This window comes from Portunus trituberculatus, chromosome 26, assembly GCF_017591435.1.
Source record: "Portunus trituberculatus isolate SZX2019 chromosome 26, ASM1759143v1, whole genome shotgun sequence".
In the NCBI taxonomy this organism is placed as follows: domain Eukaryota; kingdom Metazoa; phylum Arthropoda; class Malacostraca; order Decapoda; family Portunidae; genus Portunus; species Portunus trituberculatus.
In genome coordinates this window covers 3,983,708-4,208,707 of record NC_059280.1, presented here as the reverse complement: position 1 = coordinate 4,208,707, position 225,000 = coordinate 3,983,708, and the positions used below count along the sequence as shown (strand labels likewise).

At 41.3% G+C, this 225,000-nt stretch overlaps 8 protein-coding genes across 18 annotated transcripts; 4 read left to right on the top strand and 4 right to left on the bottom strand.

The window, feature by feature from the left end:
• The first annotated feature begins 2,461 nt into the window (after window positions 1-2,461).
• On the top strand, window positions 2,462-5,242 carry LOC123509306 (mitochondrial import receptor subunit TOM22 homolog). The gene is made up of 4 exons (XM_045263530.1): window positions 2,462-2,899; window positions 3,304-3,415; window positions 4,248-4,375; window positions 4,774-5,242. The coding sequence occupies exons 1-4, from the start codon at window positions 2,747-2,749 to the stop codon at window positions 4,852-4,854; spliced, it is 474 nt and encodes a 157-aa protein (XP_045119465.1). The 5' UTR covers window positions 2,462-2,746; the 3' UTR covers window positions 4,855-5,242.
• A 1,673-nt stretch (window positions 5,243-6,915) lies between these two features.
• LOC123509305 (UPF0184 protein AAEL002161-like) lies at window positions 6,916-10,086 on the bottom strand. Of its 2 annotated transcripts, none has more exons than XM_045263528.1 (2): window positions 9,649-9,909; window positions 6,916-7,862 (listed from the first exon to the last, which is right to left on the bottom strand). In XM_045263528.1, exons 1-2 carry the CDS (start codon window positions 9,749-9,751, stop codon window positions 7,678-7,680), a joined length of 288 nt encoding a protein of 95 aa, XP_045119463.1. In that variant the 5' UTR covers window positions 9,752-9,909; the 3' UTR covers window positions 6,916-7,677. The 2 variants fall into 2 exon arrangements, with proteins under 2 accessions (XP_045119463.1, XP_045119464.1); XM_045263529.1 differs by lacking the exon at window positions 6,916-7,862 and adding an exon at window positions 8,491-9,233 and having other exon boundaries at window positions 9,649-10,086.
• A 10,421-nt stretch (window positions 10,087-20,507) lies between these two features.
• LOC123509304 (oocyte zinc finger protein XlCOF26-like) lies at window positions 20,508-30,846 on the bottom strand. Of its 2 annotated transcripts, none has more exons than XM_045263525.1 (3): window positions 30,252-30,846; window positions 24,031-24,103; window positions 20,508-21,986 (listed from the first exon to the last, which is right to left on the bottom strand). In XM_045263525.1, exon 3 carries the CDS (start codon window positions 21,897-21,899, stop codon window positions 21,024-21,026), a length of 876 nt encoding a protein of 291 aa, XP_045119460.1. In that variant the 5' UTR covers window positions 21,900-21,986; window positions 24,031-24,103; window positions 30,252-30,846; the 3' UTR covers window positions 20,508-21,023. The 2 variants fall into 2 exon arrangements, with proteins under 2 accessions (XP_045119460.1, XP_045119461.1); XM_045263526.1 differs by having other exon boundaries at window positions 24,031-24,100.
• A 6,863-nt stretch (window positions 30,847-37,709) lies between these two features.
• On the bottom strand, window positions 37,710-108,449 carry LOC123509273 (serine-protein kinase ATM-like). Its single transcript, XM_045263472.1, is given in 43 exon segments — window positions 37,710-38,065; window positions 38,788-38,989; window positions 47,193-47,465; window positions 49,259-49,409; window positions 50,317-50,428; window positions 50,431-50,518; window positions 51,219-51,371; window positions 52,466-52,587; window positions 53,210-53,339; window positions 53,602-53,803; window positions 55,232-55,442; window positions 56,486-56,630; window positions 58,307-58,513; window positions 59,002-59,295; window positions 62,629-64,821; window positions 67,272-67,502; window positions 68,091-68,409; window positions 68,932-69,113; window positions 70,145-70,311; window positions 70,314-70,392; window positions 72,066-72,217; window positions 73,135-73,276; window positions 74,658-74,866; window positions 77,983-78,105; window positions 79,147-79,321; window positions 79,622-79,751; window positions 79,997-80,097; window positions 84,057-84,341; window positions 84,559-84,671; window positions 85,844-85,928; window positions 87,213-87,293; window positions 87,758-87,866; window positions 88,091-88,213; window positions 89,376-89,510; window positions 90,052-90,203; window positions 90,652-90,821; window positions 93,643-93,793; window positions 94,116-94,372; window positions 99,265-99,435; window positions 101,234-101,280; window positions 102,740-102,885; window positions 104,911-105,007; window positions 108,287-108,449. Coding segments are annotated over 42 exon segments (8,763 nt in total). The 5' UTR covers window positions 104,977-105,007; window positions 108,287-108,449; the 3' UTR covers window positions 37,710-37,886.
• A 1,834-nt stretch (window positions 108,450-110,283) lies between these two features.
• LOC123509302 (gastrula zinc finger protein XlCGF46.1-like) lies at window positions 110,284-152,228 on the bottom strand. 6 transcript variants are annotated; one of them, XM_045263521.1, is made up of 3 exons: window positions 125,365-126,996; window positions 124,877-125,029; window positions 110,284-113,573 (listed from the first exon to the last, which is right to left on the bottom strand). In XM_045263521.1, exon 3 carries the CDS (start codon window positions 113,494-113,496, stop codon window positions 112,147-112,149), a length of 1,350 nt encoding a protein of 449 aa, XP_045119456.1. In that variant the 5' UTR covers window positions 113,497-113,573; window positions 124,877-125,029; window positions 125,365-126,996; the 3' UTR covers window positions 110,284-112,146. The 6 variants fall into 6 exon arrangements, with proteins under 6 accessions (XP_045119456.1, XP_045119454.1, XP_045119457.1 ...); XM_045263519.1 differs by having other exon boundaries at window positions 124,866-125,029; window positions 125,365-126,995; XM_045263522.1 differs by lacking the exons at window positions 124,877-125,029; window positions 125,365-126,996 and adding an exon at window positions 152,057-152,228.
• Window positions 152,229-158,516: 6,288 nt separating this feature from the next.
• LOC123509301 (adhesive plaque matrix protein-like) lies at window positions 158,517-173,525 on the top strand. Of its 3 annotated transcripts, none has more exons than XM_045263518.1 (7): window positions 158,517-158,579; window positions 158,868-158,933; window positions 160,507-160,560; window positions 161,249-161,367; window positions 167,618-167,747; window positions 172,135-172,793; window positions 172,920-173,525. In XM_045263518.1, exons 1-7 carry the CDS (start codon window positions 158,544-158,546, stop codon window positions 173,173-173,175), a joined length of 1,320 nt encoding a protein of 439 aa, XP_045119453.1. In that variant the 5' UTR covers window positions 158,517-158,543; the 3' UTR covers window positions 173,176-173,525. The 3 variants fall into 3 exon arrangements, with proteins under 3 accessions (XP_045119453.1, XP_045119450.1, XP_045119449.1); XM_045263515.1 differs by having other exon boundaries at window positions 158,518-158,579; window positions 172,135-172,481; window positions 172,545-173,525; XM_045263514.1 differs by having other exon boundaries at window positions 158,518-158,579; window positions 172,135-173,525.
• Window positions 173,526-192,391: 18,866 nt separating this feature from the next.
• On the top strand, window positions 192,392-201,017 carry LOC123509300. Of its 2 annotated transcripts, none has more exons than XM_045263512.1 (6): window positions 192,392-192,503; window positions 192,879-192,968; window positions 194,035-194,082; window positions 195,200-195,318; window positions 199,237-199,366; window positions 200,719-201,017. In XM_045263512.1, exons 1-6 carry the CDS (start codon window positions 192,471-192,473, stop codon window positions 200,959-200,961), a joined length of 663 nt encoding a protein of 220 aa, XP_045119447.1. In that variant the 5' UTR covers window positions 192,392-192,470; the 3' UTR covers window positions 200,962-201,017. The 2 variants fall into 2 exon arrangements, with proteins under 2 accessions (XP_045119447.1, XP_045119448.1); XM_045263513.1 differs by having other exon boundaries at window positions 192,430-192,507; window positions 192,883-192,968.
• A 17,768-nt stretch (window positions 201,018-218,785) lies between these two features.
• LOC123509299 lies at window positions 218,786-222,303 on the top strand. The gene is made up of 6 exons (XM_045263510.1): window positions 218,786-218,909; window positions 219,349-219,423; window positions 219,535-219,582; window positions 220,161-220,279; window positions 221,000-221,129; window positions 221,914-222,303. The coding sequence occupies exons 1-6, from the start codon at window positions 218,877-218,879 to the stop codon at window positions 222,220-222,222; spliced, it is 714 nt and encodes a 237-aa protein (XP_045119445.1). The 5' UTR covers window positions 218,786-218,876; the 3' UTR covers window positions 222,223-222,303.
• Window positions 222,304-225,000: the final 2,697 nt, after the last annotated feature.

Below are 225,000 nucleotides of genomic sequence, written 5' to 3'. Positions count from 1 at the left end.
ATAATGATGATGATGATAATAATAATAATAATAATAATAATAATAATAATAATAATAATAATAATAATAACAATAATAATAATAATGATAAGAAGAAGAAAAAGAAGAAAGAAAAAGAAAGAAAAATTTTAATAATAATAATAATCATCATCATAATAATAACAATAATAATAATATGTTCTGTAATAAAGGTCAGGTGTTGTGTAGGTCTGGCCAGGGTGCCTCGTCGTTACTTGGCATTCGCAGTGGACATGAGAGGCACTGGTGAGCACAGTGGAGGCCCGTGGGGATGGAGTTAGTTCAACACAGTGCCTCCCTGCCTCTTCAGCCCAGTGTGCCAGTCATGCAGAGAGGAAACGGGGCAATAAGTCACTACCACCATCACCACCGGCTCCCGGCAAGGATGGCCTCACCCAATGTGTCCCCTGTGCCCTCGTGGTGGTGAAGGGAGAGAACACTAAGTCACACCTTTGTAACATATGTCAAGCTTCTTGCAAGGCAGCCAGTGTCGCCCTCGTGCCCCAAGGTGGTGCTACGTGTGTGTGTGTGTGTGTGTGTGAGGGATGGAATGGGTGGCTGCTGGTTCACTGGTCAACACACCATGATGGTCCGTGGGCCGGGGCAGTCCTTTCAGGTGATGTAGTACGCTGCGCACCTATATATGGGTGTCTAGAGGATCACTGTATGTATACGGTGTGAGTTGGCATGGTTTTGCTGAGTGTGTTACTGATAAGGACGCTGCCTCACGGGCCCTAAGGGTGCCTCTGACAGGGCCAGCAGAGGTGTCACTATGCAGCAAGTCATGGTGAAGGCTGCGTGGTACAAGTGTCAGGGTGGGTTAGGGAGTGTCTGCACAGCACCACAGCTCAGGGCTTGGTGTGAAGAGGCACTCCATAACGTGGCGCTTCTCTACATAATAAGGATGTATATTCTTTTTAGTTGGCAGTCAGCAAGGCAGCCCCATGTGGCCTTCAGTCTGCCTCCCACACACCGACTGTCTTGTGGTAAACAGATGTGTGATCTCATGCACACCTTGCCTTGCCTTGGCCTGGAGGATGGTGCCGTGGTGCCGTGGTGCCGTGGTGGTGCCACGGTGCACTCCACTGGACACAGTGTCACGTGTGTAGCTATGCACCTGACAGCTTGATGAGAAGGCAGACCGCTGCTCGCCGCCTTGCTTGTTGCGCCTCTGAGGCCCACACGGTGAGCCTGGCACTGACTAAGTATGCTGCACTGTGGCTCTGACCGCCCCACCTTAAAGGCGGCGTCACACTAGCACTTTTTCCGTCGTCTCAGGCGATTTCCGTCGTCTTTTTACTCTTCCGTCGTCTTGAGTCAGACGGAACGCATCGTTTTCGTCTAGCGCCAATTTTTAGTCAAAATAAAAACTATGGTTTCTAATCAACACTTTTATTAAAAAAAAATATATATATATATTTTATTGTTAAACGGAAGAATGTTATTATCATGACAAAAAATATAAATGAGTTGATGAAAATATATTTGTATACATATTTTTTTTCTTCTAGCCTAGCAATGAAAAGTTCCTCAGTTGTGTGTGTACATTTCCAGGGGAGTGCGAATGTGCGACGCTTTTGAATATTTCCAAGGCAACTTCCAAGTAGCTGGCCAAGATGAGCAGTGGACAAAACACACTGACGAATTTCTCATAGAGAGCATTAGAGGTCACCGTTGCCTTTGGGATCACAGAACAGCTGATTACATTATAAGGTGCAAAAAAGCCGCGGCTTGCTGGGGTGAATGAGGAGCCATGTTTGTTTACAATCGACAAGCGCGGCAAAGGCGGAAGCAAGCTTGTGTGTGACAGCCACCGTCTGCAAAAGTTGTCAATCGTCAGAAAATTGACGGAAAAGTGCTAGTTTGACGCCGCCTTAAGAGTAGCATTGCCCTTGGCCAGGTTTCCCTCTTATGAAAAGTGTATTATCTTGTTATCCTCTGTATTCATTGCACTGTCACAATGTCTCTCCTTTTGTGTCTGGAGGGAGGGGAGGGGGCAGGTTCCTTACCCCCTTCCATGTTGTAACCTTATCCAACAATAGATCCTTCCGTCTATGTATCAGTATCAGCGCATCTATCAGTGTGTTTCACTGTTTGATCTGCTGCAGTCTCTGACGAGACAGCCAGACGTTACCCTACGGAGCGAGCTCAGAGCTCATTATTTCTGATCTTGGGATAGGCCTGATACCAGGCACACACCACACACCGGGACAACAAGGTCACAACTCCTCGATTTACATCCCCTACCTGCTCACTGCTAGGTGAACAGGGGCTACACGTGAAAGGAGGCACACCCAAATATCTCCACCCGGCCGGGGAATCGAACCCCGGTCATCTGGCTTGTGAAGCCAGCGCTCTAACCACTGAGCTGGGATACAGAGCGTCGGGCGGACAATGCCAGAGAACAGGATCAAGACTCACTGAAGTCATAGTTACATAATCCTACTGAAACCCACACCGCCATTCATTACAGCCACTCACCACTAACTCAACACCAACAACCCGCTGACACTGAACACACAACACAACACACCACCACAGATAACACACCACCCACAAAACCACCAAATAAACCATAAAATACGGCAAAATAAACACTTCACAAGACCAAGACCAAGACACCTCCCAGACCCAGACCAAGACCCAGACCGGCCCAAACACACACACCACCACGCCGACCCACCTCTCATCCCAGCCTTGTGACCTCACCTGACCGCGCGTGACCTCAATGGCGACCCTGATCGAGCTTCCAGGTGGGGACAGCGGCGTGGCGAGCAGCGAGGTCACGCCGGAGAGCCAAGATGAGGCCAGGGTGTCGTCTGCTGACCTCACGCTGCCTCAGATCCCCTCCGCTGACTCCGCTGACCTGGATGAAGATGAGGTGAGCTGAGGGGGCTTTGGGAGGTCAAGGAGGGGGCGCTGGGGTGTTTTTTAGGAGGCAGTGGGGGGCGGTGGGTAGCTATAGGGGCCGTGGGGTGTTGTTGGGGGGCGCTGGGGTATTCTAGGGTGTATGTGGGAATTTCAGGGTGTATTTGGTAATTTTAGGGTATTTTGTATTCATTAAATTCATAAGATGGTCTGATCACACAAAAAACTCAAGGTAAAAATGTGTTCCAATACTGAAGGGGTTAAAATAGTGAAGACTGTGGCCATTAATCTTCTGCCCTCCATAGACCCTTCCTAATGTCAATAAAATAGTCCAATAGTACACAAATCTCAAGGTAAAAATGCATCCCAGTACTGAAGGGGTTAATACAGTGGTAGTGACAGCAGTATTCTTGGCAGGACCTGGATGAGAGTCTGCTGGAGAGAGTGTGGGGGCTCACCGAGATGTTCCCAGACCGCCTGCGATCCACCTGCTCTTCCACCATGTCCTCCTCACTCAGCCTCCTTAAAAGTGAGAGAGAAAGAGACTGCTTGTGTTATATAGAGAAAGTAAGAGTGGAGAGAGAGAGAGAGAGAGATAGTGTGTGTGTGTTGTATTTTTTCTCTTTTTTACAATACTTTAATACAATACAATAATCTAACCTAACTTTATCCAAACACAAACCAATCTGATTTTTTATTGAACGTAAGCTAATCTAACCTAACCATACTTGACTTCATCTAACCTAACCTAACCTCAACACACCTAACCTAACGTCACCTTCCCTCACCTCACCTCTGCCAGGCATGTAACCTAACCTAACCCAGAAAGAAATAAGGAAATCAATAAATAAGGCTAACCTCACCAAACCACACCTAACCTAGCTAATATATATGTGAAGTAATGAACCCTTTTTATGTAACCTAACCTAATCTAAGCTAACTCATTTTTATCTAACGTAACCTAACTCATTTGTTGTGTGTGTGTGTGTGTGTGTCTTATATATTAGATGAGTGAGAATGTTATACTCTTTTTCACCTACGCTAACTCATTTGTACCTAACCTAACCGAACCTATTTAATTTTAACCTAACCTAACTTACTTTTTACCTAACCTAACCTTTCCCAAACCTATCTTTTCCTCTCTCTCTCTCTCTCTCTCTCTCTCTCTCACTTAACCAAGCCTATTTTTTCACCTAACCTAACCAAACTTTCCTTTAAAAAAAACTAACCTATGCTAACTTTCCTATTTTTCCTAACCTAACAATTTTTACCTAATCTAATCCTAACCTATCCCTTTTCTTACCTATCCTAAATCAACCTAACCTAACCTAACCTGACCTGACCTGACCCTCCCTCCTCAGGCACCTATGAGCTGAGTCGCCAGGTGGTGTGGGTGGCAGTGAGTTCATCGGTCATCTTGTTTGCTCCAATCATGTTTGAGATGGAGAGACTTAACGTGGAGGAGATGATGAAGCAAGACAGGAACAGGGTGAGAGAGAGGGAGAGGGAGAGGGTGTGAGGGTGAGAGAGAGAGAGAGGGTGTGAGGGTGAGAGAGAGAGAGAGAGAGAGAGAGAGAGAGAGGGTGTGAGGGTGAGAGAGAGAGAGGGTGTGAGGGTGAGAGAGAGAGAGGGTGTGAGGGTGAGAGAGAGAGAGAGAGAGGGAGAGAGAGAGAGAGAGGGTGAGAGAGAGAGAGAGAGAGAGTGAGAGAGAGAGAGAGAGAGAGAGAGAGAGAGAGAGAGAGAGAGAGAGAGAGAGAGAGAGAGAGAGAGAGAGAGAGAGAGAGAGAGAGAGAGAGAGAGAGAGAGAGAGAGAGAGAGAGAGAGAGAGAGAGAGAGAGAGAGAGAGAGACCTAACCTAACCTAATATTTCTTCCACTCCCCCCACAGCTTGTATTCGGCCCTGGTTCTGCGGTGTCTGGTCCACCCTCCACCCCCGGCCTCATGCCCCCCCCTCCCCCTGCCCGCTAAAACACCACTGCCACCACCACCACCACTACTATTATCTATTGTACTGATGGTGTGATGAATGATAAAATGATGATGATGATGATGATAATAATGATGATGACAATGATAGTGAATATTAATAAGTGTGTATATATATTATTTGTTGTGTGTGTGTCTTTGTGTGGCATTATTATTGTTGTTATTACTATTATTATTATTATCATTGTTATTATCTGTCATTTTGATCTTATCTTTCATTAAAATGTTTCATGTATCTGCCATATACTACTACTACTACTACTATTACAATTTCCAGTTTGAATTAAGTAGGGAGGAGAGACAGACAGACAGACGGACAGATAGTGAATGTGCTTTGAAATTCTGTAAGATGAATAAAACATGTACTAGAGGCACTGTTTTGACTTTCCTAGTAGTAGTAGTAGTAGTAGTAGTAGTAGTAGTAGTAGTAGTCATGGAATTAATGTTTGAAGAGAGAGAATTAGCAGTAGAAATCAACAAAACACACAAACACACACACACACACGCATGCACACACACACACAGCCATGTTAGGAAATGCAAATATGGGAGAAATACAAACATCTTTCTAATTCCCCTTTTAATATATTCCCTACAGACACTCAGACAGACAGACACCCTATATATATATACACCATTGATAAACACTTGGCTTTTTCCTATCATGTAAGAGGGGAAGGCTGACTAAGGGCAACAGAGGAAGGCTGGCTAAGGGTAACAGGGGAAGGCTGGCTAAGGGTGACAGGGGAAGGCTAGCTAAGGGTGACATATAACATGAAAGAGGCCCATTTTTTATCACTTTCTGAAGACTACAATTCCAGGAGGCCTATTTTTTTTTTTTTTTCTATTATTCATTTCTTTGCCCTTGGTAGTTCTTCCTCTTATAAAAAAAAAAAAAAAAAAAGAGAATAGAAACAAAAGGAGAGAGAGAGAGGAAGAAAAACGTGATGAAAAAGAAAATAAGGAAGGAGAGAAATAAATAAATGAGAGAGAGAGAGAGAGAGAGGCAGGGACTAACATATTGAAAAACTAAACATTGTAAATCAGATAAATAAATAAATAAAAATTGAATACACCCAAAAAATTGATATTGAAGAAAAGAGAATTGTAAAAAGAAATACATTCATTAATAAAATAAATAAATAAGTAAATAGATAAAAATAAACAAGGTGAAATATAAATAAATGAATGAATAAAGAAATAAAGAAAAAATAAAGCTAACCCAAATAATGTGAATAATTAACAATATATGAAAAATTGAAAGAAAAAAAGAAAAGTTGAAAGAAACAAAGAAAAGAAAGAAGGAATAGAAAGAGAAAAAAATAGAAAGAAAACAATTAAAAGAAAAATAGAAAGCAAAAAAAAAAAAAAGAAAAGATGAAAGAAACAAAGAAAAGAAAGGAAGGAATAGAAAGAGAAAGAAAAAAATTGAAAGAAAAAAAGAAGATAAAAAAAAGGAAGGAATAGAAAGAGAGAAAAAATAGAAAGAAAAATAAAAAGAAAAAAAGAAAAGATGAAAAAACAAAGAAACAATAACAATAATAATAATAATAATAATAATAATGACAATAATAATAGCATCTAAGTTGCATTTCCCTCATTCTGGTGACTATTTGGTGATTTGATACAGCTTCAGAAACTCATGTCGGGGTTTAGAATAGTGAAGACTGTGGCCATTAATCTCTCCCCTCCATAGACCCTTCCTAATGTCAATAAAATGGTCTAATGGTACACAAAACTCATGGTAAAAATGTGTCCCAGTACTGAAGGGGTTAAAATAGTGAAGACTGTGGCCATTAATCTTCTGCCCTCCATACACCCTTCCTAATGTCAATAAAATGGTCTAATGGTATACAAATCTCAAGGTTAAAATGTGCCCCAGTGCTTCATGATGCAAAATATATAAATAAATGAATAAATTGATGCCTCCTAATTAAACCATAATAAAAGATAAGAAATTACAAAATGCAAAAAAAAAAATGAATTTGATGATACAAAACAAATCAATTAATCAACAAATATTTGAAAGTAATAACAATAACATTTCTTTGATTTATTTTATTCTTTTCCTTTTTCATTTTCTTGTTACAGTTTTGTGGCGCCATTTCCTCATTTTCTTCTGTTCCTTTGCAAAGTTTATTAATTCTTGTTTGTGACATCTCCCTTTTCTTTTTTCTATTTTATTCAACATTTATTCTTTCTTTTCCTTCTTGTTTTTCATTTTGTGGTGCCATTCTGTCATTTTCTTTCTTCTGTTCCTTTGCAAAGTATATTAATTCTTGTTTGTGTCTTCCCTCTCTTCTTTTTCTATTTTATTTCCTAACTTTTTCATCCTTTTCCTCTTTTCTTGTTTCAATTTTGTGGTGTCCTATTTTGTCACTTTCTTTCTTCTCTTCCTTTGTAGAGTAAATTAATTCTTGTTTGTGATGCCTCCCTCTCTTCTTTTCTTTCCTTTTTTCCTTCTCTTGGCACAAAATGTAGTAATTCATTCTTAAACTTAACTTTGTACACACACACACATACACACACACACACACTACTTTTCTATTCCTAGGCCACTAAAGGTCCCAAAAATAATATCAACATACATATATACACATAAAGAAATAACTATATATATTTAAACCTTTTGGAATGTAATTTTTCTTCTTAATGCTGCTACTACTACTACTACTGCTGCTATAAACAATTCAGTAGTAGTAGTAGTAGTAGTAGTGCAGAAGAGAAGAGAAGAGAAAGAGGAAGAGAGAGACAGAGTGACAGACAGAGAGAAAAAAAATAATAACACACACACAGACACACACACTACTGCATTTTCTTCCCCTTCATCTCCTCCGCCTCTGCCACTGCTGCTGCCGCCGCCGCCTCCCTGGTGCAGCGGTTCTCCTCCAGAATGAGGCGCAGTCTGGAGTTGATGGAGTCGTTGCGCTGCTCCAGAGTGTCCAGGGCAGAGCTGAGGGCATCCAGCTCAGCGTCCAGCTTCAGGAACTCTGTGGGGGGGTAGTCATGGTGGTGGTGGTAGTATGTATAGTAGTAGTAGTAGTAGTAGTAGTAGTAGTAGTAGTAGTAGTAGTAGTAGTAGTAGTAGTAGTAGTAGTAGTAGTAGTAGTAGTAGTAGTAGTAGTACAGGTTGGACATCCCAAATCCGAAATTTCATAATCTAGCAAATCTTATCCAGCATAATTTTAATTTGCAGGAATAAGTTAAATGTTCCAGAATCATGTAAATTAAAGTTACTTTCCTTTAGTATATGTGTTCTGTATTGTTTTGCATGCATATTTACTTGTACAGCTGACATACATTGTATTAAAACAATGTTAGTTATAATACAGACTGATTAACACTATACAGGCTGTTTTAGGATGCTTACTAAGGACCACCTGCAGTCTGCAATTTTCTGTAATCCAACAAGTCTCAGGTCTGGCAGTTGCCGGATTTTGTGAGGTTCAACCTGTAGTAGTGCTGTATAGTCCATCTGCCCCAGTGACACTGTGCCACAAGTCCACTGGCCGGCCAGAAGCTGTGGTGAATGAACTTCCTAGGTAGTTGATGCACCACAGCTGCTCATTACTGAGTTGTTGTGCCAAACTCACTTCTCAAAGTTTGAAAACCTTTAGGCATCATGACAAACAAACTCACAATTAAAAAAAGAATATTATACATTGCATGTAATAATAGTTTTAATATTTGTAAATGCATCTGCACTGCATACTAGTCATGAAAACCTCTTTACTGCAGAGTCAGCATACTGAGTTCCTGTGACCCAAATCCTTCTTAAAGGAACTCAGTTTGTGAGGTACAATTATCAGACACATAGGATGTACTAATAATAGTTTTACTAATATAATAAAAGTATTCATTGTATATTCATGTCATGAAAACCTATTTATTGCATCAAATACAGTATTTTCAACATAAAAGAAGACAAAACAGGATGAAAAGACTAGAACGCTACAATACAGGAACACTGGACACTGCACTGGCCACAATCTGTGTCAGTGTACGTAGGCATCCCACCAATGCTGCAAACAGGCCAGGAGTGTCCTATAGGATTTTCTCTGGATGTGCTTCATTTTCCTGTCTGACACTAACTGAAGTGTCCTGCCAATGTCAACATCAATATCTGAACTGTTAACCAACACTGTTTGTAGAGAATTGTTCAAATTGGCTGAAATTATTCGTTCACCCAATGATCTGAACTGAATAGGGTTGACTTATAGTGTGTAGTATTGGTGTGAGAGTTGTGGCGCAGTGACTTGGTTGTGGGGCACACTGGGACACTTCAACTTCCCAAAGAGTAGATGTGCCACAACTTACAGGGCGAGTGGACTTTGGGCACACCGTGGGGGGGGGCGATGGACCTGCCACCAGTAGCACAAGTAGTAATAATGGCAAAGAACTATAGAATAAACACTGGCAAAGAGCAAATGGCCAAATCCAACACTAAGAAATTATCTATAAACAAAAGACTAGAGACATAACGGAAATGTTGAGGTTTGAGCCCACACACTACACGTCACTACACACATTCTCAAGGTCCACATCACACTTGTACCACCATTTCTAACCCCACTTTGCCCTATCGGAAATCAATGATACAGTTAGGTTAGGTTTCCCAGGAGGTCCCCAAGCTCGTTAGACGTAGGGAAAAGAAATATAAGACAGGGTATATTGGTTCAAACTGCAAATTTACCGCCATAACTACCAACAACAACAACAACAATACTCAAACGGAAATAGAAACAAATTTACCTAAAAAAAACATCGACAAATTACCTTCTACATCTCCAATATCTTCCTCTTCCTCTTCCGCCTCTCCTCCCTCCTCCATGTTCTCCTCCTCCTCCCCCACTGGTCCATTGCCAACCTCGGCTTTCATGTCACCCACAAAGGAGGCCTGGAAGTGGCTGAGAATGGCTGGGAATGGCTGAAAATTCTGAGGTTTGTTTACTTGTGTTGGTGTTCTTCCTCCTCCTCTTGTGGCGCGTCATATGATTCCACAGCGTTCGAGTGTGACGCGTCTTCATATTCACTCTGCTTCCTATTTGCTGATTTCATGCACCTCCAGAACCTCAAGTGGTGATTAAAATAGTGAAGACTGTGGCCATTAATCTTCTCACCTCCATACGTCCTTCCTAATGTCAATAAAATCATCAAAATGGTCTAATTGTACACAAACCTCAAGGTAAAAAAAATGTGTCCAAGTTTGAATGGATGTTTGGATCAAGGAGGTTAGGTTACAAGGCGGCGGCGTGACGTCACAAAGGTGAAGGGGGCGCGTTATTGGTCCGCTGCTGCCCCTATAACGCCCCCCCTTAGTCCCCTTACACCAAAAACATTGCCAGCCGCCCATTGGAAATCCATGGGGACGCCCGAGTTACGCTCCTTATTGTTAGTGTTACGTCCATGTTTGGAGGCTGCCCACCAGACATGTCACCTTAACAGACTCGCAATAGTCGTGGCGTACTGTGCCACCAACACTGACACGGCAACTCTACACACAAATGAGATAATACAGTGTTTTCCAGCTCCGGTGGACTTGTGAGAAGCTGTCTCTGCGCCAAACCTATCACTGAACAAGGTCATGTACACATGTGAATGTATACATGTGCATGTGTAGATGTACACATGTGCATTTAAATGAAGGATAAGTAAACTGTATCAGCTGGCTGAAACGGCCTGAAGGTGGATTTTTATTGGTATAGGAGTTAAAAAACATCTCTCTCTCTCTCTCTCTCTCTCTCTCTCTCTCTCTCTCTCTCTAAGATATACCTATGCATTAATTAATATTCTCCTCGCTCTCTCTCTCTGATATATATATATATATATATATATATATATATATATATATATATATATATATATTAATTAATTAATATTCTCTCTCTTTGTAGTTTATATTTAGAGTGCTGTGTGATCATGTCACTGAGCGGTGGAAAAACATCATGCAGTCACTGAAATTTTGCTTCACTATTTAATTTTGTTCCTTGTCATGCATTAAACGAGAAAAAGTAATCTTTTTGCCGTAATTTCTCTCGGAAACGTCCTGCTGTATTTGTTGCAATATTGTAGCTATTTCGGACAAACACCGTTAATAACAGGTCTACCTGACATACTGCATCCCTTTCTATATTTTATCGCTATTTTCATGGTAACTGTTCTACTGATCTTGCTAACTGCATGCCTCCCCTCCTCCTGCGGCCACGCTGCCAAGGCTTTCTTCTTCCTCTCATCCCTATTCTGTCCAACTCCCTAATGCAAGAGTTAACCAGTACTCTCAATCATTCATCCCTTTCACTGGTAAACTCTGGAACTCCCTCCCTGCATCTGTATTTCCGAATTCCTAAAACTTGTCTTCTTTTAAGAGGGAGGTATCGAGGCATTTGCTTCCCTAATTCTGGCTGACGGTTTTGGCACTTTTTGTACTCTTTGGAGAGCCAGCGCTCAAGTGGGCCTTTTTCTAACTTTCTTCTTTTTGCCCTTGGCTGGCCCTCTTCCCTACGTAAAAAAAAAAAAAAAATAACAAACTATAATGTGGTTTACATAAGTCAAACCATCAGTTCTTTCTTAGTTTTCCTCTAGTAATGAAAAAGAAAGCTGCAGTTTGCCATTGCTTAACACGGGAGAGGCCAATGGGGAGCTTGTGAAGCCTCTCCCTCCCGGGCATAGTGTCCGTAGTGAAACACATTCACAAATTCTTCCACACATTATTTTTTCTCTCTACTCGAGAATTCCACGTGAATACAAATATGCTCAACTACTATGTGTTTAAGTGTACGCCTTGTATGTATGATAATATTAACAAATAGAATCATATGTATGTTATAAAAAAAAATAGCATGGAAAACTTCCACTTGACATCGCTTCTATGGATGGCTAATAAATTTTAGAACTGCATATTTCGTCATAATATATATCCTGTCACTAATGAAAACGCTAAAGGAACTTGACGAGATGAGGTACGCCTATAGGAAGAAAGCAAGACTTCAGAAATATAAAAATATAAATTCACAAATGGCATTTGTAAATAAACTTTATAAAGTGCATCACCATGCGGGAGCGGAAGTTGCCAGTTGTCGCCACATGGAATAATACAGAACCAAAACAATCTCAGGAGTACTGAGAGTTAGCGTTTTCATTAGTGACAGGATATATATTATGACGAAATATGCAGTTCTAAAATTTATTAGCCATCCATAGAAGCGATGTCAAGTGGAAGTTTTCCATGCTATTTTTTTTTATAACATACATATGATTCTATTTGTTAATATTATCATACATACAAGGCGTACACTTAAACACATAGTAGTTGAGCATATTTGTATTCACGTGGAATTCTCGAGTAGAGAGAAAAAATAATGTGTGGAAGAATTTGTGAAGGTGCTTCACCACGGACACTATGCCCGCGAAACCTGGTAGGTTCGAATCTTCAAAGTAGCCCATTGTTAATGTTTTGGGTGGAAGTTGTATGAATCGTCTCTATCTTCCTTTCCTTCTTCTATATCTATTTCTAATATTGCATGGTCACTCTTTCCCAATGGGCACTTATATCTTATATCATCATTCATTTGTATACCTCTTGTAAAAACTAGGTCCAATCTTGCCGGCTCGTCGTTTCCTCTGAATCTTGTGCATTCCTTTACTCTCTGGTTCATCATATTGTCTATCATTAAGTTCAGGAATCTTTCTCCCCAGGCTTCTTCCCCCATACCACTTTCATAATTTTCCCAGTCCACTTCTTTACAGTTGAAATCTCCTACTAATATCACTTTTCTCCTTTCTTTAACAATTCTCGTTAGACTCCTTATTGTGTCATCTATTCATGACCAATCAAGAATTTGATTGGTCCATGAATTTGTTTTTGGTGGCACATATGTTACAATGATTGTTAACTTTTTTATTAATATGCATCTTAATATATACTACAATACTTCTGCTTTTCCTTCCCCACATTCCACTTGGTTCATCATTATCTCCTTCCTTAACATAATCATGACTCCTCCTCCTCCTTTACCCACTCTGTGTGTGTGTGTTTCGTCTTGAAGGGCACATTGAGCAAGGCGGTCTGCCTTTTCATTTAGCAAGATACCCACATGAGAGGGTATCCAGGTGAAATGCACCGTGGCACCAGCACTTTCTAGGGCGTGGATGAAATGAAGACACTTATTAACTAGATCATAGTCTGGGGGGGAGGTACGTAGATTGAAGACTGACTATCATCAAAGAAATACATTCTTATGGAGAAGTGCCACAATATGGAGTGCCTCCAGAATCCTCTAATGCAGGGGTTCTCAACCTTTTTATCGTTAAGAACCCCCTGAGTTATAAGACCATCTACCAGTACCCCCAGTATTGTCACATGGATCATGGAACTCAATATGCAATGGCACTGCAAAGGATTTTATTAGATCAGCTATCTAAGTACCCCTGGAAATCTTATGAACCCCCTGTGGTTTCGCGCTGTCAGGATGGCCACTGTCCATGAGCTAACATCATTAGGTCTCTATGACGCTGAAGACGTCTATGCAGAACGGTTTGGTTGGCAATAGACAATCTCATTATCAGACTTTGATTTCTAAGTTATGAAAATAATCTCATTTACGGGGCTTCATAGGTTCATGGTGTCTTGTAGTCTACTTACTAACCTAGAAGGAAAGAAAATATCATACTAACTTCGAGCTATCAATTGAGGAAGAAGCAATTTTTGTCCCAGGAATAGAGCAAGATGGTATATAAAAAAAACACAATGCATAGTTATAACCTAACTCTACTATTATAGCTTTTTTTGTCGTAGATACATGTTTAGAAATACTTTACCTATCTTGATATCTCCTTACGTGACAAAAGAATATCCAAAAATATACGATATGCAGTTGACCATCTTTTCTGTGAAATATTACGATATCTGTTGAATCTGGCAACTTCAACGGGAGTTTGGGTCCTCTCCTAGTGTTTCCTTATGATTGTGATCAGGGAAATAAAGAAAACTAAGTTTGCTTTTTTCTAAGAGCATGAAATAGAAAAATTTATGTTTACAAGTGGCAGTTTATGTATAAGACACGCAAACCTGTGTGCACTCATCCACTCTATCCAGAAGCTTAACTAATTTTCAAAAGTTCCCCAGTAGCTACACAACTACCATTGGTCTACTGTTTCTATCCAGTTACCTACAAACACGTACACATTCACGGCAGCAACATGCAAAGTACACTAAATACTCCGGAGCAAAGCTGCCTCACCTTGTTTCATTAATCAGCTAACTCTTGCACACTTTCACACCAAAGCTATTTTTCATTTACCATCGACGATTTTATATTCGAATCAAAATTAAAACGACGATTGAGAACTTTCGGCCTAAAGATGTTTGAGGGCCGTGACGGCCTTGGGCGCCGCACGGGGGAAGGAGGTGGCCGTCGGGTCCGGCCTGGGGCCCAAGGCAGGAACTGGCTGCAGGTCCTGCTTTTCCTTGGTGGCCTCAAGCTTCACTACTAGTCGTCCACTTGCAGCGCATCACACTAGGCAAGGGTCGCCATAAGCAAGAGATCAATGTCTACCACTCACCGGATGGTGCCGTGAGGGGCCCTAAAGGGGTGATAAGGGCTCCTTGCATAGAATATGATGGTGAGTGGTGTGTACGGGACCTCTGCTTATAATGACACCGGGCTGAACAACTCGCCATGAACGAGGGCACGCTATGTGCCATGAGCCAGGCACTGACAGTACCAGGGGTCCTTTACGTTAGGTTAGGTTAGGTTAGGTTAGGTTAGGTAAAAAGGACTCACTTCATGACAGCGTTTGGGGAGTGGTGTGTGGCGGGTCATTGCTCATGGCGACCTGTGTGAGGCATTGCAAGGTTGCATCGTCACTGCTCTCATAACCACGGGACTGGGGTTGACCCTTTCTGGGTAAAAAGTTTCGTCCCAGTACCTGTGTAGGTAATAATACTTTGGATCGTTTCGCCATCGCCATCGCCGCACCGTTAGCCTCGATAAACGGATCGTTATCCTCAACAAACACATCTGTACCGTGGACACTGGAATCGCAACCTGTCGTGGAATCCCATTGTTAGCGTGGACTCATTTTCCTTCGCGGCTTCAAGCTCACTGATTGTTGTCAACTTGCAGCGCCTCATACTAGGCAAGGCGTCGCCTTAAGCAGGGTGCCGTGTCTACCGTCCATCAGATGATGCCGTGAGGGGCCTTTAAGGGGTGATAAGGGCTCCTTGCATAGAGTCTGGTGGTGAGTGGTGTGTACAGGACCTCTGCTTATAATGACATCGGGCTGAACAACTCGCCATGAACGAGGGCACGCTGTGCGCCATGAGCCAGGCACTGACCGTACCAGTGGTCCTTTACGGGGTGAAAAGGACTCACTGACAGTGTTTGGGGAGTGGAGTGTGGCGGGTTATGCTCATGGCTACCCGTGTGAGGCGCAGTAAGGTGGCAGCGTCACTCTCCTCGCACTCACGGGTCTGGGGTGAACTCTTACGGGGTGAAAGGGTTCGCCCCAGTACCTGTGTAGGCAAGTGAACTTCAATTGCGTCGCAGTGAGGTGGCAGCGCCACTCTCCTCGCACCTAAGGGTGTGGGGTGGACCCTTACGGGGTGAAAGGGTTCATCCCAGTACCTGTGTAGGCAAGTGGACTTCAATTGCAGCGCAGGAAGGTGGCAGCGTCACTTTACTCGCACTCAAGGGTGTTGGGTGGATCCTTACGGGGTGAAAGGGTTCGTCCCAGTACCTGTGTAGGCAAGTGGACTTCAATATTGTGTCTTGAAATCGCATCGTGAGGACTGGAACCGCATCGACATCGTGGAAACCCGCATCGTTCCCGTGGAAACTGGAATTGCATCTTGATCGTGGAAACTCGCATTATTATCTTGGAAACTGGAAGGGCATCTTTATCATGGAAAGGCATCGTCATTTTGGAAACTTGCATCGCTATCGAGGAAACTGGAATGCCATTGTTATCTTGGAAACTCGGAGCGCTATCGAGGAATCTGGAATCAAATCTTATCGTACACACTGTTATCGTGGAAGCTCTCGTGATCGTCGTTCGTTTCGTTATCTCTGAATTACTTAATTAGTCTTGGTATTATTATTAGCTTCCATAATAATAGAGATGTTGGTCATTTTATCTTATCTTTTTACTGTATTTTTTTCAGGGTACAGTTTAGTGTTCTTCAACCTTTTCTAAATTCGTGCACCTTTTCGAGAAGCAAGGAGGACTATAAAAGAAATGCATCAATATTCGTAATTTTCCCTACTTTAAGACTGAAAATCGATAGATAACATTATTGAATATCTACCTGAAGCTACAGTTTTTTAGTCCTAAACAGTCGCTATATAGAGCGAAATGTACTAAAACAAAATGCCACATCTCAAACACATTAGGCCCGTGTTCCGTCGGAGTGTAATATATTACTATTGTGAATAAATCGCAATACTTTGATTAATATCAATAGGAGAGGACCCAAACTGTCACAATTTCAGTGTTCGCAGGAGAGAGTCAGTATCGTCTCGCGGTACAGAGTAATCGTCTCTAAACACTGTATTATGATGTATCTATTGATTTGCCAGGGTTTTACTCCTACCAGTATTTTTCTGTTCTTATTCTACCATGGTATTTCTTTATAGTTACTTGAGTTTATACGACTGACATCATAATATAGAGCAAAACATAATTGTCTGGTGTACCAAGATCTTTCATTTCTAGAGACTTGAAGACAGCACGGAACCTTAACACACATTTCACCTCGCTTCTGCACAGGTTAATTCTTCTTCTTCTCAACCTTTTAATGTGATGTACCCTCGAAGTCTTTCAGTATTGATCACGTACCCTTACCCACAATGCAGCGTCAGGAAGGGTAACAATAAATGCATGGTTTATTGACTTAGTTTATTAAGTTTAAATTGTGTTATATATGTGGAGCAGACACAATTTTTAATTAATATTAGTATGTTTCTATGAGGTAGTGTCGATAGGAACTGGTACCTCACAGGGAGACACTATATGTGACTAACATGCAATGCATTTACCAAAAAGAAACTATATCAGACAATTTTCGATCATTATGGCAGTGAACTAGTGTTGCTTGCAGCTAGTTGCAACTTGTAACTAGTAACAGTGATAAATAAGTCACTGTGTGTGTGAATAACATATAAGATAAGAAATCGGAGCAAATATTATAGGTTTGCAAGGTTGTGTGGCAACTGTAATCCAAGAGAGCTTCCTCTCAAGTGATATAACTCCAAGAGTTTCCTTGTTAACGTGTCCTGGTTCTAGTGAAGGACACATTGTATACTACAAACGAATTTGCTGCTATTTAAAACTGAAGCATTTTGAGAAACCCGCCACGTACCCCAAAAATTCCTCTCACGTACCCCTGGGGGTACGCGTACCCCAGGTTGAGAACCCCTGCTCTAATGGAAGATGTGTGCAGGGAGCCACCTGGAAACCTCAGTATATTTACCTAGTTGTAGTTCTACAGGGCCTGGGCTTTATGCTGGTGTGGCCCCGTCTCCATACCTACACTTATCCAATTTTTCTTTAAAACTATGCACACTCGTTGCTGACACCACTAACTCAAACTGTTCCAAGTCTCAACACATCTTTGCGAGAAACTATATTTTTTAACATCTTCCCTTCCTCAGTTTCTTGCTATGCGATCTTGTGCTTCTAGTGTCATATTCTTCTCTCAGGATAAGTTTCTCATTATCCACTTGATCCATTCCGTTTAATCGATTTATAAACTTGTATCAGATCCCCTCTCTCTCTCTCTCTCTTCTCTGTTCCAGGGTTGGTAGATCCATTGCCTTTAGTCTCTCCTCATATGTCATCCCTTCAAATTGTGGTACCATTCTTGTAGCCATTTTTTGTAGTCTCTCCAATTTCCTTAGGTGTTTCTTGTTTTTTTTTTGTGTGTGTGTGTGTGTGTGTGTGTGTGTGTGTGTGTGTGTGTGTATATATATATATATATATATATATATATATATATATATATATATATATATATATATATATATATATATATACACACACACACACACACACAGGTAACTCGATGTACGCGATATATGCGTTTCAAGAGGCATCGCATATGTCAAAATTTGCGTAAAACAAACAAGTAATTCTCATAAGAAACAATAGATAATAGGGGGTATGCGGGATGTGCTCCAGAAAAATTTGTACAAAATACTCTATTTATTTGGCTAAATTAACATGTTTTTATTATTTACCATTCTAAATACCAGAAGTGTGTTTAAAGTAAAGGGAAAAGCAAGAAATAATAAGAGAAAGCAAAAAATAATAAGAGAAAACAACAAAAAGAATACGTCAACACAACACTCACTGTGTCACTGCCTTCACCACTCACACCAGTCAGTCACCATCTTCCTCTGACCTTTTCCACTTTATCATGTCCTTAGAGGTCACGCGGATTAAGGCGCCGCATTCTGCCACGATGGTGGTAGATTGCGGGGCATCGATTCGAACCCCACTAATGACATCTAGCAGCTATATGGCCTTTGTTGCCTAGCAGCAGGACAAATTACTTCACTGGAGGGGGCTCCCTTGTGATGACTTAATTTGAGGATTATTTAATCCTTTAATCCTTTCCACTTTATCAAAAATCCACTTATCAAGAATAACATCACAGTATAAAAGTAAACACTAGTAAAAAAATAAACGCAGGACGCCAATGTCTTCACCCCTCACAAGCACTTGCCGTTGCTGTCCACTCTCTGGCGCGCAGTTTGAAATTATGTCTGGTGCTCAGTTTGAAAATGCGGTTGGGCCAAATCGCGTATAAGCAAACCAATCGCGCAAATTTAATTAATTATATAATATTTTTTCGGTCGCGTATTAACAAAACTGTGTAAATTAAACACACGCAAATCAAGAGTTACCTGTGTGTGTGTGTATGTGTATATATATATATATATATATATATATATATATATATATATATATATATATATATATATATATATATATAACGACTGACGCATGTTTGATTTACGCGTTTTTGTTCTAACACGACCGAAAAAATATTATAATTAATCTAATTTGCGCGATTGGTTTGCTTATATGTGATTTGGCCCAACCACATTTTCAAACTGCCCGCCAGAGTTCCGCAGCTGGCCGATAGGTGGGAGCTCTGGGGCTGATCCATAATGGTGGCCACCACTGTTACTGTACCATACACAGCCCAGATGACCACTGTCTTTCGCTGTTGTGCAGGTTGTACCTGTCTGAACAACACTACTGTTCGTTGTTCAGCGGGCAAAAACAGGCAGTTTGTCATCGAGCAGACCACTCGCCTGTGTTCGGAAGCAATGCTCCATCATGAGGACGGGGCTTGAGAGTTAAGGCAGCATCACACCAGACAAATTTCTCCCAACCTTCAGTTACTTGCCACATTTCTTCTCTTTGATGGCTGATCCTCTGCTGCACTTTCTTTCCAAGATGGCTCAGAGCAATTCCTCCTGTTTCTGTTTTCTTCTCTCTTCCTACACTCAGGGTGAGCCTAATTAGTAAAAGCTGTTTCTTTCTTTCTTTTCTTGTCATTTTTTTTTTTTTTATGACCTGGCCTATAGCACCTGTAGGTATACTTGAAGATTATTGGAAGTGCTGTTAAGCTTCCACCAAGCTGTGCTTGGTGACACAGGCAATTTCATTTATAGTGGTGGGCATATTAGGGCCCATATCACCACCCAAGTGCATTTTTGGTGTAACCACCTAGAACATGGGTATCATGGTGACATGTAGCTAACTTTAAACCATTCCACAAATGGCAAGGTATCAAGGCGGTACGTGATGAGATTCAAACCTATGCGTGGACGTTTGCCCCATCCCACCACCATCTTATCCACTGTGCAAGATGCAATGGACCTCAAACCTGGGGTGTATAAGTGCACCGTAAGCACTGTTTCCAAGGGCTTTCTTCAGGATGGTGTAGTTCTTGCTTTCAGGGCAATTGTTTGTACTTGTGGTGCCCATGGCTTCCCTGGGTTCTCTGCAAGGAAATCTTTCACCACAGATAACAGGGTTCCAGTTTCTCTTCATGTCATACCTCAGGCCTTGATATTTTGTCACTCCTTCTCAGCTCTATTTAATCCACTCTCATGATGGACACTGCTTTCAATTGTCATTGCTACCTTCTATGCCTTGTTCCATATCACCAGGTCTGGTCTGACTGCACCATTGTCCAGGTAGGTGGCTGTTGGAATTACTTTGTTGTATCATATGGTGTACATTTCATTACTGGTGATTTTTTTTTCTGCCTGATGTTCCCACACGTTGCCCAATGTGGGTCAGGATGTGCCTGTCAAGATGACCTTTCTGGGTAAATCTTTTCCCACACTCCAGGCACTGGAACTTTCTCTCCCCAGTGTGGCTCAGGATGTGTGTGTCAAGGGTACCTTTCTGGGTAAATCTCTTCCCACACTCCAGCCACTGGAACTTTCTCTCCCCAGTGTGGGTCAGGATGTGTGTGTCAAGATTATCTTTCCTGGTAAATCTTTTCCCACACTCCAGGCACTGGAACTTTCTCTACCCGGTGTGGGTCAGGATGTGCCTGTCAAAGGTACCTTTCCTGGTAAATCTTTTCCCACACTCCAGGCACTGAAACTTTCTCTCCTCAGTGTGGCTCAGGATGTGTCTGTCAAGGGTACCTTTCCTGGTAAATCTTTTCCCACACTCCAGGCACTGGAACTTTCTCTCCCCAGTGTGGGTCAGGATGTGTCTGTCAAGGGTACCTTTCAGGGTAAATCTCTTCCCACACTTCAGGCACTGGAACTTTCTCTCCCCAGTGTGGGTCAGGATGTGTGTGTCAAGGGTACCTTTCCTGGTAAATCTTTTCCCACACTCCAGGCACTGGAACTTTCTCTCCCCAGTGTGGATCAAGATGTGTTTGTTAAGATTACTTTCGTGGGTAAATCTTTTCCCACACTCCAGGCACTGGAACTTTCTCTCCCCAGTGTGGGTCAGGATGTGTCTGTCAAGGGTACCTTTCAGGGTAAATCTCTTCCCACACTTCAGGCACTGGAACTTTCTCTCCCCAGTGTGGGTCAGGATGTGTGTGTCAAGGGTACCTTTCCTGGTAAATCTTTTCCCACACTCCAGGCACTGGAACTTTCTCTCCCCAGTGTGGGTCAGGATGTGTTTGTTAAGATTACTTTTGTGGGTAAATCTTTTCCCACACTCCAGGCACTGGAACTTTCTCTCCCAGTGTGGGTCAGGATGTGTGTGTCAAGGGTACCTTTCCTGGTAAATCTTTTCCCACACTCCAGGCACTGGAACTTTCTCTCCCCAGTGTGGCTCAGGATGTGTGTGTCAAGGGTACCTTTCTGGGTAAATCTCTTCCCACACTCCAGGCACTGGAACTTTCTCTCCCCGGTGTGGGTCAGGATGTGCCTGTCAAGGGTACCTTTCCTGGTAAATCTTTTCCCACACTCCAGGCACTGGAACTTTCTCTCCCCAGTGTGGGTCAGGATGTGTCTGTCAAGGGTACCTTTCAGGGTAAATCTCTTCCCACACTTCAGGCACTGGAACTTTCTCTCCCCAGTGTGGGTCAGGATGTGTGTGTCAAGTTTAACTTTCCTGGTAAATCTTTTCCCACACTCCAGGCACTGGAACTTTCTCTCCCCAGTGTGGGTCAGGATGTGTGTGTCAATATTATCTTTCCTGGTAAATCTTTTCCCACACTCCAGGCACTGGAACTTTCTCTTTCCAATGTGGGACATGATGTGTCTGGCAACACAACTCTTCTGGGCAAATGTCTTCCCGCAGTGGTCACACTTGTAGTTCCTGCCGCCAGCGTGGGTGGCAGTGTGTTCAGTGAGGCCACTCTTGCCTCTCAGCCTTGTCTTGCCGGCATGGGAGAGGATGTGTCTGGCAATGGCAGCCTTGGTGGAGCACACTTTGCCACAGTGGTCACAAGTGTAGGTCCTCACACCTGGGGTCATCTGCTGCTCCCAGCCGTTCCTCCTGCTACATCTGCTGCTGCTACTTGGCATTGCACCCTCCATTGCAACACTACTCCTGGCCACTGTTGGTCCTGCAGGAACCCTGGGGATGCATGGAGGGAGTCCTGTCGCTGGACGCCGATCTGGCCCCTGTAACAGAGGAGGCTGTTACAACACAGGCAGTGACGGGCTTCCTGCCTCAGCCTGACACACACACACACACACACACACACACATGCTCAGCCCCCACAGACTAGATACACTTGTCAGCTAATGGTGTGCTCCTAAACCAGCACAGTGGCCAGGCTGTCAGCTAATGGTGTGCTCCTAAACCATCACAGTGGCCAGGCTGTCAGCTAATGGTGTGCTCCTAAACCACCACAGTGGCCAGGCTGTCAGCTAATGGTGTGCTCCTAAACCATCACAGTGGCCAGGCTGTCAGCTAATGGTGTGCTCCTAAACCACCACAGTGGCCAGGCTGTCAGCTAATGGTGTGCTCCTAAACCATCACAGTGGCCAGGCTGTCAGCTAATGGTGTGCTCCTAAACCACCAGTGGCCAGGCTGTCAGCTAATGGTGTGCTCCTAAACCACCACAGTGGCCAGGCTGTCAGCTAATGGTGTGCTCCTAAACCACCACAGTGGCCAGGCTGTCAGCTAATGGTGTGCTCCTAAACCACCACAGTGGCCAGGCTGTCAGCTAATGGTGTGCTCCTAAACCACCACAGTGGCCAGGCTGTCAGCTAATGGTGTGCTCCTAAACCACCACAGTGGCCAGGCTGTCAGCTAATGGTGTGCTCCTAAACCACCACAGTGGCCAGGCTGTCAGCTAATGGTGTGCTCCTAAACCACCACAGTGGCCAGGCTGTCAGCTAATGGTGTGCTCCTAAACCACCACAGTGGCCAGGCTGTCAGCTAATGGTGTGCTCCTAAACCACCACAGTGGCCAGGCTGTCAGCTAATGGTGTGCTCTTAAACCACCACAGTGGCCAGGCTGTCAGCTAATGGTGTGCTCCTAAACCACCACAGTGGCCAGGCTGTCAGCTAATGGTGTGCTCCTAAACCACCACAGTGGCCAGGCTGTCAGCTAATGGTGTGCTCCTAAACCACCACAGTGGCCAGGCTGTCAGCTAATGGTGTGCTCCTAAACCATCACAGTGGCCAGGCTGTCAGCTAATGGTGTGCTCCTAAACCACCACAGTGGCCAGGCTGTCAGCTAATGGTGTGCTCTTAAACCACCACAGTGGCCAGGCTGTCAGCTAATGGTGTGCTCCTAAACCACCACAGTGGCCAGGCTGTCAGCTAATGGTGTGCTCCTAAACCACCACAGTGGCCAGGCTGTCAGCTAATGGTGTGCTCTTAAACCACCACAGTGGCCAGGCTGTCAGCTAATGGTGTGCTCCTAAACCACCACAGTGGCCAGGCTGTCAGCTAATGGTGTGCTCCTAAACCACCACAGTGGCCAGGCTGTCAGCTAATGGTGTGCTCCTAAACCACCACAGTGGCCAGGCTGTCAGCTAATGGTGTGCTCCTAAACCACCACAGTGGCCAGGCTGTCAGCTAATGGTGTGCTCTTAAACCACCACAGTGGCCAGGCTGTCAGCTAATGGTGTGCTCCTAAACCACCACAGTGGCCAGGCTGTCAGCTAATGGTGTGCTCCTAAACCAGCACAGTGGCCAGGCTGTCAGCTAATGGTGTGCTCCTAAACCATCACAGTGGCCAGGCTGTCAGCTAATGGTGTGCTCCTAAACCACCCTTACGGCACATTTTTTTGTGGATATTATGAGTAAGGAGTGAAATCCCTACTGTCCCTTAGCCTCGGGAGGGACATCATGTTGAGTGAAAGGTAAATAAAAACATTTTGTTTATTTCTTTTGCACAGCACTTTACATTTTTATATGACTATTTTCATGTATTTTCATGTCTGTAGGGGTGACTTTTGCTGTGCTGGAACACATCCCTATTATTACATGTTACAATGGGTTCGCCATACGGTAATTTTGATTTGCGTAAGGTTTTCAGGAACTCATAAGTACTATATAATGAGGACTTACTGTAAATAAATAAATAAATAAATAAATAAAAACTGCCTTGTTGCAAAGAGTAAGCCAATGAGTTTTTGTTGGTGGTAACTTGTGACAGAGCAGTAAGTGTTTACAATGGCAGCGCAGCATTCTGAGTGGGTGGCCACTGACCTGAGGGCCTCTGGGGCAGAATGGATGGCAGGACTTGCCAGTCAGGTCTTGCTCTCTCACCACTGCTGTCCTGCTGCAAAACAAAGAAACAAACAAGTACATAAAACAATAATAAAGGAAAAACAGCAATGACTGGTGGCATGAGTTTTGTCCTGCAACGCTGCCATGATTCTGACGGGAAACATTCTGTCCAGGAAACCTAACCTAACTTATCCTTAAGTGTTGAAACATAGAAGACAGTGTGGTAAGTTGGGCTTTATTGGAAGGATAAGGGAGTGGTTCCTGACAGAGCATATAACAAGTGACAAGAAGGAGAGGTAACTGTAGTGGAAATAGCCTAGATCTGGTGTTCAGTACTGAGGAATCAATGACTAACACTATAACTGTTGACAGCCACCAGGGAGGAGTGACCACGTGTGTACAGTAACACGGAGGAAGTCACCTGACACAACTGCTCAGAGAAGAGTGACAAAAAGGAGACACATTTATACCACAAAGCTATCCAACTGCTAACTTATCAAATGTTACACTGGAACCATCTTCTGCTGCGAGATCTTTCTGTGGAAGGGATGTGCAGGAAGCTGTCTGCTAAACCAAAACTATTGATCAATGCGTACCCAGAACAAGAATAGCCCAAGGAATATCTAGGAAAGGAACTGACAAAAACCTGCCCACGTCCAAAAGGTTAGGTCAAAAGTGAAAAGGAAGCAGAGCGTGTGGAGCATAATGAAGGATATGAAGAAACCAAGTCACATGGGAAACAACAATTGCTGTAAACAAGAAGGAGAGCCAAGGATGTGTGTGAAAGATAACCCAAAACTATTGTGGAAATATTCATCAATGTTGAACCTGAAAGTGAACTGCCACACAGCTAATGAAATAATGTTCCTCCACTACACACCAAACTGATGGAACGCACCACAAAACATAAATAGTGCACAACATCAAAAGGAACAAGTCCCCAGGTACAGGTGGATATCACCACACATAAAATGGTAAAGGAAATGCTAGAGGAGCTTTTAGAATCCTTGAAGTCACTGTTTGGCTCTCCCCACCCATAAAAATTCCTCTTTCCCACTAGGCCCCCCAAGCTTGTTGAGGAGAAGCTAACACAAAGACAAGATACTCTTTATTGTATTAAGCTGCAATTACACCGTGTTGCCATCAAAAGCTAGGTAAACAGTGCTCATTAATCTGGCACTATATAGTGTCCATGTGTGGTACCTGCCTGGAAAGGCCAGTTGTGCCTTGCCATTGCAGTGTCACCACAGGAAAGTGCTTACTCTCTCTCTCTCTCTAGCTATTATTTAGAATGATGTGATTCCATTGCCAACAATTAGCTACGAGTACATTTCTAGCAGTGTTGAAAAATGTTGAAATTACGTCAGGTTAGGCGAGATTAGGTTATTCTTCTTCAACATGAAGTAGAGTGAGTATACTGCCACAACATGCACAGTCAAGACTCAATATTTGAACATCTTATAAGTCAAACTTTTCAATACTTCAACACAAAACTTTGACCTGGTACTGGAACAGCCACACGTGTGGTTGTCCCGTTCTGATATCGGTAATACCGGTAATTCTGAAGTTAAAACACTGGCATTCTGGTTTACTGGATGCTGGTGTACATCCCTAGTCCCGCCGCCGTCATGTGAACAATAACATTCTTCTGCGTTGTCTCAAGTTTTTCGTTTATAAACTTACAATGGCACCAAAGAGGCTTATTGGTGATGAAAATAAGAAATTTAGTGAGAGTGCAAGTGTTAGTGAGCCACAGGTCTCTGCTAGTGTGTTCACAGGAATCACACCAGGAGACAAGTTACCAGTTGTTTCATATGAATGCTGAGCCATCCTCCAACAAATAACCTCCCTCCTCCTCCCCACCCTTCTCCTCTCCTCTTCTATGTTATCCATCACAAGCCTTCACTTACACTAAGTACAAATCAAGATTGTTAAAAAATTTACATTGACTTTTTTTGTAAACTTAAGGTTTTGCTAAGGTTAGAATGAATTACTTGATTTATAGGTATTTGTAGTCAAACTTCTTGATACTCAAACACCCACGTGGAACAAATTAAGTTAGAGTATTGAGTCTCCACTGTACAAATTAAGTTAGAGTATTGAGTCTCCACCGTACAGTAAGCTCCGCACTTGGTGAATTAATTAGTATGGCAAAACTACAGCCAAATGCAAATTTTGCCAAACATGAGTTCTTTATACCATATGAATTGCCTAAAAAATGGCTCAATCAGTCTTTGGTCATTGCCAAAGTCCCTCTTTTGACCCCTAAAATACCATCTTTCGAGCTGAAATAAAATCTTTTGCCTTCACATATTAGAACACATGTACAGAACAGACCAATAAACAATAAAGCTAATAAGACGTGATACAAAGGCTGTAATTCATTCTCACACTGGCAGAACAGAGGGTAGCACAAACAAAATAGCTGAAGGGAATTCTCACACTCCGTTCTGATAGATTTAGAGAGAGGTCTGACGTCACTGGGGAGTCGCCAAGTTCAAATTCAAATTGCCAAGCATGCACTCGGTGGTCCGCGGCCACCCTACTGCCAAAAGTGAATTTCGCCAAACTGAGATTCGCCAAGTGGGGCTTACTGTAATTCAATTCTAATCTTAAGCAAAATCCTCAACTTTATAAAAATGTCAATATAACTTATTTTCTTATAATTTTGAATTGTGCACACTGTAAGTGAAGGCTGGTGATAGATAACATAGCAGGAGGAGGAGGAGGAGGAGGAGGAGGAGGAGGAGGAGGAGGAGGAGGAGGAGGAGGAGGAGGAGGAGGGGGGGGGGAAGCTGTCAAAAGACCAGTCACCATCCATGAAAACGTCTTTGTAACTTTTCTCCTGGTGTGATTCCTGTGAGCCCACCAGTGCAGGGCTATGACTAACTAACACTTGCAATCTCACTACATTCCTTATTTTCCCCACTAACAAACCTCTTTTGTGCCATTACAAGTTTCTAAGTGAAAAACTACTGACAGAATGCAGAAGAATGTTATTTTTCTCGAGACTGGCAGGACAAGAGATGTGCACCGGTATCCTATATACCAGAGTATGTACTAGTATTACCGGTATCAGAACGGGGCAATGGCAGTGGCGGGGAGGGACAAGACAGAGCTTTGTTTACAACCATGTGTGCAGCCATTCCCATTAACAGATGTTTTCACTGCAAGTCAACCTTTGGTGTTGATGTAAGTTTATAAATGAAAAACCACAGACAGAATGCACGAGAATGTTATCCTGAAGACCACAGCAGCACAACTGGTGCAGGGGGGGAAGGGAGAGGCCAGGGAGCCTTTCTTTACAACAAGGTGTTGTTTGACTAGTAAGACGTTTGAGTATTGAGTCTCCAGTGTGTAGCATTGCATTTGTTTCTGGCGAGAGAGGGTGTCAGTGAGTCACGTCAGTTGCTGAGCTGCTTTCACCATGGACGCCCAGCGCTCTCACTGTGACTCCAGACTTTTTTATTCTATCACCACTACACTGGAAATACAAGGGACCTGTCTGACTAGTGTGTGCATCACAGGCTGAATTTGCTCCACAACACTGAGTAATGCCAGATGTTCAACATTCCTTAAGGGTTGCAGCTGTGGTGAGCATTGCTGTGTTGCTGGAGAGCAGCATTGCCAACAATTTGCTACATTTGTGTCTCTATCTGCTATATTTCACTAAAAATCACAATTTTTCCTTAATTCAATTTACAGTTAAGTTTTACCATCATTCTCTATTCGTTAAAATTAGGTTAGATTAATTTCCCGTGGGATGGGGTCCAGGGGGGTCGCAGTCCCCACGGCTAGTTTATAGTTATGGGCTTAAAAATTAGGTTAGGTTAAGTTAGGATAAGGTTTGGTAAGTAACCTAGGGACGGGGGAGTCCAGGGGTAGTTATAATGTTAGGTTTAGTACCTCTGGTTTCTGCTGAATGTAGCAGATACTGCCACAAATGCAGCAAATTGTTGACAGACAAAAAGTGACTTTTTTGTGAAATATTGAAATTTTTCCCCTTAGATTCTTTGAATTGCTAAAAATTGCCTATTTTACCTTTCCGGCCAAAAACCCTGTTTTCCCTCAAGGTCCCCAAGCTTGTTCTTGGGGAGGGGACTGGTGATGACAGAGGAAGGACTTGTTCAAGATATTTACCACAGCCTCCACACTTGCCTTCACTTCCTGGCTAATCTCCTCCACCCCTCTGCCACTCATGCTGTTCAGCACGCTTTTCTACCCCCTCGTGGTCATGTGCCACCATGCTGTCTGTCTCCTACCACCAGGATGGCCAGCCTGTATCCTGCGGACCCCCTCAGTCACAGAGGGGTGCCCCTCCTTGGGTGGCTGGCTAGTACCACCACTACTATCTACTCTGAGGGAGAAGTGTGTTGGCCCTCAGGGGCCACGGCAGCAGTCCCTCCCACAGCACCCTCACCCACAGATGCCTGGGGTGTCTCAGGAGGCAGAGAAGCAGGAGGTTGGTCCCTCTCCCCACCAGTCCCATCTGTCTGGGGCAGGGAGGGGAGGGACAGTATAATTCTAGTTTATGCCCATACTCTCCCCTACCCTCCCCAACAAGCTTGGGGACAGGTGGGAATGCAGGGTTTTGGGTGGGGAACATGAGGTGCGTTGGAAATGCGTATTTTCTGCATAATGGGGAAAAATTCCCTTAAAAAGTCTACAGAATTTTCACTACAAGTTTCATTAGGTTTATGTTATGTAAGGTTAGCTTTAGGTTACTGTAGGTTTACATTAGGTTAGGCTAGGGCCAGGGGTTCTCAACCTGGGGTATGCGTACCCCAGGGTACTTGAGAGGAATTTTGGGGGTATGTGGCAGGTTTCTCAAAATACTTCAGCTTTGAATAACTGCAAATTTGTTTAAAGTATACAAAGTGGCCTACATGTGCTAGGCTGGATGTGTCCTTCACTAGAACCAGGACACGATAACAACGTTAACAAGGAAACTCTTGGAGTTATATAACTTGAGAGGAAGCTCTCTTGGATTACAGTTGCCACACAACCTTGCAAACCTATAATATTTGTTCCGATTTATTATTTTATATGTTATTCACACACACAGTGACTTACTTATCACTATCTCTAGTTAAAACTTACAAGTTGCAACTAGCTGGAAGCAACACTAGTTCACTGCCATAGTGATCGAAAATTGTCTGATATAGTTCCTTTTTGGTAAATGTATGAATGTAAGTCACATATAGTGTCTCCCCTGTTAGGTACCAGTTCCTATTGACACTACCTCATAGAAACATACTAATATTAATTAAAAATTTTGTCTGCTCCACATATACAACACAAATTAAACTTAATAAACTAAGTCAATAAACCATGCATTTGTTCTTACCCTTCCTGATGCTGCATTGTGGGAAAGGGGTACATGATCAATACTGAAAGACTTCGAGGGGTACATAAGATTAAAAAGGTTGAGAACCCCTGGGCTAGGCTAGGCTAGGCTAGGTTAGGTTAGGTTACATTACATTAGGTTTACATTAGGCTAGGCTAGGCTGGGCTAGGCTAGGTTAGGTTAGGTTTACATTAGGCTAGGCTAGGTTAGGTTAGCGTTCTTGCCAAAATTTATGGAATTTATACAAATTAGTGAATTTACGAAAGTTGTAGTAAACCTTCCGTAGAGTTTATGATGGCTATACCTCCCCCACCCACAGTTATGCAAAAAAATACGCATTTCATGTTCCCCACCCGAAACCCCGCATTTCCACCTGTCCCCAAGCTTGTTGTGCGGTGGAAGGGGGAGTATGGGCACTCCCGAGTCCCGCCATTCCTGGAGACAACCACGGTGGCAGGGCCCTCAACGCCCTGCCCTCCTCTTCCTCCCCAGGGTGGCCGCTACCATCTCGGCGAGCTTCCTTCCTGCCCTGGTGACTTCTACCACCTCGCTTAGCCTGGCCCCGTCCCTACCTCAATTCTCACAGCCTCCCACCACAGCGGTGTGGTGTGGCGCCACAGACCTCCCCAGTCCCCACCATGGAGCTTTGCCCCGCACTGCCACAGTCACACCACAGTGCCCACACACGCTGTTTGCTGCCACCACCACCACCAGCACCACAACCATCCACACCACTACCCAGTCCCACCAGTTACACCTCTCTCTGTCCCCTGAGTCTCCTCGTCACACTGAGGGCACCAGGCACCACTCCATGTTTGCTGGCCTCAACAACCTATACTATACTAGTACTCACCGTCACCAGGCACCTTCTCCTCACGCTGCTGCACCGCCACCGTCGAAAGACCCGCGTGTTGGCCTGCTGGTGCTCGTCACTCGTGGCTTGTTGTTGTTGTTGTTGTTGTTTTCGGGCTTCGACGATCCCACAGATCCTATGAGCCCTCGTCACCTCGTGGCTTGTGGCGGGGCCAGGCGGGCTGCGGGGCTCCTCAACCTCCGCACATCCCGATCTTGTCACGCTCACTCACCAGTGCTGGTTTTTTTTTTTTTTTTTGTTAGGGAATGTCGGTTCTTGTACGGACTGTAAAGAGAGAAGGTAGTAATGAGGGAAAATCATCTTTTTAAGGAAATATCAATGTTTTCACAATAACACACCCAGAACATAGCTCCCACACACCCAACACATTCAGAACACTCAAAGCTAACCCAAAACACTCAACTAAAACACCATGCATCACTACAAAATACCAACAAACACACTTAAACTCACTACAAACATACAATATACTCCAATACCAACCCCACGTACACACACACACTCTAAAATAAGACCTAGATTGGAATATGCAGGAGTGGTGTGGACCCCCCATAAAAAGAAACACATAAGGAAATTGGAGAGACTACAAAAAATGGCTACAAGAATGGTTCCAGAATTTATAGGGATGACATATGAGGAGAGACTAAAATCCTGGAACAGAGAAGAGAGAGAGGGGATCTGATACAAGTTTATAAATTGATTAACGGAATAGATCAAGTGGATAATGAGAAACTAATCCTGAGAGAAGAATATGACAGTAAAAGCACAAAATCGCATAGTAAGAAACTGAGGAAGGGAAGATGTCTGAGAGATGTTAAAAAAATTAGTTTCCCGCAAAGATGTGTTGAGACTTGGAACAGTTTGAGTGAGGAAGTGGTGTTAGCAAAGAGTGTACATTGTTTTAAAGAAAAATTGGATAAGTGTACATATGGAGACGGGGCCACACGAGCATAAAGCCCAGGCCCTGTAAAACTACAACTAGGTAAATACACACACACACACACACACACACAGGGTAGGGTAACGTCTGGCTGTCTCGTCAGAGACTGCAGCAGATCAAACAGTGAAACACAGGAAAAAAGCCATAAATTTCCCTTCACATGTTAATACTACTGCATCAAGAAAGTCAAAATGTTGTGTCAATATGATATATTCATTCTTCTGTCGAAATGTTTCGAAAGAAGTGTGTTTTGTAGCCTTTTTTTTTTTTTTTTTTTAATGCGAAGAGCCTAGTGACTCGAGGATCCACTGTGCTCGGATGGACTGCGTCTCATAATTTCCATTATTGCATGTTTATTTGGAGTAAACCTATGTTTTCCTTCCAGCCAAAGTTGTAGGAGAGCTAATTCTACTGATGTGTTTCTTAATCATGAAATGATTAAGAAACACGACATTTAAATGAGGTTTTCGGAGTGAACATGAACATCGTCCCATGGCCATCAGAGGTGAAGGGCTGGCCGATTTTGACCATAAACTAGTAAACAGAGAACATTTTTCACTGAAAATTTGCCTGGAGCAGCAAGAATCATCCTCTTCTGTAACATACCAGAAGAAATGTGAAACTCGCTGTATTTATTCTAAAAAGTGAAAGTGCGTGATAGTATGTCAGTGTCGTGTGGAGCTGTGCCTATCGGAGCTATTTGGAGGCTTCAAACATTCGATAAATAATACATTATAAGATTACTGATGATGCGTTGTATACTCTCATAATGACAATTGATGATCGTACTTACTCTGGCTAGGATATCAGCCCCATAGATCCTTCTTTCTACGAGTTTGCGCAAAGATAACAGAGGGGTGTGGAACCCAGGAGATATTTTTGCATGGAGGGAAAATTTGGCAGGCGACAGCGGGACAGTGCCAGGCATTGGTCAGCGGTCACACCTTGGAGGAAAGATAAGCTCGATCATCTTTCCTCCAAGGGTCACACCAGGCTAGCTTACCTGCTGGTGTGACTTGCAGGGAGCGACCCATTTAAAAGCCTCAAACACTTTTAGATCATCTACAAATATCTCAATATTTGATATGAGGTCAGCAGATTTGTGGTTGATATAGATAAGGAAGAGAGGTACGTGGTTCCAACACAGACTCATATCATTGATCAGAGACCTAACGGACTCCAGAGTCCAGGTCACTCCACTTATAGTAGCAGGGAGTCAGGGACCGTCAGGAAGGGAAGAACTGCCCAACACAACCTCCATAGATATAATGGTGAGGAAAGCTTTGATCCAGGTTAAGACTGGACCTTCAATACCAATGCAGTGCACTTTGTTAACAATATTGGATTGTTCACTGTGTCAAAAACAATCAAAGGAAAAGAATTGAATAAATCACGTCACCATTATCCATCCAATAATTTAACTTTTTTCTTTAATTCCTTTCATTTCTTTGGTTGTTTTGTTGGCCTTGTGCAGTGGCTGTCTTGCACTGAAATATAATAATACAAGGTGCGCATGTAGTATATTATTGAGGATGAGCTGTTATTTAATATCTTTGTTTTAGCGTTTAGTGACAAATTAGCTTGGTGGCAACAAGAGTACTAGGTAGACATTTCAAGTTCCCCACTATTTCCATCCATGCGCTGCTGGTTCTCCTACACTTGGAGAAAACTACTGCCTAAATAATCAGTAAATAACCTTTTCTATTTCTACAACGAAAGCAAGGAAGGAAACACACAAAAAGTTATTCACTCAATAGCTCATTTTAGAGTGCCGTTAGGAAAGCAAGAGAAGATTTTGGCGGGCAGAGAGAGAGAGAGAGAGAGACGCGCGCCACATGATCTGTCTCTGGCTAGGCAAGCAGGGTCACCCACACTAATTTGACACGCAGCAGAGAAAGAGGGAGAGTGAAGACATACATATGTGGATTAGGCTAAGTTGTAGTTATTAAATTGTGTAATTTATGACTCTATTACATAATTATTTAATAAAGAGAAAGCCTATTACTATATTCCTTTCTATATTATATAGTATAATTGGTGGCCAGAATGACCAGGATGGTAGGCCGGGGTGACTAGGGTGGTAGGCCAGAGTTACTGGGGTATGACAGAGAGGAGTGGATTACAAGTGGTATGGGGGATGAGAATGGCTGGGAGGAACCAAAATGAGCGTGAATGGATCGTGACAAGAGGAGGCAGGGTAGGAACTGAATGGGATGCGAGGAAATGGAAGAGTGAGATAGACAGAGAGGTGAAGTGGGTGGGACTGAATATATGGAAGAATGAGGTGGAACGAAAGAGTAGTCTGGAATGGTACAAGGAAAAGGAAGCCCTGATGTATGAGAGGTGGTATGATGGAAGCCTGGGTGGTGATCTCTTCCGAGCAAGGGCACAGTGTATGGATGTGAATGCAAGGAACTACAGGTGGCCTGAGTCCCGCAGCAAGGTGTGCCAGATGTGTGACATGGGGGAGGACGAGATGGTGGAGTATGTCATGCTGGAGTGTGAGAAGTATGAGAGAGACAGGCATGAGATGATGCAAGTGATCTTGAGTGAATTAGGGCATAATAGGAATGAAAGAGTGGAGAAGAAAGGAAAGGTGCTGCTGCTGGGACTGTGTAGACAGACGAGTTAAAGGATGATGGAGGCTGTGAAGGAGTATCTGGAGAATGTGGCGAGCGAGGCGTAGGGATCATTAGTCAACAGAATATTGCTTTTTTTTTTTTTTTCCCTCTACAGGAGTTGCTAATCCAAAGGCCTGGGCAATCCCAAGCCACCTGTAGCATCAAGATCAAGCTCCCTAATGAAGAAATGTAGAGACAGACTGGGTGAAGAGTGAAAGAGGAGTTAGGCAGGGTTGCATATTATCATCAACCCTCTTTAGCTTATATACAGAGGAACTGGCTGCTAGATTGAGGAGAATGAATGCAGGTGTAAATGTGGGGAATGATAAGATATGTGTGCTCTTGTATGCAGATGTTGTTATGAGTGAGTCGGCAGAAGAGCTTCAGAGTTTGCTTGATGTTGTAGATGGGTATGGAAGAGACTTTGGAGTGAGGTTTAGCAGTGAAAAGAGCAAGGTAATGGTTGTGAATGGGTCAGAGGATGAGAGGAACTCAGTGTGGAGACTAGGTGAGAACGAGATGCAACAGACAGATGAATACAAGTACCTGGGGATGTGGATGAGTCCGGTTGGCTGCGTGAAGACAAAGAATGAGAAGATAAGCATGGTGAGTCAGTGGGTAGGTCGGCTAGGAAGTGCAGCAAGGATGAGAGCGAGTAAATATGACGTGCTGCGAGAAGTTTGGAAGAGTGTGGCTGTTGGAATGAAAGTGAACTTGAAAAGTTAGAAATAGGGCAGAATAGAGTTGCAAGAATGGCACTAAATGCACCTAGATATGCAGCAGTAGAGGCCCTTAGGGGAGACATGGGTTGGAGCACTTTTAGAGAAAGGTATGTAAAAGCGACCACCCAGGCTTCCATCATACCACTTTTCATACATTGGGGCCTCTTTCTCTCTATACCATTCCAAGGTACTCTTTTGCTCAATCCTATTCTTCCAGTCACTCAGTCCCACACCTTTCACTACTCTGTCTATCTCACTCCTCCACTTCCTTACACCCCATTCTCTACCCTCTCCATTTCTAACTATCATACTCCAGTCCTTCTCTAAGTGCCTTCCTTCTACCTGCTGAAAAGCCCCACTAGCTATTAGACCACTCTTCACCACCATCCTGACACACTTTTTCCCCCACTTGCTACTCCTGACATTCCACAGAAACACTTTTCTCACTATTCTAGCGTCATTCATTTGCTCTAACCTAGCCTAGGCTAAGTTTTAGACGAGTATACTCGTTGACGACTGAAAACGGAACATTTAGTGAAAACGAGTATACTCGATTCTGCCGAGGAAGGGGTTAATCAGGTCAGATTGGGATTTCATTGCCATGTGGGCAGATTTGGATAGAATGAAAGAATGGACAGAAAGATGGCAAATGCAGTTCAATATTAACAAGTGCAGGGTACTGAGCATAGGTAGAGATAATCCACACAACAGGTACAACATAAATAACAAGGCACTAGGAAGTTCCAAATATGAGAAAGATTTAGGAGTCAAGGTCAGCTCCGATCTCAGTCAAAGGAAGCAATGTATTGAGGGTTGAAATAAGGCGAATAGGCTACCTGTATTCAATTTTAGAAGTGTTAAATGCAGAAGTCCCAAAGTAATATTAAAATTGTACTTTTAGGGAGGCGGTGGCGTAGTGGATAAGGTGGTGAGTGTGGGATCGGGCAGACGTCCACATGTAGGTTCGAATCCCACTACATACAGCCTTAAACACTGTTATTTGTCGAGTGGTTTGAAGTTATTTACATGTCACCATGATACCCAGGTTCTAGGTGGTTACACTCAAGATGAGCTGCCCGATCCCACACTCACCACCTTATCCACCAATATGGGTACCACTATAAATAAAATTGCTTGCGCCATTAATGGGCGTAAGCTGAACAGCACTTCCCATACACTCTTCAAGTGTGCCTACAGGCGCTATAGGTCTTAACGTAAAAAAAACTTGGCGCTGGTGAGGCCACATCTTGGCTATGCAGTACAATTCTGGTCCCACATTATGTTGGAGTCAGTGCAAAGGAGGATGACAAAAAAGATACAGGGAATGAGGGATATTCCCCATGAAGGGAGACTGAAGAAATTCATTCTGCATTCTTTAGAGAGAGACGTAGGTTAAGAGGAGATCCAATAGAAGCATTTAAGTGGTATAAGGATTCTAACAAAGGAAGCATGAACAAAGTTCTTAGGATCAGTAGCAGGAACAGAATCAGAAATAATGGGTTTAAACCTGAAAAATTCAGGTTTAGGAGAGAAATGGGAAGAAACTGGTTTTCCAACAGAGTGGTTGATGAGTGGAATGGTCTCAGTGGTGATGTGGTCAGGGGTGAGTCAATAGGGAGCTTTGAAAGATTAGATAAGTTGATGGATGGGATGATGGATGGAATTAGGTAGCTTAAACACACAGAGACTGCCACGTGTAGGCCTGGCAGCACAGCCTCTTGCAGCTTCCCTCTTTTCTTATGTTCTTAACTATTACTATCATTATCATCACCTTTTTTCTGCCTTAATGTTTTCCTTATTATAGATTCATTCAAGAAAGCAAAACAATTCATTTCCTTCAGTACAAAAATTTATTTTTTTCTTTCCAAGTTGAACTGAATGATTACCACTCAAAGTAACGACAACAGTACAAAGAAGTAAACATGAAGCTGGTGCCACTTGTGCTGCCTTCTATGTCATCCCTAGTCTGCCAAGAGTGTGTGTGTAATTCACCTCGGTCGCCTCCTGGTCACCCAGCCAGTCTTCCCCATTACGGAGCGAGCTCAAAGCTCATAGACCAATCTTCGGGTAGGACTGAGACCACATCAACACACAACACACACCGGGAAAGCGAGGCCACAACCCCTCCAGTTACATCCCGTACCTATTTACTGCTAGGTGAACAGGGGCCACACATTAAGAAGCTTGCCCATTTGCCTCGCCGCTTACTGGGACTCGAACCCGGCCCTCTCGATTGTGAATCGAGTGTGCTAACCACTACACTATGTGTGTGTGTGTGTGTGTGTGTGTGTGTGTGTGTGTGTGTGTGTGTGTGTGTGTGTGTGTGTGTGTGTGTGTATTTACCTATTTGTAGTTTTACAGGGCCTGGGCTTTATGCTCTGTGGTCCCGTCTCCATATCTACACTTATCCAATTTTTCTTTAAAACTATGTACACTCTTTGCTGACACCACTTCCTCACTCAAACTGTTCCAAGTCTCAACACATCTTTGTGGGAAACTAAATTTTTTAACATCTCTCAGACATCGTCCCTTCCTTAGTTTCTTACTATGCGATCTTGTGCTTCTAAAGTCATATTCTTCTCTCAGGATCAGTTTCTCATTATCCACTTCAACCATTCCGTTAATCAATTTATAAACTTGTATCAGATCCCCTCTCTCTCTTCTCTGCTCCAAGGTTGGTAGATCCATAGCCTTTAGTCTCTCCTCATATGTCATCCCTTTAAATTCTGGAACCATTCTTGTAGCCATTTTTTGTAGTCTCTCTAATTTCCTTATGTGTTTCTTTTTATGGGGAGTCCACACAACTCCTGCATATTCCAATCTAGGTCTTATTTTAGTACTTATCAATTTCTTCATCATTTCCTTGTCCACATAGTGAAATGCTAATCCAATATTCCTTAGCAAATTATACGTCTCTCTGAAAATTCTATCAATATGGCTAACCGGTTGATTATTTTCTTCCATTGTCACTCCCAAGTCCTTTTCCTTTTTTACTTTTTCTAGTTATACTCCATCTCCCATCTTATAGATTCCCACTGGTCGTCTTTCACTTTTTCCCATTTCCATGACATGGCTTTTGTCCACATTGAATTCCATCTCCCACTTTTTGCTCCATTTCCAGACCTTGTTTAAGTCTTCCTGTAGTATTTCACAATCCTCTTTTTGTTTAATGACTCTGCACAGTTTCGCATTGTCCGCAAACAGATTTATGTAGCTGTTCACTCCCTCTGGCATGTCATTTATATATACATGTGTGTGTGTGTGTGTGTGGGAGAGAGAATTGCTTGGTTATTCCTTATGACATGCACACTAGTTATTCTTCTCTCTCTCTCTACACATACGCCTGCCAGCCAGCAAAGAGCCTGCACAGGTTGGATGGGCTGGTGGCATCCTGCAGGAGTCGTGTCACCTGGTCTGGCACGGAGGAGGGAAAGCCTTCTTCCATACCCACCAACTTCTGTCGCATCTTCAGCACCACTCTCTCCGCCATGGATACTGAGTTGTCACAGCCTGGCGGAAGAGAGAGAGAGAGAGGGAGAGGAAGGTGGTTAAATTAAAGCACCAATGAAATGAAGACACATGAAATGAATATGTTAGAATAAGAAGAGAGGAGGTGAGAAAGTTTGGAAGGGATGTAGTAAAGAGATGTGAAGAAGACCAAAGCTTTTTCACAAGTATATTAATGGAAAGATCATGAAGAGAGACCACTGTGAAGTTCATTAAGGAATATAGGAAATGTTGACAAGAGTATGGTGAAAGAGATTATAACCACCACTATAAGACCTACACTTGAATATGCAGCAGTGATGGGGTCTCCACACATGCAAAAAGAACATAAGGAAACTAGAAAGAATTCAAAGGACAGCCACAAAGATGGTGCCAGAAATAAAGGACCTTTCCTACGAGCAAAGACAAGGAAATGAAACTACCAACTTTGAAGGATAGATGGGAGAGAGGGGAGCTAATAACAATGTACAAGACAGTAAACAGTAAAAAACAGATAAATAGACAAGACCTGGTATCACTGAAGACAGATAGACAGATGAGAGGATACTTAAAGGAGATCATGAAAAGTCAAAATGTTTAAAAACTTTAAAAAGTTTAGTTTCCCCAAACAGAATGGTGGATATCTGGAATGGGTTGAGTGAAGAGATTGTGACGGCAGAAAATACAACTCAGTAACTACGCACACACACGCACACACAAACACAAACACACATACATACACTTACCTATCTCCTGGTCCTCTTCCTCCTCCTGCAGTTTGGCAGCCTGTTGGGGTGTGAGGGTCCACTGGTGCAGGGGGTCATGTCTGAGCACCTCCACCAGGGTCACCAGCACCTCCCCACTGTCCCTCAGCACTCTCAGGGTCGCCTCACACCATCCTCTCAGGGGACCCTCAATTCCCAGCACTCCAAGCCCTGCCACCATGTCCTGGAGAGAGAGAGAGAGAGAGAGAGAGAGAGAGAGAGAGAGAGAGAGAGAGAGAGAGAGAGAGAGAGAGAGAGAGAGAGAGAGAGAGAGAGAGAGAGGAGAGAGAGAGAGAGAGAGAGAGAGAGAGAGAGAGAGAGAGAGAGAGAGAGAGAAACATTTGACAAATAACACCATGAAAACACACACCCACACACACTGTATATTAAGATGCATATTAATAAAAAGGAATTAACAATCATTGCAACATATGTGCCACCAAAAACAAATTCATGGACCAATCAAGAATATAAAGACATGATCCTGGGTATTATAAATAGAAATGTTAGTTATAAAAGTAAGGAAGTGGTGCGTAGCTTATATAATTCCTATGTTAGGCCCCATTTAGAGTATTGCATACAGGCCTGGTCACCCCACTATAGGCAGGATATCAACATGTTAGAAGCAGTTCAGAGAAGAGCAACTAGGATGATACCAGCTTTGAAGCGCCTGGAGTATAGAGATAGATTAAAGGCATTAAACATGTTTTCATTTGAGAGGAGATGTATAAGAGGATATGATAGAGTTATTTAAAATGTTCTCAGATACAAACTACATAGATGTGAGATCTTTCTTTACCTTAGAGGAGGAAGTAGGACTAGAAATCATGGCAGGAAGATTAGAAAGCAAGGCTGCAGGTTAGATATAAGAAAATATTTCTTTAGTCATAGGGTGGTAGACTTCTGGAATGCATTGCCAGAGACGGTTGTAAATAGCACTAGTTTGACAATGTTTAAAAACAGATTAGATAAGCACTTAAATTTATTAGATTTATAATTATGTATAGCGCTGCATGATAGTTTTATAAGAAATTTACTATAGTTAAACAAGACATGATCCCCATGTATGGGGATTACAGATTGTAGAGGAATTCGATGCAGGACTTAGCCCTGTTAATGGGCCAAATATTTAGAATTAGTATATAATGTATTGTGTACTTGTAAGTGTATCTTTAAGTACTGATGACGAGGTCGCTGTGCGACTGATACAGGATAACCTAGATGGGCCCTGGTGGCCCTTTGTTATCCTATTATTTATGTTATGTTTATGTTATGATAGATGACACAATAAGGAGTCTAACGAGAATCGTTAAAGAAAGGAGAAAAGTGATATTAGTAGGATATTTCAACTGTAAAGAAGTGGACTGGGAAAATTATGAAAGTGGTATGGGGGAAGAAGCCTGGGGAGAAAGATTCCTGAACCTAATGATAGACAATATGATGGACCAGAGAGTAAAGGAATGCACAAGATTCAGAGGAAACGATGAGCAAAGAGATTGGACCTAGTTTTTACAAGGGATATACAAATGAATGATGATATAAGATATAAGTGCCCATTGGGAAAGAGTGACCATGCAATATTAGAAATAGATATAGAAGAGGGAAAGGAAGATAGAGACGATTCATACAAAGGAGACCGATTAAATTACAGAAAGGCTGATATTGAGAATCTCAAGAACTATTTTAAAACGTAAACTGGGAGGAGATGGAAAACTCAGAGACAATGCAAGAGAATATAACTTATTTTTGGAAATATACAAAACAGGAGTCAGGAATATGTCCCAAAATATAGACCTAAAGAAGAAGGAAAGAAAGATTGGTTTAATGCAAGTGTGCTAGGGCAAAGGAGAAAAGAGATGGAGCATGGAAAAGGTGGAGGAGAAATAGAAATCCAGCAAATAAGGAAAACTTCAAGGCAGCGAGAAATGAATATGTTAAGGTGAGGAAGGAAGAGGAAAAGAACTTTGAAAAGGACATTGTCGAAAAATGTAAGGAGCAACCAAAATTGTTCTATAGATTCATAAATGGAAAAATTAGGCAAAAGAAACAATAGAAAGGTTAAAAGGAGAGAACGGATGGTGGAAGACCCAAAAGTATGGCAGAACTATTAAATAATAAATTCCAGGAGGTCTTTACTAAGGAATCCAAATTTGAAAGGCCACAGGGTAATAGAGAGACTGTCTATATGAAAGAGATTAAAGTAACCAAGCTTGAAATAAAAGAGTTAATGAAGGAACTGGATGAAGAGAAGGCAATGGGACTGTTGAACGCTGTTGAATAATGCAGGGTGGTATCATCAGCATAGGAGTGGATAGGGCATTGAGTCAGATTTAGGAGATCATTGATGAATAATAGAAAGAGAGTGGGTGATAGGACAGAACCCTGTGGAACACCACTGTTGATAGTTTTAGGGAAGAACAGTGACCGTCTACTACAGCAGCAATAGAACGATCGGAAAGGAAACTGGAGATGAAGGTACAGAGAAGGATAGAATCCGTAGGAGGGTAGTTTAGAAATTAAAGATTTGTGCCAGACTCTATCGAAGGCTTTCGATATGTCAAGGCCGACAGCAAAGGTTTCACCAGAAGTCCCTAAAGAGGATGACCAAGATTCAGTTAGGAAAGTAAGAAGATCACCAGTAGATCTGCCTTTACGGAAACCATACTGGCAATCAGAGAGAAGGTTGTGAGCTGATAGATGCCTCATTATCTTCCTATTAAGGATAGACTCAAAGGCTTTAGAAAGGCAGGAAATCAAAGCTATAGGGCGGTAGTTAGAAGGATTGGAGTGGTCACCTTTTTAGGGACAGGTTGAATGTGAGCAAACTTCCAGCAAGAAGGATAAATAGAAGTAGAGACACAGATGAAAGAGTTTGACCAGGCAGTGAGCGAGTTCGGGCACAGTTTTGAGAACAACAGGAGGGACTCCATCCGGACCGTAAGCCTACCGAGAATCAAGGCCAGAGAGGGCCAGGAAAACGTCTTTATAAAGAATTTTAATTTTAGGGATGAAGTAGTCAGAGGGTGGAGGAGTAGGAGGAATATGCCCAGAATCATCCAAAGTTGAGTTGGTAGCAAAGGTTTGAGCGAAGAGTTCAGCTTTAGAAAAGAAGAGACAGCTGTAGAGCCATCTGGATGAAGTAAAGGAGGGAAAGAGAAGTAAAGTTGTTAGAGATATTATTGGCTAGATGCCAGAAATCTCGAGAGGAGTTAGAATTGGAAAGACTTTGACATTTTCTATTGATGAAAGAGTTTTTAGTAAGGAATAATAAAGAAACAATGGATCGAGTTCCTTGAAGACAACAAATTAATATCAAATAGCCAATTTGGTTTTAGAAAAGACGGTCTTGTGTAACTAATTTATTGAGTTTCTATTCTAGAATAGTTGATAGAGTACAGAGAGAGAGGATGGGTTGACTGTATTTATTTGGATTTAAAAAGGCGTTTGACAAAGTGCCACATGCAAGATTACTATGGAAGTTAGAGGAGAAGGGTGGCTTAAAGGAAGCACATTGAGATGGATAGAAAATTATTTGAGGGAGAGAAATAAGGACGGTAGTTAAAGATATGAAGTCAAGTGGAGAGCAGTAGAAAGCGGAGTGCCACAGGGGTCAGTATTGGCACCAATACTTTTCCTCATTTATATTAACGACATGCCAGAAGGGTGAACAGCTACATAAATCTGTTTGCAGATGATACGAAACTGTGCAGAGTTATAAAGCAAAAGAGGATTGTGAAATACTGCAAGAAGACCTAAATAAGATCTGGGAATGGAGTAAAAGTGGGAAATGGAATTCAATGTGAACAAAAGCCATGTCATGGAAATGGGAAAGAGTGAAAAGACGACCTGTGGGAATCTATAAGATGGGAGATGGAGTAGAACTGGAGAAAGTAAAAAGGAAAAGGACTTAGGAGTGACGATGGAAGAAAACAATCAACCAGTAAGCCATATTGATAGAATTTTTAGAGAAACATATAATTTGCTAAGGAATATTGGAGTAGCATTTCACTACATGGACAAAGAAATGATGAAGAAATTGATAAGTACTATAATAAGACCCAGATTGGAATATGCAGGAGTAGTGTGGACCCCTCATAAAAGAAACACATAAGGAAATTGGAGAGACTACAAAAATGGCTACAAGAATGGTTCCAGAATTTGAAGGGATGACATATGAGGAGAGACTAAAGGCTATGGATCTATTTGGATTGAAAATGAGGATAGAGCAAGTAGGAGGGAACAGAAAAGGGCTGCTGTCAGTAGTCACAGACAACTGTGTTTCAGTTAGGAAGAGAAGATGAGGTTTAGTAGAGGAGAGGTGGTGTTCCACAGATTGAAAATTAGAACGAAGGCCACGAATGTTGCAGAAATTGATAGTGAAAGTATTAGATGAAGTGTCAAGACACCCAAGGTCGACAGCAGAGGGCAGTCCGACCTGGGGACATTTATGGTCCCCTCCCAGAGGGGACTCGAGGCAGGGCGTGGTGAAGCCATTATTAAATTTTGATTTGAAGAGAGTGTAAAAGTGTAAGGTGTTGTAGTGTAGTGTAGGAAGTAGTAGAAGTTGTCTTTAGAGGGCAGGCTGCAGCTGCTCAATTGTATAAATGAGACCACAAAGGGAACCGGGAAGAGAGGACACGGGAATCACTCAGTCTGCAGCACTGCCTACATCCCCGTAAGTACCTCTCCTGGAGTATTCCACCGGGCGGCAGGTGACTACTGCCTACTCCAGTGATGGGGTCTCCACACATGCAAAAAGAACATAAGGAAACTAGAAAGAATTCAAAGGACAGCCACAAGATGGTGCCAGAAATAAAGGACCTTTCCCTGAGCAAAGACAAGGAAATGAAACTACCAACTTTGAAGGATAGATGGAGAGAGGAGCTAATAACAATGTACAAGACAGTAAACAGTAAAAAAGAGATAAATAGACAAGACCTGGTATCACTGAAGACAGATAGACGGATGAGAGGATACTTAAAGGAGATCATGAAAAGTCAAAATGTTTAAAAAACTTTAAAAGTTTAGTTTAAACAGAATGGTGGATATCTGGAATGGATTGAGTGAAGAGATTGTGGCAGAAAATACAACTGTAATACACACACGACACACAAACACAAACACACATACATACACTTATATCTCTGGTCCTCTTCCTCCTCCTGCAGTTTGGCAGCCTGTTTGTGATCCACTGGTGCATCATGTCTGAGTATCCAAGGGTCAAGATACTGTTCAGCACTCTCAGGGTGTAATGATCCTCTCAGGGGATAATTAGCATAAGTGAATGTCCTGTATATATATATATATATATATATATATATATATATATATAGAGAGAGAGATATAGAGAGAGAGAGAGAGAGAGAGAGAGAGAGAGAGAGAGAGAGAGAGAGAGAGAGAGGAACATTTGACAAATAACACCATGAAAACACACACACACACACACACACACACTGTATATTAAGATGCATATTAATAAAAAAGAGATAACAATCATTGGAACATATGTGCCACCAAAAACAAATTCATGGACCAATCAAGAATATAAAGACATGATAGATGACACAATAAGGAGTCTAACGAGAATCGTTAAAGAAAGGAGAAAAGTGATATTAGTAGGATATTTCAACTGTAAAGAAGTGGACTGGGAAAATTATGAAAGTGGTATGGGGGAAGAAGCCTGGGGAGAAAGATTCCTGAACCTAATGATAGACAATATGATGGACCAGAGGTAAAGGAATGCACAAGATTCAGAGGAAACGATGAGCCGGCGAGATTGGACCTAGTTTTTACAAGAGGTATACAAATGAATGATGATATAAGATATAAGTGCCCATTGGGAAAGAGTGACCATGCAATATTAGAAATGGATATAGAAGAGGGAAAGGAAGATAGAGACAATTCATACAAAGGAGACCGATTAAATTACAGAAAGGCTGATATTGAGAATCTCAAGAACTATTTTAAAACGTAAACTGGGAGGAGATGGAAAACTCAGAGACAATGCAAGAGAATATAACTTATTTTTGGAAATATACAAAACAGGAGTCAGGAATATGTCCCAAAATATAGACCTAAAGAAGAAGGAAAAAAAAGATTGGTTTAATGCAAGGTGTGCTAGGGCAAAGGAGAAAAGAGATGGAGCATGGAAAAGGTGGAGGAGAAATAGAAATCCAGCAAATAAGGAAAACTTCAAGGCAGCGAGAAATGAATATGTTAAGGTGAGGAAGGAAGAGGAAAAGAACTTTGAAAAGGACATTGTCGAAAAATGTAAGGAACAACCAAAATTGTTCTATAGATTCATAAATGGAAAAATTAGGCAAAAGAAACAATAGAAAGGTTAAAAGGAGAGAACAGGATGGTGGAAGACCCAAAAAGTATGGCAGAACTATTAAATAATAAATTCCAGGTCTTTACTAAGGAATCCAAATTTGAAAGGCCACAGGGTAATAGAGACAATCTATATGAAAGAGATTAAAGTAACCAAGCTTGAAATAAAAGAGTTAATGAAGGAACTGGATGAAGAGAAGGCAATGGGACCAGATGAAGTCTCAGGCAGAATACTGAAAGAATGTAGGGAAGAACTAGCAAGTCCTATATACAACATCATAAAATGCTCAATAGAAAATGGAACAGTACCAGTAGAATGGAAAAGAGCTGAGGTGGTTCCCATATATAAGAGCGGAAGGAAGGAAGAACCTTTAAATTACAGACCGGTATCACTAACTAGTGTAATATGCAAGATGTGTGAAAGAATAATAAAGAAACAATGGATCGAGTTCCTTGAAGACAACAAATTAATATCAAATAGCCAATTTGGTTTTAGAAAAGACGGTCTTGTGTAACTAATTTATTGAGTTTCTATTCTAGAATAGTTGATAGAGTACAAGAGAGAGGATGGGTTGACTGTATTTATTTGGATTTAAAAAAGGCGTTTGACAAAGTGCCACATGCAAGATTACTATGGAAGTTAGAGGAGAAGGGTGGCTTAAAAGGAAGCACATTGAGATGGATAGAAAATTATTTGAGGGAGAGAAATAAGGACGGTAGTTAAAGATATGAAGTCCAAGTGGAGAGCAGTAGAAAGCGGAGTGCCACAGGGGTCAGTATTGGCACCAATACTTTTCCTCATTTATATTAACGACATGCCAGAAGGAGTGAACAGCTACATAAATCTGTTTGCAGATGATACGAAACTGTGCAGAGTTATAAAGCAAAAGAGGATTGTGAAATACTGCAAGAAGACCTAAATAAGATCTGGGAATGGAGTAAAAGTGGGAAATGGAATTCAATGTGAACAAAAGCCATGTCATGGAAATGGGAAAGAGTGAAAGACGACCTGTGGGAATCTATAAGATGGGAGATGGAGTAGAACTGGAGAAAGTAAAAAGGAAAAGGACTTAGGAGTGACGATGGAAGAAAACAATCAACCAGTAAGCCATATTGATAGAATTTTTAGAGACATATAATTTGCTAAGGAATATTGGAGTAGCATTTCACTACATGGACAAAGAAATGATGAAGAAATTGATAAGTACTATAATAAGACCCAGATTGGAATATGCAGGAGTAGTGTGGACCCCTCATAAAAGAAACACATAAGGAATTGGAGAGACTACAAAAATGGCTACAAGAATGGTTCCAGAATTTGAAGGGATGACATATGAGGAGAGACTAAAGGCTATGGATCTACCAACCCTGGAACAAAGAAGAGAGAGAGGAGATCTGATACAAGTTTATAAATTGATCAACAGAATGGACCAAGTGGATAATGAGAAACTGATCCTGAGAGAAGAATATGACACTAGAAGCACAAGATCGCATAGTAAAAAGCTGAGAAAAGGAAGATGTCTGAGAGATATTAAAAAATATAGTTTCCCGCAAAGATGTATTGAGACGTGGAACAGTTTAAATGAAGAAGTAGTGTCTGCAACGAGTGTGCATACTTTTAAAGTAAGATTGGATAAGTGTAGATATGGAGACGGGGCCACACGAGCATAAAGCCCAGGCCCTGTAAAACTACAACTAGGTAAATACACACACACACACACACATGTACAGAGAAGGGAGAGAGGGGATCTGATACACGTTTATAAATTGATCAAAGAAATGGACCAAGTGGATAATGAGAAACTGATCCTAAGAGAGAATATGACATTTGAAGCACAAGATTGCATAGTAAAAAGCTGAGGAAGGGAAGATGTCTGAGAGATATAAAAAAAATATAGTTTCCTGCAAAGATGTGTTGAGACTTGGAACAGTTTGAGTGAAGAAGTGGTGTCAGCAACGAGTGTGCATAGTTTTAAAGAAAAATTGGTTAAGCATAGATACGAGCGTAAAGCCCAGGCCCTGGAAAACTACGACTAGGTAAATACACACACACATACCTGTGTCATTCTGAAGGGCACGGTCTCTGGGGTGGGCAGGATCTTCCCTAGCTCAAAGGCAATACCCAGATCAATGTGGATGAGTTCAGCTGTGGTCTTGTCCAGCAGAATGTTCTCAGGGTGTCTGTCTCCTAAGCCAACAATGTAGCCAATGATGGAGGTGGTGGCCACTGACTTAGTGTAGGCCAGGCGGCGCTGCAGCCAGGAGTGTGGCGACCGGTACTGCTCCAGGAAGAAATGCTGGAACACTGGATGGAAGTGCTCTAAGATATCCTGTGAGGGAGGTGGATGCTTGGGTTAATGGTGGTATGGTGTGGGCTGGTTGCTAGGGTTAGAGGATGTGTGGTGTGGTGTGGTGTGGTGTGGTGTGGTGTGGTGTGACTGGTTGAGTTAGAGCACAGGTTTCCAACGTTTTTCCACTCACTGTCCTTTATCCAAAAGCTTGGAATGCACGCGACCTTCTACTATCAGCAGCTTGATTTACACTTTATTTTTGTTAAGGAGAGAGAAAGAAAAGTTCCTTTAAAATAATCATTATATAATTATGTGATTATCTATTGGCAACTTAAATAGGAGAGTACCCAAACTTGCATTTGTGTGACATTTTCTTTCCTTCTAGGTGAGGAAGTAGACAACAAAAATCATGAACATATGAAGCCCGATAAATGAGTTACATAGGGACATGCACTAACAAAACACATACACTGTCATCAAATGCCTGGACGACTGTGTGTTTCTTTCTGCATTGAACAGCAATATATATGTACCACCATGAAAACTGTAATTGACAAGATGAAGTCAACATTATCCCAACCAACTTATAGCATGTTTGTGAACCCCCTTGCTAAGACTCTGCAACCCACCAGTTGGGAACCCCTAGGTTAGAGGAAGTGTGGAGTGGTGTGGTGTGGTTTGGGGGAGTGTGGTATGGTGTGGGATGGATGGCTTAGTGAATATGTGGTGTGGGGTGGCTGGTTCAATTAATAGATAAGTGGTTAGGTGTGGTGTGGTGTGGTGTGGTGTGGTATGGCAAATTTGGATGTCATTTGTTTTGAATGTGAAAGTCGTGACTGTTTGTTTATTTTGTTGTTTGGTGGGTGTTTGGTTTAGTGAGATTAGGTAAGCTTAGGCTAGGTTAGGTTATAGGTAAATGAAACACACACACACACACACACACACACACACAGAGGACCGGGGTTCGATTCCCCGGCCGGGTGGAGATATTTGGGTGTGTCTCCTTTCACGTGTAGCTCCTGTTCACCTAGCAGTGAGTAGATACGGGATGTAATTCGAGGAGTTGTGACCTTGTTGTCACGGTGTGTGGTGTGTGCCTGGTCTCAGGCCTACCCGAAGATCAGAAATAATGAGCTCTGAGCTCGCTCTGTAGGGTAACGTCTGGCTGTCTCGTCAGAGACTGCAGCAGATCAAACAGTGAAACACACACACACAAGTAGTGTCTGCAACAAGTGTGCATACTTTTAAAGTAAGATTGGATAAGTGTAGATATGGAGACGGGGCCACACGAGCATAAAGCCCAGGCCCTGTAAAACTACAACTAGGTAAATACACACTACACACACACACACACACACACACACACACACACACACACACACACACACACACACACACACACATTGGAAAGGACATAGAATATTGCTACAAAGATGATGCCAGAATTACAGAAGAATGACTGAAGGAAATGGGACTGCCAACCTTACAAGATAGAAGAGAATCGGGGGACCTAATAACAATGTACTGTATAAGATAGTCAATGATATTGAAAAGATAGACAAAGAAGACCTGGTGCTGTTGACGGAAGAAGATGGAAGGACAAGAGGACATGAAAAGAAGATCAGGATGAGGCAGTGTGTGAAGGATGTTGCAAAATTCAGTTTTCCACATAGACCGGTGGAAAAATGGAATGCATTGGATAATGGAATTGTCACAGCACAGAGTGTGCATAACTTAAAGAAAAACTAGATAAATGGAGATATGGAGACAGGACACTATGAGCCACACTCCAACCCTGTACAATACAACTAGGTAAATACATACAAACCTACCACAAACACCCTCAACTTGTCATCGGCACTGCTTCTCTTCACATTCTTCATCTTGTCCAGGCAGGTTTTTGCAGTGTAGTCTTTAGGAAAGTAAGTGGCGTGGGCGCCACTCTTCTTGTCAGCCCCTATGAGGTACCTGCCAAACGCCCACACACACACACACACACACACACACACACACACACACTTAATGGAATGGATCAAGTGGATAATGAGAAACTAATCCTGAGAGAAGAATATGACACTAGAAGCACAGGATTGCATAGTAAGAAATTGAGGAAGGGAAGATGTCTGAGAGATGTTAAAAAATATAGTTTCCCACAAAGATGTGTTGAGACTTGGAACAATTTGAGTGAAGAAGTGGTGTCACCAACAAGTGTGCATAGTTTTAAAGTAAAATTGGGTAAGTGTAGATATGGAGACGGGGCCACATGAGGTTAAAGCCCAGGCCCTGTAAAACTACAACTAGGTAAATAATTGGAGAAGTATTGAACTTATTGAGGAACATAAGAGTGGCGTTCGTATATCTAGATGAAGAAATGATGAAGAAAATAATTACTGCAATGATAAGACCGAGGCTTGAATATGCAACAATACAGTGGGCTCGAACTTAAAGAAACACATAAGGAAACTAGAGAAAGTACAGAGGGCTGCAACGAAAATGGTGCCTGACTTAAGAGATTTGACTTATGAAGACAGACTGAAAAGAATGCAACTTCCAACCCTGGAAAACAGAAGAAAGGGAGACCTGATAGCAATATACAGAGTGATGATTGGCATGGAAAAAATGGATAGGGAAGATCTGTGTATGTGGAATGGAAGAATGTCGAGAGGGCATGGGAAAAAACTAAAATGGCCACTTATAGGAGATGTGAAAAATATAGCTTCCCTCATAGAAGGGTGGAAGCATGGAATAGTTTAGGCGTGGAAGTGGTCAGCGCAAGGAATATTCATGATTTTAAGAAAAAGCTGGACATTAATAGATATGGAGACGGGACAACACGAGCATAGCTCTTTTCCCGTATGTTACAATTAGGTAAATACAATTAGGTAAATACACATTCTTGGCCCCATCACACGTTCGCACAGTCAGACGTATTGGGGCGTTTATCCCCCCCACACACATGCCAGCCCCCTCCCAGTCCTTCAGCAGTGGGGGGCTGTACTGGCGGAGGGCTGCACTGGGAGGGGCTGCGTCAGGGAGGCTGTGTGGTGGATGGGTGGAAGTTTTCGAAGTGGCTGGCTGTTGGGGATGTCAACCTGGTGGTGGTGGTAGTGGTGGTGGTGAAGATTTGCTTGCCTACTTACCTACTTACTTATTTCTTCCTACTCCTTCTCTTCCTCCTCTTCTTCCTCTTTCATATATCTTTTCTCTTCCTCCTCTTCCATATATCCTCCTTCTCTTTCTCTTCCCATAAACTTCCTCTTACTCCTCTTCCTCCTCCTCTCCTTCTATGTCTTTCTCTTCCATACCTCTTCCCCCTCCTACTTCTCTTGTCTTTTCTTCCTCCTCCTCTCCTTCAATGTGTCTTTCTCTCCCTCTTCTTCCTCTTTCATACCTCTTCCTCCTCCTCCTCCTCCTCCTCCTCTTCTGTCTTTTCTTCCTCCTCCTCTTCATCTTCTAAAATTCTTCATTCTTTCTAACTTCCTCTTCCTCCTCCTCCTCTTCCATGCATCTTTTCCTCCTCCTCCTCCTCCTCTTCTTCCTACAAACTTTCCTCTTCCCTCTCATGCCTATCTCTAAAATATTCCTCCTTCCTCCTCCTCCTCCTCTTTCATCTTTCCTTCTCTTCCTCTCATGTCCTTCTCCATTTCTTTCTATCCAAACATTTTAAATACAGCTTTTTTCCTTTAACCTCTCCTCCTCCTCCTCCTCCACATTTTATTTTTGACACTAACAAAACATTACTTCATTTCCTCAACCTCCTATCTTCTTCCTCCTCCTCCTCCTCCTCCTCACCTTGTCACCAGCCAGGAGTCGAGGCAGAGTACCACACCAGTTGGCCAGTGAGAGGTAAGCCAGTGAGATTCTTTCAAACTCCACTACATGTTCTCTCAGTGCTGGAGTCTTCTTCAGCCTCTCCACCAGCTGTTTGGCCGCCTGCACCCTGTCCTGTGGTGGAGCGAGGTGGTTAGGGATTGGTACAGAGTGGTAGGGCGCCTTTAAGGGTGTTTTAGGGTAATTTGGTGCATCTTAAAGTGTTTTGTTGAGATTTGAGAAGTGTTTTAGTGTGTTTAAAAGTGATGATGGTCTTGGGATGAAGAGGTTAGGAGTCGTTACAATGGTAGGTGCTTTAAAGGATGTTTTGTGGTAATTTGATGCGTCTCAAAGTGTTCTGCTGAGATTTGAGGACTGTTTGTGTGTGTTTAAAGGAGACAGTAGTGTTGGGATGAGGTGGTTAGGAGTTGTTATGGCACGATAGGGTGTTATAAAGGTGTTTTGGGATAATTTGGTGTGTCTTAGTGTTTTGGTTAGATTTGAGGAGTGTTTGGGTGTGTGTTTAAGGAGACGGTGGTGTTTTTATGTGCTTTGTTGTCTTTTAATGTGTTTTGGTTACATTTGAGGTATTTCATGGTGGTTAAGGATCTTTAGGGAGTGGCATAACTATACTCTCAGAAGTCATAGTGAGCTGGATGGAAAGCACGTCATTGTATTCAGAAGTACATTTTAATCATTCAAACTGTCCTCTGCCATTTTCTAGGTTCACTACTCTTCCCTGTCACTGGAGGTGGAAAATAATTTAGCCCCCAGGAAGGTAAGGCTCAAGACCAAAGTTGTGTTTTGTGGTGTTTTGGTGTGTTTTGTGGTGTTTTGGTGTGTTTTGTGGTGTTTTGGTGTGTTTTGTGGTGTTTGGTGTGTTTGTGGTGTTTTGGTGTGTTTTACAGTGTTTTGCTTAGATATGAAGTGTGCCGGGGTGTTTTAAAAAGGTAAGTTGTGTTTATATAAAGGGCATTTTGGCTGAGACAGGGAAGTGGCTGGTTGTTGTAAAGATGATTTTTATATTACAAAAACAAAGAAAGAATAAAACTAAAAGAAAAAGAAATTTAAAACATACATACACACACACACACACACACACACACACACACAAATTGGATAAGTGTAGATATGGAGACGGGACCACACGAGCATAAAGCCCAGGCCCTGTAAAACTACAACTAGGTAAATACAACTAGGTAAATACACACACACACACACACACACACCTCCTCTGTGACTTGGGGGTTCTTCCTGCGGCCTGTCTGTTGGAACTGGTCATCAGCGTGGGCATGGGCGAGTGCAAAGATCACTGGCAGGGTGTGGTGGGGGTGGTCGCCGCACACACGCACTGCAACAAACACACACACACACACACATACAGAATTCAGTTCAGGTCTATTTTGTAATTTCAATATGGCAAAATGCTACAAAAATAAATAAATAGAAAGGTTGTATCAAACACACACACACACACACAAATGGTGCCATAAATAAAGGATCTTCCCTATGAATAAAGAGTGAAGTAAATGAAACTACCAACTCTGAAGGATACACAGGAAAGAGTTAAACTGTATGGAAAAGATAGACAGACAAGATCTGGTAACACTGACAAAGGATGGAGATAGACAAACAAGAGGACACTCCAAGATCATGAAAAGTCAGTGTCTGAGGAACATTAAGAAGTTCAGTTTTCCACACAGGACGGTGGACATCTGGAACGGACTGAGTGAAGAGATTGTAGCAACAGAAAGTGCACAAATTGAAGGAAAAGTTGGATAAATGTAGACATGGAGACAGGTCACTAGGAGCCCCACTTGAACCCTGTAATACAACTAGGTAAAAACACACACACACACACACACACACACACGTTGCAATAATTTCCTGGACGTTTTCTTCAAAGCTGAGTTACTATTCTTTCCAGTTCATAAATAAGGCAAGTCAATGAATAACGAAGACCTTTGACTCACACAAGAGTTGGGAGAGGACGGAGGGGAAGGTGAGGGGCAGGTGGGCATTGTGAGTGGACAGGCGGGCCACCAGCTGGTACAGGAGCGGCACGAAGTGGTGACTCTTCACCCGAGATCCATGCTCCGACATCTGAGAGAGAGAGAGAGAGAGAGAGAGAGAGAGAGAGAGAGAGAGAGAGAGAGAGAGAGAGAGAGAGAGAGAGAGAGAGAGAGAGAGATATGGGTAAGGACTGAGTATGTGTGTGCATGTGTTATTATCTTATGTAGCAGCAGCAGCAGTGGCAATAATAGTAGTAGTAATTGTAGTTGTAATAAAAATAACAAAATAAAATAATAAAGATAAATAATAGATAATAACAAAATGAAGATAAAACAAGAAGTGAATCCCGCACCATAGCATTGACCTCCTCCTTGTGAGAGTTGTTGAGCCAGAGCGCCACAACCCGGTAGGCGAGGAGGTGGTGGGTGGAGGTCATGGCCAGGCAGGAGAGGTGAGCCTTCAGTGCCGTCACCAGGTATGTCTGCTCCTCCCGCTCCAACTCACTCAGGAACTCCACGTCAATGTTAATGTTCCTCCGTAGCAACACTGTCTTCCTGCCGCCAACACCACCCTTGCTTTACTACACTATTTTTTATGTATTTATTAATTTTTTTTAATGTGGGAAGCAGTGTTCAGCTTCTGCCCATCAGCAGGGCAGGCAATTTTATTTATAGTGGTGGGCATATTAGGGCCCATATCACCACCCAAGTGCATCTTTGGTGGAACCACCTAGCACCTGTGTACCATGGTGACATGTACCTCACTTTAAACCACTCCATAAATGGCATAGCTTCGAAGCGGTATGTGGTGGGACGTCTGCCCAATCCCACCACCACCACCTTATCCACTATATCTTCCTAAACACCGCATAAACACTTCAAAATACCCTGGATATTCCCAACACCCCTAAACACTACTACACCTTTCCAAACACACAAAAACACAGCCACACCCTGCCACACATCACAAAAACATTCCTGTATCCTCCTTAACACCTCAAAACACTCCTACACCCTCCCAACACCCCAGTAACACCCCTACACACCATCAAACACCTCAGCAAACACATATAACCGTATTTTTGAGGTCAACTTCATTTGAGGAGGATCGATGCCCTCGCCAAAGTAAGCCGTCTTGCTCCCTAGCAAAAGTGTGAGGCTGGCAGGACTCTTCTGATATTCCAAAATACTGTTTATACAGTTTAAGTGACACCAATATTCATATGGGAAATGAAAAAAATATAATTAGATTCATCTAGGTCTTCAATATTCATTAATTAAATACACTCCTTCATGGCAACTGAATAAACCTTACGCAGCAAAATATTTGAATGGCAGCCATTTTGGCAGACAGTGTCAGGTGCCACGCCATCTCACCACCACACTATTCAAAGAGTGGCATGGGCAAGTGGGATGTTGCCCACGACACCAGCAAGGATGTCTACTTTCATCAATGTGAAAATAATATGTTTTTATGTGGTGTGTGGGCACAGCAACACAGCTTCTGTGTATCTGCCGTCATCTCAACACAGGCTTGGATTACTTTGTGCTGTGGGCAAGATGATTTCAACATGAAGATGAGTTAGGTTGTACATGAAAGTAGTTACAGGCAAGATGGCGGCAAGTTGTGACATCTGTGACATCATCTCAAAACAAGTTGACACCAAAACAAAGCTATACACTCTCCTTCAAAAAAATAAATAATAAATAAAATAAAAAAAATAAAATGAGGTAAATAAAATAAAAATAAAACAAAATAAAATTCCTCTCTGCTCCAGTGCAGCTCCACACACAAAAACATTGCAATGATGAAAAATAGAACAAACAGATCAATAAATGAAATACAACAACAACAAAAAAAAAAAAAAAAAAAGAGCAAATGAAAATAAAACATTATCCTCTTGTCCACAAACAATAACAATAATAATAATGATAATAATAAAAATAACAGCACTACTAATAACAAAAGGTGGTGTTGCTGACTTGCTGAGTTCCTTCCAGTCAGCGGTGTTCTCCCTGCATCCCTTCAGCAGGTTCTCCAGGCGCTGCAGCTCCGCCCTGGACCGCTGGACCGTGGCACGCTTGGCCTGGCTGGCGTCCCCCTCCAGGTGACTGTGCACTTGTTGGTACAGCTGGTCCGCGTACTGGGCCAGGCGGTGCTGACTCATCTCCAAGATGTCCTGCGCCTCCTTGTCTGTGGATGGTGTGTGCTGGTTTGTCAGGGTGGTGGTGGTGGTGGTGGTGGTGGTGGTGGTGGTGGTGGTGGTGGTGGTGATGTAGAAGGATGTGGAGTGGTGGCGGTTGTACAGTGTAAAGTGTTGTGGAGTGGTGGTGGTGGTGGTGGTAGGGTGTGGAGTAGTAGTGGTGGTAGTGGTGATGGAAAAAGGTGTATCAGGGTGTGGAGTGGTGGTAGTAATTCAGTATGTAGTAGTAATAGTAGTAGTAGTAGTAGTAGTAGTAGTAGTAGTGATGGTGGTGGTGTATGAGAGGGGTAGTGGTGTGTGGAGGGATGGGAAGGAGTGGTACAGTATGGAGAGGAGGGGGGTGGTGCAGTGTGGTACAGGGGTGGAATGTGGTTTAAAATGTGTAGGTAGCAATTAACAGTCTTCCAAGGCCACAGAGATGACTAGCAGGGTTCCCAAGAGTAATTCTCCTGTTAGTAATGTAGAAATGTTGTTAATCTGTCACCACCACCATAAAAACACCCTTAAAAACCAGTGTGTCACTTCAACTTGAGCCTTTTAAAGAGTTTTTCTCCTATCAATAATATAAAATGTTGTTAACCTGTCACTAGCATCATAAAAACACCTTTAAAAACCTGTGTCACTTCATCTAGAGGTTTTTAAAGAGTGTTTCTCCTATTAACCTCTTTAGTACTGGGATGCATTTTTACCATGAGTTTGGGTATGATTAGATGGTTTGATTTTAATTGAGAAGGGTCTATGGAGGTCAGAAGATTAATGGCCACAGTCTTCACTTTCCTAATCCCCACATAAGTTTCTGAATCTGTATCAAATCATCAAATAGTAACCAGAATGAATATGAAAACATGTCATGGCACTGAAGGGGCTAATAATGTAGAAATGTTGTTAATCTGTCACCAGCACCATAAAAATGTTCTGAAAAACCCACACGTCACTTCAACTAGAGCCTTTGGAAAGTAGTGGAGGTTCTCAAGAGTTATATAGAATACAGACAAAGAAGACACACAGACAGACAGACAGACAGACGCCTAACCTGTGTCGTGGTGAAGCAGTGTGGCGGTGGCACGGTTGAAGTAGTCCTCTATGATGGTGTGCGGCGGCAGACTTCTAGCCTCCATCAGCAGCTCTCCCAGGAAGGTAAGGGCCTGACTCAGTACCTTCTCCTGCCCAGACCCCTCCTATCCCCTCACAGAGAGAGAGAGAGAGAGAGAGAGAGAGAGAGAGAGAGAGATTTTTTTAGTTTTTATATATGATACATACATGCACACACACACAAACATCAAAATGCAGACATGAGACTAGGGAAAGAATGAAAGCTGATGATGACTATGTTGGTGAGGGAGAGATTGCATTCGAAGGCTTCGATACAGTGAATGCTTCACTACTTAAGAGAGTGTTGAATATTGAATGTAAATTAGATAAACTGATAAAGGAGAAGATGGAAATGAAAGAGAATGAAGAACAGGAAAAAGAGTTTATAAAACTGAGAGAAAAGATAAAAAAAGTGGAAGAAAACGAAGCTAGGCTAAGAGCGGAAAACGAAGAACTGAAAAAGGAGGTAGCTAACTACAAGGAATTGATGGAAGAAGGACTCGGTAGAGTCGAGAAAGAAAAGGAGAAGCTGAAAGATCTAGTAAACAAGGAAGAGGAAAGAGTACAGAACGTGATTAAAAAAGAAGTACAAGCATGGAGAGTCCAAGATAAGAAAGATAAGGCCGATTTTCAGTAGGTGATTCAAGAACAACTTAAAGAAAAAGAAGAAAATATGACAAACAAAATGATAGGAGTCCTCAAGACAAAAGAAAATCTAGTTAGAGAAATTGCAGAAAAAAAAAAAGACTGGTCGTATTTGGAATAAAAGAAAAAAAAAAATAAAATATAGACCAAAAAGAGAAAAAGAAGAAATGAAATCAGTCAAAGACCTACTGAAGAATCTAAACGACGAAGATAGGCAGAACTTGGAAGAGGAAGTAGAAGAAATAAACAGAATGGGACCATATCAAGAAGGAAAAATGAGACCAATTAAAATATTACTAAAATCACAAGCAGCAACAGAAGAAATATTATATAGAACAACAAAACTTAGAGAAACAGAAGGCTGCAAGGATATATATATAAAGAAAAATAGAAATGAGGAAGAAAGGAAGAGATAAATGACACAATAAGGAGTCTAATGAGAATCGTTAAAGAAAGGAGAAAAGTGATATTAGTAGGAGATTTCAACTGTAAAGAAGTGGATTGGAAAAATTATGAAAGTGGTATGGGGGAAGAAGCCTGGGGAGAAAGATTCCTGAACCTAATGATAGACAATATGATGGACCAGAGAGTAAAGGAATGCACAAGATTCAGAGGAAACGACGAGCCAGCGAGATTGGACCTAGTTTTTACAAGGGGTATACAAATGAATGATGATATAAGATATAAGTGCCCATTGGGAAAGAGTGACCATGTAATATTATAAATGGATATAGACATCTGAAGCACAAGATCACACAGTAAAAAGCTGAGAAAAGGAAGATGTCTGAGAGATAATAAAAAATATAGTTTCCCGCAGAGATGTATTGAGACGTGGAACAGTTTAAATGAAGAAGTAGTGTCTGCAACGAATGTGCATACTTTTAAAGTAAGATTGGATAAGTGTAGATATGGAGACGGGGCCACACGAGCATAAAGCCCAGGCCCTGTAAAACTTCAACCAGGTAAATACAACTAGGTAAATACACACACACACACACATGATCAATCTCTCATACAAACATACACATACAATCTTTCTCTCTCTCTCTCTCTCTTTCTACACATATGCACAATCTCTCATACACACACAATCTCTCTCTCTCTCTCTCTCTCTCACCTGGACATCCTGCAGCAGAGTGGTGAGTGTGTGTTTGGCACGCTGCACATCCCCGGCAGCCCTGGCCACCTCAGCCTCCTCCAGTCTCGTTAGGTTGGCCAGCTCGGGGGGCATGGCCAGCTGGGAGGCCCACAGGATGGCTGCCTCGGACCCCACCACACCCCGGGCACTGTCCCCTGAACTCCTTGCCAGCTTACTTTTGGCCAGCTGAGGGAGATAGGAAGACACTGGAGTGGGGATATGGATAGATGGGAAATAGTGGATAGGATACTCTCTCTCTCTCTCTCTGTCACACACACACACACACACACACACACACACAGAAGAAAAAAAGGAAGAAGACAAGAAAACAACAAAAAGAGGAGGACAAGGAGGACATAAGGTGGAAGTGTCTCTCTCTCTCTCTCTCTCTCTCTCTCTCTCTCTCTCTCTCTCTCTCTCTCTCACACACACAGAATAAAAAGAGAAAGAAGGAAAAAACAGGAGGGGACGAGGAAAGTGTGAACGAATTCTCTCTCTCTTTCCCTTCCTCTTTCTCTCTTTCTCACTCTCTCTCACACACACACACACACACACACATATAGGAGACAAGAAAGAACAAAAAAAGAAGAGGAGGAAAAGAAAGAGAAACAGATGAAGGAAGGAAGTCTCTCTCTCTCTCTCTCTCTCTCTCTCTCTCTCTCTCTCTGACTCACCAAGGTTCTATGCAGCATCCTCTCCACCTCCTCCTGCCTGCCGTTGTCCCTCCACACACCAGACACAGCCTTCAGCATTGCCACCCTTGCTGCCATCACCTCCTCCTTGTGTCTGTAGCCCACCACCCCCATCAACTCCCTGCCCCGCCACGCTGCCTCCACCCCAGCCAGGCCCCGGACACCTGACACGGGGCAGCTCAGGTCAGCCACACACTGCCCCATCTCCTCCAGCTCATTCAAAATTTGTAGGTGAGTCAGCAGCGGGTACATCAGGCTGGTGCTCTCCGCCCGGTCCTGTGGTGTGGTGGTGGTGGTAGTAGTATTAGTAGTAGTAGTAGTAGTGGTGAATGTATGTAGGCAAACACAAATAAAGGCAAAGAAAAGTGTGGTTATCATGGGGTGTGTGTGTATTTACCTAGTTGTAGTTTTACAGGGCCTGGGCTTTATGCTCGTGTGGCCCCGTCTCCATATCTACACTTATCCAATCTTACTTTAAAAGTATGCACACTCGTTGCAGACACCACTTCTTCATTCAAACTATTCCACGTCTCAATACATCTTTGCGGAAACTATATTTTTTATATCTCTCAGACATCTTCCTTTTCTCAGCTCTTTACTATGCGATCTTGTGCTTCGGATGTCATATTTTTCTCTCAGGATCAGTTTCTCATTATCCGCTTGGTCCATTCCATTGATCAATTTATAAACTTGTATCAGGTCCCCTCTCTCCCTTCTCTGTTCCAGGGTGGGTAGATCCATAGCCTTTAGTCTCTCCTCATATGTAATCCCTTCAAATTCTGGAACAATTCTTGTAGCCATTTTTTGTAGTCTCTCCAATTTCCTTATGTGTTTCTTTTTATAAGGGGTCCACGCTACTCCTGCATATTCCAATCTGGGTCTTATTATAGTACTTATCAATTTCTTCATCATTTCTTTGTCCATGTAGTGAAATGCTACTCCAATATTCCTTAGCAAATTATATGTCTCTTTGAAAATTCTATCAATATGGCTTACTGGTTGATTGTTTTCTTCCATCGTCACTCCTAAGTCCTTTTCCTTTTTTACTTTCTCCAGTTCTACTCCATCTCCCATCTTATAGATTCCCACTGGTCGTCTTTCACTCTTTCCCATTTCCATGACATGGCTTTTGTCCACATTGAATTCCATTTCCACTTTTACTCCATTCCCAGATCTTATTTAGGTCTTCTTGCAGTATTTCACAATCCTCTTTTTGCTTTATAACTCTGCACAGTTTCGTATCATCTGCAAACAGATTTATGTAGCTGTTCACTCCTTCTGACATGTTAATATAAATGAGGAAAAGTATTGGTGCCAATACTGACCCCTGTGGCACTCCGCTTTCTACTGCTCTCCACTTGGACTTCATATCTTTAACTACCGTCCTTATTTCTCTCCCCCTCAAGTAATTTTTCATCCATCTCAATGTGCTTCCTTTTAAGCCACCCTTCTCCTCTAACTTCCATAGTAATCTTGCATGTGGCACTTTATCAAATGCCTTTTTCAAATCCAAATAAATGCAGTCAACCCATCCCTCTCTCTCTTGTACTCTACCAACTATTCTAGAATAGAAACTCAGTAAATTAGTTACACAAGACCGTCTTTTCCTAAAACCAAATTGGCTATTTGATATTAATTTGTTGTCTTCAAGGAACTCGATCCATTGTTTCTTTATTATTCTTTCACACATCTTGCATATTACACTAGTTAGTGATACTGGTCTGTGATTTAAAGGTTCTTCCTTCCTTCCGCTCTTATATATGGGAACCACCTCAGCTCTTTTCCATTCTACTGGTACTGTTCCATTTTCTATTGAGCATTTTATGATGTTGTATATAGGACTTGCTAGTTCTTCCCTACATTCTTTCATCCGGTCCCATTGCCTTGTCTTCATCCAGTTCCTTCATCAACTCTTTTATTTCAAGCTTGGTTACTTTAACCTCTTTCATATGGACAGTCTCTCTATTACCCTGTGGCCTTTCAAATTTGGATTCCTTAGTCAAGACTTCCTGGAATTTATTATTTAATAGTTCTGCCATACTTTTTGGGTCTTCCACCATCCCGTTCTCTCCTTTTAACCTTTGTATCGTTTCTTTTTGCCTAATTTTTCCATTTATGAATCTGTAGAACAATTTCAGTTGTTCCTTACATTTTTCGACAATGTCCTTTTCAAAGTTCCTTTCTTCCTCCTTTCTCACCTTAGCATATTCATTTCTTGCTGTTTTGAAGTTTTCCTTATTTTCTGGATTTCTATTTCTCCTCCACCTTTTCCATGCTCCATCTCTTTTCTCCTTTGCCTTGGCACACCTTGCATTAAACCAATCTTTCTTTCCTTCTTCTTTAGGTCTATATTTTGAGACATATTCCCTGACTCCTGTTTTGTATATTTCCAAAAATAAGTTATACTTCTCTTGCACTGTCTCTGAGTTTTCCATCTCCTCCCAGTTTACGTTTTTAAAAATAGTTCTTGAGATTCTCAATATCAGCCTTTCTATAATTTAATCGGTCTCCTTTGTATGAATTGTCTCTATCTTCCTTTCCTCTTCTATATCCATTTCTAATATTGCATGGTCACTCTTTCCCAATGGGCACTTATATCTTATATCATCATTCATTTGTATACCTCTTGTAAAAACTAGGTCCAATCTCGCCGGTTCGTCGTTACCTCTGAATCTTGTGCATTCCTTTACTCTCTGGTCCATCATATTGTCTATCATTAGGTTCAGGAATCTTTCTCCCCAGGCTTCTTCCCCCATACTACTTTCATAATTTTCCCAGTCCACTTCTTTACAGTTGAAATCTCCTACTAATATCACTTTTCTCCTTTCTTTAACAATTCTCGTTAGACTCCTTATTGTGTCATCTATCATGTCTTTATATTCTTGATTGGTCCATGAATTTGTTTTAGGTGGCACATATGTTGCAATGATTGTTAACTTCTTTTTGTTAATATGCATCTTAACATACAGTATTTCTGATTTTCCTTCCCCAAACTCCACTTGATTTACCACCATCTCTTTCCTTAACATCATCATGACTCCTCCTCCTCCTTTACCCACTCTGTCTCTCCTCCATATATTATACCTTTTATCTATGTCTATTTTTATTGCCTCATTTAACTTTGTTTCCACCAGGCATACAATATCTGGTTCTTCTTTCTTTATGTAATCTCTTAATTCTAATTTACTAGATAAAATCCCATCTATGTTTGTATACATCATTTTTAATCTCTTGTTCTTATCATTTTTAGTTAAACTTACTCCATTTTTTTCTCTTCCTTCTCTTTTATATACTATTTCCTTATCCTGTCTCCTAGAATTCTTCAAAAAATGCCTTCTTCTCCTCCTCTGACCTTTCATTATTTTTTTCTTTTGCTTCTGCCACCAGTTCGTTGTGTCTCTTCCTTTCCTTCTCGTTTCTATTTTTCTTTATATATATATCTTTGCAACCTTCTGTTTCTCTGAGTTTTGTTTTTCTATATTCTATGTGTGTGTGTGTGTGTGTGAGTGTGTCTATCTATTTATCTATCTATCTGTTTGCTTGTTTGTCTATTAATCTATCTATCCATCTATCTATCTTTCTATCTGTCAATCTGTGATGGTGTCTCACCAGGCTGAGTGTGGTGGTGATGGCGGTGCGTGCAGCGGTGGTGTGGTGGTGCAGGGCGGGGAGATCGTGGTGGTGCAGGCAGCGCAGGGCCTGGTAGATGTGTCGGTGTGGCCTGCCCTCCTCACCCACCCCAACCTGGCTCGCCGCTGCCGCCGCCACTGCATCCTCCTCCTCCCAGCGGCACAGCCTCCAGGACGTCTCCCAGCGCGCCTGCCCACCCTCACCAGGGTCCGCTGGGCCAGGCAGGGCATCCCCAGAGACCAGCAGGCCCCGCAGGGAGTGGTGCAGACCCAAGGCAGCCAGGGTGTGGTGCAGGCCGGCCCGGTGGTGTGCAGCGTCACACAGGGCCAGAGCAGCCAGCCAGTCCCCACGGTGGTGGCACAGGGCCAGTCTGGCAGCTGTGTCCTGCACCACACCCGCTGCAATGCAGCCCTGCACACCCGCTCCGTCCTCCAGTGCCCCACACACCTGCAGCAGCAGCTGCCCTGCCTCTGCTGCCTCAGGATGGCCCATGGCTCGGGCAAGTGGGGCACCCTGCAGGCGGCGGGTGATGGCCGCCTCGCCACGCTCTGGGGCTGTGTCGCGCAGCATCTGTTCGTGGTGCAGCTGCAGGTACAGCAGTGCTGAGAAGTGTGCACCACAGCGCTGCGCTGCACCGGCCACCTGCAGGTAGTTCAGGGCCAGCCAGTGGTTGGTGTCAAAGGGCGTGGTGGCGCGGCGGCCCAAGGCTGGCGGCCGCTGCATCCTCAGGTGCTCCACCACACACAGGCCGGCCTGCACTGCTGCCCGGCCGCCCCGGCCCCCAACGTCCTGGCTGTGGCGGGCGAAGAAGGCTGACATCTGGCGGGAGAGCACGTCCCTGCGGCCACCGGGGTCCGTGGCAAGGGCTGAGTGCATCAGCAGCGGCAGGGCCAGTGCGCTGAACTCTGGTCTGAGGGCACACAGCGGCAGCAGTGGCGGGGCCACCTCCAGGCCACAGCCGGCTGTGATGAGGCAGCGGGCCAGGCCACACACCCAGGCCTCATAGCCACGCGGCCCCGGCCCCACCTCCCACACACCCCCTGCCCCCACTATCTGCTGGTAGGCCACCGCATCCACCGTCCCACTGTTCCCCGCCCCTGCCCTGGGCCGACCCTCGGGACACAGCGGCCGCAGCTCCTCCCTAGGCGTGACCGGCAGGTCCTCCAGTGCTTCCTGGCCCTGCTGTGTGGCCAGCACACCCTGCAGGGCCTGGCCAGCGGCCCCCTCCACCTCCACTTCCCCACAGGCCAGGTAGCCGTGCATGGCCAGCAGCAGGCGGCCCACATACCCCAGGTTCACCTCACCCTCCACCTGGCCTGGGGTGGCCCCACCCTCACTGACCAAGAACACAGGGGTGTCCAGGCTCAGCGGCCCCAGCTCCCCCAGGCACCGGCACGCCTCCTGGGCAACCGCCCCACCCTTGCTGGCCACCTGGCTCACCAGGCGCTGGGCCAGGCGGTGGCCGCGGCTCTCCCGACCCGGCCTGGCCCCAAGAAACAGCTCTGCCACCTGGCCTCGGCTGTCCTGCAGCAGGCTGGCCAGGTGGGACAGGTGGTGGGTGGCCACATCCTGGGACGGTGTGGCCAAGAAGTTGTCCATCTCGTCACACAGGTCAGGCTGGCCCCGGCAGGTGGCCACCACTGCACAGTGTTTCTCCCTCAGGGTGGCCAGGGCTGGGCAGTGTGGCAGGTCGGGCAAGGCTGGCAGGGCAGCCAGGGCGGCCTGCACTGCAGCAATGTCACAGTCCAGCAGCAGCCCCAGCACACCAGCTGCCCCTGCCCCACCCACTGCCCCGGGTTGGGTCAGCAGCGGCAGCAGGCGGCCAAACAGTATGGGCACAGCTGGCACCAGGTCACTAGCCAGGCAGCGCAGCGCAGCAGCCACCACACGGTGCAGCAGGGCCAAGCAGCGGTGGGCCAGGTGTGGCCCAAGGTGGCCCAGAGGCTCCAGGCGGGCTGTCAGCAGGTGCAGCAGCATGCGCAGCAGGTAAGGGGCTCTCCCAACCAGGGCCGTGTCCAGCACAGGCAGCACGGCGTCCACCAGTGCGGCGGCGGCTGTGATGGCCTGCCGTGCCTCTTGGGGCGAGGCACTGCGGCCCACAGCCTGCACCACGCCCTGCACCACACCGTGCAGTGCCTGCCGCCCACACACTACCACCAGCAGCTGCCCGTCCTGCAGAGAGACACTCATTGTATTACACTGCTGCTGCTGATGATGATGATCACTACAATGTATAAAACACACACACACATACACACAGTGTTGGCACCAATACTTTTCCTCATTTATATTAACAACATGCCAGAAGGAGTGAACAGCTACATAAATCTGTTTGCAGATGATACGAAACTGTGCAGAGTTATTAAGCAAAAAGAGGATTGTGAAATACTGCAAGAAGACCTAAATAAGATCTGGGAATGGAGTAAGAAGTGGGAAATGGAATTCAATGTGAACAAAAGCCATGTCATGGAAATGGGAAAGAGTGAAAGACGACCCGTGGGAATCTATAAGATGGGAGATGGAGTAGAACTGGAGAAAGTAAAATCGGAAAAGGACTTAGGAGTGACGATGGAAGAAAACAATCAACCAGTAAGCCATATTGATAGAATTTTCAGAGACATATAATTTGCTAAGGAATATTGGAGTAGCATTTCACTACATGGACAAAGAAATAATGAAGAAATTGATAAGTACTATAATAAGACCCAGATTGGAATATGCAGGAGTAGTGTGGACCCCTCATAAAAAGAAACACATAAGGAAGTTGGAGAGACTACAAAAAATGGCTACAAGAATGGTTCCAGAATTTGAAAGGATGACATATGAGGAGAGACTAAAGGCTATGGATCTACCCACCCTGGAACAGAGAAGGGAGAGAGGAGACCTGATACAAGTTTATAAATTGATCAACGGAATACCAAGTGGATAATGAGAAACTGATCCTGAGAGAAGAATATGACATCTGAAGCACAAGATTGCATAGTAAAAAGCTGAGAAAAGGAAGATGTCTGAGAGATGTTAAAAAATATAGTTTCCCGCAGAGATGTATTGAGACGTGGAACAGTTTAAATGAAGAAGTAGTGTCTGCAACGAGTGTGCATACTTTTAAAGGAAGATTGGATAAGTGTAGATATGGAGACGGGGCCACACGAACATAAAGCCCAGGCCCTGTAAAACTACAACTAGGTAAATACACACACACACCTCTACCAGGGGCCACATTCTACACAGTTACCATCAGGTCTCACACCGTCATTCCACTGACCTTCTATTCATCAATTTCAAATATACAGAAAGAAATCACTTCTTGAAATAATTTTCTTTGATGTGAATTATTTTGACATGACATTACTACTTTTTGGAATAAACAGTCCATCCAAACAAAGGAAACATGATAAGCCTGAGAAGATTACGCACGCCAGGCAGACACACGCTGGCTGTGCTGGGCAAGGTTTGTTTGGGTGAGGGGAACACTGATGGTACCTCGCCCGGCAGTTATTACTGATAATACATCACTGCATTAAATAAAGACACTACTTAGTCAACATAACTGATATTTATTGTTAAATTAATAATAAAATCTGTTGGGTCTGATGTTATGGTGTACACAGCCATGTTCCCACAGTGTTGACAAGAGTTGCGACACTCACTGGCACTGCTGTAACAAGGTGGATCATTCCTGGCACTTATGGCCATGTCACTAGGATAGAGTCAGCCATAGATGGATAATTTTCTTTTTTACCAAAATTACAGAGGCTTAAAGGAACTCATTTTTATGATGCTATTTAAAAAGCCTAAACTTGAATATATCAGAGCACCAGTGTGGTAGACTTATGTTTAACCACTTCAGTACTGGGACACATTTTAAACCTTGAGATTTGTGTACAATTAGACCATTTTATTGATATTAGGAAGGGTCTATGGAGGGCAGAAGATTAATGGCCACAGTCTTCACTATTTTAATCCCCCCTCTAAGTTTCTGAAGCTGTAAAAAATCACCAAATAGTAACCAGAATGAATATGGAAAAGCGTCATGGTAATGAAGGGATTAAAATGCACCAATTTGTCTCATTACAATCACATCCTTAGCTATGACAGTTAGAAGAACACCCCTGGGCCTTCAAACACTCCAAACACACAAACAAACAACAAACCATTAGGCTAACATACTAATCTCCTTTAGTACCATGAGGTGTTTTCATATTTAATCTGGTGACTATTTGGTGATTTTATACAGCTTCAGATACTTATGAGGATTAAAATAGTGAAAACTGTGGTCATTAATCTCTAGACCTCCACAGACACTTCCTAATGTCAATAAAATCGTCTAATCGTACACAAAACTCACATTTTCATATTTATTTTGATTACTCTTTCATTTTTTACAGGTTCAGAAACTTATGAAGATTAAAATTGTGAAGACTGTGGCCATTAATCTCCAGACCTCCATAAACCCTTCCTGATGTCAATAAAATCATCTGGTCATACACAAAACTCATGGTAGAAATGCATCTCAGTACTGAAGGGGTTAAACCTCCATGCCATCCCGCCCCCACTGTATATTTTCAGTATGTATCCAAATAAACCATACATCATTATTATTATTATTATTACAAACGCACCTTTCTGAAAATACCCCCAACAAACTTCATGGTGGCTTGAATGATCTCTGGGGTGAAGGAAGGGGGTGGAGGGGGCACAATGACCTCCCCCTCCACCCAGGGCTGGGGGTCGTGGGTGAGGCGGAGCAGGTGCAGTGTCAGGTCACCAATGTGTGTCGTCAGCAGGGTGGAAAAAACTTCTGTTCCAAATATGCGCTCCACCTGCTTGTATTGACGTCGGCCGGCCTGGAGCTGTGTTTATTTGTTTGGTGTGTTTGATGTGTTTGGTGGTGTTTGGAATGTGTTTTGAGTATGTAAGGGTATGTTTGAGTGTTTGGAATGTGTTTTGAGTATGTAAGGGTATGTTTGAGAGTGTTTTAAGTATGTTTGGATGTGTTTTGGGGTGGTTTGGGGTGTTTGGAGTGTGTTTTGAGTATGTATGGGTATGTTTGGGGTGTTTTAATGTGTTTGGGTGTGTTTTGGGGTGGTTTGGAGTGTTTGTAGTGTGTTTTGAATGTTTGGGGGTGTTTTAAGTGTGTTTGAGTGTTTTTGGGTGGTTTGGGGTGTTTTGAGTGTGTTTTGAATATGTTTGGGAATGTTTAAGTGTATTCCGGTGTGTTTTGGAGTGTTTTGGGGGGTGTTTTAAATGTGTTTGAGTGTGTTATGGGGTGTTTTCAGTGTGTTTTATGTGTTTATGTTGTTTTTTTGTGTTTTGAGTGTGTTAAGAAAAAGAAAAGACAAAGATTAGTATTAAAAAGTGAACTCCCAATACACCCCTAAACACCCCAAACACATCAAAACACACCCAAACACTCACCTTTGCCTCAGAAAATCTCATTCCCTCATTTGCCGCACTCTCCCAGCGATAAAAGGGAAGACTCGCGCCATGAGGAGGGGAAACGCAGCCCTAAACAGCCCCTTCAGCCCCCCGTCACACCCCTGGGCCAGCTGCTCCACCCCCTCCTTGGCATCACACTCCAGCAGCACTGGCAGGAGGGCCACACGGTGCTCTGCAAGGAAGGCATCTGTTGTGTCGAAGCCAAATGCTCTGCAGGGGAATGCTGTGATGCTGTGACGATGCTGCAGCCACTGGGACGTCAGGTACTGGAGGTGTGTGGCCAGGAGGTGCTGTGGTGTGGTGCGCTTGGCTGTGCTGATACTGTGAGGAAAGACAGAGGTTTAATGTGTGTGTGTGTGTGTGTGTGTGTGTGTGTGTGTGTGTGTGTGTGTGTGTGTGTGTGTGTGTGTGTGTGGAGTGGAGATAAAAAGGATGTATTGTATGTTGAGGGAAGGAGGAAGGAGTGAGAATGAGAGAGAGAGAGAGAGAGAGAGAGAGAGAGAGAGAGAGAGAGAGAGAGAGAGAGAGAGAGAGAGAGAGAGAGAGAGAGAGAGAGAGAGAGAGAGAGAGAGAGAGAGAGAGAGAGAGAGAGAGAGAGAGTAAGAATGAAAGAAAAAATAAAGTGAAAGCAAACACACACACACACACACACACACACACACACACACACACACACACACTCCTTTCCTGTCCCAAACACCCTAACACCACCTCCTTCCACCTACACACACACCTGCAAATATTCTTTCCTCCCATCCACACATCCCCACCCCACAAACACCCACACACACCCCACAAACACACCCACACCCCCCTAACACCCCCCACACCACCCAGCCTCACCAAGTCAGTAGCTGCAGCAGAAGAGAGGCATCAATATTGTGGTGAGTGTTGGAGAGACAGAGAGCGAACAAGGCTTTGCTCTCCAGGTAAGGTGAGGCGGCCACCACACAGCCCAGGCTCACCAGGAAACTCACACACCGGGTCTCCCTCTCATCACCCACCAACTCTTCACTCACTGTGTCCTGTGGGGGGTGGCAGGGGGTGGCATGGTTAGGTTAGGTTAGGTGTGTGTGTGTGCTAAGTTTTTTTGTTAAGTTTGATAGAAAAAGAAATAATGAAGTTTGGTTAGATGTGTGTGTATGTGTATGTGTGTGTTTGACAAGCTGTATTTAACCAAATATACCTAAATGCATACCAAATCACACAAATAAACATGAACACGCACACCTAACATGTGAAGAGCAGCTGAAGGAAATGGGACTGCCAACCTTACAAGATAGAAGAGAACGAGGAGACCTAATAACAATGTACAAGATAGTCTAATGGCACTGAAAAGATAGACAAGGAAGACCTGGTGCTGGTGACAGAAGAAGATGGAAGGACAAGAGGACATGTAAAGAAGATCAGGATGAGGCAGTGTGTGAAGGATATTTGAAAAGACCCCATAATACACTCAAAACACATCCAAACACACTCAAAACATCTCCAAACACACTTAAACATCCCATAACACATCCAAACATACCAAACATCTCAAAACACACCCAAAAGCTCCAAACACCAAACATCCCAAAACACACCCAAAGCACCCAAAACACACCCAAAACCCACCCAAAATACACTCAAACATGCCCAAAATACACAACACCTAATAACACACTCAAAAACACCAATCACACACTCAAACACACATAACACACAACACACAGTCCCAAACACACCAAAACACACTCAAAACCCACCCAACAAACACACAAACATCCAAACACAAACATGCCCAAAATACACCCCAACACCTAATAACACACTCAAAACACATCCAAACACACTCAAATACCCCAAACACACCCAATCACACACTCAAACACACCATAACACACCACACAAAAAACACACCAAACACACCATACACACCAAAACACCCCAAACACACAAAAACTCACCTAAAACACACCCCAACTCCTAATAACACACTCAAAATACATCCAAACACACTCAAACACACTCAAACACACACACACTCAAACACACCAAAACACCACAAAACACATACCGACACATTTAAAGACTCCAACACAATCTGGTACACCTCCTCGAACACTGCGTCCTGGTGTGCTGCATCCACCACACCACCGCCATCACCACCATCACCACCACCACCACCACTGCCAACAAGGAGGTGCAGAGACAAGGCAGCATAGAGTCTCAGTTCGCTGGTGTTGTCGTTAGAAGATCGATAATTTTTCCACACCGATCGTGGTCTGGGATCTCGTAGTTGGACCATGTGCGTTTGGGGTCCACCTGTTGGGGTTTAGAGGAGGTGTAAAGGGTTAGAGGTATAAGGAGTGTTTGAATGTGTTTTGGGTGTGTTTTGAGTGTGTTTTGGGTGTGTTTTGAGTGTATTTTTAGTGTGTTTTGGGTATATTTGAGTGTGTTTGGGTGTGATTTTAGTGTGTTTTGAGTGTTTTGGGGATGTTTTGAGTGCTTTTTGTATGCTTTGGGTGTGTTTGATGTGTTTGAGTGTGTCTGGGTATGTTTTGAATGTGTTTGGGTGTGTTTTGGGTGTGTTTTCAGTGTTTGAGTGTATTTTTAGTGTGTTTTGGGTGTATTTGAGTGTGTTTGGAAGTGATTTTAGTGTTTTGAGTGTTTGAGTGTGTTTTTGGGATGTTTTGAGTGTTTGAGTGTGCTTTTAGTGTGCTTTGGGTGTGTTTGATGTGTTTGAGTGTGTCTGGGTATGTTTTGAGTGTGTTTGGGTGTGTTTTGGGTGTGTTTTGGGCATATTTGAGAGTATTTGGTTGTGATTTTAGTGTGTTTTGAGTGTTTGAGTGTGTTTTTGGGATGTTTTGAGTATTTGAGTGTGCTTTTAGTGTGTTTGATGTGTTTGAGTATGTCTGGGTGTGTTTTGAGTGTGTTTTGGGTGTGTTTGGGAATGTTTTGAGTGTTTGAGTGTATTTTTAGTGTGTTTTGGGTGTATTTGAGTGTGTTTGGTGTGATTTTAGTGTGTTTTGAGTGTTTGAGTGTATTTTTAGTATGTTCTGGGTGTGTTTGAGTGTCTGGGTGTGTTTTGAGTGTGTCTGGATGTGTTTTGAGGGTGTTTTGGGTGTGTTTGAGGATGTTTTGAGTGTTTGCGTGTGTTTTTAATGTTTTGGGTGTGCTTGAGTGTGTTTTGAGAGTGTTCTGAATGTGTTTTAAGTGTTTAGGATGTTTTGACTAATTTTGATATTTTTATGTATTTTGGAGGTGTTTCGAGATGTTTTGCTGTGTTTTGAGTGTGTTTTGGTGGTGTTTTGAATGTTTTGAGTGTGTTTTGGGTGTGTTTGGGGATATTTTGAGTGTATTTTTAGCATGTTTTGGGTGTATTTGAGTGTTTGGTTTGATTTTAGTGTGTTTTGAGTGTTTGAGTGTGTTTTTAGTGTGTTTTGGGTGTGTTTGAATCTGTTTGAGTGTGTCTGGGTGTGTTTTGAGTGTGTTTTCGATATGTTTTGGGGGAGTTTTGGGGATTTGAATGTGTTTTTAGTGTGTTTTGAATGTTTGGGTGTGTTTTAGGTGTTTTGGATGTTTTGAGTGTAATTTTGACATGTTTTGGTGTGTTTAGGGTGTGTTTGAGTGTGTTTTGAGTGTGGGTGCATTTTGGGTGTAATCTTAATGCATTTTGGTGTGTTTTGGTTGTGTTTGGGGTGTTTTGGGTGCATTTTGGGTGTGTCTTGAGTGTGTTTTGTCTATTAATATATCTCAGCCTCTCTCAAACCATTTCAACCTCTCCCAGCTTCTCCCAGTGCATCCCAGCCTCTCCCAGTACATCCTAGCCTCTCCCAGTGCATTCTAGCCTCTCCCAGTGCATCCTAGCCTCTCCCAGTCTATCCCAGCCTCTCCTAGTGCATCCTAGCCTCTCCCAGTCTATCCCAGCCTCTCCTAACCTAACCTAGCTTAACCTTTCCCAACCTTCTCTTCTCTCAGTCATGGCAGTGTCTTACCTTAGTGAGTTCCACATTAACGTCAAATATTTTCTTGGTAACGCTTCTGTCATAGTTTCCCTGCTGGTGCTTGGTGGCAAAGGCCTTGACGAGGGTGACAATGCTGGTACGAATGTCTGGGGAGAGGCTGGACCCATGTCTGCGTACCAGGTCTGTCGGGAAGAGGGAAAAAGTAGTGTTAGCTTTGGTTTGGTTTGGAAAGCTTAATAACTTCCACCACAGCCTGTTAAACTGTCAAACTATCACTGGAACCATCAAAACACCCTTCAAAACACCGATAACTTCCACTGCAGCCTGTTAAACTGTCAAACTACCACTGGAACCAGCAAAACACCAATAACTTCCACTGTTAAACTGTCAAACTATCACTGGAACCATCAAAACACCCTTCAAAACACCAATAACTTCCACTACAGCCTGTTAAACTGTCAAACTATCACTGGAACCATCAAAACACCCTTCAAAACACCAGTAACTTCCATTGCAGCCTGTTAAACTGTCAAAACCACCACTGAAACTACAAAAGACCCTTCAAAACCACAATAAGTTCTTCTGTAGCCTGTTAAACTCATAAACCACCACTAGAACCATGAAAAAAAAAACATTGAAAAACCAAACTAAACCTTACTAAAGATTGATCAAAGTACACACACACTTACTAATACTGATAACAATGCAATCTTTAACAACTTCAATACCGGGACACATTTTTACTTAGAGATTGTGTACAACAGGACCATTTCATTTACATTAGGAAGGGTCTATGGAGGTTGAAAGATTAATGGCCAATGTCTTCACACTTTTAATCCCCACATAAGTTTCTGAAGCTGTATAGAATCACCAAATAGTCACCAGAATGAATAGGGAAATTAAACCATTTTACTGACATTAGGAAGGGTCTATGGAGGTCAGAAGATTAATAGCCAGAGACATCACTATTTTAATCCCCCACATGAGTTTCTGAAGCTGTATAGAATCACCAAATAGTCACCAGAATGAATAGGAAAATGTGTCACGGTACTGAAGGGGTTAATGAACAGACCATTACCTGTGTTACCTGCCCACTCACCTGCCAGGTAAAGAAGGGAGCACCGGGCCACCTGCGCCACCCCACAGTGCACCTTGGCAATGTTGCTGATCACCTCCAGGCCGTCCAGTATGTTGTCCTCATTGTACTCAGCAACGAAGAGAGACTGTACCAACGCCAGCAGCTGAAATGGTGGTGCTGGTGGTGGTGTTGGTGGTGGTGGTGGTGGTAGTAGTAGTAGTAGTAGTAGTAGTAGTAGTAGTAGTAGTAGTAGTAGTAGTAGTAAGTGTTTGGTAGTAAGGTAGTACAAGAAGACATCTAAAGTATTACTACTACTATTTCTGCTACTACTACTACTACTACTACTACTACTACTAATGCTTACTACTACTTCTACTTCTACTTTTATGTTACTATGGCAACACTGCCAGACTGATATAAATAGGGTAATATAGATAGGAGGAGGAGGAGGAGGAGGAGGAGGAGGAGGAGGAGGAGGAGGAGGAGGAGGAGGAGGAGGAGGAGGAAGAAAACTAAAAATTAATCTACTCATTTATAAATTCACTTTTCCCCTCCCCCTCTCTCTCTCTCCTACACACACACACACATACACACACACACACACACACACACACACACACACACACACACACACACACATAAACAAGATATTTGGACTATCATATAAAATGTTGACTAATATAAGAGTGGCATTTCATTACATGGATAAAGATATGATGAAAAAAATCATCACAAGCAAGATATGCCCAAGGCTGGAATATGCAGCAGTGGTGTGGTCTCCAACCTCTAAAAAGGATATAAGGAAATTGGAAAGGATACAGAAGATTGCTACAAAGATGGTGCCGGAATTAAAGGACCTCACATATGAAGAACGACTGAAGGAAATGGGACTGCCAACCTTACAAGATAGAAGAGAACGGGGACCTAATAACAATGTATAAGATAGTAAATGGTATTGAAAAGATAGACAAAGAAGACCTGGTGCTGTTGACGGAAGAAGATGGAAGGACAAGAGGACATGTAAAGAAGATCAGGATGAGGCAGTGTGTGAAGGATGTTGGGAAATACAGTTTTCCACACAGAACGGTGGAAAAGTGGAATGCATTGGATAATGGAATTGTCACAGCACAGAGTGTGCATAACTTTAAAGAAAAACTAGATAAATGAAGATATGGAGACAGGACACTATGAGCCACACTCAAACCCTGTACAATACAACTAGGTAATACAACTAGGTAAATACACACACACACACACACACACAACACAGTGTAGTGGTTAGCACACTTGGCTCACAACCGAGAGGGCTCGGGTTTGAGTTTCAGGCATGGCGAGGCAAATAGGTGTGGCTGTTAATGTGTAGTCTGTTTACCTAGCAGCAAGTAAGTACGGGATGTAACTGGAGGGGTTGTGGCCTTGCTGTCCCGGTGTGTGGAGTGTGTTGTGGTCTCAGTCAAACCCAAAGATTAGTTTATGGGCTCTGAGCTCTCTCTGTAAGGGAAAGGCTGGCTGAGTGACCAGCAGGTGACCGTGAATATACTCACCACAGTAACATCACCCATGTCTGGCGCAGAACACTGTGACATCTGCAGCACCACATCCACAGCCTTGTGAAGGAATGTGTGCTGTGTGTCACCTCCATCACCACCACCAGCGGGCACAGCATCAGCGACGGCCACCAGCCACCGCCCCGCCACCACCACACACTGGTCCCGCAGCCCCAGTGTTGTCAAGTCGTCAACCACCACGTCCTCTGCAAAGGGTTAGGTTAGGTAAGGTTAGGAAAGGTAAAGTAAGGCAAGGCAAGGCAAGGCAAGGCAAGGCAAGGCAAGGCAAGGCAAGGTAAGGTAAGGTAAAGAAAGGTAAGGTAAGGTAAGGTTAGATTAGATTAGGTTAGGTTAGGTTAAGTTGGGGCAAGTTGAGTTGTTAAGTTAGGTAATGTAAGGTAAGGTAAGGTAAGGTAAAGTTAGGTTAGGTTAACTAAGGTAAGGTAAAGTTAGGTAAGGTTACATTACAATGGATAAAGTTAGGTTAGATTCAGTTGTGGTTAGGTTAAAGTTGTTTTTTTTTTTGAAAGGAAGAGAACCAGCCAAAGGCAAAAAAAAAAGAAAAAAAAAAAAAAAGGCCCCCTTGAGTGGTGGCTCTCTACAAAGAGAAAAGCGTCAGCCAAAATTGTGGAGCAAATGCCTCGATACCTCCTCTTAAAAGAAGACAAGTCATAGGAAGTCGGAAATACAGATGCAGGGAGGGAGTTCCAGAGTTTACCAGTGAAAGGAATGAAGGATTGAGAGTACTGGTTAACTCTTGCATTAGAGTTAGACAGAATAGTGGTGAGAGGAAGAAGAAAGCCTTGTGCAGCGAGGGTAGGGGAGAAGGGAGGAGGGGAGGCATGCAGTTAGCAAGATCAGTGGAACAGTTACCATGAAAATAGCGATAAAAGATAGAAAGAGATGCAACATTCCGGCGGTGAGAAAGAGGCTGAAGACAGTTAGAGGAGGGAGTTGATGAGATGAAAAGCTTTTGATTCCACCCTATCTAGTAAAACTGTGTGACTGGAACCCCCAAACATGCGAAGAGTACTCCATACAGGGACAGATAAGGCCCCTATATAGAGTAAGCAGTTGGAAGGGCGAGAAAAACTGGTGGAGACGCCTCAGAACACCTAACTTCATAGAAGCTGTTTTAGCAAGAGATGAGATGTGAAGTTTCCAGTTAAGATTATGAGCAAAGGACAGACCGAGGATATTCATTGTGGAAGAGGGAGACAGTTGAGTGTCATTGAAGAAGAGGGGTCTGGAAGGTTGTGTCGAGTTGATAGATGGAGGAATTGAGTTTTTGAGGCATTGAAAACTACTAGATTTTCTCTGCCCCAATCGGAAATCTTAGAAAGATCGGAAGTCAGGCGTTCCGTGGCGTCCCGCGTGATCTGTTGATTTCCTGAAGGGTTGGACGTCTCTGAAAGAACATGGAAAGATGTAGGGTGGTATCATCAGCGTAGGAGTGGATAGGGCAAGAAGTTTGGTTAAGAAGGTCATTAATGAATAATAGAAAAAGAGTGGGTGACAGGACAGAACCCTGAACACCACTATTAATAGATTTAGTCTACCACAGCAGCAATAGAGAAAGGAAACATGAGATAAAGTTGCAGAGAGAAGGATAGAAGGAGGGCAGTTTTGAAATCAAAGCTTTATGCCAGACTCTATCAAAAGCTTTTGATATGTCTAACGCAACAGCAAAAGTTTCACCGAAATCTCTAAAAGAGGATGACCAAGACTCAGTAAGGAAAGCCAGAAGATCACCAGTAGAGCGACCTTGACGGAAGCCATACTGGCGATCAGACAGAAGATTGTGAAGTGACAGATGTTTGAGAATCTTCCTATTCAGGATAGATTAAAAAAACTTTAGACAAGCAAGAGATTAAAGCTATAGGACGGTAGTTTGAGGGATTAGAACGGTCACCCTTTTTAGGAACAGGCTGAATGTAGGCAAACTTCCAGCAGGAAGGAAAGGTAGAAGTCGATAGACAAAGTTGGAAGAGTTTGGCCAGGCAAGGTGCAAGCACAGAAGCACAGTTTTTGAGAACAATAGGAGGGACCCCATCAGGTCCATAAGCCTTCCGAGGGTTTAGGCCAGCAAGGGCATGGAAAACATCATTACGAAGAATTTTAATTGTAGACATGAAATAGTCAGAGGGAGGAGAAGAGAGAGGGACAAGCCCAGAATCATCCAAGGTGGAGTTGTGAGCAAAGGTTTGAGAGAAGAGTTCAGCTTTAGAGACAGAAGAGATGGCAGTGGTGCCATCACCATGAAATAAAGGAAAGATGAAGAAGTGAAGTTATTGGAGATGTTTTTGGCTAGATGCCAGAAGTCTCATGGGGAGTTTGAGTTTGGGTTAGGTTAGGATAAGGTAAGGTTACATTATGCTTGGTAAGGTTAGGTTAGGTAAGGTAAGGTAAGGTTAAGTAAGGTTAGGTAAGGTTCCATTACGTTTGGTAAGGTTAAGTAAGGTTACACTATGTTTGATAATGCTTGGTAAGGTTAGGTTAATTACATAACATTGGATAAGGTTAGATAAGGTTTTCTGTGGAAGTGCACGGCACTACAACCTGAAAAGCACTCGTTGGAAACCCCAACAAAGGTTACAACCCAAAACACACTTAGAGACTAAACTCAAATCCCTAAAACATCCTTCAAAACCCAAACACTCACAAAAAAAAAAAAAAAATAAATAAATAAATAAATAAAAAAAAATAAATAAATAATAATAATAATAATAAAAAGGAGAAAAGGAAGAGGTTTTAAGAAAGTAGAAAATAACAACCACAAAAAATAATAATAATGATGAAAACCAAAAAGGAAGAGGTAAAAATAATAATGAAAAAGAGAAGGAAATAAGAGAAGAGATAAAAATAATAATGAAAGAAGAAAAGAAGTAAAAAAAAAAAGGAAGAGGTAAAAATAATTAAAAAAGGAAGGAAGAAGTAAAATGATAAAAAGAGAGAAAAAGGAAGGGGAAAAAGAAAAGAGAAAAAAGGAAAAAGAAAGATGCTAAAAATAATAATGGAAAAGTGGCAAAAAAAAAAAAAATAAAATAAAATAAATAAAACAAATAAATAAAGAAGAAAACATTATTAAAAAAAAAGGCACAAAATTAAAGACAGAAAAAGATAAAAATAAATAAATAAATAAATAAATAAATAAAAATCAATCAATCAATAAATAAATAAATAAAAATCATCAAATAAAAAAAAATTAAATAGACAAACAAAATAAAAATATATAAATAAATAATAATAATAAAAATAAATAAATAAATAAATAAATAAAATAATAATAACATTTTTCATCGCCCCCCGCCCCCCGACTCACCATCCCGCTGGTCTCCCTCGGTGCGGTTTGAAGTCTCCTCAAAGTCCACCAAGTCCTGATGCAGCGTCCTGGAGGAGCCTCCCAGGGTGTCGTCAAACCCAATGTCAAAGTCGTCCCAGGAATCTGATGATGATGATGATGTTAATGTGTGTGTGTGTGTGTGTGTGTGTGTGTGTCGTTACTACTACTACTACTTTACTATTACTACTACAACTACTATTACTACTACTGCTATTTATATTGGTGGTGGTGGTGGTAGTAGTAGCAGTTATTAATGTATGTGACACTTGCCTAATTTTTCCAGACAGACACACACACACACTATTTTTCTAATAATAAAATGTCTACACACACTCAGAACACCCCAATAATACACCAAAACACACCCAAAATTATCCAAAACACACCTAGACATACCAAAACACACCTAGACACACCAAAACACACCTAAAACACACTCAAACACACAAAAACACACAAAAAAACACAAAAACACTCTAAAACACACCAAAAAACACACCAAGACACCCAAAACACACCACAAACACCCCAAAACATTCTCAAATGCACCCAAAACACCCTAAACACTCATAAAACACATCAATACACACCTAAAACACACCCAAAACACACTCAAAACACTCCAAAATACCCAAACACACTTAAAACAGTACAAAACACACTCCAAACACTCCAAACTACCCAGAAACACACACAATTACACCCCAAACATTCCCAAACACACCCAGACACTCCCAAACACACCAAAACACACACCCAACACCCGTAAGCATCTTAAAAGCACCAAAAACACACTAAAACACAGAAAATACATCCAAAACACACCCAAAGCACCTCAAAACACACCTAAACCACTGCAAAAAATATCCATAACACAAACACATACAAAACATCCCAAAACACTCCAAAATACACTAAAAGCACTCAAAACATACCTAAACACATCCCAAAACTCACACAAAAACACACTTAAACACATCAAAACACTCCTAAAACATCCCAAAACACCCCAAACACACCCACAAAACCTCTAAAACATCCAGACACTGCCCAGACACTCCCAAACACATCCTAGACACCCCAAACACACTCACAATACCCCTAAAACACACCCAAACATCCCTGAGACACCCCTAAACACACCCTGGCTAAATGTCCCCCTTGCCATCTGTGTATTGGCTGTGGCTGAGGCTGTGGGAGTTTTGGTGCATCTTTTTTCCAGCAGGCCCAGCAGGACAGCAGGCAAGGCAGGGGGCAGTGAGGAGAGGATCTGCTTGTGTCTACCCTTGCTTACCGCCCCTGCTAATTCCTCCGGCCCCTGCCAAGAAATGAAGGAGAAATTAAAGGGGTTAGATTAGCAAGGTGAAATGAAATACTGAACACAATTACACTAGATCCTCGGAATTTGAACACCAGACCTTGAACATTTTGGACTTCAAATGAAAAGTTCAAGAAATTTTACTCTTAGGTCAAACGAAATTCGGACCTTGAAAAAAAATTCTACCACTAAATACCACATCAAAACACACTTTACCACATCGCAATCCACCTTATCAGTATCACACCACACCACATCCAGCCACAGCCACAGCCACACCCTACCACAGCACAGTCTTACCTCCAGCATAGCAGTAAGGGACGTCAAAACAGGGTGAAGGGTTTGCCAGCGTGACGCACCCTCAGACACACTCACTTTCTCCAGACCAGCTGCGACAAGGCGGAGTGTGTGGCTAAACTTTCTCTCCAATCTGTGTGTGAGAGAGAGAGAGAGAGAGAGAGAGAGAGAGAGAGAGAGAGAGAGAGAGAGAGAGAGAGAGAGAGAGAGTTAATTTATTCATTACTTTCTAAAATATAAAATTATTCATTCTCTCTCTCTCTCACTCTCTCTCTCTCAAATCATATCAGTATCTATTCTTTGTCTTTCCTTCCTTTCTCAACTAATGACAACAAAAATAATAATAAGAAAAAATCTCTCTCTCTCTCTTTTTCTGACCTGTTGTCCCCAGTGTGTACATAGAGCAGTGCCATCAGGTGTGCCAGGTGGACCAGGGCCTGCAGACACTCTGGCTCTTCACTGTCACTCTCTCCCTCCACCTGGGAAACAAACCAGTGCCACTCAGTCAAAGCTTAACAATACATACAATAACACAAACCAGGATTAAATGACTTACACGGAGAGAAAACGGACACATTAGATGCAAGTTTAAAAAGTAATTGATTGAGAGTTTGACAATTACTTAAATGAAGAGAGACAAAGAAGAGTGTAATAAGTACTGTGTTTAACCCTTATGTTCCGGCAATCGTATATGAACGATTGCATCAGTGTGTCCGTAGCGATGGCAATCATTCCCATAATCAAGAATTTTCGCGCCTCATGTTTGAGTTCCAAGTGCGGTTTCTCGAGTCAGATGGCGAGTGGAAGTATCTGGCTTCTTTTTCCACCCATAGTGTTGCCACTAGCTCTGTATATTTAGGGGTAACGAAGCTATTCTCCCATTCTGAGGGCGACACTTGGCAACCCCAGCGACCCGCCGTGTCAAAAGCACCCTGATAAGAGCGAAGGGACATCTCAGTTCATAACTCACTATGGAACAAGACAGATCATTTTTATTTAGCAGTGCTTCTGAGCCTGACTACAGTCACAGTGATTATGAGCAAGAAACTGAAGAAAGCAAAGACAGCAGTAGTGAAGACTCGGAAAATGATTCAGACGATCCACCTGTTTTCTCAGAACAGAGAGAAGACAGAGATAGTGGTGATGGAGAACAGACTCCAAACATCGTATTGAGAACCCAGAGTGGCTCACGGAGACACAGGCGTGCCTCTCGTGTTCTGGGAAGACGATCAAGGGTGTGTGTGTGTGTGTGTGTGTGTGTGTGTGTGTGTGTGTGTGTGTGTGTGTGTGTGTGTGTATTTACTTATTTGTGATTACAGGGCCCGAGCCATAGCTCTCTCTATGTCCTGTCTCTTTGTCCACACTTGTCCAATTTTTCCTTCATTTGACTGACACTTGCCGCACACACCACATCCACGCTCAGTTTGTTCCATGCATCAATGCTCCGATACGGGAAGCTATACTTCTTGATGTCGTTCGTGCAGGAGTGAGTGTGTGTGTGTGTGTGTGTGTGTGTGTGTGTGTGTGTGTGTGTGTGTGTGTGTGTGTGTGTGTGTATTTACCTAATTGTATTTACCTAATTGTAACATACGGGAAAAGAGCTATGCTCGTGTTGTCCCGTCTCCATATCTATTAATGTCCAGCTTTTTCTTAAAATCATGAATATTCCTTGCGTTGACCACTTCCACGTCTAAACTATTCCATGCTTCCACCCTTCTATGAGGGAAGCTATATTTTTCACATCTCCTATAAGTGGCCATTTTAGTTTTTCCCATGCCCTCTCGACATTCTTCCATTCCACATACACAGATCTTCCCTATCCATTTTTCCATGCCAATCATCACTCTGTATATTGCTATCAGGTCTCCTTTCTTCTGTTTTCCAGGGTTGGAAGTTGCATTCTTTTCAGTCTGTCTTCATAAGTCAAATCTCTTAAGTCAGGCACCATTTTCGTTGCAGCCCTCTGTACTTTCTCTAGTTTCCTTATGTGTTTCTTTAAGTTCGAGCCCACTGTATTGTTGCATATTCAAGCCTCGGTCTTATCATTGCAGTAATTATTTTCTTCATCATTTCTTCATCTAGATATACGAACGCCACTCTTATGTTCCTCAATAAGTTCAATACTTCTCCAATTATTTTGTTTATATGTCTCTCTGGCGATAGGTCATTGGTAATTGTCACCCCAAGGTCTTTTTCTTCATGACTGGTTTTATGTCTTCATTTCCTATCTTGTACATACTCCTGATTCTTCTTTCACTCTTGCCAAACTCTATTTTCTTGCATTTTGTCGTGTTGAACTCCATTTGCCATGTACAGCTCCATTTCCATATTCTGTCCAAGTCTTCCTGGAGTAGTTCGCAATCTTTGTCACATCTCACTTTTCGTAACAATTTTGCATCGTCTGCAAATAGGCTCACATAACTGGACACCCCATCCACCATGTCATTTATGTGTGTGTGTGTATGTGTGTGTCTGTGAGAGAGAGAGAGAGAGAGAGAGAGAGAGAGAGAGAGAGAGAGAGAGAGAGAGAGAGAGAGAGAGAGAGAGAGAGAGAGAGAGAGAGACATAATACCTACATGTTTTTTGCTTGAAACTTGATATGAAAAGGGGTGAAAGAATACTCTCTCTCTCTCTCTCTCTCTCTCTCTCTCTCTCTCTCTCATTGGAAGTGTACAATTTCTCTTCCAAGATGAGAGAGAGAGAGTGTGTGTGTGTTTGCGGTGTCATCGCTCACCGAGCTGTTTCTGCTTGACGGATCACACAGTGGGCGGAGGAGGAATCCTTGATAAGGCAATAACTAAACTTTCAGATGTCACATTGAGCTAGAAAGTACATCATTGTATTCAGAATAACAAAGAGAAAATAATTATTAGTATTCAAACAGTCTTCTGACAATTTCTAGGTTTACCATTTTGATCCATCATGGGATATTGGAAAATAGTTTAATCACCGGAACATAAGGGTTAGTGGCATACAGGACGGATGTGTATATAAGACACACATCCATTTCTGCAAGTCAAATTTGGGAAAATGATATTTTTGTGTATTTAAGCATATACTGTTGAAAGCAATGAGCAGCACATTACACAAGCAGAAAACATTGGTGTGAAAGCAAACTGGCTATTCAAAGCAGCAATAAGTGCAAGCAAAATACCTCAATATTTAGAGGGAGGCAGGGGCATACTGGATTAGGTGGTGGTGGTGGTGGGATTGGGCAGACGTGCATGTGTAGGTTTGAATCCCATCACATGCTGCCTTGAGGCTGTGTCATTTGTGGAGTGGTTTAAAGTTAGCTACATGTCACCATGATACCCAGGTTCTAGGTGGTTGGTTACACCAAAGATGCACTTGGGTGGTGATATGGGCCCTAACATACCCACCACTATGAATAAAATTGCCTGCGCCACTAATGGGTGAAGTTGAACAGCACTTCCAACACTCTTCAAGTTACCTACAAATGCTATAGGCCACAACATAAAAATAAATAAAAAAAATTGTAACTGTAAAACATAGCAAATGAAACAAAAAATAGATAAGCATTTTGGTGGAAACACTTCTCCCTGAATTTCTCTCACTTACCACCCACACTTTTATGTCAGCCTGAAGTTGTGGGCAGTGTGGGGCTGGACAGCGAAGGTTAGCTTTACCTTTCCTTGCACTCTTCACTTGGTCTTCTTGCTGTGGCCAAACATGTATATTTTTTTCCATGTGTGTTGGCCTTGAATCCCTTGCTGGTGCTGTACTGCCATGCTCCTTGACATAATGTACCACTTGTACTGTGTAGGAGGCTGTGTAGCTCCAATCTTTTCCTGCTGCTGCCATAACAGTGAGAGTGTTGAATGTTGATGTGTGGTGTTGTGATCATGAACTTGTTACTCCTCACCATCATGGCACTGAGTCAGGGTGCTCATCCGCTGATATTTATAAACATGCATCACAGCCTCACAGGTTACACTGCTTTCATTTTTAGGATAATCAATTTTAAAGTAATATTACTGGCAACAACAACACTACCAGCTGTACAATAGTGATGCATGTAGTGAGGGTGGAGGTACTGGTGGTGAGCTGGGTCAGTGAGTGTCAGGAAGATAAGCCTACAGGAAGTCCCAACTCTGCATATTAGATATAAGGCAAATTTTGTACAGTAAGCAATTGAAAGATTTAATTACTTATATAAATGAAAATAAAGATGAAAAAGTTTAACATTGTTTCTAAGCTACAGAACAATAAATAAATAAATAAACTAAAACACATCTCAGCTCATCACTTTAAAATAAAAAAAACTACTACTACGACTATGATGACGACGACGACAAAAAACAACAACTACAACAACAACAACAACTACTACTACTACTACAACAACAACAACAACAACAACAACAACAACAACAACAACAACTACTACTACTAGAAAACAACAACAACAACAACAAACCTTCTCGGCAAATGAAATCACTCCTTGAATCATAACTTGTAACTTCTCAGCCAAAACATTCTTCTCTTTCCCTCCTCCTCCTCCTCCTCCTCCTCCTGGGGTGTGGCTGGGGGAGGAAGAGGGAGAGGGGTCTTGTTGGGTGACCTGGGTGACCTGACTGGGCGCTGGAAGGTCACAGGTGAAGGTCGACAAATGGCAAAGGTCATCCACTTTTTCAATCAAGGTCTGCTGGTGGTGGTTGAGGTGGAGGTGGTGGTGGTGGTGGTGGTGACGGTGGTGGTTTATCTGGTGTAATATTGGTGTTAGTGGGTGTTTGGGTATTGCTCGGTCTCTCTCTCTCTCTCTCTCTCTCTCTCTCTCTCTCTCTCTCTCTCTCTCTCTATCTCTCTCTCTCTCTCATATTTTCTTTCAGTTTTTCTTTATTTCAATCGTTTAACATAATTTTCAATCTCAGTTTTTCAAGGTATATTCTCTCTTTTCTCTCTCTCTCTCTCTCTCTCACCTTGACAGCAGTGGGATCCCTGAGACACAGACACCACAGCACCTTGGCCAGCAGTGTTGGACTGTGCAGGCTTGGAAACACACCACCGCCACCACCACCACCACCACTGCCCTCTGTTAAGTGTGGGAGTAGATAAGTAGAGGCACACACACACACACACACACACACACACACACACACACACACACACACACACACACACACACACACACACAGAGTTATAAAGCAAAAAGAGGATTGTGAAATACTGCAAGAAGACCTAAATAAGATCTGGAAATGGAGCAAAAAGTGGGAAATGGAATTCAATGTGGACAAAAGCCATGTCATGGAAATGGGAAAGAGTGAAAGACGACCCGTGGGAATCTATAAGATGGGAGATGGAGTAGAACTGGAGAAAGTCAAAAAGGAAAAGGACTTAGGAGTGACGATGGAAGAAAACAATCAACCAGTAAGCCATATTGATAGAATTTTTAGAGAAACATATAATTTGCTAAGGAATATTGGAGTAGCATTTCACTACATGGACAAAGAAATGATGAAGAAATTGATAAGTACTATAATAAGACCCAGATTGGAATATGCAGGAGTAGTGTGGACCCCTTATAAAAAGAATCACATAAGGAAATTGGAGAGACTACAAAAAATGGCTACAAGAATGGTTCCAGAATTTGATGGGATGACATATGAGGAGAGACTAAAGGCTATGGATCTACCAACCCTGGAACAGAGAAGGGAGAGAGGGGATCTCATACAAGTTTATAAATTGATCAACAGAATGGACCAAGTGGATAATGAGAAACTGATCCTGAGAGAAGAATATGACATTTGAAGCACAAGATTCCATAGTAAAAAGCTGAAAAAGGGAAGATGTCTGAGAGATGTTAAAAAATATAGTTTCCCGCAAAGATGTGTTGAGACTTGGAACAGTTTGAGTGAGGAAGTGGTGTCACCAACAAGTGTGCACAGCTTTAAAGAAAAATTGGATAAGTGTAGATATGGAGACGGGGCCACACCAGCGTAAAGCCCAGGCCCTGGAAAACTACAACTAGGTAAATACACACACACACACACACACACACACACACACACACACACACACACACACACACACACACACACACACACACACTCAAATAATAAATAAAGATAGAAAGAAAGAAAAGAACAAGAGAAACAATAGCAGAGAGAGAGAGAGAGAGAGAGAGAGAGAGAGAGAGAGAGAGAGAGAGAGAGAGAGAGAGAGAGAGAGAGAGAGAGAGAGAGAGAGAGAGAGAGAGAGACTTACCTTCCTCTGGGGTAGACAAGGCAAACAAAATTAATCTCTCCCTTGGTTCCTTGTCTTCTATTTTCTGCAACCAAGCTGGCTCATTCTGGAGAGAGAGAGAGAGAGAGAGAGAGAGAGAGAGAGAGAGAGAGAGAGAGAGAGAGAGAGAGAGAGAGAGAGAGAGTTTACATATCAAAATACTTCACTGCACTGGGAATACACATCTACTTCTCTCTAAATCTCTTCTGTCACCCCAAGTCGTCTGATCACCAAGGTAACTTCGTACAATACAGTTAATTTATTTCTATTCTCCTTTCTACTTCTTCTTTGTATCTTTCATTCATGTTAGAGAGGAAGGATGGCTAGAGACAACATTAATCAAATAAATCAATAAATAAAGCAGGCGTTAAATATAAAAACTTTAATTGACAAGTTGAAATCCCTGCCATAAACAAACCTCACCTAACCAATCCTATTTTTGTCTAACCTAACCTAACCCTAACCTAACCAATTTTAACTTAACCTTGTCTAATCTAACCCAACCTGAGCTAACCTATTCTAACTCAATCTCGCCTAATCTAACTTAATTTATCTAGATTTATTTCAATTTAACCAAACACATCCTACACTAACGTAATTAAATTTAACCCAATCTACCCTAATCTGTACAATGTGACCTGTATATAACTTAACTCCCAATTTAAACCTAACCTAACCTAACCTAGCCAAACCTGACCTAACTTAACCTAACCTAACTAAATCTACTCTCTGTGCAATCAAACCTAATTTAACCTATCCTAAGTTAATCTTGCCGAACCTAACCTAACCTAACCCAATCTATCCTAAATCTAAAATCTAATCTAACTATTATCTAACCTAGCCTGACCTAACCTAATGTATCTGGCAGTATTTAGATGAAAACAAAATATTTATTGATTTTGTCTTGAATATTCCTTCTACTCTTCTTCCTCCTTCTTCTCCTCCTCTTCCTCCTCCTCCTGTTATTTCTTTTCTTCCTTCTCGTTCTTCTCCTCTTTCCATCTCCTCCTCCTTTTCCTCTTCCTCCTCCTCCTCCTTCCTCTTCCTCTTCCTCCTGTTATTTCTTCACTTCCTTCTCCTCCACTTCCTTCTTCTCCTCTTTCCATTTACTCCTCCTCTTCCTCCTCCTCTTCCTCCTCCACCTTCTTCTCCTCCTCCTCTTCCTCTTCCTCCTCCTGTTCCTTCTTCACTTCCTTCTCCTCATCCTCCTCGTTCTTCTCCTCTTCCCATCTCTTCCTCCTCTTCCTCTTCCTACTCCTCCTGTTCTTCTTCACTTCCTTCTCCTCCTCCTTCTTCTTCTACTACTACTACTTCTCCTCCTCTCGTTCCTCCTCCTCCTCCTCCTGCTTACCTGGAAGTGTGTGGGGAGTGGTACAGTGGTGAGCAGTCCCAGCAAAGCCCACAGAGCCTCCTCACTCACACAGAGGTAGTTCTGCCGGAGAGAGAGAGAGAGAGAGAGAGATTAAGTGGAATAATAATAACAATAAAAATAATAATAATAATAATAATAATAATAATAATAATAATAATAATAATAATAATAGCAATGTAGAAAAAAGGAAATTAGCACAGTGGAACCTCAGACTTAGAACAATTCAGACTTCAAATGAAAAGTTCAATACATTTTACCATCAGAAGTCAAACAAAATTCAGACTTCAAAAAACCCAAAGGCAACCAAATTTTTTCTTTCTTTTATTTATTATATTCATTTATTCATTTTTATGCAAGAGGGGAAGCCAGACAAGGGCAACAAAATATATATATAAAAAAAAAAAAAAAAAGGCTCACTCGAATGCTGGTTCCCTAATAGAAAAGCAAAGACTTACCTACACATTACTACTACTACTACTACTACTACTACTACTACTACTACTACTACCACCACCACCACCAACCTTATGGAAGAGCTTGAAGGAGGCAGCATTGGGGGTACATAGACCCGTCCAAATTAGAGTCCCCATCAGATTTAGGCCTAAGGAATTGCCTCGTCTACCGCTGACAATCCTGTGTGTGTGTGTGTGTGTGTGTGTGTGTGTGTGTGTGTGTGTGTGTGTGTGTGTGTGTGTGTGTGTGTGTGTGTGTGTGTTGGAAAGATATTTATTTAGTTACATATTTTTTCTTCTTTTTATCATTTCCGTTTCCTTTTCATTTATTTAGTTAAGGACGAAAGTTATTTATCTATTTTTTTCAATTTTCTATAAGGTTCTCTCTCTCTCTCTCTCTCTCACCTTAGCGTCAGGTCCCACACAGACATCCATAAGTTGTCTCCCTCTCTCTCTCCCTCTCCCTCTCCCTCTCTCCTCGACATTGCTGTAGCCTTGCTGTGCTGTACTGCCAGGACACTCAGGCACCTGCAGAGAGAGAGAGAGAGAGAGAGAGAGAGAGAGAGAGAGAGAGAGAGAGAGAGAGAGAGAGAGAGAGAGAGAGAGAGATTAGTGTTTTTTGTATTGACTTATTTTTTGGTGTGTTAAGGGAGGGAGGGAGGGAGGGAGGGAGGGAGGGAGGGAGGGAGGGAGGAGGAAGGAAGGAAGGAAGGAAGGAAGGAAGGAAGGAAGGAAGGAAGGAAGGAAGGAAGGAAGGAAGGAAGGAAGGAAGGAAGGAAAGAAAGAAAGAAAGACAAAAAAGAAAGAAAAGACAGAAAAAGAAAAGAAAAAATATTGATAAGATTTGAGAGAGAGAGAGAGAGAGAGAGAGAGAGAGAGAGAGAGAGAGAGAGAGAGAGAGAGAGAGTGGCTTTCTCCATATTAAAGTAAATATATAGAGATTAGATTAGATTAGGTTAGGTTAGGTTAGGTTAGGTAAAGTTAGATTAGGTTAGGTTAGGTTAGGTTAGGTAAGGTAAGGTAAGGTTAGGTAAGGTTAGGTTAGGTTAGGTTAGGTAGATAGAATAAATGCAATAAAAACTACATTCATTAATAAAAGAGTAAAATAGAATCAATATAGAGGTCAGGTTAGGTTACTTTAGGTTAGGTTAGATATTTATAGAGCTAAATTTCTTTCCACCTCCTCCTCCTCCTAATTCATCTTCCTTTCCTCCTCCTCCTTTTCAAACTAAAGTATCTTCTCTTTCATCTTTCTCTTCCTTCTTTCACCCTTCAAATCCTCCTCCTCTCTTTTTTATCCCTCCTTTCCTTCCCCTCTTCCTCGTCCTTATTCTCCTCTTCCTCTTCATTTTTTTAATCATCCTATTTTCCTCCTCCTCCTCCTCCTCCTCCATTATTATTCATCCTTTTTTCCTCCTCCATTTTTACCCATCCACCTTTCCTCCTCCTCCTTTTCAAACTAAAATAAAAACATTGTCTATTATAATCAATCCACCACCACCACCACCACCACCACCACCACCACCAGGTTTCAAGACATTTATCCCAGATTTTTGGCAAACTCTCTCAATCTTTTAGGGAACAGGCAATCAAGTAGGCCTTTTTTTTAATATTGTGTTCCCCTTAACCAGCTTTCCCTATTCCATATAAACAAACCACAACCACTACCACAACCTCAGTGACAGCCTACCTCATGACAGCATCCTGGACCACTCTGTCACTGCAGCCAGCCAACACTTGCTTCAGGGCCTGTAGTAGCTCCTGGCAGCGTGCAGATGTGAAGAACTTGCAGTGGTTGGTCAGAAGAGTTAGCAGCAATTTGTACCTGAGAGAGGGAGAGGATCAGGGTGGGGGAGAGAAAGAGAAAGAGAGAGAGAGAGAGAGAGAGAGAGAGAGAGAGAGAGAGAGAGAGAGAGAGAGAGAGAGAGAGTATAGTCAACTAGTAAAATATATCAATAAAAACTGCACACTGGTTAATAATAGTGAAAAAATTGATACAGAGAATAAATTAGGTTAGGTGAGGTGAGGTGAGGTTAGGTTAAGGTTAGGAAGATGGTTTAATACATAGAAATGTCTGTTAGTGTGATTTGTAAATTGATAACAGCATAAGGGTTAGTAGTAGCAGTAGCAGTAGCAGTAGCAGTAGCAGTAGCAGTAGTAGTAGGCAACATTTTAAAACACTAGGCTCTTTTACCTCAACTGCAAAACACTAATTCACACACACACACACACACCTCTCTCTCTCTCTCTCTCATCTTTTCCTTATCTCCTCCTTTTCATTCCTCCTCTTCCTCCTCCTCCTCCTCCACCACACACACACACACCACACTAAGGAACACCAGGAGGAGCAAACAGCAAACACACACCACGGCAGAGTGTGTGTGCCGGTTCCTTCCTTCTTCAGCAGTTCAGTGAGGGGCGTCAAGCCAACCTCAATCTTGCGTCGCTTGCTGGAGCTTGCTGTGGCGGTGAGCTGTGTCACATCAACGAACCCTGTCGCTTCACACCCAGAGAATACCTGTGTGTGTGTGTGTGTGTGTGTGTGTGTGTGTGTGTGTGTGTGTGTGTGTGTGTGTGTGAAGAAAGCAAAGAAAAAAGAAGTTAGCAAATTAAACTGAAATTATTGTCGCATTCTAAATCATTGAAGATAAAAACAAACATATGCAAACACACGCACGCAAACACACACGCACACAACTAAGTGGAATTTCTTATATTTTTTTTGAAGCCTTGGCAAGCTTTCTCCTCCTACAAAAGCACACACACACACACACACACACACACACACACACACACACACACACACACACACACACACCAACTTACATACAATGAGAGGAACATTTTAAACAGAATAAAAAAATAAATAATAATAAAAAAGAAGGTTGGGTTAGGTTAGGTTTTACACACACACACACACACACACACACACACACACACACACACACACACACACACACACACACCTGCAGGGAGACACGAGCAGTCAGGTTGAGCAGTGGTTCGGTGAGGTCCCGCAAGTCTTTACCACCACTAGAAGCCAGGTGGTCATGCAGCAGCTGGTACAGGTGGCGCAGGCATCGGTCCCACCTGGCTCTGTCCGCACTGTAATGGCTGGTCTCCTGAACCTCACCGTCTGTGGGTTGTGTTAGGTTACATTAGGTAAGGTTAGCTTGGTTTACTTTTGTGTATCCATGTGTTTCAATGGTCTTATTAAAAGTTGCTAGAGTTTTTAAGAGTGTTTTTATGGTGTTGGTGACAGATTAACACCATTTCTACATTATTAACAGGAGAAACACTCTTTAAAAGGCTATAGTTGAAGTGACACACAGGTTTTAAAGGGTGTCTTTATAGTTCCAGTGACAGATTAACACAAATATTACATTATTAACAGGAGAAACACTCTTGAGAACCTCCACTACTTTCCAATGGCTCTAGCTAAAGTGACATAAGAGAGTTTCCATGGCCAGTACCAATACAACTCCAATTAGACCCTCAAAAAAGTAGTGGAGGTTCCCAGGAGAAGAAACATAGTAAATCTGTCACTACAACCACAAATACACACTTGAGAGACCCTCTGGAAAATAGTGGAGGTTCCCAGGAGCAGAAACATTGTAAATCCATCACTAAAACCACAAAAACACTCTTGAGAACCAAAACAACTCCAACTTGAGGCTGTGAAAAGCTGTGAGGAAGGCGCCAGAAGTGATACCAGGTGTGTCAGAAAAGTTCCGTAATTGGTGTCACAAACGATGTGAGGTGGTGGTGTAGTGGACAAGGTGGTGGTGGTGGGATCGGGCAGATGTCCACGTGTTGGTTCAAATCCCACCACATACCATCTTGAAACTTTGCCATTTGCGGAGTGGTTTAAAGTTAGCTACATGTCACCATGATACCCAGGCTCTAGGTGGTTACACTAAAGATGCACTTGGGTGGTGATATGGGCCCTAATATGGGTACCAATATAAATAAAATTGCCTGTGCCACTAATGGGTGGAAACTGAACAGCACTTCCAATATTCTCCAAATAGACCTACTGGCACTATTGGCCATTATATAAAACACACACACACACTTTAAGTTTTTGCCACAGGGACAGACAATCACCCAACATGTCAATAAAGAGACATAGCAGCGTTTGCTTCATTCAGAGCGTGAGAAGAGGCGAGAGCTGTGGCAGGACAACTAATGGCTGCTTCACCACAACAACACACCTACTCACAATGCCCAGAGCATCTCACAATTTCTGGCTGAGAACATTGCAGTGCTGGAACAACCTCCCTCCAAGTGACTTTTCCTCTTCCCCCATGCTCAAGAGGGGCATCAAGGGGACCAGTTTTGAAGACGTGGATGACATCAAAATAGGTTGTGATGATAGAATTGCAGAGGATCCTGGAAAAACCCTTCTAGGAGTGCATGCAAACGTGACACTGAAGGATGGGAAAGTGCATTAGACTTCAGGAAGATTACTCTGAAGGGAGAAACTCTTAGTGTGAAGTCTGGGTTTGAAATACATCTCGTGAGACATCAATCCTGGGACCTTTCCGACACACCTTGTACAGACAGAAGGCAGGAATCCAGTCACTAGATGCACACCAGGCAAGGCAGACACACTACAAGGAGGCCAGTTTTGAGGGCGTGGACATCCAAAAAAAAAAGGCTGTGAAGATAAAACTGCAGAGGATCCTGGAAAAACCCTTCCAGGAGTGCATGCAAACGTGACACTGAAGGATGAGAAAGTGCATTAGACTTCAAGGAGATTACTCTGAAGGGAGAAACTCTTAGTGTGAAGTTTGGGTTTGAAATAAATCTTTTCTGACATCAATCCAGGGACTTCAGACACACCTTGTACATACAGAATCCAGTCACTAGAGGCACACATGCACAACAAACACACTATAAGGGGACCAGTTTTGAAGACGTGGACAACAAGAAGACCATAGAACTGTGGAGGATCCTGGCAAAATTCTTCTAGGATGGGAAAGTGCATTACTTCAAGGAGGATTACTTTGAAGGGAAAAACTCTCAGTGTGAAGTTTGGTCTTGGAATAAATCTTTTGTGACATCAATCCTGGGACTTCTCTGCCACACCTTGCTTGCTTACTTGCTTATGGTTGTCCATCGCTAACAATGACGACGTCTCTCCTTCTCGGGGAGAAGAAAGAGAACCTGCGCAATGAAAGGATTTAGGTGACAGAGAGGGTGCGCATTCCTCAATACCACACTCTTGACCACCCTCAACTGGTGCTGGTGGCATGACGGGTGCCAGGACGACCAGCAGCTGAGGATGGCTGCAGGAGGTAGCCGGAACTTACTGGTAAACCAGAAGCACCACCCTGAAAAACGCCTCCCCCCCGGCACTGCTGGAGAGCCCACAGTGGAAGACTGTGGCCATCCCAGACTGTCATTTAACCCATGACTGGAGGATGCACAGGAGAAGGAGACATGCAGCCTCCAATTCCTCGCCTGGAATTCTCCAGGCGAGTACCTGAACGCAGTTTAGCCAGCTGAGCGACGCCGTTGCCCGGGGTGTGGCTGCTGCTGTGCCCAAAAGCAGCTACTGGGAGCCATGCGTTCGAGCTGTGGTGTACGTGGGGACCAAGGTAATCAGATCTCCCGTGACATGCCGGGGCACCCATCCTCTTACAAAGGTGCTACCCCTCCGTACACCCCCAGACACACCTTGTACAGACACCAGAAAGCAAGTCTGTGTACTGTATAAAATGACTCCTGGATTTCAAACACATTGTGGCTTCTTTATAACGTAACTGATTTGATGTGAATAATACTTCTCTGTTGATCAATGCACTTATCACAAGGACAGCTCACAGTTTGCCTCAAGATCTGACAACCATGCATTCCCTGGGACACCTTCAGACTCAGACCCAGGACCCATTTAAGAATAGACAGACTGTACAGACACACCAGGCACAAGACACACTACAGGCCACCAATACCTTTCTGTGGGTTGTGTATGGCCACCAGGAGAGTCATGTATTGCAGCCAGTTTGTGTGGTGGGGAGAAGGTCGCTTGTCCCACATCTTGAGCACCACGTCAAAGGTGTCTTCACCCAACGCACACACCACCCGCCGCCACTCACACGCCATCTGACCAGCGACAAATATAAGAGAGAGATGAATAAAATAAAAATGTGGGTTTATAAATAATTGTAGAGTAGAGAGAGAGAGATAAGTGGAGAAAATAATGTGGTAAAGTATAGAGAAAGGGAGATAAATAAAATAAAAGTGTAGAAATGTAAATAATTGTAGGAGAGAGAGAGAGAGAGAGAGAGAGAGAGAGAGAGAGAGAGAGAGAGAGAGAGAGAGAGAGAGAGAGAGAGAGAGAGAGAGAGAGAGAGAGAGAGAGAGAGAGAGAGAGAGAGAGAGAGAGCTTGCATATTTACAACTAGGTAACTACCCACACACTTACAGCAGACACAAAGGCCAGCAGTAGGTGTAGCAAGGTGGGCCACATATTGAAGTGCTGTGCGACTCGCTGTGACAGAAGAACCCTGCGCAGGAAGGCTGGCAGGCTCCGCAGAATGTCCAGGGCGGTGTTGGGCCCCCTGTGAGGCACCACGCGACTTTGGCAACGCTGCACAACACCGCTCATCACCTCAAACACCTTCAGGGGATCCACGTTCTTCATGTTCTTCTCGTAAAGCCAAACGCAGATTTTTAGCAGGTCTGTGGGTAGGTTAGGTTAGGTGAGGTGAGGTTAGGTGAGGTTACATTAGGTTAGGTGAGGTGAGGTTAGGAGGTAAAAACTAGGTTAGATTACATTAGGTGAGATGAATCTTTTTTTCTTCAATCTTTCTCTCTCTCTCCCTCGTTCTCCCTTCCTCCCTCCTCTCCCATACGTCTGGAAAAGGAAATCAAAGAGTCAGGGGAGAAAACTTTGGGCCTTGCTGAAATTATAGATCAACAGATCATAGAAGAGAAGATAGCTGAGAAAGTGGTGAAGGTTATTAAGTCAAATGAGACATTGGTGAGGGAAACTGTAGACAAAAAGAGATGTGTGGTGATATTTGGTGTGGAGGAGGATAAGACACCGAGTAAAATGGAGAGAGAGAAAACATAAAAAGGTGATAAATAATATCATTAATGTGGTGCAAGAGGAGGAAAAGACCTAGTACAAGAAATAGAGGACTTCCATAGAATTGGAAAGTTCACAAGAGAAGGTATGAGGCCAATAAGAATCAAACTTAAGTCACAAAAGGATGTAGATGAATTGGTGGAGAAGTCATGGAGGCTAGCCCAGCAGGAAACAACAAGGAAGATTTGGTTGAGAAGAGATCTCGGTGAAAAGGAAAGAGAAATGTTAAATGAGTTGAGAAAGGAGGCTTTGAAAAAAATGAAGAGAGGACAGAAGAAGAGAAGAAAGAGTTTTTCTGGAGAATCTTGGATATGAGACTGAGGAAGTGGTTCATAACCCAGAAAAGTACAGCAAGAAAGGACTAAAGAAACTTACATATGAGCGAAATGTAATGTATTCCAACATAAATGGAGTGATATCGGGATTTTAGAACTCAACGATTACTTGAGGGACAAGAACCCAGATATTGTGGGTCTTACTGAAACAAAACTGAGAGAGGGAGAAGACCTGATGAAGGTTGGAGAAGGGAAATATAACGTTTGGAAAAGAAATAGAGTAGGTAAGATGGGAGGAGGAGTGATGTTGCTGGTTAAAAAAGATATAAAGGTGGATCAAGTGAAAAAGGTATGGGAAAGGCAGAAGTGCTAAAGATCAGAGCAGAAACTAATGAAGGAAAAAAGAGGCACTACATAGTGGTGTACGTACCACCTAAGACAAATGCATGGTCAGTACAGGAATATGAAGAAATGATAAGTGATACAGGAACATGTCTGGAAGAAATGTTGGGTGGCTGTGAACGAACTATAATGATGGGAGATTTTAATTGTAAAGAGGTGTGTTGGGAGGACTGGTCAATGGAAGGATCAGAGACAACATGGGAAATACACTATTGACACTGGCAATGGAAAATGTGTTAACTCAGTGGGTCAAAGAAGATACTAGGTTTGGAGGAGAGGGAGCATCGTCAAGACTGGACTTGGTCTTTAGTACAGAGCCAATGGTCATTGAGGAGATGAGGGTGGAGTGCCCTTTAGCAAAGAGTGATCATGCAGTTTTGGAGTTCAAGGTGATAGACGAAGAGAAATCTAGAAGAAATGAAGAATATAAAGTGGGAAGATGGAATTATGCCAAGACAGATTTTGGAAACCTAAAGAAATTCTTTCAAGAGACAAATTGGATGAAATTCAAGAGTGCTAAGGAGCAAATGAAAAGTGGAAGGAATTTATAAAAATATACAAAGAAGGTGAGAAAAATTTGTACCAATAAGACAACATAGAGAAGTTGGAAAGCAGGACTGGTTTAACGATAGATGTGAAAAGGCTAGAACAAGAAAAGAGGATGCATGGAAGAGGTGGAGAAGGAAAAGACGGATTAAGCAGTGGGAAAGTTACAAAAGAGCAAGAAATGAATATGTGTTGATTAGAAGAGAAGAAAGAAAGAAACAAGAAAAGGATATAATTGATAAATGTAAAGACCAACCAAGGCTTTTTTACAGACATGTGAACAACAACATCAAAAATAGAGAAAGTATTGAAAGTTTAGAAGTAAATGGAGTATACAGTGAAGATCCCAGGAAATGGCAGAGGCTATGAATGGATGCTTTCGGAAGGTATTCACAAAGGAGACTGCTTTTGACAAACCACTGGTAATGGAACAGAAAGGGATTATGAAGGAGTTTCAAGTAACGGTGGAGGAGATCAAGAACATGATGGGGAGTTTAGAAGTGAGAAAAGCTGTGGGACCTGATGGGGTATCAGGATGGATTTTAAGAGAATGCAGGAGCAATTGGCAGAAAAAGTTTGTGAAGTAATTGATGCCTCATTAAGGGAAGGCGTAGTGCCCCAAGACTGGAAAAGAGCTAACATTGTCCCAATCTATAAATCAGGTAACAAGAGAGACCCATTGAACTATAGACCAGTGTCACTTACAAGTGTGGTAGCTAAGATGTGTGAGAGGGTGGTGAAGACTAGATGGACAGACTTCTTGGAGAAAATGACATACTTTGTGAGTGTCAATTTGGTTTTAGGAAAGGGCGTTCATGCACGACAAACCTGATATGTTACTATTCGAGGGTGATAGATGTAATACAGGAAAGAGATGGTTGGGCTGATGGAATATATCTGGATTTAAAAAAGGCCTTTGATAAGGTACCACACCAGAGACTGATCTGGAAACTTGAAATGGTAGGAGGAGTGCATGGCAGTTTACTAAAATGGATGGAAGACTTTTGGTAGGAAGAGAAATGAGAACAATAATTAAGGACAGACCATCAGAATGGGGATTGGTGGAGAGTGGAGTTCCACAGGGATCAGTGTTGGCACCAGTAATGTTCGCAGTCTACATAAATGACATGGTGGATGGGGTGTCCAGTTATGTGAGCCTATTTGCAGACGATGCAAAATTGTTACGAAAAGTGAGATGTGACAAAGATTGCGAACTACTCCAGGAAGACTTGGACAGAATATGGAAATGGAGCTGTACATGGCAAATGGAGTTCAACACGACAAAATGCAAGAAAATAGAGTTTGGCAAGAGTGAAAGAAGAATCAGGAGTATGTACAAGATAGGAAATGAAGACATAAAACCAGTCATGAAGAAAAAGACCTTGGGGTGACAATTACCAATGACCTATCGCCAGAGAGACATATAAACAAAATAATTGGAGAAGTATTGAACTTATTGAGGAACATAAGAGTGGCGTCAGATATCTAGATGAAGAAATGATGAAGAAAATAATTACTGCAATGATAAGACCGAGGCTTGAATATGCAACAATACAGTGGGCTCCGAACTTAAAGAAACACATAAGGAAACTAGAGAAAGTACAGAGGGCTGCAACGAAAATGGTGCCTGACTTAAGAGATTTGACTTATGAAGACAGACTGAAAAGAATGCAACTTCCAACCCTGGAAAACAGAAGAGAAAGGGGAGACCTGATAGCAATATACAGAGTGATGATTGGCATGGAAAAATGGATAGGGAAGATCTGTGTATGTGGAATGGAAGAATGTCGAGAGGGCATGGGAAAAACTAAAATGGCCACTTATAGGAGAGATGTGAAAAATATAGCTTCCCTCATAGAAGGGTGGAAGCATGGAATAGTTTAGACGTGGAAGTGGTCAACGCAAGGAATATTCATGATTTTAAGAAAAAGCTGGACATTAATAGATATGGAGACGGGACAACACGAGCATAGCTCTTTTCCCGTATGTTACAATTAGGTAAAAATACAATTAGGTAAATACACACTAATCCTGAGAGAAGAATATGACATTAGAAGCACAAGATCGCACAGTAAGAAACTGAGAAAGGTAAGATGTCTGAGAGATGTTAAAAAATATAGTTTCCCGCAAAGATGTGTTGAGACTTGGAACAGTTTGAGTGAGGAAGTGGTGTCACCAACGAGTGTGCAGAGCTTTAAAGAAAAATTGGATAAGTGTAGACATGGAGACAGGGCCACACCAGTGTAAAGCAGGGTTGGTGATTTTTTTTAATTTTTTTAAAAAAATCAAAAAAATAAAAAAATCATTGATTTTTTTTATTTATTTGATTTATTTGATTTTTTTGATTTAAAAAAAAAAAAAAAAAAATATATATATATATATATATATATATATATATATATATATATATCCTACTGAGTGATTTGAAAATCTCCATAGGTTACTTTAAGTTTGAGTTTAGGGCGTGTAAGTGTGAGCACAGTCAAGGATCTTGATACATACGTGTTCAATACTTGTTTGTAGTTGGTACAGGACCAGGTTTAGGACAGACAGAGTTGCCTGAAGTTATTTTCATGACAGCATTTTATATTATTACCACACAGAAGAATATCTACTTTTATTCTGTTACTGTTTGGTTGCTAACCTTGGTTATTATTATGATACATTGAATCCCAAGTTAGTAAAGACTAAAGGAGGCTGATTTTACCTAGTAAAAAACATATGGCAAGTTGGCAACATTAGAGCAAGAGAACTCACTAAGCTCAGTACAGTACATGTATTTTCCACCAGTTGGTCAGTCACAGTCAGTGCCTCTGCAGGTTGCTTTTCTGAGATTACCAGCTCAGTGGCATCTACAGTATATGCTTGTTCAAGTCCTGTTGCTTTCCTTGCTTTACCAGAGACATACAAAGTGAGATTCAAAAGGTTAATGTTGTCACCTGCAAAAGGTGTTATTTTTTATTTAATTTATTTATTTATTTACTGGTATATACCATGAAGGGAATAAATGAATAATTGCACATGAATAGGTTGTTTTACTTTACCATCCTTGGAGCACATCATTTAACTTATGGAATACTTTTTAGTAAAAAATCAAAAAAATCAAAAAAATAAAAAAAATCATGATTTTTTTTAGTAAAAAAATCAATGATTTAATCATTTGATTAAATCAATTTGATTTAATCATTGCCAACCCTGGTGTAAAGCCCAGGCCCTGTAAAACTACAACTAGGTAAATACATACGCACACACATACTCACCCTTCCAGTTAGCAGTGGTCATCTGGGCATAGAAGTGAGGGAAACGCAACACAAACTTGACACTCATCAGCAGAAACTCCTTAGCAAAGTTCTCCAGTAAGTAAGGCTCTCGCTTGCTTAGAACCTTCAACACCAGCTCAATGACTGGCTGGGCGGGGATGTGAGGGGTTTCTGAGAGAGAGAGAGAGAGAGAGAGAGAGAGAGAGAGAGAGAGAGAGAGAGAGAGAGAGAGAGAGAGAGAGAGAGAGAGAGGTTATCCGTCGCTGTATAGATAAACAAAAACAATAAAAAATGTAATTTGCAGCACATCAATCAATTTACTACAAGTCTCACCAGGAAAACACCAACCAACACCACATCAACACCACATAAACACATCAACAACACAAAAACACATCAACACCACATCAACACCACAAAAACACATCAACACCACATTAATACCACAAAAACACCACATCAACACCACAAAAACACACCAACACCACACAAACACCACAAAAACACCAGCAACACCACCAAAACACCCTAAAAAAACACAAACCACATAAAATTATCTTGTGTGTGAAACCATGAATAGTGTGAACCTGCATGGTGGTGCTTGGTGTTTCCAGGGCTACATAAACACCACAAAAACATCAGAAACACCAAAATGCAATCTTAAAACCCACATATGTTTCTAGGACTACATCAACACCACAAAAACACCACAAATGCCACAATAACACCAAAACACAATCTTAACCCCCAAAACACTCCCCACTAATGGTCTGTCTGGCCTTGGAAAACAGCTGCATGGTGTTGTTTGGTGTTTCAGGGCTACATACACCACAAGAACACCACAAACACCAAAACACAATCTTTAGACTCAAAACACTAATTATCTACCAGGCCTCGGAAAACAACTGCATGGTGGTGTTTGGTGTTTTCTGCTCCACATAAGCAACACCACAAAAACACCACAAACGCCACAATAACACCAAAACACAATCTGTCTGGCCTCGGGAAACAGGTACATGGTGGTGTTTGGTGCTCCCAGGGCTATATACACCACAAAAACACCACAAACACCAAAATAACACACATCCTTATGGCCCAAAACACTCCCCACTAATGGGAAAGAGGACAGGGGAGGATATTAGACAGATGAAGTCCTAATGGGGGAGAAAGGGGAAAAGATATAGATAGATAAATAAATAAATTAAAAAAAAAAAAAAAAACAAGAGGGAAGTTTGGGTTGAGAATGTAAAAACCCATGCATTCAATTTTTTATTAGTGAAAAGAATGGAGGTAAAAAAAAAAAAAAAAAAAAAGCACCACCACAAACACCAAAACACAATCACGAGACTCAAAACCCTCCACTAATAGTCTATCTGGCCTTGGAAAACAGCTGTGTTGAGAGAGCAAAGCATTACTGAATATGGGCCAATATGGAGGTGGTGTGGTGTGTCATCCTAATAAGTCGACACACTCCTAACACACAAGGCATTTATTTCTTACATAAGGCAAGGACAGGAATCATTCAACACTAAATGACAAAAGAATGAAAAGATAGTCTAAATTTACGTGCAATAAATAAAGACCTCAATAAAACTGTGAGACAAAAATTATTTCCAACCCTTTACAAACACACACACACACACACACACACACACACACACACACACACACACACACACACACACACACACATTCGAAGCACAAGATCGCATGGTAAAAAGCTGAGGAAGGGAAGATGTCTGAGAGATGTTAAAAAATATAGTTTCCCGCAAAGATGTGGAGACTTGGAACAGTTTTAGTGAGGAAGTGGTGTCAGCAATGAGTGTGCAGAGCTTTAAAGAAAAATTGGATAAGTGTAGATATGGAGACGGGGCCAAACGAGCGTAAAGCCCAGGCCCTGTAAAACTACAACTAGATAAATACACACACACACACTATCTCTTTCTATCTCTTTCTCTCACACACTTACTTCTGCATCCCTTCTTGAGGACGAGGAGAGGCAGCGAGGCAGCCGTGCTTGTGACAGCTTCAGAAACTTATGTGGGGGGGATTAAAATTGTGAAGACTGGCCATTAATCTCCTGACCTCCATAGACCGTTCCTAATGTCAATAAAATGGTCTAATCGTACGCAAATCCCAAGGTAAAAATGTGTCTCTATACTGAAGGGGTTAAACAGCTTCAGAAACTCATGTAGGGGGATTAAAATTGTGAAGACTGTGGCCATTAATCTTCTGACCTCCATAGACCGTTCCTAATGTTAATAAAATGGTCTAGGTGGTACACAGATCTCGAGGTAAAAATGTGTTCCAGTACTGAATATAACCTAACCTGACCTGACCATCCACACACGTACCAAGATGAAATATACCTGATCTACCAGAAAAATAGAGAAATAAAAAATAAAATAAAAATAACCTCATCTATTCTAGCCTTATTCCTAACCTAACTTAACCTAACCTAACCTAACCTGCCCATCCACACACCTACCAAGATGAAGTACAGATGAAATATACTTAATCTAACCTATACTTTAACCTACTCTAACCTCAAATCCTAACCTAATCTTGTTAAATGTTATCTAACCTCACCTCACCTACCACAATGTATAGATGAAATATACCTAACCTAACCTATTCTAACCTCAACCCTAACCTAATCTTTCTTTTTTCCTTAACCTAACCTAACCTCGTCAAATGTTACCTAACCTAATCTAATGAAATATACCTAATCTAACAGAAAAAAATATGTAGATGGATGAAAAATAAAATAAAAATAACCTGATGTACTTTGACCTTATTTCTAACCTAATCTAACGTACCCATCCACACACCAACCAACCTAACCTATCCTGACCTGACCTGACCTACTCTAACCTTGTTTTTTTTCCCTTTTTATAACCTAACCTAACCTTTTGTAACCTAATGTAACCTTCTTTTTCCCTTTTTCAACCTGACGTACCCTAACCTATCTTTCCTTCCCCTTTTCAAACCTAACCTAACCTAATTCACCTATTTTTTTTTTCCTTTTTTCAACCTAACCTAACCTAACCTTCCCCTTTTTAAACCTCGCCTAACCTCATCATATGGAACCTTAAACCTAACATAATCTTCTTCCCCCTTTTTAAACCTATTTTTTTTTACCTAACCTAACCTAACTTATTTTTCCCCTCCTTTTTGATCCTCACCTAACCTCATCATATGTAACCTTAAACCTAACCTAACCTAACCTAACCTTAAACCTAACCTAACCTAGTCTTCCTTTTCTTTTAAACCGAACCTATTTTTCTTAATGATCTAACCTAACCTAACCTATTTTTCCCTCTTTTTCATCCTCACCTAACCTCATCATATGTAACCTTAAACCTAACCTAACCTATTTTTTTTTTATGACCTAACCTAACCTAACCTATTTTTTTCCCCCTCCTTTTTAAATCTTGCATAACCTCATCATATGTGACCTTAAACCTATCCTAACCTAACCATGAATGCACATACCAAGATGAAATATTTGCGTGCGCTGAAGAACACCTGCGACCAGTTAAAGGAATCAGCAGGGCGTCCATCGAGGGCTGTGGTGATGGCCGAGTTGTCCAGAAGATGGCCCAGTCTCTCGCTGCCATTCTGAAGGAAGGAAAATAGGTAAATAAGTAAATAGAATAGATTAAATAAAAGACGACTAGTGCAGGAAGCCATTTAACCGACACATGGCAGGCCCTCGGGTAAGTGAGGTGGTGATGGTGGTGGTGGTGGTGGTGGTGGTGCAGTAGTAGTAGTAGTAGTTATGACAGTGGTGGCAATTTGAACAATTCCTTCCTGTGGCTTTCCTAAATCTAAAGGGGCTATCACACTGGCACATGATACGCAGAACAAGGAACATCCGCTCCAGACAGCTGGAACTTGCCCGGAATGAGCGGAGCAAAGTTGGGATGGCTTCATATCCATCCCAGTTCTCCATATGCTATCCCAATGGAAAAATAAACATAATATATGTAATAAAAACCTTTTATTTAAATTAAAAAGAATGTGTCTAATTTTTTCATCAATCTAGAAAGATAAAATATATATATGTCATGTCGATAGTTTGGGCTCATGGCAACCCCCTCTGACTCCAAAGTTGCCGTCGCGCACGTCTCGGTTTTTCTGTTTTTTTTTTTTTTTTACTTACTTTTCTTCAACAAGAGGAAGTGTAAATGCAATTCCAGAACGAAGCACAGGTTGAGGTATAAGTGGCAGGGTTTTGCTCTGATTTATTTTGATTAGGCTTTGTCTTGGTTGGTGGGCCGTTTCCCTGGCATAGCAAGAATGCGGGCAGCTTGTGTGTGATAATGTTCCTGGTTTCGTTCCAAGAACCATGGCCCGTGTTCTGCGTATCATAGGCCAGTATGATAACCCCTTCACTCTATGAATTCTGAACCAGTAACACTGAAGAGATGCACAACAACAACAACAACAACAACAATAATACCACCAACATCACAACACACATGGAGAAACAATAGCAACAAAACAATGACAACAATAATATAACATAACTATTATAACACATTAAAATGGCACACACACACACACACACACGGTGGTGTAGTGGATAAGGTGGTGGTGGTGGTGGGATGGGGCAGACGTCCACACATAGGTTGGAATCCCACCACATACTGCTTTGAAGGTATGCCATTTGTGAAGTGGTTTAAAGTGAGCTACATGTCACCATGATACACAGGTGGTTACAACAAAGATGCGCCTGGGTGGTGATATGGGCCCTAATATGCCCAACACTAGAAATAAAATTGCCTGCGCCACTATTGGGTGGAAGCTGAACACCGCTTCCCATACTCTTCAAGTATACTTATAGGTGCTATAGGCCATAACATAAAAAATCAATAAAAATTAATAAAAAAAATGTAGTAAATCCTCTCTCTCTCTCTCTTTCTCTAGAAAACATTTTCACACACACCAACACAAACACACCTTAAAAAAAAGTGAAAAAAAAAAAAAAAAAAAAAAAAGAACTTTCATTTGTCCTCTATACAGTAAATTCTAACTCACATACACACACACGCCTGGTAGCTCAGTGGTTAGAGCGCTGGCTTCACAAGCCAGAGGACCGGGGTTTGATTCCCCGGCCGGGTGGAGATATTTGGGTGTCTCCTTTCATGTGTAGCCCCTGTTCACCTAGCAGTGAGTAGGTACGGGATGTAAATCGAGGAGTTGTGACCTTGTTGTCCCGGTGTGTGATGTGTGCCTGGTCTCAGGCATATCCAAAGATCGGAAATAATGAGCTCTGAGCTCGTTCCGTAGGGTAACGTCTGGCTGTCTCGTCAGAGACTGCAGCAGATCAAACAGTGAACACACACACACTTCCTAACCTAAGAGTTAACCAGTACCCTCCATCATTCACACCTTTCTCTGGCACACTCTGGAACTCCCTGCCTGCTTTTGTATTTCCATCTTCCTACCACTTCACTTCTTTTACAAGGGAGGTTCCAAGACATTTGACCCAGGTTTTTTGCTAACTCTCTTAATCTTTGAGGGAACTGGCAATCAAGTGAGCTTTTTATTTATTTATTTTTTTTTTTGTTGCCCTTGGCCACCTTCCCCTAACACATAAAAAGAATAATAACAACCAGAGTCACTTAGTCCACTGCTGACCTTTCTCTCGGTGACCTTCTCTGACCTGATGGCCAGGCAGCACTGCTTCAACACCTCCAGCACCATGGTGGACACGGCTCACTCCTCTCAACCTGACCTGTAGGGTATCACATGGCTGTTAGGGCAGCTCAAGTTAGGTTAGGTTAGGTCTGGGTAAGGTTAGGTTAGACTGTTTTGGCTAGGTTAGTTGGTTGGTTGGGTTGGGTTGGGTTGGGTTGTGCTGGGTTAGGTTGGGTTAGGTTAGGGTAGGGTAGCTTACTTTGGGTTAGGTTAGGTTAGGCTGGTTAGTTAGGGTTAGATTAGACTGGAATGGGTTGGGTTGGGTTGGGTTGGGTTAGGTTAGGTTTGAATGCCAATTGAGTTAGGTTGGGTTAAACTGGGATTAGGTTAAAATAGGTTAGAATATGCTAGATTAGGTTAGGTTAGGTTAGTGGTGAGTTAAACCTTGTATTCTTTATCTTTAACCCCTTGAGTACATTCATCATTTTCCATATTCATTCTGGTGACTATTTGGTGATTTTACACAGCTTCAGAAACTCATGTAGGGATTAAAGTAGTGAAGACTGTGGCCATTAATCTTCTGACCTCCATACACCCTTCCTAATGTCAATAAAATGGTCTAATGGTACACAAAACTCAAAGGTAAAAATGCATCCCAGTACTGAAGGGTCTAAAATAGTGAAAACTGTACCCATTAATCTTCTGACCTCCATAGACCCTTGATAATGTCAATAAAATGGTCTAATGGTACACAAACCTCAAGGTAAAAATATGTCCCAGTACTGAAGGGGTTAGTGTATACTACAATATTTTGGTTATATATTTATTCTTTTTTTTTAATAGTTTGGTTAATTAGGTTACATTATATAAAGTTAAGTTTCTTTGAATAGTAATTAGGTTAGTTTAGTTTATTATAAGCCTAGTTTGGTTAGTTTTGCTTGGAATAGTTAGGTGAGGCTGGTCTTTTTCTACAGCAGTTAAATTACGTTAGCTTTTCTTTCAGGCAAGAGATGGTAAATATTTACTGTCTTGTCCGTCTTGTTGAGAAATGAAAACACATGGAAGGAATCTGCTAACCACTGCAGGCAGATATCGGAATTGTTTTTTTTTAACTCTCTTCAGTACCAGGACGCATTGTCATATAAATTCTGATTGCTATTTGGCCATTTTATACAGCTTCAGAAACACATGTTGGGATGAAATAATGAAGACTGGCCAATATCCTCCTGACCTCCACAGACCCTTCCTAATGTCAATAAAACTGTCTCATCATACCAAAAAATAAAGAGTTTGTCATACTGTATATAGATGTAGATAGGAAAACTGAGTATCTGTTATAAGTAGATGTAGATGTAGATAGGAAAACCGAGCATCTGTCATGTAGATGTAGATATCGACAGAAAAATTGAGTATCTCTGTCATATGTAGATATTGATAGGAAAATTGAGTATGTTATATGTAGATGTTGATGTATAGACGAAATTTGTTTATCTTTGTGAACTGTAATACACTTCAAAGGCGTACAATAGTGGGCAGCACTTCTGACAAAATGTTCCATGTGAGAAGTGTGTGTTGGTGCTCCAGTAACGTAACACAGTGCAGGTCAGACATAACATATAACATAACATAAATAATAGGATAACAAAGGGCCACCAGGGCCCATCTAGGTTATCCTGTATCAGTCGCACAGCGACCTCGTCATCAGTACTTAAAGATACACTTACAAGTACACAATACATTATATACTAATTCTAAATATTTGGCCCATTAACAGGGCTAAGTCCTGCAGCAAAATCCTCTACAATTTGTGGTCCCCATACATGGGGATCATGTCTTGTTTAACTATAGTAAATTTCTTATAAAACTATCATGCAGTGCTATACATAATTATAAATCTAATAAATTTAAGTGCTTATCTAATCTGTTTTAAACATTGTCAAACTAGTGCTATTTACAACCCTCTCTGGCAATGCATTCCAGAAGTCTACCACCCTATGACTAAAGAAATATTTTCTTATATCTAACCTGCAGCCTTGCTTTCTAATCTTCCTGCCATGATTTCTAGTCCTACTTCCCTCCTCTAAGGTAAAGAAAGATCTCACATCTATGTAGTTTGTATCTGAGAACATTTTAAATAACTCTATCATATCCCTCTTATACATCTCCTCTCAAATGAAAACATGTTTAATTCCTTTAATCTATCTCTATACTCCAGGCGCTTTAATGCTGGCATCATCCTAGTTGCTCTTCTCTGAACTGCTTCTAACATGTTGATATCCTGCCTATAGTGGGGTGACCAGGCCTGTATGCAATACTCTAAATGGGGCCTAACATAGGAATTATATAAGCTATACACCACTTCCTTACTTTTATAACTAACATTTCTATTTATAAAACCCAGGATCCTATTTGCCCTATTTCTTGCTTCTAAACATTGCTTTGAAAATTTCATAGTCCTGTCTATCACTACTCCTAAATCCTTTCCTTCCTCTACTGCCTCTAGCCAACATCCCTCCATCTCATAGCTAAAGTTTGTGTTGTCTTTACCGAAATGCATAACCTGACACTTTTAGAATTAAACTCCATCTGCCACCTGTCTGCCCATGCTATCAGCCTGTCCAGGTCTCGTTGTATTCTGTAATTGTCCTTTTCACCCTGTACTGCACATGCTATCTTAGTATCATCTGCAAACTTTGATACTTTGCTACTAATTCCTATATCTAAATCGTTAATGTACACCAAGAAAAGAAGAGGTCCTAGCACTGATCCTTGGGGTACCCCACTAACCACTTCCTTCCACTCAGACATTGCCCCATTTAATACTACTCTCTGTTTCCTATCACTAATCCAATCAACTAACCTACCCCCTATCCCATGTAGTCTCAATTTGTACACTAGCCTCCTATGCGGTACCTTATCAAACGCCTTGCTAAAATCTAGATATATAACATCTATGCTATTTCCATCATCTAACTCCTTGGTAATATATTCTAAGATATCGAGCAAATTTGTAAGACAGGACCTCCCTGATCTAAAGCCATGTTGGGTATCTCTAATTAATCTATTCTCATTTAAATGCTCCCAAATACTACCCTTAATGATTTTCTCTAGTATTTTACATAATATACTAGTTAAACTGATCGGTCTATAATTATTCGCATCATCCTTCCTACCTTTTTTTAAAGGTAGGTGAAGTGGTGCCAGGCAGCGTGACAAGCGTTGCTGCAGGTACTGAGACAGGAAGTCATCACCAACCCTCACCCTAAACCACGATAATGTTAAGTAAAGCAAGTTACTGATACAGGAACACAACATGGAAACATTACTACACAACAACTCCGACTCCTCTTCTTCCTCACTACTCCATCTTACCTACCTTTCCTCCACGCCTCCTCTCCCAGTCACTCTTCCAGGTCAGGTCAGGTCACCTTGCCAACACACGTGGGAACACACATGCACTGACAGACAGACACACGCTGCCGCAGTCGCCGCCTCAGCCCGCCTGGCGAGTGGCGCCTGTGTCCGTGTCTGTGCGTTACTCGGCGCCACGCTTTGTTGTGAGCCAAGTATCGCCCCCCCCTCCCTCCCATCACTCTCTCTCTCTCTCTCTCTCATTACAATTATATATATATATATATATATATATATATATATATATATATATATATATATATATATATATGCAGTGTTGGGAGATGTTTTAGTACAAATTAACACCAAATTACATTGAAATGCTCCAAAAAGCTTTTCATTCCACTCTGTCTAACTAAACAGCATATGAGTGGAATGCCTCCCCCAACACACACACACACTGTGTGGGGTGTGTTCACCTAGCAGTAAATAGGTACGGGGTGTAACTGGAGGGGTTGTGGCCTCGCTTTCCCGGTGTGTTGTGTGTTGATGTGGTCTTAGTCCTACCCGAAGATCGGTCTATGAGCTCGCTCCGTAATGGGGAAGACTGGCTGGGTAACCAACAGGCGACCGAGGTGAATTACACACACACACCTTTACATGCAAAGAATACTCTATACATGGGATTGGGCAGATCGGGCCGCTTTACAGAGTTAGCAGTTGTTTTAGCTTGGTAGAGAAGAGATGTGAGCTTCTAAAGTTTTGCAGCTGGGACAGTTGAGTTGAGTGTCATTGAAGAAGAGTGATAGTTGTGTGGAAGGAAGGTTGTGTGGAGTTGACGGATGAAGGGTATGAGCTTATGAGGCAATGAACACTACTAAGTTTTCTCTGCCCCAGTCAGAAATGTTAGAGATGAGCAGAAGTGAAACTTCTTACAAAAAGCAAACCAGCTCCATTGCATATAACCTGAACACATCACCGCATACTGCACCTTTGGGTGGCATCATCAGCGTAGGAGTGGATAGGAGTCATAGACTGATGATTTACCTGACTGAGACCAATTTAATCAGAGTTGTGATTTATGTGTATGTATTATTCAATTTATTTTGTACTCTTTAAATATTTGAACAATGTATGCATGCAAATAAAAGTACGAAAGTGTGTATGATTTCTGCATGATCTGCAGGCTGATGTGTGCTTTCCCTCTCCATGTATATGTGTAATACATAGTGATGCTAGGCAGCCACCCTGTGTGCTTGTGATTTATCCCTCCCTCCCCCCATGCCCTGACAAAGGACAATAGTTTTGGGATAGGAATAGGATCCCTGTGTGAATGAAGTGAGTATGAAAATTTGAGTGTGTACATAATGTTAATATGTAAAAAAAATAAATAAATACATTAAAAAAATAAACAATTATATATATATATATATATATATATATATATATATATATATATATATATATATATATATATATATATATATATATATATATATATATATAAGCATAGCCAAAATCAAAAAGTTAATATAAAAAATAAATCTTGACACTTTTTTTTATGTACTAGGGAAAAACTGGCCAAGGGAAACATAAAACAACAAAAAAGACCCGTTTGTAGTTGCCAACCCCCTTCCAGGTCCTAGTGTTAGTAAAAAAAATAAAAATAAAAAAATAAATAAATAATTAAATAAAAATACATAAATAAATGAATAAAATAAATAAATAAATAAATAAATAAATAAAATAAATAAAAAATAAATAGATAAATAATAAAAAAAAAAGTAAAAAACATAATAAATAAATAAGTAAAATGTCTTGAGATCTCCCTCTTAAATGAAGTCATAAAAATTGGAATACGGAAGCAGGCAGGGAGTGCACACAACACAACACAACACAACACAACACACATATGGAACCTGAAAAGCCAAGGATGAATGAATTGTATAATGTACTGCATTCACATGTTAACCCTTCCTCCCACACCACATCTCTAGGGTCACTGGTCAAGAAAAGAAACACTGGTGTACAACAATATATTAGTCACAACAAATTACAATCAAATTTACAGATGCTTTGGAGGGAATATATCATCACACACCAATCCACTCCACCCCTTCAGTATCAGCAAACATTCCCATATTCATTCTGCCTACTACTGTATTTGGTGATTTTATGCAGCTTCAGAAACTTCATGTGGGGATTAAAATAGTGAAGACTGTGGCCATTAATCTTCTGCCCTACACAGTCCTTTGCTAATGTCAATAAAATGGTCTAATTATACACAAAACTCAAGGTTACAATGTGTCCCAGTACTGAAGGAGTTAACTAGTGCTCAGATATACCTCACTGATATTGTTACAGTACTCAATCTAATGAAACGGATATTCTACGTCGTAAATATGTGTGGCTGAAAAATATTATGAGACAATTTAACATCAGATGTAACCCAATTGTCAAAAATATTAAAACAGCACTGCTTAATGGTTATAGAGATAAAAGGATACTTTACAATTGCACAAACACAACAAGCCTAATCAAACTCCAGGCAGTGTTATGACCATGGGACAGCAACAAGTGTGCATAGTTTTAAAGAGAAATTGGATAAGTGTAGATATGGAGACGGGGCCAGATGAGCATAAACCCCAGGCCCTGTAAAACTACAACTAGGTAAATACACACACACACACACTACAAGTCTCTGTCTATCCTTACACCTCACAACACAAACACAGTACATGCAACACTACCTGTAAACTACAATACAAAAAAGTACACATGAGATATACAAAGCTAGGAGTAAATTACTACTGCTTTCTGTCTTGCAACCCATAATACACAAAGCACATACCCCTCAAAATACAAGGACAAAACTAGGTGTAGGCTGCTTCCTTCTACCTTCTATCCCAGTATACAAGCACACTCCTTACAATAACAGACCACAGAGGGTTTATAGAGAGGTAAAAGAGATAGTTTGGTGTGTTTCTATGTGTCTGTGAGTGTTTTTCTAGGTTGTACAGACTTTAACCCCTTCAGTACCATAACATGTTTTCATATTAATCCTGGTTACTATTTGGTGATTTTATACAGCTTCAGAAATTTTTGTGGGGATTGAAATAGTGAAGACTGTGGCCACTGATATTCTGACCTCCATAGACCCTTTCTAATGTCAATAAAATGGTCTAATCGTGCACAAATCTCAAGGTAAAAAATGTCCCAGTACTGAAGAGGTTAAAGAGAGACAGAAAGATGATTTCCAGTGTTTGTGTCATTTGAAGCATTTTGTTTTTTTTTGTGTTGTAGTGAGTTTAAGGAGAGATTGTGCAATGATGTGGTGTGTTTGTGTCACTTTATGCATTTTTTTGGGTAGAGATAAAGAGGTAGTTTGGCATTTCTACTATTTTGAGCATTTTAAGGAGATACAGAGATCAGTTGATGTGTTTTTGTGTTAGTTTAGAAAGAGAGAGAGGTGGGGGTGGGGCAGCAGACTGAAGAGAGAGGAAGCTTACAAGACTGAAGAAAGAAGACTGCTGTTCCTCCTCCTCCCCCGGGCCTGAAGGGTACAGACTTGCTGGCACTGCTGCTGTGAGCCATTTGTTAAGAGTAGAGACTCTCCCAAACCTTGTATTCTTCATTTTTTTTTTTTTTTTTTTTTTTTATGAATATCTCTTGCTGGAGATGGAGAGCCTTGGTGACATGCTCAGGAGACCGGTTCCCACTAATGGCATGTTTCAACTGGCTGTCGTGAGGAGCAAAGGCTGGAAGGTCAAGCCAGTCAGAAGGAGGTAATGGGAGAGAAAAAAGAAAAAGAAAGAAACACACTGCCCACCACCATCACACCAACAGGCGTGGGTGTGGCCCCACTGGTCCACACAACACCCCATCTCAACAGTGGATCTTCGCATGCTCAGCAATGTCATCCTTTGTTTTGAAACACTTGCCACAAGTATCACACTTGAACTGGATCAAGTCAGTGTGTCTGAAGGCATGGCTTTTTAGAGTATCAATAGTTAAGAACTTCTTGCCACACTCCTCACACTCATAATTTCTACCACTGTGTGTCAGGGTGTGTGCGTTAAGATCAGACTTTGTGGCAAATTTCTTGCCACATTCTAGACACTCATAATTTTTAAAGCTTATGTGTGTCAGGCTGTGTTTGGTGAGACTATACTTTGTGATAAATTTCTTTCCGCATTCCAAACACTCATAATTTCTAACCCCACTGTGCCTCAGGGTATGTGTGGTGAGGTGATATTTTTTGGTGAATTTCTTTCCACATTCCAGACATTTATAATTTCTAGCATCACTGTGTGTCAGGGTGTGTGTGGTGAGATCAGCCTTTGTGGTGAATTTCCTTTCACATTCTGAACACTCATAATTTCTATCATCACTGTGTGTCAGGGTGTGTGTGGTGAGGTGACCCTTTGTGGTGAATTTCTTTCCACATTCTGGACACTCAAAATTTCTAACACCACTGTGTGTCTGGGTGTGTGAGGTGAGATCAGACTTTGTGGTGAAGTTCTCTCCACATTCCAGACATTCATAATTTCTAACACCACTGTGTGTCAGGATGTGTCTGTTGAGATTAGACTTCTGGGTGAATTTCTTTCCACATTCTGGACATTCATGATTTCTAATACCACTGTGTATCAGGGTGTGTGTGTTGAGATCAGAATTTGTGGCGAATTTCTTTCCACATTCTGGACACTCAAAATTTCTAACACCAGTGTGTGTCAGGATGTGTGAGTTGAGATGAGACCTTCTGGAGAATTTCTTTCCGCATTCCACACATTCATAATTCCTAATACCACTGTGTGTCAGGCCATGTTTGACGAGATCAGACTTTGTGGTGAATTTTTTTCCACATTCTGAACACTCATGATTTTTAACACCACTGTGTGTCAAGGTGTGCTTAGTGAGATCAGACTTTGTGGTGAATTTCTTTCCACATTCCAGACACTCATGTTTTTTAATACCACTGTGTGTCAGGGCATGTATGTTGAGGTGACCCTGTCTGGTGAAATGTTTTCCACATTCAGGACACGGATAACTAACACCATTGTGCCTCATGATATGTACTCTAAGCCCTTCTTTGGTTGTATAAACTTTATCACACAGCTGACACTCAAACTTTCTCTCTTCTCTGTGGCCAGAGCTGCCTGCCTCTGGGTCATCCTGGCCAGCAGGCCTGGACCTCCCCACACCTGACACAGACTGCTGCTGCTGTTCACTCATGCTGCTGCCCGGAACCCTCTACACAGCCAGCCAGATGGAGCCACTTCAGAGCCCAGCAGGGCACCCGGCCTGGAAACCTGCAACAACAGTAATAGTGATGACAACAAGAGGCACTGGCCACTGGCCATGGCCAACAATAATTCTCAGGAAAAAAAGAAGATAAACATGTTGGAACCTTCCTTTTGAAAAATTCAAGTTCAAGTCTCAGGAAGGTGGAAACACAGAAGCAAGCAGAGTCCCAGAGTGTACCACAGAAAGCAAAGAGTGTATTGGTTAACTCTTGCATTAAGAGGTGGACAGATTAAAGGTGAAAGAAAGAAGAAAGTGGTGGAAGGATGGGGTAGGAGGGGAGGCACGCAGTTACCTAGACCTGAAGAGCATTTGGTATAAAAATAGTGGTAGAAGACAGCAAGAGATGCAATTCTGCAATAGTGAGAGGGATGCTGCAGTCAGTCAGTCAGTTGGTCAGAGGAGAGAAGTTGATAGGATGAAAAACTTTTCATTCCAGCCAGTCTAAAAGAACAGTGAGTGGACTACCTTCCATACATGTGGAGCACACTCACCTGGTTGGCCCAACCAATATGAGAGGATGTAAACTAGTGAGTTTTCAAGTGTTTATTGTCTAGTTTACTTGAGGATTGGGTCAGCATCATCTCATGATACAGAGCAGTCGTCTCTCAACACTGTACTATGATGTATCTATTAATTCACCATGTTTTTACTCCTTCCAGTATTTTTGTTGTTATTTCACTATGGTATTTCTTTATGGTTACTTGAATTTATACAGCTAACACCATTATATAGACCAAAATACAATGGCCAAGCTCTTTAATTTTCAGACTTCAATACAGCACAAAACCTTAGCACACATTTCTCTTCACCTCAGCAGAGGTTGGTGGTTCAAAAAGAAAGGGTACACCTATTTCTGTTCAGTTTCCTCTATAAGAAAAAAGAAAATTTGTGGCAAAAAACTAAATATCTGAAGGTAGTGCAGTGCTTCCATCACCCTCACAGTGTCTTGCCACAGCCTGAACACTGCCCATTGGCTAGGTCTCTGTGACGCCAAAAACAACTATGCTGAACGAATTGGTTGGCAATTCTGTTGAACCTTGATAACTTAGATCCCTTTAGCTCAGATTTCACAATAAGTCAGACTCTGACTGACCCAGGAACTAAAGTCAGAGACGACTGGCCGCCTGTTTTTTCCCTACCTTTTTATTTTGTTTTCTATTGACATTATAAAAATGCAATTCTAACAAAAAATTGCATTTTAGTTATAGTTTAAAATGATGCTAAACAAAAGTTGATCAGAGTTGATAATGATTTTGTGAAAATTTTTGTGTAAAAAAAAAAAGATATTTGCTCCTAAAGATTTTTTTTATAATTTTGTCCTTGTTTTGCTATTTGTATTCATCTGAATGACAAAGTTTTCACACATGACTGTGTATACAATAGTGATTTCCTGGAGCATGATAGGATGATAATGGATCAGATCCCTGTTTCTCTAGAAAGTATTATTCACTCATACTTGAGGGCTGGGTTAGGCAGCACCTGCTGCACCCAACAGAGTGTTCACACCGTGCCTGAGGGTGACTGAAATGCTGGCACTTGTAGCACCTCACAGACTCTCCCTGATACCAGTGCAGGGAATATTTGCTCCCAGCAGCAAAGGGCCAAATTGGGTGGTGGCAACCCTGCAAAAACAATGACCACTTGCCTTGTATTAACGTTGTTATGTCACCGCTACAACCCACCTGGAACCCTCATCGTGTCAGTGTTGATATTCGGTCTCTGCATCAGCCCAAGAGGGACTGGCTCCCTCATGTCCTGTAAGACATGTTCATGACTAAATTGTCCAAGTAGCCACACGTGCAGGCTATTCATGTTCATTGTGATGGGTCAGTCAATGGCAATAGGTCTGGTTGTGGGCTGTTCATCCGTGACTACATCTCTGCCAATCTCTACACTGACACTGAGGTTTCCAGACGGCACCCTGCACCCATGTCTTCCACTATACAGCAGAACTGTATGCTGTACTGGAGGCGCTCCATATTGTGGAGCCTCTCCATAAGAATCTAATGTATTATTGACAGTCAGGCTGCATTGTATGCCCTTCAATCCACCTCCCCCATGGACTGTGATCTAGTTAATAAGTGTCTTGATCTCATCCACGCCCTAGAAGGTGCTGGTGCCACGGTCCATTTCACCTGGATACCCTCTTATGTGGGTATCCCGCTATATGAAAAAGCAGACCACCTTGCTCATTGTGCCCTACAAGATGACACAGTGGACCCTGGCACTGAATACACTCTGGGTTATGTTAAGAGTAGCATTAAGGACTTTGTACAAAGTAGCATTAGTGATCAGTTGGAGCTTTGTTGCCATAGGGGCAGTAGCACTAGTCTTCACTATGCACGTGTCTCCCAGAGCTGTGCTTACTCCTCCAGGAGACACACTGCGTCACATGACAGGGTGGCAATGAGGCTCAGATTAAGCTACAAATACTTTTGGGAAGTCAGTGCTTCCCCCTGCACCAAGGGGACACTCTCTGCGTCACTATATCATGGAATGTCCTCTCATTGCTAAATTTAGGACAAGAGGTCAACATGACTTGTACAGCCTCATTGACCATCTCCTAGACTCAATCACTCTCAGGGATATACTCAGGGAATATCCTCAATTTGCTCCCAGATTGTAGGATGCTTAGGCAATAAGGTGTGCAATATCTGTATTTATTTATTGAAGTACTTGTATTCTTATTAAGTATACTGTCTATTTTATATATATTTTTGATACTTTACCCTTAAGTCTTTGCCCAGGGGGTGGGTGGCAAGGTCCATCCTCCTCCTTTGTTGTATCTATTTATTAGTGCAACAATAAATGTATCAATCAATCAGGACCTCACATATGAAGAACGCGGGGACCTAATAACAATGTATGAGACCTGGTGCTGTTGACGGAAGATGGTAGGACAAGAGGACATGAAAAAGATCAGGATGAGGCAGTGTGTGAAGGATATTGGAAAATATAGTTTTGCACACAGTGGATAAATGGAAAGTATTAGATAATGAAGTCGTTACAGTAAATAATGTGCATAACTTTAAGGAAAAATTTGATGAATGGAGATATGGAGATAGGACACTATGAGACCCGCTCAACACACACACCACATAGGTAAACACACACACACACACACACCGTAGTGTAGTGGTTAGCACGCTCGACTCACAATCGACAGGGCCGGGTTCGAGTCCCAGTAAGCAGCAAGGCAAATGGGCACGGCTCTTAATGTGTGGAGTGTGTTCACCTAGCAGTAAATAGGTACGGGGTGTAACTGGAGGGGTTGTGGCCTCGCTGTCCTGGTGTGTGGAGTGTGTTGTGGTCTCAGTCCAACCCAAAGATCGGTCTATGAGCTCTGAGCTTGCTCCATAATGGGGAAGACTGGCTGGGTGACCAGGAGGCGACCGAGGTGAATCACCCCCACACACACACACACACAGAGAGTAAAGGAATGCACAAGATTCAGAGGAAACGACGAGCTGGCGAGATTGGACCTAGTTTTTACAAGGGGTATACAAATGAATGATGATATAAAATATAAGTGCCCATTGGGAAAGAGTGACCATGTAATATTAGAAATGGATATAGAAGAGGGAAAGAAAGATAGAGACGATTCATACAAAAGGAGACCGATTAAATTACAGAAAGGCTGATATTGAGAACCTAAAGAACTATTTTAAAAACATAAATTGGGAGGAGATGGAAAACTCAGAGACAGTGCAAGAGAAGTATAACTTATTTTTGGAAATATACAAAACAGGAGTCAGGGAATATGTCCCGAAATATAGACCTAAAGAAGAAGGAAAGAAAGATTGGTTTAATGCAAGGTGTGCCAAGGCAAAGGAGAAAAGAGATGGAGCATGGAAAAGGTGGAGGAGAAATAGAAATCCAGCAAATAAGGAAAACTTCTAGGCAGCAAGAAATGAATATGTTAAGGTGAGGAAGGAAGAGGAAAAGAACTTCGAAAAAGACATTGTCAAAAAATGTAAGGAGCAACCAAAATTGTTCTATAGATTCATAAATGGAAAAATTAGGCAAAAAGAAACAATAGAAAGGTTAAAAGGAGAGAACGGGATGGATGGTGGAAGACCCAAAAGTATGGCAGAACTATTAAATAATAAATTCCAGGAGGTCTTTACTAAGGAATCCAAATTTGAAAGGCCACAGGGTAATAGAGAGACAATCTATATGAAAGAGATTAAAGTAACCAAGCTTGAAATAAAAGAGTTAATGAAGGAACTGGATGAAGAGAAGGCAATGGGATCAGATAAAGTCTCAGGCAGAATACTGAAAGAATGTAGGGAAGAACTAGCAAGTCCTATATACATCATAAAATGCTCAATAGAAAATGGAACAGTGCCAGTGGAATGGAAAAGAGCTGAGGTGGTTCCCATATATAAGAGCGGAAGGAAGGAAGAACCTTTAAATTACAGGCCGGTATCACTAACTAGTGTAATATGCAAGATGTGTGAAAGAATAATAAAGAAACAATGGATCGAGTTCCTTGAAGACAACAAATTAATATCAAATAGCCAATTTGGTTTTAGGAAAAGACGGTCTTGTGTAACTAATTTATTGAGTTTCTATTCTAGAATAGTTGATAGAGTACAAGAGAGAGAGGGATGGGTTGACTGCATTTATTTTGATTTAAAAAAGGTGTTTGACAAAGTGCCACACGCAAGATTACTGTGGAAGTTAGAGAAGGGTGGCTTAAAAGGAAGCACATTGAGATGGATAGAAAATTATTTGAGGGGGAGAGAAATAAGGACGGTAGTTAAAGATATGAAGTCAAAGTGGAGAGCAGTAGAAAGCGGAGTGCCACAGGGGTCAGTATTGGCACCAATACTTTTCCTCATTTATATTAATGACATGCCAGAAGGAGTGAACAGCTACATAAATTTGTTTGCGGACGATACGAAACTGTGCAGAGTTATAAAGCAAAAAGAGGATTGTGAAATACTGCAAGAAGACCTAAATAAGATCTGGGAATGGAGTAAGAAGTGGGAAATGGAATTCAATGTGAACAAAAGCCATGTCATGGAAATGGGAAAGAGTGAAAGACGACCCGTGGGAATCTATAAGATGGGAGATGGAGTAGAACTGGACAAAGTCAAAAAGGAAAAGGACTTAGGAGTGACGATGGAAGAAAACAATCAACCAGTAAGCCATATTGATAGAATTTTTAGAGAAACATATAATTTGCTAAGGAATATTGGAGTAGCATTTCACTACATGGACAAAGAAATGATGAAGAAATTGATAAGTACAGGCAACCCCCGTTTAACGAAGGGGTTACGTTCCTAAAAAACACTTCGTTAAGCGAACCGATTATAACAAGTTTAACCCCTGATTTGAACTTCCATTGAAAGTAAGCAAAGCGAGAGTGCATCATAGTACAGTAAAAGGTTTAATGAAAGTAAGAATTATGAAGTTAAACATTTAGGTAGTTTAATTTAAGTCATTATAATGTACACTAATGTATGTATGTATGTAACTTTATAATGTTGATGATCTTAACTTTATGAAGGGAGGAAGAGTGAAACTGGAAAGACACTAACCGGCAACCTGTGGAATGTAAACAAAGTGCGCATCATTGTACCGCATACAAAACTTATGTACCACATTTCCACAAGGCTTTCCATTTTATCCATTGTAGAGTCAAGAGTTCAGGTGGTTCTTTTAGCTTGCAAGGAAGATACAGTCTCACCAGCCTTCTTAATAGAGTCTGCTGACTTGAAAATAGAGACAGTATAATATGGAGTCAAGATGGTGGCCAGCACTGCTATAGTTTTCTGGCCTCTCTCGTGTCTGTGAATAATATCTAGCTTCATTTGGAGAGTAAGAGACTTCCTGGTCTTCTTACAACACTAGGCCAATTGCAGGGCGTTTTGGTGGTAAGTTGAGCTAGGAAGACAAGCTGCTGCTGAGGCTGTTATGTTTTGACTGGGGAGTGAGTGTTGCGCGTGTTGTCCATGAGAGGCTTGATCTTGATCTTGATCTTTATTCTATAGGTGTCCCAGGATTTTTTCTGAGGCAGGCCTTAGTACCAGCAGCTCCTGGTGTATTCAAAAGCCTGTCAGCTTGCGTGATATGGTGAGGCTTTCAAATTTGGAAAAAAATTACCTGGATAAAACTTCGTTAAAACGAGTTTGGTGTTCTTTAAACGAGCAGATGGTAGTAAAATTAAACCTTTGTTGTAGCGAAATTTCGTTGTGTGAACCTTGTTAAACAGGGGTTGCCTGTACTATAATAAGACCCAGATTGGAATATGCAGGAGTAGTGTGGACCCCTCATAAAAAGAAACACATAAGGAAATTGGAGAGGCTACAAAAAATGGCTACAAGAATGTTTCCAGAATTTGAAGGGATGACATATGAGGAGAGACTAAAGGCTATGGATCTACCAACCCTGGAACAAAGAAGGGAGAGAGGAGACCTGATACAAGTTTATAAATTGATCAACAAAATGGACCAAGTGGATAATGAGAAACTGATCCTGAGAGAAGAATATGACATCTGAAGCACAAGATCGCATAGTAAAAAGTTGAGAAAAGGAAGATGTCTGAGAGATGTTAAAAAATATAGTTTCCCGCAGAGATGTATTGAGACGTGGAACAGTTTAGATGAAGAAGTAGTGTCTGCAACGAGTGTGCACACTTTTAAAGTAAGATTGGATAAGTGTAGATATGGAGACGGGGCCACAACTACAACTAGGTAAACACACACACACACACACACACACACACACACACACACACACACACACACACACAGACTAAAAAAAGAAATAAAAGAAATATACAGACTTAGTTGATATAGTGAGGGGACTAAAAACCACTAAAAGTTCAATGTGATTGCAAGGAGTAGAAAAAATACTAGTGAAAACTGGAGAGTTGGCTGGTGAGACTATATACCAACATTTGGATAAGGAGAGATATGAACTAAGTGAGAGATTATATATTGGAAAAATGACAGGACGTGATATGTATAACAAAAAAAATAATGTGAAGTGAAGATGTCCGATAAGATTTCAAAGATCAGGGTTACAATGTTTGGAGGAGAAACAGAAGGGGTAGAGAAGGAGGAGTACTGATAATGACTTGAGAGGATATATTCATGGAAGTGGTACAGTATGGAGATGGACTGGTCTTAAGCATAACAATTAGGACCAGTGGGAAGGAAAGGAGGAGTATCATAGTAACATATGTGCCATTGAAGACTAACACATGGAGGCTTGATGGCCATGAAGAAATGCAAAATGAAGTGCTAAACTGCATGGACAATATGTTAAGGAAGGTCAGAAGGAAAAGTGCCACTTGTTGGGGATCTAAACTGCAAACATGTAAATAGAGAAGAAATAGAGTAAGTTATATAAATTAGATGGTTCTCTGACAGTCTGGGAGAAACTGACTCCTTTTCATCCTTGTAGAATAGGTGGCCTTGGAATGACATGCAGTGTAGTTAAGGACTCTGGCAGCAATTTGATGAAATGCAAATTTATTGATCTATGATGTCTGGGACTGGTCCAATAGGTACAGTGCACACCCAGCCACAGCCTTTACCTTGTGTTTCTAAGCAATCCTGATGCATTTTTCTCCTGCATTGCATGACAAAATGAATCTACAATTATTAAAGTTATAATGTTTAATTAGACAAATTAGTCATTAAACATGAAACAAATGTTGTAATCTTTAAGTTTTTGTGAGAAATGTTTTAACACTTTCACTTACAAGTATTTGTTGGTGCATCTCTTTAGTCATAACAAACCAAACTGCTGATACTTGTTGACATGAAGGCACAATGGTTAAGCTTAAAAATAACACCAAAGTGTATATCTAATGGATCAATGTGTACATACCTATTGGACACTTTACCTTTCACCATTTCCATTGCAAATGAATACTTTTTGAGTTATGACTGGTTTTGAACTCCCAACTACCTACTTCTCATTCCCAACAACCTTAGGGAACCTGTGGGGAGGCAGGGTGTTTGGCTGGGTCAACATTAAATTGAGTCACGTGTGTTGCAGAAGATAGAAAATCAATGAAATCACAAAAAAAATCTAATAATACTCTGGTGGCGGCAAGCGCTGCTTTGTTATTGTTGAGCAGCGTTGCCAACAATTCGCTACCCTTGGATTTGGGTCCATTGCAAAGGCTGTTCCCCGACATTACATCTGGATCCTCCCTAAAGGTTGCTGACCTAACCCAACTTTATAACCTCGATGTAATGCTGGTCACTGATCTAACCTAACATTATAACCTTCTAGCCAGGAGGGAGGATGGGGGCTGGCTCGCACATGCCCCGTCCACCAAACCCATCAAAGGGTTACTAACCAACCCAACAGTATTTTTTTTTTTTTTTTGGAAGGGAGGAAAGCTCGCCAAGGACAACAAAAACTACTACTACTACTACTACTACTACTACTACTACTACTACTACTAAAAAAATGCCCACTTGCCAGTTGGTAAGAAGACACAACAAATTGTCCCCCAAACAAGCATTACAAGACATTCTAGGAGGAAATAATGTTTGGCTTGGTGAATACCTCTTGGAAGGGGTCTTGGGGGGTGCAGCCCCTTCCCTCGCTAGGAGGTTTTAATGTTAGGGTTAGTTTAGTAACCCTTGTGGGGGTCTGCTGCCTGGGTTATAATGTTGGGTTGGGTTAGTCAGCCATTGAGGTTTCCACTAAATCTAATGAATGCATCAACAAACGCAGCAAATCCCTGGGCACTACCCTCAAGGTTAATGTGCAGAACAGGTCCCCCTTACCAATTTCTTCAAAGTAGTCATTATGAAGAAGTTATAATAGTATACTTGTAATGTATAAAGATTTCTGAAGGCGGTCGACCTTACGTAGGTCACACTGCTTTCTTGAAAATCACCCATCTCCGCCAGAATCTAAGTCCCTAACAGATCCGTTCACTGTGGTACGCAGGTGAAACTGAGCCTCGCAACACCTCAGTCACCTTCCTCTGCCTTGCCAGGAACAAGTTCCTATTACATGTGAATTGACAACATGTCATCAACGTACAGGTAACCCCTGCTTAACGAATGGGTTATGTTCCTAAAAAACACTTCGTTAAGCGAACCAATTATAACAAGATTAACCCTTACTTGAACTTCCATTGAGAATAAGCAAAGCGAGAGTGCATCATAGTACAGTGAAAGGTTTAATGAAAGTAAAAATTATGAAGTTTAACATTTAAGCAGTTAAATTTAATTTAAGTCATTATAATGTACACTAACTTTATAATGTTGATCTTAAATTTATAAAGCTTGTTGGCTTGCGTGATACAGCGGGGCTTTCAAACTTGGAAAAAATTACCTGGATAAAACTTCGTTAGAGCGAGTTTGGTGTTCGTTAAACGAGCAGATGGTAGTAAAATGAAACCGTTGTGGCGAAATTCCGTTGTGTGAACCTTCGTTAAACGGGGGTTGCCTGTATGTGTTATGAGACAATAATGTAAATAATGCACCACCTTTCTCTTTGATGATAACTTATCTTCGTCTTTTTCCTCAATTCACACTTTCATTCATGTACTTCTATTAATTTTCAAACATGAACGCTTTTCATTGGTTCGTGAGCGCAGATATCAGCGCAGGTATCAATCCGCGATGAAGGATGAGGGTAACACGTGTACAGGTGCCCAGTCCTTACCCTGCACCCGCCATGACACGCTGTGAAGACTGTGATCTTGGCTTGCTGGAGTTTGCTGTCAAGTACAGCAGAAAGGTTATGAATTTGATTACTGGGAAATCATCACTCCAGCGATGCAAGTCAGTGTACAATGGAGAAGAGGACCAGCCAGGACCTTCATCCTTTCATTAAGGTATTGTGAGGAGTGTATTGGTAGAGGTAGGGCATATTGTGTGGAGCTATAAGAGAACCGGTGTGGGGGGACGGAAGCTGCCCCAAAGCAAGGATACGTAGGTTAGGTTTATGTTAGGGTTAAGTTAGCGTCGTAGGGGGGCGTCCGGGAGGGGCATAGCCCCCCCGGTTAGGTTAGGTTAGGTTAGTGTTGTACAGGGTGGTCCGGGGGTGGCTGTGCCCCCCCTGGTCAGGTTAGGTTACGTTAGTTTAGGTTTGTTAGGGTTACGTTAGTGTTGAAGGGGGGTGTCCGGGAGGGGCACAGCTCCCCCCGGTTAGGTTAGGTTTATGTTAGGGTTAGGTTAGTGTTGTAGGGGGGAGGGTTATGTAAAACTTCCCTATATTTAGGGATATTTTCGAACATTTGGGGAAAATGTCCAAGTTTTTTAAAGTCCATATATCACTTAAATATACCTCCCCCCCTAAAACCCCCGATTCCCCACAGGCCCCCAAGCTTGCTGGGACTGGGAAGGGATAATTTCAGTGAAAATTATTCTTGAATTATTCATTTGTTCAAATATTTCCTAGAAAACGGCGGTTTTTGTCCTAAGATCTTTTCCGACCCCCACATTTCGCCTATTTTGGCTCCCCCCACCCAAAAACCCCCGATTCCCCACAGGCCCCCAAGCTTGTTGGTGCTGGGAGGAGGGGTTGGGGAGAGGGAGAGGGGACTTCATATGCATTTTTACTCATTCAACAATAAAGCAACGCTCGCCGCCGCCGCCATATTCATCCAAGTATTTTCAGATTTATGTGATTTTGTTGATTTCTGACCTCTTTTGCAACGCACATTACTTAATTTAAAGCTACCCCACCAAAATAACCCGATTCCCCACAGGTCCCCAAAGATCGTTGGGGATGAGAGGTGGGCAGAAGCTGAGTTGAAAAAAAGTCACATGAAAAATGACACTGTCCCCGAGAAACCGTCCCGCGCGCTCGCCTCGATTCCCGGCTTCCCCTTCGAGCTCATCCACCCAGCTGATTTGATGTCACAAAATGAGAAAAATATGGTAAATAATTTTGTTTTGCGCAAGGGTAAAAAGATCGAGAAACGCTGCCTTATTCGTTACCATGCATATTCTCTCTCTCTCTCCTTATTCGTTGTTTTCTCTCTTTCTCTCTCTCGCTGACCAATAGTGTGGCTTCATATATGTGGCGTCAAATCAGCTGGGAGGAGCTGCGAAGTGGGAGCCGGGAATCGAGGCGAGCGCGCGGGACGGTTTCTCCGGGACAGTGCCCGGAAATGACCTCCACCACCAATCAATTCACTACATTTCACGCATGAGAAACATGAGTCACAGCACAGACTCCACGGCTGACTGAATCTGCAAACTGTCCCAACAAACAAACCAATAGCCCGAGCCAACCTTGCATTACCAGTAGGGCAGCAGGTAGAGGCCCAAATGGTTAACACACACACACACTTCTCACTTCTTTACCTTTTACTCGCCTCTCTCTCCTCCCAAGCCTCCTCTGGTGACCTCTCTCCCTCCTCCCTCCCTCCCTCAGCAGGCCGGCATAAGGAAGAGCCCACGAGAACACTTGATAAGTGCGAGACGGAGCGTCAGAGCTCGGGAATTACGTGGTGTCACTGCGGCACTGCCTGAGGAGGAGTGAAGACAACCACGCAGTGCTGCCACATCAAAGTTGCCAAAAGTTCCCTGTTTTGCCTAAAAATATTTCCCTATTTAGCGCAGCATTTCCCTGTCGTCATTTTTAACTTCTTACATACGTACATACACACATTCGTGTGTGTGTGTATATATATATATATATATATATATATATATATATATATATATATATATATATATATATATATATATATATATATATATATATATATATATATACACACACACACACACACACACACACACACACGAATATATAATGAGTACTATAATGTAAACATAGTTAACCTTCATTGTTACCTACCTAGAATGATTGCTATTCCTGTAGATCTGAAGTTTTGTAGATGTCAGCTGTCATAAGTTCCAAGTGCCCCGGTGTAACTTTAAAACTGTGAGCTGATGAATTTTCAAAATTTTCCTTGCATGAAGCATTCCATTTAGCGATTCTGTGTTCAGTGAATTACGAACTTTGGTCTTCATTAAATTCACTTGAGAAAACACCCTTTCAACACTTGCACTAGAGTGAGGAAGACACAACAGTTTTTCATGAAATTTCCTAGTAGTGGAAATAATGGGGAATCATCACCTTTTTTCAAGTCTCCAACCTTTTGCCAGAACTTGTATACATTAATATCAGGTTCTACATTCAGTTCAGTGTTTTCAGTAAACGCCATTCACCGTCTATCTCATTTAAGTCATTTTCAGACACCAAGTTAGGAAACTGAGCAGCTAGGGGGGCAACAGAGGGAATTGTCTTCATCAGTACACTTTGTGGATCTAGAGCCTTGAGATTTGTAAATACAGAATCACTGAGATTAAACCTTTGCAAAATTTGAGAGGCTCCTTCTATGTAAAAGTCCAGACATCTCAACTTGAACGTGTCCAGTTGCTGCTTGTCAAGGTTTTGGTATTTCTGAAGGGATGCAGTTACTCGTCCTCCAAGATATAGCTCTTCCAATTTAACGAAATTGTTTGGGTCTTTTACCCTGACAGCTGATAATGGTGTTGATTCTAAGACACTTGGCTTCATGTACAACTCAAGAATGGTATGCAAGACAGCAGAGACTCTAGTGTGCAATGCATAAATCTTTCCAGTAATAGAATCCTTCAGAGACTTCCAGACCTAACTGAGCTGAGCGACAGTGTATGAAAGACTGAGGGAGGCAGATTCGTAATACTGGACTCGTAGGAAGCGGACAGGGTGAATACGCGTCTCTGTCTCGTAGAAATACACGTTCAGCTATCAAGCAGGGGCGAGGGAAGGAAGGGGAGGGACGATTTACGGATCTCATACGTGTCATGACACTGTTTGGGTGAATACGGGTCTCTATCGGTCTCGTAGAATACAGGTTCAGCTAGCTAGCAAGGGCGAGGGAGGAAAGGGAAGGGACGGTGTACGGGTCTCGTACAAGTCATGACGCTGTTTGGGGATGAGGGAAGGAAGAGTGAACGGTAGAGGAAGGATATAGTGATCGAGAGAGACCTCAGAAGTGGATTGAAATTCAATTGAGAGGGAAAGGAAACAATAAATAATTGATAAAAATTAATACAAATAATTATTGTACGGATGACGGGTGAAGAGGATGGGAGGAGGACAAGGGTGGGGACTGCGGATGAAGGGTGTGAGTCCGTTGGTCAAAATTTCCCTAGATTTTGGAACATTTTGAATTTTCTTCCCTGTTTCCCTGTTGAGACCTAAATTTCCCTAAAACAGAGAAATTTCCCTGCATCTGGCAGCTCTGCAGCCACGGCCACGGCCACGGCCCTGACGGCTGACCAGACCCAGGCCGAGCTGAAGCAGCGCCCACTCCGCGCCAGGGATTGTGTGGCGCGGGACCTTCAAAAGCAAGACAGTGCATGGACTCGTGGTCATGGAGGATCGATCACTATTATTCACTGCTGGACTACACTGAAAGGAAAATGATTTGCGGTCACTGTCATCATAGAAACAATTGGAATATATTATCACTTACCAGGCAACATTGTCATATATATATATATATATATATATATATATATATATATATATATATATATATATATATATATATATATATATATATATATATATATATATATATATATATATATATATATATATATATATATATATATATATATATATATATATATATATATATATATATATATATATATATATATATATATATATATATATATATATATATATATATATATATATATATATATATATATATATATATATATATATATATATATATATATATATATATATATATATATATATATATATATATATATATATATATATATATATATATATATATATATATATATATATATATATATATATATATATATATATATATATATATTGCTGCGACCCTCCTTCAGCTTCTTCAGGGAGGGAACGCCTCACAATCTTCTCGGGATTCGGGGCGTGTGTGTCGGGGAGAAGGGCTTTCTTTACCTGGGTGGCGCGGCGCGGCTGGGGTGGAGCGGGGGCAGATCACTCTCTCAGGCCTGGCTGTCTGCTTCTATAGCACCCACTCTCACTCAGCTCAGTCACACAGAGTGGGGAGAAGGAAACACTTCTTCCTTATTTCTCTATATTACAGCAACTATACACGAGTCACCGGGAACAGGTGGCGGCGGCACACAGGACGGGGCAGGGGGCGGCAACAAAGTACGGGTAACGCTTTGTTAGTTCGTCAGGCACTTCACTGTCTCTCTCTGTCTCTCGTTCACTCTCTGACTGCTCCCCAGAATACGACTTGTTCCTTCGAGGTCTCTTGCTACACTCCTGTCCAGGGTTGCCAGCTCTTGTACGACAGGCATTACCAAGTTCGACTCCAGTTATTACCAGATTCGTCATTTCATTACCAAACTTTTTAATTATTGCTAATTATAAATCCAATGTACATACAAGTTACACGAATAATGCTACTGACTGGGATAAGAAAACTGTGATAAGAAATAAACTTACTGTGAGAGATGCCATGGGACAGATCAGCTGGTGAGTGGATCCAGAGGCAAGAGTTGGGAGTTATTCGTACAGAGCATTAAGGCCATCATCCTTACTACTCTGACAATCTTGACTTCTTGTATGTTCATACATACCAACATTGAATTTCTCTAACATGCTTTCAGTAATTATTAGATCTTTACAACATTTTCCAGACATAATCAAGGTTGTGCGTATCCTCAAAATAGCCTCCAACATCTTATGTTTCATTCGATTTCGCACTTTTGTCTTCACAGCATTAACATGGGAAAAATCCTCTCAACAAGTGCGTTGCTCACTGGCGTTGTCAATGCTGCCAAAGCATATCTGGCCAGAGCTTCATATGGCTTTCTACCACCTTCTTCATATTTCTTTATTGAAGCCCAAAAGTTAACTGGATCTTCTGGGATTCCAGAGCTGAAGACCTCTTCATTATTCCAGGGATGATAAAGAATTTTTCTGTATTGTTCTTCACAAAGTTCAAGAGATTCTTGGAGGTGAGGAAATGGAAGTTCATTGAATTTTGGTCTGTTTAGCTGGGTAAGGACATTATGTGGGGATAACTTGCTTAATTTGTCAAACAGTCCTCTATTCTCTGGTAGCCTCATCTTGACTTGAGACACAAGTTCAACAAGCATTTCCTGGCACCGTTGTTGTATGCTTTCCAGACGAGAGGCCATATTTTTGCTGGAAAGAAGTCTGTTGCATTCCATGGAAAATTTGGCTCCAAAATCAGTTTTATTCAGTGGTAGTAACGTGCCTTGCTCACTGTAGATTCTGTTGTGAAGAGATTTATAATGTATATCCAATTCAAGAAGCAAAGAGGATGGACTGGCATTGTTAGACTGGAAGAGTGCATTCACTCTTTCAAATTCTGTAACCAAGGGTGAACTGAAGACAAAGTACAAGTAGTTGGAGTCGTCGCAAAACATTTCCCACAAAAGACGAGCCTTGTACCTTACATCTTGTGCTCCATGGATGCTGGCACAATGAAAGTAAGCTTTCAATTCCATCCAGTTAACTAAAATGTTGAATAGCACTTTTCCTCTGACTAGCCATCGTGTTGTGGAAAGGGTTAGAAATGGAAGAGGTATGCCATGCCTTTCTTCACCAGTATTCATGGTCTCAAACAGCATCTTGTACATCTCACGCCTTAATGTACTTTTTCTGAACCACTTTGGTACTTCTTGTAACATGAAACCAAGGTTAGAGGGAAGTTTATCAAATCCTTTTTGTATGCACAAAGCTAAACTATGGCAAGTGCACTGCATTTTTATACAATGTGGAGCCTGTACCTTAATGCGAGACCATAAGGAATTATTTTCTCTGATCATGTTGCTGGCGCCATCACTGGAGAAGCCAATGCAGTTTTCAATGGCAATACCACACTTGAGCAAAAGATCACTAATTGCTTTAAATAAAGCTTCACCTGTGGCCTCAGTAATGGGTACCAGTCCCAAAAAGCAGATACTACCTCATTTACTGTTTCATCAAAAAATCTTAAACACACACAGATGTTCTTGTCAGCAGATATGTCAGTGGACTCATCAACTAGAATGCAGTAATACTTTGCATGTATCACTCTCTTGTGTAAATCCTCTTCAAGGCTTGGTGAAACAACATTGGTAATTAGCATTGAACATTTGGTACGGTGAAGCCTTAAATTTGCAAACAAACTTCCAGCACTACTATTTTCCTTCATTATTTCACTAAAGTGATCTATACACACAACAGGAGCATGACAACTCACTGCAACTGCCAACTGCAACTCAGTTTTCTTGAGAGATTCACTTTTCTGAAGATTTTGTCTACTTGTCTGAAAAACATTTGCTCTTGTTGATGAAACAGCATTAACCCGTTGTTTATGATCTTTCGATTCTTCGTGCACCTTAAGCGTGGCCTTTCGTGGTTGCAGATTTTTATTACACACTTTACAAAAGGCATGTTGCGATCCATCCTTTGCTTTAGTAACCCATGGGTATTCCTTTTCCCATGCACTGTGATAAGTTCTTGTAGAGTCATACGTGCCTTTCCATTTAGACATGTCGTATCACCAATGTTATACTTCCAAAACCTAAATCACAAGCACCACATACGATGGCAGGATGAAGACTGGCTCGCTGTTAGGCGTGTTGTCCGTGGGCCTGTAAGAGCCCCGTCCCATACTGGAACTGAACGTGTCTAGCGCCTCTCTCTCTCTCTCTCTCTCTCTCTCTCTCTCTCTCTCTCTCTCTCTCTCTCTCTCTCTCTCTCTCTCTCTCTATATATATATATATATATATATATATATATATATATATATATATATATATATAATTTTTATTCCTATTTCTTTACATATTCACTTATTACAAAATTTTTACACTCCCATTACCAGATTGCCAAAACACAGTAATTCATTACCAAACTCGTTTTCTATTACCAGATTGTGGTAAATCTGGTAATGAAAACTGCCAGTTGGCAACCCTGCTCCTGTCCTCTGTCCTCGTCGGTGCCACACAGTGCCCCACAGACCACGCCTCCTGTGCCGTCGCACCTGCCAGGCAATGTCCTTACGAGTCTATTTCAGCTTATTAGGTAACGCTATCTACCTTAACCGCTAATTACCAATATATCCCTGATAATGCTGGCTACAAGCATTCACACATGCATGCCTTATTTACACGGTACCGTATGACAATTATCCCAGGGCTGGCCAGTGCCCTCACACACACACACACACACTCTTATCTCCCCGTGACCTCCGGGGTCACATCTCCTCCGTCATGGAGGCCTAGCTCAGCGTCCCTTCCATTAAGGTGTGACAGTTTCATAAACACGAGCAACCAACACCTCGTTCACCCTCTAGCTAAAGTCTGCAGATATGTACTCATATGTATTACCCATATGTACTCTCTTATGACGCTGCTCCACACTCTCACAGGCACACGTACATATCTGAGAGGCTGCTGCAATACACCTTCGCAACAATATATATATATATATATATATATATATATATATATATATATATATATATATATATATATATATATATATATATATATATATCAACCGCGATACATTATAATATAATTAAGCAATATCTTCCATCATGAATAATTTCCCTGTGGAAATGATGGGAATGATGGGAAGGCCCTGCAGACAGTCCATCGATTCTGGCGCCCGAGGTCGCTGATTGGTTCTCCAGCAGTGCGTCTGTGATTGGCTCATCACTCTCCGCCCATACTGATGACGTCACATGGATAACTATTCAACTACGTCTACAGCAAGGAACCAGGAATGATGGACCCTCAATTATTAGTGAAGTGTCGTTACTGCAACAAAGACTATAGCAGGAAGAGGCAGGAACTGAACATTCATGGCATAAATAACGACACAGACAATGAAGTGGCAGTCAAACCAGTAATTGATGCAGCGTTTGTGATAAAAAAAAGTCTTTTCAACTTGAAGTAACAAGCGGGCTCTTGAGCGTCGATTGCATGGTGTGAATCCCATTCCTATAGCAAATACGGACGGTGCAACTATAGTTAAATGTAGACTGCAATGTGACTTTCAGTAACCTAAATAATTACCGAGAACACCTCGTGGTCCATGAAATTGAGAGTCACAAGGTTCATCATACATTTTTCTTCCCTTCCAACCAGGTGGTGCTGCTGATAGTGTGGCTCACCTTAGCTAGTAGTGAGCTGCATTCTTTTGAAAACCAGCTTGATATCCCAACAGCTCCCATTGCTTGCCTTACTTCCGGTTAATCTAAACTATTATGTACTTCCTCTACTCACCTGGTTTAGTATCCCCCTTTACAATGGCATAATGGGGCAATATGAGGTAGGGCTCAACCAAAGATAGTAGGGAAATACCACAAGCCTGCTGGCATGCCAATTCCTATATATGAAATATATAGGAATTGAATACTGTTACTTCGATTTCCTCCAAACCTATCCTATCTACTGCACTTATCCTTTTTTCTTGCAACTCATTTTCAGTCCTAAGAATGTTCTGTACATTTGTCATACGTTCCCTCATTGATTATGCCGCCCGTTTTAATACAGTTTAGTGCCACTCAACTCCATCCCATGGAGCTTGTACAGAATGAAGCCATGCAGATAATCTTGGGATGTCCCAGGACTGCACGAATTGAAGTCCTCAGAGCTGAACTGCACCTGCTAAGTATTATGTGTAGGGTGCAGGAAATTACTTGTCGCACAATTAATTGGATGCTATGCACGGGCTCTGACTCTCTGAAGGGATCACTGACCCCCCTGTATCATGATCCTCACACTCCTACAACACCATACCTCAGGAAGATCTTGGGAGTACTGACAAGTGTAGGTGTAGCCGAGGCTTGTATTTACCTGCCTGGAACCCTCATCGTGTCAGTGTTGATATTCGGTCTCTGCATCAGCCCAAGAGGGACTGGCTCCCTCATGTCCTGTAAGACATGTTCATGACTAAATTGTCCAAGTAGCCACACGTGCAGGCTATTCATGTTCATTGTGATGGGTCAGTCAATGGCAATAGGTCTGGTTGTGGGCTGTTCATCCGTGACTACATCTCTGCCAATCTCTACACTGACACTGAGGTTTCCAGGCGGCTCCTTGCACCCATGTCTTCCACTAGAGCAGAACTGTATGCTGTACTGGAGGCGCTCCATATTGTGGAGCCTCTCCATAAGAATCTAATGTATTATTGACAGTCAGGCTGCATTGTATGCCCTTCAATCCACCTCCCCCTTGGACTGTGATCTAGTTAATAAGTGTCTTGATCTCATCCACGCCCTAGAAGGTGCTGGTGCCACGGTCCATTTCACCTGGATACCCTCTTATGTGGGTATCCCGCTATATGAAAAAGCAGACCACCTTGCTCATTGTGCCCTACAAGATGACACAGTGGACCCTGGCACTGAATACACTCTGGGTTATGTTAAGAGTAGCATTAAGGACTTTGTACAAAGTAGCATTAGTGATCAGTTGGAGCTTTGTTGCCATAGGGGCAGTAGCACTAGTCTTCACTATGCATGTCTCTCCCAGGGCTGTGCTTACTCCTATGGGAGACACACTGTGTCACATGACAGGGTGGCAATGAGGCTCAGATTAAGCTACAAATACTTTTGGGAAGTCAGTGCTTCCCCCTGCACCAAGGGGACACACTCTACGTCACTATATCATGGAATGTCCTCTCATTGCTAAATTTAGGACAAGAGGTCAACATGACTTGTACAGCCTCATTGACCATCTCCTAGACTCAATCACTCTCAGGGATATACTCAGGGAATATCCTCAGTTTGCTCCCAGATTGTAGGATGTTTAGGCAATAAGGTGTGCAATATCTGTATTTATTTATTGAAGTACCTGTATTCTTGTTAAGTATACTGTCTATTTTATATATATTTTTGATACTTTACCCTTAAGTCTTTGCCCAGGGGGTGGGTGGCAAGGTCCATCTTCCTCCTTTGTTGTATCTATTTATTAGTGCAAAAATAAATGTATCAATCAATCAGTCAATCAATCTTCATTGAATGCAGAGTGAATAAAAGTATTTATGAACACTTCAGCCATATCCTTTGGCTCTTCAACTGTTTCTTTAAATCCTTTTTATTCCATGTTTAGGGGGTGGCTGGCATGACCTGACCAACTCCCTTATATACACTGTTACAACAATGAAGTTATCAATCAATCAATCAATCAATCACCTTTACTCTACTGATATCTTCTTTGTGCTTCATCTTGGTGTGTGTATTTACCTTTACCTAATTGTAACATACGGGAAAAGAGCTATGCTCGTGTTGTCCCGTCTCCATATCTATTAATGTCCAGCTTTTTCTTAAAATCATGAATATTCCTTGCGTTGACCACTTCCACGTCTAAACTATTCCATGCTTCCACCCTTCTATGAGGGAAGCTATATTTTTTCACATCTCTCCTATAAGTGGCCATTTTTAGTTTTTTCCCATGCCCTCTCGACATTCTTTCATTCCACATACACAGATCTTCCCTATCCATTTTTCCATGCCAATCATCACTCTGTATATTGCTATCAGGTCTCCCTTTCTCTTCTGTTTTCCAGGGTCGGAAGTTGCATTCTTTTCAGTCTGTCTTCATAAGTCAAATCTCTTAAGTCAGGCACCATTTTTGTTGCAGCCCTCTGTACTTTCTCTAGTTTCCTTATGTGTTTCTTTAAGTTCGAGCCCACTGTATTGTTGCATATTCAAGCCTCGGTCTTATCATTGCAGTAATTATTTTCTTCATCATTTCTTCATCTAAATATCGAACGCCACTCTTATGTTCCTCAATAAGTTCAATACTTCTCCAATTATTTTGTTTATATGTCTCTCTGGCGATAGGTCATTGGTAATTGTCACCCCAAGGTCTTTTTCTTCATGACTGGTTTTATGTCTTCATTTCCTATCTTGTACATACTCCTGATTCTTCTTTCACTCTTGCCAAACTCTATTTTCTTGCATTTTGTCGTGTTGAACTCCATTTGCCATGTACAGCTCCATTTCCATATTCTGTCCAAGTCTTCCTGGAGTAGTTCGCAATCTTTGTCACATCTCACTTTTCTTAACAATTTTGCATCGTCTGCAAATAGGCTCACATAACTGGACACCCCATCCACCATGTCATTTATGTAGACCGCGAACATTACTGGTGCCAACACTGATCCCTGTGGAACTCCACTCTCCACCAAGCCCCATTCTGATGGTCTGTCCTTAATTATTGTTCTCATTTCTCTTCCTACCAAAAGTCTTCCATCCATTTTAGTAAACTGCCATGCACTCCTCCTACCATTTCAAGTTTCCAGATCAGTCTCCGTGTGGTACCTTATCAAAGGCCTTTTTAAATCCAGATATATTCCATCAGCCCAACCATCTCTTTCCTGTATTACATCTATCACCCTCGAATAGTAACATATCAGGTTTGTCGTGCATGAACGCCCTTTTCTAAAACCAAATTGACACTCACAAAGTATGTCATTTTTCTCCAAGAAGTCTGTCCATCTATTCTTCACCACCCTCTCACACATCTTAGCTACCACACTTGTAAGTGACACTGGTCTATAGTTCAATGGGTCTCTCTTGTTACCTGATTTATAGATTGGGACAATGTTAGCTCTTTTCCAGTCTTGGGGCACTACACCTTCCCTTAATGAGGCATCAATTACTTCACAAACTTTTTCTGCCAGTTGCTCCTGCATTCTCTTAAAATCCATCCTGATACCCCATCAGGTCCCACAGCTTTTCTCACTTCTAAACTCCCCATCATATTCTTGATCTCCTCCACAGTTACTTGAAACTCCTTCATAATCCCTTTCTGTTCCATTACCAGTGGTTTGTCAAAAGCAGTCTCCTTTGTGAATACCTTCCGAAAGCATCCATTCATAGCCTCTGCCATTTCCTGGGATCTTCACTGCATACTCCATTTACTTCTAAACTTTCAATACTTTCTCTATTTTTGATGTTGTTGTTCACATGTCTGTAAAAAGCCTTGGTTGGTCTTTACATTTATCAATTATATCCTTTTCTTGTTTCTTTCTTTCTTCTCTTCTAATCAACACATATTCATTTCTTGCTCTTTTGTAACTTTCCCACTGCTTAATCCGTCTTTTCCTTCTCCACCTCTTCCATGCATCCTCTTTTCTTGTTCTAGCCTTTTCACATCTATCGTTAAACCAGTCCTGCTTTCCAACTTCTCTATGTTGTCTTATTGGTACAAATTTTTCTCACCTTCTTTGTATATTTTTATAAATTCCTTCCACTTTTCATTTGCTCCTTAGCACTCTTGAATTTCATCCAATTTGTCTCTTGAAAGAATTTCTTTAGGTTTCCAAAATCTGTCTTGGCATAATTCCATCTTCCCACTTTATATTCTTCATTTCTTCTAGATTTCTCTTCATCTATCACCTTGAACTCCAAAACTGCATGATCACTCTTTGCTAAAGGGCACTCCACCCTCATCTCCTCAATGACCATTGGCTCTGTACTAAAGACCAAGTCCAGTCTTGACGATGCTCCCTCTCCTCCAAACCTAGTATCTTCTTTGACCCACTGAGTTAACACATTTTCCATTGCCAGTGTCAATAGTGTATTTCCCATGTTGTCTCTGATCCTTCCATTGACCAGTCCTCCCAACACACCTCTTTACAATTAAAATCTCCCATCATTATAGTTCGTTCACAGCCACCCAACATTTCTTCCAGACATGTTCCTGTATCACTTATCATTTCTTCATATTCCTGTACTGACCATGCATTTGTCTTAGGTGGTACGTACACCACTATGTAGTGCCTCTTTTTCCTTCATTAGTTTCTGCTCTGATCTTTAGCACTTCTGCCTTTCCCATACCTTCTTTCACTTGATCCACCTTTATATCTTTTTAACCAGCAACATCACTCCTCCTCCCATCTTACCTACTCTATTTCTTTTCCAAACATTATATTTCCTTCTCCAACCATCATCAGGTCTTCTCCCTCTCTCAGTTTTGTTTCAGTAAGACCCACAATATCTGGGTTCTTGTCCCTCAAGTAATCGTTGAGTTCTAAAATCCCGATATCACTCCATTTATGTTGGAATACATTACATTCCGCTCATACGTAAGTTTCTTTAGTCCTTTCTTGCTGTACTTTTCTGGGTTATGAACCACTTCCTCAGTCTCATATCCAAGATTCTCCAGAAAACTCTTTCTTCTCCTCTTCTGTCCTCTCTTCATTTTTTTCAAAGCCTCCTTTCTCAACTCATTTAACATTTCTCTTTCCTTTTCACCGAGATCTCTTCTCAACCAAATCTTCCTTGTTGTTTCCTGCTGGGCTAGCCTCCATGACTTCTCCACCAATTCATCTACATCCTTTTGTGACTTAAGTTTGATTCTTATTGGCCTCATACCTTCTCTTGTGAACTTTCCAATTCTATGGAAGTCCTCTATTTCTTGTACTAGGTCTTTTCCTCCTCCTGCACCACATTAATGATATTATTTATCACCTTTTTATGTTTTCTCTCTCTCCATTTTACTCGGTGTCTTATCCTCCTCCACACCAAATATCACCACACATCTCTTTTTGTCTACAGTTTCCCTCACCAATGTCTCATTTGACTTAATAACCTTCACCACTTTCTCAGCAATCTTCTCTTCTATGATCTGTTGATCTATAATTTCAGCAAGGCCCAAAGTTTTCTCCCAGACTCTTTGATTTCCTTTTCCAGACTTGCAACTTTGTAATTTACCTCCTTTCTTTCCACTTCCTGACTTTTTTTCCATTCAGCCTGCTTCTCCATCACTTTTCCTAGAGATTCTCCACATTTTTCGCAATTCACTTTAATTAGCTTAACTTCCTCTTTCAGTACTTCATTTTCCTTCTTCATATCGGCACACTCTTTCATTACATTGTCATAACTCGTTTCCAGGCCCCCATACTTTTCAAACAGTTTTTCAATTTTACCTTCCAACTCCAGAATTTTCTTCACATAAGCGTGTGTGTGTGTGTGTGTGTGTGTGTGTGTGTGTGTGTGTGTGTGAGTGAGAAATAAAAGCATGACACATCATCACATCTCACCTTGTGTACAAGACATCCTCGTCAACCTAGCAGTGGCTATACTGAAAAAACACACAGCCACACACAACAATGGGTTCTTGAAGGCATCAGTGTGAGTGTAAGTGAAGAACAACTGACACCACAATAAATGTGGTGATGCTCACACAAATATATAAAGACCCAGCCACAGTTATGAAGGAATGTTTTCATGAAAGGATAAATATGAAGGATGGAAATGACAAGGTTACTAAAGATCTTGACAAATAACAAAACAATGTGCATTCTTCACAATTATGGCCGAGTATTTACACATTTGCCCGAGCATCACCACAGAACCACAGAAAAGCTGTAATTGTTATGAAGCAGACAATAAAACACCATGAGGGAGAATTTTCTCTTCTTCCTACATAACCAAGAGTGCTGAGTTGAGTACAAGTGACTGTGGCATCCCTGTCTTTCCTGCTCTTAGCTAACATTTCTTTTGTAAGCCTGGCTACCTTCACTGCTGCTGCTGCTGGTGACACACACACACACACACAACTATTCTAGAATAGTTGATAGAGTACAAGAGAGAGAGAGGGATGGGTTGACTGTATTTATTTGGATTTAAAAAAGGCATTTGACAAAGTGCCACATGCAAGATTACTATAGAAGTTAGAGGAGAAGGGTGGCTTAAAAGGAAGCACATTGAGATGGATGAAAATTATTTGAGGGGGAGAGAAATAAGGACGGTAGTTAAAGATATGAAGTCCAAGTGGAGAGCAGTAGAAAGCGGAGTGCCACAGGGGTCAGTATTGGCACTAATACTTTTCATTTATATTAATGACATGTCAGAAGGAGTGAACAGCTACATAAATCTGTTTGCAGTTGATACGAAACTGTGCAGAGTTATAAAGCAAAAAGAGGATTGTGAAATAATGCAAGAAGACCTAAGTAAGATCTGGGAATGGAGTAAAAAGTGGGAAATGGAATTCAATGTGAACAAAAGCCATGTCATGGAAATGAGAAAGAGTGAAAGACGACCTGTGGGAATCTATAAGATGGGAGATGGAGTAGAACTGGAGAAAGTCAAAAAGGAAAAGGACTTAGGAGTGACGATGGAAGAAAACAATCAACCGGCAAGCCATATTGATAGAATTTTCAGAGACATAATTTGCTAAGGAATATTGGAATAGCACTTCACTACATGGACAAAGAAATGATGAAGAAACTGATAAGTACTATAATAAGACCCAGATTGGAATATGCAGGAGTAGTGTGGACCCCTCACAAAAAGAAACACATTAGGAAGCTGGAGAGACTACAAAAAATGGCTACAAGAATGGTCCCAGAACTTGAAGGGATGACATTATGAGGAGAGACTAAAGGCTATGGATCTTCCAACATTGGAGCAGAGAATGTAGAGAGGGGATCTCATACAAGTTTATAAATTGATAAATGGAATGGACCAAGTGGACAATGAGTATTTGATCCTGAGAGAAGAATATGCCAGTTGAAGCACAAGATCGCATAGTAAGAAGCTGAGGAAGGGAAAATGTCTGAGAGATGTTAAAAAGTATAGTTTCCCGCAAAGATGTCTCGAGACGTGGAACAGTTTGAATGAAGAAGTAGTGTCTGCAACGAGTGTGCATACTTTTACAGTAAGATTGGATAAGCGCAGATATGGAGACAGGGCCGCACGAGCATAAAGCCCAGGCCCTGTAAAACTACAACTAGGTAATTACACACACACACACACACACACACACACAAGTAAGTGATAAACTAGCAAAATGGATGGAAAATTATTTAGTGTGAAGAGAAATGCAAACAGTGGTGAAAGGAAAGAAGTCCGATTGGAAGAAGGTAACCAGTGGAGTTCCACAAGGTTCAGTGCTTGGTCCCATCATGTTTTTTATTTATGTTAATGATATGCCAGTAGGAATTGACAGTTACATGAATATGTTTGCGGATGAAACTAAAATTATGAGGAGAGTAAAGAATGTGGAAGATTGTAACAAGTTACATGAAGATCTTGATAAAATATATGAGTGGAGTAAGGAGTGGCAGATGGAATTTAATATAGACAAGACCCATGTTATGAAAATGGGAAGTAGATACAGACCAAACGGATTACAGGCTGGGTGATGAGAAAATTGAAGAGACCAATGAGGAGAAAGACTTAGGAGTAACCGTGCAAAACACTTTGTCACCGGAGAAACACATTAACAAGATTTTTTGGAAAACATACATGCTTCAAAATATTGGTCTTTCATTCCACTACCTAGATGAAGGAATGATGAAGATATTATGTACCTTAATAAGACCCCAGTTAAAATATGCAGCTTGTGTCTGGTCACCGCATATGAAGAAAAATGTGAAGAAGGTGGAAAGGGTACAGAGGCTGACAACAACGATGGTACTGGGACTCAGGGAGTTAGACTATGAGGAAAGACTGAGGAAGCTGGGGCTGACCACATTAGAAGAGAGAAGAACAAGAGGAGACATGATAACTATGTATAAATTGGTGAACAAGACTGACATATTGGACAGAGAGTTGATAAAGGTGACCACAAGTAATCATCTCCGAGGACATGGAAAAAACTAATAAAAGACATCTGTCTAAATGACATGAGAGAGTACAGTTTCCCGCATCGTAGCATTGATAAGTGGAATAAACTGAGCAGTGATGTCATTGATGCAGTGTGTGTCAATCAGATGAAAGAGAGATATGACAGGAGTGAACAAGGAGACAGGACACAGAGAGCTTAGCTCGGGCCCTGTAATACACAAATAGGTAAATACACACACACACACTGATGGATTACATAACTCTGCATTTTAGCAACAAAAGTTTATTCCAACACTTCAGTACAAAGCAGAAACACACAAACACTAGTCACTCCAACTCCCTCACACACCACCACCACATCTACAAAATAAATCTACACTGCTAGGTGTGTTTGGAGGTGTGTCTGGCAACACCATCTTGCTGCAGAAACACTGCCACAAACACCACACCAGTACATCCCTACCCCAGTGTGGGTGAGGATGTGTTTGTCAAGATTACATCTCAGGATAAACCTGGTGACCAGTCACCACACCACACCACACCCACAAGTCACTACTGGTATTGCTAGCTGGTGTGTGGCAGTAACCTTGTGGACAGTCACCACACCACACCCACAAGTCTCAACTGATATTGCCAGCTGGTGTGTGGCAGTAACCTTGTGGCCAGTCACCACACCACACCCACAAGTCACTACTGGTATTGCTGGTGTGTGGCAGCTGTCACCACACCACACCACACCCACAAGTCACTACTAGTATTGAAGCTGGTGTGTGGCAGTAACCTGTGGCCAAAAAAACAAGTCACTACTAGTATTGCTAGCTGGTGTGTGGCAGTAACCTTGTGGAGTCACCAAAAAACAAGTCACTACTAGTATTGCCAGCTGGTGTGTGGCAGTAATTGTGGAGTCAGTCAAAACACCCACAAGTCAAAAACTGGTATTGCCACAAGTCAGCTACTAGTATTGTGGCACTGTGTGTTCAGTAATTGTGGAGTCAACCAAACAACAAGTCACTACTGGTATTGCCAGCTGTGTGTGTGTAAAAAAAACAAGTAAGCTGGTGTGTGCAGTCAAACCAAACAAAAGTCACTACTGGTATTGCCAGCTGGTGTGTGGCAGTAACCTTGTGAGTCAACACAACACAACAACAAGTCACTACTGGTATTGCCAGCTGGTGTGTCAGTAACCTTATTTGTGGTGGCAAGGCTTCAGCCACTTGGCTTGGCTTCTGGCAGTCTGCACCCGGCTGGGTTGTTGCTCTGTTCCTGTCACTGTGTGTGTTTTCTTGAGGATTCCTTGTTCCTTGTGTGGCTTTGGTCTGGCACCAATTGATTGCCACATTTCTTCTCTTTGATGGCTGATCCTCTGCTGCACTTTGTCTTTAAGGTGGCTCAGAGCAGATCCTCCTGTGTCTGTTTCCTTCTCTCTTACACTCAGGAGAGCCTAGTTTATACAAGAGTGTGGCTCAGGATGTGTGTCAAGATTACCTCAGGGAAATCTTTGCACATAATGGAACTTTTAATCCCACCTTTTTCTGATTTTCTTTTGTTGGTCATTTGCAAGATGCAATGGATCAAACCTTGTATAATTGCACCTTGAGCACTGTATCCGAGGGCTCTCTTCAGATGGTGACAGTTCCTTGACTGATGCTAATTGTACCTCCACTGGATAGATTCATCTTTATCTATGTAGCTCTTTTCTAGTTCTTCTCTGAATCTCCCAGCTCTTAGTTTCCTCCATCTATGAGAAGCTGTTCTCTTTGGTGAGAAGTCTAGTCTTTCTTGTTATGTTTGGAGGCACTTGTTCAGTTCTTTTCGTGTGGCTCAGGATGTGTGTGTCAAGGGACCTTTCCTGGAAATCTTTTACATAGGCACTGGAACTTTTCTCCCAGTGTGGGTCAGGATGTGTGTCAAGGTACCTTTCCTGGAAATCTTTTACAAGGCACTGGAACTTTTCTAGTGTGGATCAAGATGTGTTTGTTAAGATTACTTTTGTGGGTAAATCTTTTACAAGGCACTGGAACTTTCTCTTAGTGTGGGTCAGGATGTGTGTCAAGGGTACCTTTCCTGTAAATCTTTTACAAGGCACTGGAACTTTCTCTAGTGTGGCTCAGCATGTGTGTGTCAAGGTTACATTTGTAAATCTTTTACAAGGCACTGGAACTTTCTCTAGTGTGGGTTAGGATGTGTCTGTCAAGACCTTCCTGGTAAATCTTTTTAAAGGCACTGGAACTTTTCTCCTCAGTGTGGGTTAGATGTGTCTGTCAAGACCTTCCTGGAAATCTTTTAACTCCAGGCACTGGAACTTTCTAGTGTGGATCAGGATGTCTGTCAAGGGTACCTTTCTGGGTAAATCTTTTACATTCCAGGCACTGGAACTTTCTCTCCTCAGTGTGGGTCAGGATGTGCGTGGCAACAACACTCTTCTGGGCAAATGTCTTCCCGGAGTGGTCACACTTGTAGTTCCTGAGCTGGTGGCAGTGTGTTCAGTGATTGCCTCTCAGTTGTCTTGCCGGCATGGGAGAGAGGTTTGGTAATGGCAGCCTTGGTGAAGCAAACTTTGCCACAGTGGTCACAAGTGTAGGTCTTCCTCACTCTTGGGTTCACCCACTGCTCATAGCTGTTCCTGTTGCTGCTGCTGCTGTTGCTACTACTACTGCTACTACTACTACTACTACTACTACTACTCCTGCTGCTGCTGCTGCTGCTGCTACTGCTTGGCCTTATTGCAACACTGCTCCTGGCCATGGCTGGTCCTGCATGAACTCCAGGGCTGCACTGAAAATGCAGGAGGGAGTTTGTAGATGCTGAGCTGGATGTAACAGAGGAGGAAACAGGCAGCAAGGGCTTTGAGAATGACATACAAACAAAGAAACAAAGAAACAAACACACACACACACACACACACACACACACACACACACACACACAGGATAGTCTAACGAGAATCATTAACGAAAGGAGAAAAGTGATATTGATAGGAGATTTCAACTGTAAGGAGGTAGACTGGGAAAATTATGAAAGTGGTATGGGGGAAGATGCCTGGGGAGATAGATTCCTGAACCTAATGATAGATAATTTGATGGTCCAAAGAGTAAAGGAAAACACAAGATTCAGAGGAAACGATGAGCCGGCAAGATTAGACCTAGTTTTTACAAGGGATATACCAATTAACGATGATATAAGATACAAGTGCCCATTGGGAAAGAGTGACCATGTAATATTAGAGATGGATATAGAAGAAGGAAAGGAAGATAGAGATGAATCATACAAAGGAGACCGATTAAATTACAGAAAGGCTGATATTGAGAATCTCAAGAACTATTTTAAAACGTAAACTGGGAGGAGATGGAAAACTCATTAACGGTTCAAGAGAATATAACTTATTTTTGGAAATATACAAAACTGGGGTCAGGAATATGTTCCAAAATATAGACCTAAAGAAGAAGGAAAGAAAGATTGGTTTAATGCAAGATGTGCTAGGGCAAAGGAGAAACGAGATGGAGCATGGAAAAGGTGGAGAAGAAAAAGAAATCCAGAAAATAAGGAAAACTTCAAAACAGCAAGAAATGAATATGCTAAGGTGAGAAAGGAAGAAGAAAAAACTATGAAAAGGACATTGTCGAAAATGTAAAGAACAACCAAAATTGTTCTACAGATTCATAAATGGAAAAATAAGACAAAAGAAACAATAGAAAGGTTAAAAGGAGAAAACAGAATGGTGGAAGACCCAAAAAGTATGGCAGAACTGTTAAATAGTAAATTTCATGAGGTCTTTACTAAGGAATCCAAATTTGAAAGACCACAGGGTAATAGAGAGACTGTCTATATGAAAGAGATTAAAGTAACCAAGCTTGAAATAAAAAAGTTGATGACGGAATTGGATGAGGAAAAGGCAATGGGACCGGATGAAGTCTCAGGCAGAATACTGAAAGAATGTAGGGAAGAACTAGCAAGTCCAATATACAACATCATAAAATGCTCAATAGAAAATGGAACAGTGCCAGTGGAGTGAAAAGAGCTGAGGTGGTTCCCATATATAAGAGCGGAAGGAAGGAAGAACCTTTAAATTACAGGCCGGTATCACTAACTAGTGTAATATGCAAGATGTGTGAAAAAGTAATAAAGAAGCAATGGATTGAGTTTCTTGAAGACAACAAAATATTATCAAATAGCCAATTTGGTTTTAGAAAAGGTCGGTCATGTGTGACAAATTTATTGAGTTTCTACTCTAGAATAGTTGATAAAGTACAAGAGAGAGAGGGATGGGTTGACTGTATTTATTTAGATCTAAAAAAGGCTTTTGATAAAGTGCCACATGAAAGATTACTATGGAAGTTAGAGGAGAAGGGTGGCTTAAAAGGAAGCACATTGAGATGGATGAAGAATTACTTAAGGGGGAGAGAAATAAGGACGATAGTTAAAGATATGAAGTCCAAGTGGAGAACAGTAGACAGCGGAGTGCCACAGGGGTCAGTATTGGCACCAATACTTTTTCTCGTATATATAAATGACATGCCAGAGGGAGTGAACAGCTACATAAATCTGTTTGTGGACGATGCGAAACTGTGCAGAGTCATTAAACAAAAAGAGGATTGTGAAATACTACAGGAAGACTTAAACAAGATCTGGAAATGGAGCAAAAAATGGGAGATGGAATTCAATGTGGACAAAAGCCATGTCATGGAAATGGGAAAAAGTGAAAGACGACCAGTGGGAATCTATAAGATGGGAGATGGAGTAGAACTAGAAAAAGTAAAAAAGGAAAAGGACTTGGGAGTGACAATGGAAGAAAATAATCAACCGGTAAGCCATATTGATAGAATTTTCAGAGAGACGATAATTTGCTAAGGAATATTGGAGTAGCATTTCACTATATGGACAAGGAAATGATGAAGAAATTGATAAGTACTAAAATAAGACCTAGATTGGAATATGCAGGAGTTGTGTGGACTCCCATAAAAAGAAACACATAAGAAAATTAGAGAGACTACAAAAATGGCTACAAGAATGGTTCCAGAATTTAAAGGGATGGCATATGAGGAGAGACTAAAGGCAATGGATCTACCAACCTTGGAGCAGAGAAGAGAGAGGGATCTGATACAAGTTTATAAATTGATTAACGGAATGGATGAAGTGGATAATGAGAAACTGATCCTGAGAGAAGAATATGACTTTAGAAGCACAAGATCGCATAGTAAGAAACTAAGGAAGGGACGATGTCTGAGAGATGTTAAAAAATTTAGTTTCCTGCAAAGATGTGTTGAGACTTGGAACAGTTTGAGTGAGGAAGTGGTATCAGCAAAGAGTGTACATAGTTTTAAAGAAAAATTGGATAAGTGTAGATATGGAGACGGGACCACACGAGCATAAAGCCCAGGCCCTGTAAAACTACAACTAGGTAAATACACAGGTCTGAGATGCGGTTGAGGAAGGACGCAGTGCCGTACCTCCAAGAATCAGCTGATCTTCACTACCTGTTGTTTTGTGTTTGCAGTGGCCTGGGCGAGTAGTGTAGACTCGTTTTCATGAATACAGTGTTAGAGAATCATGAGTAAGGAAGAGATTCTATCTAAATTCAGGTATGAGACCAGGGAAAGAATGAAAGATGATGATTATATTGGTGAGGGTGAAAGAGCATTTGAAGGCTTTGATACGGCAAATACTTCATTATTTAATAGAGTGTTGACTAATGAACCTAAATTAGATAAATGGATAAAAGAGAGTATGGGAATGAAAGAGAACGAAGAACAGGAAAAAGAGTTCCAGAAATTGAAAGAAAGAATAAAGGAAGAAAATGAAGCTAGGCTAAGAGCAGAAAATGAAGAATTAAAGAAAGAAGTAGCTAACTACAAGAAATTGATGGAAGAAGGACTCAGTAAAGCCGAGAAAGAAAAAGAGAAGCTGAAAGATCTAGTAAACAAGGAAGAGGAAAGAGTATAGAACGTGATTAAAAAAGAAGTACAAGCATAGAGAGTCCATGATAAGAAAGACAAGGAATCATTTCAGGAAGTGTTTCAAGAACAGTTAAAAGAAAGAGATGAGAATACGGCAGACAAAACTATAGGAGTCCTCAAGAAAAAAGAAAATCTAGTAAGGGAAATTGCACAAAAAAAAGTGTAATTATTTTTGCCCTGAAAGAAAAAAAAAAAAAAAAAAAAAATAAATAAATAAATATACAGACCAAAAAGGGAAAAGGAGGAGATGAAATCAGTCAAAGACCTACTAAAACATCTAAATGACGAGGATAGACAGAACTTAGAAGAGGAAGTAGAAGAAATCCACAGAATGGGACCATATCAAGAAGGAACAGTGAGGCCAATTAAGATACTACTAAAATTACAAGCAGCAACAGAAGAAATACTATAAAGAACAACAAAACTTAGAGAAACAGAAGGTTGCAAAGATTTTATATATATATATATATATATATATATATATATATATATATATATATATATATATATATATATATATATGAGGAAGAAAGGAAGAGACACAACGAACTGGTGGCAGAAGCAAGGGAAAAAATAATGAAAGGTCACAGGAGGAGAAGGCATTTTTTTGGAGAATTCTAGGAGACAGGATAAGGAAATGGTATATAAAAGAGAAAGAAGAGAAAAGAATGGAGCAAGTTTAACTAAAAATGATAAGAACAAGAGATTAAAAATGATGTATACAAACATAGATGGGATTTTATCTAGTAAATTAGAATTAAGAGATTACATAAAGAAAGAAGAACCAGATATTGTATGCCTGGTGGAAACAAAGTTAAATGAGGCAATAAAAATAGACATAGATAAAAGGTATAATATATGGAGGAGAGACAGAGTGGGTAAAGGAGGAGGAGGAGTCATGATGATGTCAAGGAAAGAGATAGTGGTAAACCAAGTGGAGTGTGGGGAAGGGGAAGGAAAAGCAGAAGTATTGTATATTAAGATGCATATTAATAAAAAGGAGTTAACAATCATTGGAACATATGTGCCACCAAAAACAAATTCATGGACCAATCAAGAATATAAAGACATGATAGATGACACAATAAGGAGTCTAACGAGAATCATTAAAGAAAGGAGAAAAGTGATATTAGTAGGAGATTTCAACTGTAAAGAAGTGGACTGGGAAAATTATGAAAGTGGTATGGGGGAAGAAGCCTGGGGAGAAAGATTCCTGAACCTAATGATAGACAATATGATGGACCAGAGAGTAAAGGAATGCACAAGATTCAGAGGAAACGATGAGCCGGCGAGATTGGACCTAGTTTTTACAAGAGGTATACAAATGAATGATGATATAAGATATAAGTGCCCATTGGGAAAGAGTGACCATGCAATATTATAAATGGATATAGAAGAAGGAAAGGAAGATAGAGACAATTCATACAAAGGAGACCGATTAAATTACAGAAAGGCTGATATTGAGAATCTCAAGAACTATTTTAAAAACGTAAACTGGGAGGAGATGGAAAACTCAGAGACAGTGCAAGAGAAGTATAACTTATTTTTGGAAATATACAAAACAGGAGTCAGGGAATATGTCCCGAAATATAGACCTAAAGAAGAAGGAAAGAAAGATTGGTTTAACGTAAGGTGTGCCAAGGCAAAGGAGAAAAGAGATGGAGCATGGAAAAGATGGAGGAGAAACAGAAATCCAGCAAATAAGGAAAACTTCAAGGCAGCAAGAAATGAATATGCTCAGGTGAGAAAGGAGGAAGAAAGGAACTATGAAAAGGACATAGTCAAAAAATGCAAGGAGCAACCAATATTGTTCTACAGATTCATAAACGGAAAAAATCTAATAAGACAAAAAGAAATAATAGAAAGGTTAAAAGGAGAAAATGGGACGGTGGACGACCCAAAAAGTATGGCAGAACTGTTAAATAATAAGTTCCAGGAGGTCTTTACTAAGGAATCCAAGTTTGAAAGGCCACAGGGTAATTGAGAGACTGTCTATATGAAAGAGATTAAAGTAACCAAGCTTGAAATAAAAAAGTTGATGATGGAATTACATGAAGTCTCAAGCAGAATATTAAAAGAATGTAGGGAAGAACTAGCAAGTCCTATATAGATCATAAAATGCTCAATAGAAAATGGAACAGTGCCAGTAGAATGGAAAAGAGCTGAGGTGGTTCCCATATATAAGAGCGGAAGGAAGGAAGAACCTTTAAATTACAGACCGGTATCACTAACTAGTGTAATATGCAAGATGTGTCAAAGAATAATAAAGAAACAATGGATTGCCAATTTGGTTTTAGAAAAAGACGGTCTTGTGTAACTAATTTATTGAGTTTCTATTCTAGAATAGTTGATAGAGTACAAGAGAGAGAGAGGGATGGGTTGACTGTATTCATTTGGATTTAAAAAAAGGCATTTGATAAAGTGCCATATGAAAGATTACTATGGAAGTTAGAGGAGAAGGGTGGCTTAAAAGGAAGCACATTGAGATGGATGAAAAATTATTTGAGGGGGAGAGAAATAAGGACGTTAGTTAAAGATATGAAGTCCAAGTGAAGAGCAGTAGAAAGCGGATTATCACAAGGGTCAGTATTGGCGCCAATACTTTTTCTCATATATATATATATATATATATATATATATATATATATATATATATATATATATATATATATATATATATATATATATATATATATATATATATATATATAAACGACATGCCAGAGGGAGTGAACAGCTACATAAATCTGTTTGCGGACGATGCGAAACTGTGCAGAGTCATAAAACAAAAAAGAGGATTGTGAAATATTGCAGGAAGATCTAAACAAGATCTGGAAATGGAGTAAAAAATGGGAAATGGAATTCAATGTGGACAAAAGCCATGTCATGGAAATAGGAAAGAGTGAAAGATGACCAGTGGAAATCTATAAGATGGGAGATGGAGTAGAACTAGAAAAAGTCAAAAAGGAAAAGGACTTGGGAGTGACAATGGAAGAAAACAATGAACCGGTAAGCCATATTGATAGAATTTTCAGAGACATATAATTTGCTAAGGAATATTGGATTAGCATTGCACTACATGGACAAAGAAATTGATAAGTACTATAATAAGACCCAGATTGAAATATGCAGGAGTAGTGTGGACCCCTCATAAAAAGAAACACATAAGGAAACTGGAGAGACTACAAAAAATGGCTACAAGAATGGTTCCAGAATTTGAAGGGATGACATATGAGGAGAGACTAAAGGCTATGGATCTACAAACCCTGGAACAAAGATGGGAGAGAGGGGATCTGATACAAGTTATCCTCTTTTATTAATATGTTGCAAATCCTTGTCTTCTAAACATGTCCCTTTGGACTGGAAGGTTGCTAATGTTGCACCATTATTCAAAGGTGGTATTCATTCTGATTCCCTCAACTACAGACTCATCAGCTTGACATCTGTGTGCTGTAAGTCCTTTGAAAGAATAATTGTTTCTCATTTGTCTACCTATTTGGAAAGTAACCACCTGCTCTCTCCTCACCAGTATGGCTTTAGGCCTGGTAAATCTGTTTCCAACCAACTTTTATACTCCTATCATTATGTTACCGATTATTATGATTGTGGCTTCTCTGTTGATATCATATTTTTCGACTATAGAAAAGCCTTTGATGTAGTCAATCACCAACTGCTCCTTAGAATGTTACAATGTATTGGCATCAGAGGTGCATTGTTGGAATGGCTCTACGATTATTTATCTGGTAGAACAATGAAAGTTATTGTTCAAGGTTTCACAAGTTGCAGTGTAAATGTTGGAAGTGGAGTTCCCCAAGCATCTGTGATTGGGCCTCTTCTGTTCTTGGTCTACATTAACCATGTTGTTTCTAATCTATCTTGTAAATATTGCCTTTTTGATGACAATCTTAAACTGTATCTAGCAGCTCCAATCTCTAAAGCTGATTTTGAATTAGGCCACTACTTAATGCAGAGAGATGTAAACAAGCTCCATGAGACCAGTCTTTCATGAGGCTTGTCATTTTCTGTTGAAAAATGTGTTGCAATTAGTTTTTGTAGACACTTCCACAATGCTCCTGACTCACTTCCATATTTTATTGGTAATCAACAGATTTCTGTTAAGCAATTGCATAAAGACTCTGGTGTTTCGGTAGACTATGAACTTAAGTTTCATCAACATGTAAGAGAAACAGCAATGAAGGCAAGTGGTGTGGGGTTTGGCATTCTTAAGGGTACAGTGTGTCGTTCCCCTGAATTTATGAGAGCTGTATTTATTACACATATAAGATCAATCTCGGACTTTTCATCTGCGGTGTGGAATCCAGGTTATCTTGGTGATCTTAGATCGCCTGTGCTAATTACCGTCAAATGCCGTCAATGCCGTCAACTATGGAGAGAGAGAGAGAGAGACTCTTTCCCACTCCCAAAATCCTCCGCAATTTGTTTTGCTTTCACACACACACACACATTGAAACCATTCCCATGACAACTGACCTACCAGTGACAGGAGTTTACTTTTGTTTAGCCTTAGTGACCGTCACCATTTCACCTCAGCTACAATGGCTACTAGGAAGTCGACTTGAGCCAGACAGACAGGAGCCAAGACTGTGCCTCGTAAAAAAGCTAAGAAAATAGAATATCCCTGTGGATTCTGTCAACAAAGTTGTGCAGCAGACACAATTTTATGTTCAGGCTGCATGACATGGAGGATATGTTGTTAATGTATCAACTGTACAATCAAATTGATAACTGCGCAAAAATATCACTTCACAGTCACACACTTTCTTTAACATATTCCATGATTTGTTGGCACCAGTATACTCCTCCAGTCGCTGCAACGAATTTGGATAGTCAAATTTATTCTCTTGAGGTTTACCACAACAGCTTGAGCACAAATAGTCAATGTCTGTCACTCCCAAGACATGTAATTCCTCTTCGGTCAGCTTTGCACAATCTCGGTGGAACCATGTCATGCAGCCTGAACATAAAATTGTGTCTGCTGCACAACTTTGTTGACAGAATCCACAGGGATATTCTATTTTCTTAGCTTTTTTACGAGGCACAGTCTTGGCTCCTGTCTGTCTGGCTCAAGTCGACTTCCTAGTAGCCATTGTAGCTGAGGTGAAATGGTGGCGGTCACTAAGGCTAAACAAAAGTAAACTCCTGTCACTGGTAGGTCAGTTGTCATGGGAATGGTTTTGATGTGTGTGTGTGTGTGAAAGCAAAACAAATTGCGGAGGATCTTGGGAGTGGGAAAGAGTCTCTCTCTCTTTCTCCATAGTTGACGGCAGTTGACGGTAATTAGCAGTGTCCTCTTAGATTGTTGGAGGGAGTACAGCAGAAATGGACAAAGTTAATATCTGGCTTTGGAAATCTGAGATACTCTGAGCATCTCTCTACACTTAAGTTGTATTCAATTAAAGGCCGTTTGCTTAGAGCTGATCTTATTATGGTTTATAAGATTTTGCATGGTCTGTGCCCTGATCTTGAACATTTGTTTGTTAGGAACCTTAATGCTGTAACAAGAGGTCACTCCTACAAGCTGGCCATTCCTCGTTGGGACACAAAAGTTAGGGCTCGTTTCTTTTCGATTAGGGTGTTATCTGTTTGGAATGAGGTGCCTGAGCATGTTGTCACTGCATCTTCTGTTGTTGCTTTTAAATGCCAACTTGATACTTCTCTAGGTGATGTTCTCTATGAGTTTGAGTGAAGGGCTTCTTGGAGTTTTGATGAAACCACATTAGCCAACCATTATGCCATACCTCTAGTTATCTTTACCTGCAGTCCTGGTTGGAGGTTTCATCTGCTTCTAGATGGGGCTCTAGGCCTCATCTTGGTAAGAATCTAGATCCCTACTACACTGGCCGCCAATGAAAGTGGCGCGTGTTGTTTTTGTGTTTTTTCGTACCATGCAATACCATTAAATTTGCCTTAATCATCTATTACTATCATTAAAAATATAATTTCTTTACCTTACCTAATATTTTGTGCTGTTTCCCTTCCTCTTTATGACAGATTCCAACCGACGTGGTACAGAATCTGCTAGTTTTTCCAGATATGTAGGTGACAGTTCTCCCCACACTTGCACGACCGCCTGCTTGAGCTTCGCTACACTGCTCGTGTCCAGATCCTGGAGCTTCTTTTTCATCATACTCACACATTTTCAATCGGGTTTAGGTCTGGACTGTTTGCTGGCCAACTTTCAAAATAATTAAGTTCACACATGCCAAACCATTCCCTTACAATGTTGGCCGTATGGCATGACGCACCGTCCTGCATGAAGGTTTCACCGTTACACTTGTCGAAGCACTCTTCAAGATTGTCATGCAGCAGGTCAAGATATGTTTCTGTGTTCATTGACACTCCTTTGTCAAGCATAACTAAGTTGCCAACACCAAAGTAGCTGAAACACCCCCACACCATCACAGAGGAGGGATGCTTAACTGCGTACCGTTCGTCATATCTGTCCGAGTTTCTTGGTCGGCGTACTCTTTTGTGTGGTGTTCCTGTCACATAGAACATGCTCTCATTTGACCACACTACTCTTCTCCACTTCTCTAATGGCCAGTCTTTATGGTCCTGAGCAAATCTGACTCTTTTAGCTTTGTGGGCGGGTGTAAGCAGTGGTTTCTTTGCAGCACGGTAACTTTTCATGTCGAGGTCCTCCAGTGTCCGCCGCTGTATTGTCCTTATGGAGACATGTGTCAGCAGATCAGGGTAATTTTGTTTAATTTCTCTTCCTGTGAGGAATGGCGAGACACTTAGCTGACGCTTAATCAGTGTCAGTGTCCTCTTTGATAAAATACGGCTGCGTCCAGGGGCAGTTTTCTTCACTGGTGCTAATTTTCCGGTATTGTCTCTGCATCGCTTCAACCAGCGTTGTACTGTTCTTAGTGGGAGTCCTGTCTCCTTTGAAATATGCTTAGAGCCAAAACCACCCTTCCGGAGTGAGTCAATAAGGGCTATATTGACTGGGGATATTTGATGTTTACGTGCCATTGACACTTAAGTTTCCACACCAATATGAAAGAGAACGAAGAAAACTGACACACTGTGCGGGGAGCGGGGTAAGCAAGTGTACTTCCTTACGTGAGCAAGTGACAACTGAGTGATAATTTTTTGAAGTGTGACGGTTGATAGATGTTTAAAGAGCCGGCCTATGTTGCCACTTCTAGATATTAGCCACATTCTTTTCAAATGAGCTACAGTTCTTCCCGCGCTATGAGATACGGGTTTGTTTATAATGCGCGCCACTTTCATTGGCGGCTGGGTGTATGAGCATCCCGCACTGCTCACCTGCTGGGCTGACTGCTGCTTCCTTGGGGGGCTTGTGGTGTGGTGGTGTCCGCAGGTCACGGCCTTGCTGGCCCTGCTGGCTGGCTGGACTTGACTTGGCAGGCTTGCAGTGTGGCGGCGGCCACCTTGCTCCACACTGGCCGTGTCCTGCAGTGCCTGGTGCACGTCTCCACTCTCCAGCGAGGTTCCTCACGGTGGTGTGGCAGACTGGCAGGCTCAGGCTGTGTGAGTGAGGTGCCCGTGTCTTGCCTGGCTAGGTCACACTCACAAGGTCACAACAAGCACCACATCAACCACACACGCCGCACCTTCCAGGAAGGAGTGAGGCCAAGCAGCTCTGCGACCGTGCCCACGCCACTTGATCTTGATCTTGATACTACAGGCGATTCGGGATCACTCCTGAGCCGGGCCTTTGGATCGGCAGCTTCTGTAGACAAAAAAAAAAATAAATAAATAAATAAATAAATAAATAAATAAAAGAAAGAAGAAAAAGGAAACAGGGTCCTTTGCTCTAACCGTCTGTACATCTGGCACGCCACATTCTCTCCAGAAACTCCTTCACTGCCTCAATCATCCTTTCATTCGTTTCTCTAGGGGATATGATAAGAGTTATTTAAAATGTTCTCAGATACAAACTACATAGATGTGAGATCTTTCTTTACCTTAGAGGAGGGAAATAGGACTAGAAATCATGGCAGGAAGATTAGAAAGCAAGGCTGCAGGTTAGATATAAGAAAATATTTCTTTAGTCATAGGGTGGTACACTTCTGGAATGCATTGCCAGAGAGGGTTGTAAATAGCACTAGTTTGACAATGTTTAAAAACAGATTAGATAAGCACTTAAATTTATTAGATTTATAATTATGCATGATAGTTTTTATAAGAAATTTACTATAGTTAAACAAGACATGATCCCCATGTATGGGGACCACAAATTGTAGAGGATTTCGCTGCAGGACTTAGCCCTGTTAATGGGCCAAATATTTAGAATTAGTATATAATGTATTGTGTACTTGTAAGTGTATCTTTAAGTACTGATGACGAGGTCGCTGTGCGACTGATACAGGATAACCTAGATGGGCCCTGGTGGCCCTTTGTTAACCTATTATTTATGTTATGTTTTTACTCAGTCCCAGCAGCACCACCATCCACTCCCTCCCCGTCTTTTCCACTCTTTCGTTCCTATTATGCCCTAGCTCAGTCAACACCGCTTGCATCATCTCATACCTGTCTCTGGCATACTTCACACACTCCAGCATCACATGCTCCACCGTCTCGTCCTCTCCCGAGTCACACATCTGGCACACTTTGCTGCGGGACTCAGACCACCTGTAACTCCTTGCATTCACATCCATACACTGTGCCCTAGCTTTAAAGGGAAGATCACCTCCCAGGCTTCCATCGTACCACCTCTCATACATCGGGGCCTCTTTCACCTTGTACCATTCCAGAGTAGTCTTTCGTTCCATCCCATTCCTCCACTCATTCAGTCCCATACTCTTCACATCTCTGTCTATCTCACTTTTCCACTTCCTCGCATCCCATTCTGTTCCCACTCTGCCTCCTCTTGTCACGACCCATTCCAGCTCATTCTGATTCATCCCAGCCATTCTCACTGCCCACCCAACCTGTAGACCATTCCTCTCTGTCATTCTCATACACTTTTTCCTCCATTTGCTTCCACTTTCACTCCACAGATACACCTTCCTTGCTATTCTTGCATCATCCATTCTCTCAAGCCTAATCTTGTACCTAAGTGTCACTTTTATAAGTCTTTCCCTAAAAGAGCTCCATCCCATATCCCTCTTAAGGCTTCTACTGCCGTGTACCTCGGTGCATTCAGTGCCAGCCTAGCTACTCTACACTGCCCCACTTCTAACTTGTCAATTTCACTCTCGTTCCATGCAATCACATCCATACCATACATTATACTGGGACAGCCACACTCTTCCACACTTCTCTCAGCACGTCATACTTACTTGCTCTCATCCTTGCGCGCTTCCTAAACGGCCCACCCACTGGTTCACCAAGCTTATTTTTTCATTCTTTGACTTTTTACACCCATTCGGACTCATCCACATCCCTAAGTACTTGTATTCTTGTGCCTGCTTCAACTCATTCTCTCCCAACCTCCATGCTGCATTACATTCATCCTCCGATCTATTCACAATCATCACCTTACTCTTCTCACTACTAAACCTAACTCCAAAATCTCTTCCATACCCATCAACCACATCCAGCAGACTTTGCAACTCCTCTGCTGACTCACTCATAACCACTACATCATCTGCATAAAGAAGCACACCTATCTTATCATTCCCCACACTCACTCCTGCATTCATCCTTCTCATTCTTGCTGCTAACTCCTCTGTGTACAGGCTGAAAAGGGTTGGTGACAAAATACATCCTTGCCTAACTCCTCTCTCACTCCTCACCCAGTCTGTTTCTACATCTCCTAAACTGTACTTAGCTCTGGTATCAACATACATGCTACGCACTATGTTGACTATCTTGGCACTCAACCCAATCTTTTCTAGGACTCTACCTAGCATTTCTCTATCCACCCTATCATACGCTTTCTCTATATCCAGGAAACCCAAATACAATTTACCTCCATCCCTCTTTTTTTCTCAATCATATCATTCACCACAAACATGTTATCCTCAGCTCTCCTGTCTGCACGGAAACCATTCTGCTCCTCACCTAATACTCCAGCTCTTTCAATCCACTTACACAATCTGGCATTCAACACCGCACTGAACACTTTGCCTACTGTATTGACGCGATCGGCCTGTAATTTTTCAACTCGTTCTTACTCTTGTGTCCGCCCTTATGCAGCAGAGTCACCCTGCACTCATTCCACATTCTTGGCACTCTCTCCTCCTCCCACACCTGGTTAAAAAGCTCAGTCATCCTGTCAATCACAACATCACCTCCATTCTTATACAGCTCATATGGTATTTCATCTGGCCCTGCTGCCTTCCCATTCTTCTGCCTTTTCACCCACTTCTCCACCTCCTCCCTGCTGATCCTTTCATCCAGTTCATCTGCATTCCTTCTCTCCAGTGTCACACATCCTTCTCTCACACCAAACACCTCACCTACACCACCCACTTCTTCCCAGAACTGTCTGATTCCTTCCTTCTCTGTTACAACTTCACCATTCACCTTCAAACTCTCCACTCCAACACTGTCTGCCATATTCTCACCTCTCAAGAACTTGTACCATTCACGGCCACCTTCCATGCCTTTCTCTCTTAAAGATTCAATCACACTCCTTTCACACTTTACTTTGGCCTTCACTATCATTCGCTTTGCCACTCTCTGCTGCTTTACATACATTTCCCATGCATTCTGGTACTCATTGTCTGCCTCATCACTTTCATGCCTCTTTTTCCTCAGCCACCTACATTCTCTTTTGCTCCTTTCTAGCCTGTCTGATTTCATCATTCCACCATGGTTTACGTACTTTCTTTCTTCTTCCTACTCTCACATACCCTATCTTGCTCTCTGCAGCACTCCGCACATCCTCTACCAGTCTCTCATTCACGTGCTCCACATCATGTATACCTCCATCATCCCAGCTTCTTGCACTCAGGTCCACCTGAAAGTTTTCCCACCCTACATCTCTCAGTCTCCACTTTCTCTTCTTACTCGCCACTTTCACTTCTTTCCAACCATGCAACAGGCACTCCACAACCAGCATATTGTGATCAGACACAATATCCACCATACCATCCTCATCTATCCACATGTGTGACACAATTTCACGCATTCTTCCACGCGGCACGCCAGTGACGCCACGCCATGGATTGTTTGGCGCGGGACTTTCAAAAGCAGGACAGTGGACTCTTGGTCATGGAGGCTGGCATGGATCACTGCTGCCCTGTGGACTACGCTCAAAGGGAAATGATTTGCGATCACTGCCATCATATACAGACGATTGCAACACATTACCAAATCACTTACATTCAACCTCCTTACTTCACACGCAAATCCAGTTCATTGCTTCCTCTGGTGGGTATCTAGGTGGGTAACTTTATCGCTGCCTAAATTATCCATCCAGTCCTTTCCTGTCATTAACTGGAGCATGGGTTTTCTTCAGTACCTAATTATAGTATGTATTTTTTTTTTTTCCAAATCTACATCAAACTACTCACTGATACTGTACAGGAACCAAGGCCAGGGAGAAGTCACTTATAGCCACAGGCCTGTGGTGCCCTCACCACCACTGCAGAAGCCGCTGGTCCGCTGGCCCGCTACTGCTACTCCGCCAGTCTCGAGAGTTACTTAAAGGAATAGGATACATGTCTTGAAACCTCCCTCTTAAATGAGTTCAGGATACAAAAAGGTGGCCACACAGAAGCAGGCAAGGAGTTCCCGAGTGTGCCAGAGAAAAGGATGAATGATTCAGGGAGGTGGACAGATTAGTGGTGAAGGATTGAGAGTACTGGTTCACCACATAGTCACTAAAATGAACATAGAAATAAGAGTTTTGTGTAGGATTAGATCATTTTATTGACATTCGAGAGGTTCTATGGAGGGCAGAAGATTAATGGCCAAAGTCTTCACTATTCTAAACTCCTAGACAAGTTTCTGAAGCTGTATCAAATCACCAAATAGTCACCGGAATGAATATATGAAAACACGTCCTGGCACTGAAGGGGTCAATGGAGACAGACTTCAACAAACCTAACGACTTGAAACAACAAGAGATGCAACACCATTATCTCTCTCCTTATTTGTCTTGCCCCCACCACCTTCCTCTCTCCCTCTCCCTCTCCCCTTCTTTGACAAGCTGTTTCTCAATTGAGTTTTTGTTGTTTTGTTGTTTTGGTGAAGGCGTGATTGTGTGTTGTGACTGTGTGGCGGAAAAATCATTGGAGTTTGTGACTTTTCCTCCTCATCCTACTTCTCTTTCTCAATTTCTGCCATTGCAAAACTGGAATCCCTCCTCCTCCTCCTCCTCCTCCTTCAATCAATATGGACATGCTTATTTTTTTTCTCTCTCTCTCTCTCTCTCTCTCTCTCTCTCTCTCTCTCTCACACCACCTCGTCCTCCTGGTATATATTAAGAGGAGAGAAGCGGAGCCAAACAGTCTCTTCTGACCACCACCACCACCACCACCACCACCACCACTACTACTACTACTACTACTACTACTACTATGGATAAAGAAGGGTTGTTTTTACTTCTTTTAATGGTAAGTGATAATATTCTCTCTCTCTCTCTCTCTCTCTCTCTCTCTCTCTCTCTCTCTCTCTTATACTTTACAAACTTTCAAGTGATTATTTTTTGCATTTTTGGTGTTCATTTGCAATTATTATTATTGTTATTGTTATCATTATTATTATCATTATGTTCTATCTCTCTCTCTCTCTCTCTGTAAACCTTTGTAAGGATCTCTTTATAATCTCTGTATTAATGGACTGTAACTGGTTTTCTATCATTGCATCCTAACTTTCCCAACTCTCTCTCTCTCTTTTTTCAGGTGGCAAGTGCTTCGTGTAAATTCTATTTGTTCCATCCCAAAGGACAGCTATGTGATGCAGCCTCGGTATGTACTAACACACACACACACACACACACACACACACACACACACACACACACACACACACACACACACACACACACCCAGAGAGAGGGATGGATGGACTGTGTATATTTGGATTTAAAAAAAAGCTTTTGACAAGGTACCTCACATGAGACTGCTATGGAAATTAGAGATTTATGGAGGACTGAAGGGAAAAATGTTAAAGTGGATGGAAAACTACTTGAGATGGAGGGACATGAGAATGGTAATAAGGGATGCAAAGTCAGACTGGAGAGTGGAGTCCCACAAGGTTCAGTGCTGGCACCAATACTTTTCCTTGTCTATATTAATGATATGCCAGAGGGAGTAAACAGTTATATTAATTTGTTTGCGGATGATGCGAAGTTGTGTAGGTGTGTGAAGAGTGAAGAAGATTGTGAAATTTTACAGGCAGATCTGGAGAGGATTTGGGAGTGGAGCAAGAGGTGGGAGATGGAATTTAATCTGAGCAAAAGTCATGTGATGGAGATGGGGAAGAGTGGAAGACGGACAAGAGTGTCATACAAGATGGGTGAAAGAGTAGTGTTGAAAAAGGTGGAAAAGGAAAAGGATTTGGGAGTGATAATACAAGACCATGGGCAGTTTGAGGCTCATATTGACAAGATGTTTGGAGAAACATATAATTTGATTAGAAATATTGGATTAGCCTTTCATTATATGGATAAAGATATGATGAAGAAATTGATTAGTACAGTAATTAGACCAAGATTGGAATATGCTGGGGTGGTTTGGTCCCCTTATAAAAAGAAGCATATAAGGAAGTTGGAGAGATTGCAGAGAATGGCAACAAAAATGGTTCCAGAATTGGCAGAAATGACCTATGAGGAGAGATTAAAAGAAATGAATTTGCCTACCTTGGAACAAAGAAGAGAAAGAGGAGATTTAATACAGGTTTATAAACTGTTGAATGGTTTGGATGAAGTGGATAATGAGCAAATGATGTTGAGAGAGGAAAATTTAAATAGAACTATGAGATCGCATAGTAAAAAGATAGCCAAGGGAATATGCTTGAAGGATGTGAAGAAATATAGTTTCCCACAGAGATGTGTGGAGGTGTGGAATAGAGTGAGGAGGTGGTGTCAGCGAGGAGTGTGCATAGTTTTAAAGGAAAGTTGGATGTGTATAGATATGGAGACGGGGCCACACGAGTATGATACCCAGGCCTTATAGAATTACAACTAGGTGAATACACACACACACACACACACATTTTCTAGTCTCGTGTGTATAATACTGTGTCTGTATGTGTGTTAGAATGATTTTTATTTATTTCTGTTTTGTTCTATTGACTCGTTATCATTGTTTCTCTCTCTCTCTCTCTCTGTGTCTGTATCTGCGTCTGCGTCTCTCTCTCTCTCTCTCTCTCTCTCTCTCTCTCTCTCTCTCTCTCTCTCTCTCTCTCTCTCTCTTCTCTCTCTTCTCTTCTCTCTCTCTCTCTCTCTTCTCTCTTCTCTCTCTCTCTCTCTCTCTCTCTCTTCTCTCTCTCTCTCTCTCTCTCTCTCTCTCTCTCTCTCTCTCTCTCTCTCTTTCACAGATGGCTGAAGAAAGTGAAGTGACTCTGGGCAACCTTGTGCTTGTTCCTGGTGGGGTAAGCATTCTACTATTAACCCCTTCAGTACTGGGACACATTTTTACCTTGAGTTTTGTGTACCATTAGACCATTTTATTGACATTAGCAAGGGTCTATGGAGGGCAGAAGGTTAATAGCCAGTCTTCACTATTTTAACCCCTTCAGTACTGTGACACATTTTTACCTTGAGTTTTGTGTACCATTAGACCATTTCATTGACATCAGCAAGGGTCTATGGAGGGCAGAAGATTAATGGCCACAGTCTTCACTATTTTAATCCTCACACATTTTGAGAGCATTTTAAGACAGTTTGGCTATGATTAGACCATTTTATTGGCATTAGGATGTGTGTATGGCGGTCAGAAGATTAATAGCCAGTCTTCACTATTCTATTCCCTCACATAAGTTTCTGAAGCTGTAGAAAATCATTAAACAGTAACCAGAGGAAATATGGAAATGTATGCTACTGAAAAGAGAGAGAGAGAGAGAGAGAGAGAGAGAGAGAGAGAGAGAGAGAGAGAGAGAGAGAGAGAGAGAGAGAGAGAGAGAGAGAGAGAGAGAGAGAGAGAGAGAGAGAGAGAGAGAGAGAGAGAGAGAGAGAGAGAGAGAGAGAGAGAGAGAGAGAGAGAGAGAGAGAGAGAGAGAGGCAGTTTCCAAGTTGAGGCAATAACACAGCTAGTGATGGTTTGTGGCCTCTCCACCCCAGGAATTGCAGGTGGTGTCAGTGGTGGAGCCAGACTACTGGGCTACTATTCAGTTCTTCATCTGTCCCCAAGAGATTCCTGCTAATTATCAAGGAATGTGGAGGTTTGACTGCACTAACAGGTACATGTGTGTGTGTGTGTGTGTGTGTGTGTGTGTGTGTGTGTGTGTGTGTGTGTTTCACTGTTTGATCTGCTGCAGTCTCTGACGAGACAGCCAGACGTTACCCTACGGAACGAGCTTAGAGCTCATTATTTCCGATCTTGGGATAGGCCTGAGACCAGGCACACACCACACACCGGGACAACAAGGTCACAACTCCTCGATTTACATCCCATACCTACTCACTGCTAGGTGAACAGGGGCTACACGTAAAAGGAGACACACCCAAGTATCTCCACCCAGCCGGGGAATCGAACCCCGGTCCTCTGGCTTGTGAAGCCAGCGCTCTAACCACTGAGCTACCGTGTGTGTGTGTGTGTGTGTGTGTGTGTGTGTGTGTGTGTGTGTGTGTGTGTGTGTGTGTGTGTGTGTGTGTATTTACCTAGTTGTAGTTTTACAGGGATTGGGCTTTACGCTGGTGTGGGCCTGTCTCCATATCTACACTTATCCAATCTTTCTTTAAAGCTCTGCACACTCATTGCAGACACCACTTCCTCACTCAAACTGTTCCAAGTCTCAACACATATTTACGGGAAACTATATTTTTTAACATCTCTCAGACATCTTCCTTTCCTCAGCTTTTTACTATGCGATCTTGTGCTTCTAATGTCATATTCTTCTCTCAGGATCAGTTTCTCATTATCCATTTGGTCCATTCCATTGATCAATTTATAAACTTGTATCAGATCTCCTCTCTCCCTTCTCTGTTCCAGGGTTGGTAGATCCATAGCCTTTAGTCTCTCCTCATATGTCATCCCTTCAAATTCTAGAACCATTCTTGTAGCCATTTTTTGTAGTCTCTCCAACTTCCTTATGTGTTTCTTTTTATGAGGGGTCCACACTACTCCTGCATATTCCAATCTGGGTCTTATTATAGTACTTATCAATTTCTTCATCATTTCTTTGTCCATGTAGTGAAATGCTATTCTAATATTCCTTAGCAAATTATGTTTCTCTAAAAATTCTAACAATATGGCTTACTGGTTGATTGTTTTCTTCCATCGTCACTCCTAAGTCCTTTTCCTTTTTGACTTTCTCCAGTTCTACTCCATCTCCCATCTTATAGATTCCCACGGGTCGTCTTTCACTCTTTCCCATTTCCATGACATGGCTTTTGTCCACAGTGAATTCCATTTCACACTTTTTACTCCATTCCCAGATCTTATTTAGGTCTTCTTGCAGTATTTCACAATCCTCTTTTTGCTTTATAACTCTGCACAGTTTCGTATCATCTGCAAACAGATTTATGTAGCTGTTCACTCCTTCTGGCATGTCGTTTATATATACAGTCAACCCTCAGCTATCGCGACTTCAGCTATCGTGTTTTATTGCTATCACACACCCATGAAAAGCTGCTAAAATTTCATTATCGCGACCTCAGATGCCTGCTATCGCGCACCCAGCCATGACGTTATGGGGTATCTGAGTGCTCATTGGCCAAAACCACCTTCCCACCAAGATGAAACACAGTCTCTGAGTGCGCGTCTTCCCCACTAGACAGTGATAGCCAGATTCTACCAATTTTTGTGCTCACAATGGCCACACAAATGGCAAAAAGGTAAAGTAAATACAATGAGCTGATGTAATTTTTTTTATGTTATAACCTTGACATGTTTTAATTGGGACCAATGGATTATACAGTAATAAAAAAACAAAGGTAAAAATGAGGGATATTAGGAGTAAAATTTGTGGTTGCGGCACCAATAACAATTTTCACCATTAGTTGTTCAATTCGGCTATTGCGTTTTCAGCTATGGCACGGCTATTTCGGTCCCAATTGGACACAATAGCTGAGGGATAAGTGTATGAGGAAAAGTATTAGTGCTAATACTGACCCCTGTGGCACTCCGCTTTCTACTGCCCTCCACTTTGACTTCATATCTTTAACTACCGTCCTTATTTCTCTTTCCCTCAAATAATTTTCCATCCAACTCAATGTGCTTCCTTTTAAGCCACCCTTCTCCTCTAACTTCCACAGTAACCTTGCATGTGGCACTTTGTCAAATGCCTTTTTTAAATCCAAATAAATACAGTCAACCCATCCTCTCTCTCTCTTGTACTCTATCAACTATTCTAGAATAGAAACTCAGTAAATTAGTTACACAAGACCGTCCTTTTCTAAAACCAAATTGGTTATTTGATATCAATTTGTTGTCTTCAAGGAACTCGATCCATTGTTTCTTTATTATTCTTTCACACATCTTGCATATTACACTAGTTAGTGATACTAGTATGTGTGTGTGTGTGTGTGTTTCACTGTTTGATCTGCTGCAGTCTCTGACGAGACAGCCAGACGTTACCCTATGGAACGAGCTCAGAGCTCATTATTTCCGATCTTCGGATAGGCCTGAGACCAGGCACACACCACACACTGGGACAACAAGGTCACAACTCCTCCATTTACATCCCATACCTACTCACTGCTAGGTGAACAGGGCTACGTGAAAGGAGACACACCCAAATATCTCCACCTGGCCGGGGAATCGAACCCCGGTCCTCTGGCTTGTGAAGCCAGTGCTCTAACCACTGAGCTACCGGGTGTGTGTGTATTTACCTATTTACCTAATTGTAACATACGGGAAAAGAGCTATGCTCGTGTTGTCCCGTCTCCATATCTATTAATGTCCAGCTTTTTCTTAAAATCATGAATATTCCTTGCGTTGACCACTTCCACGTCTAAACTATTCCATGCTTCCACCCTTCTATGAGGGAAGCTATATTTTTTCACATCTCTCCTATAAGTGGCCATTTTAGTTTTTCCCATGCCCTCTCGACATTCTTCCATTCCACATACACAGATCTTCCCTATCCATTTTTCCATGCCAATCATCACTCTGTATATTGCTATCAGGTCTCCCTTTCTCTTCTGTTTTCCAGGGTTGGAAGTTGCATTCTTTTCAGTCTGTCTTCATAAGTCAAATCTCTTAAGTCAGGCACCATTTTCGTTGCAGCCCTCTGTACTTTCTCTAGTTTCCTTATGTGTTTCTTTAAGTTCGGAGCCCACTGTATTGTTGCATATTCAAGCCTCGGTCTTATCATTGCAGTAATTATTTTCTTCATCATTTCTTCATCTAGATATACGAACGCCACTCTTATGTTCCTCAATAAGTTCAATACTTCTCCAATTATTTTGTTTATATGTCTCTCTGGCGATAGGTCATTGGTAATTGTCACCCCAAGGTCTTTTTCTTCATGACTGGTTTTATGTCTTCATTTCCTATCTTGTACATACTCCTGATTCTTCTTTCACTCTTGCCAAACTCTATTTTCTTGCATTTTGTCGTGTTGAACTCCATTTGCCATGTACAGCTCCATTTCCATATTCTGTCCAAGTCTTCCTGGAGTAGTTCGCAATCTTTGTCACATCTCACTTTTCGTAACAATTTTGCATCGTCTGCAAATAGGCTCACATAACTGGACACCCCATCCACCATGTCATTTATGTAGACTGCGAACATTACTGGTGCCAACACTGATCCCTGTGGAACTCCACTCTCCACCAATCCCCATTCTGATGGTCTGTCCTTAATTATTGTTCTCATTTCTCTTCCTACCAAAAGTCTTCCATCCATTTTAGTAAACTGCCATGCACTCCTCCTACCATTTCAAGTTTCCAGATCAGTCTCTGGTGTGGTACCTTATCAAAGGCCTTTTTTAAATCCAGATATATTCCATCAGCCCAACCATCTCTTTCCTGTATTACATCTATCACCCTCGAATAGTAACATATCAGGTTTGTCGTGCATGAACGCCCTTTCCTAAAACCAAATTGACACTCACAAAGTATGTCATTTTTCTCCAAGAAGTCTGTCCATCTAGTCTTCACCACCCTCTCACACATCTTAGCTACCACACTTGTAAGTGACACTGGTCTATAGTTCAATGGGTCTCTCTTGTTACCTGATTTATAGATTGGGACAATGTTAGCTCTTTTCCAGTCTTGGGGCACTACACCTTCCCTTAATGAGGCATCAATTACTTCACAAACTTTTTCTGCCAATTGCTCCTGCATTCTCTTAAAATCCATCCTGATACCCCATCAGGTCCCACAGCTTTTCTCACTTCTAAACTCCCCATCATGTTCTTGATCTCCTCCACCGTTACTTGAAACTCCTTCATAATCCCTTTCTGTTCCATTACCAGTGGTTTGTCAAAAGCAGTCTCCTTTGTGAATACCTTCCGAAAGCATCCATTCATAGCCTCTGCCATTTCCTGGGATCTTCACTGTATACTCCATTTACTTCTAAACTTTCAATACTTTCTCTATTTTTGATGTTGTTGTTCACATGTCTGTAAAAAAGCCTTGGTTGGTCTTTACATTTATCAATTATATCCTTTTCTTGTTTCTTTCTTTCTTCTCTTCTAATCAACACATATTCATTTCTTGCTCTTTTGTAACTTTCCCACTGCTTAATCCGTCTTTTCCTTCTCCACCTCTTCCATGCATCCTCTTTTCTTGTTCTAGCCTTTTCACATCTATCGTTAAACCAGTCCTGCTTTCCAACTTCTCTATGTTGTCTTATTGGTACAAATTTTTCTCACCTTCTTTGTATATTTTTATAAATTCCTTCCACTTTTCATTTGCTCCTTAGCACTCTTGAATTTCATCCAATTTGTCTCTTGAAAGAATTTCTTTAGGTTTCCAAAATCTGTCTTGGCATAATTCCATCTTCCCACTTTATATTCTTCATTTCTTCTAGATTTCTCTTCGTCTATCACCTTGAACTCCAAAACTGCATGATCACTCTTTGCTAAAGGGCACTCCACCCTCATCTCCTCAATGACCATTGGCTCTGTACTAAAGACCAAGTCCAGTCTTGACGATGCTCCCTCTCCTCCAAACCTAGTATCTTCTTTGACCCACTGAGTTAACACATTTTCCATTGCCAGTGTCAATAGTGTATTTCCCCATGTTGTCTCTGATCCTTCCATTGACCAGTCCTCCCAACACACCTCTTTACAATTAAAATCTCCCATCATTATAGTTCGTTCACAGCCACCCAACATTTCTTCCAGACATGTTCCTGTATCACTTATCATTTCTTCATATTCCTGTACTGACCATGCATTTGTCTTAGGTGGTACGTACACCACTATGTAGTGCCTCTTTTTCCTTCATTAGTTTCTGCTCTGATCTTTAGCACTTCTGCCTTTCCCATACCTTTTTCACTTGATCCACCTTTATATCTTTTTAACCAGCAACATCACTCCTCCTCCCATCTTACCTACTCTATTTCTTTTCCAAACGTTATATTTCCTTCTCCAACCTTCATCAGGTCTTCTCCTCTCTCAGTTTTGTTTCAGTAAGACCCACAATATCTGGGTTCTTGTCCTCAAGTAATCGTTGAGTTCTAAAATCCCGATATCACTCCATTTATGTTGGAATACATTACATTTCGCTCATATGTAAGTTTCTTTAGTCCTTTCTTGCTGTACTTTTCTGGGTTATGAACCACTGTGTGTGTGTGTGTGTGTGTGTGTGTGTGTGTGTGTGTGTGTGTGTGTGTGTGTGTGTGTATTTACCTAATTGTATTTACCTAATTGTAACATACGGGAAAAGAGCTATGCTCGTGTTGTCCCGTCTCCATATCTATTAATGTCCAGCTTTTTCTTAAAATCATGAATATTCCTTGCGTTGACCACTTCCACGTCTAAACTATTCCATGCTTCCACCCTTCTATGAGGGAAGCTATGTGTGTGTGTGTGTGTGTGTGTGTGTGTGTGTGTGTGTGTGTGTGTGTGTGTGTGTGTGTGTGTGTATGCAATGTACACTACCCTAACCTAACTTTACAAAAAAAAAATAAATAAATAAAATAAATAAAATGAAATAAATAGAGAGAAAGAAAGAAATAAAAAAAAGAAAATAAGTGAAATAAAAGCAAACCAACCCAAATCAAACCCAATCCAATGCAACCCAACCCAACCTATCCTAACCTGATGTGCCCTACTCCAATCTAACCTAACCCAATCAATCCTAAATGTACTCTAACCTAAACAAACCCAACCCAACCCAACCCTACATAACCTAATCCAACCCAACCCAACCCTATCTAACCTAATCCAATCCAACCCAACCCAAACTTAACCTAATTCAATTCAACCCAACCCAACCTAACCTAACTCAACCCAACCCAAGTTAATCTAACCTAACCCAACTCAACCCAACTCAATCAACCCAACCCAGCCTAACCTAACTTAATCCCCCCCCAAGGATACCCCTACAAGTAACGAATGACATGGACCTTCACTACTTGGGCTACAAGTTGATGCTACACAAAAACATCACAGTGACGCGACTCAAGTTACCAGACAACTTTACATGTCACCGCTGTGGCCTGCAGGTGGGTTGACTTAAGCTGTGTGTGTGTGTGTGTGTGTGTGTGTGTATTTACCTAATTGTATTTACCTAATTGTAACATACGGGAAAAGAGCTATGCTCGTGTTGTCCCGTCTCCATATCTATTAATGTCCAGCTTTTTCTTAAAATCATGAATATTCCTTTGCTGACCACTTCCACGTCTAAACTATTCCATGCTTCCACCCTTCTATGAGGGAAGCTATATTTTTCACATCTCTCCTATAAGTGGCCATTTTAGTTTTTCCCATGCCCTCTCGACATTCTTCCATTCCACATACACAGATCTTCCCTATCCATTTTTCCATGCCAATCATCACTCTGTATATTGCTATCAGGTCTCCCTTTCTCTTCTGTTTTCCAGGGTCGGAAGTTGCATTCTTTTCAGTCTGTCTTCATAAGTCAAATCTCTTAAGTCAGGCACCATTTTCGTTGCAGCCCTCTGTACTTTCTCTAGTTTCCTTATGTGTTTCTTTAAGTTCGAGCCCACTGTATTGTTGCATATTCAAGCCTCGGTCTTATCATTGCAGTAATTATTTTCTTCATCATTTCTTCATCTAGATATCGAACGCCACTCTTATGTTCCTCAATAAGTTCAATACTTCTCCAATTATTTTGTTTATATGTCTCTCTGGCGATAGGTCATTGGTAATTGTCACCCCAAGGTCTTTTTCTTCATGACTGGTTTTATGTCTTCATTTCCTATCTTGTACATACTCCTGATTCTTCTTTCACTCTTGCCAAACTCTATTTTCTTGCATTTTGTCGTGTTGAACTCCATTTGCCATGTACAGCTCCATTTCCATATTCTGTCCAAGTCTTCCTGGAGTAGTTCGCAATCTTTGTCACATCTCACTTTTCGTAACAATTTTGCATCGTCTGCAAATAGGCTCACATAACTGGACACCCCATCCACCATGTCATTTATGTAGACTGCGAACATTACTGGTGCCAACACTGATCCCTGTGGAACTCCACTCTCCACCAATCCCCATTCTGATGGTCTGTCCTTAATTATTGTTCTCATTTCTCTTCCTACCAAAAAGTCTTCCATCCATTTTAGTAAACTGCCATGCACTCCTCCTACCATTTCAAGTTTCCAGATCAGTCTCTGGTGTGGTACCTTATCAAAGGCCTTTTTTAAATCCAGATATATTCCATCAGCCCAACCATCTCTTTCCTGTATTACATCTATCACCCTCGAATAGTGTGTGTGTGTGTGTGTGTGTGTGTGTGTGTGTGTGTGTGTGTGTGTGTGTGTGTGTGTGTGTTTGTGTGTGTGTGTGTGTGTGTTTCACTGTTTGATCTGCTGCAGTCTCTGGCGAGACAGCCAGACGTTACCCTACGGAACGAGCTCAGAGCTCATTATTTCTGATCTTCGGGTAGGCCTGAGACCAGGCACACACCACACACCGGGACAACAAGGTCACAACTCCTCCATTTACATCCCGTACCTACTCACTCCTAGGTGAACAGGGGCTACACGTGAAAGGAGACACACCCAAATATTTCCACCCGGCCGGGGAATCGAACCCCGGTCCTCTGGTGTGTGTGAAGCCAGCGTGTCTAACCACTGAGCTACTGTGTGTGTGTGTGTGTGTGTGTGTGTGTGTATTTACCTATTTGTGATTACAGGGCCCGAGCTGTAGCTCTCTATGTCCTGTCTGTTTGTCCACACTTGTCCAATTTTTCCTTCATTTGACTGACACTCGCCGCACACACCACATCCACGCTCAGTGTTCCATGCATCAATGCTCCGATACGGGAAGCTATACTTCTTGATGTCGCTCGTGCAGGAATCCTTCAGTATTTTCTTTGGGTGTCCTCTTAGGTAATTAGTGGATGCCATCGTGATCAGGTTCTCCCTATCCAATATGTCCACTCCATGTACTATTTTGAACATTGTTATCATATCCCCTCTGACTCTTCTTTCTTCCAACATGCTTCATTCCAGCCTATTTAACCTCTCCTCATACGGTACCTCCTTAAAGTCTGGTATCATTCTTGTTGCTAACCTCTGCACTCTTTCCAGTTTCTTGACATGGTGACATGGTGACCAAATTACTGATGCATATTCCAACTGTGGCCTAATCAGGGTGGTCAATATTTTCTTTATCATGTTCCCATCCAGGTAATTAAATGCCCATCCTATACTTTGGAGCATGCTGTACGTTTTTCCAAATATTCTATTAATGTGCTTTTCTGGAGACAGATTAATCTGTACAGTCACTCCCAAGTCTTTTTCTTCACTGACTTCAATTACAGTCTTTCCCCCCAGCTGGTGGTCTTTATGTAGTCTATATTTACTTCTACCCATTCTCATTACACAGCTTTTGTTGGTATTGGATTCCATTTGCCACGTCCTGCTCCATTCATATATTTTGTCCAAGTCCTTCTGCAGTATATTACAGTCATGCATATTCCTCACTCTCCTCATAATCTTTGCATCATCTGCAAACACATTCATATAACTTCTCACTCCCTCTGGCATGTCATTTATATAGATCAGGAACATGAGGGGACTAAGCACCGAACCTTGGGGAACTCCACTGGTTACGTTCCTCCACTCTGACTTCACTCCCTTCACTACCGTCCTCATTTCTCTACCTGTCAAATCATTTCTCATCCACTCCGTCAGATTTCCCCTTATTCCTCCGATACTACTTAACTTCCACATCAATCTGTTATGTGGTACTTTATCAAATGCTTTTTTTAAGTCTAGGTATACACAATCAACCCATCCATCCCTCTCTTGTAAAATATCCACCACTCTTGAGTAGAAACATAGCAAATTTGATACACACGATTTCCCTTTTCTAAAGCCAAACTGTTTCTCACTTAGTATTTGTTTGTTTTCCAGGAACTCACACCACTTGCTTTTGATCACTTCTTCACATATCTTACACATAATGCTGGTCAAAGAAACAGGTCTATAATTCAATGGTTCCATGCGACATCCACTTTTGTAGATTGGTACTACATTTGCCCTTTTCCATTCTACTGGCACCTGTCCCGTGTTCATAGATGTTCTTGTTAAATCTAAAATTGGATCTAGCAACTGCTCTTGACATTCTTTTAACATTCTTCCAGACACACCATCTGGTCCCATTGCCTTGTTGACATTGTCTTGTTAATCTTGTCATTCTGTCACTAGAACTACAAAAAAATCTTAAAAAACCTTACTACTTCAATTAGAGCCTTTAAAAGAGTGTTTTTCCAGCTAATAATATAGAAATCTTATGTCTCTCTCCCTCTAGAACCATAAAAATATGCTCATTACTTCAAGTAGAGTCTTTTAAAGTGTTTCTCCAGTTAATAATGTAGAAATCTTGTCACTCTTCCTCTAGAATGATAAAAAAAAAAAACACTCTTAAAAACCCTTGTTACTTCAACTAGAGCCTTTTAAAGTATTTCTCAAGTTAATAATGCAGAAATCTTGTCACTCTGCCTCTAGAATCATAAAATACTCTTAAAAACACTTATTACTTCAACTAGAGCCCTTTAAAAAGAATATTTCTCCAGTTAATAACGCAGAAATCTTGTCACTCTGCCTCTAGAACTGTAAAAACACTCTTAAAAACACTTATTACGCCGTGGTACAGTGGACCCCTGCGTGCTTTGGGGTCCGAGGGGTCTCCAAGCGCACGGGTTCGAAACCTGTCCACGGTCTGAGTGCAGTTTGGGCTTCTTCACTCAGGGCAACGGTTTCCTAGCGGGTGGGCTTTGAGATAGGAGGTACCCTAAAAAGTATCTCCTTTAGCCCAGAAATTCCCGTGAAAAGCCCACATGGTATAAAAAAAAAAAAAAAAAAAAAAAAAAAAAAAAAAAAAAAAAAAACTAGAACCTTTAAAAAGAATGTTTCTCCAGTTAATAAAGCAGAAATCTTATCACTCTGCCTCTAGAACCATAAAACCCTTATTATTTCAATTAGAGCACTTTAAAGAGTGTTCTCCAGTTAATAATGCAAAAATCTTATCACTCTGCCTCTAGAACTGTAAAAACACCCTTAAAAAGAATATTTCTCCAGTTAATAATGCAGAAATCGTATCACTCTGCCTCTAGAACTGTAAAAATACCCTTAAAAAGAATGTTTCTCCAGTTAATAATACAGAAATCTTACCACTCTGCCTCTAGAACTGTAAAAATACCCTTACAAACTCATGTAAATTTAAATGAAGCCTTTTCAAATAGTTTTTTTTTTTTTTTTTTTACGTAGGGAAGAGGGCCAGCCAATGGCAAAAAAAAAAAAAGAAAGTTAGAAAAAAGCCCACTTGAGCGCAGAAATGTTTGAGAATACCAACCTAAGACAAAGATATCACCCCAATTCACCCACAAAACACCACAGTGACGCCCAAACACCGCTTCCCTTGCAGGCCGCACTGACGCACTACATTTGTAAGGACTGTCCCCCGTACTACACAAGCTTCTCCTGCTCCATCCTATCCATCAGCAACAATGAAACTCTTGACAAACCCTACTATGGTACAGCTTACAAACCCCACAAAAATGCATATGGTACAGCTACTTATAGACCTCACAAGAATTATGGTACAGCTGCTTATAGACCCCACAAAAACACATATGGTACAGCTGGCTACAAACCCCTAAAGAACTATGGTACACCTGCTTACAGACCTCACAAGACCTATGGTACAGCTGGCTACAAACTCCAAAAGAACTATGGTACAGCCGGCTATAAACCCCTAAAGAACTATGGTACATCTGCTTACAAACCCCACAGAAACTATGGTACAGTTTCTTATAGACCTCACAACTATGGTACATCTGCTTACAAACCCCACAGAAACTATGGTACAGTTTCTTATAGACCTCACAACTATGGTATATCTGCTTACAAACCCCACAAGAACTATGGTACAGCTGGCTACAAACCCCTAAAGAACTATGGTACAACTACTCATAAACCCAACTATGCTACATTTACTTACAAACCCAAGAAGAACTATGGTACAGCTGGCTACAAACCCCTAAAGAACTATGGTACAACTACCCACAAACCTAACTATGCTACATTTACTTACAAACCCAAGAAGAACTATGGTACAGCTGGCTACAAACCCCTAAAGAACTATGGTACAGCTGGCTACAAACCCCTAAAGAACTATGGTACAACTACCCACAAACCTAACTATGCTACATCTACTTACAAACCCAAGAAGAACTATGGTACAACTACTCATAAACCCAACTATGCTACATTTACTTACAAACCCAAGAAGAACTATGGTACAACTACTCACAAACCCAACTATGCTACATTTACTTACAAACCCCTAAAGAACTATGGTACAGCTGGCTACAAACCCCTAAAGAACTATGGTACAACTACCCACAAACCCAACTATGCTACACTTACTTACAACCCAAACAAGAACTATGGTACAAGTACATAGACCCCAGAAGAACTATGGAACAATTTATAGACCCTGCTATGGTGCGACTCCTTTCCGACCCCATAGAAAGCCCTACACCCACCACCATCACAACAGGCCCAGTCCACAAAGCAGCAGTGTTGAGAGCAGCCCAGAAACGAGTGAGGAAGAGAGTGAAAACAGCAGTGGTGTGTCTTTGCAGGAGAGCAGTGGGGGCAGCAGTGGTCTTAAGAGTAGTGAGGAGAATCATCCCCCACACTGTTGATAATTGTGTGTCTGTGTCTGTGTGTGTGTGTGTTTGCCTTGTTTTAACTGTTTAATTCCTTCAGTACTGGGACACATTTTTACCTTGAGTTTTGTGTATGATTAGACCATTTTATTGACATTAGCAAGGGTCTATGGAAGTCAGAAGATTAATGGCCACAGTCTTCAATATTTTAATCCCAAACACGAGTTTCTGAAGCTGTAGAAAATCACCAAATAGTCACCAGAATGAATATAGAAATTTGAGTTTTGTGTATGATTAGACCATTTTACTGACATTAGCAAGGGTCTATGGAGGTCAGAAGATTAATGGCCACAGTCTTCACTATTTTAATCCCCCACATGAGTTTCTGAAGCTGTAGAAAATCACCAAATAGTCACCAGAATGAATATGGAAATGTGTCATGCTACTGAAGGGGTTAAGTGAAGGATTAGTCTTATAGTATCCTGTCTACCCATTATAGTTTTCCCTTCAAAGCACCGACAGTTTTTCCCATTCACTGTTTCCTCACTAAACTCCTTAAATTTGCCCACACTTCTCTAAGGAAAACTATGCTTCTTAATATCTCTTCAAAAACCTTCTGTCTTTAATTAATTTTTCATACTATATCCCCTTCTGTGTGTGTGTGTGTGTGTGTGTGTGTGTGTGTGTGTGTGTGTGTGTGTGTGTGTTCTTTTTTCTTTTTTATTATTCTTTTTATTTATTTATTTATTTTTTTTTAAGAGCTTCAAAAAATGTGTGATTTTTTTTGGCTGGGAATAAAGAACTTAAAAAACTGTGTGTGTGTGTGTGTGTGTTTTTGCAGTGGGGGGACAGCAGTGTGTGTGGTTTTAAAATGGTTTTCACGGTGTTTTTTCCGCTCCTGGGTGGACAAAATGACAGTAGTGCAGTAAGCTGTATGTGAGGCTGGGTTAGGTAGCTGCTTTAAACCCCAATAGGACAGGAATATCCCTCTAGACAACCCTCCAAGCTGGAATACTTCTGTCAGTCTTCTATCTTGTCGCCTCTTTCTGCTCTGACCAAATGAAGACTAATTCTACACACACTAAAGGAGATATGAAGTTACCCTATACATCCCTCCAAGTTGCTATAATGTTGTCAGTCTTCTATCTTGTCACCTCTTTCTGCTATGACCAACTGATGAAGAAGACTATAATTCCACACACACTAAAGGAAATATGACGTTATCCTTAAGACATCCCTTCAAGCTGCTATAATGTCAGTCTGCTCTTCTGTCGCCTCTTAATGCTTTGACCAATTGTAGAAAACTATAATTCAAAACACACTACAAGAAATAAGAGGGAGAAGTTATCCCAAGAGACCCCTCCAAAAATATGAAGAAGTTACCCTCAAGACATGCCTCCAAGTTACTATAATGTCAGCCTGCTCTCCTGTCGCCTTTCTGCTTTGACCAATTGATGACTAGTTCTACACACACTAAAGGCAATAACAGGGAGGAGGTTTCAAGACATTTTTCCCTCTCTTTTTCTGGCTAATTCTCTCAGACGTGCATGGGAACTGGCATGTAAGTGGGTTTATTTATTTATTTTTTTTTTTTTCACTATTTCTGTTGCCCTTAGCCAGTTTCCCCTCTTACACATAAAAATAATAAAATGTAAAAATAAAATGCTGTGTCATTTATAACACACAAAAAAGAAGAAGAAGAAGAAGAAGAAGAAGAAGAAGAAGAAGAAGAAGAAAGTTGAAAAGAAAAGTACAAGGTTAAAATGGTTTACTACAACACTTAACCTCTTCAGTACTGGGACACATTCTTACCATGAGTTTTGTGTACAATTAGACGATTTTAGGAAGAGTATATGGAGGGCAGAAGTTTAATGGCCACAGTCTTCACTATTTCAATCCTCACATAAGTTTCTGAAATTGCATAAAATCACTAAATACAAACCACAATGAATATAGAAATGTGAGTTTTGGGTACGATTATTAGACCATTTTATTGACATTAGGAAGGGTCTATGGAGGGCAGAAGACAGGCAGAAGAAGGCAGGGACAGTCTTCACTATTTTAATCCCCACATAAGTTTCTGAAGCTGTATAAAATCACCAAACAGTAGCCACAATGAATAAGAAAAATACGTCATGCTACTGAGGAGATTAATGCTGTCTAACTCTCTCTCAGCAGTGTTTAAAATGAGACTGTTTGTAATTAATTATAGGAGAGTAATAATAATAATAATAATAATAATAATAATAATAATAATGATGATGGCTATATATGATGATGTAGAATAAGACAATGTATTTTGAAACCACTCTTACAAAAATCTCCACATAACCTAATAAAGACTAACTTCTAATGCATTAATTCTCTTTCCTAACTCCATGATGACGATGATGATGACGATGATAGATAAATAAACACACTGCTTTGTTTATGAAGGGAAAGCAGTGGAGAGAGAGAGAGAGAGAGAGAGAGAGAGAGAGAGAGAGAGAGAGAGAGAGAGAGAGAGAGAGAGAGAGAGAGAGAGAGAGAGAGAGAGAGAGAGAGAGAGAGAGAGAGAGAGAGAGAGAGAGAGAGAGAGAGAGAGAGAGAGAGAGAGAGAGAGAGAAAATAAGGAGAATTATAGAGTAGCGAGAAATGAGTATGTGAGGGTAAGGAGGGAGGAAGAAAGAAAATTTAAAAAAGATATTGTAGACAAGAGTAAGGAACACCCAAGATCGTTTTACAGGTTCATAAATGGTAAACTTAAAAAGAGAGAGTCCATTGAAAGATTGAAAGGAGAGCAAGGGATAGTAGATGACCCTAAGAATATCGCGGAATTGCTATTTACTAAAGAAACAATGTTTGTAAAGCCTCAGAATGTACAAGGAAATGTGCACATGGATGACATTAAGATACCTAAAAAGGAGTTATATAAAATGTTGGAGGAACTTAAAGATGATGAAGCGATGGGACCAGATGAAGTTTCAGGAAAATTATTGAAGGAGTGTAGAGAAGAATTGATTGATCCATTATATGATATTATAAGGTGTTCATTAGAAACAGGGGAAGTACCAGTAGAGTGGAAAAGAGCTGAAGTGGTGCCCATTTATAAGGGAGGCAGTAAGGAAGAGCCTCTTAACTATAGACCTGTGTCTCTAACAAGTGTGGTCGGTAAGATTTGTGAGAGGGTGATAAAGAAATATTGGATACGGTTCCTAGAGGATCATAAGTTATTATCGGATCATCAATTTGGCTTCAGGAAAGGGAGGTCATGTGTAACAAATCTACTGAGCTTTTATTCAAGAGTGGTTGACAAAATACAAGAGAGAGAGGGATGGATGGACTGTGTATATTTGGATTTAAAGAAAGCTTTTGACAAGGTACCTCACATGAGACTGCTATGGAAATTGGAGATTTATGGAGGACTGAAAGGAAAAGTGTTAAAGTGGATGGAAAACTACTTGAGATGGAGGGAGATGAGAACAGTAATAAGGGATGCAAAGTCGGACTGGTTGGTGGTGGAGAGTGGAGTCCCACAAGGCTCAGTGCTGGCACCAATACTTTTCCTTGTATATATTAATGACATGCCAGAGGGAGTAAACAGTTATATTAATTCGTTTGTGGATGATGTGAAGTTGTGTAGGTGTGTGAAGAGTGAAGAAGATTGTGAAATTTTACAGGCAGATCTGGATAAGATTTGGGAGTGGAGCAAGAGGTGGGAAATGGAATTTAATCTGAGCAAAAGTCATGTGATGGAGATGGGGAAGAGTGGAAGACAGCCAAGAGGGTCATATAAGATGGGTGAAGAAGTAGTGTTGAAAAAGGTGGAAAAGGAAAAGGATTTGGGAGTGATAATACAAGACCATGGGCAGTTTGAGGCTCATATTGATAAGATGTTTGGAGAAACGTATAATTTGATAAGAAATATTGGATTAGCCTTCCATTATATGGATAAAGATATGATGAAGAAATTAATTAGTACGGTAATTAGACCAAGATTGGAATATGCTGGAGTGGTTTGGTCCCCTTATAAAAAGAAGCATATAAGGAAGTTGGAGAGATTGCAGAGAATGGCAACAAAAATGGTTCCGGAATTGGCAGAAATGACCTATGAGGAGAGATTAAAAGAAATGAATTTGCTTACCTTGGAACAAAGAAGAGAAAGAGGAGATTTAATACAGGTTTATAAACTGTTGAATGGACTGGATGAAGTGGATAATGAGCAAATGATGTTGAGAGAAGAAAACTTAAATAGAACTACGAGATCGCATAGTAAAAAGATAGCCAAGGGAATATGCTTGAAGGATGTGAAGAAATATAGTTTCCCACAAAGATGTGTGGAGGTGTGGAATGGTTTGAGTGAGGAGGTGGTGTCAGCGAGGAGTGTGCATAGTTTTAAAGGAAAGTTGGATGTGTGTAGATATGGAGACGGGGCCACACGAGTATGATACCCAGGCCCTGTAAAATTACAACTAGGTGAATACAACTAGGTGAATACACACACACACACACACACACACCTTGTTGTCCCGGTGTGTGGTGTGTGCTGGGTCTCGGGCCTATCCGAAGATCGGAAATAATGAGCTCTGAGCTCGTTCCGTAGGGTAACGTCTGGCTGTCTTGTCAGAGACTGCAGCAGATCAAACAGTGAAACAGTGAAACAGTGAAACACACACACACACAGAAAAGGAAGATCGTGTGTATCCAATTTATTATGTTTTTATTCAAAAGTGACTGACATACTACAACATAGAGAGGGATGGGTGGATGCTATCTACCTGGACTTGAGAAAGGCCTTTGATAAAGTACCACACAACAGACTGATGTGGAAACTAAAGATGACTGGAGGAGTAAATGATAAACTAGCAAAATGGATGGAAAATTACTTAGTGGGAAGAGAAATGAGAACAGTGGTGAGAGGAAGGAAGTCCGAGTGGAAGAAGGTAACCAGTGGAGTTCCACAAGGGTCAGTGCTTGGTTCCATCATGTTTTTTATTTATGTCAATGATATGCCAGTAGGAATTGACAGTTATATGAACATGTTTGCGGACGATACTAAAAGTTTGTAACAAGTTACAGGAAGATCTTGATAAAATATATGAGTGGAGTAAGGAGTGGCAGATGGAATTTAATATAGACAAGACCCATGTTATGAAAATGGGAAGTAGATACAGACCAAACTGGGATTACAGGCTGGGTGATGAGAAAATTAAAGAGACCAATGAGGAGAAAGACTTAGGAGTAACCGTGCAAAACACTTTGTCACCGGAGAAACACATTAACAAGATTTTTTGGAAAACATACATGCTTCAAAATATTGGCCTTTCATTCCACTACCTAGATGAAGGAATGATGAAGATATTATGTACCTTAATAAGACCCCAGTTAAAATATGCAGCTTGTGTCTGGTCACCGCATATGAAGAAAAATGTGAAGAAGGTGGAAAGGGTACAGAGGCTGGCAACAAGGATGGTACCGGGACTCAGGGAGTTAGACTATGAGGAAAGACTGAGGAAGCTGGGGCTGACCACATTAGAAGAGAGAAGAACAAGAGGAGACATGATAACTATGTATAAATTGGTGAACAAGATTGACATACTGGACAGAGAGTTGATAAAGGTGACCACAAGTAATCATCTCCGAGGACATGGAAAAAACTAATAAAAGACATCTGTCTAAATGACATGAGAGAGTACAGTTTCCCGCATCGTAGCATTGATAAGTGGAATAAACTGAGCAGTGATGTCGTTGATGCAGAGTGTGTTAATCAGATGAAAGAGAGATATGACAGGAGTGGACAAGGAGACAGGTCACAGAGAGCTTAGCTCGGGCCCTGTAATACACAAATAGGTAAACACACACACACACACACACACACACACACACACACACACACAGATCACACTGCTTGCTTCTGCCACCTGTACAAATAAGTGTTTTTTTCGTATACATACTTAACACAAGAAAAACAGTGTTGAGATAGACTAAACTGTTTTCATTGAGAGAGAGAGAGAGAGAGAGAGAGAGAGAGAGAGAGAGAGAGAGAGAGAGAGAGAGAGAGAGAGAGAGAGAGAGAGAGAGAGAGAGAATTACAATATACAAAATAAATAAAATGTAAGAAAAAGCTTATTATTTACTGATTAAGAGAAGAAATGAAAAATGAATGAATGAAGGAAGGAAGAAAAGATCAGATAATTATAAACACAAGAAATGGTGACAAGGAGGGAGGGAGGGAGGGAGGGAGGGAGGGAGGGAAGGAAGGAAGGAAGGAAGGGAAAGAAAAAAAGAAAGAAAGAAAGAAAGGACTATACAACTAACCAGAGTAACAGGTGAAACAACAACAAAAAAATATATATATAAATCTAAAATAGATAAAAAATAAAAACAAACAAAATAAAATAGAAATAAAATGTAACCAAACGAAAATAAACATGAAAAACAAGAAAATAATACAGAAAATTGATCAATACATTAAAAAAAAAAATGTCGTTTTATCAGAAAAAAGAAAAAATAGATCAGAAAAAAAGTTTGTTGTGTGTGTGTGTGTGTGTGTGTGTGTGTGTGTGTGTGTGTGTGTGTATTTACCTAATTGTATTTACCTAATTGTAACATACGGGAAAAGAGCTATGCTCGTGTTGTCCCGTCTCCATATCTATTAATGTCCAGCTTTTTCTTAAAATCATGAATATTCCTTGCGTTGACCACTTCCACGTCTAAACTATTCCATGCTTCCACCCTTCTATGAAGGAAGCTATATTTTTTCACATCTCTCCTATAAGTGGTAGTTTTTTCCCATGCCCTCTCGACATTCTTTCATTCCACATACACAGATCTTCCCTATCCATTTTTTCCATGCCAATCATCACTCTGTATATTGCTATCAGGTCTCCCCTTTCTCTTCTGTTTTCCAGGGTCGGAAGTTGCATTCTTTTCAGTCTGTCTTCATAAGTCAAATCTCTTAAGTCAGGCACCATTTTGTTGCAGCCCTCTGTACTTTCTCTAGTTTCCTTATGTGTTTCTTTAAGTTCGAGCCCACTGTATTGTTGCATATTCAAGCCTCGGTCTTATCATTGCAGTAATTATTTTCTTCATCATTTCTTCATCTAAATATACGAACGCCACTCTTATGTTCCTCAATAAGTTCAATACTTCTCCAATTATTTTGTTTATATGTCTCTCTGGCGATAGGTCATTGGTAATTGTCACCCCAAGGTCTTTTCTTCATGACTGGTTTTATGTCTTCATTTCCTATCTTGTACATACTCCTGATTCTTCTTTCACTCTTGCCAAACTCTATTTTCTTGCATTTTGTCGTGTTGAACTCCATTTGCCATGTACAGCTCCATTTCCATATTCTGTCCAAGTCTTCCTGGAGTAGTTCACAATCTTTGTCACATCTCACTTTTCTTAACAATTTTGCATCGTCTGCAAATAGGCTCACATAACTGGACACCCCATCCACCATGTCATTTATGTAGACCGCGAACATTACTGGTGCCAACACTGATCCCTGTGGAACTCCACTCTCCACCAAGCCCCATTCTGATGGTCTGTCCTTAATTATTGTTCTCATTTCTCTTCCTACCAAAAGTCTTCCATCCATTTTAGTAAACTGCCATGCACTCCTCCTACCATTTCAAGTTTCCAGATCAGTCTCCGGTGTGGTACCTTATCAAAGGCCTTTTTTAAATCCAGATATATTCCATCAGCCCAACCATCTCTTTCCTGTATTACATCTATCACTCTCGAATAGTAACATATCAGGTTTGTCGTGCATGAACGCCCTTTTCTAAAACCAAATTGACACTCACAAAGTATGTCATTTTCTCCAAGAAGTCTGTCCATCTATTCTTCACCACCCTCTCACACATCTTAGCTACCACACTTGTAAGTGATACTGGTCTATAGTTCAATGGGTCTCTCTTGTTACCTGCTTTATAGATTGGGACAATGTTAGCTCTTTTCCAGTCTTGGGGCACTACACCTTCCCTTAATGAGGCATCAATTACTTCACAAACTTTTTCTGCCAGTTGCTCCCTGCATTCTCTTAAAATCCATCCTGATACCCCATCAGGTGCCACAGCTTTTCTCACTTCTAAACTCCCCATCATATTCTTGATCTCCTCCACAGTTACTTGAAACTCCTTCATAATCCCTTTCTGTTCCATTACCAGTGGTTTGTCAAAAGCAGTCTCCTTTGTGAATACCTTCCAAAAGCATCCATTCATAGCCTCTGCCATTTCCCTGGGATCTTCACTGCATACTCCATTTACTTCTAAACTTTCAATACTTTCTCTATTTTTGATGTTGTTGTTCACATGTCTGTAAAAAAAGCCTTGGTTGGTCTTTACATTTATCAATTATATCCTTTTCTTGTTTCTTTCTTTCTTCTCTTCTAATCAACACATATTCATTTCTTGCTCTTTTGTAACTTTCCCACTGCTTAATCCGTCTTTTCCTTCTCCACCTCTTCCATGCATCCTCTTTTCTTGTTCTAGCCTTTTCACATCTATCGTTAAACCAGTCCTGCTTTCCAACTTCTCTATGTTGTCTTATTGGTACAAATTTTTCTCACCTTCTTTGTATATTTTTATAAATTCCTTCCACTTTTCATTTGCTCCTTAGCACTCTTGAATTTCATCCAATTTGTCTCTTGAAAGAATTTCTTTAGGTTTCCAAAATCTGTCTTGGCATAATTCCATCTTCCCACTTTATATTCTTCATTTCTTCTAGATTTCTCTTCATCTATCACCTTGAACTCCAAAACTGCATGATCACTCTTTGCTAAAGGGCACTCCACCCTCATCTCCTCAATGACCATTGGCTCTGTACTAAAGACCAAGTCCAGTCTTGACGATGCTCCCTCTCCTCCAAACCTAGTATCTTCTTTGACCCACTGAGTTAACACATTTTCCATTGCCAGTGTCAATAGTGTATTTCCCCATGTTGTCTCTGATCCTTCCATTGACCAGTCCTCCCAACACACCTCTTTACAATTAAAATCTCCCATCATTATAGTTCGTTCACAGCCACCCAACATTTCTTCCAGACATGTTCCTGTATCACTTATCATTTCTTCATATTCCTGTACTGACCATGCATTTGTCTTAGGTGGTACGTACACCAAAATGTAGTGCCTCTTTTTTCCTTCATTAGTTTCTGCTCTGATCTTTAGCACTTCTGCCTTTGTGTGTGTGTGTGTGTGCGTGTGTGTATTTACCTAGTTGTATTTACCTAGTTGTAGTTTTACAGGGCCTGGGCTTTATGCTCGTGTGGTCCCGTCTCCATATCTACACTTATCCAATTTTTCTTTAAAACTATGTACACTCTTTGCTGATACCACTTCCTCACTCAAACTGTTCAAGTCTCAACACATCTTTGGAAACTAAATTTTTAACATCTCTCAGACATCGTCCCTTCCTTAGTTTCTTACTATGCGATCTTGTGCTTTTAAAGTCATATTCTTCTCTCAGGATCAGTTTCTCATTATCCACTTCATCCATTCCGTTAATCAATTTATAAACTTGTATCAGATCTCTCTCTCTTCTCTGCTCCAAGGTTGGTAGATCCATTGCCTTTAGTCTCTCCTCATATGCCATCCTTTAAATTCTGGAACCATTCTTGTAGCCATTTTTGTAGTCTCTCTAATTTTCTTATGTGTTTCTTTTTTATGAGTCCACACAACTCCTGCATATTCCAATCTAGGTCTTATTTTAGTACTTATCAATTTCTTCATCATTTCCTTGTCCATATGTGTGTGTGTGTGTGTGTGTGTGTGTGTGTGTGTGTGTGTGTGTGTGTGTGTGTGTGTGTGTGTGTGTGTGTGTGTGTGTGTATTTACCTAATTGTAACATACGGAAAAGAGCTATGCTCGTGTTGTCCCGTCTCCATATCTATTAATGTCCAGCTTTTTCTTAAAATCATGAATATTCCTTGCGTTGACCACTTCCACGTCTAAACTATTCCATGCTTCCACCCTTCTATGAGGGAAGCTATATTTTTCACATCTCTCCTATAAGTGGCCATTTTAGTTTTTCCCATGCCCTCTCGACATTCTTCCATTCCACATACACAGATCTTCCCTATCCATTTTTCCATGCCAATCATCACTCTGTATATTGCTATCAGGTCTCCCCTTTCTCTTCTGTTTTCCAGGGTTGGAAGTTGCATTCTTTTCAGTCTGTCTTCATAAGTCAAATCTCTTAAGTCAGGCACCATTTTCGTTGCAGCCCTCTGTACTTTCTCTAGTTTCCTTATGTGTTTCTTTAAGTTCAGCCCACTGTATTGTTGCATATTCAAGCCTCGGTCTTATTATTGCAGTAATTATTTTCTTCATCATTTCTTCATCTAGATATACGAACGCCACTCTTATGTTCCTCAATAAGTTCAATACTTCTCCAATTATTTTGTTTATATGTCTCTCTGGCGATAGGTCATTGGTAATTGTCACCCCAAGGTCTTTTTCTTCATGACTGGTTTTATGTCTTCATTTCCTATCTTGTACATACTCCTGATTCTTCTTTCACTCTTGCCAAACTCTATTTTCTTGCATTTTGTCGTGTTGAACTCCATTTGCCATGTACAGCTCCATTTCCATATTCTGTCCAAGTCTTCCTGGAGTAGTTCGCAATCTTTGTCACATCTCACTTTTCGTAACAATTTTGCATCGTCTGCAAATAGGCTCACATAACTGGACACCCCATCCACCATGTCATTTATGTAGACTGCGAACATTACTGGTGCCAACACTGATCCCTGTGGAACTCCACTCTCCACCAATCCCCATTCTGATGGTCTGTCCTTAATTATTGTTCTCATTTCTCTTCCTACCAAAAAGTCTTCCATCCATTTTAGTAAACTGCCATGCACTCCTCCTACCATTTCAAGTTTCCAGATCAGTCTCTGGTGTGGTACCTTATCAAAGGCCTTTTTTAAATCCAGATATATTCCATCAGCCCAACCATCTCTTTCCTGTATTACATCTATCACCCTCGAATAGTAACATATCAGGTTTGTCGTGCATGAACGCCCTTTCCTAAAACCAAATTGACACTCACAAAGTATGTCATTTTTCTCCAAGAAGTCTGTCCATCTAGTCTTCACCACCCTCTCACACATCTTAGCTACCACACTTGTAAGTGACACTGGTCTATAGTTCAATGGGTCTCTCTTGTTACCTGATTTATAGATTGGGACAATGTTAGCTCTTTTCCAGTCTTGGGGCACTACGCCTTCCCTTAATGAGGCATCAATTACTTCACAAACTTTTTCTGCCAATTGCTCCCTGCATTCTCTTAAAATCCATCCTGATACCCCATCAGGTCCCACAGCTTTTCTCACTTCTAAACTCCCCATCATGTTCTTGATCTCCTCCACCGTTACTTGAAACTCCTTCATAATCCCTTTCTGTTCCATTACCAGTGGTTTGTCAAAAGCAGTCTCCTTTGTGAATACCTTCCGAAAGCATCCATTCATAGCCTCTGCCATTTCCCTGGGATCTTCACTGTATACTCCATTTACTTCTAAACTTTCAATACTTTCTCTATTTTTGATGTTGTTGTTCACATGTCTGTAAAAAAGCCTTGGTTGGTCTTTACATTTATCAATTATATCCTTTTCTTGTTTCTTTCTTTCTTCTCTTCTAATCAACACATATTCATTTCTTGCTCTTTTGTAACTTTCCACTGCTTAATCCGTCTTTTCCTTCTCCACCTCTTCCATGCATCCTCTTTTCTTGTTCTAGCCTTTTCACATCTATCGTTAAACCAGTCCTGCTGTGTGCGATCTTGTGCTTCGGATGTCATATTCTTCTCTTAGGATCAGTTTCTCATTATCCACTTGGTCCATTCCGTTGATCAATTTATAAACTTGTATCAGGTCTCCTCTCTCCTTCTTTGTTCCATTGGTAGATCCATAGCCTTTAGTCTCTCCTCATATGTCATCCCTTCAAATTCTGGAACCATTCTTGTAGCTATTTTTTGTAGTCTCTCCAATTTCCTTATGTGTTTCTTTTTTATGATCCACACTACTCCTGCATATTCCAATCTGGGTCTTATTATAGTACTTATCAATTTCTTCATCATTTCTTTGTCCATGTAGTGAAATGCTACTCCAATATTCCTTAGCAAATTATATGTCTCTGAAAATTCTATCGATATGGCTTACTGGTTGATTGTTTTCTTCCATCGTCACTCCTAAGTCCTTTTCCTTTTTGATTTTCTCCAGTTCTACTCCATCTCCCATCTTATAGATCCCCACAGGTCGTCTTTCACTCTTTCCCATTTCCATGACATGGCTTTTGTTCACATTGAATTCCATTTCCCACTTTTTACTCCATTCCCAGATCTTATTTAGGTCTTCTTGCAGTATTTCACAATCCTCCTTTTGCTTTATAACTCTGCACAGTTTCATATCATCTGCAAACAGATTTATGTAGCTGTTCACTCCTTCTGTCATGTCGTTAATATAAATTAGTCAGTATTGGTGCCAATACTGACCCCCTGTGGCACTCCGCTTTCTACTGCTCTCCACTTGGACTTCATATCTTTAACTACCGTCCTTATTTCTCTCCCCCTCAAATAATTTTCTATCCATCTCAATGTGCTTCCTATTAAGCCACCCTTCTCCTCTAACTTCCACAGTAATCTTGCATGTAGCACTTTGTCAAATGCCTTTGTGTGTGTGTGTGTGTGTGTGTGTGTGTGTGTGTGTGTGTGTGTGTGTGTGTGTGTGTGTGTGTGTGTGTGTGTGTGTGTGTGTATTTACCTAATTGTATTTACCTAATTGTAACATACGGGAAAGGAGCTATGCTCGTGTTGTCCCGTCTCCATATCTATTAATGTCCAGCTTTTTCTTAAAATCATGAATATTCCTTGCGTTGACCACTTCCACGTCTAAACTATTCCATGCTTCCACCCTTCTATGAGGAAGCTATATTTTTCACATCTCTCCTATAAGTGGCCATTTTAGTTTTTCCCATGCCCTCTCGACATTCTTCCATTCCACATACACAGATCTTCCCTATCCATTTTTCCATGCCAATCATCACTCTGTATATTGCTATCAGGTCTCCCCTTTCTCTTCTGTTTTCCAGGGTTGGAAGTTGCATTCTTTTCAGTCTGTCTTCATAAGTCAAATCTCTTAAGTCAGGCACCATTTTCGTTGCAGCCCTCTGTACTTTCTCTAGTTTCCTTATGTGTTTCTTTAAGTTCGAGCCCACTGTATTGTTGCATATTCAAGCCTCGGTCTTATCATTGCAGTAATTATTTTCTTCATCATTTCTTCATCTAGATATACGAACGCCACTCTTATGTTCCTCAATAAGTTCAATACTTCTCCAATTATTTTGTTTATATGTCTCTCTGGCGATAGGTCATTGGTAATTGTCACCCCAAGGTCTTTTCTTCATGACTGGTTTTATGTCTTCATTTCCTATCTTGTACATACTCCTGATTCTTCTTTCACTCTTGCCAAACTCTATTTTCTTGCATTTTGTCGTGTTGAACTCCATTTGCCATGTACAGCTCCATTTCCATATTCTGTCCAAGTCTTCCTGGAGTAGTTCGCAATCTTTGTCACATCTCACTTTTCGTAACAATTTTGCATCGTCTGCAAATAGGCTCACATAACTGGACACCCCATCCACCATGTCATTTATGTAGACTGCGAACATTACTGGTGCCAACACTGATCCCTGTGGAACTCCACTCTCCACCAATCCCCATTCTGATGGTCTGTCCTTAATTATTGTTCTCATTTCTCTTCCTACCAAAAGTCTTCCATCCATTTTAGTAAACTGCCATGCACTCCTCCTACCATTTCAAGTTTCCAGATCAGTCTCTGGTGTGGTACCTTATCAAAGGCCTTTTTTAAATCCAGATATATTCCATCAGCCCAACCATCTCTTTCCTGTATTACATCTATCACCCTCGAATAGTAACATATCAGGTTTGTCGTGCATGAACGCCCTTTCCTAAAACCAAATTGACACTCACAAAGTATGTCATTTTCTCCAAGAAGTCTGTCCATCTAGTCTTCACCACCCTCTCACACATCTTAGCTACCACACTTGTAAGTGACACTGGTCTATAGTTCAATGGGTCTCTCTTGTTACCTGATTTATAGATTGGGACAATGTTAGCTCTTTTCCAGTCTTGGGGCACTACACCTTCCCTTAATGAGGCATCAATTACTTCACAAACTTTTTCTGCCAATTGCTCCTGCATTCTCTTAAAATCCATCCTGATACCCCATCAGGTCCCACAGCTTTTCTCACTTCTAAACTCCCCATCATGTTCTTGATCTCCTCCACCGTTACTTGAAACTCCTTCATAATCCCTTTCTGTTCCATTACCAGTGGTTTGTCAAAAGCAGTCTCCTTTGTGAATACCTTCCGAAAGCATCCATTCATAGCCTCTGCCATTTCCTGGGATCTTCACTGCATACTCCATTTACTTCTAAACTTTCAATACTTTCTCTATTTTTGATGTTGTTGTTCACATGTCTGTAAAAAAGCCTTGGTTGGTCTTTACATTTATCAATTATATCCTTTTCTTGTTTCTTTCTTTCTTCTCTTCTAATCAACACATATTCATTTCTTGCTCTTTTGTAACTTTCCACTGCTTAATCCGTCTTTTCCTTCTCCACCTCTTCCATGCATCCTCTTTTCTTGTTCTAGCCTTTTCACATCTATCGTTAAACCAGTCCTGCTTTCCAACTTCTCTATGTTGTCTTATTGGTACAAATTTTTCTCACCTTCTTTGTATATTTTATAAATTCCTTCCACTTTTCATTTGCTCCTTAGCACTCTTGAATTTCATCCAATTTGTCTCTTGAAAGAATTTCTTTAGGTTTCCAAAATCTGTCTTGGCATAATTCCATCTTCCCACTTTATATTCTTCATTTCTTCTAGATTTCTCTTCGTCTATCACCTTGAACTCCAAAACTGCATGATCACTCTTTGCTAAAGGGCACTCCACCCTCATCTCCTCAATGACCATTGGCTCTGTACTAAAGACCAAGTCCAGTCTTGACGATGCTCCCTCTCCTCCAAACCTAGTATCTTCTTTGACCCACTGAGTTAACACATTTTCCATTGCCAGTGTCAATAGTGTATTTCCCCATGTTGTCTCTGATCCTTCCATTGACCAGTCCTCCCAACACACCTCTTTACAATTAAAATCTCCCATCATTATAGTTCGTTCACAGCCACCCAACATTTCTTCCAGACATGTTCCTGTATCACTTATCATTTCTTCATATTCCTGTACTGACCATGCATTTGTCTTAGGTGGTACGTACACCACTATGTAGTGCCTCTTTTTCCTTCATTAGTTTCTGCTCTGATCTTTAGCACTTCTGCCTTTCCCATACCTTTTTCACTTGATCCACCTTTATATCTTTTTTAACCAGCAACATCACTCCTCCTCCCATCTTACCTACTCTATTTCTTTTCCAAACATTATATTTCCCTTCTCCAACCATCATCAGGTCTTCTCCTCTCTCAGTTTTGTTTCAGTAAGACCCACAATATCTGGGTTCTTGTCCCTCAAGTAATCGTTGAGTTCTAAAATCCCCGATATCACTCCATTTATGTTGGAATACATTACATTTCGCTCATATGTAAGTTTCTTTAGTCCTTTCTTGCTGTACTTTTCTGGGTTATGAACCACTTCCTCAGTCTCATATCCAAGATTCTCCAGAAAAACTCTTTCTTCTCCTCTTCTGTCCTCTCTTCATTTTTTTCAAAGCCTCCTTTCTCAACTCATTTAACATTTCTCTTTCCTTTTCACCGAGATCTCTTCTCAACCAAATCTTCCTTGTTGTTTCCTGCTGGGCTAGCCTCCATGACTTCTCCACCAATTCATCTACATCCTTTTGTGACTTAAGTTTGATTCTTATTGGCCTCATACCTTCTCTTGTGAACTTTCCAATTCTATGGAAGTCCTCTATTTCTTGTACTAGGTCTTTTCCTCCTCTTGCACCACATTAATGATATTATTTATCACCTTTTTATGTTTTCTCTCTCTCCATTTTACTCGGTGTCTTATCCTCCTCCACACCAAATATCACCACACATCTCTTTTTGTCTACAGTTTCCCTCACCAATGTCTCATTTGACTTAATAACCTTCACCACTTTCTCAGCTATCTTCTCTTCTATGATCTGTTGATCTATAATTTCAGCAAGGCCCAAAGTTTTCTCCCCTGACTCTTTGATTTCCTTTTCCAGACTTGCAACTTTGTAATTTACCTCCTTTCTTTCCACTTCCTGACTTTTTTTCCATTCAGCCTGCTTCTCCATCACTTTTCCTAGAGATTCTCCACATTTTCGCAATTCACTTTAATTAGCTTAACTTCCTCTTTCAGTGCTGCATTTTCCTTCTTCATATCGGCACAGTCTTTCTTTACATTGTCATAACTCGTTTCCAGGCCCTCATACTTTTCAAACAGTTTTTCAATTTTACCTTCTAACTCCAGAATTTTCTTCACATAAGCGCTCTTCTCCATTATTCCTTGAAACCCTGTGAAGTCTGATTCCTCTTTCGAGTTCACGGCCGCCATGTTGCGCAGACGTAAACAAACCAGCTGATGGCTCAAACGCAGGCTACAGTTTATATTTACCTTCACTGGACATTATTTTGCTAATCAACAGTTAACATGACTATATGGAGACGGGACAAACATTACCAGCTCCTTTCCCACCTTGGTTACTCTTAGGCAATGGTAACTGTAGAATTATAGATGATTGCTCTGGAGCTCAGCGACCACCTCCGCCATCGACGATGTCCCGTGTGTGTGTGTGTGTGTGTGTGTGTGTGTGTGTGTGTGTGTGTGTGTGTGTGTGTGTGTGTGTGTGTTTAACTAGTTGTCTGTTAAAGGGTTTGAGTGGGGCTCCTAGTGACCTGTCTCCATATCTAATTTTATCCATCTTTTCCTTCAATTTGTGTACACTTTCTGGTGTTACAATTTCTTCACTCAAGCTGTTCCAGATGTCCACCGTCCTGTGTGGAAAACTAGACTTTGTAATGTCCCTGAAACACTGACTGACTCCTCATGATCTTGGAGTGTCTGTCCTCTTGTCTTATCCTAGTAGCTATAATCTTTTTCATCATACTCTTGTCCATGTAACTGAATGCCACCCTCATATTTGATAGTGTCTTGTATGTTGAAGCAAACAGTCCATTGTTGTGTCTTTCTGGAGTCAGGGTATCTTGTATAATCACTCCCAGGTCCTTCTCTTCTCTCCTTTTCATTATAATCTCTTCCCCATTTTGTATTCCCACGTAGGTCTTCTATTACTTTGACCATTTCCACCACATGGCATTTCTTGGCATTAAATTCTAATTTCCACTTCTGGCTCCAATCCTAAATCTTGTCAATATCTTTCTGCAATTCCATACAGTCCTTGTTGTTCCTTATTACTCTCAATAGTTTTATATTGTCTGCAAACAAATCTATGTCACTACTCAAACCATCTTGTATGTCATTAGTATATATTTGGAACATAATTGGTGCCAGCACTGACCCCTGTGGTACGCCAGTAGTGACTGCTCCAGCTTGATAGGGTGTCTCTTATCACTGTCCTCATTTCTCTTCCTGTTAAGTAGTCCCTCATCCAGCTTCCCTGTACTCCTCCCATGTGTTCTGTTTGCCATAGGAGTTTTCTAAGTGGTACTCTGTCAAAAGCCTTTTCAGTATCTAGGTACACTGTGTCTACCCATCCATCTCTCTCTTGTACCTCTTCTGTTACCCCCTGTATAGAAACTTAGTAATTTGTTACACATGGTCTTTCTTTTCTAAATCCAAATTGGGAGTTATCATTTAATTTTCCTGCAGATAATCCAGGAATTTTTCTTTGATCACAATTTCACAGAGCTTCCCCACAACACTAGTCACTGACACTGCTCTATAATCCAAGGGCTCTGTCTTTTTCCCCTCTTTATATATAAGGGACTATATTTACTCTTTTCCACTCCCTTGGTGCCTTCCCTTCCATTAGAGTTATTCATTACTTCCCAGATTGGTTCCAACAGTTGTTCTCTACATTCTCTCATGTATGATCTTCCTTCCCTAAATCCAAATTGGGAGTTATCATTTAATTTTCCTGCAGATAATCCAGGCATTTTTCTTTGATCACAGTTTCACAGAGCTTCCCCACAAGTCACTGGTCTATAATTCAAGGGCTAAGTTCTTCTCCCTCCTTTGTATAATGGGACTATATTTGCTCTTTTCTACTGCCTTGGTGCTTTCCCTTCCATTAGAGAGTCACTCATTATGTCCCAGATTGGTTCCAGCAGTTCTCTACATTCTCTCAGCACCCATTCTGAGACTCCACCTGGCCCTATTGCCTTTCTAACACTTACCTTTTCTAATAATTTGTTCATTTTCTGTTTACACACCACAATGTTTCCTAACCCTGCCTGCGTCATTTTGTTGTTTGGCTCAATGAAATATCCTTCCATACTGAACACTGATTTAAAGCTCTCATTCACCAGGTCACTGTTTCATATATTCTATTTCCCTTAACTAGCTTGGTGATGGCCTCTCTGTTCATCATCTTCCCATTTATATACTTGTAAAAAAGTGTATGTGTGTGTGTGTGTGTGTGTGTGTGTGTGTGTGTGTGTGTGTGTGTGTGTGTGTGTGTGTGTGTGTGTTCATGCCTTGATTTAAACACTGACCTCTCGCCATGTTGCGTTTGAGCTGCCGGGGCTGTGGTGGTGGTGGTGTTGCAATGTGTCTTAAGCAACTGAAAGATAAAAATTTAGGTTTGTTTGCATTAGATTTCTTGTTTTTTCTTGCTCTCTCTCTCTCTCACACACATAGAGAGAGAGAGAGAGAGAGAGAGAGAGAGAGAGAGAGAGAGAGAGAGAGAGAGAGAGAGAGAGAGAGAGAGAGAGAGAGAGAGAGAGAGAGAGAGAGAGAGAGAGATAAGAGAAACAAAACATAAGGTACATCTTTCGAAATAAATCCTCCTCCTCCTCCTCCTCCTCCTCCTCTTTCCTCAGTGTATATAAGGAAGAGGTTTACACAAAAATGACATTGTCTCCACCAAGACAAGCACCACCACCACCACCACCACCACCACCACCACCACCACCACCAAGATGGCGCCAAAAACAATCATTCTACTACTCATGGTGAGAAAAGAATGACCATTTTTTGTTGATTTATTTCATCTATTACTTGTTGATGACTGTTGGTGAGTCTGTGTGTGCTGTGGGGCCCTGCTGGGGTGTCAGGACTGGAGCGCGATTACCCTCTCTCTCTTTCACTCAATTTTCCAGCTATATATTCTCTCTCTCTCTCTCTCTCTCTCTCTCTCTCTCTCTCTCTCTCTCTCTCTCTCAATACATAATAATAAACAGAAAATAAATCTAATGCATGTTTTTATTTATTTATTTATCTATTTATTCATTTTCACAGAAGTTAGTGTATCTTTTTTTTTTACGATCAATCTATTTAGTGTTCTCTCTCTCTCTCTCTCTCTCTCTCTCTCTCTCTCTCTCACACAGGTGATGCAAGGCGCTTATGGCTACTACCGCCGCCACCACCACTTCATGAAACTGTTCCACCCTACGGGACACAACTGTAGCCATGCTGTGGTACACACACACACACACACACACACACACACACACAGATAAATGGAGATATGGAGACAGGACACTATGAGGAAGGGAAGATGTCTGAGGGATGTTAAAAAATATAGTTTCCCGCAAAGATGTGTTGAGACGTGGAACAGTTTGAGTGAGGAAGTGGTGTCACCAATGAGTGTGCAGAGTTTTAAAGAAAAATTGGATAAGTGTAGATATGGAGATAGGGCCACACCAGCATAAAGCCCAGGCCCTGTAACACTGCAACTAGGTAAACACAACTAGGTACATACACACACACACACAAGTCTAGTTTCCCTCATAGAGTTGTGAAAAATTGGAATGAACTTGATGAGGTTGTAATGGCTGGGACTGAGCACACTTTTAAGGAGAAATTTGATAAAAGATATACAGACAGGACACCATGAGTTTACTACCCTCCCGCAAACCACAACTAGGTAAATACAACTAAGTAAATACAGGTAACTCGATTTACACAACAGATGCGTTCCAAGAGGCATTTCTAGATTCGCGTAAAACAAACTTGTAATTCTCATAAGAAACACTAGATATTAGGGGGGATGCAGGATGTGGTCCAAATCATATAGAAGCAAACCCATCACACAAATTTAATTCATTATATTTTTTCGGTCGCGTATTAACAAAAATCGTCAATTAAACATGCATACATCAAGAGTTATCTGTACACACACACAAAATCAAGTTTATAAATTGATTAACGGAGTGGATCAAGTGGATAATGAGAAACCGATCCTGAGAGAAGAATATGACATTAGAAGCACAAGATCGCATAGTAAAAAGCTGAGGAAGGGAAGATGTCTGAGAGATGTTAAAAAATATAGTTTCCCGCAAAGATGTGTTGAGACTTGGAACAGTTTGAGTGAGGAAGTGGTGTCAGCAACGAATGTGCAGAGCTTTAAAGAAAAATTGGATAAGTGTAGATATGAGACGGGGCCACACCAGCGTAAAGCCCAGGCCCTGTAAAACTACAACTAGGTAAACACACACTTCCTAGTACTAATGTTCCCCTTTCTTCTTTCCCCCTTCAAAACAGGCTGGTGGGGTTCCGGTTGACCCTGATATGGAGCTAACTACTGGACAGGTAAGCCAACACACACAGTAAACAAATACGCAATAACACATGAAGCTCCATCGATGAGTCAGGCCGGGATAGCTTTCAAGACATTTGTTACTGACTTTTGGTTAATTATTTTTTTACCTTTAAGGAAACTGGCATTCAAGTAGATCTTTTTTTTGTAACCCTTTCAGTACCATGATGTAATTTCTTATTCATTCTAGTTACTATTTGGTGATTTTCTACAGCTTCCGAAACTCATGTAGGGATTAAAATAGTTACATCTCTGCCCTACTCTTCCTAATGTCAATAAAATGGTCTAATGAAACACAAATCTCAAGGTAAAAATATATCCCAGTATTCAAGGAGTTAAAATAATGAAGACTGTGGCCATTAATCTTCTGCTCTCCATACATCCTTGCTAATGTCAATAAAATGGTCTAATGGTACACAAATCTCAAGGTAAAAATGTATCCCAGTATTGAACAAGTTAAAATAGTGAAGACTGTGGCCATTAATCTTCTGACCTCCATAGACCCTTCCTAATGCCAATAAAATGGTCTAATGGTACACAAATCTCGAGGTAGAAATGTGTCCCAGTACTGAATGGGTTAAAATAGTGAAAACTGTGGCTATTAATCTTCTGACCTCAATAGACCCTTGCTAATGTCAATAAAATGGTCTAATGGTACACAAATCTCAAGGTAAAAATGTATCCCAGTATTGAAGGGGTTAAAATAGGGAAGACTGTGGCCATTAATCTTCTGACCTCCATAGACCCCTCCTAATGTCAACAAAATGGTCTAATGGTACACAAATCTCAAGATAAAAGTGTGTCCCAGTACTGAATGGGTTAAAAGAGTGAAGACTGTCGCCATTAATCTTCTGACCTCCATAGATCCTTGCTAATGTCAATAAAATGGTCTAATGGTACACAAATCTCAAGGTAAAAATGTGTCCCAGTACTGAAGGGACTAATATACTTCTTTTTAAATGGCAGTTTAACTTTTCTCTCTCTCTCTCTCTCTCTCTCTCTCTCTCTCACTACAACCTAAAGAATAACCAAACCTAATACATGTTTTTATAAAGAAATTGAAGTTTTATAAGTCGATTTAACTTATCTGTTCTCTCTCTCTCTCGGCAGTATTTCAGCGTGGCAGGAGATTACTACGTGAAGGATTATGTTGTGCTCAGGTTTTATATTTGCCCTGAAGAAATCCCATCAATGATAACAAAGCCTTGGATGTTTGATTGCTGGAACAGGTATGTGTGTGTGTGTATTTACCTAGTTGCATTTACCTAGTTGTAGTTTTACAGGGCCTGGGCTTTATGCTCATGTGGCCCTGTCTCCATATCTACACTTATCCAATCTTACTTTAAAAGTATGCACACTCGTTGCAGACACTACTTCTTCACTTAAACTGTTCCACGTCTCAATACATCTTTGTGGGAAACTATATTTTTTAATATCTCTCAGACATCTTCCTTTTCTCAGCTTTTTACTATGCGATCTTGTGTTTCGAATGTCATATTCTTCTCTCAGGATCAGTTTCTTATTATCCACTTGGTCCATTCCGTTAATCAATTTATAAACTTGTATCAGATCCCCTCTCTCTCTCTCCCTTCTTTGTTCCAGGGTTGGTAGATCCATAGCCTTTAGTCTCTCCTCATATGTCATCCCTTCAAATTCTGGAACCATTCTTGTAGCTATTTTTTGTAGTCTCTCCAATTTCCTTATGTGTTTCTTTTTATGACGGGTCCACACTAATCCTGCATATTCCAATCTGGGTCTTATTATAGTACTTATCAATTTCTTCATCATTTCTTTGTCCATGTAGTGAAATGCTATTCCAATATTCCTCAGCAAATTATATGTCTCTCTGAAAATTCTATCAATATGGCTTACTGGTTGATTGTTTTCTTCCATCGTCACTCCTAAGTCCTTTTCCTTTTTTACTTTCTCTAGTTCTACTCCATCTCCCATCTTATAGATTCCCTCGGGTCGTCTTTCACTCTTTCCTATTTCCATGACATGGCTTTTGTCCACATTGAATTCCATTTCCACTTTTTACTCCATTTCCAGATCTTATTTAGGTCTTCTTGCAGTATTTCACAATCCACCTTTTGCTTTATAACTCTGCACAGTTTCGTATCATCTGCAAACAGATTTATGTAGCTGTTCACTCCTTCTGGCATGTCGTTTATATAAATGAGGAAAAGTATTGGCGCCAATACTGACCCCTGTAGCACTCCACTTTCTACTGTTCTCCACTTGGACTTCATATCTTTAACTACCGTCCTTATTTCTCTCCCCCTCAAATAATTTTCTATCCATCTCAATGTGCTTCCTTTTAAGCCACCCTTCTCCTCTAACTTCCATAGTAATCTTGCATGTGGCAATTTGTCAAACGCCTTTTTTAAATCCAAATAAATACAGTCAACCCATCCCTCTCTCTCTTGTACTCTATCAACTATTCTAGAATAGAAACTCAGTAAATTAGTTACACAAGACCGTCTTTTTCTAAAACCAAATTAGCTATTTGATATTAATTTGTTGTCTTCAAGAAACTCGATCCATTCTTTCACACATCTTGCATATTACACTAGTTAGTGATACCGGTCTGTAATTTAAAGGTTCTTCCTTCCTTCCGCTCTTATATATGGGAACCACCTCAGCTCTTTTCCATTCTACTGGTACTGTTCCATTTTCTATTGAGCATTTTATGATGTTGTATATAGGACTTGCTAGTTCTTTGCTACATTTTTTCAGTATTCTGCCCGAGACTTCATCCGGGGTGTGTGTGTGTGTGTGTGTGTGTGTGTGTGTGTGTGTGTGTGTGTGTGTGTGTGTGTGTGTGTGTGTGTGTGTGTGTGTGTGTGTGTCTCCCCTTTCTCTTCTGTTTTCCAGGGTCAGAAGTTGCATTCTTTTCAGTCTGTCTTCATAAGTCAAATCTCTTAAGTCAGGCACCATTTTGTTGCAGCCCTCTGTACTTTCTCTAGTTTCAGGCACCATTTTGCAGTTGTGTGTGTGTGTGTGTGTGTGTGTGTGTGTGTGTGTGTGTGTGTGTGTGTGTGTGTGTGTGTGTGTGTGTGTGTATTTACCTAATTGTAACATACGGAAAGAGCTATGCTCGTACTGTCCGTCTCCATATCTACTAATGTCCAGCTTTTTCTTAAAATCATGAATATTCCTTGCGTTGACCACTTCCACGTCTAAACTATTCCATGCTTCCACCCTTCTATGAGGAAGCTATATTTTTCACATCTCTCCTATAAGTGGCCATTTTATTTTAGTTTTTCCCATGCCCTCTCGACACTCTTTCATTCCACATACACAGATCTTCCCTATCCATTTTTTCCATGCCAATCATCACTCTGTATATTGCTATCAGGTCTCCCCTTTCTCTTCTGTTTTCCAGGGTCGGAAGTTGCATTCTGTTCAGTCTGTCTTCATAAGTCAAATCTCTTAAGTCAGGCACCATTTTTGTTGCAGCCCTCTGTACTTTCTCTAGTTTCCTTATGTATTTACCTATTTGTGATTACAGGGCCCAAGCCGTAGCTCTCTATGTCCTGTCTGTTTGTCCACACTTGTCCAATTTTTCCTCCATTTGACTGACACTCGCCGCACACACCACATCCACGCTCAGTGTTCCATGCATCAATGCTCCGATACGGGAAGCTATACTTCTTGATGTCGCTCGTGCAGGAATCCTTCAGTATTTTCTTTGGGTGTCCTCTTAGGTAATTAGTGGATGCCATCGTGATCAGGTTCTCCCTATCCAATATGTCCACTCCATGTACTATTTTGAACATTGTTATCATATCCCCTCTGACTCTTCTTTCTTCCAACATGCTTCATTCCAGCCTATTTAACCTCTCCTCATACGGTACCTCCTTAAAGTCTGGTATCATTCTTATTGCTAACCTCTGCACTCTTTCCAGTTTTTTTTTGTGTGTGTGTGTGTGTATTTACATAGTTGTATTGTACATGGTTAGAGTGGGGGTCATAGTGTCCTGTCTCCATGTCTCCATTCATCCAGTTTTTCTTTAAAGCCATGTATATTATGTGGTGTAACAACTTCATCACTCAATGCATTCCACTTTTTCACCATTCTGTGTGGTAATCTGTACTTTCCAATGTCCTTCACACACTGCCTCATTCTGGTCTTTACATGTCTTCTTGTCCTTCCATCTTTTCCTGTCACCACCACCAGGTCTTGCTTCATTACTAAATCATTTCTTTTGTCAATTTTTCTTAGTCTAAATAATTTCTAAGGAAACTGTGGGAGTAAAATTCAAAGCTTTTATTATTATTACTATTATTTGTCATTTATTTGTCATTTTTCTGGTAAGTGAGTGAAATTCAGTTTTTAGTTTTATTCATTTCAGGCGAGTATGAAATCCTGCTTTTTTTTTTTTTTTTTTTTTTTACTTATTTTTATTTATTTCCAAGTCATTTTTTTAGGTGAGAGAGTGAAATCAAACAGTTTTACTTATTTATTTACCTATCATTCATTTTCAAGTCAATTTTCAGGTGAGAGTAAGTAAAATCCAGTCTTTTTTTTTTATTTCTATTTATCTATTTATTTCTAAGTCAATTTTTCAGAATGAGAGTGAAACCCATTTTTTTTTTTTTTTTTTACCTTTTTATTCCTAAGGCATTTTTTTTTTTTTTCAGAGTATGGGTGAAATTCATTTTTTATTTATTTATTTATTTATTTGCTTATTTTTTCATTCCTAAGTCATTTTTTCAGAGTGTGTGAGTGAGTGAAATCCAAAGCTTTCCTCTAATTTTCAAGTGTCTATTTTACAAGCAAGTGAGATCAATCCCTAGTTTTTCTAATTTCCCAAGGCATTTTTTCAGCGTCCCACACAAGCAGTTGATGGAAAATAATGACATGTTGAACAGAACCATTTAACTCTCTCTCTCTCTCTCTCTCTCTCTCTCTCTCTCTCTCTCTCTCTCTCTCTCTCTCTCTCTCTCTCTCTCTCTCTCTTTCTCTCTAATATCATTTGACACTCTCTCTCTAAAATTATCTGACTCCCCTCTCTCTAACATTATTTGACACTTTCTCTCTCTCTTTTGCCAACAATATCCAACTCTCTCTCTCTCTCTCTCTCTCTCTCTCTCTCTCTCTCTCTCTCCACCAACATCCAATTCTGGCCCTCCCTGCCTGACAGAGTGCCAGTGCCCATCACTAAGGACTCTAGCAATGCCCTGCTGGACCTGAAACTGATATACTACCACAATTTAGCTGTCACTAGAATCAAAATACCCAGGAACATCACCTGTAACCGCTGTGGTTTGCAGGTAAGCTGGGAGTTAGTGTGTGTATGTGTGTGTGTGTGTGTGTGTGTGTGTGTGTGTGTGTGTGTGTGTGTGTGTGTGTGTGTGTGTGTGTGTGTGTGTGTGTGTGTGTGTGTGTGTGTGTGTGTGTGTGTGTGTGTGTGTGTGTGTGTGTGTGTGTGTGTGTGTGTGTGTGTGTGTGTGTGTATTTACCTAGTTGTAGTTTTCCAGGGCCTGGGCTTTACGCTGGTGTGGCCCCGTCTCCATATCTACACTTATCCAGTTTTTCTTTAAAGCTCTGCACACTCGATGCTGACACCACTTCCTCCCTCAAACTGTTCCAAGTCTCAACACATCTTTGCGAGAAACTATATTTTTTAACATCTCTCAGACATCTTCCCTTCCTCAGTTTGTTACTATGCGATCTTGTGCTTCTCTCAGGATCAGATACCCATTGTCCACTTGGTCCATTCCGTTGATCAATTTATAAACTTGTATCAGATCTCCTCTCTCTCTTCTCTGTTCCAGGGTTGGTAGATCCATAGCTTTTAATCTCTTCTCCTATGTCATCCCTTTAAATTCTGGAGCCATTCTTGTAGCCATTTTTTGTAGTCTCTCCAACTTCCCTATGTGTTTCTTTTTATGAGGGGTCCACATTACTCCTGCATATTCCAATCTAGGTCTTATTTTAGTACTTATTAATTTCTTCATCATTTCTTTGTCCATATAGTGAAATGCTAATCCAATATTTCTTAGCAAATTATATGTCTCTCTGAAAATTCTATCAATATGGCTTACTGGTTGATTATTTTCTTCCATCGTCACTCCTAAGTCCTTTTCCTTTTTTACTTTCTCCAGTTCTACTCCATCTCCCATCTTATAGATTCCCACGGGTCGTCTTTCACTCTTTCCCATTTCCATGACATGGCTTTTGTCCACATTGAATTCCATCTCCCATTTCTTACTCCATTTCCAGATCTTGTTTAAGTCTTCCTGTAGTATTTCACAATCCTCTTTTTGTTTAATGACTCTGCACAGTTTCGCATCGTCCGCAAACAGATTTATGTAGCTGTGTGTGTGTGTGTGTGTGTGAGTGTGTGCAGCTACCGTATGTGATTGCTAGCTTGGTATAAGCGGGGGGGGGGATGGGGAGAGAGAGAGAGAGAGAGAGAGAGAGAGAGAGAGAGAGAGAGAGAGAGAGAGAGAGAGAGAGAGAGAGAGAGAGAGAGAGAGAGAGAGAGAGAGAGAGAGCATGCATCTGTACACCACACTTATACACTTTTCTCCTTCTCCCTGTGCGTACCTCCATGTGTGTATGTGTTTATCCATCTGTGCGTGTGCGTCCATACGTGCGTGTGTGTGTGTGTGCGAGACAGATTGAGGCAGAGGTGAGGGAATGCATGAACTGCCCAGTAAAGGATTCTGCATCAACCTGTGCCTTTATCAGCATCAACCACATTGTCGACTCTCCACCAAATCATCCAGGCAGACCCAATAAGCATTCCTGGCAGAAGAGACCCACTGGACCCCAAAAGTACATACCAATGGGGCCCTACAGATCCGGAAGACCCTCCAGACCAGGCAGGAGTGTGGGAACGCACAGACCAGGACCGTATTAGAAGCAAGAGAGTCCAGTGTCAGAGGTTGTGTCAAGATAAGAGGAGCCACTTATCCCTTCAGTTCTGAGATGCTTTACCTTGAGTTTTATGTGTGATTTTACTGACATTAGGAAGGGTTTATGGAGGTCAAAAGGTTAATGGTCACAGTCTTCACTATTTTAATCCCCCACATAAGTTTCTGTAGCTGTAAAAAGACACCAAAAAGTAACTAGAATGAATATAGAAATGCAAGTTTTCGATGTGATTAAACTATTTTATTATTAAGAAGGGTTTATGGAGGTCAGAAGGTTAATGGTCACAGTCTTCACTATTTTAATCCCCACATAAGTTTCTGAAGCTGTAAAAAGTCACCAAATAATAACAAGAATGAACACAGAAATATCAGTTTTGTGTATGATTAGACCATTTTATTGACATTAGGAAGGATTTATGGAGGTCAGAAGATTAATGGCCACAGTCTTCACTATTTTAATCCCCACATAAGTTTCTGAAGCTGTAAAAAGTCACCAAATAATAACAAGAATGAACACAAAAATATCAGTTTTGTGTATGATTAGACCATTTTATTGACATTAGGAAGGATTCATGGAGGTCAGAAGAATAATGGCCACAGTCTTCACTATTTTAACCACCACAGAAGTTTCTAAAGCTATGTAAAATCACCAAATAGTAACTAGAATTCACTATTTTAATCACCACACACCAAATAGTTACCAGAATGAATATGAAAACAAGTTATGCTACTGAAGGGGTTATGAGACTTGAGATGGGAAGATACCATGACACCTGACACTTGACACACAGATGCACAGAGGTATCCTTCCTGATGATAAAAGTTGGTGTGTGCATCAAGGCAGGGAACGGTGTGTGACGTTCCTCCCTCTGCCACCACCACCGCCACACACCACCATTGCAAACTGTCAACCGTCACACAAGACTGTCTCCTTCACCAAATAAACTCACCACAAGCACCAATCATGATACTTATTGTTACCCTCTGTTGTGTGTGTATTTACCTAATTGTATTTACCTAATTGTAACATACGGGAAAAGAGCTATGCTCGTGTTGTCCCGTCTCCATATCTATTAATGTCCAGCTTTTTCTTAAAATCATGAATATTCCTTGCGTTGACCACTTCCACGTCTAAACTATTCCATGCTTCCACCCTTCTATGAGGGAAGCTATATTTTTTCACATCTCTCCTATAAGTGGCCATTTTAGTTTTTCCCATGCCCTCTCGACATTCTTTCATTCCACATACACAGATCTTCCCTATCCATTTTTTCCATGCCAATCATCACTCTGTATATTGCTATCAGGTCTCCCCTTTCTCTTCTGTTTTCCAGGGTCGGAAGTTGCATTCTTTTCAGTCTGTCTTCATAAGTCAAATCTCTTAAGTCAGGCACCATTTTGTTGCAGCCCTCTGTACTTTCTCTAGTTTCCTTATGTGTTTCTTTAAGTTCGGAGCCCACTGTATTGTTGCATATTCAAGCCTCGGTCTTATCATTGCAGTAATTATTTTCTTCATCATTTCTTCATCTAAATATACGAACGCCACTCTTATGTTCCTCAATAAGTTCAATACTTCTCCAATTATTTTGTTTATATGTCTCTCTGGCGATAGGTCATTGGTAATTGTCACCCCAAGGTCTTTTCTTCATGACTGGTTTTATGTCTTCATTTCCTATCTTGTACATACTCCTGATTCTTCTTTCACTCTTGCCAAACTCTATTTTCTTGCATTTTGTCGTGTTGAACTCCATTTGCCATGTACAGCTCCATTTCCATATTCTGTCCAAGTCTTCCTGGAGTAGTTCGCAATCTTTGTCACATCTCACTTTTCTTAACAATTTTGCATCGTCTGCAAATAGGCTCACATAACTGGACACCCCATCCACCATGTCATTTATGTAGACCGCGAACATTACTGGTGCCAACACTGATCCCTGTGGAACTCCACTCTCCACCAAGCCCCATTCTGATGGTCTGTCCTTAATTATTGTTCTCATTTCTCTTCCTACCAAAAGTCTTCCATCCATTTTAGTAAACTGCCATGCACTCCTCCTACCATTTCAAGTTTCCAGATCAGTCTCCGGTGTGGTACCTTATCAAAGGCCTTTTTTAAATCCAGATATATTCCATCAGCCCAACCATCTCTTTCCTGTATTACATCTATCACCCTCGAATAGTAACATATCAGGTTTGTCGTGCATGAACGCCCTTTTCTAAAACCAAATTGACACTCACAAAGTATGTCATTTTTCTCCAAGAAGTCTGTCCATCTATTCTTCACCACCCTCTCACACATCTTAGCTACCACACTTGTAAGTGACACTGGTCTATAGTTCAATGGGTCTCTCTTGTTACCTGATTTATAGATTGGGACAATGTTAGCTCTTTTCCAGTCTTGGGGCACTACACCTTCCCTTAATGAGGCATCAATTACTTCACAAACTTTTTCTGCCAGTTGCTCCTGCATTCTCTTAAAATCCATCCTGATACCCCATCAGGTCCCACAGCTTTTCTCACTTCTAAACTCCCCATCATATTCTTGATCTCCTCCACAGTTACTTGAAACTCCTTCATAATCCCTTTCTGTTCCATTACCAGTGGTTTGTCAAAAGCAGTCTCCTTTGTGAATACCTTCCGAAAGCATCCATTCATAGCCTCTGCCATTTCCTGGGATCTTCACTGCATACTCCATTTACTTCTAAACTTTCAATACTTTCTCTATTTTTGATGTTGTTGTTCACATGTCTGTAAAAAGCCTTGGTTGGTCTTTACATTTATCAATTATATCCTTTTCTTGTTTCTTTCTTTCTTCTCTTCTAATCAACACATATTCATTTCTTGCTCTTTTGTAACTTTCCCACTGCTTAATCCGTCTTTTCCTTCTCCACCTCTTCCATGCATCCTCTTTTCTTGTTCTAGCCTTTTCACATCTATCGTTAAACCAGTCCTGCTTTCCAACTTCTCTATGTTGTCTTATTGGTACAAATTTTTCTCACCTTCTTTGTATATTTTTATAAATTCCTTCCACTTTTCATTTGCTCCTTAGCACTCTTGAATTTCATCCAATTTGTCTCTTGAAAGAATTTCTTTAGGTTTCCAAAATCTGTCTTGGCATAATTCCATCTTCCCACTTTATATTCTTCATTTCTTCTAGATTTCTCTTCATCTATCACCTTGAACTCCAAAACTGCATGATCACTCTTTGCTAAAGGGCACTCCACCCTCATCTCCTCAATGACCATTGGCTCTGTACTAAAGACCAAGTCCAGTCTTGACGATGCTCCTCTCCTCCAAACCTAGTATCTTCTTTGACCCACTGAGTTAACACATTTTCCATTGCCAGTGTCAATAGTGTATTTCCCATGTTGTCTCTGATCCTTCCATTGACCAGTCCTCCCAACACACCTCTTTACAATTAAAATCTCCCATCATTATAGTTCGTTCACAGCCACCCAACATTTCTTCCAGACATGTTCCTGTATCACTTATCATTTCTTCATATTCCTGTACTGACCATGCATTTGTCTTAGGTGGTACGTACACCACTATGTAGTGCCTCTTTTTCCTTCATTAGTTTCTGCTCTGATCTTTAGCACTTCTGCCTTTCCCATACCTTCTTTCACTTGATCCACCTTTATATCTTTTTAACCAGCAACATCACTCCTCCTCCCATCTTACCTACTCTATTTCTTTTCCAAACATTATATTTCCTTCTCCAACCATCATCAGGTCTTCTCCTCTCTCAGTTTTGTTTCAGTAAGACCCACAATATCTGGGTTCTTGTCCCTCAAGTAATCGTTGAGTTCTAAAATCCCGATATCACTCCATTTATGTTGGAATACATTACATTCCGCTCATACGTAAGTTTCTTTAGTCCTTTCTTGCTGTACTTTTCTGGGTTATGAACCACTTCCTCAGTCTCATATCCAAGATTCTCCAGAAAAACTCTTTCTTCTCCTCTTCTGTCCTCTCTTCATTTTTTTCAAAGCCTCCTTTCTCAACTCATTTAACATTTCTCTTTCCTTTTCACCGAGATCTCTTCTCAACCAAATCTTCCTTGTTGTTTCCTGCTGGGCTAGCCTCCATGACTTCTCCACCAATTCATCTACATCCTTTTGTGACTTAAGTTTGATTCTTATTGGCCTCATACCTTCTCTTGTGAACTTTCCAATTCTATGGAAGTCCTCTATTTCTTGTACTAGGTCTTTTCCCTCCTCCTGCACCACATTAATGATATTATTTATCACCTTTTTTATGTTTTTCTCTCTCCATTTTACTCGGTGTCTTATCCTCCTCCACACCAAATATCACCACACATCTCTTTTTGTCTACAGTTTCCTCACCAATGTCTCATTTGACTTAATAACCTTCACCACTTTCTCAGCTATCTTCTCTTCTATGATCTGTTGATCTATAATTTCAGCAAGGCCCAAAGTTTTCTCCCCAGACTCTTTGATTTCCTTTTCCAGACTTGCAACTTTGTAATTTACCTCCTTTCTTTCCACTTCCTGACTTTTTTTCCATTCAGCCTGCTTCTCCATCACTTTTCCTAGAGATTCTCCACATTTTTCGCAATTCACTTTAATTAGCTTAACTTCCTCTTTCAGTGCTTCATTTTCCTTCTTCATATCGGCACACTCTTTCATTACATTGTCATAACTCGTTTCCAGGCCCCCATACTTTTCAAACAGTTTTCAATTTTACCTTCCAACTCCAGAATTTTCTTCACATAAGCGCTCTTCTCCATTATTCCTTGAAATCCTGTGAAGTCTGATTCATCTTTCGAGTTCACGGCCGCCATGTTGCGCAGATGTAAACAAACCAGCTGATGGCTCAAACGCAGGCTACAGTTTATATTTACCTTCCCTGGACATTATTTTGCTAATCAACAGTTAACATGACTATATGGAGACGGGACAAACATTACCAGCTCCTTTCCCACCTTGGTTACTCTTAGGCAATGGTAACTGTAGAATTAGAGATGATTGCTCTGGAGCTCAGCGACCACATCCGCCATCGACGATGTCCCGTGTGTGTGTGTGTGTAGTAGTAGTAGTAGTAGTAGTAGTAGTAGTAGTAGTAGTAGTAGTAGTAGAAGAAGAAGAAGAAGAAGAAGAAGAAGAAGAAGAAGAAGAAGAAGAAGAAGAAGAAGAAGAAGAAGAAGAAGAAGAAGAAGAAGAAGAAGAAGAAGAAGAAGAAGAAGAAGTAGAAGTAGTAGTAGAAGTAGAAGTAGAAGTAGAAGTAGAAGTAGAAGTAGAAGTAGCAGAAGCAGAAGCAGAAGCAGAAGCAGAAGCAGTATTTGCAGTAAGAAATATACATATATAGCAAAACCCTTCATACAAACCAAGCTCCTCATATGTGTTGACTTTGAAAATAGTGGTCACATAACCTATATATTAAAAAGACTCTTGTTTCAGTCACACACATTTTTAAGGGAGGTTTGATGGTTCCATTGACAGATTAACATGATGTCTACCTTATTAAAAGCAAAAACATTCTTATGAGCAAAGTTCCTCATAACTGTGAACTTTGAAAAATAGTGGCCACATAATTTGTATTTCTAAAAGACTATTGTTTCTAAGGGTAGTTTTGTGGTTCCACTGACAGATTAACATAATTTCTACCTTATTAATAGAAAAAAACATTCTTACAGATCATTTCTATCATTGCTGTGGACTTTGGAAAATAGTTGCCCCATAACATGTATTTTAAAAAGACTCTTGTTTCAATCACACAGGTTTTTCAGATTAGCGTGATGGTTCTATTGATGGATTAACATGATTTCTACCTTATCAACAGCAAAAACACTACTACAGAAACATTTAATCATCTCTGTGAAGTTTGAAAAATCGTGGCCACATAACATGTATATTCAAAAGACTTTTGTTTCAGTTACACAAGTTTTAAGGGCATTTTCATGGTTCTATTGATAGATTAATATGATATTTACTTTATCGATAGCATAAAAACTCTTACAAAAATGATTTTCTCATCTCTGTGGACTTTGAAAAATAGTGGCCACATGACATGTACTTTAAAAAGACTCTCGTGTCAGTTATACAGGTTTTTAAGGATAGTTTGATAGTTCTATTGACAGATTAATATGATTTTTACTTTATATATAGCAAAAACACTCATACAAACCAAGCTCCTCATATGTATGGACTTTGAAAAATTTTGGCAACATAACCTATATTTCAAAGACTTTTTTCAGTCACACAGGTCTTTAAGGGAGGTTTGATGGTTCTATTGACAGATTACATTGATGTCTACCTTATCAAAAGCAAAAACACTCTTACAAACAAAGCTCCTCATAACTGTGGAGTTTGAAAAAGTAGTGGCCACATAAGTTGTAATTCTAAAAGACTTGTGTTTCAATATCACGGTATTTAACAGTAGTTTGATAGATCTATTAAAAGATTAATATGATTTCTACTTTTTGTATAGCAATAACATTCATATGAACAAAGCTCTTCATATTTGTGGACTTTGAAAATAGTGGCCACATAACCTATATATTAAAAAGACTCTTGTTTCAGTCGCACAGATTTTTAAGGATAGTTTGATGGTTCTATTGACAGATTAACATGATTTCTACCTTATCAAAAGCAAAAACAATTACATTTTTTTTATATACGATGAAAAATTTCATATAATTTACGCCTTGAAATACGACAATATTTTTAAGATATGAATAGCTATTGGTAGATGGCGCAGTGATCACTTGGCTATCCGCTTCCACCCTAACATTCAGCCCACGTTGTATTGTTGTTGATCCTTTTTCTTTTTTCATTTATTCCATGTGGAGTTTTCACGGGAATTTCTGGGCTAAAGGGGATACTTTTTGTGGTACCACCTATCTCAAAGCCCACCCGTTAGGAGACCATTGCCCCGAGTGAGGAAGCCCAACCTACACTTGGACCGTGGACAGGATTCGAACCCGTGTGCTTGGATACCCCTCGGACCCCAAAGCATGCAGGGTTCCACTGTACCATGGCGGCATGTGCATGTATGTGTCTGTGCTCCTCAGCAGTGTGTATTTTTCTTAAATAAAAGTTTGGCGAGAAACACACAAAGTAGCCTGTATTCACATACTGATTACACTTAGAAATTCAATAAACGAGTGAGTACAAATGGTGTTCTGCCCACAAGCAACTCTTCCTCTTTGCAATGCAAAAAACCAGAAGTTTCTAGATGTCATGGTTACCAAAATATCACAGGTTGAATGAGGTGGTATCATTGGTTTACGTGGCCTTGTGTCCGATCGGGTTCAGCGGCCTTGGCTAGAGCGATAGAAAACGGGCCCCTTGTATCCTCTCTCTCTCTCTCTCCTGTTCTGATACCACTCTCCTTCAAAAGTTGTCTTCCCGTCACATGGCGAGAGACCCGAGGTATAGAAGTAAAGCACGCAGGAGAGATGGCGGAATCAGACAGTGAAATCAGTGTCGCTCCCGCCATCCATCGTGGGAGTTGGTGACACAGTGATGTAGAGCATATGTTTACTCCTGATGAGTGTTGCCACCTCAGAAACAAAGAAAACAGGAAGAAAATAGCCAAAATATAGCCGTAAAAAGCCTAGGCGTCTATGGACGTGCCCTGAGTCTTGCGTGATGAACGTCTATCGATGTGTCCCGACTTTTGCAAGTTAAGTTGTTATTTTGAGCAATATAGTTCATTTATATCATGCATACAATAAACACTGTATTTATCTTATACTAAATCTATATTTGGTTGGTATCTAAAGCACGTTGATTTTTTTTTTCTTTTTGGGTGCGGGTAAATTCATATCACATGAACGAATTAATTCTATTTCCATTAATTTCTATAGGAAAAATAGATCTGATATACAATTTTTTTGATATACAACGATCGTCATGGAACTATTAAAATCATACGTTGAGGTACCACTGTATTTCTTGAGCTTGAACCCATTATTTCTGGTTCCATCCTGGCTACTACTAAGAACTCAGCTCATGTCCCCTTTGTTGTGACCCCTACACCATTTCAACACTGCCACAACACCCCTACACCACTTCAACACTGCTGTAACACCCCTACACCACTTCAACACTGCCACAACACCCCCTACACCACTTCAACACTGCTACAACTACCCCTACACCACTTCAACACTGCCATAACACCCCCTACACCACTTCAACACTGCCACAACACCCCCTACACCACTTCAACACTGCCACAACACCCCTACACCACTTCAACACTGCCACAACACCCCTACACCACTTCAACACTGCTATAACACCCCTACACCACTTCAACACTGCCACAACACCCCCTACACCACTTCAACACTGCTATAACACCCCCTACACCACTTCAACACTCCCATAACACCCCCTACACCACTTCAACACTGCTATAACACCCCCCTACACCACTTCAAAACTGCCATAACACCCCTACACCACTTCAACACTGCCACAACACCCCTACACCACTTCAACACTGCTATAACACCCCTACACCACTTCAACACTGCCACAACACCCCCTACACCACTTCAACACTGCTATAACACCCCCTACACCACTTCAACACTCCCATAACACCCCCTACACCACTTCAACACTGCTATAACACCCCCCTACACCACTTCAAAACTGCCATAACACCCCCTACACCACTTCAACACAGCCATCAGGTCCCTTCTTAACCTACGTCTCTCTAAGGAATTTATGTTTCATTCCTTCAGTCTAGTTTTGCAGTGAATATCCTTCATCTCCTGTATCCTTTTAGACATCCTTCTTTGCACTGACTCCAATAGACCTACTTCCTTCCTTAATGTGACCAGAACTGTACACTATAATCTAGATGTGGCTATAGGCTACACAGGTGAGATAATGTAATGTAACAGCCTCAAACTATCTAAACAGTCACTATCAATCTCCAAGGAATTATCTTTTTTTTTTAATCGAGGGGAAGCTGGGCAAGGGTAACAAAAATAATAATAATAATGATAAAAAAAGGCTCACTTGATTACCAGTTCCCTTAAAAGATAATAAGAGTTACCAAGAGTCTGGGACAAATGTCTTGAAACCTCCCTCTTAAAAGAAGTCAAGTCGTAGGAAGATGGAAATACTGAAGTAGGCAGGGAGTTCCAGAGTTTACCAGAGAAAGAGATTAATGATTGACAATACTGGTTAACTCTTGCATTGGTCAAAGAATTAGGTAAGTAAATATTTGGATTTAGTGCATGTTAGAGTGCCAGTAAAACTAAAGGGAAAGGTATATAAGACTGTGGTGAGACCAGTAATAACATGGAGCAGAGACATTGCCTGTGAAAAAAGTAAACAACCAGAGGACAGAAGTAACAGAAATGAGGATGTTACATTGGATGTGTGGCATGACAAGGAAGGGGAAAATAAGCAATACAAGGATCAGAGGAACAGTGAAGGTGGGAGAGATATCGAAGACAACTCAGGAAGCAAGGCTAAGATGATAAGGGCACGTAATGAGGAGGGATGCAGCAAGCAAGGAGAGGAGAGCCCTGGATATGGAAATGCAAGGAAGGAGGAGAGGAAGACTCAAGATAGGACTGCAAAACAATATGGTTAGTGACAGACGCAGGTGGAGGAGACTCATCAAAAACAGCGACCCCGTATAAAGATGGGATAATCAGCTGAAAAAGAGGAAGAAGTGCAAGTTAGAGTAATTTTCAAGAGGTAACGAAGATGTTCACGAAAAATGACGTTCTCATAACTTGCTTTTTGCACATTAACTCCTTCAGTACTAGGATTTTTACCTTGAGTTTTGTGTGATTAGACCATTTTATTGACATTAGGAAGGGTTTATGGAGGTCAGAAGATTAATGGCCACAGTCTTCACTATTTTAACCCCTTCAGTACTGGGACACATTTTTACCTTGAATTTTGTGTGATTAAACCATTTTATTGACATTAGGAAGGGTTTATGGAGGTCAGAAGATTAATGGCCACGGTCTTCACTATTTTAATCCCCCACATAAGTTTCTGAAGCTGTATCAAATCACCAAATAACTAGAATAGATATGAAAATGTAAGTTTTGTGTAGGAATAGACCATTTTATAGACATCAGGAAGGGGCAGAAGATTAATGGTCAGTCTTCACTATTTTAAACCCCTGCATAAGTTTCTAAAGCTGTATCAAATCACCAAATAGTCACCAGAATGAATATGAAAACACGTCCTGGTACTGAAGGGGTCAATGGAGACAAGGCTTCAACACACCTAACAACTTCAAACAACAAGAGATGCAACACCATTATCTCTCTCCTTATTTGTCTTGCCTCCACCACCTTCCTCTCTCTCTCTCTCCCTCTGATTTGGCAGGATTTTTTTTATCTGTTATCTTCTCTTTTGTTTTGAGGAAGATGTGATTGTGTGTTGTGACTGTGAGGGAGAAAAAGTCACTGGAGTTTGTGACTTTTCATCCTCCTCATCATAATTCTCTTTCTCAATTTGTCACTGCAAGATTTGTTTTGAAAAGTTGTCTGTGTATTTACCTTGTGGTATTTACCTAGTTGTAGTTTTCCAGGGCCTGGGCTTTACGCTGGTGTGGCCCCATCTCCATATCTACACTTATACAATTTTTCTTTAAAGCTCTGCACACTCTTTGCTGACACCACTTCCTCACTCAAACTGTTCCAAGTCTCAACACATCTTTGCGGGAAACTATATTTTTTAATAGCTCTTAGACATCTTCCCTTTCTCAGCTTTTTACTATGCAATCTTGTGCTTCAAATGTCATATTCTTTTCTCAGGATCAGATTCTTATTATCCACTTGGTCCATTCCATTGATCAATTTATAAACTTGTATCAGATCCCCTCTCTCTCTCTCCCTTCTTTGTTCCAGGGTTGGTAGATCCATAGCCTTTAGTCTCTCCTCATATATCATCCCTTCAAATTCTGGAACCATTCTTGTAGTGTGTATGTGTATGTGTGTGTGTGTGAATTAATTTGTGTCTTCCCTGCACCACTTGAAGACCTCTGTCAAACTACCTCTTCGTCAGCCTCCGCCACCCACACTAAAATTTCTCCAAACAAGCAGATTTTCACACAGTAACTAGAAACTAATCCTTGATCATCTAATAGACATTTATATACTGATCTTTTGAGGACTATAGAAACTTTCACTAAAGCTTCGTACAGAAAATTGATGTGAGAATGACACACACACACACACACACACACACGGCCCGGTAGCTCAGTGGTTAGAGCGCTGGCTTCACAAGCCAGATGACCGCAGTTCGATTCCCTGGCCAGGTGGAGATATTTGGGTGTGTCTCCTTTCACGTGTAGCCCCTGTTCACCTAGCAGTGAGTAGGTACGGGATGTAAATCGAGGAGTTGTGACCTTGTTGTCCCGGTGTGTGGTGTGTGCCTGGTCTCAGGCTTATCCGAAGATCGGAAACAATGAGCTCTGAGCTCGTTCCATAGGGTAACGTCTGGCTGTCTCATCAGAGACTGCAGCAGATCAAACAGTGAATTACACACAGGGAATAGGAGACCTAATAATGATGTATAAGTTAGTAAACTCGTAGGAGTAGGCAGTAGTCACCTGCCGCCCGGTGGAATACTCCAGGAGAGGTACTTACGGGGATGTAGGCAGTGCTGCAGACTGAGTGATTCCCCGTGTCCTCTCTTCCCGGTTCCCTTTGTGGTCTCATTTATACAATTGAGCAGCTGCAGCCTGCCCTCTAAAGACACCTTCTACTACTTCCTACACTACACTACAACACCTTACACTTTTACACTCTCTTCAAATCAAAATTTAATAATGGCTTCACCACGCCCTGCCTCGGAGTCCCCCTCTGGGGAGGGGACCATAAATGTCCCCAGGTCGGACACCTTGGGTGTCTTGACACTTCATCTAATACTTTCACTATCAATTTCTGCAACATTCGTGGCCTTCGTTCTAATTTTCAATCTGTGGAACACCACCTCTCCTCTACTAAACCTCATCTTCTCTTCCTAACCGAAACACAGTTGTCTGTGACTACTGACAGCAGCCCCTTTTCTGTTCCCTCCTACTTGCTCTATCCTCATTTTCAATCCAAAGCTGGATGTTGCGCATACGTGCGTAACGACACCACTTGCTCTCGTGCCCACAATCTTGAATCTTCAGAATTTTCTACCATCTGGCTAAGACTTCAATGTCACTCTCTAACTAAATTCATCTGTGCTGTATACCTCTCACCTAATTCCTCTGACTATGTAAAATTCTTTGACTATTTGACTTCCAAGGTGGAGCACATCTTATCTCACTTTCCTTTTGCTGAGATCTCCATTTTAGGGATTTCAATGTTCACCACCAGCTTTGGCTTTCATCTTCTTTCACTGACCAACCTGGTGAACAAACCTTCAACTTTGCTATCCTTCATGACCTAGAGCAGCTAGTGCAGTTCCCTACCCGTATTCCTGACCGCCTTGGAGACACGCCCAACATTCTTGATCTTTTCCTAACCTCCAACCCTTCTGCTTACTCTGTTAAACTTTCCTCTCCGTTGGGCTCCTCCGACCACAATCTAATTTCCGTTACCTGTTCTATCACTCCAGTGCAGCCTCAGGACCCGCCTAAGCGGAGGTGCTTCTGGCATTTTAACTCTGCTAAGTGGGAGGAACTAAGGCAGTACTATTCTGATTTCCTTGGGATGATTATTGTTTTCATGTCAGAGATCCTTCTCTTTGTGCCGAGCGCATAACAGAGGTGATTATCTCTGGCATGGAGCTATACATTCCTCATACTTTCTCTAACCCTAAAGCTAAAAAGCCTTGGTTTAACTCTGCTTGTTCTCGTGCTGTCAATGATAGAGAGGCGGCTCACAAACGGTTCCGTAGCCATCCAACTGCTGAAACTCATGCCCTATATATTTCTGCCCGTAATCATGCCAAATCTATTCTCCAACTTACTAAAAACTCTTTCATCAATAGAAAATGTCAAAGTCTTTCCAATTCTAACTCCTCTCGAGATTTCTGGCATCTAGCCAATAATATCTCTAACAACTTTACTTCTTCGTCTTTCCCTCCTTTACTTCATCCAGATGGCTCTACAGCTGTCTCTTCTTTTCTAAAGCTGAACTCTTCGCTCAAACCTTTGCTACCAACTCAACTTTGGATGATTCTGGGCATATTCCTCCTACTCCTCCACCCTCTGACTACTTCATCCCTAAAATTAAAATTCTTTATAAAGACGTTTTCCTGGCCCTCTCTGGCCTTGATTCTCGGAAGGCTTACGGTCCGGATGGAGTCCCTCCTGTTGTTCTCAAAAACTGTGCTTCCGAACTCGCTCACTGCCTGGTCAAACTCTTTCATCTGTGTCTCTCTACTTCTATTTATCCTTCTTGCTGGAAGTTTGCTCACATTCAACCTGTCCCTAAAAAGGTGACCACTCCAATCCTTCTAACTACCGCCCTATAGCTTTGATTTCCTGCCTTTCTAAAGCCTTTGAGTCTATCCTTAATAGGAAGATAATGAGGCATCTATCAGCTCACAACCTTCTCTCTGATTGCCAGTATGGTTTCCGTAAAGGCAGATCTACTGGTGATCTTCTTACTTTCCTAACTGAATCTTGGTCATCCTCTTTTAGGGACTTCGGTGAAACCTTTGCTGTCGGCCTTGACATATCGAAAGCCTTCGATAGAGTCTGGCACAAATCTTTAATTTCTAAACTACCCTCCTACGGATTCTATCCTTCTCTCTGTACCTTCATCTCCAGTTTCCTTTCCGATCGTTCTATTGCTGCTGTAGTAGACGGTCACTGTTCTTCCCTAAAACTATCAACAGTGGTGTTCCACAGGGTTCTGTCCTATCACCCACTCTCTTTCTATTATTCATCAATGATCTCCTAAATCTGACTCAATGCCCTATCCACTCCTATGCTGATGATACCACCTTGCATTATTCAACAGCGTTCAACAGACGCCCAACCCAACAACAATTAAATGACTCAAGGCGAGATGCTATAGGACGCCTAACTTCTGATCTTTCACTTGTTTCTGATTGGGGCAGAGAAAACCTGGTTTTGTTCAATGCCTCAAAACTCAATTTCTACAACTATCTACTCGACATAACCTTCCAGACAACTATCCTCTCTTCTTCAATAACACTCAACTTCCCTCTCCTCTACATTAAACACACTCGGTCTATCCTTCACTAAAAATCTAAACTGGAAATTTCACATCTCTACTCTTGCTAAATCAGCTTCCAAGAAGTTAGGTGTCCTGTGGCGTCTTCGTCCATTTTCTCTCCCTCCCAGCTGCTTGCTCTGTACAGGGCCTTATCCGCCCGTGTATGGAGTATGGCTCTCATGTCTGGGGGATCCACACACAGCTTTACTAAACAAGGTGGAATCTAAAGCTTTTCGTCTTATCAACTCTTCTCCTCTAACTGACTGTCTTGATTCTTTAAGTCACCGCCGCAATGTTGCATCTTTATCTGTCTTCTACCGCTGTTTTCATGCTGTCTGCTCTTCTGAACTTGCTAACTGCATGCCTTCCCCCTCCTGCGGCCTCGCTGCACAAGACTCTCTACTTCTTCTCATCCCTATTCTGTCCATCTTCCTAATGCAAGAGTTAACCAGTATCTTCACTCCTTCATTCCCTACACTGGTAAACTCTGGAACTCTCTACCTGTGTCTGTATTTCCACCTGCCTATGACTTAAACTCTTTCAAAAGAGGAGTGTCAAGACACCTCTTACGTTAACTGGACCCTCCTTTTAGATTTTTTTGTTTTTTCTTTCTCCTACTTTCCTCTCAACAGGGCCTGGCAACCAGCGGGATTTTTTTTTTCCAACACTGTTTTCCCTTGGCCAGTGCCCTTCTAATGTAAAAAAAAAAAAAAAAAAAAAAAAAAAAAAAAAAACTGCAAGGAAAAGATAGACAGACAAGACCTGGTAACACTGACAAAGGATGGAGATAGATGAACAAGAGGACACTCCAAGATCATGAAAAGTCAGTGTCTGAGGAACATTAAGAAGTTCAGTTTTCCACACAGGACAGTGGACATCTGGAATGGACTGAGTGAAGAGACTGTAGCACCGGAAAGTGTGCACAAATTGAAAGAAAAGTTGGATAAATGTAGATATGGAGACAGGTCACTAGGAGCCCCACTCGAACCATGTAACATACAACTAGGTAAACACACACACACACACACACACACACACACACACACACACACACACACACACACACACACACACACACACACACACACACACACACACACACACAGATCACAATGGCTGCATCTGCCACATCTACAAACAAGTGTAATGCTTTTCAATACACATTTAAAAGAAGAAAAACAAACCTGAAGACAAAACTGTTATTACTGCACGTGTGACAGAGAGAAAGAGAGAAGAGAGGATGAGAGGAGAGAGGGAGAGTGATGAGAGGGTCAATTAATATACAATGCAATGAATGACAAGGTGGTGTAGTAATGTGTGATTGTCAGTGGCAGGTGGCGGGCAGTGGGTGATCAGTGAGGTGGTGGTGAGGAAGCTGGTGTACGGATAGTGGTGGTGGTGGTGAGTATGTCTATAAATGGTAATAAACAGTGGATTTATTTATCTGTGGCTACTGCGTAAAGTTGGCGACAGTTTCTACTTAGTGTCATGTGGTGTAAGAGTTTCTGCTACTGTACTGTCATAACACAAGCACAAGTAACTCTCAATTTCCATGATAGATGCGTTCCAAGAGGCATCGCGTATTTCAAAAATTGGCATAAAACAAACTTGTAATTCTCCTAAACAACACTAGATAATAGGGGGGATGCGGGATGTGGTTCAAATCGTGTATAAGCAAACCCATCGCGCAAATTTAATTAATAATATTTTTTCGGTCGCTTATTAACAAAAACGTGTAAATTAAACATGCGTAAATCAAGAGTTACCTGCATTTATTTGTATTAACACCTTCCTGGCAGAGGATTTATATAGACATTTAGAAATTATGACTTTTTGTGGGCTGGCCTCTATACAAATGTTTGTTCCGACTTTACTGCATGGTGTGTATATAGACCATTCCTTACAAGTATTAAGGGCCGCCATTGTACAGTGGAACCATGTGTGTTTTGGGGTCCAAGGGGTCTCCAAGTGCAAGGGTTCGAATCCTGTTCAATGTCCGAGTGTAGGTAGGGCTTCCTCACTTGAAGTTACGGTTTCCTAGCGGATGGGCTTTCAGATAGGAGGTACCCCAGAAAGTATCCCCTTTAGCCCATAAGTTCCCGTGAAAACCCCACATGGTAAAAAAAAAGTTCATAAAATAAGTTGCTATTTGGCATATAAAATACTCAAACACTTTCCAATATTCCCTCTCAAGGCCGGTCACCACTTATGCTCTGTCAGTGGTGGATATGCTATACATATTAGCTAGTACTGGGAATGTTTTTATCTTTTATTAATTTCTTTTGTTATCAGTCTATCACATCAAGGAGGAAGAACTGGATCACACGCCAGAATATTGCCTAAAAATTAACACCTACAAAACAAGTGAGTGAAAATAGGAAGAGAAGTGGAAGTCAAGTCCATGTAGGAGACAAGTCCTGGATGTGAGTGACTCCAAATCATTCACACAAATATACTGACACACATTATCACCAACCAAACATAATAACACCTATGTAGAGATTCCATTGTTTGTTCAGTGTTGTGGCAGAGTTCATATAGAGATGTCAGTCTGGAATGCACATTTGCAGGAAACTCTATATAGACACATGGATGAAAGTTGAAAGAATCTATATAGACAACTTATTATTTGGTTGCACACTCATCTGCCCTGCTGCCGAGAAGAAGTAAAGTAAAAGTGTGGTCTTACCCCACCAATACCCCTTCACAATGAGACCATTCCCTACCCTGTACCTCCAACCCTACCACCACAGCAAGGCCCCACCACCACCCCTGCCTCTTCACAATGAGACCATTCCCTACCTTGTACCTCCTCCAACCCTGACACCACAGCAAGGCCCTACCACCACCCCTGCCTCTTCACAATGAGACTGTTCCCTACCCTGTACCTCCTCCAACCATGCCACCACAGCAAGGTCACACCACCACCCATGCCTCTTCACAATGAGATGGTTCCCTACCCTACACCTCCAACCCTGCCACCACAGCAAGGCCCTACCACCACCCCTGCATCTTCACAATGAGACCATTCCCTACCCTGTACCTCCGACCCTGCCACCACAGCAAGGCCCCACCACCACCCCTGCCTCTTCACAATGAGACGGTTCCCTGCCCTGCACCTCCTCTAACCCTGCCACCACAGCAAGGCCACACAGCATACTGAATCTGAACAAACTTAATTGCACTGACCTCAGCTAAAATGACAGCATGACCTCAGCATGTTGGGTCACTTCAGGTCAAAGGTTGTTGGAGTGTTCCTGGTCACAAAATGAATCTGTTGAAAAGAGATACATGAATTTGGGTGAGAGGAGAGAGAGAGAGAGAGAGAGAGAGAGAGAGAGAGAGAGAGAGAGAGAGAGAGAGAGAGAGAGAGAGAGAGAGAGTATTTGCTCAGAAATTTACAAAAAGGAAAAAGAAAAGAAGAGAGGTTGAATAAAAAAACAAGGTATATCTTTCAAAATAAGTCTTCTTCTTCTTCCTCCTCCTCCTCTTCCTCTTCCTCTTCCTCCTCTGAATCAAAACACAAGGAACATCTTTCAAAATAAGTTTTCCTCCTCCTCCTCTTCCTCCTCCTCTGAATCAAAACACAAGGAACATCTTTCGAAATAAGTCTTCTTCTTCTTCCTCCTCCTCCTCCTCCTCCTCCTCCTCCTCCTCCTCCTCCTGCTCCTCTTTCCTCAGTGTATATAAGGAAGAGGTTTACACAAAAATGACATTGTCTCCACCAAGACAAGCACCACCAACAACACCACCACCGCCACCACCACCACCAAGATGGCGCCAAAAACAATCATTCTACTACTCATGGTGAGAAAAGAATGACCATTTTTTATTTATCTATCTCAATTCCTGTCTTTCGGCTGACCCTTTCAGACCTGTACGGGGACTGGCAACTGAGTGGGCCTTTTTTCCTTCTATTTTTGCTGTACTTAGCCAGTTTTCACATCTTACAAAAAAATACATAAATAAATTCTTTGCCGATGATTGTTAGCAAGTTTGTGTGTGATGTGTAGAGGAGGAGGAGGAGGAGGAGGAGGAGGAGGAGGAGGAGGAGGAGGAGGAGGAGGAGGAGAAGAAGGAGGAGGAGAAGAAGGAGAAGGAGAAGAAGAAGGAGAAGGAGAAGGAGGAGGAGTTGAAGTTAATGATATTCTTGATTTAATATTCTTTCTCTCTCTCTCTCTCTCTCTCTCTCTCTCTCTCTCTCTCTCTCTCTCTCTCTCTCTCTCTCTCTCTCTCTCTCTCGCAGGTGATACAAGGAATATGTGGTGATCCTTTTATGAAGATGTTCCACCCTACAGGATTCAACTGCTTAAGTGCCTGGGTACGTACACACACACACACACACACACACACACACACACACACACACAGCATACATACACATATATTTCCTTGTAATAATGTTTTTTTTCTATTCTTTCCTCTAAATCAGCCCGGTGGAGTGCTGGTTGACTCTGACCTGGAACTGACAGCTGGTAAGGTAAGAAAATAAATAAATAAATAAATAAATAAATAAATAAATAAATGTGGTAGTTGTCGTAAAACAAGGGGTAGCATGGAGACACCTGAGTCCATTATGAAAGTGTATTTACGGTAGCGTGTCACCTGAGGCAGCGGCGAGCGAGGACTGAGGGGAAAGATGTGACGTCAGACAGAAAGGGAGTATGGGAAAAACAAAGGACATGCTAACATATAAATAAATAAATAAATAAATAAATAAATAAATAAATAAATAAATAAATAAATAAATAAAATAAATAAATAATGTTTTTTTTCTCAAAGTTTGCATTTCACTATTTTTTTATTTAATTATTTTTTCTAAGTACGTATTTATTTATTTTTTCCTTCTTTCAAAACTTTCTATCTTTGTTTTCTTTCCTTTTTTCCTTTATTTCTTTTCTTTTCATTTCTCTCTCTCTCTCTCTCTCTCTCTCTCTCTCTCTCTCTCTCTCTCTCTCTCTCAACTTTTCTTTCACTCCTGCTTCTACTCTCTCTATTTTTCTCTTTCTCTCATCTTCCTAACCATATATCTCTCTCTCTCTCTCTCTCTCCGTGCAGCGTTTCACCGTGGCGGCCCAGTACGACGTGACAGACTATGTTGACTTAAAGTACTACATATGCCCTTCGGAAATCCCAGAAGACTTTACAGAACCTTGGCAATTCAACTGCTTCAACAGGTGTGTGTGTGTGTGTGTGTGTGTGTGTGTGTGTGTGTGTGTGTGTGTGTGTGTGTGTGTGTGTGTGTGTGTGTGTGTGTTCTCTCTCATTTATTTTCATTTGTCTATTTTCTTTCCTATCGTTAATCTTCCTCTTCTTCATGTTTTCAATCTCTTAGTGGCTTGCTAAATGCTCTCTCTCTCTCTCTCTCTCTCTCTCTCTCTCTCTCTCTCTCTCTCTCTCTAAGGCCACGTCACCTCCACTCTTTCAAAAGACTTTATTTTAAATCTAGCTAAGTTTTTAAGGTGTTTTTATGCTTCTATAGACAGAGTGATAAGGTTTCTGCATTATTAACTGGAGAAACACTCTTTTAAAAGGCTCCAGTTGAAGTAGTAAGGGTTTTCAATTTGTTTTTTTATGGTTCTAGAGGCAAAGTGACAAGATTTCTGCATTATTAACGGGAGAAACTCTTGAAAAACTAGCTAATAATTTCTGTGGCCTTAGAAACAGTCATGGTGAGAGAACAGAGCATATTTAAACAAGGACTTTGACAGAACATAACTCTCTCTCTCTTTTCTTCCTGCTTATACTCTCTCTATCTCTCTCTCATCTTCCTATCCCCCTCTCTCTCTTTCAACCTTTTTCTCTTTTCTTCCTGCTTTTATTCTCTATCTTTCTCTCTCTTTCTCTCATCATCCATCTCATCTTCTCCCCTCTCTCTCTCTCTCTCTCACTCACAGACAATCAGTATCAATTGCCAAGGACACCCATGATGCACTGCTGGACCTGAAATTCATGTTCTACTATAACCTGTCTATGACGAGGATCAAAATACCATCAAACGTCACCTGTACTCGCTGTGGTCTGCAGGTAAGCCAGGTGTTCGTGAGTCTGTCTACATGTGTGCATGTGTGAGGGAGTGTATGAAGGGCAGGTGATAGTGGTGGTGGTGGGCCAGTGTGTGTGTGTGTGTGTGGGGGGCCTTGCTGTGGTGTCAGGGTTGGAGGAGATGCAGGGTAGGGAAGAGTCTCATTGTGAAGGGACAGGGGTGGTGGTGGTGGTGGTAATCATTGGCCAGTGTGTTTGTGTGTGTGTGTGTGTGTATTTACCTAGTTGTAGTTTTACAGGGCCTGGGCTTTACGCTGGTGTGGCCCCGTCTCCATATCTACACTTACCCTATTTTTCGTTAAAGCTCTGCACACTCGTTGGTGACACCACTTCCTCACTCAAACTGTTCCACGTCTCAACACATCTTTGCAGGAAACTCTATTTTTTAACATCTCTCAGACATCTTCCCTTCCTCAGTTTCTTACTATGCAATCTTGTGCTTCTAGTGTCATATTCTTCTCTCAGGATCAGTTTCTCATTATCCACTTGGTCCATTCCGTTGATCAATTTATAAACTTGTATCAGATCCCCTCTCTCGCTTCTCTGTTCCAGGGTTGGTAGATCCATAGCCTTTAGTCTCTCCTCATATGTCATCCCTTCAAATTCTGGAACCATTCTTGTGGCCATTTTTTTTTTTTTTTTTTTTTTTTTTTTGTGTGTGTGTGTGCAATCACTGACATAATATTGAAACATACGACAGATTATGCAACTGTACACCATACTAATTCTGACTGTGTGTGTGTGTGTGTGTGTGTGTGTCCTACAGGTGGAGGCTGCGGTGAAGGAGTGCATGGGCTGCGAGCCACACACCGTCATGACATCCTGCGCTTTCATCCGTGTTACCAAACGAGGCAACATTCTGATACCCATCTTACCCCCCTCCCGCCCTGACCAACCCCTGCCCCGCCCCAACCGACCCTCACTCCCCCCGACACGCCACACATTCCGCCCCAGCGCCCTGCCTACAGTCCCATTGGCCCCACCCGTACTACCCCCATGCGTCCCCCACCAACTAGCCGCCCCGCGTTCCCTCCCCAATTCCGTCCCATTCACCCCCCTCCAAGCCCCTACATAAGGTATTAGAAGCACTCCAAGGTGGAAATTTCTTTTTTTTTTTCTTTTTTCTATTCTATGCAAGAGAAAAAAACCAGCTAAAGACAAGAAAATATAAAAAAAAGGGCCATTTGAAATTCCAGCTCCCTTAAAGATTGAATTTAAGTGTGTGTGTGTGTGTGTGTGTGTGTGTGTGTGTGTGTGTGTCCTGGTAAGGTTGTGACACTTGATATATGACACTTGACACACGGATGGATGCACGCTGGTTGTCATTCGTGCAGTTATGAAACTCGCGATACAGTTTGGTGAGTTTGTGCACGTAAGGCTGTCTCATTCAATAAAGTTACCACAGGCATCAATTTTGGCAATTATTGTTACCCTACTGTTGTGTGTGTTGTTTGTTGTAGTAGTAGTAGTAGTAGTAGTAGTAGTAGTAGTAGTAGTAGTAGTAGTAGTAGTAGTAGTAGTAGTTACCCTAATGTTGTGCTTGTAGTAGTAGTAGTAGTAGTAGTAGTAGTAGTAGTAGTAGTAGTAGTAGTAGTAGTGATTATCCTACTGTTGTGTTTGTAGTAGTAGTAGTAGTAGTAATTACCCTACTGTTGTATTTGTAGTAGTAGTAGTAGTAGTAGTAGTAGTAGTAGTAGTAGTAGTAGTAGTAGTAGTAGTAGTAGATGGTAATGATACAAGTTTATGGGAATGTTATAATAATAATAATAATAATAATAATAATAATAATAATAATAATAATAATAATAATAATAGTTATAGTAAAAAACAATAGCAATAATAATAACAATAACAATAAAACTGGCCATTAATCTTCCTTCAAAAACACTTCCTAATGTCAATAAAATGGTCTAATCATGCACAAAAACTCAAGGTAAAAAAGCTTCCCAGTACTGAAGGGGTGAATCTCCAGTCACAGCTCCCCTCACCTCTCACTCCTGCAATGTCTGTCTCCTCATTCACCCTGCCAGCGCCCTCCCTGCTGGCGGTGGCGTGTCAGGGGTCAATGCGCCACATTCATAAAGGCTTCCCTCTCTCACCGCGAGCATTTTTCAAAGACCACAGAGACGATTAGCCGAGTTGTAAAGAGTATTTGTCCTGTTGGTAATGCAGGAAACTTGTTAACATGTCACTAGAATCACAGAAACACCCTTAAAAACCCGTGTCATTTCTGTTAGAACCTTTGAAAAGAGTATCTATCCTATTGGTAATGCAGAAGACTTGTTAACATGTCACTAGAATCACAAAAACACCCTAAAAAACCCGTGTCACTTATGTTAGAACCTTTGAAAAAGAGTATTTGTTCTGTTGGTAATGCAGAAAACTTATTAACATATAGCTAGAACACCCTTAAAAAGCTGTCTTCAACTAGAACCTTAAAAAAAAAAAAAAAAAAAAAATTGTCCTGTTGATGATGCAGAAAACTTGTTACCATGTCACTAGAATTACAGAAACATCCTTAAAAATACTAGAATTACAGAAACATTCTTCTTTCAAAACTGAAGGTGCAGCGCGGGTGTTTGACAATAAGGATCGTATTTTGAAACACTTCTGTGCTTCACCTCCACTATTTCAAAAGGCTTTATTTAAATACACGAGTTTTCAAGGTGTCTTTATGGTTCTAGAGGCAGAGTGACAAATTTTCTACATTATTAACTGGAGAAACACTCTTGAAAACCCCGCTTGTCATCTCTGTGGCCTTGGAAAACAGTCGTGGCAGAGAGAAGAGTGTTTTTAAGGTTTCTATGTTTATAGAGGCAGAGTGACAAAATTTCTATATTAATAACCTTTTTTTTAATGGTATGGCCTATAGCGCCTGTAGGCATACTTGAAGAGTGTATGTGGGAAGCGCAGTTTAGCTTCCACCCATTACTGGCGCAGGCAATCTTATTTATAGTGGTATCCATATAAGGGCCCATAACATCACCACTAAAGCGCATCTTTGGCGTAACCACCTAGAACCTGGGTATCTTAATGACATGTAGCTAACTTTAAACCACTCCACAAATGGCATACCTTCAAAGTGGTTTGTGGTGGGATTCCAACCTACGCGTGGACGTCAGCCCGACCCATGCTCTCCACATTATCCACTAAGCCACCACCTCCCTAACTGAAAAAAAAATAAACAAATAAAATAAATAAATAAATAGAATAAAATAAATAAATAAAAATAAATAAATAAATAAGTGAGAGAGAAGAGCATATAACACCGTAATAGGAGTCACCACTCACCACCGCCGCCCGCCTCACCAATGCTTCCCTGAGAGGGCATCTTGGCAGCGGGCGGGAGAGGCAGCGCTGGTGTAGGCTACAAGAACTTGAAACTACCAAAAATGTATGAAGGCTGTACTGTATTTAAGCTATGGAATGGTTTTCTTAGTCAACTAGTGTAAAGCATAACTAAAAAATAAAAACATGACTGATTCCTTTGTGTATAGTGTATGAGAGAGTGTAGGGGTGGTATATGTGGTTTGGTGAAGGCGGTGTAGGTGCTGACTGGGGCATAGTGACAAGTGGTGATGGTGGTGATGGTGAGGCGGTGAAGGTGGTGGCACAATAAGTGGTGATGATGATGGTGACGGTGGTTCAATGGTACTATTCAGACATACAACTCACAAGTGAATAGGTTTTAGCGTTCACGAGGGAATATACTTAACCCCTTCAGTACCATGACGCTTTTCCTTATTCATTCTGGTTACTATTTGGGTATTTTACATAGCTTTAGAAACTTATGTGGGGGATTAAAAATAGTGAAGACTGTGGTTATTAATCTTCTGATCTCCAAAGACCCTTC

Bases quoted from the DNA above. Each gene is read 5' to 3' on its own strand.
- LOC123509301 (XM_045263514.1), top strand. From the start codon at position 158,544: ATGGATAAAGAAGGGTTGTTTTTACTTCTTTTAATG. The intron at 160,561-161,248 runs GTAAGCATTCTA...TCTCCACCCCAG, and splicing joins TTGTGCTTGTTCCTGGTGGG to GAATTGCAGGTGGTGTCAGT. The intron at 161,368-167,617 runs GTACATGTGTGT...TCCCCCCCCAAG, and splicing joins AGGTTTGACTGCACTAACAG to GATACCCCTACAAGTAACGA.
- LOC123509300 (XM_045263512.1), top strand. From the start codon at position 192,471: ATGGCGCCAAAAACAATCATTCTACTACTCATG. The intron at 192,504-192,878 runs GTGAGAAAAGAA...TCTCTCACACAG, and splicing joins CAATCATTCTACTACTCATG to GTGATGCAAGGCGCTTATGG. The intron at 199,367-200,718 runs GTAAGCTGGGAG...TGTGCGAGACAG, and splicing joins GTAACCGCTGTGGTTTGCAG to ATTGAGGCAGAGGTGAGGGA.
- LOC123509305 (XM_045263528.1), bottom strand. From the start codon at position 9,751: ATGAAAGCCGAGGTTGGCAATGGACCAGTGGGGGAGGAGGAGGAGAAC. The intron at 7,863-9,648 runs GTAATTTGTCGA...ACCCCCCCACAG, and splicing joins AGATATTGGAGATGTAGAAG to AGTTCCTGAAGCTGGACGCT.
- LOC123509302 (XM_045263522.1), bottom strand. From the start codon at position 113,496: ATGAGTGAACAGCAGCAGCAGTCTGTGTCAGGTGTGGGGAGGTCCAGG.
- LOC123509304 (XM_045263525.1), bottom strand. From the start codon at position 21,899: ATGGAGGGTGCAATGCCAAGTAGCAGCAGCAGATGTAGCAGGAGGAAC.
- LOC123509306 (XM_045263530.1), top strand. From the start codon at position 2,747: ATGGCGACCCTGATCGAGCTTCCAGGTGGGGACAGCGGCGTGGCGAGC. The intron at 2,900-3,303 runs GTGAGCTGAGGG...TATTCTTGGCAG, and splicing joins CTGACCTGGATGAAGATGAG to GACCTGGATGAGAGTCTGCT. The intron at 3,416-4,247 runs GTGAGAGAGAAA...CTCCCTCCTCAG, and splicing joins CTCACTCAGCCTCCTTAAAA to GCACCTATGAGCTGAGTCGC.
- LOC123509299 (XM_045263510.1), top strand. From the start codon at position 218,877: ATGGCGCCAAAAACAATCATTCTACTACTCATG. The intron at 219,424-219,534 runs GTACGTACACAC...CCTCTAAATCAG, and splicing joins TCAACTGCTTAAGTGCCTGG to CCCGGTGGAGTGCTGGTTGA. The intron at 221,130-221,913 runs GTAAGCCAGGTG...TGTGTCCTACAG, and splicing joins GTACTCGCTGTGGTCTGCAG to GTGGAGGCTGCGGTGAAGGA.